The 225,801-nt window shown below is 45.9% G+C and overlaps 4 protein-coding genes, 1 long non-coding RNA gene and 1 pseudogene across 9 annotated transcripts; 3 read left to right on the top strand and 3 right to left on the bottom strand.

The window, feature by feature from the left end:
• Positions 1–9,508: 9,508 nt before the first annotated feature.
• On the bottom strand, positions 9,509–19,968 carry LOC308552401 (uncharacterized protein C13orf46; the record flags this gene model as incomplete). The annotated part of the gene is made up of 8 exons (XM_081127717.1): positions 9,509–9,556; positions 9,709–9,794; positions 12,068–12,135; positions 13,313–13,360; positions 14,453–14,500; positions 14,590–15,202; positions 15,820–15,871; positions 19,779–19,968. The coding sequence occupies 7 exons, from the start codon at positions 19,966–19,968 to the stop codon at positions 9,728–9,730; spliced, it is 1,086 nt and encodes a 361-aa protein (XP_080983843.1). The 3' UTR covers positions 9,509–9,556; positions 9,709–9,727.
• Positions 19,969–22,167: 2,199 nt separating this feature from the next.
• On the bottom strand, positions 22,168–129,039 carry RASA3 (RAS p21 protein activator 3). Its single transcript, XM_081129779.1, has 24 exons — positions 128,856–129,039; positions 91,174–91,291; positions 75,465–75,568; positions 66,515–66,609; positions 61,851–61,927; positions 51,014–51,094; positions 50,553–50,625; positions 47,839–47,915; positions 45,315–45,419; positions 43,588–43,744; positions 43,026–43,174; positions 42,041–42,155; positions 41,103–41,177; positions 40,059–40,182; positions 38,537–38,643; positions 37,480–37,557; positions 36,107–36,184; positions 34,751–34,824; positions 33,784–33,890; positions 33,089–33,171; positions 29,351–29,559; positions 28,037–28,140; positions 25,112–25,295; positions 22,168–23,707 (listed from the first exon to the last, which is right to left on the bottom strand). The coding sequence occupies exons 1-24, from the start codon at positions 128,908–128,910 to the stop codon at positions 23,632–23,634; spliced, it is 2,505 nt and encodes an 834-aa protein (XP_080985905.1). The 5' UTR covers positions 128,911–129,039; the 3' UTR covers positions 22,168–23,631.
• A 27,118-nt stretch (positions 129,040–156,157) lies between these two features.
• Positions 156,158–172,455, top strand: CFAP97D2 (CFAP97 domain containing 2). 2 transcript variants are annotated; one of them, XM_081130031.1, is made up of 6 exons: positions 156,158–156,515; positions 162,766–162,874; positions 166,651–166,731; positions 167,691–167,809; positions 169,742–169,953; positions 172,218–172,455. In XM_081130031.1, the coding sequence occupies exons 1-6, from the start codon at positions 156,349–156,351 to the stop codon at positions 172,289–172,291; spliced, it is 762 nt and encodes a 253-aa protein (XP_080986157.1). In that variant the 5' UTR covers positions 156,158–156,348; the 3' UTR covers positions 172,292–172,455. The 2 variants fall into 2 exon arrangements, with proteins under 2 accessions (XP_080986157.1, XP_080986158.1); XM_081130032.1 differs by having other exon boundaries at positions 156,242–156,429.
• A 12,660-nt stretch (positions 172,456–185,115) lies between these two features.
• Positions 185,116–187,629, bottom strand: LOC308553775. Of its 2 annotated transcripts, none has more exons than XR_013998283.1 (3): positions 187,066–187,629; positions 186,739–186,835; positions 185,116–186,267 (listed from the first exon to the last, which is right to left on the bottom strand). It is a non-coding gene; the product is annotated as an uncharacterized lncRNA (long non-coding RNA). The 2 variants fall into 2 exon arrangements; XR_013998284.1 differs by having other exon boundaries at positions 186,915–187,155.
• Positions 187,218–220,535, top strand: CDC16 (cell division cycle 16). Of its 2 annotated transcripts, XM_081130021.1 has the most exons (18): positions 187,218–187,437; positions 189,710–189,764; positions 189,859–189,956; positions 190,816–190,854; positions 191,378–191,518; positions 193,241–193,400; positions 194,678–194,769; positions 195,289–195,422; positions 196,485–196,564; positions 197,630–197,679; positions 198,575–198,648; positions 200,311–200,436; positions 208,899–209,051; positions 210,462–210,525; positions 213,696–213,757; positions 214,896–215,031; positions 216,591–216,681; positions 220,002–220,535. In XM_081130021.1, the coding sequence occupies exons 1-18, from the start codon at positions 187,390–187,392 to the stop codon at positions 220,259–220,261; spliced, it is 1,863 nt and encodes a 620-aa protein (XP_080986147.1). In that variant the 5' UTR covers positions 187,218–187,389; the 3' UTR covers positions 220,262–220,535. The 2 variants fall into 2 exon arrangements, with proteins under 2 accessions (XP_080986147.1, XP_080986148.1); XM_081130022.1 differs by lacking the exon at positions 208,899–209,051 and having other exon boundaries at positions 187,353–187,437.
• On the top strand, positions 202,946–205,475 carry LOC308553513 (cap-specific mRNA (nucleoside-2'-O-)-methyltransferase 1 pseudogene; annotated as a pseudogene). The gene has a single exon. The product of its transcript is annotated as a cap-specific mRNA (nucleoside-2'-O-)-methyltransferase 1 pseudogene (transcript).
• Positions 220,536–225,801: the final 5,266 nt, after the last annotated feature.

The raw sequence follows: 225,801 nt of genomic DNA, 5'->3' as shown, positions 1-225,801 counted from the left end.
CAAGTCCTATCCTCAACAAAGAGACAGTGATCAGGCCTTTACTGACTTTGTGGCCTGGAGTCCTAGATTACCTTTTATGTGCTGTGTGTCCTGGGCCACTGTAGTGGCCTCTCTGTGGTCCAGGATGTCATCTGCAAAATAGACCTAATGATAATACTTATTCCAAAGTTTTAAATGAGGACCAAATGGATCATAGTCTGAAGAGCTTGTAAGTGTTAAACATGATTCATTATGAAAGAAATTAGCTCCGATCATAAAGAAACCAGGTATTGAGCAGGAGAGAATGAAAGGAAATGCAGATGCCGCTGTGAGCAATAACCTGTCAGAGTCTTCTGCTTGTGGATCTGAAGCACACAGTGAGGATGGGGCAGGGAAGGGAGGTCGAGCAGGCTCAGACATCCCAGGATGTGCCTGCCATGGCTGGTCTTGCCCATACTCCCCAAAACCACCTCAGGGGCTGAGCAGGAGCCACAGCATCAGAGGCTCTGCAACTTCCTGCAAGCCAGCACCTCCTGGCTGCAGTTATGACTATAAAAGGTCGTGAGGTGTGTGAGATGGGGAAGGGACGGTGTTAACCCAAGGAGGACTGAAGGAGCGAGAGGGAGCAGAGAGGGAGGGAGAGAAAGGGGAGGGAAACTTGCCAGTCCAGGACCAGCAGAGCTGTTACCATGGAGACAAAATGCAGAACTAGCAGCCAGGGCCCAATCCAGCCCCTCCAGCTTGCACCTCACAGAGTGACCTTGAGAACCCTCCGCATGCTGGGCTTGCTGGTGTCTGAGAAGTTTGCCTACCTCTTCCTTCCTCCCACCTTCCAGCTGCAGTGCCTCAAACCTTCCCTCAGGCCTCCGCGTGGGCCCTGCCCCAGGCGCCTGGGGCACTCGAGGTCTCCCCCTCCCAGATGGGCAGCTGCATGGGGCCCCCTGGCCTGGTGGACTCCCAGCAGCTCCCCAGGGTGAGAAGTTCACCCTTGGCTTTAACTACCTTATCGATTTTCCGTTTAGAGTATTCTTTGGGCATTTTCTCTTCAGATTTTGATCTCCTCTTTGAGCTTTCCCTTTTGAATGGGTTCCAGGTCCTTGGAGAAGTGGTGGATTCACCACTCCACCAGGCAGGGAAAATACAAGATGGGCCTGGAACATCCTGTGGGGCCAGAAAGCCAGGAAATGCTTCAAAATTTAATGAATTAAGAAAGTTAAGAGCTTTCGAAGGACACTGGGCACAGCCTGAAGCACTGCCAATGGCCACAAATGGGACCGTGTGCTCAGCAAAATATGTGATATTGGCTCTGGATCCTAACCTGAGAATAATATATACATACATGAGTCCGTGCCGAGGTAAACCAATGACTAGATAAGCCCCTGGAAACAATGGTCAGAGTTCTGTGCTTGGAGGGGGTTATGTGAAAAACCCTGTCACTTAGTGCTATGGACGACTTTCACTCCACAGCTCTGGGCAAGTGGAGGCAGGACTGCTTGTGGGGCTGGAGCTGGTGATCCTCGAGCACCCACCAGGGCTTAAATGTGGGCTCCTTCCTGGGTCAGTCGGTGCTGCAGCCACAAGGGGACCTGACAATCTCAGAACCCCACCCAGATAGGACAGGGGCTTCTGCTGCCCTAGGTAGCTGCGTCCATCCAAGGAAGGAGGTCTGGTGGTGACAATTTTATTCCTGCTACCTGTATTCAGCAAGTGTCCAGCAGGTGGCTCTTCGGGAAACAGGAAGCTCAGTGTCTGATAGGCCTATATATTCACCGAATATGATGTAGTAAGGGTGAGTAGGGGCTTAGACAGATTCGAGGAGTAGCTGACTTGGGGGTGGAGGGAGGTGGGGAGGGACCAAGGGCCAGGACTCCAGAAGTACTTGCTGAAGAGATCATTTTCCTGGCCCATGCACTAGCACACATGTTGGGCCAGAGGACATTCTGTGCTCCACCACTGGCTGCGGACCCTGGGGACCATGTCTGATTCTCAGCTTCCACCTGCAGGAGCCTGTAGAGGATGCTTTTGGCTGACACGAGCAGGTCCCTAGACACAGTCAAGCAGATGACCAGGCATTGAGAGTATAGAAACCCAGAGCCATAGCCACTTTAGTTACCACCAGTCAGCCACTCTTGTCACCTTAGGGTGATCCCAGGTCCCTCTCCTTCCCCAACAGACTGTCTCTCAGGTGTCAGCACTCGACCAAGCCATCTGCTTGGGGAGGGACAGTGGGGTACCCAGGAGCTGGGGGATGATGTGTGCTTTCCTGGCTACCTCCCCCCCCCCCCCCCATAATTCTGGGCTGTCAGGGAGGACCACTGGTCCTGCCCTTTCCAAGGCCCATGTAAAGCCTTGCTTGGGATGCTGGAAGTCTCAGAGGGTCAAACCAGCGATGGCACAGGGCCCAGGCTGTCCTCACAACTTCTAGCTGTGGGACCTGAGGCCTCTCTCATCATGTCCAAGACTGGTGTAAAGTTTTGCAACATCTGCCCAAACACATCGGTAGCTTGAACACCACACAGCAATGTTAAGAACTGACCATTGCGAGGATCACACAGACACCACATTGCTGAGAGGACCCAGCCCTCCAAAGCTGGTGCCTGTCTTCAAGAATAATAACAACCTGCCCGGCTGGCATGGCTCAGTGATTGAGCATCAACCTGTGATCCAGGAGATGGCTGTTCGATTCCCGGTCAGGGCACATGCCCGGGTTGCAGGCTCGATCCCCAGTCGGGGGCATGCTGGAGGCAGGCGATCAATGACTCTCTCATCATTGATGTTTCTATCTCTCTCTCTCCCCCTTCCTCTCTCTAAAATCAATAAAGATATATTTTATTTTTTTTAATATGTCTTTATTGATTTCAGAGAGAGGAAAGAAGAGGGATAGAGAGATAGAAACATCAATGATGAGAGTCATTGATCGGCTGCAGCCCGCAACCTGGGCATGTGCCCTGACCGGAAATCGAACCCCGATCGCCTGGATCCTCGGTCGACGCTCAACCGCTGAGCCAAACCCGGTCGGGCTAAAATATATATATATTTTAAAAAGGAATAGTAATAACCTGGGGAGGGGGGGCCTTGAAAGTGCCTGCTGCAAGGGAGGAGTCCAGTGATGGAAAGGAGCAAAAAAGAACCTTCTAGTTAATGTTTTTGGCATCAAAAATATTAAATACTTAGGGATAGATTCGATAGAAGGAGTGTGAGGCTTGCACACTGAGAACTACAAAGCATTGCTGGCAGGAGTGATGGCCCTGAGGAGACTGAGGGACGCTGTGTGGTGTCATGAGTATGTCTGGTCTTTGTCCCAGTTCCTGGCACTGAGCTTCTCAAACTCCTGGTGTTTCCTGAGAGGAACACCTTTCGTTATTCATAAAAAGCCCCTTTCTGCCAACCCTGAGTTTATGCTAAAGAAGTGACCCCTGGAGGCCTCTAGCCAGGGAACCCACCTTGTGACCCCTGACCTCTGATCTTCTGGAGGTTGGGGGGGGGGGAGTCAATCATCAATGCCGAGGATTGACTCCTAGATAAAAATTGTGGACAGTGAGGTTCACAGAGCTGCTGGGTTTGGGTGCTGGGAGGGTAGCACACCCAGGAGGGCACGGGAGCTTTGCTCTGCAGTTGGCCAGCAGAGCACGGGTGCCCTGGGACCCCGCTGCAGGTAGCCTCAGCAGCGAGGACAGCTTCCTGGGGCTGAGCCCTTAACCTGTGGAGGCTGCGCTGACTCCTCCGGGCAGTTAGTGTTAGGGTGGGATTGCTGGGCACCCAGATGGTATCGAAGAATCGAGAAGTGATGTTGGAACTGCCTTCATTTGGTTCCCACATGAATGACAGCGGTTGGGTGAGAAAAGGAGATCTTGGGAAAGGAAAGGGTCTTTCCATTCTGACCTGTGGAGTCCCTGGGGCCCAGTCCTTCACGAGAGGACAGACGAGAGCGAGGCGCTGAGGCAGGCACCGGCCTTCTCCCCAGGGTACCCCCTTCTCGGGAAGTGAGGTGACTGGTGCCGGCAGGCTTTGGGCCTGCTGAGGGTGTGATCCATCCTAATCCCCAAGTCACCTGAGGGCCCTGCTCATCCTGCATCCCCACCCAATCTGCTCCCCCCCAACCCTTGCCCTCCCACCCCAGGTAACAGCCACCATGTCAGTGGCTTTACTTCCACCTCCCCCTACACCCTCCCTAATTGCCCACTAACCAATCCTCACTGGGGACGGGAGTGGGGCTGAGGCACCTCTGACTGGGGCACTGACAGGGTAGAAAGGGGGGCGCTTGGCAGCAGAAAGCTTAAGAGGCCCCAACACGATCACATGTCTCTGAGTTGAAGGTTGGTTTACATTTTACAAACAAAAGCAGCTGCTGGAACAGACATGTGGGCATCTAAGAAACCAGGGAAATCACATTTATTTCCCAATTATTTATTTAGAAAAACCATGCCAAACAGAGGCTGGAGCCCGATTGTAATAGAATAATCCAGGCGCCAAGGGGCAGGCCTTGCTGCTGGGAGGCTGTGTCCTGCAGCCCAGAATTGGATCACAGGGTGAGGAAAACAGAATATTATGAAATGTCACGACCCCGCGTGTAGGCAGAGGAGCCTCCTGTGCCCTCATTCCCTCCCCTGCCTCCCTGGGACTTCAGGGGTCAGCATTCCCAGGGCTGCCTTGGAAAGTAAACAGCCCTGGGACATCATGCAGATTTCCCCGGGTCAGTCCTCGGAGGCCCAAACAGGGGAGGCAGCCCCAGATCAGGCAGAGGAGCCAGGCGTTCTTGGCGGACAGATGGACACACGTGGTGTGTTCTGACTTGCCGCTGGGGTTTGTGGCCTGGCCTGCGGATGTTCCAAATGGCTCCTCCTCTGGGCATTGTGTGTAGCTGGCCTGAGCAAGCCTGTTCCTCCCTGGGCAATTCCCCAGGACAGATATCTGCAGAGTGGGGGGTCTTCCCAGCTAGAATTCTGCTCTCAGCCTACCCAGACTCTTGCCGTGTCAGCTGAAGAACCCCCTTCACAAGGTTGCACAGGCTGGTTTGGGGTTTGATGACATCAAGGCAAGAATACACCCCCCTCCCTCCCACAGGTGATCGTGGAAAGTCCCCCACACGCAGGCGCTGCTGGCATCCTGCAGCAGGAGGACCGCAGGGCTGTCTCCTAGAGACAAAATCTTGTCTCCTGACAGATGGACAGCAGTGAAGTTGCTTCATAGTAAATAAGATGGCCACCTGACAGTGCCCAGGGGGCGGTCTTCAGTGGGGGTTTCCTGTGGATGGAATGTGAGGGACAGGCAGCAAGCATCCTGTTGAACAGAATGGCTCCCGCGAGGAGGGGCAGAGGTGAGCCTGGCATGTGCTGAGATGAGCCAGGAAGGCAGGCAGGGCCTTCAGCACCCAGGGTCCTGGGTGTCACTCACATACAGTGCACTTGGCCTGAGGAATGATGGTTGATTTCCCAGAGGTCCACGTGGGTGGCTTCAGGACGGAGGGAGCAGTGAAGATGGAGAAAGGGGGTGTAGGGTGTTTTTGATGGACTGCACATGGCAACAGTCACAAATGCGCCTGCCTAGGTCAGGTCCCCACTGACAAGGATGGGGGGACTGGAGGCCCCCAAGAGTGTGTGGCCCAGCTAGGTAGGAGGCCTTTCTATGTGGGCCAGAATAAGGACTGTGACCAGGCACCCTCGGTACCTGCACTCTCTGCCTCTGTGCACCTTAGTTTTCTCATCTGTTGAATGGGATCATCCATTCCCTGCCTATGTCTCAAGGCTTTTTTAGAATGGAACCCACCTACATACTGTTCCTCCACAGGGTGCCATGTCCCAGCTCCTGAGGAGGGCCCTGATCTGCACAGTGAGGCTTGTCAGGACTGAAATAACTTTGTCCTTAGACCAGCACACCCTGACCAGGTCCTGGGCCCCGCTGAGTCCTGCATGACCCAAAAGGAGTTGACAGGTGGCAAATGTCCTGCTTTGCGTACATCACACTTTCCTGAAAAACCGGTTGCAAGTCAATGCAGTTAGAGGGGAGATGCTGGGTACACCTAGCCAGTCCTAATTAGAGTTCCTACAGCCCAGCCCACATAATCTGTCCTGTTGACTTTTAAATACTGGAGAAATCAGTACCTGGAAGACCTCCCCAATCTAGCCCAAGGGTCTCCCTCTGCTCTTGCCCCTGGGTGGCCCCTCCTCCCTTATCCCTTGCCCCAGGGCACAGGGGTGGAATTCTCAGGCAGGCTGCATCCAGGAAAGGGACAATGGGTCTCAGAGGGCAGGGAGAGAAAAATCAAGTCACAAGAGTGCCTTCCTTACCACCCAGGCCTGGGCTGGTCCCAGACACCCTCAGTTTGAGCTGCTATTGGAGGTCTACCAGCCCTGGCCTCAGCAACCCCAGAATAGAATCCATCTTCATGCACTGACCAGGCCATCCTTACTCAGCTCCTGCCTTCCTCCAAGGCAGGCCCTCCATGCCCTGACATCACTGGGGGCCAGGACCATCAGTGACACCAGGGCACACAGGGGCCTTAGGATGTCAGCAGTTTTAGAGTTTTGCTTTTTGTCTTGTGGAGTGAAATCTCTCAGGTCATGGTAGGAAGGACCTATTTGGAGGGTGAGTTTCCACACAAGCCAAAGCTTCATCCAATCTCTGGAGGCACCCAGAACTCTCTAGATAGAAATGCCAGGGAGATCTGTCTGTTCTATAGAGTTTGTTGGGTCACGGGTCACAAGGTCATGGTGCAGGGAGAGCCAGCTTTCAGGGTACTTCACCTCTGGGCTGCAAGTATAAGTTCTGAACCTGGAATAGGAGGGGGGGCTGGGGAGCCTGGTGCACGCAAGGCCTGGGTCAAGTCCCCCAGCCCTGCCCACCAACTGATGGCCAACAACACATTTACATTCTAGCCTCTCCTTTAGTGAATAACTAGATGAGAGTTAAAATTCTCTTAAGAGAAATGAAGCATCACACTGCTGCCCCCTCTTGGTTAAAGATTTCAGATGGCGCCGACTTCCAGGCTGAGAGAGGCCGTGAGGTTGCTGCACTGAACCCCCCACCAGGGGGAGCAGCGGGGCAAGCGCTGCAGCCCCTCCCCGCAGGGTTTCCAGAAAGGGGAGGGCTCGCTGCAGGAGACGCATCCCCTTTAGATCGCTTACTTTGGAAGCGGCAGGAAAAGACTAGAAAGAAGCAGCAGTAACAGCAACAGCATGTATAGGTTTCCGCTCTGGGACAGCCACCTCTGGAGGCAGTGGCCAGTGGGGGTGGCCTGTTAGTGACCAGCGTACTCTAGAGCCCCTCACACCTTTCCCTCAACACTCAGAAGGCCTGCCTACCAGCTATGCCCCCCACTTCCTCGGCAAAAAATAGGTATAATAACAGGGCCAGTCTTAGTGGGTTGTTGTAGAATTAATGACAAAACTGCTCTGTTTGCCGTTGTTGGCACAGTTGTCATGGTCGCCGGTATCTCTTTCTTTCTACGAGGCCCCTACATCACCTGGGCCCCCAGTGCGACATTTCCTCTTTCTTTCTTTCTTTTTATTGTTGACACTGTTAAAAATGTCCCCCATCCCCCGGCCTTTGCCCCCTCCGCCCAGCCTCCGCCCACCGTGCAACATTTTCACATCACACCGATCTGCGTGCAGTTGAGGAGGTGAGGTGCGCCATGCCCTGGGGCTGGTGCAGCCGCCAAATGTCACTTTTCAAAGTGATGTAGTTTGTTTTAGGGAACTACGTGTAGATAAATTAAAATGCACTGGGTGTCCATTATCTGTCTTTCCCACTGGAGTGGAAGCTTGGAGAGGCCAGGCATCTGTTGCCATCACCACTGTGTCCCCAGCGTTTAGAAAAGTTCCTGGTACGTGATAGTAGTTCAGTAAACATTCACGGGTGACTATGGGAAATATGCTTGTGACATAATAAAAATTTGTTTTAAAAAACCATGGTACAATATGTTGTCAATTTTGTAAAAAAGCTACATTTATCTATCTCTATATATAGCTCTGTCTGTATGTGTCTCGAGAGAGAGGGAAAACACTTCAGAGAAATTATGAAAATTCTAACTGGTAAACTGAAGGTAATGAGATGACAGGCTACATACTTTTTATTTCCCACACTATCTACAATGAAAATGGATATTGGATTTGGGGGAGAACAACATTGGAAAGGGTAAGATGGAGGCATTGCCATGGGGTGTGTTGGGGCCTAGTAAGGGACACACACCCAGGTGTACCCGGTGCTGCTCCATCAGAGGTGTCGGGGCTGGAAGAGGCTGAGGGCTGCCCGGGGCCTGCTCTGTCCCCGCCCAGGGAGAGCTTTGTTGTCCTCCCTCATTTACTGGTGTCTGAGTAGGTAGGGGACCTGCAGGGACCGAGGAGGGACAGGCCTGGGTCTACAGGGAGCCACATCCGGGACCACTAGTCAAGCCTGTTCGTGACAGAAAATGCCACTGATGAGCCTGTATCAGTGCCCCCCATAAGCTGAGTCAGTGGGGGACCCCAAAGAGGGGGAAGTCCAGGAGAAAGATTTACAGGCAGCCTGGACAACGTGGCTTCACTCTTCCCTAAATTTAAGTGACCATCTCATTGCCGGCGGGCCTCGTTGGTGCAGGAGGTGTTTTATTCTGCCCTTACCCACCGCCTGGGCCATTCTGCATTTAAATTTAGGGAGAGGTGAAGTCACATTGTCCAAGCTGCCTGTCATGAACAGGTTTGACCATGTGTGTGCTGTGAGTGTGCCTGTGCATATATGTACTCACGTTTGCATGTGAGTAAACAAGTGTGCGTGCTGGGTATGGACTGGTGGGATGTGTCTTACAGGAGGAGGCTGGGCCCACAATTCTCAGTCTTAAGCTGAATCACATGGAATTGCACATATTCACCCACTTGACCTGTGGCTCTTGGCTGAGATGCAGCTGGGTGAACAAAGGAACTCCAAAGCCCCTGGTCAAGTCTCCTTTGTGGGGCCCTCTGCTCCTTCCCATCCCATCCCCTGCAAGCAGCATCTCCCTGAGCCTTGATTTCCTCTGCATGGCCCTCCTGGCTCCCAATAAGGGCTGTGAGAGACGTGATACTGAGCCTCTTGCACCCACCTGCAAGAATGTTCTCTCCCGGCAAAGCTCAGCCTCCCAGGACCACCGGGAACAATGCCCAAGCCACTTCTGGGCTCCTCGAGTCGTCTCTCATTAGGGCAGGACCCCCAGATGATCTGGGACCAACTTTGTGAGTCATCACGGATAGCAGAGCCCACTCCAAGCCTGTGGGGGTCTGACTCTGCTTAGGGTTTCCTGGGATCTGAAGGGTCATGTACCTATGTCCTGGGAACACATGCAGTCTGTCCCTGAGCCCAGTCATGCAACCTGTCCCTGAGCTTGCCTCCCTTCCCCCATTTACATTTCATGGGACAAGATGCATGGGAGGAAGGACTGGGAATCTGACAAGAGCAGCAGAAGAGGGAGAGCATCTTTGTTCACTCTTTATTGTGTCTTTTTAAAAGATGGCATCGTGGCTCACCCAGTGGGTCAGTGATTCACACACGGGTCATCGGTGCCCTTAAAAGAGGTTCGAGTGGCATTTTTCAGGGTTGCTTGTCTGTGTCCCTCTGCATCTCCTGGCTGAGCCCAGGAGACAGAAGTAGAGACCTTCGATTACTGGCCAGAAAGAAGGAGTGGATCTTGAGGGGGACACAGGAAGCTGGGGGAAGGTTAGGCAGGCAACCTAGTCCCCTCTATTTTACTTCCTGACCCCCCAGGCTCCCCCTGCTCACCCTGGCCTGTCACCGGCTGCTACACACTCTCCTTCACCTTCTTTCTGGTGGAGTATGGAATGCAGCACACCCAGCTGGTCTTGGTCCTGGAGGCAGAGAGGAGGGGAGGGGGTGAGAGAGCAGCAGGCCAGAGGGTCACAGAAGCCTGGAGTGTGGAGCCCAGGCCCCATGCAGCACCCCTTCAACACCAAATGCATCGCACAGGGTCTCCACTCCAACCTCTGCTGCACTCCACTACTCAAGTCCCGGGAGCCAAGGCTTTGCCTCTGTAGCTTCAGGGCCCTGTGCACAAAACTGGATTCCAGCGCAGAGCCGGGCTTGCCTTCCCACCAGGTGCCCAAGGTTTCCCAGCCCACTGCCATGGCTTTTGTCCTCTGTCCTGACAGGCCCGAGCCAGAAGGGACCCTTGGACATGAGAGACCGTAAGGACTAGCTGAGCCAGGTGTCGCAGGTGATGGTCCCACATCCAGCCCAGCATGTTTCCAGAGCATCTCAACCTGTGCTTGTCTTCCTGTGGGGCGGCGGCTGGTGTTTCTACTTCCAACCAAGGCTGCCTCGGGGATGAAACGGCGGCCCCTTTCCCTTGGCAGGAACCACCATGGCTCGGTGCCAATACGTCCCACTGGGCTGCTAATGGGCTCCTGGCACGTGAACACCTGAACCCACCTCTGAGCAGGTGGAGGGAGAGGGCTGGACAGAGAAGCCTGAGCTTGCAGGTGAGCTGGGCAGCAGAACAAACAGGTGACTCCACCCAGCAAGTATCCAGGCCTAGCCCTCCAGGTTGGGTCCACTGCAGGCTCCTTTCCCAGTGGTCCAGAGGCCTCCAGTGCCCAAGGCTTGGTTTTTGAGTGCTGGCCTGTCTCACAGGTTCTCTGGGCAGCTGAGTCCTGGGGGTGATGGGCTGAGATCAAGAGACCAGGAAGGTGAACCTGGGATTTGTGGCCTTTGGGGCAGAAAATGAAGCCGCCAGTGTGGCTGAATCCATCACCATGTCCATTAAGAAACAAAGAGACAAAGAAAGGTCTTCTTAGGAAAAGACTATTATTTTAAGCCTAGATTTGAGAGCGTGACAGGGCCATCCTGATATCTCTCACATCATAAAAGCTGGTGTGACCAACTGGGTAAGTCGAAATTAGAAGAGAGATGGAGCTTCTGAGTGAAGATGAAATAAAACTTCCTCATGAAAACTCTCTCTTCCAATACATACAAAAGCAGAAAGTAGCAATAACAACACGGTCAAATAAACGAAGGGCTGTAATGCTATAAATACTCAGAACCGGTGATCCAGAAAAACGGTGCCCACAGAAGGCCCCATTTTCACCAGCGCCCCATCTGTGGGTCCCCTAGTCCAGCCTTTCTTCCGAATCTACATTCACAACCATGTGCCTGTGTGGGCCTCACTTTCCAAGAGGTGGGACTTGGGTGAGCTCCAACTTTTCTTCTTTGTCTCGCTATTCCACCTTATTTAGGTTATTTAAAATAACCTGGTATCAGTTTTACAAAGCAAATAGAGAACTTTTTCTTTTTAAAAAATGTGCAAACAACTAAACCAAGATATAAAATAGTTGTTAATTTTGAGTGGTGAGAAGTCTAATAAATTGCTATTTTCTTCCTTGTGTTTCTCTGTATTGTTTAAAATAAAATAGATCTTATGATCCAGGAGAATGAGGTTCGATTCCCGGTCATGGCACATGCCCTGGTTGCAGGCTTGAGCCCCAGTAGGGGGTGTGCAGGAGGCAATGATCAATGATTACCTCTTATCATTGATGTTTCTGTCTCTCTCCCTCTCCCTTCCTCTCTCTGAAATCAATAAAAAGACATAGTAAAAAAAAAAAAAAAAGCCTATTAAAAAAAAAGTAAAATAAAATATGTCCATGGGCCCTTGGGTGGCATAGAAGTAAGTACATCACCTTCTTCCAGCACCTTTTATGGCCTCAGGAAGTGGTGGGGCTTTGATGGCCCTACACAATCTTTACCCCAATAGGGTATAGGTGTCCAGGACACATGTGAGGGGTCCTTTCACTGCCTGCAGGACCAAGGTGTGTGACCTTTGCAGCCAAATTCCCAAACTAAGAAGCTGATACAATCCATGAGACAACACCCCACTCTCACCATCTCTCCTTCCCTTCTTTTCCTTCCCCATATTCTGGCCATTTTGTTGCTTGATGGGATGGGGAGAGTCTGGCTATGGAGTGAGGTGGAACTCAAAGCAAAGGTTGTGCCAGATCCCTTAGGTGGTTAAATGCCCCGTAGCCTGCCTCTCAGCCCTTCCAGCTTTGGTAAATGCTTAGGTCTACCACCAGAAATCATGGTAGAGGAAAAGTCTCCCCACCGCCCAGAGCATGAACCCATTACTCACTCATCTTCTGACAAATCCCCCATGTCCATCTGGGGCCGCTTCTCTTCTCTCATGGCACATGTGACCACCTGTGGGAAGTGGCAGAAGCACTTTAGGGGATGGGGTAGGGGAGGAAGTCAACCACAGGCACCAGGCTGGACATGCTGGATCACATGGGGGCATGAAGACTACACTGGCCCTGAGCATCCTCCCACAAGACTGGGCACCATCAAGTGGAAATTTCTAATTAAGAAACCCTGACAAAGGAACTGTGCCCTGGATATGGGCCACCATGACCTCTGGAGTGTAGATCAGGAGAGGTGGGCCCTTAGTTCCAACTTTGCCACAGGCTGACCCTCCTTGAGTCCTCAGAACCTGTGGTGCCCCCATGATAGCCTTGTCAGGAGTTAATAATCAGCTCTCTTCACTGTAGAGCATGCACTGAGGGCAAAGAGATAAAAGGTGAAATCTGGAAAAAAATAGCCCCAAGGCAGATGTTTAAATTTGCCGAGAAAAAAACTTCTAAAAAGATAACTGCTCACTACAGCAGAAAAATGGAAAAAGACAACCCCGAGAGGCCATTGGGCCAACCACTTCTTTTAGAAAATGATGATGATGTGACAATGATGATGATGATGATGATGATGATAGTGTTGATGTGATGATGGCGATGGTAGCGATGATGACAGTGATAATGGTAATGGTGGTGATGATATGATCATGGTGGTGGTGGAGATGATGATACTTAATACTGAAGCTTTCTGGGTACCAGATACTGTTTGAGGGCTTTAAAGAACAACCCTGGGGTATGGGCACTACTAAGATTCCCATTTTATATATGAGACAGCAGAGGCACAGAGAGGTATGGTGACTTGTTTGAGCATTTACTGGCAGAGCTAGATGTGGGGGCCAGGTCTCTTAATTTTTAAGCCTATGCCCGTTCTAACACCCCAGCATGATCTCACAGGAGGTTCTCTGGGTCCATGGGCAACCCAAGGGTTGATCCAGGCCCTGGAGTCTCTGATGGTGTCGGAATGCCTGCGAGTTAGAGTGACGGGGGATGAGAAAGAGGAGAGGGCGCCCTCTTGCCCCACAGGCCAGTGCTTAACACCCGGAGCTTTCTTGATGCTGCTGTCCCTGTCTTTGCCTCAGCCTCTAACACACACGTACATGGGGCCAGTTCCCTGGGAAAGCCTTGCAGTCCCTGAGCACAGGCATAGCCTATCCTGGTGGGTGATTTGGCTTTGTTGTGGGAAGGTTTTTTACCTCCTCAGCATGGTCTCCCAGATCAATCTCCACAAACATAGATGGTTTCTGTGGATGAAAACCAGAGACATGGATGACGGGTTTGGGTGAGCTAGAGAGGTGAGTAGACTTCTTGGGATCCTGTGAGGTAGAGTGGGCTCCTGATCCTGGGGTCTGAGCAATTACCACTGGGACCACCAGACACTGGCAATGCTCAGTGGGGGCTCCTGAGAAGTTGGGCAGAGCTGTTGGCAGTGCGGGTGGCAAGGTGTCTATGGGCCACCTTTGGAAGAAGAGGGAGAGGGAGGAATATGCCCTTCCCACTTCTCCCTGCTCACCTCCCATCAAATCCCTGAGACCCCAGAGAGTTTCTTCCACCTTTACCCTCTGAGAACCAAGGCCTCTGGGGGACAGGCAATGCCCAGATCTGGGGCAACTCCTCCAAGCCCACCCTGGACATGCTCAATTGGGAAGCATCTTTAACTCTGCCTCCATAAACTTACCTGGGACCCCACTTTACCAGGTTGTAAAGACTTGCACTAAGATGTGAAAAGCCCAGGCAACTCAGGTGTTGCTGCCCCAAGGTCTCCAATTGGGCACCTTGGCTCAGTCCAGAATGTGTTTCCAATGGTAGCACTTTAATCAGCACCAAGAGAAGTATTTGGGGTGGGTGAAGGACTCCCCAGAACCCCTGGAATCACACCAAGGACGATCTGTTGTAAATCCTGGTAAAACACATCCAGCTACCTCTCCATTCCTTACCACTTGGACTAAGAAGGAGAATGACGGGCACCTTCCCTCAGAAAGTGCCCTGTGCCAATTCCTACTATAGCACTGACATGTCTCTGGCCAATGCATCAGGGCCTGGGACACTGGGGTGTTTCCAAGGCCTGGGACTCTGGGGTGTTGCCTCCTGTCAGGGACCCACATGCCTTTAACAACTGTACTGTTCGGAATTAGGATGCCCCAGCATGAGGCCAAAAGCACAGAGTTTGGCCTGGAAGGCTCTTTGGGGGTCAGGGCAAGGCTTGGTCCAGCCTATACCATGGTCCTGCCAAGATGACTCAGGGCCACATGCCCACAGTGCACTCATGACTCAGGAGAACTATGCCTGATAAGCCTCTCCATCTGACTTCTGTCACCAAATTAAAAAGCTCTTGCCTCTTTTTCCAGAAGGTCTTCCAGCTTCATGGGCTTCAGCTCCTGTACCTGTGAAAAGACACCACAGAAGTAAATAAAGGCAGGACTCTGACCCAAGGGGACAGCAGTATATGAATGTTAAAGGACCAGGGCCTGACCTTGGCCTCCTGGATGCATTTGTCTGTGCCCTTATCATCTTCATGCTCCTCCTGGTCACTGGCCTCTGAGTAGCTCTTCACAACCTCTGGTTCCAACTTTACACTCTCATGGTCCAGCTTTCCACTCTCATGGTCCAGCTTTCCACTCTCATGGTCCAGCTTTCCACTCTCATGGTCCAGCTTTCCACTCTCATGGTCCAGCTTCCCACTCTCATGGTCCAGCTTCCCACTCTCATGGTCCAGCTTTCCACTCTCATGGTCCAGCTTCCCACTCTCATGGTCCAGCTTCCCACTCTCATGGTCCAGCTTCCCACTCTCATGGTCCAGCTCTATACTCTCATGGTCCAGCTTCCCACTCTCATGGTCCAGCTTCCCACTCTCATGGTCCAGCTCTATACTCTCATGGTCCAGCTTTCCACTCTCATGGTCCAGCTTCCCACTCTCATGGTCCAGCTCTATACTCTCATGGTCCAGCTTTCCACTCTCATGGTCCAGCTTCCCACTCTCATGGTCCAGCTCTACATTCTCATGGTCCAGCTTTCCACTCTCATGGTCCAACTTTCCAAGGGCACCCTGATTCTTTTCTTGCTTGTCTTCCTCTAGGTTAACCTGACTGTAGAAGTGGAACCAAGGGTTTTAGAATAGGTGTTGTGGAGACACAACTGCAAGATGACACCTTTCTCCCTCCTGGGCATTGGGCAGCTCTGGGAGCAGATCCAGCCTGGACACATAGGCCCAGAGGGACCTGAATGTGCAGGGCCTGCCTCCATCCTGAGGGCAGGAGGGTGGGCGGGTGGACAAATCAGATCGGGGGGGGGCGATGTACAGAGGTACCAAGGATGAGGCAGTGCTGCCCAGGTTGTTCCTGTCCATTCTACTGCACATCCAGACCTTCCCCAGTGTGAGGGTCCAGGCAGGCCTAGTGGTCTGGGATGAATCACTGCCACTTTTCTAAGACAGGTGCCAGCTCCAAGACTCTGGGGCCATGGTGCAGCTGGAGGGGCTGCCTGGGGAAGTGGGCGTAGGGGAGGGGAGGGGCTTACAACTCTGAGAACCACCTTGGTTCATCCTGCCTCAGACCTTCTCATCTGAGCCTCTGGGGTCCTCTCAGGACACCCCTGGGCTCCTTCAGGGCCTCCAAGTCTTGACCCTGGTGCTGGCCCCACTTCCCACCCCTGCCATCTCCTATGTCCCTAGAAAACCACCCCACTTGACAAGCAGTCTTCTTACCAGATGGTGTCTTCAGTGTTGCTTTTTAGGTCCTTTCCCTGGTCTTCAGATTCTGAGGAGGAAGGAGCAGAGTTTGTCAGAACACTTCCATCACATGGCCAGGGCCCCACAGCTCAGCCCTGCGAGGACAGATGGGGCCATCCCTCAGGGTGTTGGGTGCTGGGCTCTTGCTGCTTCGGGCACTGCGGTACTCATGACAGCTAGACTACTAATGACTATGACTAGAGCAAGCCTCAGTTTTTATCCTGACAGGTTGTCTCCCAATTCCCTGCCCCACAATATTCACTCTGCACAAGGCCCCACCCCACACACAGTCACTTCAGGATGTTTGTCCTCTCTAGGCAGAATTCGGATAAAGCATAAGGTATTGCCTTTACAATAAATGTGCAAGACCCACGGGGACCCCTTGAAGTCTTCTTGGTCGCAGCACAGTAGCCTGGAAGCAGCAGAAGTGAAGCACAGGGGTGGGGAACCCACTGGGCAGACCATTCCCCAGGGGTAGGGTAATGCAGCCCCAGGAGGTGGGACTTGAACCGCACATGCCTCATCCAGGAAACTCCTCTCCTAGCTTGTTCCTCCTCTGAAGAGCATGTCCAGGGGGTTTGTGTGTCATTTTTCCAAGGAAAGTGCTGACTGCTGGCCAGCTAGTACAGATCTTTGTCCAGGTGTGAGAGAGAGCTGTGCACCCAGGAGTTCAGTACCCTACCTGACATCCAGGGAGCTGTTCTTCCAGCCTCAGCTCATGTAAGTAGCAACTGTCATGAAGTAATTACGGTAACACTACATTTTGGTGACTCTGGCAGGATCAGAGCAGGAGCCTCATGAACTGTTTTCACTGAGCGCAGACTTCTCATTTCCAGGAGCTTGTGGACCAGAAGAGCCTTCGTGGAGTTATCCAGGAGTAGGTTCCCTAAGGCCTCTTTTGGACCTGTGAGCCTCCAAGGGGACTCAGGTCACAACATTGAAGGCTCTGTTTCTGAGTGGTCACATCTGAGCCTGGAATGGATGAGATGACCTGTTCCCTATAGTAGCTTCTCCTCCCCACAAGCAGCTTGGTTCACCTTTCCCCACCCAACACACACACACCAAGGGCCCCAGATGCAGGTGCAGCCTGGGGGAAATTCCAAAGCTTTAAGTAATACTTTTGATGGAAGGCCTGGCCAGGGCACCTCTGAGCAGCTCCTATCTTAGAGAATTTCCTTACAGAATTTGGTTGTTGGATCAGCTACTCCAGGCCTTCCATTCAGTGTTGTTTCAGCTTACAAGCTTCAGGGCTGAGACAATTGCCTGATAGAGGAGGTGATGGCCCGGTTCCCATAGGTGCCCTGTACCCTGCTCCTGCTTCTCTAGGGAGTCCGATCAGGCTGGTTCTTGCCTCCCCTCATGCTGTTCCTCCCCTGGAGCATCTCCCATGAGCCCTGTCATCTTCCAATGCCATCCTTCATAGGACCTGGGGGCCCTGCCCCGTGTTCAGCAACCTGCTCGGAGGGAGCTTTCCATCATGGCCAGGCCTTCCTGGTGCTCAGTACGTGTGGCCTTGGGCTGTGTCATTGGGGCATTTTCTTTGTCTCCAGCTGGTCTGAGTTCCCTGTGGGTAAGAACTAAGCCCTCTTCACCCTCTTTATCTGCAGCGCCCACACCAGCTCCGGGGACGCTTGCTGATCTGTGGCTGTGCTGTCCCCAGGAAGACACTGGCCACACTTGAGACAAAAAGCCCTGGAGACCAAGGACAGGGATTTGAGGGAGGGGGTGGGACAACTGTGTCTTCAGAGAATATTTTAAAACTTGGTACAATAGTCCCCACTTACACAGAGTTTCAGTTCCAAGGTCAACTGTCCTCTGAAAATATTAAATGGAAAATGCCAGAAATAGACAATTGTTGTGTCACCTGAAAATCAGCCAGTTTTAAATTGTGTGCCATTCTGAGTAGCGTGATGAAATCTCTTACTGTCCCTCTCCATCCTGTCCAGAATGTGACTTGTCCTTTTGTACAGGGTATCCACGCTGTGTCCGCTATCTGCCGGTTAGTCACTTGGAAGCCATCCTAGGTATCAGATCCACTGTTGTGGTATCGCAGTGCCTGTGTTTGAGGAATTCTTATCTTACTTAATAACGGCCCCAAGCACAAGAGTAGTGATGCTGGCAATTCAGATATGCCAAAGAGAAGCTGTAAAGTGTTTCTTTTAAGGGAAAAGGCGTGTGTGTGTGTGTGTGTGTGTGTGTGTGTGTGTGCGCGCGCGTAGGAAAAAAACATAGTATATATTGGGTTCAATACTATCCATGGTCTCAGGCATCCACTGGGGGTCTTGGAACGTATCTTCCATCGATAAAGGGAAACTATTGTAGGTCTCAAGACACCCCTCAGGCAGAAAAGGAGCAGCCCAGCCCCAACCTCAGATAAGAGGACCGGAATGATTCAGAATCAACAGTTTTCAAGCTGGGATTTAAAAATTGACTTCTTTTGGAAAATCTTCATCTGCCCACGAACCCATGTGCGCACATGTGTGTGTGCATGTGCTTTGTGTGTGCCTGTTTTACAAGACAGGGGGCTGTCCCAGGCAGATCTTCAAATCCTGTTTCTTCCCATTATGTATCTGGTAAGAAAAGAATCAGTAAAGAGAGACATGATTTTTCCTTCCCCCATGTTACGACGTGGGCAAGGCCTGGAGCAGCCTTCCTGGTGGTGGCTGGCGAGGCCTCCTGCTCTGCACCCCCCGGCTCTCAAGCTCCAGGGGAAGCTGAGCCCCCCAGTACAGCCTGGGTGCCCTGGGACCGGTGTCGTGAGACAATGCACCCCACAGAAGCCTTCCTGCCATCCATCCCATGGCCGGTGTTGTTTGAGACATGCCCTCTGTGTCTACCGGTAATATTTCCTAAGCAGACTCAGGTTGATTTCTTCTTTTTAGGAACTTTGTTCTTCTTGAGCGAGCCTGAGAAAGTGTTTTCATGCTCAGAGCTTGAAGGGAGCCTGATAAAGTGTGGCCATGCTCAGATCTTGAAGGGAGCGGAGGTGGAGGAGCCACACAGCTGCTGCCGCCCTGCCAGTGGGACCAGCACCTCCTCTTTCTCCTGAAAGAACACATCTTTGGATTTTTACACTAGAGAAGAATAAATGCGTTTACACCCCTACCTCTTAAAATCACCCCTAGGGCTTGAACAGGCAAGCTGTCTATCCCTTTTACTGTTCCATGTCTGCAGCTGACTGGCAACCTCATAAAAGGCCACCTGCTGGCTTGAACCCCCCAGGAGGCCAGACTGCTAAGTGCCCCAGCAAACGACTATTAGTCACCACTGTCCTCCAGCTGACTCAGGGTCCCGTTGCTCTGGGGAAAGTGCCATGAGGTGCCTCCAGGTGGGAGGGCCCGTGCTATCATTCAAGGCTCAGGTCCACCTAAGGACTAGGGCGTTTCAGGACCCACCCCCACTTCCGTCACACCATGGCTTCGCTTGGCATGTTTAGAAACATCCTGGCATGGCAAACGCGGCCTAACATAAGGTATAAACCTACACGCTTTATAATTTAGAAGCCACATTAGTGCCAAGCGTGACAGGCAGTACTTTCCCCCACAGGGTCACGGCCGACCCCCGGCCCTGGGAGGTGCTGTGGTTCCTTGATTCAGACCGAGGCTGGGCTCAGACCCACGCTATGAACCCGACACTTCCCGGGCTGGTCCTCCCGAGGCCATGGTGCTCTCCACAGGCCCGATGGCTTCGCAGGCCCACAGGGTTCCCAAGGTCCCGGTCGGTCCTCACCCCCTTCATCCTGCCCCCAGCAGAACTTCGCATTGGCCACCCATAGGGGGTGCCCAGCCCTCAAACTGGCCTCCCCGGAGCCCCAGGCTGGTCGTGTCTCCTGAAAACCTCAGTGTGTAGCGCTCGCAACCTTGGCCTTCAGGGTGTTTGGCCAGGGCAGTGGGGGGCGGGGGGTAGGCTGCTGGGCGCTGGGCTGTGGCCCCTACCTAGCTCCTTGCACAGTTTCTGGATGCAGTTCGGAGGGTCCCCCTTCTGGTGTAAACCGCCCATGCTCCTGCTCCTCTGGAATTCAACTGCCTCGCTGGTCCCCTTGAGGTGGCCGGCGGCCACCCCCGAAGGCGGAGCCACAGTGCCCGGCCGGTGCCTCCTGTGCCCAGTGGTGGCATCTTTCTCCATTCTCTACCCTCAGGGCTCGGGAAAGAAGAGGGACCCGGCTCTCGAGCACGGCCTCAGACGAGGGGCATGGCTTCCAACCTCTCCCAAGGTGAGCAGCCCAAGAGTGTGCCCAATAGGCTCCCGTTGCTAAGTGTCCCCTGTGACATCACCTATGTCAGAGGTCAGAGGTCATCCAGAGCAGTCCTGCACTCAGGCTGCTGGGCTCCCCTCCTTCCAGGCCCGACTGGCCTGTCCATCAGAGAAACAGAGGAAGAGGGGCCAGGCAGGCTGAGGGGACAAAGGTTGGCACAGACCAAACATGGCCAAACAGATGAAGGACTTGGAAGTGGCGGTGGGTGCTGCGGGCACTTCGCTGACGGTGAGGTGGTCTTTCTCTGTTCCCTCCATAACGAAGGGATTCTCTGGGCTTCAGAAGGCAGGGCTATCTGGGGACAGGCAGGTTTGAACTGCACTGACAAAACCCATTTAAATCTGCATTTTCGGTCTGTATTAGTTTGCTGGCACTGTCGTAACAAATACCACAGCCTGGGTGGCTTCAACAGTTTCTTTCCGGATTTGGAGGCCTCTCTTCTTTGTGTGTGCAAGGCTGTCTTCCTGTGTTCTCACATGGTCATCCCTTTGTGTGTGTCTGTGTCCGAATCTCCTCTTCTTATTAGGACACCAGTCACACTGATGACTTCACGTGACCTTAACTGCCTTTTTAAAGACCCGATCTCTAAATACAGTCAGTCTGTGGTACTGAGGTCCCCATGTCCCCCAGCGTAGCCACATGAGTTTTGGGGGACACAAGTCAGCCCATAACACAGCCTAAAAGAAAATTTCTGATATCCTACTTGAGCACAGTTTTTCCCCTCCAATTATCCAAGACTTTGGGACACAAATCACAGTAGGTGCTTTTCCTGAGCAACTAACTGGCTGATTGCACTTGGGGAGTCATGAATACTCAGAATGAAGCAAAAGTGGCTCCCTATTCCACCTGCACTTCCATCCCCTCAAATTGCTTATAGCATCTTGGCTCACAGGAGCCTCAGGTTACTGAACCAAATGGCCAGTGCAGGGACAGACGGGGTGCCCACCTACTGAGATGTTCCTCAGAGGCACCTGCTCCAAGCCTAAAGGCTCTTGGAGAGTACAACCAATGAGAGTCACAACAGTGGGACGCTTAGGGACAGCTCTTTTCTTCAGGTAACAGGTTTTCTAGAGAAAGAGCAGGTGAAAACAGAAAGCCAACTGTGACCTATCACTGGGGGGTCCTGAGAGAGGGGCTTCTATTCCCATGTTCCCCAGCGTCTCTTCCTTTCATCCTGCCCACATCCTGGGCCTGGATGGGAATCTGAGTCACCCCGGCCCCCTGGAGCCGTCCTGTGGTCCTGCTGTGGATGCTCATGTCTGGGCTGATGCCCATGGTCTCTCACCTCATAGGCACCCTTGCAACCCCCACCCAGCCCTCAGCTGCCCCTGCCCAGAGCAGGCCGGAGGGGCCAGAGAGAAGCATCGACAGCAGTTCCCTCCCGAAGCCCATGCCCCCAGGGAAGGAGGCTGACCACCATCGTCCTGAGTCCTGTGGCTGCAGCACCCCCAGAAATGTCCAATTCTTCTCAGAACAGCTGACCCAGGTTGGAATTTTAAAAACGACCAAATGAAAATCAAGTGGAGAAAAGAAGGAATAAGGAAATGAGAATATGCATGGGGTCTCACCCTAGAGCCCCTGTTGTGCATCTGGCTCCTCCCTCTCCCACCTTCCCCTCCAGGAGGGACAACCACTTCTCAAAGGCACCGAAGGCCTGTCCCCCTCCTGCTGCTTGTCTCTGGGGAGGCTAGCCTGTCTGGTCCTCAGGCGCGCAGCCCACTGCTGTGTTTTCAGGGGGTAACACAAGCCTATCTTTCCCACCTTCCTTGAGCTGGGGCCCCCATCTCCACCCACATTGGAGGTTCCCAGCAGAACACCTTCCGATGGCCCTCACAGTGCCAACCACACACCTTTCTATCTGAGAGCGTCATGGGCCCCAGCTCAATCCAAAGCCCCACTACTGGACCTCTCAGAGGCACCTTACCTGTCACCAGGGGGGAACCTCACCTGTCATCAGGGGGACCTCGCCTGTCATCACAGGTACATCATCCAGCTCCCCACCTGCCTGGCTCCACCACACACACGTGCAATTATCAGTGTGCACTGCTGGGAAACCAAGCCAGTCCACAGAAAGAATAAAACGTCTGTTTTAATTGGCCAGTAAAATACATCACAAATCATTAGTATCTTATAAACAGAACCATTAAGTTACAAATCCATGTTAAAAATTGCAGTCCGGTGCAGCCTAATAGCCGTGTGTCCCAAAGTTTATTTTTTGCATCATATTCTCCACCATTTTTGTGACAATTTATGTTACTATCTGCCATCTAGATTGAGTCTGAAGGACAGTACTTGCAAATAAGAACAGAGATGGGCACAAGGGCACATGGTCCTGTGTGTTTGAACAGTGCTTTCCAAAGCCGGTGCCTGCAGCTATGAGGACTGTCTGGGAAGAGTCAGCAAACAGCTCCCGTGGGGCGTCAGGAACCCCCCCACTCCAACAGAAAGCAGCCCTCGCTGCGCTTCTAAGGGCTTCATAGAAACACAGTGCAATACCACTCCCGGGGGCCAGGGGGCGTCTGCACAGCCGAGCGCCTTCCATTTCAAGTTCAGGATTTCTTCCCTTGCTCCGTTTTCTTTGGAGGACCTGTAACTAGCTTCCATGAGATGCAACACATTCCCTTTTCTGCCATGGCACCCTCCCCTTTAATGAGTCCAGGTTTGGATGTTCTGAGTTATTTCATATCAAAGAGCTAATTAAAAATGTTAAGAAAAACAGCCTGAAAATATCGCGCATTTCTATTTTTAAAATCTTCCCCAAACTTCCACAAGGGGTGGAAAATGTGGATTCTGCTTTTAAGCCCCACTGACTGCACAACAACACAACTTGTGCCTGAAGTGGGGCCTGGGTGGACACCCAGCTCAGCCTGTCAGCATCGAGGGGTGTCTGCAGGCTGTGGGCGCATCTCAGCAGACAGCAGGGTGAGGCTTTAACCTCCAGGAGAAAAGTCTAGAACTCACTCCCTCCCCAGGAACTCTCTGCAGAAGAACCCTGTACCCCCCAAAATATCAAGAGCATCCTCAAATTGGGATCTCCATGCAGGTCTTCACATCCTCACCATAAAACTGACCCTCTAGCCAGGAACACCACCAATACCAAAAGCTGAAACCAGGAAGCCACCTGCCCGTGGGCGCGGGGACAGCAGGCTCACAGGGAAAGAATAATGCTCTGAAAGCCCCGCTGTGCTGAAGCAGAGGCTCCCCGTGCAGGCGCTGCAGAGACCAGCAGAGGGAGCAGCGCTCACAAGACAGAAGCACTCTCTCTGCAGTGGGCGAGGCGACGCTGGCACCTGGTCCAGAAAGGCCAGCTCAGGGCACCTGCCCACCGGCATGAATAAAGTGCATGGCAACCACAGAAATGGCCCTGGAGAGTCTCAGGAGTTCCATGAGCTTGACACTTGTCATCTATGCGAGCAGAGGAAGTGTGGGTCCCTTTGCTTCCTCGCTCTGCCTTCTTGTCTGTCTCCCTCCTTCGCAAAGACTGTGGCCTTCCTGGTGCAGCTCACAGCGCTGTGCTGGATGTCCTCCAGGCTTTAAATGGAATGGGTGGAGACCTCTGACTGCTGCCTGATGTAGCTTTGAAAACTCTTATCTCCAATGGGGTGTTCCCTGCAAAGGGGAGATGGGGGAGAGGAGAAAATGAAGAACAGCCCCTCCATCACCAGTGCTCATCTGCGCTTTTTAAAAGTCTTTTTCTATGTATGTGATGTGATTCTTTGTAATAAATATGAAAATATAGACAAGCAAAGGAAGAAAGAATTAGTCCAAAGCTGCCTGTGGAGTCACCCACTGTGACCCTGGACACAGTGAGTAGGTCATGTGCACACATGTGATCATGTGTATAGAGCATTTGCACAGACCTTGTGCATTGCACCCACACGTATGGAAGCCCTGTGCTTGACGAGGGCACGGTGCCGTCTGCTGAATGCCTGGTCCCCAGGGGTCACAGGTGCTCAGTCCTGTGAGCTGCCTGAGTGCTTACATAGCTGCTACCACAGGAAGTAGGACTGAGCTTCAGGCTTTCAACCTGATTTACCATGTTTAATCAGCGATGACATTTTTAGAAGGTCACCACAGGCTCTCTCGACAGAGGGGTATTAAAGGGAATCTGGAATATGTTTTGACTCTTTATGGAGCCAGGACAGACTCTTCCAGGAGCAAAGACAAATCAATGTTACCTGAGAGGTGCTCGCTGGGTGCTTGGCACATGTGAGCAACCTGGTCAAAGTTTTCTCTCTCCCAGAGCCCCTTCACTTCCTTTCCCAGAGCAAACCCACACCCTACCAGGAAGGGAGGGAGGAGGAGGACTCCTTGTTATGTGGAGCTGCCCTGTCAGAGGCTGTGTGGGTGGTGGTCTCTGCCATTGTGGTCCATAGGAATACCCATTGGACAGGGAAACTCTGGCAGAGATGCTAACAAGGGTAGCCCCTAAGGACTGTTCTAGTACTTTGTGCAATTTAACCCAAGTTCCGGCAGTTCCTGAGGCTCTCTTACCCTCCATTCTTAGAGAGGCAGGAGGCAAGCAGCTTGGTTGAACTGCCTGTGGGCGCAAGGCCAGCAGGAGGTGGAAGGGACGTGGGCAGACTGGCTGAGTCTGTAATCTATTTACCCCCACCCCTCCCTTACAAGACACAGATGGGGGCCAGTCCAGAGCTGGCCTCAAGAGAGAGGGAGAAAGTGCAGAACTTGCTGGGGGCAGGGATGCTGGCCCAGGAAAGCCTAATTTTGAAAGTGAATGAACTGGGGAGGCAGGAGAGCAAAGGGACAGCAGCAGAGTCAGGAAGCAGGAGGGGAAGAGGGAGGTGCTGCTCCCAGGTCACTGCCCAGAGCGCTCTGGAGAGTAAAGTGAGGCCTGCTCTGAGGGACCCAGGAAGCCTGCGCAGCCCCCACACCGACACAGGTGGCTCTAGGGAAGGGCCAGTACCCTCCTCCCCAAGGCAGCTCCTTGCAGTCTCTTCCCCAGCTCCCCACACCCGTGCTGAGACTTCCCAAGCAACTGGGCACCATACTCACTGGCTCCCATACTTGGTCTTCTTGAACTTGTCCCTTTTATACTGGGCGTGCTCCTGCTCCAAGGTCCCGACCCTGGCGATGACCTGCTTCAGTGTCTTGTAGGTCTCTTGGGGGTCGTCGATGATGAACGTTGAGTATTCCTCTTGCTCAGGGCCGTCGTACACAGATCTGCTCCCACAGGCCTCTGCGGGGTTTTGGGACAGGGCGGTCAGTGCGAGGGGAAGACCCAGACAGGCAGCTTCCTGGATTCCTCAGAAGCAGCCTCCTTAGGAAAAGGCTGCCCATTCACAGGTAAATGCCCAGAAATAGAAGCCATTCCCACCAGTCTGACCACCCCTGAGCACTGGGAAAGCCAGTGGGACCAGAAAGCCAGGGCCCGGGACAGAGGTCTCTGAGGGTTCAATGCCCCAAATGCCAAGGCCCAAGGCCCCTCTCGGACCAGCCCTGCTCCTGGGTGGCCTGTGCCCATCCACACACCACTGGCTCCTGAAGCCAGAAACAGCAGACATCTGTCTGCTCCTGGGCCAGGCTGGCTTGAGGGCCTGTGGGATCATACACGGTCAGCCTGGGAAGATGAGCTCCAGGACGTCACCTCTTGGCCAGTCTGTGCCAGCAGTTTCCTAAGACCTCCATCACCCCCACCTGCTCAGCAGGTAACTTCTTCATCCAGCACCTCACTCCTGCTGAAGGCCACGCTGCACGTAGCTGTTACTCATCCACAGGAAACATCCACATACCTAAACTGGAGCAGCCTCCCCTCCTGTCCCCAAACACCTGGTCCAGGCCCCTCCCATCTGTCCCCAGACACCTATGCTGGACCCTATGTTCCAGGGCCACAGAGAGACCAGGTGGGAAGACATGCGCTTTGCAGGGTGTCTGGCCTAGGTGAGCCAGCATCAGGAGGGCTCCTCGCCTCACTGTATTCTGTTCATTACCACAGAAAGTTCTGGTGTCCACTTTACTGTCTTTATGATTCTCAGGGGAAATCTCTCAATTCTAAGAAAAATCACAAGTCTGTGCAAAGAAAAACTGAAAAGATGTAAAATTTCAAAGAAAAAGGGAGTGTGACAGAAAGATAAGGGGGCCTAAACATGAAGAGGAGGGAGGAGCCCAGGAGTCCCCAGGGCACCGTGAGGGAGCTCAGTCTTTTCCCCTTTTACGTGAGGCAGAGGGTTAGGTCTCTGGAGCCAGAGTGTCTGCATTTCCTCCCCAAAGACACTGCCTGTAACTGCTCCACTTTGGGCAAGTTACTTAAGCTCCAGAGCCTCAGTTAACCCTTCTGGGAAGTGAGGACACTGGCCCCCCGAGTCTCCTGGCCCAGGTCTAGCAGAAGTATGAGCTGTGGTTGCTGCTGTCATAAAGATAGAGGGAGAAGACAGATGCAAAAAAACATCACAGCCACCATGGATGCATCAAGAGAGCTAAGACTTGAATAAGCAAGTGTTTATGAAGCTTGTTAAAGAAACAGAAACAAATATCTCTCATTGCCAGGACAGGTGTCTGCAGCTTTCTACAGCTTAGATGCAGAGGAGGATCCACTGAAGGCCCAGCAGGAGGGACGAACAACGGCGATGGTAATAAGGATGACACAGGTGGCCGAGACCCAGCCCCTCTCAGCGCTGGGCACTGTGCTCATTGTTTCACGGAGTTTATTTCAGCCAATCCTCAGATTAACTCAATGGGTTGGTGGCATTGCTGCCCCATTTCACAGGAGAGGAAACGGGGCTTGCCTGGTGCATGACGTGCCAAAGCTGGCTCTGAATCGAAGCCTCTAAATCCTGGAAATATTCCATCCCAGGGCACCAAAGAGTGTGGTCTGTGAGGGTGAGAGCCGGGGAGTGACCTGGGAGAGGCCCAGGCCCTGGAGGAGATCCGAGGACTAAGGGTAGGCGAGTGGTTTTAACTGCTGAGACCCTGAAAAAAGAGGGTATCTGCATATATGCATAACCCGTGGACACAGACAATAGTGTGGTGAAGGCCTGGGGGGTGCAGGGGGGAGGAGATCAATAGGGGGGGAAAGAGGGACATCTGTAATATTTTCAACAATAAAGTTAATTTAATAAATAAATAATTTTTTTAAAAAAGAAGTCCATAAGCCACATATCAGATGTAAAATTCTTGAATGGATCAGTAAACGGATTGTGAAATAAGTTCAGGGAGGCAAATATAAAACATCAACTAGAAGGGATCATGATAAGCACACTGCACTTCCTATTTAAAATGGTTTATAAAACCAAGACTTAGGGAAATGCCAAGAGTATGTGCATGCTGATTTCAGCAAGGCAACTGATACCCTTTTATAAAGCAGCCCAGGAACCAGATGCAGTGCTAGATGATGGGACAGTTAACCGGGTGGTTTATGCTGACCATCCACGGTCCCAAGTACAAAGTTGTCTCCCAAACAGATGCCTAACCTGTGGAAAGCTATAAAGGATAACACCACACGTAGAGCATGGAGGCTCAGAGGGGTTCACAGGCATATCTTGGAGATACTGCGTGTTCAGTTCTAGACCACTGCAATAAAGCGAATGTTGCAATAAAATGAGTCACACTAATTTTTTGGTTTCCCAGTGCATATAAAAGTTATGTTTCACTATACTGTTGTCTAATAAGCATGCAATACCATTATGTCTAGAAAAAGCAATGTACATACCTTAATTAAAATTATTTTATTACTAAAAAATGCTAACTATTATGTGTGCTTTCGGCACATGCTAATCTTTTGCTGGTGGAGGGCCTTCCCTGATGTTGATGAAACGTAGTCTCTGGGAGTTGCAATAAAGCGAAGCACAGTAAGATGAGTTCTGCCCATACTTTCCCAAGTCATCGCTGCAGGAAGCTCCATGTGTCGCTAGGACCAGAGTCAGGTGTCCTCAAAGCTGCTGTGATTGATGTGACAGAGAAGGGACCCTATCCTGTCCTTACCTTGCATCTTCTCCAGTTTGCTCATGTACAAGTTGAACAGGGAGTAGATGCGCTCCGTCTCTCGGTCCCCATCGATGTCCAGCTGGATGTTTGCTGGGAGGCCACTGCCCGAACACAATGAGAAGAACAGAAAGCACAATGCTTTTAATCATGATATTGATTTTTTTAAGGATCACTAAAGACGTTGGAGTGATCCAACTTTGAACTTCTCCCTGATGGGGCTGGGGCATTTGTGTGTGGTTTGTGAAATAATTCACGAGCACGGAAAAGTGACCATCCACAGTCTGGGAGGCCTGGAAGTCTCCCGGCACCCACAGACCTGCCAGGACAGCACGCACACAAGGCAGATTTATGTTGCTGTGAAAAGAAATGACCCAGAATAAAAAAAGCCCTGACAGATGCACGTGGGTCATGTGCCCTGACAGGTCAGTTGGCTGCCCCAGGTAGGGACAAGCTGGTCCCCTCTCCTTCCTTAGGCTATTGAGGGCTCCTGCTCCTGCCTGAGGTACAGCAACAGCCCCTCCCCCAGACACAGCATCTAGACTCTCTAGGGAGACAGGATAAGGGCTCGGTCACAGACTCCTGGGCGGGACCCAGCAGGGACTTATCCCCAGTCTTAGCTGCTTTGTCTATGAAGCTACATTTCCTATTCCCCCCTCCAAGAGAGCTTTGGGGGGATTCGTCACATCCACAATCACAACAAACAGGAGTTGTCACTTTTCTCACAAGTCACATGGGGCCCAGGGACCGGCCAAGCTTGAGTCACCAGGCCTCCTTCCAGGACGATGGAGGTGAGCCTCTAATGACCTTCAGGAGGCCCAGCCAATGATGGGGCTGGAAAAGAAGGGCTGCCTCGGTTTCCAAAGGAGGGGAGGTGTAGATTGGAGAAATCAAAGGGGGTCGAATCAGGAAGATGGAATACTTCCACACTCTTCTTGGGAAAAACAAGACAGCAAAACCAGCCCCTAAGGGTATTCCCTCTGCATGGGGCCCCCTCTTTCATTGCCCACCCACTCCCCAAGGATGGCTCTGACCCCTAGTAGAGAAAGGAGAATCCATGAAGGCTCAGAGCTCCTGCCAGTCTACACAGAGTCTTCATGAGGATGAGCCAAGGGATGCCCTCGGGTGGAGGCTCCTGGACCATGTAGAGAACAGCCTGCGTGTGTACAGTTTGCCAGGTTGGTGGGGACTGAATTTTAGCCCCAACTTGACCCCTTGACCAAACTTCCCTGAAGGGTGCACAAGCCGGATAACTGTGCTTGGCTACACTGGGCGGCTGGGAGGGTCCAGGAGGCTGGGAAGGCGCAGACCTACCCAGTGCAGGGGGAGCAGCCGGGGGCCGTGTCCGAGGAGGCCCTGCAGCACAGCCAGTGACCATTGAGGTAGGCGGAGGGGTGGTAGACAGTAAGGCGCTTCTTATTGCACTGGCTCACTTTGGTGAGGATGTCAATCCAGGCCTTGGCCTCCACACAGTTGTTGGCCTGGATGTACAGCGCTCGCTCAGGCTGGATAACCTGGAACATCTGAGGAGAGAGAATGGGCTCCAGGGACCACCCCGCAGGAACCACAGGGGTCATTATCTTCAATGCCTACAAGCTCAGGGACTACAGTGGGTGCCAAGGGCTTTCTACTGGCACTGAACCTGAAAACAGAAGCCAAAGCCCTTCCCCTGGGGGACACAGGAGCAGCGGGAGGCATGGCAGACTAAGGAGGCCAATGTGACTCAGCTGGTGACCCATGGTCAGCCTGGCCAGGCACTTCCTTTCCTGGGGTGTCGGGGTCTCCATTCAAAAAGCAAGAGTAGCACTGCTTATCTCGCCCATGGGGCCTCCTAAAGCGCATCAATGGACTGGTTTCTTTGGATCCCTTATGTTTTAAGATGGAGTGGGCTTCCATGCAAGGTACGTCAGGGTTCACCCGGCCCACCCTCCTGCCCTCATCTCCAGATCTGCCTCCATCTGAAAAGCCTCTCCCTCCCCAACTAATCACCCTGAGGACTCTCCTTCCTTATTTCAGGCAGGTGTTACTTCCTCCAGGAGGTTTCTTAGAGCCGCCACTGCCTTTCCTATTCATTACCCATTCAGCGAACATTCCTGAGTACCAGGTACTGTCCTAGGTCCTGCGGACACAGTGTGGGCATAGTTTCTTCCAGCCAGCAAGATAAAGTGAACGCCAAGCGCAGGGGGCTGAGGGTGCAGCCCAATGGGGGTCAGGTTAGTATAGAATGCTCAGAATAGACGATCCTCCAGCCCAGATCAGAGCATGATGAAGAGTTAATTAGGCTGAGTGGGAAAAGCAGGAAGGACAGTGTCCCGGGCAGCAGCACAGCAGGTGCACAGGTCCTGGGGCAGCAGAGACAATAGGTGCAAAGGTTCTAGCACAACAGGCAGGGTCGGGTGCTCCCAGCAGGAGCAGGCCAGCTGCACACAGAAGGTGGGGTTTACAGGGGAGGTGGGCAGGCAGAGCTCTGGCAGGTTCTCACACTGGACTTGTCAGAGGGCATGAGGGGAGGCCAGGAGTCAGGATGTCAAAGAAAGATGACAGTGGCCTTTTCTAAGGGGTGGTGGTGTGCGCCAAGAGGAGAAAGGAGCAGGAGTCGATGATTCTGGGAGAGGGAGTTGTGAGTCCAAGTTGCTGAGTGAATAGTCAGGGCTCATTTGCAGAGACCCCCGTCCCAGTTGGCACAGACATGCTCGGAGATACGGGCCTCAGACTGCACGGATCTGTGTATGGCAGATCTGTGGAGGAGAGCCGCCGCTAGAAGGAGGCATTCTATCCTGACTATCCTCACAGGCTGGCCCCTGAACAGGGCTCAGAACACAGCAAACCTTCAAAAACATCTCTCAAATGGGACAGGCCATGAGCTTAGTAGTTAGCTCCATGGGAAGCTGGCTCTGAGGAAGGCAACAGGAAAAAACAGGCTGATGAACAAATGATGCTAAAATTAGGGAATTATTCTAAACCTAAATTAGGGGCCTGAAGGAACAAAACAGCTCACAGCTGCTTCCAGGACATTTTCTACACTTGTGTCCTTCCGTGGATGTCTGGGAATGCCGCTGGCTGAGGGTGCAGCGTTTCCAGCCCCCAATCTGGGTAGGGTGAGGCACAGACACGCTATAGGAAGCTGCCTGCAAAGGAGGAGGGCCTTCCAGCTCCTGGAGCAGGTGAGATGCTGTGAACATTCCTCAGGTCCAGGGAAAAACCTACATCTGCCATGGGGACTCTGCTTGCCCAATAAATGGCCTCAAATAGTTCTAGGGGGAAAGACAAGGAGCCAGAGCAGGCCCTGGATGGTGTCGCTCAGTTGGTTGGAGCGTTGTCCATACATCAAAAGGTTGTGGGTTTAATTCCCGGTCAGGGCACATACCCAGGTTGTGGGTTCAATCCCTGGTCAGGGCACTTATGGGAGACAACTGATTGATGTTTCTCTCTCACATCGATGTTTCTCTCTCTCTCTCCCTCTCCATTCTTCTCTCTCTAAAAACAATAAAAACATATCCTCTAGTGAGGAATAAAAGAAGAAAATAGAGCATGGAGAGCAGGAGCTGCTGTCTGCTGGCTGAGAGTCGAGGGTGAGGCCACTTCCTCCATCTGTCCAGCAGGCTGGGGAGCCAATCTCAGACCCAGACAGAGGTATAAGCACCTTGTAACTCTTCAGCCTTGGACCAGCCAAAACAGACTCACAGTGTCCCCCACAGGCCCAGTGTGGCCTTAGGCACCTACTGAATACTGGACCATTGAGTTGTGTCAATGAATGGGAGGCAGGCAGACACAGGAGAGGGAAGAGACGAGTCGGGTTCCCTGTCAGCTTCCGAGAGGTGAAGCCTCACTTGAGGTCCTGTTCTATACACCAAGAACCTGGTGTCTGTCACTGAGCCTGATGAGTGAGGAAAGCCACTGGATGTAGAGAGGCAGTGAGCAATGGGCCGAGATGCTGTGTAGAAACAGGCCCTCCTCCCAGGGCAACAAGACTCCAGCCTCTGAATAAAATAGGGCCGTGGGAGTCCTTACAGTCCTAATAAATGAACCAGCCTCCTTGGGGGAGAAGAAAAAGCTATGCACAGTAGAGAGCCAATGCAAAGTAGCGAGAGAATGATGGAGTCAGAAAGTCATCGTCGATGGGGAGAAGTTGAGAAGGAACAGGACACAGACCCAGGCCAGTGTATCTCCTACGAGTCACTGACTAACTACGAGCCGGGCCTCCTGATAGGATGCACCAGGTGACACAGGGCCTCTGAGATTCCTGACAGAACACATGGCCCAAACATGCCCAGCAGAACAGCTGACACACCCAAACTGGGGGATGTCCACAAAAACTGGCTTGTATGCTTCAAAAATGCCAAGGTCACAAAACAGGTAAAGATTAAGGAGACGACAGAGAAATAAGGGACCGTGTGGCTCTGGATTGTGTGCCAGCCCAGGGAAAAAAACCAACAGCCATAAAGAATGTTATTGGGACAACTGCCAAAATTTAAATATGGACTGTGGATTAGTAGTACTATTGCATCAGTGTTGAGTGTCCTGACTTTGGTAACTGTAGGAGATTATATAAATGTCCTTGCTTTTAGGAACTACATGAAAATATTTACATGGTGCAGGGGAAAATATGTACATGGAGAGAGACAAGGAGACAGAATGAAGGACTGTGCTCAGCAAATGGGACAAAACCAGTGATTCCAGGTTAGGGGACATGGGAGGTCCTTGTTCTAGTCTCGTAATTTTTCTGTAAGTTCAAAACTAGATCAAAATAAAACGTTTCAAATACACTCCACACGGTCCCAGAACCTGCCCCTGGTATCCTTTAACAGAGGGCCCCTGGACCCCTGGAGCCACCAGGGAGGCCATCTTCCTGCAGGTCTTGCCTGCCCTGGCCCACAGGTAGGGAGAGCCAGGCTGTTCTGCTCCAAGGTCAGATGCAAAATCACACAGCGCCTTGTACACACCTAGCTCATGTGCCCCCCCCTCCCCCCAGAGAGCAGAGGCAGGGGAGGCGGGTGCTAGCGGGAGAGGAGAGAGATGGCGGGGAAGAGTGCCTGGAGATGGGGCACTCACGTTCTTCATCTTGAAGGACTCCTCCTCCAGCTTCTCCACTGCCAGAATGTTCTCGATGGGGATGCTGTAGAGGGGCGGGTCTCCTGTAGCACAGAGGGGTTAATGAGCAGCAGGCCCAGAGGCAGGTGCTGGGTTAGGAGGAGGGTTAGGGTCTCCCCTCTTTAGGTGAGAAGGCTAAGAAACTGACATGCCACAGGCATGAGGGGCTGAGGGGCAATAGTCAGAGAAGGCCTGGGAATGGGTCCTTTGTGTCCACAAAACTGGGCCTCATGCTCTCCCTCGCAAGAACACCCAGTACCCACATCCATCATGACACTAAAGCCTCTCGTCACACTGTCTGTAGGAACCACGTACCTCCGTTTTTATGGGGAGAAGTTACTTTCTCAATATTCCACGCTCTAAATCTGACCACTTCAGATCCAGAAGAACACAGGCAAAGAGGACAAGACCATCACTGCCCTCCCTGTGGGACCCTGATTCCTGTCGGGGCCCTTCCCACTCCCCACCAGGCCACACTGTGGATGTCTCCCCTGCTCTGCTGTTTACAGAAACTGCTCACTCTGAGGCACACACCTTCTCTGCTCTTGGTTTCACTCCAGAAAAGCAGACCGTAACCCCAAATGGGGCTTAAACAAGGCTCTGGTCCCTCAGAATAAAGACATGAAAAGAAGGAAAAGGCAAATTTTTCTTGTTACCTTTGCTTTTCTGGTAGGTGAACTCATGATTTGTCAGGCGGAACCACCTTTTCTTAAAGTTCTTCATCCCAAAGCGTTTTCGTCCTTGTGCCCTCTTAATCATGAACCTGTTGGGAACAGGACACGTGGATGGGTGAACGTCCCACACGGCCCTCCCCATCCTGCAGCCCAAAGTCACATCTGCAAAATCAAAACAACTCACTACTTTGGAATCTGTGATACCCAATGCAGACTGTGGATTTTCAGTATCTTTTGATTTTATTTCCAAGTGATGGGATTAACAAATCAAAAGGCATGCCTCTACTTTAGAGAAGTTCAGCCCTGTGCTGGTGCTAACTTTAAATTACAAGCTGGTGATGACTGTGGGTGATGACTGTGGGTTATTAGACATCCAACAGAGCAGCCACCCCTCCCACCTCCCACACTGAAAATACTGACAAGATGATCTTAAAGAGCAAGCGCTGGCAGCAGGCTCACGGACACACAGGTGTGCTCTGGAAAGCAAAGAGCAGCGATGTGGAGCACCTGCTGTCTGCTTTAGTGTCTCCTGACAAAAGCTTCAGGAGAGAGGCTGATGGGGGGAAGGCAAGGCCTTGAACTCAGGTGCGAATGAGCCAACTGCGCATGAATGCCTGACTATCAGGGGTCATTCAGTACCCCATTCCCCTTTTCTCGCAGGGACGGGCATTTCTCCACTGTAAATTCAGCAGAGAAGAGGCACAGAGAAATGAATGTAAACAACACCACATTTAGACATGCCCTGCGTGCAGTCTTGGGGAGTTTGAGAGTGGTGGACTAAGGCCTCACTTCTTCCAGGCCTCAACAGCCCGAAAGGATCTGGGCTGCCTCTGACCTGGGAGACCACTGGCCCCAAGGGCAGAGACGCCCCACTTCATGGCTGAGACAGACTGGGAGCACCGCTACCTGCATTTCTCTCCACCTGCCCAGTGGCGCTCGCCAGCCTTACCCTTCCTTCAGCAGGATGGGCTGCTCCACGCTCTTGGGGTCTCTTCTCCCAGAGGACGAGATCAAGTCTAAGAACTGAAGTGGGAAAGAAACAAGGCTATTAAAAAGGGAAATGACATGCTTGAATACATTCATTCTTACATATAAATGATGCTACAGGATGCTTTGTGTCCCCTTCTGATGCCAGGAGAGAGAGAAGAATCTGGGAAGCAGGTGCCAGGGCAATGGGTTCTGCTTTGAGATTTCACAGGGGCTCTGTGCTGGTCTCCACTGTGGCTAAGAAGCTTCCAGCCCCCACCCCGACCTCCTGCTGGCTCCTCCAGGGAAGGTCTCATAGCACCCCCAGCTGGAAAAGCTGCCAGACTTCATTCATGTAACACCTGGAGGTCTACCTGCCTTTTAACAGGTGACTCCAGAATGCATCTCTCATGGAATTTGAAGTGTCCCAGGCCGCCCTCCCTGGCCATCTTCATCTCCCTGTGGTTTTGCTGGGGTGGGGGCTCCCTGCTCAATTCGACTGTCCCACAGCCTGTCTGGATTCCTTCCATCAAACTGGTGGCTGCCCCCAGCTCCTCTCCCTTCCTTCCCTTCTAGGTTATGGTTTTTAATATTTCTGAACAATAAATATGTATAACTGCTTAGGATCCAGAAGAGTTTCCCCGTAAGCATGCTGTTCTTAACTCTGGATCTGGGGTCCTAGGCTTCCGTGACTCTGAGGCACCAGGAGCAGACAGCTGGACTGGGCAGGACATGGGAGTTTGTGGAACAAAAGCGGGTGATATTCTATGAAGGTGTAATGCTCACTCACTTAGAGAAAAAATTTAGACATAAAAATAATGATGGCCTCCAAATATCAGATTCCAAATAAGAATGGCATAGGAGACATTTATAGCAGCCCTGGAGTGAAGAGAGCACCCAGTGGGGCAAGGTGGTCACACGATGCTGAGAATGGACCAGACTGTCTAAACTATTTCATATGGCAAATGGCAGATTTTATGTTATTCAAATTTAAACTCCTTTTTTTTAAAAGCAACTCTGGACACAAAGCATCCAGTTTTGCTCAGTGGTTAGAGAGTTGACCCATGGACTGAAGGGTCCTGGATTCGATTCCAGCCAAGAGCACATACCTCTCCCCAGCCCCAGTCAGGGCACATGTGGTCAGGGAGCATGCGGGAGGCAACCAATCGATGTATCTCTCTCACATCGATGTTTCTCTCTCTCTCTCTCTCTCTCTGGGAAAAGCAATGGGAAAAATATACTCAAGTGAGAATAAAAACAAAACAAAAACAACTCTGTTTCTTAGAAACAACGTATTAGGGTGGGGGGGTAGTCTATGTTCATTGATGTTGGTACTCACATTTTTTACAGCATCAGCATATTTCTGCTCATTGAAGAATTCGTAAAATGCAGCCATGTAGGATTCCTTAAAGCTGGCCTAGAATGAAGCAGGTCACTTAACGAAGGCCTACAGGTCTCCTGGCTCATGACCCAAACCTGGAAACTCTAGAGGCATGGCTATAGTGAGCCTCAGTTACGGCAACTAAACCAAGGGAAGGTGCTAGGATCCCTGGGGAGACAAGTGCTGCCCCAGAAGTTCAGCCCAGGTCTTAAATCAGACCTGAAATCCCAGAATCATGCGAAAACATTCACAGGCGATGAATTCTGCTAAGTGGTGTTTTTAAAAGTTAACTATGGGGTGGGGGGTCCTCGGTGAGTTCTTTGTTACAAATGGCTCAACACCCTTCCACATGTGGTCACTAACATCTGGGTTCCAGGTCCATGATGTTTACACTGAACCCAGACGTGGTCCCTGGGCTGTGGGGTATGGACAGGACTCGTGGCAAAGCATAGGAACTCAGGAAGGGCCTTCAAACAACCATTCCCAATGTCCCATTCCACTCAGCAGTTTTTATATTTAGGTCACTTTGCTATTTCTGGATGTGAAAATGAGGTGGGTTTTGTGTAGAACCCTGACCTGGCAGGTGCCTGTTTATCTGAATTTCCAGTCAATAGAAACTGGGATTGATGGATAAAAGAAAGCAATCAGTGCATGTCAGGCTGCCCGTAAGTCACCGCATACATTTTACCGCACTCTGACTCAGAGAAAGCCCAGCACTGGCGCCAAGGGAGGGATGCTTGTCTGCAGTGATGGGACCTGGTTCACTCGTGGCCCCACGAAGAGCACAATGAGGGGGGCTGGGAGGACTGTGGGTTGCTGCTTAACCCTCTCCAGACAGAAGAGGTGGCGACTCCAGCTGGCTCAGCCAGTCCATGGTCGGAACCAGCCTCTGGCTCCAGCCCAGTAAGCACACCGCCTGCTCTCCACATCACTATCTACACAAGTTAGCTCCCCACATCCCCAAACTGCTTGTCATGAGGTGAGTCCTAGGGGCCATGGAGCCTGGGGTAGTCCCTTGGGGAGCCCTGGGCACCAAAATCCAGTCTGAAGTGAGCGACAATAAAGGGGAGACACAGGTTTGTCACCAAAAGGTGTACACTGAGCATGGAGCCCAGGGACAGAAAGAGGCGTGCTGGCTGCTCCGCATGGACAGGCCCCTGGTCATCAGGCAGCGACCGAACCTGCCTAAGACATAAACGTCCTCAGATATTAAAGGCCAAGGCTGGTTGGTGGGGATGCCTGGCTGGTTCTGTTGCTCTTTATCCTAATAACTGCATTAAACACACACTCCTTTGTGTTTTAAAAAAAAAAGATTAAAATAAGTGACTTACAGACTTTGACTTGGATAAGCTGCCAAGAGTTTGAATTGTCTTTGAGATAAGTGTCAGCGTCCTAGACGTCTGTGGGTCCTGTCAGGCGCAAAAGAGAAAAGCGAGTTTCGTTTCAGTTTTACAGGAATGTTGTGACTGAGCCCAGAATTACACAGCCAACAAAATGAAAACATCACTTATAAGCTACACGGCACGCTCATGCTGTCTGTGAGTGAACAGTAAACACACGAACCCTGGATTCGGAAAATTTCACCCAGACCCTTCTACTCTGTGTGGTCTGGGAATCACTAAAAATCCAGGCCACCCCAGACCCAGACCCTGGCATTTCCACAAAGCTCTGGCTGGCTCCCCAAATGGCAACACGTGAAAAGAGCTGCTGGATGTCAGCGCTCCAGATCTGACAGGCAAAAGGAGCGTCTTGAACTTAGCGGCATCCCTGTCCAGTGACTGTCCCCAGTTCTGCATCTCCCTCACCTTCATATGATTTGGAAGTTTAATTTAAAACCAAAAAAAACAGGAATGAGCCCATCACCCTCGAACCCCCTCACCCTGGGCTTTCCGCCAAGCACTGCCCGCACCTGGCACTTTCTCTGCTGATGCATCACTACCGTCAGCCCAGTGAAAGCTCAGAGCCTGGAGCATGTGGGTGCTCAATACATATTTGTTGATTGATTGAATAAATGACTAAATATACACAAGATGACAAATGCTCAATTTTTCCCATGGCGGGAGGGAGAACATAATAGCAGACAGCAGTTACAACCTGGTCACATCAACCACGTTTTAACGGACACAACTTAGGAAAGTCGATAAACTTCCTAGTAGACAAAGAAGTTAAGGGCATGTGGCATTTTCACAACCCCATTACCGTGGAATGTTGTCCTCCCACCCCCTACACCTGGGGAGGAGAGCCTGGCCTGAGCCCAACATCACTTGCTGATGCTGAGGACCGGCTGATGCAGGAGGGCTGGTGGCCCAGTTTACAAACCTGAGCCCAACATCACCTGCTGGTGCAGGAGGGCTGGTTTCCCAGTTTACAAGGCTGATGCTCACTTACTGTGTGGTGAGGCGTGAGCTGGAAGAGGTTAGGGGACAGGATGGCAGGAGCGAAGAACCTCAGGAAAATGAAGCTGCTCACTGCTGTGTACCTCACATCCAGGTCATCTGTCGCCGAGACACAGAGAGAGCCAACTCAGTGGGGCTTTCTGCAGATGACAGCAGTGGACCTGGGCAAGGGGGCTACAACCCAGAGTCTCTGCTCCTTCCGAGGGTCTCCTAGAGGCAAGGTGCTGGCCTGCAGCTCTCTCCTGGACCCCACTGTCTCTCTAAGTCTCTCTACATCTCTCTCTATCTCTCTCCACCTCTCTCCCTCTCTCTGTCCCTCTCTCTTTCCCCCTCACTGTTACTAAAAGCTCAACACCATCTGGCAGTTGAGCTGTAACAGACACAACCTGCTCATCAGGCCCTAGTGGCCTTACAGGGAGATGGCTCATTATTAGGTGGTTTACTCACATCTGGGGTAGGAGGATATGGTTTGTTCATTAGTTATTTACTTCCATCTTATTCCAAAGAGGATCAGAGGCTTGGTGTGCTTGGTAACTGCTTGTCCCAGATACTAGATGCTTTTTGGTCCTAAAAGGAGCCCAAGCTCTCTGAAAGCAGGAAGTCCTAGCCCAGGCTCTGCTGCTGGAGGCTGAGCTGCCCCAGCAGGAGGAGGGAAGGGGCCAGGGCTCACTTTGGGGCCTTCTGTCTGGGCCACAGGGACTGCTCTGAGGGCTTGGATGCTGAGGTTTCAGCAGTTCCCCAAGGCAGCAGGTCACATCTGGGCTGATTCATGGGTTCCCAGGGATGGATGAAGTGGGATGGTGCCTGCTCGACCAAGCAGGGGCCAGGCACCAAGTACCCCTCCCTCAGCCTTCTAAGACCTGGTCTGAGCTGGTGAGTGCCCTGCTTCTAGGTCCGCAGTTAACCTGATACTTCCAGCCAGGGCTGGATGCCTTCACTTTGCCCATGGGAAGCTCTGCCATGGTAGCTCTGGGTACCTGCCCAAGGAATCAGCATAATTAAAAAGAGGGGGCTCATCCCTGGGACTCTTACAGTCCCAGTTCCCCAGAGGACTCATCCTGTCTTTCTTGAAAATGCAGCCAGGCAGAGTTAGATGACTGAGCACCAAGTGGCACCAAGCGGACTGCAGCAGAAACTGCTGGAGGACCAGGAAAGGTGGCTTCTCTGAGTGCAAAAGCTGAGACCCACAGGCGTGAACTTTCTGTCCCAAATAAACCACTGCGAGGGAACTCGGCCCACTGCCTTCTGTCTGGGGCTGCAGCCCTAGCCACCCAGGGACGAATGCAGATGGGGATGAGGGAGCACTGCCCAGCAGACACAGCTGGAGAGGATGCTGAATGGGCACTGTGCGCTGACATCTGAGCCCTGGCCCAGCGGCCAAGTCAGAACTGTCTTTACAGGGCTCTGAAAAGCCCCTTCTTTGCTCTGAGGTGTCCGGCGCAGAGGAAGGGAACCACCCAGTGAGGGGCTATAGATATTTTCTGCTGGCATGAGAATATCCACAGAGGACTCACCCTGGAAGCGCTTGGCAGCTGCCTCTCGGAGGGAAAAGAAAATGTCACACATGACAGTAGGGCAGCTCACCCCCGACTTGGTGATGACATTAAAGATGCGGTCAACGTACTGCCGCAGGTTCTCCTGCAATGAAAATGGGTGAGATGCCCCAACAGTGCTCATTTGGACCCAACTCTCTCCCCAGGCTGCATGGAGCACCTTGGCCACACTGGGAGGGAGCGAGTCCAGAGGCCAGGGACTGGCTCAGAGCAGCCGCAGGGAGCCGTGGCAGCAAAAGATGTAATTTTCATCGTGATTAAAAAACAACCTCTCTTAACTGAGTAGTTATAATAATTCATATAGTGCAAATAATTGGAGTTCTGGGGTGTGGAAAAAGCCACGTTGTGTCCCGCTCCTCCATGTCTGACCTCATTAACTAAACACAGAGGTCAAATTCACCAAAATGGAAGTTCCTGAAGGTGAGGGCCCTGTCTCTTTTTTTTTTTTTTTTTTAAAGACATGACAAAGACACAGCATGATCTGGATGAAGAAATTGTTAAAAAGACTAAAACATTAGGGTGAAGTGTCAAAATTAGGGAGTTTTTGCTATTTTATTTATTTATTTATTTACTTTAGTTTTTGCTATTTTAATAAACAGCTCTGGGAAGAGCCTGGGGTGGGCCAGGTTTGGGACCTGTGTTTGTTGAGAGGAGGGAAAAGATGGGCTGGGAAGACTGATAGGGCTGGTGAGGCCACCCTGATGCTAGGAGGGTGGGGGGGGGAAGGCCTCAGGTTATCCCAGGAAGGGAAGGAGCAGGAGCTGAGTGACAGGCCATGGAGAGATGCTAGTCAGCATGAAAGAAATCAAGAGCAAAGAAATATGGTGGCCAATCGTTGACCGGGACTGGTCACTTGACACAGTGAAAGTCAGCTTATGCACCTCAGGCTTCCGTGGGTGCACTCACAAAGCATACCCCACCCCACCATAACACAGGGTGTCCAAGGTGGCCATGTGCCAAAAATCCTCAAGACAGAGTGTTGGTGAACAAGCCGGAACCCCTTACCATGTTGTTTTCAAGGTTTTCACCATCTTTCAACTTCACAGGGTCAATTTCACAGGATTTGTGGCTCTGGCATATCTGGAAAGAGCATTTACAACAAGGAGTGAGTGGGACAGATCCCAGGAGCATAGGCGGGGTGGAGGTCAATAGGATCAGGCTCAGGGACGGACACTGTGAGAAAAAGAGCTGCCCACAGCTAGCCCTCCCCGTGGCCATGAGGAGGAATGTCAGCTGAAGACACTGAGCAGCGTGTGAGCCCAAAGTCCTGTGAGGAATGGGACTTTCTTGAAGAAGGCTCTGCATTATCTCCCGTGGAATCAGGTGTCATAAAGCTTAACGATTTTACCTCACAGTGCTGTCAGGATTTTGCACCCAGGCCAAAACAGAATGCTATTTTAAATTTTCTCGCATTGCACAGGGCCTGTTTTTTATGAAACTGCTCTGGGGGAAATGCTGCCTGCCCAGGTGCCCCCTTAAGGGGTCAGGCACAAAACGCTGAGTCATTTGGAAAGGAAGCGTGTGGTTCCTTTGAATGTGTTTGGCAACTAGTAAAAAATAAGGGAGGGCCTCCACAGCTGCAGGAGGCACTAGAGAAAACTTCAGGCCTAGTGAATTTGGGGAGAGCCAAACCTGTGGGGAAAGAGGTGTCCCCTGAAGACCCAGTTTTTCTCTTGCACGGCCTTCCATCTTTAGAATAATGGCTTTTCTTAAGTATTTTTTTAATTTGAGAAAACAAGAAAGATTCCGAAATACACATGGAAGGTCCTTGTGATGAGGCGGGGGAACGAAGCTGACATTAAAGTGACAGCTCTTCATTCAGGTGAATCCCGCTGCACTGCATTCCCTATGCGTCTGCTTGTCTTTCACATGGACATGTGGGTTCCTGAGGAAATCTTCCACACACTCCCCAGTAACACTGGGCCCTGGGGACCCCGACCCACCTCCTCTATGGTGGGCTTCAGGGTGACATGCAGATAGTGCATCCCCGCCAGCTTCATCGTCTCGTCAATGCACTTGGATGTCAACGAGTTTCCTCGGAAAATGGTGTTGGGGTCCCTGGAAAATAGCATCAGTATCAGGGGTGACTTCTGTCTCCTCAGTACAGCCAAGGTGGAGAAAGAAGCAGAACCTGTTCTTGAGTGCCTGTCCATCAGATGCAGACACACACTCACCCTGAGGAGTCCGCTCTCAGGGGTTTTAGGAGGAGCATGAGACCAGGCCAGACGTTTCACGGCAGAGTTCCTGACCTGGCCCTGCCTGTGTAACAAACCCACTGCACACAGTGTGCCTTGTTCAGAAAATAGTGCTATTCAGCACACCAAAGACATGTCCCCTGCCATCAACCCATTCGAAGGAACGGGAGCTGATGGTGCCTCCCTTCCTCAAGCTTGTTTTTTACAAATGAACGAATATTTTTAAGGACCAAACCTGGGGTCAGCACAGGAGATCTGGTAGGGAAGCAAACAGAATTGGCTGTGCTTTTTATAGCCTTTTCAACAAGGGTGCATCTGGATATTTCTGAACCCAAGGAATCAGGGAGTGTAGAACTCATCTCCATGTAGCAGAAGCAGGTCCCGGAGGACGCAGTGGCCCAGTCCTCTTATGTGGTCTTAACATTGAAGAGCCTGTTCCTAAAACAGCCAATACTGCATTCACCCCCTTCCTGCACATGCCCCTTGGGATTTCCAGGATAAAAGGTGCATTTTTAAAAACAGTAAGTGTCTCTCTGAAAGAAAATCTGAACCTGTACAGTTTCCTTTCTCTGCCCCATCCCTGTGCTCTGATATGTTTTGAGGGAGACGTCTGCTGTCCAGGTCCCCCAACCTTCCCCAGCCCTGGCCCCAGCCCCAGCCCCAACCCATCACCAGGCCAGATCCCCTTGGGGAAATGTGAGGGTTCCCGGGCAGAGGTCACAGTGGCACTCACTGTGTCCTCCGGACCTCGGCGTTGGCAATGGCGCTGATGAAGGGCACCACCCGGCCATAGTGCAGGAAAAGCCGCACCAGTGGGATAGCTGCCTCCTGCTTTTCTCTGCACACCTCGCCCAGGATGTGAGCTGTGGACGCTGAGACGGGCTGCAGAGAGACACAGCATGACCTAAGGGCAGCTTCCAGACCCACCCATGACACCCCCTCATCCATCAAAGGGAGATTCAGATGTTCCTAGACACAAAGTAGGCCCAGAGGGGTCAGGCCGCAGGGGAAGTCAGCAACAGGGAGCAGGCAGCCCGGGTGCTGGGCCCCAGGTGGTCAGGGCCTGGGCAGAGGGGTGGGGGTGGCAGATCGTTGAGGGTGGCCAAGGGAACCAAGGAGGTAGAAAGTGGATTCAGGGGCTGGTCTGGACACGTTGGGGAGGCAGAGCTGGGCAGGGGGCAGGGGAGGGTCCAGAGAGGGAGTGGGTCTGGGTAAAGGAGGGTCCAGCAGTGGCCTGCAGGAGAGAGGGGACAGGGGTGGGTGGAGGTCCACAGGTGCACCAGGCACAAGAGTACCTCCACATCTGCAGACTTCAGCAGAAGGTCCCGGAGAGGGCTGTAGTAGTCGGAGGAGAAGACGTGGTCTTCTGTGTAAACCACATTCAACCGCAGGGACCCCAGATCCCCTGGCTTCAGGCTCTTGCTGCCGTTGTCTCGGGGCTGTAGGAAGTACCTGGGCACAAGACACAGGACAAGGCAGTGTGAGGTGGCAGCACTTCCCAGGGGCTGGTCTTCCCATCAAGGGCTCTATGTTGATGTCTGAAGCAGGAGGGGGCTTCAGGGCGATTCTGTAGGACACCCCCCTGCAGGGTCCATGCACCGGGATGTTCCCCACAGGATGTTTATTCTCGGGGCTGATTATACAGAGCCACAGACAGGAATCATGACGGGAAAGTGGGAAGGGTGGAAGGAAAGGAGAGGATTAGAAGGAGGGGAAGCGAGAGCAGTGGTTCAGGGAAGTTCTGTAGTAAAGTAACTATCTGCAAAGATTAACACTCGACAATGGTTAGCAATAAGTAGAGCAAAACCAAAAGGATTCTAAGAAACGTGTGGTAGAGCTTTCACCATTAGAGGGGACGGTGAGCTTGTGCTGGTGGGCTCAGCAGATCCCTGCGCATACAACCACTTCAGCAGTGTTTTCTCAGAGGCTACTCTCTTCTCTTCGGTCCTACCCAGTGCAGTGCCACTGCGGGGACCCTGACTGCTCTGAATTTACTGGCCAGGTAGTTAGAGATGCGATGTGGGTAGAGCTTCCACTGGGCTGCCAGGCGAATGCCATATCCTGGGTTACAAGGCCAGGGGATGCTCAGCTAAGCAATGCCTCCTGGCAGGAACCAAACCCAGCTGGGGGCTGTGCTGGAGTTGTCCTCGTGGAATTAAAGACAGGAACTCCACAGTCTCCTGGTGATAGGAAACGGCCACTGGGCACAACGCAAAATCTACCCACACAGTGAGTCTGCAGACGTGAGGGCCACGGTGTGCAGTGTGCGGTGTGATGTGTGGTGTGTCACCCACACCTTCTCTCCCTTCTGTGTGTCTGTTAAAGGAGATGCATGAAGTGAGAGAGCCCATGGCTGGAGTTTCTGCAGCTTCACTGTGATGATATGCACTGTGATACAATGTGATTTATGAACCAAACAAGAAATAAAACAAAGGCATGTTTTTATGCTAAAATGCAAAGTAACCTAGAGAAAACAAGAAATGAAGGCACGGGAGGTAAAACCTCAGTCTTCTGGGATATGTGAGTGAGGGATGAGGCAGAGCTGGGACCCCTCCATTTAGATGTGCAGACTGAAATGGAGATTTTCCTGAAACTCACAGCACCTTGCACACCGTTCTCATCAGGTGACACTTCTGATGACAGGCAAAGGTTACAAATGCCTGCCACAGGGTAGAGCCTGGTACAGTGCTGCTCGGAGGTGTGGCAGCCATCTGCCCTCAGGGAGCAGGCCCAAAACCTATTCTCGAAGTTGTAAGGCTTTCATGCCCCTGTCCTTTTATGTTAGGCTCTCAGCCACCACTTATGATGTCAGCATGATCACCTGCAATTTCTTACCTGAACCTGTCACCATGCCAGAGCTAGTTAGGACCACAGCAAAACAAGAGCAGGTGGCCAGATAGGAAGCTGACTTGTGCCATTTCATTTGGGCTGTAAAGACGCAGCTTTGTGTCCTTTTGACTTGTTAACTCTGTCCCTCCACCCGCCAGCTCGAGGCCGGAAGGCGGGCACGTGGCCACCTTACCATGCTTCGTAGGAGCTTGACTGCCGCAGCACCTTCAGTGGAATCCTTAGTTCTCCCAGGAACTCATCTCCAAATTTCAAGTTACTGGCATTCCAGAGATCAATTCTGAAAAACAATGATCAGCATATGGAGCCCCTTAAGGAGTGACTCAGGGAAGCGCAGAGGCTGACGCCAGCTTTCTTTCTCTCCCCAACAGGTTGGTGCAAGATGGAGCCTTTGGTTCCACCGAGTCAGTCTCCGTGGAGATCTGCCCTGACTGAGGACATTTAAGATGTGAGGTCAGACAGGACCCAACTCTGGAATGCAGATGTGCAATTTCTGGGCTGTGGGGAAAGAGAGGAGGTAGAGGCAGAGCCCTCAGGCTGATGTTGGGTGAGGGGCCTCCTGTCTATGGAACAGGAGGGACTGCTGTGCACTGCAGCCAGGAGTGTCCATTGCCTTTACCTAGGAGAGGCCCGAGAGTAGCGAGACCTATTGTCCCCTCAGGGTTGGGCCGTCTCAGACATAGCAGGAGCACCCAGCAGGGTGACCTCAGTCTGCAAGGCTCAGCACAGGGGAGTGAATAAGTGAAGTCTAGTTCTGCTTGGGCTGTTGCCAAGAATGGTGCCCACAGGGGACTGGCCAGGATGCCCCCTACCTTCCACCATATGAAAGTACAGCTGGAAAGAAAAACTGTGTGTCCAACTCCTCTTTCTCCACCTGCACTCAGAACCCTACACCCAAGATCCCTACAACCCACCAGTGGGATTCATGACTTAGGGGGCCTGACACTCCCGACAGAGAAGGGGAGATGGTGGCTGCCAGCAGTAAGCAGAGTACAATTTACCACCATCTTTGTGAAAAGTTCACGCTTACCCTGCTAAAGAGTCTATCACTCACAAACCCTTTCTCCTTGGTAGAATTCTCTCTGTTCCCTCCAATTTGGAGACATGGCGACCGTACGTGTGTGACAGATTGGAGGTAGATGACATTCCCTGGTGCTAACTAGCGAACACTGTGTACACCCACAGCGAGCAACTTAACCAGCAGTTATTCCATGAGCTGAAAAATCTAAGACCAGGGGAAAATTCTAGAAGACTGCAGCAGTCCTTCTGTTTCCCCTGCAAGTCTGAGCAGGAGCAGTGGACTTCACAGCAGGTAATGGATGCTCCGCAGGAACACGCCTGGACATGAGCATGACCATGAGCATGTCATGTGAGACGACACTTGTAGAATAACAAGCAGGAGAATCTTTAATCTAAGCAACACCCTTCAGCAAAACATGAACGAGTCACCAGGCAGTCTTTTCTTTTTAAGAAGAGAAGCATTTAAAAACACTTTATGCTTGTATGCTTAGAAAAAGAAGTAGGACTTTGCTCTTGAATTCGAAGCCCAGTCTTTCATAAACACTTCTTTATCTGAACAAGAAAGGGAACCTGCCTGCCTGAAGGCAGGTGGTGCACAGCCAAACCTCAAACAAGTCCTGCGGGCCTCCGGGGGGACCTTCTCGACTTGGAGTCATTCTGCCTCTGTGTCAGTATTTGGAAGTGGAAGATTTAAACTACATGGAAACACTTAAAACTGGGCTCAAACCAAAATCAGTGAGTGGAGGTCATAATCCCTCAGGATTTGAGCCCAGGAGAGAGACAAGGAAAGGGCCCCAGGGTCCCACACTTAGGAGAGGGAAGAGCCCTGGCAGGTTCCCCATACCCCAAAGGTCAGCTCCCACCTGGCCCAGAGACTCCCTACAGCTTGGTCATGACTCAGAGGCTGGGAAAGCCACTGCAGGTTCAAGGACACCAGAGTGCCCCCTAAATGAAGGCCTGTGGTATTTCTAGTCGCACCTCACATGCCTCAGAAAACCCTGGCCCTAAAGGAAAGTAGATTTTAAAATCACATCAAATCAGGAGCATTCCTACTCTTCTCCTGAACAGAGCTAGTCAGACCTAAGTGTGGTCACCCTAGCCCATGATGACAGGAAAGTACACCCAGCTTATGATTTGTCTCTCCCAGGGCACCTTGCGCTGGGACAGGCGCTGCAGGCAGTCAGGACTTCCTATAGCCAGAGCAGGCGGGAAGAAGGCCCCCGAGTGGATCCTAAAACTGATGCCGGTGAACTCATGCTGCAGACTTCTAGGGTGTCAAGTACAGACTCTACACACTGAAGGCTGTGTCACGAGGATCCCTAAGCAGCAGGGAACGGTGTGCTGGGCCGGGCGATGCCGCCTGGCAGACAGAGCCTCGCACACACTGAATAGCATAAAGCCTTTGAACTTTGGCCCTTAGAAGATACTGCAAAGTGAACTACAAAACCGAGTTTGGCCCTTGGGAAAGGAAGTGTCCTTTCGGCCACAACCACCCAAATATCTGGGATGATGATGACTGACTTCAACTTCTGACATCCTCGTGTTAAAATCACCGAGAACATTAAAATGCCTTTCTTTCCAATCCCCTATTTTTAGAAACGAAACAAAAAACGGATAGAAGAGGCAAGTTCAGAATGCAGCGGCCGAGCAGGAATCTCGGAACCCTGACTCTTGCTCACCGGATTTCAAGCTTGTCCACATCTTCCTCCTCAAAGTCAAAGTGGGACTTCCGGCTGTAGCTGCAGGGTCTCGTCACCTGGCGGTGCAGATGGAGGGACAGCGAGTTAGACTGAGCGCCTGCCCTGGGCTGACCAGCTCAGGGGAGGAGGCCATGCCCCCACTCACTGTGGACACTGCTCCGCGTACCATGAACGAGCAGAGCCCAATTTCCGGGGGGCTGGGGGTTAGGGGCTATGCAGGGCACGTTCCACTAACTGCCACGTAACCCTCCCAGCACCTGTGAGCATCCTGCCAATTCCCTCCCTCCTCTGGACATCTTCCCCTGCTGACCAACCCTCCCCCCCCCCCGACCTCCACTCCCTTGTGTCTCCAGTCTGCTCCTCCCCAGCTTTCCCACCTCTCGCCTCCAACTTGTTGGCAGCCTGTCCTTATACTGCCCAAGCTCCGCTCCCACCAGCCACAGCTCCGTTGGCCCTGACCTCATCTGCCTTTGGCTAAAACTTCTGAAGACCTCCCAGGGGTCCCCACTTCTCTTCCTCGCCCAGCACATGGGGATCTTTCACAACCCGTGTTCCCTGCCCAGCTCACTACAGAGTCCATTCCTTACTCTGCACCAAGCCTGCAGGAGTCTCTGAAATGGAAGCACCTCCTCTAGGAAGCCCTCTGGCACCTCCTGCCTAGTATGGCTCACAGCACTATGATAAGGTGTCTGACTTCCAGTGGGATGGCCACAGAGGCTGGTCTGTTTTCTTCTCTCTTATCCCTGCCTGTCACCTAACATAACTATCGAGTGAATGAAAGTGACTCTCACAGAATTTTAAATAATTTCATTTAGGTATTTAAGGGTTCTTAGATAAGTCTGGCTTTTATCATGGAATAAAATGGCCTGGAGGCTACCTCCTTTTGAAACTCCTGTAGGAAGCTGTGTGCCAGCCCCAAGCTCACCACCGCCAGACCGCAGGATCTCCCTGCCAGGGGCTGTTTCCAGCTGAGGCTGAAAGGAGACAGGAGAACCTGACAAGAGGGAGTGTGCTGCTAAGCAGGGCTGAGCCCTTTGAGTCAAAGGACATAAACTCCAAACAAAAGCATATTCCAAAGGTCCTCTGGTCTGAGGCCGCAAGTGAGGCCAGCACCAGATGGGCCCAAACCAGCAGCACTGAGAGCCCAGGTCGAGGCCGTCCCTGGGTTCCCACAGGCTTCAGTCCTGACCACTACGTTCAATCATATCTGGGGGGGAGTTAAGTTAATCTAGTGCATTGAGACCCACAATTTTAAACGTATATGACAGCAAACACGCAGCACTCCTGTGAGTGAAAGCTGAGCAGAAGTGGATGTAGCTGTTGGAGCGAGTGTGTCACTAGATGAAGTCTATGCCTTACTGTGTGTTGTAGTAAAAGTTTGGAAAGCGCTGGTCTAAGCCAGTAGAGGCAGCTTAGACATGGAAGGCTAGTGCCACCTTTAATGCACATTTGCATTAAAGACTTTTCTACACTTTCTGTTCCAGACTTCATCCCTGCCTTTGGAGACACAGCATGAGTCTCCCTTGAGATTAGGGTGACCGCATTGGCTTCCTGACTTATCTTGAGTCTCTTCAAAACCATTTTCTTCACCTGACTATAAAGCCAGAACGTCCATCTGGGACAGAGAAGGGCTCTTTGTCTTCACCCTCAGGATCTGCCTCCACAGCCCTCCTCAAAGCCACCCCAACAAGGCTGGCCATTGACCTTCACTTAAGAAACGTGTAAGCTTCTGGATACCAGCCAGAAAAGGAGGCTCTCTGCCCATGAGCCCCTTGGTTCTAACTCACCTCTCCAACTTTGTTTTCTAAAATTCTTCATTTTCACCCCAACCTCACTCTACGCTCTAGATACAGAGTTTCCTGCAGCCTCCCGATGCTCCACACATGCGCATGCCCCTCCCAGACCGCTCAGATGTCTCCACTCTGGGAGCTTCGCCCCACTTCCCGGGCAGCACTGCTAGTTCATCTGCTTTCTGTTCCCTGAAGCCACCGACTTAACAGTCACTGGACCAAGTGGGACAATCTGTCCACAGGTGCTCTCTCCTGCTAGGCAGCAGGCTTAGGAAGAGAGGAGTGAAGGCCTTAGTCATCCTTACCTACCCATGCATGACCTGGTGCACAGTAAGCATTCAAGAAACCTGTGGACGGAAAGAACGCCTGCCTTATACATTCCATAAGTGCCGTCTTATAACAGAACCAGCCATGTCTGCTTGTCGTTCTGGTCCGGTATTCAGACCTCAGGCCCCGCATCTTATTAATCTTGGTGGTTCACATTCTGAGAGGAAGCCAGGGGGATCTCTGTGTCCAAATGCACTTCCTCTTTGCTTCAAAACCCTCACTATTTCTGGTGAAACAAGCCTCCCTTCAGTGCTCAGGCGAGATTGGGTGGAACAGGCCAAAAAACAAAAAACCCAAACCAAACAAACAAAAAAACCCAAAGTCCTGATAATTTGGAAAGTATGAATTGGTCAATATGCAACTCAAAACTGAGTCATTCTGGAAGCAACAGGCAGCCTTTCTTTCTAGGGAGGAGAGGCTGCAGAGCAGGAGGGGAAATCTTCGGGGGGGGGGGTCGATCACCCAGAGAACTCTCAGAAGGAAGCAAGTGACTGAGATCCTTCAGATCTAGACTTTTGACCAAAGGATCTTGGTTGTAGGGTTTCAACTTAACATTGAAACCACTGAAATACCAACCTCAAAATAAAACACTTCGTCAAACTGAGGGTTGTTGGTCTTCTTTTTTACTTTCGTCTTCTTTGCTTCCGATCTGTAATCACGGGAGGAAGGGCCAGGATCAGAAATAACACTTTTGATGCCAAATCTCTCAGCCTTAAGACTGAGCTATCAAATGCACAAGTAATTTGCTGCCTTTATTTATCTTATAAATATTTCTGTTTGTCTCCAACCCCAGATGGTATGCAAATTAGGAACCTTTACTGAGCCAAAAATACTCAGCACGAAGAACATAAAGTCTTCCCTTTTTTACAAAACCATTTTAGGGCAATACAGAAAACAAAAGGAGGTAAGAATATACATTCTACCTTCAGCCCATCCTGTCTTCCTCTGACTGAAGAATACCCACCATCCTTCCAAATGACTACGACCCACCCTCTGAGCCTGAAGGCTGTGGGCAGGTGCAGGTGACAGCTACTTGCCTGTATGGTCCTGCTAGTGTCACAGTGGCATACGGGTCGCACTGCCCATTCACGATGGGGAGGCCTTGGCACTCGAGGATGCTGAGGAGAGAAGTGGGAGGGGTGGTCAGGAGCGGGAGATGAAGGGCCCACAAGATGCCTCTCATGGATGCTCTGGGGTCCAAGAGAGCAGCTGTCTCAACAGCTCCAGCCAGGAGCCATGAGTTCTGGCTTGGTGTTGGTGGCCAACTGCCCAGAAGCTCCCATCCAATAAACAGTGATGGACACTCTGATTAGCAACCAGAACACATTTAGGGGGGTGGGAGAAAGTGTGCGCTACATTCGAGGTGAAGGAACCTGGGTGGAGAGAAAGTGTTTCTGGTGAATTTCCACGAGCGATGTCACTGCCTTCACTTCCTAGGAGTCAGTGCTATTTAAGAGCTGTACTCGACTCATGTACTAACCTCTCCAATAACCTTACAAAGCTGTACTGTTGTTCAGTACATGTTAGAAGTACGAAAACTGAGGCCCTAGCCATCGAGAAGGCTTCCCGGTACCATCTGTGCCTAAACTCCATGTCACATGCGCCTCGTGGCAGCAGAAGGCTCCCCAGTCTCAAGCTACACTCATGCCCGACCCCACCTGCAGGTCTAGGGCCAACTGTCCTGGCTCGGGGCTTTGTTTAAATTCTGGAACACAGTTAGTTACACTAGCTCCCTGCACATCTTGGTCACTAATCCCATCTTATCTGTCATGCCCAGGTCTGTTGCTGTCAACTGTTCCTTCCCGAGTGGCAGGTCACCTGCTCCTGCTTTGGCATGTCAGAGCAGATGTTGGATGTTGCTGGTGTCCTGATTCTGCTGTCGTCTGTAAAGAACACAGCTACTGGGCCTTGCATTGGTCGGCGGTTAAGAGACTCTTGCTGATCATGGCTGATCATGGTAATTTTGGTTTGAAGCTTTGTCCGGGAGGGGCCAGCAGCTTAGACAATAACTGCTGGGCCCACTACACAGGTGTGGCCCTCCTGGAGTCTGTGCTGAGTGTCCCGAGTGATAACAGGGCTCTCCACCGGGCTGATGGGGATTCAAATAAGTCCCAGCCTCACGAAGGGAACCCCCTCACCTCATGCTCTGCCTGACCCTGGGGCTCTTCACCTGGTACAGCCACACTGGCCTGTGGAGCACTGTGAAGTCCCTTTCCAGAACCTGCCCACAGTGGCCTCAGACCCCCTAACCCACCTCCTCACCCACCTCCAAGCTCTGCTTGGGACACCTCCCTGCCCCATGTCACCGACACACCTTAGGACAAAAGCTGGACACTATGGTTCACCTCATATGTTCCCTTATTTGGGGGTCATGAAGCTAAGCTGTGAGTTACCTCAGGTCTAAAACGGTTCATTCATACAGTGCCCAGCTCTCCAGTTGTTTATGGTGAGAGAGGGATCCAAGTCCCACTACTCTGGCATGGCCAGATGCCAAAGCCCTAATTCCCATGTTTGAACGTCAGTTGGTCTACATTTAGACACATAATCATTTCTCCTCAAATACCTGAGAGCTCCATTCCCTCCCTGCTGTTGGGAAGCTGGAAGGCAACCATGCTGTCTCATTCCTTCCTAAGTCAAGTGAGCTGAACTGCTCTGTCCCTCTTGGGAAGGCTTCAGGTTCTAACGTTTTACCAGAATATTTCTTTCTGGGCAAGGGGTTTGTTTCCTTCATTCCTTCTTCATGGTGCTTGTGGCCCTCAGAATTGGTGCTATCCCTGTGCACAGCATTTTCTGTAAATTTCTTCTTTTCATTTCTGTACCATTTTTCCTCTGGAACGCCTGTTAGATAAGGCTGAGCCTCATGGCTCGGTCCATTATTTCAATTAGCTTTATCTAATATTTTTCAACTCTTTCTCTTTTTACTCTACTTTCTGGAATACATCTGTGTTTCTCTCCCAGATTACTGACTTGGTCTCTGGTTATCTTCCTCCCTTCATTGACTCATCATTAAAAAGAAAATTCATTCACCCCTTAATTCATCGCTAAACAAATATTTATTCATCCATTAACTCGCCATTAAACAAATATTTGTTGCACTCTCATGTTTCAGGCACATTTCCAGAATGAGAGCGGAGCTGTGAGAAGACAAAAGCTCGTGTGTGAAGCTCGTGCCCTGTGAGGCTCAGGTTTGCTCGGCTGGCAGAGCAGCAAACAGTAAGACAGTAAACAGGTAACATGTAATTACTGTGTGTGGCAATGCAAGGGAGGAAATAAACCACATGTAACAATGAGAAATGCAGCGTGGTGGTCGACACTGCAGGTGCTTGGGGGCCTCTGGGAGAAAGTGGCCCTTGGGCTGAGGTCTTAAGGACAAGGACTAGCCCATCACAAGTTAGGGGACAGAGGGTCCCCAAAGGGCAGCAGCTCTGAGACAGGAAGCCAGAGGCAGAGACAACAGCCTGTTCAGGAGATATGTGGGGAGGCCCACACTCCCACCCTGTGCATATGGTACACATTTAATGTGAACACATTTTTCTGACATTCAGTTGTTGATCAAGAAGTTTCAGACAGTAGGTACATCCCCATCTCAGATCCTCAGAAACAACGGGTTTTCATGGCCAGCAAAGGATCTAATAGGAAGCTACTCTTCTCACATCTTATGTCTCAGAGGAGCGCTGCCACGTGCGGGGCGGCAGCCATGTAGAGCGTGCTCAGCCTCCATGCAGATGTCACTTTCACTCCTTTTAAACACCAATTTGAGAGACACTCTATTCTCTGTCTCAGAACAAAGCCTGGCTCCTGACTGCAGTTACCCGAAGACATCTCGGAGAAAAAGGAAAATCAATACCCTGCCATCTGGCATGCAACATGCACAAACTGGAATAAAAATCGTGTGAGCCCCATCACACCCTCCTCCCGGCGGCAGGAGCAGCGGGTGTCACTTCATTAGCGCCCTAACGGCTTCAGCTGGGTTACAGCTCAGCTAGCTGCACAGTCCTGGGGCTGGGCTGGGGCGCTCTCCTGGGCTGCTTAGAGCACATACGCCAAAGCTCATTTCACTTGAAAAGGTACACACACATGGGGCATCTGCCCAGGCCTATTCTATGCAAAACAAACTTCACAAACCCTTAGGAATGTTATAGGTAAATAAAGGAAGAAACATACAATACTGTATTTACTGCACTGGGCATTCTTATGTCCTAGAAAGGACACTCTGAAACACAGCAAGTGAGCAAAACAGTCAGCTAATCTGGAGTCTAAAGTACCAGAAGTACAATATTTTATGTATATTTTAACATTCACAGGTTTCTATATTCAACCTGACCCTTAAAATAGTTATGCCTCACAGCTAGAGGAAGAGCTTGCAACTGTGAACTCGTTTCCATTTTCTTCCTTCCCTCGGTGTAGGTACGTGCTGGTGCCTGACTTCCTGCCCCAGCAGGAGAAACACAAGGTGCCTGCTGACCTGGCCTCGGTGCAGGCACCAGGGCTGCAGAGACGCCTTGGCTGTGTGGTGACGAAGCGCCACCCATGGTGACCAGCAGAGGGCCCACCTGCTGCCTGCCCAGACATGGCTTTGAAAGGCTTCCTGACCCTAGAAATAGCCACAAATCAAGAGCCCATTCAGCTGTTTTTTCTTTCTGTAATTCCTTAATAATGGAAAATAAGATCTTTATTGGAGTTGAGATGTTGGAAGCCTGAAAGTAGGTAATTTGTCTGTTGGGTGCTCCTCGAAGTGGAGCTGCCTTGGGACTGTGCCGCCTTCTCTGGTGATCAGCTTCGCAGAGTCTGGCTGCCCAGCAGGGCCCACTGCTCCGGTCAGGAGGGGTGCCTTAGCAAGCATTTGCAAGGGTGTCAACAGGACCCTTCTCTGCTTATAAAGCGACAGAGCTTGCAAGTGGGAAAACATAAGAAACCTCACTCAAAGTGGCAGGAACAGGATACCCAAAGAAAGACCATTTACAGGAACAAGAAAGGAAGGGCTGAGGAAGGAGGCAAGCAAAGCTTGATCTCAGCAGAGCAGAGCCAGAAACAGGCGCATGTTCGTCTTCCTCCCAGCCTCGGTCGGTCTTCCAGCACAAACAGCTGCTGCATTTCTCCCGTACGCACCAGTATTCAAAAAACTGTTCATGAATAATTAGTTCATCTTCAATCCACATGATTTCTGCTCACCTGGTGTAGAACACATCTCCAGTCACACACATCAAACTTAACTCACTCCACAAATGGCTGCAGAACCTCCACTCTGTGCGCCTCTGCCTGGCCGACAGGCTCACATCCTCCCGGCTTTCCTCCAGTGAAATTAGATGTTACGTGTTATGAATGTAATGTGTTAGCACGTCTCCTCCTCTAGAACATATGCTCTAGAAGGCCGAGCGCAGTGGCTGGCACTTAGTAGGGGCTCATTGAATATTTTGAATGAATGATTAAAATATGTTGAGTTTATCTTTGTTGGAAATAACTAGAAAACCATGAGATAGGATCCCTGAGTCCCAGCTTCAAATCTAGTTGGAAAGACAAACCGCTCAGGAACAGGTAACTGTCCAAGGCAGGGACTGGTTGGTGCCAAGTCCATGTACAGACACTAAGAACATTCAGGACAGCAGGTCACCAAACCGCCTGGGCCTTGGTCAGGCATCCAGGTCAGCAGGCTGGGACGTAAGAGAGTGAAACGAGACAGAACGGTGAGTTATGACCAGGAAAAGCTGCAGTGTGGAAAAAAGGGTGCGATTTCTATGAGCACATCCAGAGGGCTCTCCCTCCGCAGATCCACAGGAAGGCTTGGCACTGGCCAGCCCAGGCGGAAAGCCTTCTGTTGCTGCTTATTTTGTAAACATTTCCCGTTTCTTAAGACTTTCTCCCTCCCTAGTCCAGGGAGGGAAGGAACTGGTGATGTGCTTCCTGCAGGGCAGCTGGGAAGGCCCTCAGATAATACCCATGATTGGGAGCAGGAAGAGGGAGTAAGGCACGAGCCTCCAGCCTCCAGCCTCCAGCCTCCAGCCTCCAGCCTCCAGCCTCCAGGGGCTTTTGTAGGAAATGGGCAACCTCAGAAAAGAAATTTCAATCATTCACAGGGCAACCCGCAGTTTGCTCTTCAGGCCAGTGGAGAAGGGTGGGCCTGGCAGCAGAGAGGAGTAAGCTGAAAGTGGGGTGAGGGAAGGCCTGCAAGGAGAACTCAGCCCAGCCAGAACAACCCCAGGGACCTCACAAGACACTGTGTGGGCCAGATGAGAGGTGAGGGGAGCCCAGGGAGGACTGTCTGCCTCAGTAGGAATCACCTGGTGGGTGGTAGTCCCCCAAAAGATGTGTCCATGTCTTAGTTCTAGAACCAGTGCATGGGACCTTATTTGGAAAAGCATCTTTGCAGATGTTCAAGTTAAGTATCTTGACATGAGGAGATCATCTGGGATTTAGGGTGGGTCCCACAGCTGACGATAAGTGTGCTTATATGAGGAAGATTTCACAGACACAGTGCTGTGTGAAGATGAAGGCTAAGACTGGAGTGATGGGGCCACAAGCCCAGGAACGTGTCCAGCCCCAGAAGCTGGGAAGGGAAGGGACCCTACCCTAGAACCTGCAGAGGGACCATGGCTCAGTGTAATTTTAGACTTCTGGCCTCCAGAACTATGAGAGAATAAATTTCTGTTGTTTTAAGCCACCAAGATTGTGGTACTTTGCTAAGGCAGCCTCAGGAAACTAACACACCTGTGTTAGGGAATGACACATCAGGGAGGCAAAGAACGCTTCTGAGCTATAAGCTCAGGCCCTGCTACATCTCTGTCACTTTCTAGTGAGTGAAGTGGGAATAAGTAACAGGGCTGCTGGGCAGAAGAGAGGGTGTGAGATGATTCTCAGACAAGGAGAGAAGACTATTTATTGGCATGAAATTGCTTTGCCCAGCTAGCTTCTCTTCAGTGGTCCATCATCCCAGCTCTTAATTTCTCCTAAGCCCATAACATACCACAGGGCTGGCCCAAGACCCTGCTAACCTTTGAGACACTGGGGCACAAGTGGGAGGCCCATATACATTACTGCTTGGGTTTCTTTCTACATCCTGGGAAAATGCCAGCATTGATTCTGTTACTCTCATCCTACGCAAGGAAGATGATATGCCGAGAGTGTACGCTTGGCATGTTCAGGGCCACACAACTAGGGAAGATTCTGCTAACCTTGGACATCAGGATTTTGGATCCAGTCACAGGTGGGTGCCCATTGTTTCCTGTTCCATCCTGATTCAGAGCTGTTTAAAGAAAGTCTTGGGAATGTAGAATGGACTTAGCGCTAAGAAAGAAAGTTATAAAATAAAAAAACTACAGTGGTGTTACTGAGAAATTTGTAGCTATAAAACACCCACATGAAAAAATTTAAAAAGATCTCAAATTGATAACCTAAACTTCCACCTTAAGGAATCAGATGAAGAACAAACTACACCCAACAAAGTCAGAAAAAAGGAAGTAGTCAAGATTAGAGCACAGATAATGAAACAGAGAATAGAAAAACAATAGAGAAAAATCAATGAAACCAAAAAGAGGGTCTTTGAAAAGATCAACAAACTTAAACAAGTTTTTAGCTAGATTCGCCAAGGAAAAAGAAAAGGCTCAAATTATTAAAATCAGTAATAAAAGAGAGAGCATAACAAAACAAAAGTTTTAAAAGAAATTACAGAAGACTTAACTAAATGGAAAGAAACTGTGTTCAGGGGTTGGAAGACCTAGTATTATTAATTCCCCAAACTGATCTACAGATTTGGTACAATTCCTATTAAATGCCAGCTGTTATTTTTGCAGAAATTAACATGCTGATCCTAAAATTCCACATGGAAATAAAAGAAGCTCAGAAGAGCCAAACAATCAGGGAAAGAAGGGACAAGTTGGAAGACTCACACTCACTTTGATTTCAAAAGTTACTACAAATCTAGAGTAATCAAGACTGTGTGGTACTAGCACAGGAATATAGGTCAATGGACTAGAACAGATTCCACACATAAGCTCACACATTTATAGCCAGTGTTTTCAACAAAATGCCAAGATAATTTGATGGGACAGAATGGTCTTATCAACTAAGGATCCTGAGACAACTGGATATTCAAGTACAAAATAGTGATAATGATAATAATAATGCTAACCCCTACCTCACACTATATATAAAAATTGCTTCCAAATGCATCGGAAGACCTAAAGTTAAGAGCTAACAATATAAAAATCTTAGAAAGAAAACATAAGTGTAAATCTCTATGATCTTGGATTAGGAAATGGTTTCTTAGATAAGTACCTAAAACATAGGCAACCAAAGAAAAAGTAAATAAACTGGATTTCATCAAAGTTTAAAATGTTTATATTATAAAGAATACTATAAAGAAAGTGAGACAACAAACAGAATACATATTTGCAAATTATATATATTTAACAAGAGTCCAGTATCTAGAATACATGAAAAACTCTTACAAATTAATAATAAAACCACTAATAACCCAATTAAAAATTCAGTAAAAGACTTGAATAGACATTTCTTCAGAGAAAATATAGAAATGACCAACAAAAACAAGAAAGGATGGTCAATATCATCAGTCATTACATGTGGGGAAATGTAAATCAAAACCACTTTACACCCACTAGGATGGCTGCAATAAAAACATCAGCCAGTAATAACAGTGTTAACAAGGATATGGAGAAATTAGAGCCCTCACATTCAGCTGGTGGGTGTAAAATAGGGCAGTCACTATGACAAGCAGTCTAGCAGTTTCTCAAAAAGTTAAACATAGAGTTACAATATCACCCAGCAATTCTACTCTTAGGTATATATCCAAGAGAAATGAAAACACAAGTTTTTATAAAACCTTGTACAAAAACGTTAGCAAGCATAATTCACAATAGCCAGAAAGTGGAAACAACTCAAATGCCCACCAATGGATGATAGATAAACAAAATATGGTATGCCCATAGGATGGAATATTATTCATCCTTTAAAGGAATGAAGTACAGACACATGATACAACCTGGATAAACCTTGAAGACATGCTAAGTGAAAGAAGCCAGTCACGTAGGACCATGTGTTATATAGTTCCATTGATCTGAAATGTCCAGAACAGACAAATCCATAGACAGAAAGTACGTTAATGGTGCCAGGGACTGGGGGAGGGGCTGCGGTGTGAATCCTCACAAGGATGAGGTTAGACGGTTGTTTGTGGTGATGGCTGTCTCGCCTTGTGAATACACTATAATTATGCTCTTTAAAATACTGAACTTTATAGTATGTAAGGGGTATTTCTTAGTTTAAAAAAAAAACTACAGGAGGAGGTGAAGTGAGAAAAGAAAAGCCACTGGTCCCTCAGAAACTTCTGACTTCCTTGATTGGAAAAAATGAGCCCCTGTGGGACTCACTACCCTTTCTCCCTCTGTGGTAGACCCTTCTGCCCCAGGACTCTGAACAAAGTGTACTAGCGTGAGTACATATGCATACTAGTGCACTGGCATGTGTATGCTAGTGTCTACTAGTGTTTACTAGTTTGTGTGCTAGTTAGCATGTGAGCTAGTATATATTAGCATATGTACTAGATGTATTAGTGTGTGTATAGCATGGGTACTAGCATGTGCTAGCATGCATAGTAGGCATACTAGTTGTGTGTATTAGTGTGTGTATTAGTGTATACTAGTGTATATACTAAAGTGTGCTAGTGCATGTACTAATGGGTGTGACAGGCCCAATTCCCACATATGAAAAAGGCCCAAACCCTGCTCAGAATTCACAGAAAAGTGAGCAAGGAGAGGAAGCCTCATCTTGTTTCCTCTCTGGGCTCCTTCCTGCTCCGCTAGAGAGGATGGGCCTATAAATGAGCTGGAACACATCTAGTACCCAGGTGTCTGCTGAGCACCTACAATGTGCCAGGCCCTGCCCCAAGTGTCGGGGTACAGCAATGAGTGAGAAAATTTACATTCTAGGCCCTAGGGGAAATGCATAAAATACAGCCTTCATCAACCACAAGCACACTGTAGTGCCCAGGGGCACGGGGTGAGGACACGGAGGGCTGGCTGTGCTCTCTCTAGAAGGGGACAGCTCTTTGGGAACATCTGAGTAGAGATCTGAATTAAGGGGGATCTGGAGGAACGGTGTTCCAGGCAGAGGGTCACAGAAGCAAAGGCCAAGGCAGGGTGGGCTTGCCATGTCTGAGAACCCACAGGGAGGTCATGTCTGGGGCAGCATGGGAAAAGGGGGCCCTGACCCGATGCCATTAGTTCTTCCCCTCCTATGCACATGGGGAAGGAATCAAATGTTGATCTTCAGGGCTAATGAAAACAGTGGGAGACAGAACCCAGAACTTGGTGAGGCAGGTGGTGAACACCCTCCTGCCATTCAAACAGATATTTGAGCAGGAAAATTGTCAACAGAACCACGTTGGCACACAGATGTAAGAAAGCCCTTTCAGAACAAACGGAGTTCATTTCCTTGCATGAATTTTAACCCAGTTAGAACACTGGTGTTGGTTGTGCCCAGTCCTAAGGAGGCATGCTCCAGTTAGCAGTTGTCTGCAAGGATCCAAGATAGCCCATGCAGCCTGAGGCCTATGGTTCCAGATCTGTCCCAGCAGCTGGAGGCCTTTCCTCCAGGAAACACTAGGATGCACAGAACCTTCCCGATTCCCACCCTTCCATTATCTCTAAACCAAAGCTCCTTAAAAAAAGCAAAACAAAAAAAGGGGCCATGTGCACAGCATGCTCCTGTGTTTCATAACAAAACCCCAACCCCTCCTCCTGAGTTCCAAGTCACCCGCCCCTGGGATCTCATGTGCCAGCAGTGGGCGTCTGGAAGTAGCTGCATGCCCACGTGTGGGCGGCTGCTGATGCTGGCAGGCTGTCCTGAGATAAGACACTTGTGTTTCTGGAAACCACAGCCTAATGTGCACCCTAATAAGACGCAGAGACCAATGGCTGCAGTTCCTGGTGCACCACACATGGACTCAGTGGAGAGTGGACACTTTCACCCTGCATCTCATCATCGTGGGCTGGATGGGGCCACTCTTGGGACAGAGCTCGGGGCCCACATCTGCCATGTCTGCCCTCCTCGCTCCATTCTCTGCCCAGCCTGATCTTCTGTCTCCCCACCACCAACTCACACTTTCTGGTTCTATGTGAGGCTGGTGTCAAGCAGTCTTAAGTCCTTTTTGAACAAGGAATAACCGATAAATAAACAAGAAAATAGGCAACTCTCTCCTCATGTCTACAAAATCTGAGCACAGCAACTAATTTTTTAGAAGAATGTAAATAATTGAAGGCGTTAAGGATAAAACTCGCTGAACTCATTTCTCACATGCTCCCCAGTCCCCAAGTTTCAGATAACAGGGTGTTCTCACCTTCTACATGTTCTGCACGTCCTATACCCTGTCCTTCACTGTGTCCTATATGTGTTCCTACACCGTGTCCTTCACCATGCCCTACACTATGTCCCTACACTGTGTCCTCCCACACGTTCTACAGTGACGGCCCTGCAGCCTCGTGCACTGACCATCGGATGGTGACTGCAGGTTGGGCAGCCAGGACAGGGGCCTCTTGGACAGTAAAAAATGGGGGACACTCTTCACCACCTTCCTCCAGACCCTGCTGGTGGGCCCGAGAGAGTGGAATCTCGCTTCCTCATTCCTAACACCAGGGTGCAGCACCAATCTCTTTGCCTGAACACCTCACACAATAACTGGCTAGTCACCCCTAGGATGAGCATTTGCATTACTGAGTCCATTAAGAGTGTGCTGGGACCTCTACAAATAATGTCATCACGGGGACTGACCAAGTCAGGGAATTCTGATTTCTCTGTTTGAAAATCAACAGCTTGCCCCACTGCCAGGGATCAGAGTTACCATTCCAGGGCAGACTCGTGTCTTACCGCGTGGCCAGCTTGTGGCAGACGACGCCTGTGTCCGTGATGACCTCACTCAGCCTCAGCTCCAGGTGGACCTTGCCCTGAAAGGCACAAGGATAGAGGGTCATGGGGGCACAGAGTGTCTGTTCACAAAGAGTGGTTACATCGATCCCGCATGGAGTCCACCAAACCCCCACCGGCCCCTCTCAGATCCCAGGGAACAGGACGGGTGTGACTCCCCCAGAGGGTCATGTGGGCAGGACCAGGTACTGTCCTTTCAGCCCTTTTTCTCACCTGCAGGACAGAGTGGCCAAAGGGAGGGCGGGAGTAATGGTCAGTCGGGATGCCCAGCAATAAGTCCAGGACACAGGACCAGACCACCAGCACTGCATCTGTGTGATCACGGGTCTGGGCCCTGCCCTCCTAGCTGACCTCACCCAGCCATGAGCAAACCCTTGGGGCCAGTAACTGAGGAAGGGGCCTCAGCACCATGCCAGCTCCGCATTTGGGGGTTGGACAATTGCCCAAAGTGACAGCAGCAATGCTTACAAAGCTAATCTCCTGTGGCTCCGTTTCACTGAGCACTGGCCAGGGTTTAGAGCTTTCAAAGTATCCCATAATTCTCAGCATATCCCAAGAGTTGGGCTTGGTCATCCTCTGCTAAGATGAGAACATCAAGGCTGACAGCAACCAGCCCTCTAAGCCAAACCCAGGACCAAAGCTTGTGGTACCGTCAGTGAGAACATATCATGGAGCAGTCTCCTGTGAAGTCTGGTTCCTCGCCTGCCTTCTCCAATGCACTGGGCGCCAACCCTTTCATGGGCCACGGCCATTAAGACTGACATGTCACTAATTCGTTTTAAATGGGCTTGTGAGAAGTGAAAGAATGCGTCTGGGGTGAGATGGAGCCCCCACTGCTGAAGCCCAGCTCGCCGTCCTGTTTCCTGTTTTTCCCAGAAGGGGACGGCAAGTCCACACCAGCAGCCCCCGTGACTGTGCAGGTTTCCTCTCGTAGGGCCAACACTTCCTTACCAAGGTGGCAGACACTGTCAGCCAGTTCGTGTCATTACCCCTTTCTGGGGATTTGGGAGAGCATGGCACGAGGTAAAACAAAACAATGAGAACACTATACCACTGCAAGTACTTCCCCCCCAGAAGTTAACTCGCGGATCTGCAGTTCACAAGTTCACAGCTGTTGTTACGCAGCGTCACTGACGGTTCGGGCCACACCTCACGTGGCGTGGGCATCACACCACCTCCAGCACAAACAACCCAGCCACAAATGCCGACGCCCAGGGGGACTGAGGGCCACACCTTACACCTCGGCCCAGGCAGGAAGTTCGGGTTTTCTAGGCTCGGGCCCCTGCACAGCTGGTGTCTGAGCTCAGAGCATTGGACACAGACACACCAGTCTGAGCATCAACCTGCTCAGTTCATACATCAAGTGGCGGGTTGGGGGGGAGGGAGGAAGGAGGCCTGACCTTGCCCTTTCCTTCCTGGAATTCCTTAAACCCTTAGAAAGATTTGCACTGAGTCCTGGTATGTGGACAGCTGTGGACACTGATTGTTTGGGAAATCCTTCAAATAGGATTGTCTGACACGAGTCAAATTCTCAGAAACGATCTGAATGTGGCTGCGGGGCTTTGCTGTGATAGCTCAATTGTGCTCTTTTCTGAATATATACTTTCATCACAAGTTTACTAAAATAAAACAGAGCACAGAACAGAGATCAGTGGCTGCTGGGCGTCCTTGGAAGAGGGAAGATTCACTGACAGCTCAGTGGGGGGCCTGCTCAGATGGACAGGTGGGGGACTGCCTCCCTCCCCATTCAACGCCGAAAAGGACACGAGGCATGGGAAGAAGGGAGCCCTTCCAGGTTCAGCGTACATTTTTGCAGCCGTGACTGGCTGTGCAGCAGACCAGATTTCAGGTCTATTCCTGCCAATCGCCTTATTCTGTTACCCAAGTAGGGTCAGGGAAGGCACAGAAGAGACTGATTCTTTCTAATAAAGTGATTTACCAGAGACCTTTAAAGACATCAATTCCAGAAGGAAGCAAGACATTTTTAAAAGCTTCCTTTTCCGCCCATTCTGCAACTCGTTGATCTCTCATTGACCCCAGTTTTGTGACTCTTTCAGACATGTGCCTTTTACTATGAATTATAGAGCAGATTGGCTCACAAAAACATATGCCATCCTCTAACCTTCTAAAGACCATAAATGTGACATTTCAAAATGAAACTGTGGCTGTAAGGAAAAGGTTGTAATTGCACCTTTAAAGGCCAGTTTGAATCTGGGGGGCCCTGCTCCCTTGGTGCTTTGACCACATCATGAGGAGGCCCACTAAGAACTAACTACCCTAGTAAAGCCCTCAGCTCAGGGCCTGGAACTCAGTGGGCAACCAATCAACACTGCCCTCCCTCCTCTTCAGAGTAATAACGATAATGCATTTGCCATTCATAATTCACAATTCCTAGGAAATGGCCCAGTTTGAGTCAGTATCCCACCTCACAGATGATGAGGCCCAGCCTTAGAAGGACAAGGGACTTGTCCACAGGCATGCAAAGGGTATCAGTTATGAAACAGTGCGAATATTCCGCACAGCTGTACAATTAACACACACACCCATGTTTATAAGATCTGTGCTGACGGAGCAGTTTTGGATATTCATTGTGGTGGTGATTACCCGAATTTCCACATGTGGTAAACTGCACAGGATACACATGTACACACACGTGAGCATACACATGTGATAAGCAACACAGACTATACACATGTACTTGTGCACACACCAACATGCACACACACATACTGGTATACATGTGTACACATAAAACTGGTGAGACCTTAATGAGGCCTGTGTATAGTGGGGACGTCAGTGTCCCGGCTCTGATGCTACCATGGAGGGAAGTGAGGGGAAGGAACATGGGCGTCTCCACTATTTTTAGTCTTTAAGTATAAATAGGAGAGCACACAATTTGCTAATCATTATGCCCTGTGTACTTTCTTGTGACTTCCTGTGACTCTGTCACCATTTCAAAATTAAAAGTACCCCAAAAAAGGCAAGATAAAAAGAAAAGTTACACTTGCCAATAAAATCCAACTTCATTCTGGGGTAGCACAGTGGGAAGTAGGTGGCGAAGACTGCTCTAGGCTGCTTGCAGAGCCGTTCTGATTAAGGTGCCACCGGCTGTGTTACTTCAGAATAAAAGTGATGGGGAAATTGGTGAAAGTAGAAGCAGGAATAGTTGCAGTCACAGAGCGCCATTTTACAGCACATCACTTCTGGAGCCTTCTGTCTAAGGACGAGACTTCCAGTCTCCTGGGCAGGCACGGCTGGCTGTTGTATTCTGGATGTTATTGGTCATCTTTAGTGTCAGAACTCTGCTTTTCAACTGCAGGCAGAGTTACTAGCTCTGCAGGAATTACAGTGTCTTCTGGGTCAGAATTAAGTGTGAAGCACCCTCCTCAACCCTTCCCTCTGGCTATCTCTTCGTTAACGTTTGTGGATCCATCCCAATGGCCACAGGGCCTATGGGCCCCACGGCCTCAGCAGGTAGAAACCCTGAGCCCCCTGCTTTCCCCCTCAGAGCTCGGCTGAGGCTCAGGTTCCAGGAGAAATCATGAGGACATGAGGGCCAGCCAGGCCTGCAGATGCTGAGCAAGGAGCCCCCAAGTGGTGCGTGGCAGGCGCACGACATGTCAGGCACTGCCCATCTATTCGCAACACCCTGTATAACAGATGAGGAGACTGAGGCTTGGAGAGGACCAAAGCTGGCAGGTTTCACTAGTGGATGGGGGCACGGAGCCAGGGCCGCCTGTGCCAGAGACCCTATGCTCGGTCACATACCCCTGCTACGCCTCGGTGTCTCACAGGACCCGCTGATGAAAACACTGGTGTGTCTCAGCGTCAGGGCCTCTGTGCTGTAGGTCATGGCTCCCAGTCCTGGAATTCTAGACACTGGCATGGAACAGGCTTGACTGGAAACCACACAAGCCAGGGTCACAGAGAAGAGAAGATGCAGCTACCCTCCTAACAGGTGTTCAGGTGTGCTCCTAGACACTTAGCACAGGGAGTGACCCTGAGTTCCAGGCAAGTCCAAGGGCAGCCTTATGGGGAAGGATTGGGACCCTGGATCCTCACAGTCTCCCCTGCTAGGAGGAGAAACCCCCAGTCCTGGGGTAACTCCTTCCACTGGACAGGGGAGTCAGTCCCAGTTAACACATTGCCCAGCAAGCCAGGGTGAGCCCAGGACCTTCAGATGATGGGAACCTCTTCGGAGTGGTCACTTCTTTTAGCTCTAGATCCTTCTTTGCTGAGTGCAGGGAGCTTGAAAACACATTTGGTGGCTTCCAACAAGCACAGCAACTTGCACTGTGAGGTTCCATGTGCAGGTCTCACCCTACAGCTTCATTTTTTCTTACCCATATTTTCTCTTCACCTTCAGTTATGTTACTGTTCTTTCACATTTTGTATTTTTACAGCTGCTTCAACCACGCATGACAAAGTATGACAATACCAATTCGACAAACAAAATTAGCAAGCCTACACTACTGTAAATAAGACACAATTTGCTAAACTTTATTCCGTGTTAAGACCAAAACCCCGTATCTATTTCTTTGACCACAAGCAGAGTCTTCCAGTCCCAAAGACCTCCTGTGTTCCAAGGGCTCCGCCAAGGGTCTTACCTGAACTTCTGAGTCAGCGTCAACGTGCTGCAGCTGGAACCAGGTGTCCCTGTTATGGTACTTCTGCAAGTCTTCCTTCTGAATGGCCACCTTCCCTAAAACATACAATGCAGAGGAAAAGCAGTCACAGGAGGAAACAAATCTTCCAGACCCAACAAAGTTCATAAGCAGAAGTCATTCCATTTTTACTGCCAATTATTTCAAATGGTATAATCCAAAATAGATAACCGGGTAAAGTGATGACACCAGATTGTCTCCCTTCATGGAAGATCAGTGCATGCAACATTTCATCTTGAAGGTGCCCCTGTCCCAACCTATTAGCGGAACACATATCACATGTCATTTCCACAGGGATCACAGGTCTGCCTGCTCTCACAATGGGAGCGCAGCCTGGGTGTGGACAGGGCCCACATTGTATGAGCACTTTTACTACTTGCATGCTAGCCAAGGTGGTTTTAGTGAGTTGGGGGCACTAGATGGGGGTTCTTTTCTAAAGATGAGAAGACAGCTCTGCAAGGCGTCTGCACAGTGAACTGCTCAGGACCAACATGATAAAGCTGGTCCAAGTGCCAGAGTGTGAAGGCGTCGGGAGAGTCAAGACAATTTGCTTCCACCGACACCTGCCTTCAATCCCCATCTATCCATCATTGTGCCATTCATTATTTCAGCATATTTACATGGTCTCATATTCTCAAAGGGAAGGTAACTGTGCCTCACACTCCCCACACTGCAAAGGAGACTTGGGAAGGACCCTGGACTCATTCAACCAGGGCTCCTTGGTTCAAGGCCAGCTAATTCCACACAGCCAGTATTTCTGACCACCTTGCAAAGTGGACACAGCACATAAGCATTCATGTCAACCTCACTGGTTCAGCTCTCACTGGGCAGCGCCATCTGGAGCCAAATCCTGCCCAGCCACATACTTCATAATGGTTTAAGCCACTGCATACAGTCGAAGTCGGCAGGTGAAAGAGCAAGAGAGGCAGATGCAGGAAACACGCAGAGTATGCAGGCTTCAGAAAGTATATTCCAGAGACTTTCAGAGAGACCCAGATTACAGGCCACGTGGAACTGCCTCCAACAAGCATCAAGTTACAAGGGCAGAATGGCTCCCCCAGGGCTCATCTCAAGCTCCTCCCCACACCTTGGTCTTCCCCTCCCACCACAAATTGCCTCAGTGGGCATCCCACTGAGGTTCTGACAGTGGGCCCTGCCACTTCTGGCCACTGCTCAACACACCCAAGTCACCAAGAAGACCAGCCCCCAAGAGGAGACTCCTTCCTCTCTGCTTGGCTCCTGTAAAACTCTTTTCCCCCAATGGGAATATGATTTTGAGTCTTGAAAAAAAAAAAAAAAGCCACATGAAACAAAACATTTCTTGGAATTGAATTGGACAACATATTTCATTGAAAAAGAATTAAAAAATATTGAGACTCCATGATTAGTTCAGCTGGATAAGAGGATTACATTTGAAGTTTGAAATGTTAAGTAATTGCAATGCTTTTATGAGCTTTAACTGTCATAGGGAGGAGTCATGTATCTCATGCTTATATGAATCCTACAACTTACACATCATTACTCGTTACTTCTGGAAGTACTTAATGCAATATTAAGTAGGTAATACAGGGACATGGTACAAAATGTGAAACATTCAAAAGAATATAAAATACAGGCAAGTTTACATTCCTCTTTCCCTTGCTACAGTTTTGACTCGAGGGTTACCTCTGTCACTGGCTTCCAATCTACCCTTCTAGAGCTCGGTCACATTCAAGAATATACAATGTGCACTTTTAAAACGTGTAATAGTGTTCCTAAATGCTGCTCTGAGAGAATACTCAATTCACAACCATAACATCAACTTAAATGTCTTAACCCGCAGAGCTGTCCCAATCTATCAGAGTGACATTAAAAGATCACTAAGCCACTCTGGGCCTTATTTTCTCACTTGGACAGAGTGGCGCTGCCTGCCTTTCATCACTAACACCCCCATGTATTATTTCCTTTGGTGGGCGCTGTACGTGTAGGGTCTGTTCAGAAGACAGAACACACCGGGTAGTTCAACAGAGGGCAAGCGACATGGGAAACCAGGTACAGAGGCATCAGAGGACGTGGGGAAGGAAGGTGATTCACCAGGTGAAACCTGCAAGAAGGCCGACCAATCAGACTTAATGAGGGACAGCCCAACGCTTTCCTGAGACTGAATCAGTGGAAAAGAAGTTTGTTCTCATCTCTCCTGTTCAACCTGGTATCCTAGTCAGTGCATAAAGGCAAGAGAAAGAAACAAGGGCACATAGACTGGAAAGGAAGAAATAAAAGTATTCACAGAATCTATAGGAATATCTACAAGACAAGCTAGTAGAATAGGTGTGTTTAGCAAGACTACAGAATACAAAGTTAATGCATAGAAATCAATTGTGTTTGTGCATAAAAGCAATGACAATGGAAATTGAAATTTTAAAGAACCAACAGTATCTTTCACAAAATGATGCTTTTATGGCTTGCGATTTTGGTGTACTACCTAAAAAATTATTTGTCTACTCCATCAAAAATGAAATATATAAGGATAAATAAATAAATGTGTGTGTGCATTGTCTGCAAAATGTGTATGCTGAAAAGATATCACAAACACTGATGAAAGAAATTAAAGAAGGCCCAAGTACATGGAAAGATATGCCATGTTGAAGGATCTGAAGACTAAAATTTTGTTAAGATGTTAATGCTCCCCAAATTAACCTATAGATAAAAGCAACCTCAGTGATTTTGGAAATTAAGAAGCTGGTCAAACATCAGAAAAATGCAAATTAAAACCACAATGAGATACCACCTCACACTTGTCAGAATGGCTATCATCAACAAATCAACAAACAAGTTTTGGCGAGGATCTGGAGAAAAGGGAATCCTTGTGCACTGTTGGTGGGAATGCAGATTAGTGAAATCATTATGGAAAACAGTGTGGAGGTTCTTCAAAGAATTAAAAATGGAATTGCCTTATGACCCAGAGATTCCACTTCTGGGAATATCTCCAAAGAAATCCAAAACAGTAATTTGGAAGAATATATGTACCCCTATATTCATTGAAGCATTATTTATAATAGCCAAGATATGGAAGTAATCCAGGTGCCCATCAGTAGATGAGTGGATAAAAAAAGCTATATTATATTTACACAATGAGATACTACTCAGCCATAAAAAAAGGAAATCTTACCTTTTGTTAAGACATGGATAGGCCTAAGAGAGTATTATGCTAAGTAAAATAAGCCAGTCAGAGAAAAACAAATACCACATGATTTCACTTATATGTGGAATCTAATGAACAAAATAAACAAAGAAACAAAACAGAAACAGACTTATAAAGAATAGACTGACAGCTGTCAGAAGGGAGGCCCTAAGAGCTGGGGGGCTGGGTGAAAAAGGTGAAGGAATTAAGCAGTAGAAAATGATAGTTGCAAAATAGCCACAGGAATGAAGATTGCAGCATGCAGAATATAGTCAATAATGTCGAGAAAACTGGGTGTAGGGCCAGGGGGCAGCAGGGGGACGGACCACTCTGTAGAGTGCATAGTTTTTTGGCCACTTTGCTGTACATCTGCAACTGGTGCGGAATGGTATTGCATGTGTTCTGTGGTTGAAAATTTTAAAAAGTGAAGCTAGTTAAAAAATGTAAATGACAGTTCAAAGGCCCTAGAATAGCAAAACAAGTTTGGAAAAGAACAAAGTTGGCCACATCCTCAGTGGATACAACCTTCCCTCCTGGACTTGAACCCGCAGAGGGGCACACGTGCGGCTGCACCAGGAAAACCTAAAGGTGAGTGTGGGCTCCTCCTGTGAGGCCAGTAGATCAGACACAGGAGACTGTGAGAAGCCAGTGACAGCGTACTCATTTCCGTGACACAAATTTATACCCTAGAGCTTGGCTTCTCATACTGGTAACAACATAATTACTAGTCATAACTTTAAATTATTCCTGGAGATTCAGACAGCCACTTATTTTTACAGCTGTAAAAACGATGGTGAAAACATCTAAGTCCAATTGCAACTGACACACCATAATTTTAAAGCCACCGAGAATGGCCAAGCCATGATTTTGCTGGTTATCTTCAAAAATAGCAGGTACCTTAAACAGAATGATTAATAAGCAACTTATTTGATTATTTTGAGGAGAAATGACCCCAGAACCAATGTGATCAGGTTCTCTGGTTAAAATGCACAAAAATACTTTAAAATTTCTTTTTCCTTAGGATTACCACTAAAAAAGTTCATGTTCCTCCAAGGATTAATTGAATTCCTCTCTAATACACTCCGAGCCCATCACTAAGATCAATACTATATCTCCATATTCACCTTCACCAGTCAGACCAGTGTGTCCAATGCAGCCACAGTGTCACTGGGTAAAATGTCAACTTCTAACCAGACGGCTTATGATTCTACACTTCTGCTCTTCCCTCTCCTTCTTCCTTCCATTCCTCCTTGAACAAACCTTGGCACACCCAGTAGGTGCTGGATAGAGATAAACCCAGGTCTTCCCTCAAGGAGCTCCAGGCCATAGGAAGTACAGTCCAACAAACATATGACAGGAAGCAAAACAAATCCTCCAGCAGGTGAAGCCATGGAGAACGCACACACTGAGGGGACACCTCGCTCAAGTACCATTTCTGGCTAACCGGGTTCTCAGGTGGGCAGCGGTAACCAGGTGGGCATGGGGGTGAGGAGAGGGTTCCAGAGGTGGGTGCCATTAGAGGAGGCAGTGTGAGTCAAGGCCAGGAGGCAGGGGCACCAGGAGGGAGACTGGAAGGAATCGGGAGGGCCTGAGCCCATGTCTGGGGTTGAGTTGGACAGGAAGGAGGAATCCCTTGGCAGGGTAATCACAAAGGGCTTGAATGTCAAGCTTAGGGTTTAGGAATCATCCTGAGGGCAAAGGGAGCCCTGCAGGACCTGAGCAGTGGAGTCCCATGGTCAGATCTGAATTTCAGACCCATCACACCAACAGAGATCCATGAGGTATGGTTGCCATTAAGACTCAGAAAGTACATGCTGTCATCTCGCAAACCCTTCTTCATCAATTCCTTCAGAGTCAAGGATTCTGTTGGATGGTGATGGTGGGTGGTGGTGAATGGTGAATGGCAGGTGATGAGGGGAGGGTGGTAGAGGACAGATGATGAATGATGGATGGTGGATGGTAGATGGTGGATGGTGATACCAAATTGCAACTCATGGGAGGGGATGGTAGTGGTAGGTCATGGGGGATGACATCTTGTTCTGATATGAATAACTCATCCTTCTGCCATCACCATGCCCATCTTCTACCACCACCAATATCCACCATTTTCCAGGCCCATCTATGTCCCACCACCTACCACCCACCACCCACCTGGTCTTGTAAGCCCATAACCAGAAATCATCCTGGACTTCTCCCCCACCCACCCCCAATTAGGCTTCACATTCAATCAACTATTGCCTCTAAATACAGGCAATGAAGCATAATCCAAAATAAGGTCAAGAGCTCAGTAGCACACACCTGAGAACCTGCGTGCCAAGATCTGAACACCAGCTATATCACCTAAAATCCGTGTGACTTGTCTGTACCAGTTTTCTCATCTGAAAAATGCACCTACTTCACAGAGTTATGAAAATTAAGTGAGTCAATATTTGTAAAGCACCTAGAACAATACCTGCACATAGTAAATGCTATGTAAGTATTTGTTATATAAATAAATGAGATGAATATGCACCAGATACTTCAATTTACATCTCCCTTCCTTTCCTACAACATGAATTCCTGCCAGAAAGTTCCAGAATAAACAGGCAGAACTTTCTATTCTTCCTGAGCGAGAGTATGGAAGATGGAAGAAATGACAGAACAAAAAGGCAGCTCACTGACACCAGATGGCTCATTAAAGCCGGATGGTTGGGTTTAACCTCCTAGGATCAAACACTAATCTCTATCTACACCCATCCAAAATGTTTTTAGTATAAGCAACAGAGTTCACTTAAGTCTCAACACATGAATGCTTGATAAAACTTTCATAAAGTTGTATTATTCTTCAACTAAGCCACCCTAGACAATATAAAACAAGAGTCAACACATCCTACTCCTGTCCAAAGGCTCCTCACTGCCCCACCTGTTTCCTTCCTAAGTGCTAGGTTTGTACTGCCTTGGAAGCCTTATTCACCCAACTTCAATAGACCAAATAAGAGGCATTGCAATGGCTCATGGAGATGACTCAAGGGTAGAAAATAAGCCACACACATGGACTAAACAAGGAATTCACATGTGAACCAAGGTCCTGAAAAGGAAAACAGTGAAGGAGAGAAGGAAATGATGGAGTGTGAGATCAGAAAGGGAGGAAGGGGGGGCAGCAGGGAAAGTGGGGGGGGCAGGGGAGGGTAGAGGAGGGGGTTCTAAGGCTCATCCCCTCTCTGCCCACCATGGAACAACTGGAGAGAGAGCAGCGGGATGCATTTGCCATGTTCTCCAGCCCCCCATTCCTGCTGTAGACACCATGGATCTGGTGATGCTGGTAGAAAAAGTGACTACTGCTCTTCACCCCTCTAGTCATTCTGAATCACTTAGGTTTAGGAATGTTTCACACAAAGTCCCAGAGAAAGCATAAATCTAAATGGTATCTAAGTGCTTGATTAAAATATGAAAGGTTTAGACAGAAATTCTGTGAAACCACCTGTCGCACATTAGGCAGGATGAAAATGAGATTCAGAGTGAGAGCAAGTTCTGGAGATGATGGGCAGAACCCATTGAAGAGTCTTTAGGGAGGGAGATGACTTCATGGGATGATTACTGCAGGTGTAGACACACCTTTCTCCTCCCAAGTCACTGGTACTCACTTCTCTACAAATATGACAGGAAATGCCTGACTTGCTAGCTCACCACCTGTCAGTTGTGCATCTTTGGGCAAGTGTCTTCTCTGAGCCTCAGTTTCTTCTTAATATAGCAAATGGAGGTGATACCTACTTCCTGGGGTTAATACAAAGGATTAATGGCATGCTTTTATGCCCATTAAGACACCGAGCACAGTGCCTGGTATATATAAGCATTCAATACATGTTAGTTTCCTTCTAACTGAAAATGCCACCCTGAGGAACTTAATAAAGATGTGGAACTCTGGGTTCAGCCCCTAGAACATTTAGGTCCACCAGCATGGGTGGGGGTCCAGATACCTGGATTTTAACATGCTCCCTAGTAGCAAAGGAGGAGCATGCTGCTTGAGGATAGATAGCATGTGAGCTTGTCACTGCGGGACTAGTCAGATTTCAGAAAACAGACATATTAAAAAGGCTTCTAGTATTAAGAGGGTGTGACAGGTAGACTGTGTAGGTGGAGGCCTGCACAGGTGCACAGGTGGGTTCCACACATGAGTGTGTTTATGCTGAGACAGCTAGAAAAGCCATTGAGAAGCCCAGAGAACAATTTGGTCAGATTATGAAAGGTCTTGAATGCATGCTAGGGAGTATGGACTCCCTTCTCCAGGCCAAATCATCTACTCTTTCAACAAATGTCTAGTGACTACCTCCTAAGTCAAAGCCAGATGTTGGGGACAGACACGATGGAGTAATTTCTGGGCCCTCACCATGTTTTTCCTAAGTGCAATGGGATGCCAGTGGTCAGGAATAAATAGGGGGAGATGGTTACAGCTCACGCGTAGACAAGGCCACTCCTATAGCCATGGAGTGAAGGGAGCAGCACAAGGGGCAAGCTCTGAGACCATGCAGGCTACAGTCCAAGCAAGTGAAGGTTCGGTGTAGGGTGACGTGGCTGCACCCTGCAGGAACTGAGTTCCAAGTCTTGGCAGGGCATCTAGGAGGGTGAAGAAGCAGCAGGTATGGGGTTTACCCAGCAATGAGGAACTTTTGGTGGCCACCATGAGTTCAGCAGGATGCATCTGAGATGCCTGGAGACAACCACAGGGGTCCTGCAGGGAAGCTGGACCTACAGGCTGAGATCTAAGGAGGCAGTGGAGAAACTGCCGGAAGCCTGGGAGTAAGAGCTGGAGGGGGTGAGGCTGGGAGGCTGAGGAAGAGCTGCAGGGGAGGCAGCCAACTGTCCTGAGTGCTGTTGGGCATCTGCTGCTGCCTGGACGGAAACATCCCTACTGGCTACATGGGCGACCTGCTCAAGTGGTCTGGGCAGTGAGTGGGAGCCGGTCAGAACCCCAAGCATGACCGAGAGGAAAGACAATGAACAGTCTGTGTGACTCAAGTGCACTTCAGATTCCAAGTGCTCTACCTGAGAGCCTCCCCTCCCAGGAAAGGCCAAGGCCACAGCACAGACACTACATGGTGCTTGGATTCCAGCAACTACAATTGTGCCCATGTTTGGCTTCTCTGTTCTATTTTGGGGCCACAGTAAACATGAATAGGGGCACAGGTGCACTCCTGAACTCAGGAAACTTCTTTCCTAATCTGCACCTGTCCTCCACCTTCAGGTTGGGCCTCATTCTCTCCAGGAGTCCCCCCCTGAAATGCTAGTGCTTCTAAGAGCACCCCAATACCCCTTAGAGCCCATGTCCCTGAGAGCACTCCAATACCTCTGAGAGCACCCCAATACATTAGAGAGCCCCAGTGTCCCTGAGAGCACCCCCATGTCTTCGAGCATACCCCAATACCTCTGAGAACATCTCCCAATACTTGGAGTACCCCAATACCTCAGAGAGCACTTCAATGCCCACGTGACCTTATGCTGTGAAGCCCCTCCACACGCTGCCAGGGCGGGACTCAGACGGCCTGACCAGGCCCTGGGGGATGCCACAGCCAGGCCAGCTGGCTGCCCAGGGCCACTTCCTGTCACTGCTCAGCACAGCCAGGCAGGCCAGGCTAAAGGTGCTGCTTTGCCTCTGCTCTTAGGCAGGATGCCTGGAGGAGACACTCCACTTCTGCCAGAATGAGACCCCGTCCAGAGAGGCGGAGATAAAAAAACAAAACATCTGTCAGTACCTACCTATGATTGAATCCCTCCGGAAAACGTCTCTATCGAAGATGTAAAATGACAGGTGACGAAAACTCCGAGGAATCTCACAGTAGAAGTCTTCTCCATAGAAGGGGCTGGACAAAGGAACAGAATGAGGGCCGTTAGGTTCTGTGAGGTAATGGCCTCGTCACTGCTCGTGGCGTGGGCATCGTGGTGGGGCCGCAGCCTAAGCACCGACCTCAGGCACACAAGCGCAGTCCCATTTTTACACGCCACAAACATGCCGTTCTGGGTTTCACTTGTAAGACATGAAGTTGCAGTTTCCTAATCGTGGTAAATATGGACTCAAGGGTAAGCAGGCTGTAAAAATCTTCACAGACGTGCCCCCAGCCCCAAAGGCATGTCGCGTTAAATCAGCGATTTTCAACTCTCTCATCTCATGGCACACGTAAGCTAATTACTAAATTCTGTGGCACACCAAAAAATACATTTTTTGCCGATGTGAAAAAAAGGTATAATTTTGATTCAGTCGCACCAGACAACTCTGTTGTGTTGACTGTTATCAGTTTTTTATTTGACAATCTAAGGGAAAAGAGGTCAGTGCCCTGACGAAATAGTCAGGTACTGCACATTTTAAAAAGTCTTGCAGCACAGTGGTTGAAAATCGCGGCGTTAAATGAATGAAGCTGCGGGTTTGGAGACAGCTCAGGGAAACCAGAGAGCTTGACACAGATCGTGGCGTTAATAAAACAGTGTCTGTTGTGCGTGTCCAGGTTTAGCACAAATGCTCCAGGACTGCTAACCATTTCGAGGGTCTGGGGTAGCAGGTGGCAGGCCTCACTCAGAGTTCCAGTTCTGGCAGGGTGACCGTCCGCACCTCTCGCCAGAGAGGAGCCTCACCCACTACATCCAACCCTCCACACAGACTCCGAGGCTCATTCACCCAAAGATGAAGACTCAAAATAAAATGTGAACTTTAATCGAGGGGCCAGAATCCCCGGCCATCCTGGCCGGGCACAGGCTGAGGTTAGCAGACGCTGGTTCACGGAAGCCACAGTAAATGTGCACAGAACACGCACCCACCCAACCTGCATCCACTGGGTAGGAAATGGAGAGATTACTTCAGCACTCACACCAACAACTATCTTGGAATCTGGCCTGACTGCACTGTCATGCACGTTCATGGTTAAGGTCCAACATAGGACACATGTAATAGGTCAAGTAAAAACTAAAACAGTGTGAAAGAGGGATGTAGGCTCCTGACCAAGTATGAAAAGAGAGATGGAAAATAATTGATACCATGAGTTTCTCCTAGTGAAAGTTTATTGTGACACCGACATAAGAAAGAAAAGGAGGGAGGGTGGGATCAGCTGCCAACTAAGAGAGCTCCAGAGCCCTATTTTATCAATTTGAGACGATCCTCCCCTCCACCACTAATTTTAGCATCTCTGAAATCAGAATGTATCCTGCAATCAATGTTAGAAAGGATTATTTCATAGGTTAATTAGCATTGCTTTTTCTTAATGCACATAAAATAATGGTACATCCCACAAATGACAAATGTCACAGATTATATAAAATACAGTACTTTTGGTGGCATGCCATGCCATTGTTTGAAGATCACTAGCTCTTCTTGAGTGTTCTAAAATGGATTATGGTGACAATGACACCATAACTCTGTAAATTTACTAAAAATTGCTCAATTGTACAATTTTAAAAATTCCTACAGCCCTGGCTGGATGGCTCCGTTGGTTGGACCATTGTCCTGTGCACCAGGGGGTTGTGGGTTCAATTCCCAGCCATGGCACATGCCTGGGTTTCGGGTTTGATCCCAGCAGGGGGGATGGACCAACTGATGTCTCCCTCTCTCTCTCTCTCTCTCAAATCAATGAGGAGTATCCTCAAGTGAGGATTTTTTAAAAAGTTGTTTTTTAATTCCTACAGCACGAAGAGGGCTCTTTATAGCCCTTTCCCCAGCTCCTCTCCTCCTTACAGCTCACCCTCAGAAAGGGAGCCAAAATAATTCCTGCATTCTGGGCACTGGACCCCACCTCCTGGGAGCCTGCGCTCCAGGGGGTGGCCAGCTTCACCTGGGTACCCATGACATCCCAGGTCCTGTTCTGAGCCCCAACAGGTAGCAAATATAGTTCACCCTTGAACAAGGCAGATTTTAAAATTCACATACAAGTGGAGCCCCACAGTTCAAACCCACGTTGTTCAAGGGTAAACTGTATTCAGCTCTCACAATACCTTCACAAGGAGGAGAAACTCAGTCACCAGGCAGTCTAGCTTGTGTATATTTACAAGCAAAGAAATAGTGGGGGTTTTGAATCCCACTATGGTCAGGAGAACAATGTTCCCTCAAAGGTGGCCAGGTTTAATCTCCAGGGCCTGTGACTCTGCTACCTCACATGGCAAAAAGGACTTTGCAGATGATATTAAGTGAAGGATTTTGAATTTGGAAGTTATCCTGGGTTATCTAGGCAAGCCCAAAGGATCACAGGATCCTCATTAGACAGCAACAGAGCCAGAGGACACGTGATAACAGAGGTAGAGGCTTCAGTGATGAAGGGCCTCGAGACGGGGCTGGAAAAGGCCAGGAAATGTATTCTGCTCTAGGGCCACCAGAAGGAACCAGCCCAACGGACACCAACTTTAGTGATTTTTGGACTTGGAGTTTTATTCTCCTGGGACATTACACAGCAGCTCACTAGGAAAGAGGGTTGGGGGACAGATGCTCTCTTGACAAAGAGGAGAGCATGGATGATGCTCAGAGGGGACTTCCAGACCTGGGCTGACACATGGGCTGACCGCTGCTACACCAAGGACACTAGAAGGGAGAGAAGGGGGAAAGGTGACAGGCCCCCACCCCACTTGGGAGCTGTAGGACCAAGGCGGCGAGACCAGGCAACACTCACCTCTTCCAGCTCAGATCCACACCTTGATAACAACACAATTTTCATTTGTATTTATCTGATTTCATCATTTAAAAAATGTGTCCAGAGACTAGGTTACTTAGAAAACCATTTCTTTGTAATGAAAACAAAATCTTCAGAGGGAGATTTAAAAATGCTTAAATTGCTCTGAGTATTTCAGAGAAGTGGCCATCTAAAAACAAGAACTATCCTAACTTTCAATGAAAGCACATGTCTACAGACTCCCATCAAGTGACAGGTCCATTGAGTCACAAATGATCATTCGAAAATTCCATCTAAGCATATCCTCCCCTTTGGACTTTTTGCCTCGATGAGCCTTCCTGTGACTCAACATCTGCATTTGTGAGGCTCTGTGTGATGTTACCAGACCCCACAGGAGTGTGATGTGCTGGGTTAACCTCCAGTTCTACAACTCACTCCTTGTGTGAGATGCCAGCTCTCTCAGTTCCCAGTTATTCTACCCGTGACTAAGAGCCTAAAGCATCGTGAAGATCAAAGACATAATCTACAGGAACCCCCCCGATGCCCTGGCGGAAAGAAACTCTGGAAAGTCAGTAGGTCAGTGTGAGTGTGTGTGGGTGCGTGTGGTGTGCATGTGTGTGCATGTACACATGAATCGTGTGTGCATGTACACATGCAGGTGTGGGTGTGTGCATGTGCAAGTGTGTGTGTGTGTGTGTGTGTGTGTGTGGGTGGGTGTGGGTGTGCCTGTGCACATAGAGATGCGTGGGGGAGGTGCATGTGCACATGCATGTCTATGTACCTATGAGTGTGTGCATGTGTGTACACAAATATTCAAAGACACACACATGAAGGGTGTGACAGTGACTTAGATGGGGGATGGGTGCTGACCTGGAAGATCTTGGGGCCATTTATTGTGGAAGCTCCATCTGCAGGCACCATCTCCTTATCAACTATGCCTAATCCTTCCCCAAAATTTGGCATATGTATCCCAGGAAGACGTTATTTTTCACAGTAAGCTGATTCATAATTAGACTTATGTGTAAATTTTTAGAATTTCTCCATGGGTTTTTTTTTTACTCCTTTATGATCCGAATTTTGTTTGCTTTCAAAAGAATACTTCCTTTTATTTTAACTAAAAAGAAGAAATTGTTTTTTCTTTTTAAGAATGACAGTCTATCGAGGATTTTATGTTGTAAAATCAAAACTGAACCCACCAGAATGGCTAGAATCAAAAAGACAGAATAACAAGTGTTGGTGAGGATGTGGAGAAATTCGAACCCTCATACACTGCTGGTGGGAATATAAAATTGGTGCAGCCACTTTGGAAAACAATGGCAGTTCCTCAAATGATAATATGGAGTGATCATATGGCCCAACAACCCCATTCCTGGGAATATAACCCGGAGAAATGAAACCACATGTCCACACAAAAACTCACACATGCAAGTTAACAGCATAATTCACAACAGCCAAAAGTGGAAACAACCCAAATGTCCACCAACAGATGAATGGATAAACAAAGTGTGGTCCAACCATACAAAGGAATATTACCAGCCACATAAAGAAATCAACCCCTGACGCATGCTACAATGTGGATGAGCCTGGAAAACATTATGTTAAGTGAAAAAAGCCAGGCCCAAAAGGCCACATAGCGTAGGATTCCATTTACATGAAATGCCCAGAATAGACAAATCTGTAAAGACAGAAAGCAGATTGGTGGTTGCCAGGGGCTGGGTAGCAGGGTGTTGGTGGGAAATGGGGACACTTCAAGGGAATGGGTTTCTTTTTAGGGAGATGAAAATGTTCTAAAATTGATTGTGGTGATGGCTGTACAACTCTAAATATACTGAAAACCATAGAATTGTACATTTTAAATGGGTAAATTACAAGGTATGTGAACTGTATCTCAATAAAGCTACTTAAGAAAAAACAACAAAATTTTAAAAATACATAAAGATGTCAGAAAGCAAAAAACAGAATTAACATTCTAGGGTATATTCTCCTAGAGTTGTTTTTTCTCTAAAGATATATGGATATAGAATAGAAATAAATATTAGATAGTGACACATTGTTAAAATAGAAGTGGGATTACATTATATATCCTGATATATAGTCAGCTTTTTCCTTTAATCATGCCATGGGCAGCTTTCCAAATAAGAATATAAAATGTTAGTGGCTACACAGTGTGGTCTGAATGACCCCCACTGCTCGATTCACCCATCCAACACTGACAGACAACTGGGTCCTCACCGACTTTTATCATTAGGAGCAGTACAGAATGAGACTCTAGCATAGAGAGTCTTTGCATAGCTGTCTGATTGTTCCCTTAGAATAAATTCCGCTTGGCAGAAGGGTATTCACTGCCCTAAGGCTTTGGTGCATAATGCCATATGGCCCTCCAGAAAGGGGGGGCTAATTTACCCCACACACCCACCAACACTGAGTCTCACCAATATTTACAAACTTTGCTAAACTGACAGCAGCAAAAAAAAAAAAAAATCTACTGCTTTCATTTGAAAAGTTTAAATTATTGGTGAGGTTGAATATCTTTCATATGTGTATGAGCACTTTCTGTCTCATTTTCTGTTAAAATGCCTTTGGCCCATTTCCTATTAAATGCCCATTTTTTCATATTATTTCCAAGCTCAGACTATTAATCCACTGGGAACTTGTATATTTACGTTGCAAATTAAAAGACAAATAACTAAAGCACAACATATAAGGAATATCTTTTTAAACTAGAAACACCACAGATTTGTTAACAGTATCTGTCATCAACAGCAAGGATGGGCATGTGATCCTGCCATTTCTGAAATGTGCTCCACCAGAAGCGCGAGGGGTTCCCTGCACTCAGGAGCTGATGTTGCACACAGCAAAAAGGCCATTCAGCCCCGATCATGGCATCTCCCAGGGACATCTCAGCCCTCCCAGCTTCAAGGAGGACTCACGTGGGGGTGTAAGTGGAGTGGGCCACGCCACACAGTCAGTCTCCCCTCCCTCTAGCCCTGCAGACAGAGGGCAGAGGTGGGATGAAGCCCCACCCAACCCCAGATGCCAACCCCCCGAACCACCAAAGTGGTCATCTGGACTTCCCACCTCTCTTTGGTGAACAAGAAAGTTTGCACTCGTCTGTTCATGGGCAGCAGGGTTGGAGGTTTATTCAAAAAGAAAAAGGAAACTGTCAGATGACTGGGAGCAGGGTGAGTTCTCTCACCCCTACTCTCTCCATGTGCCTGGCAAAACAATATATTCTTTCTGGTGGACTCAAAGGGGCCACACAGCCTTGAGCTTCTCCTTCCCATTAGAGGCTTAACCTGGGGTATCTCTCCCCACAGGCCCAGCTTTGTCCCCAGCCCAAGGTCAGCACAGTCAGATGCATGATTAATGTCCCCGCACAGTCGGCTCCCACTTACAGCCGTAGGGCTCCAGAACCCTCTTTCCAAATAAAGAAAAAAACGCCGCCCAAAGGACTTGGCTTGTCTTAAATACCACTATCTGACAGAAGGAAATTAGCGCGTGCAGTGGCATCCGCCTCTGAGGCTGGCCAGAGTGACAAGCTCTTTCCCCCAGTAATTACGGAGAGGAGCTCGAATGAAGTTCCACAGACTCAAGCGAACTCTCCTGAGGAAAGAAGAAAAAACCTCCTGCAGAAAGCCAAGTTGATCTCTAAGGCAGTGCTCTGACAAGGGAAAACCTGCATTCCTCCTCCCACAACCCAGATGTGCGGCCCAGAGGTTGAAATGGGGCTGCATTTGGGACCCACAGAGAAAACTCTCACTTCATGAGTCATTTCCCAGCATCTGTGAGGCTGGCACGCCCCATCCCACACCAAGGCTCCTTGTCACTGCAACAACGATGTTTGCTCATGAGAACACAGCCGTGAGCCTGGTTTTCTCCAGTTTCATGCTATTTCGCAAATGCCTGCGTCCATTTCCCAACATCTGGGGTCAGGGAGGAGAAGTGGGGGAGCTACTGAGCTGCTCTACATTTTGGGGAGATGAAAAGGCTGCATGCTGAAGAATAGGGACTCCGTGCTGAGTCTCTTTGTGAGAGGGCTATTCTTAAGACAGTCTTTGTGCCTCAAAGTCTGAACTATGGGTTCACCACAGAGAAGGCCACTGTCGAGGGCCAAGCAACCAGAAGCAGTGGATCGTGGATCCCAGGGGAAACCCAGGGCTCATGTTCCAGCCCAGCACAAACAGGAAGCCAAGTAAGCAGGGATAAATTTTCCCAAAAGGGCACCAGCCTATCTCTGAACAGCTCGGTGCTCAGCTAATAAAATGTGCATGTGGTTAAATCATTAACTAATAGCTGGATTAAAATGTCATTAAACCAAATGCTATATCCAAGGCACAAGAACTGGGCATGGAAAGGAAGTCATGTAGCTTGCACCCCGCACGGCCTGTCGGGGTACAACATCTGCAGCAGGCGGTGCTGTGCCTGGCCTGGGCTGGCCTGCTGATCGACTGTTCCAGAAAGGAACCTCCTGCTGCCACGGTTACCCTAACTGCCACAGGCACTTAGAGGCAGGAGGAAAACCTTTTTGATTTCTGTGAAGTCCACCTCTTATGTCCTTTAAAACTGCTTTAAAACCCCTGTGCAGCACGGCACCTCGGCATCTGCGACCTTTCATTATAAAAGGTGTCTTTTTTTCCTGAGGTTCCCCAAAAGAAATTGCTACTTATTGAGAGGCAAGATGCTCAGCCTCTCACACTGAACTCTAACCCTCACCCCTATGCCACTGCCTGAGCTATTCACAGCAGCCTCCACGGGAAGGGGCAACTCCCAGGAGAAAAAGCCACTCTGTCACTGCAAAGGACAGGATGAAGAAATGCATGATGTGCTGCACAGCATCTAGCAGATTTGAAGTGGGGACTGGATGTAGTTAACCCTCCCCCAGGGAAGGAGAGAATCTGAGGTCAGAGGACAGTTTTTGTCCAAATGCTGGGGCTGGACTGACCTGTGAGTTTTTGTCACCTGAGCTAATCACAGCCTGCACTTCAAGGACTCAGCACAAGCACTGGGACTGCAAGACACTTGCAGTGAAGTACTGAAGGGTCCATGGTGGCCGCTGCCAGATAACAGGGATACCGAGGACAGCTGGGGGCCCCAGCATTGCAGGCAGGGCCAGAGGAGCAGGAAGTCAGCACTGGGCAGGTACAGGAGCAGGGCTGGGAAATGCACTCGGGAAGCTGCTTATGCTCATGCTGAAGGGCCAAGATCCAAACTGGACATCTATGCATCAGAACCAGAGCCCACCCACCAACCCCTCTGTGGGCGACATGCAGCCTGTATTTCCTTGCCTGACCCAGCTCTACGGTGTAGCTACATGGCCCAGCTATGCATGGCTCACACCACTGCACGTGGCTCCCAAAATGCCAAGACCTACTGTCCACAGCAGTTCCTTTTCTCTCTCACTCCCCTTGTCTCCCAGATAGAAATCACATGTTCTTACCAACAAATTACAATCAGACCCATCTTTATTAAGGCCTGGTCATGCTTTTTACAGTGACTGAGACAACAATTCTTAGAAGCCTGAGTCACACACTGACCAGTTGTGACAGTAGTAACGTTTCAAACTACAAAAGTAAGGCCCTGAGACAGAAAGAGTGTCAGGAAGGAGCCCAGGGGATGAGAGGGGTGGGCATCCTGTGGGGCAAGCTTTTAGGGTCTCCTACAAAAGGTTCTAACTTGCCCAGGAGAAACCCATTAACTCCAGCATCCTACAAGCCCAGAAACTGCCCAGCCTACAGCTCCCAAAAGGAGAAAGGAAGGGAGCCACCCTAACCCTCCACTCAGAGAGGGCAGATGGGGCAGGAGGGGTGTGAGGGCAAACCTGGCTCCTTCCCCACCCAAGCGCATCCAGCTATGAGCAGACCCTACGGGTACCGGCCACACCTGGCACCACACTGCTAATAAGCCCCAACTGGGCCTGGACCTGGGCCTTGGTGTGCAGTAGGCATCAGTGCTTGTGCAGTGAAAGCAAGCCTGCACTCGCCACCAGCTCAGCTTTCCTGGGAAGTTCTGAGAGAATCCTCACATTCTGACATGAGACAGGCTCCTGTGACTTAGGAAAAACTGAGGGAGACATTGAAGCTGGATGTCAGGCAGAGAATGCTCAGGACACTGCAGGCTCGCCCTGGACCCAGAGGGTCCCTTCAGGCCATCATAAACCCTTCCACTCTCTCTGAAAAGCAATGGAAAAATATCCTCCGGTGAGGGGGGGGGGTAAGATGCAAAAAAAAGAATACTGCGAATCTAAATCATTCCTAGACACGGAAATAACACAGAAGACTCCTTCACCACGCATTGCCCCAGATGCAAATACCCCTTCTCGGAAGACTGGGAGTAAAGGAACAGGAGAGAAGATGTGGCGGTAAAGAGAGGTTCTTACCGACCTCACCCAGCTCTGCCCCCGCTCCTGCACTGAAGCATGGCACTAAGTCTGCGACCCTGTGGTCCAGTGTGAAATGCATAATTCTGTGTAAGAGCGATGTTAACCAGCCCTCTGCCAGAAACTAGCAATAAAGGATAAAAATAAACGCTGTGACGAAAATACACAAGCTCTTCAGAAAATCTGATTTACATAAAGCTACCCAGGAAAATTCTTTTCACAAGACTCACCCATAAAAACAGCATCACAAAGATTATGGTGACCAAAAGTCAGGCCTTCCAGGGAAAACCCAGTGAGGATGTTGTTATCGAACTGGCATCCTGATTCTCTCAGTCATGTAAAGACACTTGAAAGGATGTGTCCCCCATCAGGTCAGGAGCACCCCCAGACTGTGTGGGGATGGATCCCTGCCTGGAGGACCCCTTGACTATGGGGGGAGGGATCCCTGCGGGGAGCACCCCAGGGCTGTGGGGGGAAGGATCCCTGCCTGGAGCACCCCAGGACTGTGGGAGGATGGATCCCTGCCTGGAGCACCCCAATATTATAGGAGACATGTTTTCCCATCTGGAGCACCCCAGGACTGTGAGGGGCATGTTTCCTCACCTGGAGCACCTCAGGACTATGGGAGGGACATGTTTCCCCATCTGGAGCACCCCAGGACTTGTGGGGGCATGGCCCATCTACTCCAACTGATGTGGAATGCCTGAACCAGAGCCTGCATTCATGTCAGAAAGACCTTTTTTTAAACTTTAACTTGAGAAATTATAGAGAAAAGTAAATGTTAGGAGAGAAAATGTTACCTGTATAATCTCTTAATTTCAAACTCAGTGTTTTCTAATTAACAAATTGGTTTTTAGTAAAAACATCTCAGAGCCATGGCTGGTGTGGCTCAGTTGGTTCAGCATCATCCCATGCACCAAAAAGTCACAGGTTCAATTCCCACTAGGGCACATGCCCAGGTTGGGGGCTTGATCCCCAGTAGGGGTCGTGCAGGAGGCAGCAGATCGATGTTTCTCTTCTCTCCCTTTTCCTTACTCTCCCTCTAAAAAAAAAAAAATCAATAAAAACATATTGTAGTCCTAGCTAGTTTGCTCAGTGGTTAGAGCATGGGCCCATGAACTGAAGGGTCCAGGGTCCACTTCTCGTCAAGGGCAAGTACCTTGGTTACAGGCCTGGGCACATGCAAAAGGCAACCAATCGATATGTCTCTCTCACATTGATGTCTCTCTCTCTCTCTCCCCCAGTTCCCACCCCCCACCCTCTCTGAAAGGCAATGGAAAATATATCCTTGGGTGAGGATTTTTTTAAATCTCAGAAAATGAAGTCTGTCTCCCAAACCACATTCCTCTTGTCCTTTCAAATTCTAGCCCCAAATAGCTTCTCTCCTCCTAAAAACTGTGGAGCTGCTGAGGTCTTTCTTGATTTAGTCATATCTACCACACAAGAGTGCTCATTTCTGAGCAATTTGCATCTTTCAGTGTGAGCTAGATACTCTCATGTCAAACCACACGCCCCTTCTAAATCAGAAGAGAGCACCATCCACTTGTAAACAGTCTTTCTCTTGGTAAGTTCTCAGCAAAAATGACAAGTTTGAATTCTATAATTATGCCCATGTCAATAAACGAAGCATTGAGTTAGTTTCTCCTCACTTTGCTCTAGAAAGTAGTCATTTTACTAATTTCTAATTTTATATAAAAAAAGTACATACAAACAAAAGAACAAAAATGCCCACCATAACCCACTACCCTGAGAAAATAATCACATTGACATTTACATTCATACATTCCAGACCATTTTTGGAGCAATCTCAATTTTTAAACAAAAAGGAATCTTACAATGAATACAGCCTTGTAAACTGCCTTTATCACTTAGCAGACATAACCAAACTCTGAGAAAGGTAAACACCATTCCAACCAGAATGTGAGGGGCTGTGAGGGCTCTGCCTTTGGGGAAAGACGAGAAGGGGCAGGGAGTGCCATGCCTTGGTGGCTCAGGCCAGGACCATGTGGTAGGCCCCTTCCCTTCCAGATGGCAACACAAATGGAAACAGGTGATAGGAAGGAGGGAAGGGGCTTCGGGGCTGGACATCAGGTAGGGATCCAGGATGGGCTGTGGGTGGAGGTTCAGCACAGCCTCAATCAGTGCTGCCACTGGGGAGGGGGAGGGTCCGATCAGGAACCTTGGGACAAGCACCTCACTGAGCCAGGAGCCGAGCTTTTAAAAAATATATACTTTGTGTTGATTTTCTGGGGAAAGGTAGGCAATATTATCCTCGCAAGAATCACTTACATGGATAAAAGGAAATGAAAACACTGATATTTTATGGAATATTCTTGCAAATAATTGGCCTAACACAGCATTTAAGAGCTCTTATTTTTAACTCTTCATATAACATCAATATGCCTTTTTTACTAGATAAAACAGCGATTTCTCCCATGATGTAACTTCCCCCTCCCCTGTTTTAGAAGCAGAAGGCGGCCCCTTCCAGGGGAGTCCTCGGATGCTCTAACAGATACACTGTGCAGTTCGGGGAGGGCAGCTGCATGTCAGGCCCATTCCTACCAACCCAATTACATAGAGCCTTTTAGAGTAAACAAATATTTAGTAAACAAATAATGAGTTGCCTTTTAAATGATTAAAAAATGGCTCACTGTCAACATCAGGAAGATATTTCTCCTAGTAGGACAGAAACTTTGCCCCAAATCACTTTCCCAGAGAAGGGACAAAGCCAGGGAGAAAGGGCGCGTTCTCCCAAATGTGTCGCAGCCAATGAGTTCTTTCAAATCGGCAACAGGTGCTCTCTCTCAATCTCCACTCTCCCACGTCAAAAATAAAGAGGAAGGAAAGGAAGGAAAGAATGAGGGCACTTTTGCTAAGATATCCACTTGGTAATTGGTAGTGATGCTGTAGACCAGTTAGTTACTGCTGAGGGACACAGATAGCATGGGCGGAGCCTGGTGTGATTCCAGGAGCAAACTTCTGCTGGGGAAAAGACAAAGAGAAACGTGTGTTTTCCTTCTTCTCACACATTCCGTCTGCACTTAATGCTGAGTCAGAAGACAGACGATACTGAGCAGCAGCTGAGCTCGAGGTCGACCCTTTCCGCCAGAGGCTGTTGGAGGGCTCCTGCTAAAGCACTGCATCCCTCACTTGGACAGAGTGCAAGGCCCTGCCGGCTCTGACGAGCATCCTGCCAGGAAGCTAAGCCCTTAGGCTCTTCTGAGTTCAGAAATCAGATGTAGGGTTTTTGTTTTCTACAGTGGCTTTGCCAAACAAATGATCAAATCTCAAAGGTGATGCTGAGCCTGAAGGAGGCCTGCTGGGGAGCTGCAAGGAGAGGGAGCAGCTACTTTCTTGGAGGCAAAAACTAAACTGTGGGGTGTGGTGGGCTGACAACTTACTGCACTGGTGGCCTGGTCCAGACAGCATCGCCCAACCTTGTCTCTCAGGTCTGTCCATTTCATTCCACTCTTGCAGCAGCCGCCATCTGGTCTGCCTCTTGACTCTGCCCCTCTAATCAAGGCCACTCAAGAATATAAGTGAATCTTACTGCAATTGTCACATATGGCCTCACCACCATCTCTCCCTTCACCTTTGGAATTCCCATGAGACATGTTTAAACATCATTCTATCTCTATGTCTCCTCTAAACCTCTCTTAAACTTTCCATTTCTTTGTGTCTCTGGGGTATAATTCAAATTTACCTTCTAGTTTACCAATTTTCCTTTCAGTTATGTCTAATCAGCTATTGAATTCATCCACTGAGTTTTTCATTGAAATTCTTATGTTCTTCATTTCTGGAAATTCTATTTTGTTCTTTTACAGATTGGCTCTGTCATTCTTTACTGTTTCTTTTCCTGCTCATGTTTTTAATTTTGTCTATTACTTTAAATTCATTAAACTTTGTTAGTTGACATTCTGCAAACTCTGTAGGTCTGATTCTACTGTCTGTTGTTTCTCTTGACAAATGAACACAATTTTTTATTTCCTTATGTTCTTTGTGTATTTTCTCCTCTGAGCTCATGTTTCTTGGAACTTTATATAGAATTCGTTGGGATCTGGATTGAAAAAGATGACTGGATTTGCTTTTAACTGGCATATCACTGCCTCAATAGATATTACAAACTACTGATCCAGGACTAAGTTAATGTATATACATGGGATTGAGATTTTTCTACCACACATGTGGTATAGATTCAAGCTGCAAACTCATAAGAGAAACAGTTTTTGGTTTCAAATGTTCAGCAACAAATGGCACCAGCAATTTTCCTTGCTAACTTCTTTTATAAAGAAGGTTCATTTATCTTCTCCCTTACACTATAGAGTTGAGCTTTGGGGCTACTATGTTGCAAAGCCCATCAGTGGAATAAGGTTTTTGCCTCAATACTAAATGGCCACATACACTCATATTTTTTAAACCATGGAATTATTTTGTGTGGGTTTGTCTGTTTCTTTGCTGTCAGTTTTAAATTTCTGTGAAAGCACCCCTCTCCCTATCTGGCAAATTAAATAAGGCACTCAATAAATATTCATTAAGCTAATGAATAAATTAATAAACAAAAAATAACTAAGTATATTGAAACTATCTATAAGCAAAGTGTGAATGGCCTGGGGTTAGAAGCTCTGATAAGTTGGTAGTATCACCTTAGTGCCTTCGCTAGAGTTAACTGGCTTCTTATGGTAGCGTTTTCGGGGCTACCACCTGATTCTGGCTGTATCACAGCTGATTTCCCAGAAAAGACAGTATTACTGATTCATTTTTTTAATTTAGCTCTCATCCTCCATTTCCTGCTCCGTAAAAACATTTTCTGCTGCCACCAAAACCAGAAACCATGATTTCTATTTCTAAATTTGTCTGAAATATTTTGAAGACAATGGTCCCCATTCCTCAACCTTGCCTAAAAGAGAGATTCCCAAATCTATTCCCTTCCCAGAGACCCCATTCAGCAGGTCTGGGGAAAACCAAGCTTTACAGAGACTGAGAGACTGACAATAATCCTCCAAGTTTATGAACCATGGGCCTCTAACATCAACTAAACACAGAAAGGACTTTTCTTACATTAGGCGAACAGAAATAACCCTTGAAGGTTACAGTAACCTCATCATCTCCAGTGCCATCTTATCATCAACCCAAAGCCACACTTGACCCCTGACAAATTCCTCAGACTTTTCTTTTTTTTTTCTTCAGGAAAGTATTTCAGAGAATCTGGAGTATGCATTAAAATAACACAACTGTAATAGCTTAGTCTCAGGAGGAGCCTTGCCAGTGTTGGTGGCAATGGTGCAGATGGAGAATGAAATGTGTCTCCACGTTTCAGGGGCAGGAGATCCTTAGCAGTTTTCTAAAAATTAAATTCACTAAGTCATTGGAATGCTTTGTTTGTTCCCACTTAGAAGTAGCAACATGCAAGGATATAATTCATCTGCTAAAAATGTTCTCAAATTCAAAATAGCTGTTTGGACAGACCCACACAAACCATAATTCTAAACCCGAAGGTGGAGTCGCTGGCTGCACAGGGATTCTTCACCCCATCAACCACTTCATATAAACAGCATGCACAGGCCCCACTCTGGCTTTGGTGTGCTTCCCCCAGACTGCAAACCATTCACACACTCACACACTCACACACACACACTCCACGATTTGCTAACGCGTATGTAACAAGATGTTCTGCTGCCTCACTGTTAGCATTTCTGGTTTCTCTTCCCATCCCCTATAGGCCATCATTTCCTGTCCCCAGGGGTGTGGAAGTTGTTAGATATGCAAATCATGACCCCACCCCAGACATCCTGGGGCAGACATCTGTTTTTAATAAGCCCTCCAAGTGATTTTTAGGCAAGTTAACATTGAGAAGCACTAATGTTTTTATTATACAGCAAACATCTCGGCCTTAAGATCTGTTAGAATCTGCTCTTTCTTACCTGACCCATCTTCCTCACCTGGCCCCTGTCTTCCTCAAATTCTATCAACAAATGTTTCCTAGGTCTCCTACCTCAGTGAATAGTTACTTCCATGGCTATCTTGGGCATGCCTCTCTAGATAAATTTAAAGGAAGGTGGTAAAAAAAAAAAAAAAAAAAGCTTTCCAAATATTTACCCACTCAAATCTTTGATTTGTACTCTTCCGTTGCAGTATACACTTTCCAGTTCATCTCTAATAAGAATTGTCTCCGAGGCAAATAAACAGTTACATATGTGTGATGTGTTCCTTTATGCTGGCCAGTCCTGGCCATCACGAGATCATGAGCATCTGGGGAATATCAATTCACCACTGAGGATGGAAGCTCAGGCTATAACTGCCCTGTAAGCCAGAGCCCATGTGAACATTTCCTAATCCTCACTTAAACGAAACAACACAGAAGATGGCAAGATGCCATATGTGTTCAGGATATTTTTCATACAGAATAAAATTTGTAAGTATCAAATAAAGCAAGAGCAGACATTACCAGAGTGATTTCTCCACGATTTTGGTCCTGAAAACCTCCTCTTGGTCCAGGTTCACGGTGCAATAGCAATCTCGCATCTTGTTTGGCCCCGGGTAAGTGGGAAGATTTTTGGCTTCACCTAAAAAGCAAGTGTAAATACGTCATCAACATAGCATAGAATTATTTGGTCCCCTCGCTAATCACAGATACGTTTCCAGATAATGGATTTATTTCAGATCAAGGCACCTGCTTTTACTTTTACATTCGGTAGGTCTTTATAAGGTCTTGGTTTTCTTGCTACCGCTAGTCAAAATATTGACTAAAATACCATTTGCACTGTTAAAAATGCAAGGTACCCTACACATTAACCTCTAAAACAAATTGATAAAAGTAGGAATCCATCAGCCTAGGAATTAAAGATTCTTTGTTTTGTTTTACTCACATTAGTCCTTTTAGTTTTTTTAATGTTTAAATTACAGTAAGATATATATAAGTTAAAATTAGTCATCTTTAAGTGTACAGTTCAGTAGTGTTAGGTATATCCCCACTGTTGTGCAACCAATCTCTAGAACTTTTCCATCTTGCAAAACAAAACTCTGTACCCACTAAACAACAATTCCCCATTTCCTCCTTCCCCCTCCTCCAGGCAACCACCCTTCTACTTTTTGTTTCTCTGAATCTGGCCACTCTAGAAACTTCATAGAAGTAGAATCACATAGTATCTGTCCTTCTGTCTCTGACTTATTTGACTAAGATTAATGTCCTCAAGGTTCATCCATGCTATGGCGTGTGTCAGAATCTCGTTCCTTTTCAAGGCTAAATCATATTCCATTGTATGTATAGGCCACATTTTGCTTAACCATTCGACCCCCAGGTCCCTTTTATTTTGAATTTAATTTGATAAAATTAGATCAAAGTCGGGGCAATAATTAAGGAGAAGGACTCTTTTATTGATGAGAATAAACTATTAACTACAGCTGTTTAAAATGCAGAGTGATTAACCAGTTAGGAAAAAGTCAAGAAAGAGAGAGCTGCTCTAGGTTGATGTCTCCCTCCCACAAGCCCCTTCCTCACATGGAAGCCCTATAGCATCGAAGCGCATTTGGAGGAAAGGAAGAAAGCCAGCTTGCCCGGCCACAAAAATGTCCAACGATGTCACAACTGCCTGTTTGACCCTGGGTCTGACTAGAAATCATTATCAAAACCACAATCGCTAGCAACCTCTGCTAGAAGCTCAGAGCAAGCATGAAGGGCTTGTCCAAACAGGCCTGTTTACTGGTGAACAGGAATAAATGAGAGGTGGCTTTCAACCTGGACGGCGGATGCCCAGGTGAAGTCCACTACATGGAAGAAATGCCTCAAACAAGCTGTCACCTCCCAGAGTCTTCTTTGTCACCAAGTCATTTCAGTTCTAAAAATGCCAGGCCGTGCCCAGCTGGGAGTGGCTCAGTGGTTGAGCATCGACCTAGGATACAGGTGATCAGGGTTCGATCCCCGGTCAGGGCACATGCCCGGGTTGTGGGCTGCAGCCGATCAATGACTCTCTCATCATTGATGTTTCTATCTCTCTCTCTCCCTCTCCCTTCCTCTCTCTGAAATCAATAAAGATTTTTTTTTTTTTAAATAAAAATGCCTGGCCGTGGGCATTCATGGGCACCAGACCCAGCACTAGATAGAGAAGTTAAGTCTGAGCTCCCAGCACCATGTCAACAACAGCTCAGGCATATGTTGATAATACCTGTTAATACCACTGAGGGCCAACCTACCTCACTCTTGTTAAAGCTGAAAACAACAACAACAAAAAGCAACAACAGAAACCAAACCAAAACTAGAGTAGAAATTCCTCTAACTCCATCCTCAGAGTTCAGTGCTGTTCCCTCAGCATCAAATCCACCCGGTATAGCCACACCTTCTTTTGCATAACCCAACAAAAACATACATTATAACTTGGGGAAATCAGCACATTTGAAAAGATGTCCGTTTGCACGCTGGCATGCCAGAACTTCCAAAGGGCAGAGATCAACTCAATTTGTTTGAAGCTTTTCTTTTTTAACTTTTCATTAATATTATTACTTGAGACCAGGTAGAGCAGCTAAAAGTTAGCAGAAGTCATTCAATAACTGAGTAGATGTTTTCTGTGCCAATAAATCTTATTTCTGATGCACCAAGGTGTTTTTTAGGATTTCCAACAGTACCAGTAGTAATCTGTGCATGTGGTCATTTCTCCGGGCCTCAGTTTCCCCAACTGTAAAAGAATGAGCTCTCCAAGGCCCCTCTAGCACTGAGACGCTTCTAAAAGGTTCCAGAAATTTTTCTTTCTCATCAAAAAACCATCGATGGCTATCAGTTGGCAAAGAATAAGAAATAACAAAAGTCTTCTTACAGCCAGTATTATCCTTAAAACATCTTAACATTACGCTTCCTTCCGGAATGTGTCATTTTTACATGAATTGAGCAAATGAAAACATGGCCAATCTGGTAAGAAGCATTTGAATCCAAGCTAAGCTTCAAGTAAGTTGTTAAATGTCAAAAGAAAGATTCTCTAAAGGCTTCTGGCAGATGTGAAAGGTCATATGTGCACATGCATATGCATGCAGAAGGAGTGATGAACTCATAGACAAGAAAGGGTGGACGTGACTCCATGGGTATCTCGACAGGGAGGGGGAGAGGGAAGGTACCAGGAGGAGACACAGGTTTCCCGATGACTATTCCGTCCACTGAGGGGACCCGAATGGGCAGCCACAGGACACACACCAAGCCCGACATGGGGCCTGTCAGTCTTCCAGTTCTGTTTCTGGAACTGATCATTTTTGCAGTGTTCACAAATCTTCTGTTTTTAAAATATGTTTTTATTGATTTCAGAGAGAGGAAGGGAGAGGAAGAGACAGAAACATTAATGATGAGTCATTGATCGGCCCCTGCATGTCCCCTACTGGAGATTAAACCGAAAACTCAGGCATGTGCCCTGACTGGGAATCAAACCGTGACCTCCCGGTTCATAGGTCGACGCTCAACCACTGAGCCACACTGGCCAGGCTGTTCATAACTTTTTAACCTCAAGCCAGCCTGACTTTACTGACTTTCCTGCCACCTGTCACCTTTATGATATGAATTAAGGCTTATCATATTTCCCTTTGAAAATTATTTTTTGCAACAAATGAGATATTTAGCTGCAAGTCCCTGTGTTTCTTAAAAGGAAAAAAAAATACTTTATTGAAAGTCTAAGGGAGATGGTCATTGTGGAAAAAACAGAACCGGGATTTTGTTCCTGTTCATTCTCCAAAGAACCTCAGAACACAAGCAATAGTAGCTGACACTTCTCTTCACGGTGGGGACTGTCTGGATAAAAGAAAGAAGAGCTTTCTCTGAACAACAGAGGCTTAAAAATATGAAAATGCTGAATTATATTGTTCTGGTATGAATGCAGTCTCATCCACATTCCTCCCACCCTACAGGCTCCCAATCTGGACTGTTAGAGAAACATCCTGGTTGCTATGACAATGGCAACACCAGAAAGCCAGTTGGTCGACCTGTGCCAACATTAATAAACCACTCAGACCAGGAGGGTTGGGAGCAGCAGCCAGCACCCCGCCCTGGGCCATGTAATCTGCCCAGGGTCCTTACAGTTGAGGACCCCACCGAAAAGGGCCGAGAATGAGTTACCCCCAAGCCTCTGCTTGGAGACCTACAGCAGAGCGAGGGGGCGTGTCCCAGCTCTCAGGGGTTGTTTCACCTCAACCACTCAAAACAGATGTTTCTTCCATGTTGATCATTTATGCCAAAGACTAGAGGTTGATTCCCTTCCTAACTACATATTATGGGTCTTTTTGTCTCTCTCAGAGAAAAAACTTTTTTTTCCTGGTAAGTAGAGATATTTATATAACAACATAAAGCTGGCCCTGGTATACAGTAAGTGCTGACTTATTTGTTTCATGAATGAATGACTAAATGACAAGGTAAAAAAGAAATCAACTCTGGTTTCATTCTAAGTGAGCAAGTAATCATTTTCATGTGACTCCTCCTATTAACTACATCTCTAAAATTTACTGTTTACCCAACCAGAACTATCCATCTGTAGATTTGATAAAGACAGCAAATTTGGTATGTGACATAATCCCTGAACACCTAATTTACTAACAGAAGTAAAAGGCAGCACTTAAAAAAAACAGTAACATAAACAGTGCTGAAACAGCAAGCCCTGATTTCCAATGACAGGAATCAGGCAATGGGTAAGGAAAGCAAAGGTTAGGCTCTGAAACTGTCATCATCCCTGACCGGTGATAATTCCTGTGTACGCTCTCCGGAAACCAGCCAGAAAAACCCAAACCTGCAGCAGCTGGGTCTCCAGCTTGACCTGGGGAGAGGGCAGAGCCAGGTGTGAATGCCCATGCCTCACTAGAGGGGCCGTGGGAGGTCTCAGTGCCACCTCTAGGAAGCCCCCTGCCTGTCCTGAAGGCTGGCTTCCCTGGAGGGCACTCAGGAACAATGCCCTCTATGTCCAGAGAGGGGATGTCAGACACCAGGCACCCTGGAGTAAACAGCAACAGCTCAAACTCATGTCACCTCTAAGGGGGTCTGATCTTGTTTGCTGCCCTCCAGCACCCAGCATGAAGGCCAGTGTGCTCTCACCAAACCCGCAGAGGGGAAGGATGGAGGAAGGGATGAAGGAGGCATTGGGAGGGAAGGGTGAGGGGTCAGGTCAAGGGCTCTAACTGACAAAGCACCATTCTTCCAGCTGGAAGCCTGGGGCCAACACCAACAGAACCGCCTGGGAGCTGGAAGCTGGAAGCATACTTCCCAGATGTGCTGGAATCTATCAGACTTCTGTGCAACTCTGGCACTTTGCTCTTTCCTACTTAAGTATGGTTTTCAACTCAACTACAGACCAACCTCACTAAATAATACATAAATAGGTCTGTGAGTCCAGTGCACTAGTCCCGTAAGAGCAAACCCCTCCCAGCCCAGAGGCCTCCATGTATGGAAGCAGACATGTGGAAGAAGGACCTCTCCTAATGCTCCCCATCTCTAGGCAGGCCTTCATTCATTCTGATTTAGAACACAAACGGGTCTACAAATTCTGGTAGCCACTATAGCTTATTATAACAAAATAAAAGTCTAACTCCCCAAAGAGATTATTTTCATGATTAAAAATTCTATTTCCTTGAATATATTTTTGGCTGCCTTGCTATTTTAGCCCTTGATATTAAATAGAACAAAACTCCATAAAACCAGATGAGATTGGATTTCTAAATCAAGTTATAAACAGCCTCTTCTGCATACTGATTTAGAAGTCTGTAAAACTCCATGTTGAGCTGCCTGGATGCCCACAGGGCATCACCAACCACCATCACAAACACAGCAGACATCTGCTCTCACGAGGAGGACATACAGGAATAGTGAGTTACATACGTTTCGGATTTCCTCCAGTTTCCAAAAAGGATAGGTAACACGCTACAATATAAAAGACAAGTATACAATAAGGAAATTAAACTGGAAACTGAAAGTTTAAAATATTGTAAAAGGAAGGAAAATTACATCTATCCATCCCCAAAGTGTGTGACTTAGTGATCGATTGAGCGCTGAGTTTCCTAGTAGCTAAGGTACAAATGGAAATACAGTGAAACAGGTAATCCTCATAATTTGTTTGAAAATGAAACACACCAACCTTTCTACAGCAACCCCGTTGCTGGAAGCCTTACACAGGAGACATTAAATGATGGACTGGGCATGTAAAAGATGCAGAGACATGCTCCATGTGGCTACTTCTTGTTCTGTCCATCAGGAGAAGTGGGTGGATCACATGAATTACAAACCCCATGAAAACAGTTCTCATCAGAGGAGGTGGGTGCTCACCAAGGAGGAGCCACTTTCCACTGCCCCATATGACTCAAAGCAAGATCCTCACACTCTGGACAAATTCCAACTGGCATTTCCACTCCTAACACCTCATCTCACAACCATGCCTGACCCCGTCTGCCCCGTGCCTCAGCTCCTCAGAGTGCTGGTCTTTCTGCCAAGGTGCAACTGCCCTAGAGGTTCCCATCTTCTCCCACAAGTGGGGTCACCTTGAGTAATGGGAACTTCTGACTAGGTAGACAGCACTGTGACAGGCTGCAAGTGGGAGAGAAGGTAAGGGGAGCAAAGATCTGTGGCAACTCTGTAACCACAAAATGTATGGCTGGCACCCATACACCTGGCTCCCTGGGACACTGTGCAGGCCACACTCATGCAGCTTTAGAACTGTGGTCCCCTCCCTGAACACCCCAGTCTTGTGTACTCCCTAAAGCGTCTCCTCCTCCCTCCTCCACTCTCCCAGCTACATTCTGGGCCGTCCCAATTAATGTCACTTATGCTAATGTTCCTTGAAGAGCCATGTGCCAGGTCAGTCATTAAAATTTGGTGGAGCACCTCCAATGTCTCTCTGCTTTCATGGAATGATCATAATTGTGCTATGACGGGAATGGAGTTGGGGGATGAAAAGTAAAAGAAAGTGCATTTTAGGCTCCCAAATAAGAAACAAAAGCCTAAGGCACTAAGAATGGCAGATGGAAAATCATCCACTTCTCCATTTTCAGATTAATCTTATATACAACAGCATGTCCCCAGAATTATTTAGATCTTCAGTTCTGAATTTAATTCAACCTATTTGGCACCAAAAACACACAAACATTTACTAACATTGCTCTTTCACATAAAATCTGGTATTTTCCCATTGGTAAAAAATGCATGCTCTATTCTCTTGTGCTTTTCCAATTAGGCTAGAAATGAAAATAGTGTTCTTGATAATAACTCAATCCTGAAATAAAAACTGTAAAATTAAGTCAAGAAAAGGAATAAAGAAACAACTAGTTTCCTTTTACTTTTTAAAATGTTGTGCTGTAGGGGCCGTTTTTATTCCTTGGATACCAAAATTTAGTGTCTCTGTTTATAAAATATTTTTTCACCTAATGGTCTATTTTCTATCTATTGGCTATTAAGACCAGAAAAGAGCAAGAAGGCCGTCAACAATGCAGGCATTTATTGCTAAGGTGAGGATATTATGGAAACTTCTGGACCCCTGGAAACTATAAGCACTCCCCGACAGGCCCTGGGCCCTCCCCAGAGCAAGACTCAAGGGCAGGGAGGCTATCTCCACATTGAGCATTGTGCACCTGGACAGTAAACAAGAGGTGCCAATAAGTGCAGATCACACAAAACAGAAAACGGGGTCTGCGGGGTGCCGCCAGGGCTACAGGGAACCTCAGACTGGGAATACTTTTCACTAGACACTTCCACCTGATACTGTGACCCAAAGAAGAAGCAGGAAAAGGGCAGAATGCCTGATGAACACCTGAGTGAATACCTTGGAAATCGCCCTGGAGAAGCAGTGGGCCAACACCTGGGCTACCACCTGGCGAGCACCTGGGAGTAGACACCAGTCCCACACGGCCACAGCCACAGCCACACCCACAGTGGTCATTTTCTCCGCTAGAGGTATTATTATACATTTGCTTGTGTGTGCATGTCTGTGTATCTGTGTATTTTGATTGCTTTTTTGACGGCTTTATTAAGACAGGATCAGCATACCATAATATTCACCCATTTGAAGTGTACAATTTAATGTTTTTTAATATACTCACAGAATTGTGCAACTATCACCACAATCAATGTTAGAACATTTTTGTCCCCGCCACAAGAAATCTATTTGCTCTCATGTCCCCTTTCCTCTTCCCCCAGGCCCTGGGAACTACTAATCTACTTTCTATCTCTAGATTTGCCTATTCCGGGTATTTCATACAAACAGAATCATAGAATATGTGATCTTCTGAGTCTGACCTCTTTCACTCAGCATGTTTTCTAGGTTCGCACACACTGTAGCATGTGTCAGGACTCGGTTCCTTTCACGGCTGGATAATATTCCATTGTGGGAATGTCGCATGGTCTGTTCATCCATTCTTCAGTTGATGGACATTTGGGTTGTTGCCAACTTTTGTCTACTGTGAAGAATGCTGCTATGGTATCTGTGTACGAGTGTTTGTGTAAGTATATGTTTTGAATTCTCTTGGTTATATATGTATGAGAGTGGAACTGCTGGGTCACGTGGTGATTCTGTGTTTAACTGTTGGAGGAACATCCACAGTTTTCCATAGCGGCTGCCCCATTTCACATTCCCACCAGCAGTGTACGAAAGTTCCAATTTCTCCACACCCTCCCTGACACTCCTGTCCAGCTTTTCAATTACATTTTTACTTTGAGTCAGAGAAATACTGACTGCCATTTTTTCATGATGGCAAAATGGGGAGGAGGGGGTCTGTGGCAACAGTTTTATTAAGACTAAGTATTTTGGGCTCATGGCCAGGCAGATCATGAAACCGTCTCTGAAAAGCACAGATGGAAGTTCCTTCTGCACAGCAGCAGGTCTAGAATGCCTCACTTTGGGTTTCATGTCCCATTTCTAACCAGATGAGTGACCTCCCCAGCCCCTAATCCCAGCACAAGAGATTCTGGGCTTACACTGCCCACGGTCGAGCACTGGCTTTGGAAACACAAAGAGAAAAACATGTCATGCAAGAAAGCCAGACTTGACGAGCAGGCATGCATGACTGCGAGGGCATCTCTGCTGGAAGCCCGGGCGCTAACCACACAAAAATGAAATCCATCTGCTTCCGCTCAGCTCACCAGAGCTGGCCCTGAGTCGTGGGTAAAGAAAAGCAAGCCAGTTCCCTTTTCTATAGAAAACTGCAGAGGTTCCAGAGGCCTGATCTACAACTCGTTCTGAGTTTTAAATTGTTATTTATACACATGTTGGGTTGTTGTTACTGTTCAGTAGTACCAGGAATGCCTGGGAGGAAATTTCCAGATGTGGGAGTTCGAGATTAAACATTAAGTCTCTCTGTAGCCCCATGCCCAGCCACAGACCCACTCTCTAGAAAGAGCCTTGTTTACTAATTTGTCTTAGTTCTTTGAGTAAGCAAGGTAAATTTAAATAACAGCCTCACTAATCGTTCTTGGTTTATTAATTTAAACTCACCTGTCAACTCCCTGTTACAAAAAACAAAGAACTGAAAGCTATATACATTTCCCACCCCACCTCCCAATTTTTGTTGTTAGACTATTTTTACATTGTCTTACCTAATTTCTTTATAAATTGATTCTAAATCTATTAACTTCACAAGATGTCATTTACAACACCAAGATTATGCAACTATTTGCTGTGACCAGGCCCGTCAGCAGGCCTTCTGAGCAGCGAGGTGCAATGTGGACACTTCTCCCCTCTAAAGCTTTCTGGCCTCTTTCATGTCCTACCCAGACACTACTGTCTCACACCCTGTCACCCTTTGTGTCATTCCTTTTTCATTTGGCCTGAGCACCTCCTTCAGTCACTTTGTTCTGCATAGGCTCCATTTATGTAGGATAAACAATAAACTGTTAGTCTCAGAATTTCTGGCACAAAGAATAATTTGTAATTTTCATACAGATTTATCATATTGCCAAACAGCTCTCCATAGTAGCAGTTTACATTCCCACCAGCATGTTTGAGAATGCCATTTTCCCATCCCCTTGCTAGTACCGAGTTATCAAAATTGTAGATCTTTGGTAATTTGATAGGTTAAAAATGGTGTGTGTGTGTGTGTGTTTTGCACTTCATTTATTACAAATAATTCTTTTTAATTTTATTCCATTTATTCGGGAGTTAAAGCCATGCCCAAGACACCTACACAGCTTTTCTGTCCTCTGTTCTCCAAAAGACAAGGTCCCCACAAACCAGCCCTGGCAGAGGCTGGGCACACACCATTCCGATGGAATCCATGAAAACAGTTTAGGGAAACAGAAGTCATCTTTGCTGTCAAATTCTGATTTTTCCAACTATGTCTGGATCCACTACTTGTAATTCTAAAATATCCAGTGGTGCACAGCCTTGAGGGACTGAGACCTTGGCTTGGCCAGATGCCCCGGCACCCTGTGAAGCCCAGATGTTGTGGGGCTCTCCCCACGCTCCGACGAGAGTCGCCCCAGGTGAAGGTGAAGACCAAAGGCTTCATCATCACCAGTTGAACGACTGGCTGTCACTGCTGCAGTGCAGGTTCCTGGCTTCTAACAGCAAAATATTCTTCACAGTTTGCATTAAGTGTTTTTTTGAAGTCAAGGAAGGAAGACACTCTGGGAAATACCGAGTTTGTGGAAAATCGTTATACGTATGGCTGCTGTAAGCCCCCTGACTGGTCTTGATGAGTAAAACAAGACGCCTGACCTGGCCAAAGAAAACAGCTCGCGATTGTGGTGGAAAGAGAATCTTCTCTTTCAAGATCCAAGTTTGTTTTTTGGAAACAATCAACATACAATTTCCCCCCTCTCCTTTCCACCCTGTATATTTTGGTACCACTTTTGCTTTTCTTTCTTTTCCCCACACCATTCTCTAAAAGAGTCCTGGCTTGAACTTGAGAAAGAAAATTACTTCAATGTGAACAAAAGATTAGAAAAACCGTTTTCTTCCTTACAAAATCAGAGCCTACCATTTATACATCTAGCGCAAAACACAGGTTCTGGAAAGAATTTTAAACGGACAGCATTTCTTTGTTCATTCACGTCTGACCTGAAAGGGAAACCACCTAAATAAATACTTTCAGACACACTGTGGAATATTCCAGGTCCATGACTAAAACAAGCCCTCACACGGCATTAGATGTCTTTCATCTATTATTCTGGGGCTAAAGGGGACTTCCTGACCAAAGCTTGAAATTTTCATATATAATTTATTATCTTTGCAGTTGGCTAAATACACAATAAACTCAATTCTCAAGCAGTTCTTATTTTGTAGTCAGGGCTGTCTCTGACTATTCCGGGGGGGGTGTCTCCCCAGAGTGAAGGCAGTAATGGCATGGCCGGCTTACTGCAGGGCTATATGCTCATACGACTTCACATGTAAGTAAGGGAGGGACCCAGTCACCATGACAGTGGCAAAGCCCAGGTGGAGGGGGCACTTGGAGCTGGAAGCAGGTACCAATGACCTCCGGAGCTCAGGACAGTGCCCTCCCCGCAGGCCACGATCACCAGGCTGGCCAACTCCTTCTCTCCAACAATCAACATAAGAAGCACTGTGATGTGAACAGAAAAAGGGGATGACTCTCACGGTGTGAGAACAAAGGTCTGAGGCAATCCAAAGACTGTAGAAGGTGGTTACCAACAGAAAAGGAGAAGATATGTGCAAATCACACATATGATGACTATTGTTGTATCCAAAATATATAGAGAGCTCCTAGAACTCAGTAAAAAGACCAACAACCCAATTCAAAAGGACTTGATAGACATTTGTCCAAACATACAGATTGCCAACAAGCATATGAAGAATACTGAACATCGTGTGTCATTAGGGAAAAGTAAGTCAAAAGCACAATGAGACACCGTTTCACACTATGAACACAGCTAGAATTTCTTTGCAAGGAAAATAGCAAGTGTTGGTGAGAATGTAGATAAAACGGGATGCCCGTGGGAATGTAAAACAGTACAGCTGCTGTGGAAAACCGTTTGGTGGTTTCACAAAGAGTTAAACAGAGTTACCACGTGACCCCGCAATTCTGCTCCTAGGTATATACTCAAAAGAACTAAAAACAGGCGTTAAAACAGAAACATGTACATGAATGCTCATAACAGCTTCACTGCCAGGAGCAAGCACTGAAGATGGAAGAAAACTGTCATATGGACAATTTCAGGAAGAGCAGAGGCCAGGTGGGTGTCTGTGTCCTGCACTAACCCAGGGACCAGCATGGCTAGGTTCAGGGGGCTGGAAGGATGCTCACAAGAGCCCAAGGCCCCAGCCCTGAATGAAAAATGCCCTTGGAGACTGCAGACTGGGCACAGAAAGGTATGGCAAGAGCTAGTTCTGGCTGGGGAGAAAAAGATCTCACAGAAAATGTGACCCCGCTGAGGGCGACAAGGGAGATGAAGGAAGGGTGGGTGAGGTGGAAGCTGACTTAGATCCAGAAAAGACATGAAACCCCATGAAATGTTCCAGAATGCAGGCTTCCTCGTGACTGAGTCCAGCAAGGAGAGAGGCAGCTGGAAGGCTCACGGTTGGGCAGTGGCAGAACCTTTGGAGGGATTTAAAGAATGAAGCAATAAAAGCTTTAAAATTCTTTCTAGTGGGATGTTGGTTGTCCTCTTAGCCGTGACTCGCTCGGCACAGTGTCCTGACAGCAAGGAGGAAGCACCACTGAGATCCCAGACCCACCGGCACATTTGGATAAAGTGTACCGGGCATGACTCATGCCTCAGACCAGCATCCCGTGCGGGGCGGCCCCTCCCTCCCCTTGCAGCCTAAATAAGGCTGCTTCAAGCCTGGCATCAACTGCTGTGTCACACACACACACACACACACACACACACACACAGCAGCCCCTTGGCACTCCAGCACCTCACACAGGAAGTCAGAGTTCTCTTTCCTAAGCTCAAGAGCTGTTTGAAACTCCAAAATTATTTTTAATGTCACTGTTGGTCTAATTAGTCATGAAACACTGCCAAGTCTACAAGCAGGCTGCATCTGAAGAATCATGGGCCATTACAGATGAGACCTAAGCACGGGAGGTTTCTTTTTAACTTTGCCAAAATAAGGAAGAAACTAAAGGGCGAATAAAAGAACTTGCAGGAGACTAAACTCTGATTTCATCTCCCCACTCAGATCACCCTTTCAGGGAGGGAGCACATCGGCCAGATCACATGTATGGAACTTCTGTGTTCCCTGTCCTCCCCCTCCTCCTCCTCTCCAAGCCCCCTCCCCTGCTCTCCCTCCCCCTACTTACTCCTTTCCTCCTTCCCTTTTTCTCTCCCCTCCCCCCTCTTCCTCTCCAAGCCCCCTTCCCTCCAGTCTGTCCCTCCTCCCCTTCTCTCCTTCCCCCTCCCTTCCTTCTTCCCTTTTTTCTCTCTTCTCCCCCTCCCCTCTCTCCTCCCCTCCTCCTTCATCTCTTTTTGAGATGTGCCCAGCCACCTTATCTTTAAAAACAGAGAGCTGTCAAGAATTCCTACTTCTGAAGTGAGGGAACCATCACTGATCAGCGGCACCCGATTGCCAACAAGTTGCTGGCTTCGCAGACCTCACTGGGGGGCTCTGCTTTAGGCCCTCCCACACCGCCCATTTCACACATGGAGAACTGAGGCCCGAGGCAGTTAAATGACTGGCCCAGAGTCACTGGGTGGTAGAGGTAGAATCGGGTTTTGAACCCAGGGGGTCATCTGGGCTCCTCACCATAGTGGGGGCTGGCATCTTGGTCAGAAGTTGTGTGTGTTTCTAACATACAGGCCTATTCTGTCTTTCCTGCTCAGGTGTCATTCTGAGGCGAACCTGAGCCTCAGAGCGCCCTTATGTGCAAAGGCACTTACTTCTTTATGGAAGCGGACTGCGATTCCTGGAGGCTTCCTGACGAGTGTCCGCTTCCTCTGAAAATGGCCTGCTTTCCAGCTGGTGGAGGTTCCCCTGAGGTAGAGGCCCAGGGACCCAGACATAGGGTGCCAGGGTCCTGGCAACAAGGAGGGGCCTGTAGCCCAAAATGGAATTGAGTGATAGTCCTGAATCCCGGCAGTAACGCAGGGCATGGTGTTACAGACTGGCCTGGCAGGGTGTAACTTCACACCTGGACGCGGGTCTTCCAGAGTCCTGATCTAAACCATCCCTGCAGCACACACTCACTAGGGCTGAGGGCCAGACAGACCCCGGTGCTGGCCTGAGGGGCCACGCCCACATGCAGCATCCGGCACTGAGTCATGGAAACCTGATTAATGCTCACACCCTCCTGGCCCTCACACCTGCAGCTCTTTCAGCACCAAACAGTGAGCCGACTCCTCTCCCCTCCAGGGAGCTGCTGTCATCTTTGTGGTGGTATTTGGCAAAAAGAGAAGTGGCTATATCAGCTCTCTGATGTGACAATACTTAACACCTTGCTGATCGGTTATTTAAAGCCAGAATTCGCCCATGTGGTCCACTACTTTTGTCATGATCGGTCAGCAGTGTTTCAGGGTCCCTTGAGATGCTCAGAGGGATGTGTGCCTATTTGTCTGGCACCTATGGGACTCTGGGTCCAAGTGGATGCCCTTGGAGTGGCCGTGGCTGGTGCAGGGGTGTGTCCCGGAAGAACCCAGCATCCTCCTTTGGGGTAGTTCTTGTCCAATCAAAGCCCAAGGGTCTGAAAGGCTCAAAGGCACCAACAAATGTGCCAAGAATCCCAGAAGCACGTTGCATGTATTCCAGAGACTTCCATTCTCCAAAGGGGCCTGCAGGCTAGCTCACGGCACATGGGAACAAGTCCTAGAGCGAGTTCCTGCCATGGAGGCAGGGTCCAGAACCTGGGCTAACTGCTGAATACAACCAAACTTTAAAATGGCCATGTGGTCCAAGATCACCTAACACACACCAGCAGAGAGCCTGTCCCCCAAGGTGCTGCTGGAATAAATAAGCCCAACACAGGCCACAAACCTCCACAGTAAACCCTGTGCCTCTGGGTTTTCTTTTCTTTTTTTTATTGATTTTTAGCGAGAGAGGAAGGGAGAGGGCAAGAGAGAGAGCAAAATACCAACTGGCTGCCTCCTGCATGCCCCCATCAGGGATCGAGCCCAAAACCTGGGCATGTGCCCTGGCCGGGGAATTGAACTGGCAAACTTTTGGTGCACAGGAAGATGCCCAATCAACTGAGCCACACTGGCCAGGGCTCTGGGTTGTTTTCACATGAACCTACAGCCATCGGAAACAGGGGGAAACAACCAACGGTACCCGCCCCCAGCCTAATCATGGTGTGAGCGTCTGGCCCTAATTCAGTGAACTCAGCCACAAAGATGGTCTCTAATCTGCTGTCCCCCATGGAGAACCACAAACCAAAGCCTGCTCTGGCCACTGGATTTGAGTCTTAAGGGCAATTTTAGATAGAAGAAAACTGCAAATGTAAAACTTTGGCTTTTCCTTTCTTATTTATTACTGTAAAAGATTGTCCAAAAGAAAGATCAGATTCTAAGTGCAGAGACTGTCATGTGCTGGTTGGTTCTGGTGCAATTCATCTTCTTCCTCAGTCCTAATGTCACCAACACTATTAAATACAGATATGCATCCCAGTCACCAGCATCCTCACCAACTCAGTGGCCACTGCACTGATAAGCCCTTGCCTGTCCTGTACCCAAACCCCAGACCCCCATCCGCCCAATCCAGGGCAGGCAGCTCCCGCCCTGCAGACCTCATAGAGGGGCCTCCGAGCCCAAAGATGAAGAAAGACAGAAAGCTGGAGTGGGCTCTCCTGGTAGAAGGGGTGGGAGAGCGGCCCCCACTAGAGGTCCTAAGCCCCTGCCCCATGGGCTCCCAGCTGCATCCCCAGCAGGCCACACCTGTGGTATGCACTGTGGTCCTACCACCCCAGGCAGACTCACCTTTTGAGGTTGTATTACCAGCAAGTGGCAGGTTTATTTATAACATCAGCTGAGGCTCTCAGAGCGCAGAGAACAGGTGCTGGTGAGGCGGCACCTCCGACCTTTGGAAGCGGTGCCCAGGGCAATGGACTGTTGGGGGAAAGAGGCTCTGGAGCCCCTCGGACAAGAGTGGAGCAGACCCCAGCCGCCCCCAGCCTCCCATGTGGGGACAGACCCCTCCCCACCTGCCTCCCATGTCCCTGAAAGGACACCATCACATCAAGGGGGAAAGGCTGAGAAAACAGAAATCCACCTTCCACACCTTTACTGGCCTGCAGCCTGACGGTGTGGCACTTACATTTTGTTACCAGAGCCACATGTGTACAGGAAAAATGAAAGGAGCACCCACCGCCCCAGACTGCCCTGTCCTCTCCTGGTGCCTGGCTATGATTTCCAAAGCTGCCTTTTCTCAATCTTTTAAAAATACATTTTTTTAAACCATGAATAAATCAATATCTAGGTCTCCTAGGGAAATAATCCATAAAACAAAGACGAATGATCAATGTTTATTATAACAATATTTATGTTGACCAAAAAAGGGAAACAATTAAATGTTCAGTAATGGGAGGTTCTAACGGAGAGAGCGCCTTCAGCAACACTGGGCCGGGATATGGGGTCCAACTTGTGACACATTCTACAATATCATTTATCCTATTTCTGGGCACACAGTAGGTACATAATCCATAGTCCTTTTTAGAAATCTCTGTTTAAAATCAAGAGTTTTATAAAGAAACTTTATTTTTTAATCCAATTTTAAACGTTTTTAATTACAAAAGGAATATATATTCATTGTAACGAGTAACGCGCCATAAGTGCAGTATACAGAAAAAGTTAGTCATTTTTCCTTCCCTTCAAACAGCCCCACACCTGTGTGAGATATAGCCTATGCTGACTATTTGCTACAGATACTTCCAGACCTTCCTGTAATCTTACAGTCATAGAGGGAATAAATGTATTGATATGTGGGAGAGGGGAGTCCTGAACTTATTTACTAAATTAGGATCATACTGTGTATGACTCTTCAACTAGCTTTTTTCTTTTTACCCTACAGTAAATCTGTCACTAACTGTGGATTTATCTCAGTCCTGGAATATTGGAATGCCAGTGTTCCATAGGATGGCGGCACCAACACAGATGTATTCACCCAGCTCCTGTCTGAAACTCAACGGGGAGGCACCAAGTTCAAGTTTGTGTTGCCCCTGGCAGCCCAGGGCACTCAGATTCCCCCGCACCTGGGCTACTTGCCCTCTGGTGGGCACTAGAGCAGATACTGGCAGGGGTGAGGGCGCACTCCAAGCGCCAACAGAAGCGTCTGCACCCCCGGCCCTTGTTTACCTGCACTTTTTCCCGTTGCTTCAAAGCCCAGGTGCCTCTGGATGGTAGGTTTGTCCCCGTGTGTGAGTGCGCAGGGTCCACTATGAGCAGAACGTTCATGAATGTGTGTCACAGACATTTCCTTCAGGGATGCCATTTGCCATTTACTGGTTTTTTTTCCATACAGAGATTTTAAATTCTTATGTAATCGACTGTCATCTTTTCCTCTTCAGCTATTTAGTTAACTAATTACTTAGGAAGTTCTCCCCTGTTCCAGAAGTTATTTACAGTATTCTCCAAAATGTTCCTGATACTTTTGCTTTATTTTTTCACACTGTAACCTTTACCCTGCGTGAATTTGTTTTATATGGTGTGAGTTAGGATGTAATTTTTTCAAGACAGTCGATTAAGCCAACTCTGTTTATTACATATGGCACCTTTTCCCGGCTAACTGAAATGCTATCTCTTTAATAAATTAGGTTTCCGTATATATTTCGATATGCTTCTGTATTCTCTATTTTATGTTTTGTCTATTAGAAACCTAAGAATATCCTGCTTAACATTTTTAAAAGTTGACTATATATTAAAAGACAATATATACAGTAAACACCTATTTATTCTATCACTTTTGTTAGTTCCAAATTATGATCATATTTTCACCCTTTAACATATATACAAAGCAAGCACCGAGACTTTTTACCTTCTAAATAATTTTTTCAGGTTTGAAGTCTAGCTACAGCTAATAAACCAACATTGAAAAGTCCACATTTATTCTTTAATTTATTCCATTTAAATTTAAACTGTCCACACCCCTCTCAAAGTATACCACTGCTGCTTGGCTAAAACACATAACTAGCCCTAGCCGGTTTGGCTCAGTGGTTAGAGTGCAGGGTCGAGGACTGACGGGTCCTGGGTTTGATTCCAACCAAGGGCACGTACCTCAGTTGCAGGCTCGATTCTGGGCACAGGGAGAGTGCGGGAAGCAACCAATCAATGTATCTCTCTCTCTTTCCCTCCCACCCTTCCACTCTCTCTGTAAAGCAAAGGAAAAAAATATCCTCAGGTGAGGATTAGAAAATAAATAAATAAAAAGAAGAACATATAACTAAAGAAAGTTCTCTAGCCAAACTTGGGCTTGCCCTCCCTCCTGTCAGCTGTCTGGAGTTTGGGAGCTACCACTTTACCTATGAAAACTTGCTCACTTTAGCGTCATCTGGACTTTTCTCCACCACCAAGTGCTCCCTTTCCCTACCACTTCTATTTTTAGCTCCCACAATCTGAGCCGTTGGCTGGTCTAGACTGCCTGTTATTCAATCAAGGGCCAATTCACAATTTTCCATGAATTAAAATGAATTGGATTCATAGAAAATCCCCAATTCTAATTTCTACCATTATGTCTAAGGAATATAAAGCACTTTGCACCCCCAAGACTTTCTGGTGGCCCCTCCCCGCAAGAACCCTGATGAAGCAGGCAGGCCCTGGATGGCCAGAGACAAGTAGACCAGGAGGCGGAGAAATGGAGGTCAAGCCACACAGGGAGATGGGGACAAAGGCTGTGATATCCGAGGGCAAAGGGCGAGGGGGCAGGGAAGGTGGAGGCACAAGGGCAGAGGGAACGTTCCCGACATTTTACACAGTGGCCTGAATTAGAAACACAGGAAACAGCTAACCATGTGTGTGTGTGTGTGTGTGCGCGCGCGCAGTAAAATGACTGCCGAGAACATCTGAAATACACAAAAAAGGAGGAAAGATCACACATGGGTCTACGGCCCTAGCACAGCCCCTCGTGCCCTGTATGTTTTTCTGATACTTGTACACAGCGGTGATCAGTATATGTAACATTTGGTATCCTGCCTTCTTAAATTACAATTCCATGGGTTTAACTTTCCACCCTCATAACCTGTTCTTTCAACGTCAGGATCTCATGCCAGGACGAAGTGTGCAATGCTGTTTCTTTGCACATGCAAGGTTTGAGCCCCGCCAGGCCCAAGCTCCTTCCCTGCAGGGCTAGGGCTGCACCACGACCTGGATATCCACCATGACCCGGGCGGGCAGGCATCCAAGCCTCCTTGGAGCTCCTCCAGGAGGTTCTTGAGGCAGCTCCGCTCCCAGTTGAAAGGGCATCCTGGCCCACCACCACCCACATCCCAGTCCTCCTGGGAAGCTCAAAGCCGCCAGGATCAGAGGGTGAGCAGGCCCCTGCAAAGGCAGAATGAACTGCTGGGCCATCTGAAAAGGGTTCAGATTACTGCTGAGCTTTCTAGAATGGAGCCAAGCAGAGTTTTCTCCAAACTAGAGGCTTATGCCAATGACCCAGCACCTAGCCAAACTGCCCTCCCCCACTGTTATCTCAGATCAGGTATGAGTCTCTGGCTAAGCCTCAGTTTCCTCATCAGTAAAATAGAGATAATACTGCTTATGAAATCCTTAGCATGGTTCCTGGCACACCACAGAGCAACAGTCAACAATGACTGTTCAGAGCCTTTTCATTCCCACCCAATCCCACCACCCCACACAAGAGTTTAAATCGATGCTGTTAGGATCAGGGACCAAACACTGTCATCACTGTATAGCTTTCTTGGTGCTACAACACAAGAGAGAATGACACCTGCTGAGTATACATGATCAAAGCGACTTTAGAGATGTTGCTCTGTTGGAGATACGACCTAGCTCTGGGAGCTGGGATCCGCAGAGAGGTATGTCAATGATCTCCCCAAATCACAGCAATAGCTATTCAGCTTGAGTTTTTCCAAACTGTCACCAGAGAAAATCATGGTCTTTCCATGAAAATCTGGTTCCCCTAAATCATCACAGTGAATACTCAGTGTATCACAGAGAGGTATATCAGACTAACAGAACTGGCAGCAAATGTCACCTGGTTCAATTTAGAGCAAGGGAAGAGGCCCCGGGGCGGCAATGGGCAAGGGGTTTCATGGTAGGTTAGGGCAAAGCCAGGCCCAGAGCCAAAGTGGTGTCCACACCCGTTTGCTTAAAACCTTCCCCAAGATCAAGATCCCAAGAGTTTCCCAAGGGAAACTTTTCTGAGAAACTGTCGATTTTTCAGGTCAGACAAGAGGCAGCACAGAGCCAGGCCTGACAAATGAGTTCTCAGAACCTCATCTCGGTCATGGGACGTTCATCTGGCTTTATTTCAGGCCAAACCTCTGGCAATGTGGTCGAAGAGCATAAACAGCACTGAGCATCATTTTCTTCATTCTCTGCACGTGTCTAACTCGGTCACAGTTTTGTACTCGGTTCTTCCCCATCTACACCAGACCCCCGTCCAGGCATGTGGGGCCCTGTTCACAGCCCTCTCATCCCCAACATCAGTTTTAAAGCTCAACTCCAGTGTACACCCCAGTCATGTTTACATAATCCCAAACCAATGACAGCTCAAGAATATAAGGATAAAAACCACCAACATTTATGTGGCACATATCATAGGCACTTGACACCCACAATTCTGTTCAATCTTCTCCCAAGCAGATTAGCTATGCAAACACCAGGCTGAGGGGCTAAGTTGCTGTTCTCTTAAAGCACACAACTAGTCAATGTCAAAGCAGAAACTGAACCCGGGGCCCACTGACTGTAACTTGTCCTCTTAACATTGCACTAATGTCTTGCTCAATCACGTATGAAGCTGAGGCCAGATTCTCAAATCTCTAAACGGCGTCATCAGTCCCTTATGGCTCCGGCTTCCAAAGAAGAGACTGTGACAGGCTCCATGTGCCAGGGAGAGATAGGTGCTCTTCAATAAGGGGGGTGTCTCTAGACTTTAAGCACAGGACTGACAGCTTTGGACCCACATAGTAATGTTAGCACTCAGAGCACCCTTGCAGCAGGTAACCCCATAAATGTGCTCTGTGTCTTAGCCACTCATAGACGTAGTGACAGTCCAGTCTCTCCTGCAGAAAGGAAGTGTCTGGGGTTTGCCCATGCAAAAGGCACCTGGTATAGAATTACAATTTTTCATATTCTAACATTGCTTTTCTGTATTCTCCAAATATCTTCTTCAGGAAAAATGTTTACTTTTATAAATACACACACACACACAGAGCATCCTACAGACTCAAAGTCAACAGTTGCTGACTATCCTCAGAGGATGAGAGTGAAGGGCATTTGGGCCAGAGGCCCTTATAGCAGAAACATTGCATTCCCCACTGATCTTCCTCTTCTTCTCAACTTTGGCAGAGATTAGATTCCCTCACCCCACCCCCGAGCTGTGGGGAAGGGCACTGAAAGTTTGTGAGCGCCCCAGTCCAGACCCATGGAAGCAGGTCCTCAGTGATGGACCAGGCACTGGTGTTGTTTTAAAGCTCTGCAGGGGACTTTGATGTGCACCCAGCTTGAGGACCACTGACAGACTGGCCCACGGGCGCTTCTCCTCTGGGTTAGAGAGAGACAGAGGTGGGCACTGGCCCCCAGGGGTTTCTCTGCAGGGTTAAGGGGTACCATAACACATTTTGCACATGAGCACCCAACATGTCTGACTGTGAATCTCACTACAAGGCAGCCAGCCAGGCTATCAGGTCCGGAAGTACTAGCCTTTGCCCAGCACAGCCTGTGGTACATCCACTCAGTCACTTAGCCCCACATGCCCCTGAGGGGGCCTGGATAGGGCCTCACTGCACAGGGACAAGCTGACCCATGGTTGGTGCTTGTTTGGGGACAGTGAATCCACTCTAAAACACTGATCAGCCACTCAGGCTGATGGGAGAGATTCTGGCACCGAGACCCTGAGGGCGGGACTGTACCAACACTTCCATTGTGAGATCTTGCAAAGAGGTCAGGCTGACAGGCACCCTCATTCAGGGCTGCTCAAGGCAAAACAATTAAACCTGCCACACAGAACAGCAAACTGTTGAAGCCACAAACAAGCTCCAGACAAGATTCTAGGGGGCTGGTGTCTTCAGGAAAGAAGCATCACTGCCCATGCCCCATGCTCCCACACAGAGCCCAGCCTCTCCACAACACCCATGAAAAGGCTTGGTATTTTCAACTACATGTGTGACAGTCTTTCTTTCCAAAATAGCCTCTAACCACACAAGCTGATCAAAAAACCCTCAAATGTAATAACAGAGTATGTAAACCTCCATCCAAGGTCAGTAATTAGGGCTCTCCCTGACTGCTATTTGAGCAAAGCCAGTACTTCTAGGGGCGAGCCAAATCCTAAACTGTGGTTGGGGTAACAACGCATGGCAGCAGGAATCCCAAACAGAACAGGATCAACTTAAAATGTCCTCCATTTATGCTGTTGGTACAGATTGCACCCTCACCTTTAATTCCAAAGACTAGGAGGGGGAGTGGGGGTTTTAGTGGAAGAAACAAAAGCAGAGAAGCCCCTTTGTGTGGTTGGGTATGTGGCACCGTGTCCCACCCAGTCCTGTTAGCTCTGGGCCCCACATGCTCCACGGGCACCTAACACTGGGGAACTTTGGGCAGTTTGTATGGGAAATGCTGGTGTGTAATCAGACCAATTTGGTGACAGCAAATAGAGATAAGGGAACAAAACCCTCCATCTACTGCTAATGGGAGTTGGCATAGCGCCTGGAGAGGGTTCCCAGTAAGGGGCTCCTTCCCTGAGCTGCTGCAGCTGAGCTGGGCCAGCTCCTCACATCTCTCAAGGGAGCTGGACCTGGCAGCAGACGGAGAATTTTCGCCCAGGAAAGTCAGGGCCCCTGTCCCCAGAGCCAGAACACAGCACGTGATGAGGAGCACTTTCCACCGATGACGATGCAGGAAGCACTGCTGGATTCTCAGCTCATCTGCAAGGGAACAGCATGCTTTAGCCCAGGGGCCCTCAGACTCCCACTGCACTGGGACCCCTGGAAACAAAGACTGCCAGGCCCTGCCCAGCGTTACTGCTTCTGAAGGTCTGGGGTGGGGCCCAAACATCTGCTCATCAAACAAGTTCCCAAGGATGCTGTTGGTGTGGGGTCCACATTTGAGAGCTTGGGTTGAGGGAAAGAATTCCATGAAGGGATGGTGGGCACACCAGTTCTTCCTGCGGCAGGTCCCCTGCTGTCCCATCTCCAGGTGGATCCAGCAGTCTCCTCTCCCAAAGGCAGCCCAGCCTCAGGCTCAGCTCTCAGAGCAAAGGGTTTCAAAGAGGAACCTCAGCAGGAAGGAGACCCTGCCCCTCAGAAGGGGAATGGGGTGGGGGGAGGGGAAACATGGGGGAAGGGGGGAAATGCAAAGGGACAGGAAGGGGGGTGGCTGGGCAATATAAGGCAGAGAGCTAGGGGCACAGACAGGGGGGTGCTGAGAGGGGAACTGGGCAGGGGGACACTAAGATCAGAGGTGAGAGCTAGGCTCTCCTGGAGGAGGCTGACCAGGAGCTGAGAGAGGGAGGCACTGGGAAACCTTTTCTGAATAGGGAAGGGGGGTGGGAGTGGTCCTGGGACAGCCCACATGAGCAACACTGGGTCATGACCCACAACAACCCCAGGGACCCTTTCCCTGCTCTTCTGCTATTCACTGTTACAGCGCATTCATGGACATCACCTCCTTCCTAGGACAGGCCCACACAGGGTACCTGGAGTTTCAGAGACCCACCCCCACCTCCAGGGCTGGGCCCCAGCCCACCAGGCACCCTAACCCAGCGGGCACCCTAGCCCAGCAGTCATGGCTTGGGTCTTCCCTGCACAGCCCCATGCATCCTCCCAGAGTTAGTGACAGCAACCTGACATGTCACTTTGAAAGACCCCGTGCATTACCTGTGACTGCAGACGGGTGATAATAAAAAAAAGAAATTTCAAAGAAATAGATTTGAAATGTAACACAGATCCCTGCTAAGCTCATCGAGAATAACCAAGTTGCTTTTGACAAACGTCTAAAACAGAGAGAGATGCTGATAAGAAAACTAGGTTGGTGACCCTTGTTACCCAAATTTCATGATTGTGAAACACTTTATACTACAGATTTGTTAGCTTGCGCAATGTCCATTATTTTATTCCACAAACCCTTATCAAGCGCTTCAATGTAAGCAGACACTGTGCCTGGTGCTGGGGCCACCTGACCAGCACTCCCTGCCCTCCTCGAGCTGACGTTCGCTGCGATATTAGAAAGCCAAACCACAAATTTATCTGCACAGCTCAAAATGAATTTCCTCTTGTCATGTGCTAACTTTCTATTCTGGATTTCCTGGAGTTTCCTTTATTAGACTTGAGTCCAAAACTATCTTGGAAAGGACTCTGGGTCGTCTCGGCCTTGCACATGTAAGGGGAGTGCGCGGGGGGAGGATGGCAATGAGAAGACTCATCAACAATCGCTCCTGACCAGAAGGGGCCAGAGAAGCGGGCATTTCCTAGCTCTGGCAGCGTGTGAGGTCCAGCCGCAAAGCCTAGCTGTTCACTTGCTAAATGGGGCAAAATGGGCCAGGGCCCTCATGCTACCTTTTAAAAAAAAAAAACTCACCTTATTCTTGGCTGGTCTTTAAACTGCACAGGCCAAAAGGAGTGGAATATTATTATGTATTTAATTTTACTGATAAAAGCAATTTGGTTTTCTTCATCCTTCACTAACCTTTGTTTACTCTTTTCCATTAATAAAATTTGGGCAAGTTTTTAGTATAAACCTGAGAGTAGATTAAACATACTCCCTCCAAAACTTGTTTGGTATTAATTTCTCAGCAGCCCCATTTCCATGTGCAAGGCGAAGGCAGGCTCTCTAACTCACCAACGAAATTATCCAGAACTCCCCATCAATCCCCCGGATTAATAGTGTGATTCTACTGCTCAGATGACATTCTTGTGCAGAAAGCATCCCAGGCGCACAGAGACCATGGAGAGGTCGCTGTTGCAGGGGGCACAGGGCAAGGCTTAGCCACTTTTAAAAACCTCTGGCCCACTGAGGGTTTCCCTTGCTGCAGGGTAATCTGCAACTTAAGCTTGCATCCAGCGACCAAATATTAACAGCCTTGTCCCACAATGAGAGATGTAACAGTTTCCTCTGGCATCTCTTGGGCATAGTTAGTACAAGACTATAGTGCCTCAGTGACCAGGCACAGCATCCAAGAATAACAGCTGGGGGTTACAGCCATTATACCCCCACCCAGCACACAAAAGCAATGCTTGTGTTTTAGTGCCTAAGTTTGGGGGACGCCTGCAGTCAAGCTGGCCACATCCTGGGGTCCCCTTGGAGGGACAACCTGATGAAACAAAGTGTGCAGCCAGGTGCCTCTGAGCCAGGTCTGCCCCCCCATCACCCCATGTCCAGTGGGCCCTATTTTACCTGACTGTGGTTTGCAACTCTGAAACACACACATATAAACATACAAAATAGCATCCTGTCCTGCCCTCCTGTTAATCTACAGGTCCCATCCCTAGCCTTCTCTTCCTTTCCAAGGAAAAGGCCACATTTCGAGGAAGCTAAGAAGCCTCTGTTGCAGGACAGACCGTTGTTATCTCCCTCTAAGAAAAGGGGAAACACTGACAATCAACAGTAGCTGGTCAAAGTACCCCTTCTCCAGACCTGTTCAAATGTGGGGAAACTACACCTACAAATAGATGAAACTTTAGAACAGGTAAAACACTGAGCTAATGTTTGATTTATTTCTAATGATAAAAGTTCTGCCCTTATTCAATGGGGGCCACTACATATAATTAAAATTAATTCTGCATATATAGTTTCTGTTATTTCTGAGAATTCGCTGATTTGGAAAGTACATTGTATGCAGTGTGTGTTTACATGTGTGTGCACACCTAGGTATCTGAAGAATAGGAAGATCAGCTTAGACCTGTCTCATTCTACCTTAGCACAAAGGAAAGCTCCCTTCCTCGTGACCTGAAAATTCCCCACTAATTATTATTCCCATACACACATGACTATGTCAGTAGTTTGTCTTGTTTATCATTTACTCTCTAATATCTTGGAAGGCAAGGCCACTGTTTTCTTTGCATCCTGTGAAATCCCCAGTTTATGGCTCTATGGGCCCATATGAAACATTTGAGGATGGCATCCAACTACACGAAACACCCAGGGTGGCACATATCAGATCCCCCTGGGGCCGACTGCAGCTAATAATAGTCAGCCTTTGTGATTGGGAACTGCCACCTAAGCAACCCTTGAGTACTTTATAGCAGGAGGAGGACTTCTGAAAACTAACTTTTCCCCAAATAGCATTTGAGATTAATGTCTCAAGTCAAACTAAAAGTTTTTGTCATTGCCTTGTAGTGACCCCAAAAAGTCACCTAACTTAACACTGACTTCTGAATGCTACCCCATCCTGGCCCACCCCGAGTCCTAACACACAAAATCAACACATATTTACACACCCCACAACACTTCCCAGATTAGATGCATACAGAAGTTTCCTGAATTGTTCTGAAATGTTGTATTTGATAAACAGTGCCGTCGCCCCTTTTAGGTCATGGTGACACTAAAGTCTGGACTAGGTTCTAAAGCAAGAGGCAGAGCTTTAGAGATCCATGTGCTCAGGTAACAATCCGCCAGCCCATGATGGATGAGTGACCCAGCTCACTGTTACCTGGCTCTCTTTACTGACAATCAGCAGATATATCCTACTTTAAAAACAACAACATTCTCACCCTGGCCAATATGGCTCAATTGGTTGGGCGTCGTCCCACGTGCTGAAAGGTCACAGGTTCAATTCCCGGTCAGGGCACATGCCCAGGTTGCAGTTACCAATAAGAAAGCTGACCAGTGGAGAGGGTAATGCATGGAAGGGCATGGGTGGGTGACACCACTGCTCCAGTGTTCCAAGAGAAAAATAAGGAGAAACACAGAACTAAATTATTATCGATTACAGTGAATAGTGATCAGATGAAAAAGAAATACAAGACCAGTCTAATTCAAGGGACCAGGCACCCAGCCTGCTCCCTCCTCTTCCCTCCTGACCACTCCCCTCAGCTCCTGGACTAAAGAGTCCGCTTTCGGGAAGGGCACAAGGAAGAATGAGAAAGGCTTCCCTGGAGAGAACCCGGAACAGACTTTAGGAAGCAAAATCAACAGAAAATCAAGATACTGAGCAAAAATGACAAGTGGTTTCTCTCTTTCCACGCAACCCTTTATTTCCAGTCAGGACATGCATAAACACATTCTTGGGTCCAAATGCTGAAACCCTTTCTCCAAATACTTGATGCAGAGCTAAGCAGAACAGGAAATGATGAACAGAGAAAGGAATGCCGCAGATTCCAGATGGATGGAGCCAGCTGGGGGGGCTCAGGAAGCTGCCAAGGTCTTCTGACCATCACCTCCTATGATTTCTTAGGGAGTCATCACCATGCACCTACAACTGCAAGGGGACAATCGAGACATCTGTAGACCACCCAGCTCAGAGGAAATCCCACCAGACAAGGCCATCCCCCTTCCAGGGAGGTGCTGGCCAGGGCTGCCAAGCTAGGGGCTCTCACAGAAGCAAGCTTGTCAGTCCCTGAGGCTTGCAGCAGTAAACCTGGTATGAGGCAAGAGCCAGTATACAAACCCCCTGTGACCCTGCCCCAAGTTAACAAGTGGAAGGAACTTATCAAAATCTACAGAATCGTCCAGGGATCACCTTCCCCTTACTGACACCAGACAGGGTCCCATTCCCTTGCAGGGAGCAGACTGCCATGAGGTGAGGTGGGTCACTGGTCACTTCTAACTGATGACAGCTCAAGTACCAGTGTTTGCAGTGGTTTCCTTTTCATGTTTTCCCGAAACGAATATCCCTCTCACTTAAATTCCAATATATTCTTCTGAGTGGCACAGCCCAGCCTGGGGTCCTCAGAGCTTATCAAAGACTGGAAACTCCCACCCAACTGCAGTCAACTGAGAGAACATGCCAGAAACAGATAGGGGAAACAAAGCTATCAGAAAACCCCCAGGTTGTGGGCCTAAAAAGTGAAAGTTTTCTGATATAAATACAAAATATTTAAAAAATCAAAAACAATTGCAGAAAAAGCTCTCAAGTCACAGGAAGTGGAAACACAGGTGTCCCAGCAGCGAGGCCACCGGGCAGGCGGTGGGCCTCACCAAGCAGCGCTCGGGGCTCTCAGACTACCGTTGTCCCCAAACACACACCCACAGAACCCTGGGGATCAGGCTCACATGAGCCATGTGAACATCAGCAGCATCTCTGCAGCCTCTACCATGTCCGGAAGACAACAAAGATTAAGGCTTGCTAGAGAAACAGGATCCATTTTTAAACTCCATACAGCTTACTCTGGCACACAGGCCAGTTCCCTGGTGCCATGGATCTTGGCTACTGGGAAACAGTCCGCAGAAGCTGCTGTGAGCCTCCCTTACACCTCCATCTCACCACCACATTGGGCACACAGCACTGTGTACCTCTACCCCTGAAACAGGCCCCATGGCCTCTGTGTGTGTGTGTGTGTGTGTGTGTGTGTGTGTGTGTGTGTGCGCGCGCGCGCGCGCCATGTGTTTGCATGTACATCTATTTGCCTGTGTGTGCACATGTGCCCATGGGTTTTTGCCCATATGTGTGCAAGTGTGCACATGTGCCTCTGTGTGTATGTCCAGAAGTTGGTCGGGGTTTACAGAGTGTGGTGTGTGTTTTCCATGTGAGCATCATGTAAGCAGAATTTACGGCCCTTGAAACTCACCTCTATAAAGTAGATAAAATACCCAATTGTTTGATCCTAAGTTAAAAACCATGTATGGCTGTTGGCCCCCGGACAGGCCAGCAGGGCCTCCTTAGAAAGCTGAGCTTGCCGGTCCCTAGCAATCTGGAATTCCCCAGCCCAGCCCCCATCCCAAAGGCCATGGGAAAACCAGGCCATCACAGCATCCTACGCAGACGTTTAACAAGAATCCAGCTTAGCCAAGTCCCCTGGGGTCTGCACTGATGGAGTTTCCGGAACCAGTTCTTATTCCTGGATCTCTGCTAATAGCTCTGTACCACAATCTGATCCCAGCCTTCCTTGGAAAGCCCCAATTTAGCTGGGCCAACATAAGCAGATGCCCAGAGGCTTGGGCGCCTAGGGCTGCCCTGCCCTCCTGTACGCCCAAGTTTAACTGCCCACTCCACCCACCTCCCGCCTGCCCTCCCCTGCCAGAGAGCCCTCCATCTGAAGGTCTCAGAAGTTGCTCAGGAGTTTCAGGCAGCTCAAGACAGTCAGCTGGGAAGTGGGTCGGCAGACTGGAAGCCCCCAGCTGTCGTGGCCTCTCGACCACAGGCTCATGAGAAAGTGTTGCTCTGCTGAGTAAGTCCCATAAATGCTCATTTGAAGACTGAGAAGGAGAAGGCCTCGGGTGGGAAATCAGCTATCTCCTGTTTGAGGAAGTGATTTGATACACACCCAAGCAGACTGTTCCTTACAAACCACAGAAGCGCCTGAGCCTGGGTAATTACAAGTTTATCACAGGACAACTTAAGCAGTCACGAACTCTCTTGCTGTGTAACCTTGGGAGGCTCCCTACACAGAATCAATACAAGATTTGGACACCACAAAGTCCTGCAGGAGCCGTCTCTGTTTCAATCAGCATGCCCATGGCTTCCTGTGCCATGCCTGATCTGGTGGAGTGAAATGGACAGCATGCACAAAATCAAACAAACTAGCTGTTTTGGCAACTCCCAGGAATGGATTTAGAACCAAAAGGAGAAACCACAACAACTAAAAAGGAAATGAAGTCTTTTTTCTCAAAAGGGTAAACACACACACAAAAACAAAGCTAAAGAGGATTTAGGAGCACGTGTAGCATCCTCAATTATTTGATGGGCTTGGCTATGTAAGGATCACTGGAGGTTACTCTGTGTGGCTTTTTATGACAAGGAAGGAGAAACTCACCCTGCCTCAAGTGGCCTGCACACAGATCACACCTAATTGGACCCATGCGGCACCTTCCAAAACTATGAGTCCAAGAACAAGGCTCCAGAAAGAGATACATACACTAATAATTAGCACCCTCAACTTTGTTCGGTGTCCCCAAGAATCCAGAAGCCTGAGCCCAATCCCAGAATCCTGTCTGTCCCAGAGGCTGGCAAAGGGGGAAGACGGTTCTCGGAAACAGCCTGGTGACTTGGTCCTGGTCCTGGTGCACTCACAGCTGCTGAGCAGAAAGCATTGCTGCGTCCAGAGTGCAGGGGAGATCACCACCGCCCGACACCACAACTTTACCTTTGGATTTTATCCCATTAGCAATTGGGGGCCAAGATAGAACAATTCTTTACATTTGGGAAATTATTCAGGTAACAGGAACAGAAACAATGTGAAGAGGAAAACACAGGCACAAGAGTCATTCCTTAGTTGACTCAGGAGTGAAAAGCACTGTGCTCTGTGTCTAGAAAAGGTTCTGATTTACTGCGTAACCCTGAGCGTGGCTCCCAGCCTCCCTCCAGCCCTCCTAGGAGCATGCTGACCTGTAACATGTTTCTCGTGTTGGGATGCAGCATTTACCAAACAAGCTCTTATACCAGGACGCTGACTGTCCCCAAAGTTGGGCTCAAACTTACTCAAAAACTACAACTAACAATGCCAAATTTCAGGAGAGGGAAAACTACGGGCCTGGGGAATCCAGCCCTGCATGCAGAAACACGCCTAGTTTTTTCAGACACTGAGAGAACAAGGAATCACTATCTTTGATCCCACGGTCATCTTGATGATCCATCATTTCCAGCAAGGATAAAAAAAGCACACTCAAACCGAAAGCTCCCGAGACACTCTGATCCCTGGGTAAGCTTGAGTGAGACCTAAAAACCCTCATGTGAGAACCATTTCCAGGGTTCCAGCCCATGGAGCGAGCTGGGAAGCCAAGAACTGGAAGACACTCATCTCATTATTTCTAAGGATGATCACGGGACTTACATTTATACCAAAGTTTGAATGCATTAACTGTTAATTTTGGAAGCTGCCTCACACTTAAAGAAAAGCACCGGGTCATCTGCTGTGGATGACATGACTTTAAGTACCCTTTCACCCGAGTCAGTTTCCTGAGTACAGCAGCTGGCGCTCCAAACCCACTCGGCATGTCAGAGCTAGTCCGAGGCCCCTCTCACGATCCAGCCCTTGGCCCTTCGCTCCAACAGCCTTCGCTGTGCTCCAGCTAGTTATTCGTTCATTTCTGGACTCTGACGGCAGTCCTGCTCCCATCTCTCCCACACTTTTTCTGCACAGAGCAAGCCTTCTACAATCCAGGTAAATCACTTTATCTTCTAGGCTTTGGTTCTTCTTCCGAACATCGTTCTTTCCATTTTTAAAGCTGTTGTTTTTTTAAAGTCTCTGTTTACCTACCTATATACAAAATTTTGCATCCATGCATAATAGTCATGTCCTCGCTTTTTCGAAACAGACCTTTTAGTTCTTACTTGCATCCCTCTTCCTACAGAAGCATTTCATACTCCCCTCCACGGGGAGTCCAACTGATGGGCTTCTGCGGGTCTTTATTTCCATTACTGCACATGCCTATCTGGCTTTTATTACTCTTTAAAGGGATGATCTGAGATAGACTTTCTGTATTTTGCTTTTCTTTCTAGTCATACCCCATGGAACATCCTGCACATTGTGTGGCCTGGCCTGTCTCTAATTCATTCTTCTCAAAGCTGCATAATATTCCACGCTGTGGAAGCACCATAATATAATCACCCTTCATTTAACCCTGACTGCGGTGCTGCTGCCATGAACGTTCCTATACATCTCTACCTACTGGTCAAAGTTAGAACATTCGGTCATGCTGTGAGCTCCTCCTCTCCTTTGCTGGGTATAGGCCCTCACCCTGACATCAGGATGCAGAAAACTAGGCAACCAGTGAGGATGGCCCTCCACCAAGCGCCATAATCTCACATCTACACTCACCTTGGATACCCCAGTGGTGACCAGCACCTGCAGGACTTGACATTCAAGTCCCCAAGAGGCCTATCCGCGTGCCCCACTCTAGCCACTCAGAGGCCAAAGGCCCATCCACATACCTCACTGGCCGCTCCAGCCAACCATTGCTGTCCCCCAAAGCTGCCTCCATTGCCCAGCTCTGCAACACACAATGACTCCCTCCTTCTCCAAACTCCTCACAGCAAGTTCATGGCTGCTTTTCCCCTGATGCCTGACCTCGCCCACCTACAATCACACAAAGTGCTGCTGTCCCTATTTGTTTAGTAGGAACTCTAATTTGTTACAAGGTTAACATAACAAATGGCTTCAAATTGGAGCTTCAAATTGTACTAGTAACACCTATCAATAAAGATCGGAGCAGTGGAAGTGCCTTTGTTCACAGGAGCTCATTAAACTCCCCCAAAAAGGTCTTACTCTTCACTTTGACACAGAAACTGAGGCAGAGAGAACTTGGACTTGTCTGAAGTCGCAGGATCAGTGAGAAAACATAGCCGTGACTCAGTCTTGGGTCTCCAATTCCAAGTGTGGTCAGTTACACCCTCCACCTCTCCTCTGCTAGCTCCCCGGGGCTCCTGTCCACAGGGAGGCCTGAAAGCTCCTGGACACAGCAGCCTGGCCATTTTTGGGGTCACTGGGAGTGGGAAGTGCGCTCACAGCCTTCACTTAAATGCAACTTGCAAATTTCACATCTCAGGCCTTAGCAGCTACCACTTCTGGTTGCTCCCAGCAAATACGTCCATCTCCTTTCTAAGCATGTGCATGTCTTCTGACGAAGACATGATGCGCCAGTGTTCTTATTCCCAAGTATCTCCAGGAAGGTGTGTTTATACACTCAAATGCCTCATTAGCTTCAGAGAAGCAAATCTAAATGTTTCCTACCAAATGCTATGTTCCAGCCAAGTGATTCCGTCTATAGGGCTGTCTCGGGAGCCCATGTTTGGCTCACCTGCCCGATGCCTTTTCCTAACGTGCCTAGGGGCTGTATGGGTTGCCAATGGCCCTGCTCAAAGAATCATCTCTGGATTTCTGCATTCTGTTCAAGATCACATCTTCACAATTTCCTCTCCAACTCCTACCCTGGCACCCCCTGGTCAGTGTCTCAGGGCAACGAGGCAGAAATTCCCTGCAAAATCAGCACTTCTCTCCTTCCCAGCCCTTCACTATGTCCACCCCCACCACCATTCAAATCCGAGATCATGGACTAAGAGAAGTCAGATAGTATAAGTGGTGAGAACAAGAACATTGGCATAGCACCAAAGTGGGTTCAAATCCCAGTTCTGCTCTTATAAGCTTGGTGAATTTGGGCAAGTTATTTAAGTTCTGTAAGTCCCCCTTCCTCGAGGTCAATGTCATAGAGTTGTGAGAATGTAAGTTACAGTGAGATAATACACACAAACTAGACACTTAAAGCCTATATCCCTCTCCACCCCACTCCCCTACACACACATATGCACAGCAAACCCACCTCCCCACCCCCCTTCTCAGGCAAAACCTGGAGCCACAGGCTGAAATCACCCTTGGCCCTGAGCCCAGCTACTCCCCAGGCACAGCCCAGTTCTGCACATTAGTCCTTAGGGGTTAAAAATAGCACAGCAGCTAGCTGATCTCGGTTAATAGAATATCCAGGTTAATTTTAGCATCAAAAGGCTCAAGAGAATATAAAATCCCTGATGCCAAGAACCACGTGTGGCCAGCAGGGTCTCTTTTTGCACTGTCAAACACACACACACACACACACTAATGTCACTGATATCACTCCCTTAAATTTACAAAATGTTTTCTCTAATTGAGAAAACAATTTCTCAGCCCTGTGAAGATACCACTACTAATAATAACTATTTTAACTTATTAAGCAGGACCACCACCTCATCTGATCCCTACAGGACCCTGTGATGATGACACTACTGTTTCCCATGGAGGAAATCGGTTTCAATTTCCCACTTTTAGTGGAGCAGACCTAGAACCCTGAGGCCCCAAGCCCTGTGGTTTGAGTCTTTTCACCATCTCCCCTCCTCACCAGACTAGAGAGGCACAGAATAGAGACCCTTACCACGATTCCCTGTTTTCCTCTCACTCAGCACACTGCCTGAGGGAACCCCTGCTACCGGTGGGACTGTGTTTGCTACTAGGTGGAGGGAGGGCAGCAGCTGGAGCAGGCCTGCAAGCAGAGCCATGTTTTGCTGAATGGGAGGAACTGTCAGTTCCGATGTGCTTGTGCTGGACCCAGACTGCCATCGCCCTTCTTGGCAGACAAGCTTAACCTTAAAGAGAAGGAACACAAGAGCTTGCTCTGAGCCCTGTGAGCACAAGAGGAGCGGCTGCACTGGATCCGAGAAGGAAGAGACAGAATCAGAGGAAGGCCTGCAGCAAGGAACCAGCTCAGCCTCCAGCTCAGCCTCCCATGGGACACAAACGCCAACACACCAAACAGACCCAAACTGCACCCTCAGACGGATGAGGAAAACCATTAAGAGAGCAGGAGGGCTTTCCTCACTCTGAACTGCAAGGCTAGGCTTATTTTTTTTTTTTTGGCTTGAGAGAAATGCCTTTGTATAGTGCTCTTAATTGAACACACTTATCAAGATAAGATGACACTTAAAAATGAGTAGTAACTATTACGGAAAAGGAAAATATCACTGGGAAGTGAAGCTATCTCGCAATGCCTGAAGGAGCGGTGGGTCCCAAGAAACACTGTCCAATAGAAGTGCTCTCGTGGGTTCCTCCCCCAGACAGCGCCAAGACATCTTCAAGCTGCTTCCCTTCCAGCGCTGAAGTCCTGACTCATGGAAAGTCAGAACACACTTCCTCAAAGCAGTCATCTCATAGGAAGTGTGTTCAGTGTACATGGCATAAGATGCTGGTGTAAAAACAACTCATAGCTGGCACCAAAGATAGACGATGTTTAAGATTTTTAAGTGTCCTGAAGAACTATCCAAAATAACACTGCAAGACTTAAGTGGGGAAAACAACGGGTTCAAGACAAGGACTCAAAATAGTTACAATAAAAACATCTCACTTTTATTTGGTACTTTCTTATGTATTATCTCATTTGCAAAAGGTCGAAAGAAAAAGAAAGGGGAAGAAGAAAAAGGAGATTTTTTCCATTTCCCCCAACTTTAGCCTCTAGATGAGACCAAGTACCATCACATTTGCCAAAACTACTTAAGAACTAAAGGCCAAAGCATCTACACCTAAGAAAAACACACCTCTTCCTTCATCCCCTCCCAAGTGTCCTGCCTTTTTTCTTAGCAACAGTAGTGGCATTGCTTACTGGTATAACTTTAGGGAGAATTTTTTGCTTTATCTTTTTTCTGGGAGCCAGGGGGGCGGGTGTTAATGTGAGCCTGAACAACACTGTCTTGTAAGCTCCCACCGGAAACAGGAGACAATAAGAGCCTGCATTTTGCAAATGGAAAAATGAGGCTATGAAAGGGGAGGACACTTGCCCTGGGTCATCTTGCGAGCCAAGAGCAGACACAGGGCATGCAGCCAGCTAGCCTGCAGACAAGGCTATGAGATGAATGGACAGCTCGGCCAGTGTCTCTCCGAAGAAGGCGAGGAGCGTGTGCATGTGACCGTGTGTGCGGAGTCTCATGCACATCTGCCTCTTCTACAAATCAACTCCAGTGTCCCTCATCATCATGCCTTCAAAGGCATTCAGGCAAGTCGGAGGCAACATTGGCCACAGACAGAGGACTAGGGTAAGAAATCAGCACACCACCCACCTCGGGATCACTATCATTCTATTCTACTAACAGGCTTCCCCGTAAGGTAAAGGAGACTATGCCCCAACCAGCCCACCCACAGTTCACCTTCAGAGTCTCCAGCCCAGCCCAGCCCAGCCCAGGCTCTAACTCAGGGGCACAGCCTTGCCCATTTCTGTGCTCATAGGCAGGAGGGGGCCCTGGCTGTTCCGTGTGTAAGCGCTGTCTCCCTGCATGCCCCCAGCTACAAAGGTGAGACAGGGACGTCGCTCTCTGTAGCCCAGCATTGTAGGCAAAGACCCTCCTCAGGAAGAAGAGAAAACTGGGACTTCTCAGAGCTGGAACGATGTCCAAAGAGTTGGATGGCTGGTGTATGGGCCTTTCTACTCACTGCTATAGCTCCCAAACATTGGGAGGCTCCAAAGTCTCTAACAATACCCATTCCCCACATGGGGTTAGAGATAGCAGATGTTCCAGTCACTGCACGAATCCTCAGATGAGTTGGGTGTTTCTCTCACTTGCTTAAAGTGGAGCACACAAGAGGGACCACCTAACCAAGTAGCATCCTCTACCCCCTTCTTCTACACCAGACCCTTCTATGTTGGGGTCCAGAAGCTCCCACGAGCATGCACTTGACAAGCTAGTGGAGCTGCTCCCCTCCTGCTTCACCTACTGTGCCATCCTAGAAAGAAATCAATGCTCTCTGCTTAACAAACCACCATTCCAGAACCTTCCTTGAGTAGAGTCGGAGGCTGGCTGGCTATGCTGGGACTGGACCACATTGTCCCCAGACCCATTCCTGCCCACTGCACCCAGAACCCTGGCACACTCCCCCACAGCCACACCCCCACTCCAATGCACCCATCTTATCCCCTACATTAAGGAAGCACCTCCAGTCTTCCAGGGTCTGCCACACAACTCACTGGACCTAGGCATTGAGTGAGGGCTCTTGGCTGAGGGGACCCTAACAGAGGCACTTTCCCCTGCCTCCACTTCAGGTGGAGTTCAGTGTTGAATCTCTCAGTATGAGAGTGCAGCAGACTTCAACCAAGTAAACAAGAGAAACCCTCCCCAGGCTGACTCCTCAAGGCTAAAGTGCTGCCACATGCTATCTGCAGTGCTTCTGAGCCAAAAATCAACAGCGTCTCAGCAATGATCCATAAACCAAAATAAAGCAGACAGGAAACAACATGCTGGTTTGGGGTAGCTGAAATTCCTCAGGCAGCATCAAATGTCATCAACAACTGACACTTCAACAGTCACTAGGTGCCTGGCTCTGTTCCCTGCGGTGCTTCTTCACAAGGGGATAGATGGGAATGTGGAGCACTCCCAGGGACAAGGAGCTCAGCAGGGAAAAAGACCCTGGGGATGACCAAGCCCTCTCCAGCATGAACTGTCCTCTCACACAGCACATTTATGGCATTAACGTGTAACAGTAATTCCAGGCACCGATCTTGTTTTGGGGGGAAAAAAACGTGCACATCACCCTCCCAAGATAAAACACAACTGGGGAAAAACCAAATCTCTCCAGATAAACCCAGGAAGTCCAGATATAGCCCACCAGCCCACTCCAAAATCTGCATTTCATTTCCCTTCCCCAGTTCTTAAGTCCAGTGAGAAAGGCAGAACCCTCCCTGGTGACACGGCCTGAATGGAAGGCCCTGGTGGCCAAAAGCTCCCTCCGCCAGTTCTCAATGGAAGGTGGGGGAGGGGTGCTCCAGCGGCTCCGGCCGGGAGGGAGCCCAGGGCAGAGCGGGCTCCACACGTTCACAGGCAGACATATGCACACACAACGCACATTCACTTCCACAGACGTGAGCACACACAGGCACCGGTCAGCAGCCCAGCCCGGCCCCAGACCCCTGGGGGAACATGTGGAAGGGCTTACACGTTCACAGAAAAGGAAGTTTCTGGGTGCAGCCGCTGAGGAGATGCCGAACGCTGAAATGAGTGGATTTGTCACCTGAAATGCCAACATCCAGAGTCCCCACGCTCGCGCACGCATTTATGCACACGCGGGCACACACTCATGTACACACAATCGCGCGCACGGGCACACACTCCTAGCGGGGCCGGAACCCGCGTTCTGCAACGCACCACTCCCTCCGTACAGGCGACCCCAACCCCGGCGCTGCACCTCCAGGGACCTGGGGCCGCTCCAGAACAGGCGAGGCGCGGGGGGCTGAGTTCCCCGAAGCCGCGGGGCCCGGCTCGGCCCAGGCACTGTCCTCTGGGAGAGGTGGGGCGGGAGCCGCGGCTGGCGGACCGGCCGTCCTCGGGGAGGTGGAGGGGGCGCAGCCAACGCCGGTACCCAGGAGGTGGGCAGGGGGCGCGGCCCGCGGGCCAGCAGTCCCTGGGGAAGTGCCGGGGGAACCTCGACCGGGGAGCGCTCATCTCCAGGAGCGGGTTGGGGACCTGGGGGCGCCCGCCGCGAGACCCGCGAAGACCCCGCTGCCCCCGCCGGCTCCTGGACGCTCACCGATCTTGATCTTCACGCTCTGGAACACCCGGAGCCCTTCTTCCTCCACCGCCATGCTGGTCGGATTTCGCGCGCCGAACCCCGCGGAGTCGCCGGAGCCGCAGCGGCCGCGCAGTCCCGGCTCTCTGCGCCCTACCCAGCGCCCGCCGGGTCGGGGGCGCCTCGGCCTCCCGGCTCCGCCCACGCGCCCGCCCATTGGTCCTGCCCAGCTCCCCATTGGCCGAGGGCCCGCACAGGGGCGAGGACGTGAGGGCTCCGCCCACAGCGCTATCCTAACTGCCCATTGGCCGAGTCCTGGAGAGGGGCGGGGTCTGTCTCAGAGGTGGGATCCCCAGGGTCCGGGGGGTGGGTGTCGGTGGGGAGACTGCAGGAATTGGGGAACTGAGGGCGAGGCTGGGAAGGGAGAGGCGGGGGGCGGCAGGAGGGGTGAGTGGTGGTGGTGGTGGCGAGGCAGTGCAGAGGGGACCAGGTGAGGGGGGCGCGGGGGGGAACTTGGGGGGGGGCGGCCGGCCCAGACGGGTGGGGTGGGGGGGACGCGGGGAAGACCGGGCGGGGGGGTGGGGCGGGGAGCTGGGGGGACCTGGCCAAGAGCACTACTGTCTGCTCTCGCCCCGAGGCATCTGCAGGGTCCCTTCCTCACTTCTTTTACTTGTCTGTCTGACGGTCCCCTCCTGACTTCCTCTCCTCCTTCCTCCTCTCCTTTATCTTCATAGGGGTCTACACCACACATACACACACACACACACACACACACACACACACACACACACACACCTGCTTATACCAAAATACAAGCTTAATGAAGATAGGGGTCTGTTCTTTTCAATCCTTTATCCTCACTTCCAAAAAACAAACAAACAAACAAAAAGCATAAATATGTGTTTAAAGAATTCAGGACCATTCTTTACCCTAACTCCTTGAGCTTATTTCCAGGTCCTCAATGATCTGCTTGAGTGTATCCTCTCAAGACCTTCATAGATGGTGTATACTGGTAGTTGAACATGGAGGTTAGGAAAGTGGCTTCTCCTTGGTTCAAACCTCAGTGTTGCCACCTCTCACTCTGGGACCTCAGAAGGTTTCTGTAGTGCAGGCTGTGGTGTGCCATCCAGATTGCCCCAGTAAGACCTAGGCCAGATTTCCCCCTTAAGGCCAAGGCCAGGTTTCCCCCTTAAGACCTAGGCCAGGTTTCCCCCTTAAGGCCAAGGCCAGGTTTCCCCCTTAAGACCTAGGCCAGGTTTCCCCCTTAAGGCCAAGGCCAGGTTTCCCCCTTAAGGCCAAGGCCAGGTTTCCCCCCTTAAGGCCAAGGCCAGGTTTCCCCCTTAAGACCAGGGCTTTGCCTCCAGCAGGATAACTGAATAGCAGCCCCAGCTCCTGAGCCTCTCAGAGGATTGGCTGAGGCCTCTGTAGCAACAGCATTGTGGGTTAAGCAGCTCCTCGGCCCATCCTTCTTCCCTTGCAGGCTCCCGGGACTTCTTTTCTGAGAACACTCCTGATAAAATCCTGCACACAGATCTCTGCCTCAGAGTCTGTTTCCAGGGGAACCCAGCATAAGACAGTTGGGATCTGGAGTGTCTAGGAGCAGCCTCTGTGATGGGGTTTGAGAGCTGGATGCCCACTGCCGCATCGCTGGAGGCACAGCAGCCCTGCCATGCTATAGCAGTGGTGAGCTGGAATGGAAGCCTGTAGGAAACATGGGGGGGGGGGGGTCGCATGTATTGCAGAGGTTGGGAAAAGCAGTGATTATTTGGACTATGGAATAAGGTTGCCCTTGCTGAAGGTAAGGCAATGAAAAAATCACCAATTTAAAGAAAAGTGTGACAGAAACAGGGCTTTCTGTAAAGACACCCATCTCCTGCAACCAGAGAACCAAATAAGCTGTGGATCAGAGCCAGGACTTAATTATGAAGATAGCAGCGCTCGAGAGAAGGCTGAATGCTCAACCCAAGGAAGGTTGCTGTACAGAGGTCAGGACCCTGGTTAGGAAGAAGGGAGACCCTGAGGTTTGGGAGAGGAAACTTTGAATTAATGCACTCAGAAATCTTGAACCCCAGATTTCCTGAATCCTCTCGACCTGAAGAGGTGTCTCACTTCTCCCTGTTAAAGGCAAGTGCTCTCTGTGCTTGAAGATAATACAGAGACTTTTGCAAAGGAATACATACACCCCAGTGGTCTGCCTCCAGCTCACTCTTCCACAACGTTTGCATCACCTAGCTGGAAAAGTGCTGGGCCTGACAAGGGAGGAAGGCCCCATCTGCAAAGAAGCTTCAGGATCTTAGAAAGCTGTGCCAGAGGGAGCTGGGAGAGTAAAGAAAACCATATCCAGAGAAAGTTGGACTCAGGAGAGGCATAACATAAAGATAGATCAGGTTTATTGATATGGGATTATTCAGCCATGACACAGAATTTGGCACCCTGGTAAGTACCATGTGGAAGCTTGTAAAAAGTGATGTCCCACACTAAATGAAGTGGAAATGCCAAATGAGCACGGCAGACAGCAGCGGAAGGTATCCAAATCCTCTGAGACGTGGCACAGAAGAGTAAACATACTCTAAAATCAGGAAACCTAGGAAAGCCCAGAGGACACTCTGTTTACAAAAGTGATGGGGGATGTGCTGGTGAGAGCAGTGGCTGGCCTCTGCAGGCTGGGCTGAGGGTAGAGGTGCTGTTTCAGGCAGTATTGGGCTCCCTGATAGCAATGAAGATAATCAGATAGGGATATAATAGAGGTGACATTTAACCATCAGAAGCAAACAGCTGCAATTACTGTAGTGAGCAGAAAGACTGGAGTGGCAGCCTGGGCACCCTGAACTGCAAAAAGCTATAGAGCAGGTCAGCAGAACAGAGTCAGGGGCAGGACAAATAGCCAGCCAACAAGAATATTGCTCAATTTATACAATTAAAGGAAATCAATGATAGATATTAGGAGGCTGAAGAAAGTTGCCCCAATCTGTCACAAATGTCACAATCTGTTGCCCAGTTTCCAGACATGGGCCATTTCTCATCCCCAGAACCCACTGACTGGAGGAGAGGACCTGGCTCCAAGTATATATGGTAAGGATTCCCCTAGGACTTCTCCCAAAGGAGCCTGAGGCCATTTACTCAGGTGGGAAAGGGAAACACCTAGATATTTTGAGGGCTGTTGGGCTCAGGGTCTGAGTCAACATTGGTACCCAGAGACCTGAAGAATCCTTATGCCCCTATTAGAGTGGGACTTGTGAGGTCCAGAAATTAAATGAAGTTCTGGTCCTAGAGTGGCTCACAGTAGGATCACTGGATCCATTGACCCACCAAGTGATCATTTCCCTGTGCACTTAAGGTAAAATTGGTATGGACATATGCTACAGTTATCAGAACGCCCACATTGGTTTCTTGGTGTGTGGGTTAAGAGTCATTCCCGCAGGGAAGGCAAAGTGGGGTGCCAGGATGGAAAATAAAAAACAATAACACACCGTGGGGGACAGACAGAGATCAAGGCTGCCCTTAAAGACCTAAAAGGTCCTTTCACTCACCAGTCCCGCCTCTGATACCAGATAGGTCCTAGAGGACGACAGTGAACCAACACAAGCTCAAACACACAGTAGCCCCAATTGCAGCTGCAAGGCCAGCTGTGGTGCCACTGCCAGGTCAAACCAGCACAGCTTCTGGTCCATGGTGTATGGCTGTGCAGCTGACAAATACACTCTTCTCCATCCTGGAAAAGAAAAGAGAATCTAAAGCAGTTTAATCACATGGCATAGACCTCAGCACACACAATCTTGCCCCATCAGGCTCTCCTGCCCACTGTTATAATATAGTCTAAAGAGACCTGGACCATCTGGGGAGTTTGCATAACATCAATTTGGATCACTAACTTGATGACATTTTAATCAGCTAGATGAGCCAGAAGTTGGCAGTTCATCGGAGGTTTTGATAAGACATGTGTGCTCTAAGATACAGGTGCTCAGAGAATAGGAAATAAATGTGTGAAGACCCAGGAGTTCCCCACATCAGTGGGGCAAGACGTTCATGAGCATGGGCTTCTCTTTCCCTCTAAGAAGCACAGAGACCTGTGCAGCATACTCTGGGATTCCTTCCTGAACAAAACTCAACCTCCACAGAACTGTGCAAGCACCATGCCTTCTCAAATTTGCATTCTGCACAAAGGAATTGATCATTCGTTTTCTAAATTAGAATCTGTTTCCTTAGAGGTGTGATAATAAGAGGCAGGAAAATATTGAGAGATTAAGGGAAAAGGTGATCCCTTTATAGAAAGTACCTATAATCTCTTTTGTTTATAACTCAGTTACATTTTTCTCTCTTTGATAGAATCCTCTTCTGTACCCCCCAAAATATTTCTTGAGGAGTGTCAATCTACCAACAAGTGGACATTTATTTATTGCTAAGAAGGCATCATTAGATCATTATGAATATCGGATCATTCTACTTTCAAAGGATTTGAAGTGACATAAAATAAATGACCAGTATATAAAGAGTACAAAAAGAAGTACTGAAGAAATTATTGTATGAAACATCTATGGTAAAAACAGTAACTGCAATGAACATAGAGCTCAGCTTTGAGTTTCCTAGCAGTCAAGGTGAAAAGGGAAAGATGGAAATAGGGTATCTTACATACTCTATTATACATTATATTACATTATAATACATTACATTATAATATAATGCAATGCAAGAAATTTTTAGATGTTATTTATTATTAATGATATTCAAAACTTTAGGGAAGGATGTTTTCTGTCTCAAATGACTAAATTTTGCTGATATGCTCACTACAGTGCCTGGCACATAGTAAAATCTCAACTGATATTTGTTGAGACAATGTGGTGGGTTTTCCTGTTGATCATGAAAAAGTTGGGGAAATAATGCTAAATCATAATTCTCTGATAAAATTTACTCAGGCACTTAGGAGTCAAAGAATGTAGTTCCTTAGTTACCTAATAGGCTATGAGAGAAAGCATTTAGAGAATCCAGAGAAATGAGTAATAACAGGACTTTGAATAATATTTCTCAAATATTAGTTGTTTGGGCCACACAGGAAAGGAGCCAAAAAATGAATGTGTCTACACTAAAGTTCTTTTGGGATGCCTGAAGCCCAGATGTTCCCTACTGCTGGTAGGAAGGAGACCCAGCGCTCTGGGAACAAGTGAGCCCAGACTATCCGCTGCAGTAAGATCTTTCTAGAGTACAATAATCACTTTTTATATCATGTATGAGGGCCACACTGCCTACCCTCCTGGCAGATCAGGGAGGAACTGTGTGCCTAGAAATGTAAAGGAAGTGACATCACATCTGATTGGAAGCTGAGAAAAGCCACTGTGGTACTCTCCAGTGTCTTTCTTCTGCTGTGACAATTCAGAGGCCTCATTTTGAAACTCAGAGGTAAGACAGAAGCAGCCTAGACCCCTGAGTCACTACATAGAGTTATCTTGGAGAGCAGATGGAATCTGCAGCCATCTCTGTAAAAGTGAGAAATAAAATTCTGTTGTGTAAAGCCAAGAAGATCTGGGAATCATTGGCCCAGCCCAAGCCTAGCCTACCCTCATTAATAAAAAACATTAACAGTTTATATGCGATGCTATTTTGTTACTATCAATGCCCCTGTCAATTTGAGTTAATAGTAAAATATAAGTTCAGATATCTAATGAATTTACCTGTTGAATAGATTTGTGTAAGGCTTAATAGCTTATTATGAGGAACATTTCCTCAAAATGACTACTTGTTCTTATCATGATAGAGTTTAACTTGGTATTTTTGACCCTAATTAGCCATATGTCAAGGTGATTTTTGAAGACACCCATGAAATCAGCAATTAACTAGATTTCAAATCTTGTCTTCTTAGCTATGACAGGAAGGTATGTATTTTTTTCCTTAAAATCTCCATCAAAATATCCCAGAAGAAGTTAAAAGGAGAAGAATATCCAATTCACACCATTTGGGAGGAGAATTTGCTATCAAGACTGTATTCTGACACCCTATTCTCAAAGCAGAATTCCAGCACAAACCCTAGAAAACCCTGCAGCTGACCCACAGATGCGTCCTGTCCCACCGACCAGACACTGTAGACCCAGCAGTAAATGCAGCAACAAGTCCCAAACTGCTCTTTAGCATTGTCACAACGAGGCAAAACAGATTTTATCAATGACCAGTAAGGGCTGTTCCTTTTATAAAACATTAGGCTGAGAAACCCAACATAATGGTAAAGAAACTTCAAGGGCAAAAATGCACTTGTGTGCCTGTGTACCCACCCTAACGCAAGGATTTTTATTTCTCTTTGTTTCCTTCAAGGTCTATACAATTTTACATAGTGGCCACACAATTTGTTTGAATCAGTGTTTACTCTGTTTAACGATTCATTTATTTAGTAAACCTTTACTGAGTGCCAAGTGTATGTCCAGAACCTACCAGGTCCTGTGGGAAATACCAGAGAAACACAGCACACTCCCCTAACCTCAGGACACTTAAATAACTGGAGAGCACACCCCTAACCTCAGGACACTTAAATAACTGGAGAGCTTGCCTTCTCTACAGGCTCCCTCTGCCTGCAGTTCCTTCAGTTTGGAGTGGTATGGCAAAAAAAGATAAACAGAAGAGAAAATCCTAGAAGCAGGTGTGGCCTCTAAGGTATAGATACCACTGCATGAAAAACTGAAAGCCTATTTCTGACCATGTGGTGGCTCCGGGAGACTGAAGAGCCACCTGGGATGGCCCTCCCCCCTTCATGAAGTTTGGTCACCATTACTCCCAGTTTCAGGGATGATGGTAGCTGGCTGAGGGGAACGTCTGCCCGACTGTGCAGGGAGGCCGGGTGACCACAGAGAGGCAGAAAGGTAAAGCTGGGGCTCAGGAGCAAACACAGCATTTGTCCTTGCACATGAATGAATTTCATTTAACTTTGAGTATGCTAAATGGTTGCCTGGAACTGCTTTTATTCTATTTCTGGTCTGTGATGCACCACTTAAACTCCTTTCTACTCCTTCCAAATTGACTCCCCCAGACTATCTCTAAATGTCTTTGTCTGTGAAAAGGGGAGAACAGTAGTGCCCTGGCGGGCACAGGATTGGGGACCACAAGTTGGTATGTGGCCTATGGCACAGCAGTTAGACCAGTGTCGAGGAAATAAGAAAAGACAGTTCTCAGTAGGTTTCCCACCATCTCTCACTAGGGGCAAGGGCGGGGCTCTTTCCTCTCACCCTCCTGACACTGCAAGCCCTGCTGAGCAGCTGGCACATGCCAGCTCTCCTGAGACATAAGCACCAGGGCCTGGAGAAGTCAGTGGAGCACAGACACAAGCTCTGGCTCTGGGATCTCAGGATGTGGGTCCACCCTGGTCCCCTCACCAAGAAGTCAGCTGCCTCCAGGCTCCACCCGCTCCCAGGTAGAGGGAGGCCAATGGTGATCTGAGGTGATGCTAGGCCCATGTTTACTCCGAGATCCTTGTTCCCCTCTGTGGGAAGAAAATGTCCTTCAAAATATATTATGCACACAAAGCCACCCATGCTCACTGCAGCTTTATTTATGATAGCCAGAACCCAGGAACAACCTGCAACCTGCTTTTTGACAGGTCAGTGGTTCAACTCTACTCAGCAACAAAAAGGGACAAACTACTGATAGACAACAAACTGGTGGGAATCAAGGCTGAGTGAGGGCTGCCTACTGTGCACACCGCACAACTCCATTTACACAACATTCTTGAAATGACAGGCTGCAGAGGTCAGGAAAGGAGGAGGAGGGGGCTGTGGCTATAACAAGGCAGCAGGAGGGACCCTGTGGGACAGAAATGGTCTATCCTGACAGTGGTGGTGGCCACCCAAGTCTACACGTGGAATGGAATGGCATGGATCTAGACACACACACACACAAAAGCACGTAACACTGGTGCAATATGGATAAAGTCAGTGGTTCGTATCAGTGCAAGCTCCTGGCTGTGATCTTGTACCATGGTCACCGCAGTCATGCAAGATGTCGCCGCTGGAGGAAACTGGGTTGAAGGGTACACAAGATCTCTATTATTTCTTATAATTGCTTGGAATGTACAATTATCTCCAAAGTTTTTAAAAACTTAAAAGACACTATGGTGTTAGATACCAACTCATTGACTATCTCCTGCTGTGCTTGCTACAGCCCCACATGGGCCCGCACCCTCTCCGGTGGGGAGACTGAAATCTGGTTACCCACAGGAAGGGCGTGACCTCATGTTTACTTACCTTGCCCTGCGAGGAACACGTCCCCTTGTTGTCATGAGAGGAAGGCTGAGACCAGAGGAAACCTCAAAGTCCTCACTTGCAAACACCCTGCCAACTCTGAACCTCAGGAGACCCAGCCACATCTGAAGACTTCGATTTGCTACTACAGCTTCAGGGAGCCCAAGGGCACACCTGACTCTTGCTGCATTCTTTAAGGGCCTCCTTTTCCAGAATCTTCTCAACCTCTCTGGGCCTCATCTGATCTCCATTTCTCTCAGGAAGCGAGCAAGCTCTCAGTAGCCCAATCACTCTCTCTTTCTTTTAAAAATTTTTATTTATTGATTTTAGAGAGAGAGAGGAAGAAAGAAACATTGACCTGCCACCTCCACCCACGTATGCACTCATTGGCTGCTTCCTGCATGTGCCCTGACTGGAGATTGAACCCATAACCCTGCCACATCAGGACCATGTCCAACCAACTGAGCTACCCAGTTGGGGCCCAATCACTTCTTAACTCTGAGATGAGGGCTATATTAATGGGCGTTGAGGCTCTCCTGACAGTCACTCTCAAACTAACACTGGATAGAAAAGCAGCTGGAGCCCTAGCTGGTTTGGCTCAGGGGTGACAGTGTCAGTGTCAGCCCACAAACTGAAGGGTTCCAGGATCAATTCTGGCCAAGGGCACATATCTCGGTTGCAAGCTTGATCCCCCGCTCCGGTCAGGGTGCATGCGGGAGGCAACCAATCGATGTGTCTCTCTCACATCGATGTTTCTCTCTCCGTACCCCCCTTCCACTCTCTTTGAAAAACAATGGAAAAAATGTCTTCAGGTGAGGATGGAAGGAAGAAAGGGAGAAGGAATCAGCTGGAGGTCTTGATTCCAGAATTGTTCAAACTTATTAAAAGACCTACAGGACCCTCTATGACCTGATACAATCGCACAAATTTTATAAAACAATACTTATTCAGACTAGATATAACGTGTTCTAAAATTTTATTTTCTATTCTAGCTTCATGTAAACTAATCTGATTTATTTAACTTAAAAAAATCAATTTCAGGACCCTCCATTAGATAGTGAGCCACTGGTATGCTGGAGGTGCCAGCTCATGAGACCCAACTATTAAATTTTAAGCAATTTTGCCAGCTGATTGTTAAACAGAACCACTTTAAAAAGTTAAATTCTATAAGCTTACAAAGTTTATGGAATTATACAAACCCATGCTCTTGAGGTTATCCATGTCTATTACATGGTGGAAATACGGCATAATGACATGCCCTTTGCATCTCTTCCCAACTTGGAATATTTGCACCATGGAAATTGGTAAGCACCACACACTGCCGCCACTCCTTTTTCCCAGCTGATTGTTAAGCATTTACCAGGACATCTTTGGTTGTGACCCACAGTTTGAAATGCACTATCTTAGTCAATTCTCCTCACCAGTCCCATTCTACCTTTGTGTTTTATGTGAAGAGCCTGAAGGGAAGTTGTGGGAGAGCCCAGGATACAGGACTAGTTAGTATTCAAGCTGGGAGAGATACCCTCTCTTCTGATTCTGATCCAATGCTGTCACCCTACAAAGATCTGCCTCTCGACTCTCACCCCACCCTGGAGGTAAGGACTTTCTGTACATAACTGGTCTGGAAGGCTCTAGGGTTAGAAGCAGAACCCCCTTCCCATCTAGGGCTGATCAGGTCCCTGCTCCAGGCACATCCACTCTGTGCATGTGTGTCCCAGGAACCAATGCCAGCTGGACATTGGTCTTCTTGGTCAGGCAGCTGATATCAGCACAGGGTGGGGTGCTGGGCAAGAGAAGGCAGTTGTGGAGACTCAGCACCCAGCTCTGGGGACATGTGGGATCTTTGCTTTCTGTCTGTCTTGCTGATACATCCTCTCCTTCAGTGCCCTTCTTCATTTGCCCTTTCTAAACTTACTTATGACATGTTATTTAGGAGGCAGGAGAAGAGAAACTAGAGTGACTAAGAACATTAGCCTTTAGAACTGTTTCTGCAGGTTGCACCTAAATTAGAAAGTGTCCGATGGAGAAATTGTATGTAGTTTTGTTACCATCATAACCAGTTAGTTATTAATATTAATAATAGGAAGAAAGCAAAGAGAAGGCCAGACACTACAAGCATGGTCGTCTGGGCAGTTTCACCAGGAAGCTGCAGTTTCACACTCCCCACAGAAAACCACCAGTCCATTTCCTGCAGGTCACTGGGGGAAGGGATTCAACAAAGGGGAAGATGGATGCATGAGCAGGGAAGTTGGGGTGATGTAGGGAAAGTGCTTGTCTGTCAGTCTAACTTGGGAAAAAGATAATTTGCCAGAGGGGCGGAGCCAATGCAGGTGCATGAAATCCTGAAGACTTAATTGGTCAAGCTCCTAGTTATAACCCGGAGACAGAGTTCTTGCTCTCTTGCTTGCTTGCGCTTCTGTTTCTCGCTTGCTCTGTGACATGAACTCGCTGTACGCCTCCATAGCCATGTGGCCTTAAACAGCCTCATGGCCAATGGCCGTGCAGACCCCACATGCAATGGACTGCAGCTGGGAATACAAGCTAAACTGGCCAGATGTTAGACTGAACTGTACTTTAATATGGAGACTCTGGACAGTGGCTTTAATACTAGCTCTGCTAAAGACGAAATGGGACTTTTTCCATGGTGAGATGGAGGGAGATGGGACCTTGGAGGGGAAATCCCTTAATGTTACATCATCAATAAAGCTTTCCACAATACTTCATCCTCCCATGGGGGCCTCAGAAAATTCTTGTTCCCATGGCACCCCAAGACCTCCACTTCCACCAGGAACAGGTGGGGACACAGCAAACACCCCACCAAAAACAGTTTGTGTCTATAGACATGATGAGCCCCTACTGTCCTTACAAAATATGTTTAATTACAATATTCTAAAGTGTTTTTCTCCCATCATCAATTTTAATTGCTATAAAAGCAACAATTAAGGGAATTTAAAAGAATGCACTCATAATCCTACCTCCCTTACGTGAAAGCTATGTTTATGTTTCTATGCTCATCTCCAGCAGCCTTGTTCCTCACGTTTGATTTTCACACAGTTGTAACCAAGGTCCTAGACAGCTAGAGCCCTATGGCATCTCTTCTGGAGCTATCGAGTATTTCCTTCCATATTTTAACTGAATGGGCACTGAGACTCTAGGGGTTTGCCATGAGCCTTGGGACCCATAACCAGGGCTGGCTAACCTCCTTTGCATATTTTAAGGTGATGAGGTGTGAGACCCTGATCTCTCTCCTATCACAACTCACTCCCTGCATTTTTCAGGGTTAAATAAGAACAAACACAATTAGCAGGGCCTCTCCTCTAGAGGAATAATTAGCTGCAAATTGCAGTGTGCCTCTAATGAGATAATGGCCCCAGACCATCACTGAGGAGCCCCAGGCGCAAGCTCCCTGCCCTTCATTGTCTCCACCTCTCCCACCCAAACCACTGTAGAGATAGCAGCTTCTGGAAGTCTAGGAAGAAGAAAGACCTGGGCAGAAGGCAACTGAGGACCCCACAGGACAGACTTGGGGTGAACACTGTGCTGTGTTGAACACCGTGATTGGGAGCTGGGGGTAGCAGGAAGCCATGACTCTCCCAGCTGAATGATCTTCTGTAATTTTAGCTCAGTTCTAGCTCACATAGTCAAGGGACTCAAAATATATATTTATGGTGATTTATTAGTTAAGTCCTGGCATGTTACCTGATCCTGTGATCTCTCTGAAGTTACCTTTAAAATAAATATGTGGAGTAGATCACAGTCTCTGTGATCCACTCAGCACAAGAATAAACATCTACCCTTTTTTTTTTTTTAAGATTACTGTCTCATTATAATAAAGCATAGATACTTAATTTTTTTACTTAAAAATTTTTTTAAATTTCAGTTGACATACAATATTATATTAGTTTCACTATGTTGTATTAGTACAACAGTTGTTAGACATTTATAAAGCTTAAGAAGTGATCATTTGCAGCATTTTCAAAAATATGGCTTTTATTGATTTTAGAGAGAGAGGAAGGGAGGGAGAGAGAGAGATTGATGGGAGAGAGAAACATTGATCAGTGGACAGGGGATTGAACCCACAACCTGGGCATGTGCCCTGATTGGGAATCGAACTGGTGCTCTTTCGATGTATAGGACAATGCTTAACCAACTGAGACACACCAGCCAGGGCTGCAGCATTTTTGACAATAGCCAAAATATGGACACATCGATAAATGAATGGAAAAAGAAAATGTGGCATATATATAGGGTGTCCTAAAAAATATATACACACTTAACAGCTGATGGCTCAAATGATGTTTTTTTCTTTTCAGATTTAACCCATTGGAATTTATAATTATTTAAAGTGTATACATCTTTTTGGGACAATATACAATGGAATACTACTCAGCCATAAAAAAAGAATGAAATCTTGCCATTTTCAACAACATGGATGAACCTATTATGCTAAATGAAATAAGTCAGACAGAGAAAGACAAATACCATAAGACTTCACTTATATGTGGAATCTAAAAAAAAAAACTAAAATAAACAAACAAAACAAAAACAAACTCATAAATACAGAGAACAAACTGATGGTTGCCAGATGGGAGAGGAGTTGGGAGGATCAAATAAAAAGGTGAAGGGATTCAAAAGTACAAATTGGTAGTTCTAAAAATAGTCACAGGGATGTAAATGCCACCATAGGGAATTAGTCAGTAATAAACATTTGTTCTTTATTTCTCAGTGAGAGGAATCCTCTGGAAACTTGATTCAGGCCGCATCAGTCCCCTGCTCAAACCCTGTTCTGGTCTCTCATCTAAAATCTCAACCCCCTACCATGCAAACGCGACCCGATGGGACCTGCTGCTGCTCACCCTCCCCTCCTTCTCCTTTTTTCACTGCTCCAGGCCGCTGGCCTCCTTGCTGCCCCTCTACCCCTCCTGCCTCAGGACCTTGCACTTGCCATTGTCTGCTGGAACCTTCTGTCCCTACGTAGCTGCACGTGGCCCTCTCTTTTTCCTCTGGGACTTTGCTCAAAGGATACCTGTCGGAGAGAAAGTTCTCTGACTACCTTTTATTAAATAGCTTGCCCTCCCCATCCCCATTTATTCTTTATCTCTTCACTCTGCTTTATTGTTCTTCCTAACATTTATCACTAGCTGACCTGTTACAGATGTAATTGATGGTTTATTATCTGTCTCTCCCAGACTGAACGGACTGAAAATAATTTAGAACTCACTTTGCAATAATAAACAAAACATTCACCTGCATTCAGACTGATAATGCTTTTTATAGTTTTTTTCAAATCCTCGAGAACCTGATCCATGAGTAAATTGTCATATCCAACTAGTAATAAGAAGGATAGTGCTGAGGGCATTGGGAACTGCTATCTGCCACCTGCCCTGAGCTGCGCCACACTAGGGCATCACACTCTCCACCTCACTGGACTCTCACAGCAGAGACGTTAAGTTCCTTTTGACTCCCACTTTATGTAAGTACAGTACAGAGCCTTTCCCAAAGCCACACAGCGAGTCTACGAACTTTTATTTTTATTATTTTTTAAATATATCTTTATTGATTTCAGAGAGAGGAAAGGAGAGGGAGAGAGAGAGAAACATCAATGATGAGAGAGTCATTGATCGAGCCCGCAACCCGGGCATGTGCCCTGACCGGGAATCGAACCCCGATCGCCTTGATCCCAGGTCAACGCTCAACCGATGAGCCACGCCCAGCCAGGCTCTACGAGCTTTTAAATAGCAGTCCTTCACTGTAAGTAGGAAAAAATATCCAATCTTTACAGGACACCCTTTCTACTCCCTCTGAAAATCAAAAGCCAGGATTTTTGAACCTCATGCCCTGTAGCTTTTCCACCATGGTGAGTGCAAATTTGAAAACAGGAAGAACTGAAACTCAGGGATGCTCGGTACTGGGCCCGGCCTCCAGAGCTCAGCAGTGTTCTCAGTGTTTCACATGCCATCCCCGAAGGGATTCGCAGCCTGGGCTGGATGACTCACCGGCCCAGCCAGTCACTTCCTTCCTGCTCTCCGGAGGAGCCCTTCCCGCCAGGGAGACAGCAGAATTGCCTCTCAGCCTCCTCAGTCCCGGTACAGCAGCCAGCAAGCGAGTCTTCCGTTGGGTTTGTGTGTGTGGCCTGTTTTCCCTGGCCTGACCTCCCTTCACACACACACATATGCCCACAGGTTACTCTCACACTCATTCAAATAAGCAACTGAAAAAGAAACTGAAAAAAGAAAAGTGATTAGACTCAAATGGAAATTAAAAAGTGGGTCAATATGAGAATTAAGACCTGTTGCATCATAATTGTTGTTGCTGTAATTGAGGATTTTTTTCTAATTTAGCAGCTCTTCTGAACTTGATGACGAATACCTGTTTTTAGTAGTGAGTCAAGGATCCCAGACTTAAAGTTTGGTGGGTTTTGTCAGGTGTTGAGGAGATGGGAAGCCACCAGCACAATTTCTGAACCACTAATCCAATGGCAACACCTTGGTGAATTTCCTCGAATTCCTTTCCAGCTCTGAATGCTGCGCTTAAAAGGCAGTTGAGAAGTTGAGAAGACCCAGGACAGGAAACACATAGAGATTTATTTTCTTTTACTTTTTTTAAAATCCTCACCTGAGGGGGAGGGGGGGAAGAGGGGCAGGGGGGAGAGAAGGAGGGGGAGAGAGAAAGAGAGAAACATTTAACCATTGCCTGCCTAAGCAACCTTTTGGTGTATGGGACAATACTCCAACCAACCAGGCCACCCAGCCAGGGCTATTTTCTTTCACTTTTAAGGGCTGTTTTCTTACACTACTTTCTTTAAGTTTAAGGCAGAGAGATGGGAAAAGTAAGCAGAAGCAACTGCTGCAGCTCAAAATAAGAATCTAAGATTGACATTTTATTCCTAGCTCTATTCTCACTTATTAAGTGTGTGTTAGTGTCATCTGTGTCTTAATTTCTCCAGAAATAATCAGAAATACAAAATATGGTATATAGTGTCTTGAAATTTCTATTCAAAAGGACAGTATTTGGTTCTTTATTTTTTTGAGAAGACCTTATACTTTTTTTGTTTTGTTTTGTTTTTTTTGTTCTCTAAACTAAATGCCAGCATTTAAAACTATATGTAGACAGGCATGATTGTGTAATTATCAACATGAGACTCTTTTAAGATAGTCTCAGAGAGTCAAAGGCCTTTTCAGGAACAGAATTTTTGAAAACTCGCAAACCATGTTCATATTGCCCTTGGAAGCGTGACTTTCCTGTGAGACTTTCAGTGCTAATTGGCAAGGCCCTGCTCAACCCAGAGCACTGGCAGGATCACCAGCTATATTTAACTTCCCTGCACTATATTGAAATACTTAATTTCTGACTAAGTTACTGGGACGAGTTACAAGACCATCTATTCAAAATTCTGAAAGGCCCATGTTACTGCTAATCCCAATGCTAACTTTTTTCCCACACTCCAGGAAGTAATGAGAGCAGCCAAGATTTCCAAGCTGCAGTGTGCAGCAGACACCATGGTAGGAGCACTAGTGTACCTATTAACTGCATTTCTCAGCAATGCTCATTGTGAGGTGTGGCCCCAATAGGCTGCTGTGACCCACCAAGTGTCCTTGCCTGGCCCATGGCAGAGCAAGGGGCTCAGGGCCCACATCACATCTGCTTTGCTGCCCGCAGCTCATGGTCATGCTCAGAGAAGCCCCATAATCATGGTTCTCTACTGTTTTTGCAAAAGACACCAATCCCCAGACTACAGGCAATCACACTAGAAGTTGCTGTCACATAGGGCAATTTCTCAGGTAGCAGAAAATAACCTGTACTGTGGGCTTTTTATTTTAAGGCATCTGTAAAATAATGGAGATATAACAAAAAATTATAGGGCCACTGTCTTTACTTTGCCTCAATTTTTCTCCTTAAGAAAAATAAAAAAGAGATTGCATTTTTGGTCACACATACATCACAAAATCATCTTATTTTCATCTCTGTCCTGGTGAAGGCATTTCATTGATTTTTTCTAGGACTGGGCAACATTAGTATATATCCTACAAAACACAATAATTTCAAAAGTTGATTGAGTAAACAGGTGCTGAATTTTAAAATATCATTCTTATTTTTGTCCCTCAAAAAGTCTGTTCTTGCCAATCTCAGTGTTACTGGAGCCGAAGATTATTTTTTTTAATGACCCGTTACTGCACTCAAGTACTAATTATGCCAATTACAAGTTTCTCTTCATCACTGCTGATGGCATAATTTGACTGTAAGTGCTTTGTAAATATATACACCTGGTGTTTCAGCAACTCAGTCAAAGGATGGATTTACTCAGACTTCTAACAGGGCTAGGGGGTGGGAGTGGGATTAGCATGTACCACCTGCTGGAAATAATGACAATGTCCCCAAGTGAAAAGAGACACCTAGAAGTTGCCCCCAGAGCAACCCAGGAAAACTCAGTCTCCTAACTCTTGCCAGATCTGAGGCTGAGTCAGGACCCCTCCCTTTAGTTAGAGAATAGTCCCACCTGGCCAGGGACTAAGGAGGGGTTCTCAGGACACCGGACTTCAGTTTTAAAACTGGAGCAGTCCTGGGTTCAAGGTGGCCCAAGTCGTTCACTTGGGGGCAGCACTTTGAGAACCCCAATCTGAAGTATCTACCCTAGGGAGGGAGTTACACTTCTAATATTAATTGTTCAAAATTTAGTATTTTTATTGCAGACTTCTTTCTTTGAGATGTAAATGCACAAGGAAGATAGCAGAATAAGTCTCTAACACCTCATCTACATTTGTTTACGAGAAATTTTCTTTTATAAAGAGGAACTTTGAAAGAGTTAGCCACTCAAACAGGAAAAAATTCCACAAAAACTTGAAGAGACCATTGAGTGTTCGAGCTAAATATGAACTTTATATGCTTCACTTCTTCGGTCTTAACTAAATTTTATAAAATATTATGTTCTTTTCTAATGTCAGTATATAAAATCATTTCCACATCTTGATTTTATGCAGTAAACAGCTTTAGCTTCATTCATTCACTTTTTAACAAAATCTCTCGATCAGTTATACAACAAACCCCCACATACCTAGTAGCTTAACATAGCCAGCTTCATGCTCCCAGCTCTGAGGGTTGTGGGGATGGTTCTCCTGATAGCTGGGGCTAGGAGGGCCTCTCTCACTAGGGTAAGTGGGGCGGTGCGGGGCATGGAGGCGTGTCTCTCCTCATTCACTCAGGTGTTCTCCGGCAAGCAAACCCAGCTTGTTTACGCTGTGGCAAAAGGGTTCCTCACTGCAAGAGTAGCAAACCCCAAGATCCACACACTTTTCAAGTGTCTGCTTGTGTCCCATTGGTCACACAAATCACGTGGCCGAGCCAGAGACAGTGTGGAAGGGGGTCACACAGGCTCAGAGATGTGGCCATTGTTCAGTCTATCACAATCTCATTGTTCTTTTAACAATAAACTTTATTGTTTCTGAATTGTTTTTAAAAATAACTTGTGAAAGCCCTGGCCAGTGTGCTCAATGGTTATAGCATCAGCCCAGCCACTGAAGTGTCGGGGGTTCAATTCCTGGTCAAGGGGGCATACCTGGGTTGCAGGTTCAGTCCTCAGCGCTGGTTGGGGCACATGTGAGAGGCAACCAATCGATGTGTCTCTCTCACATCAGTGTTTTTTTTCCTCTCTCTTTCCCCCTCCCTTCCTCCCTCCTTTTTACTCTCTAAAAATCACTGTAAAAAATATCGTAGGGTGAGGGTTAACAAAAAAATTAAAAGCAACCTGTGAGAAAAGGGAAAGGCTAACTCGTAGAGCACTCACCAAGCGTGGTGCTAACGAGGCTTCTCTAATTCTAGATTCTAGGGGCCCAACTAGACAGGTTATGCAGGACTGTCCCTGTTCTAGCACCCAAGGAAACCCTCAGCCCTGGGCAAACCGAGATGCTTGGCCACCCTGGGCTCACCTGTGAGATTCAAACTATTGTCTCCCCATTTCAGAGATGAGGAAATCGTGGCTTGGAGACACCTAGTGATTATCCCAGATGTTCTTGTAAGTAAGCAGCTGGGCAGTCCAATGTCAGAGCTATAGCTGCCACACTGCCCTGCTTTAACAACTAAGAGATACATTTAATGTTTGGATATTGCCCTGTCTTAATCACTCCATTTAAATAATGATTCTAAACTATTTCGGTTTGGGTTGAAAAATAAAATTGAAATTTACCTTCAAAGACAAAGATTTGCCGTATTTAAAATAGTGCAAAGAATGTGCCCCTGGCTCTGAAGTAGAAAAATGCTTCGAAGAATAGCATCATCATTACGCAAGCACGTAATCTTCTAATGAACTATTAGCGCACTGTTAGCAAAAACGGTTATGCTGGCTGTCCCTCAGCAAGGCCCACGTCCAGTGCCCAGCCTGTACTTTGCTTGATAATTGCTGTCTATTACACATGCCAGTGCTGTCTTAGGTACTTAGCATGTAGTAAGTCACTCAATTCTTCTATAACCCCATGAAATAGATGTTTTTCTAGCATTCTTTTTTTCCCCCCACAGAGTTTAGGCATCTTGCCTAAGGTGACATAGCCAGTTAATAACAGAACCCTGATTTGAACCTGTCCCCTGTCCCAAGTTCATGCTTAATCACCACACACACAGGGGCCCCTTTTCTTAGGCCTAAAGTCCAAGATAGGTCCCAGGCCCCAGTGCACAAGCTCTTTCCACTGGGCTGCAATAAATCCTATGCTTGGAAGAACCACTCTCATTTGGCTGAATAAAAGTTCTCATTGGTTAGTTGAAAATCAAGTGACCCACCACTTCCCGCTGGGTATTCTTTTGGTGGAGATAGGAAAGTTTAATGGCCAGCCCTGGTCCCCACCCAAGGAAAGGGTGGAGGAAACAAGCCCATGATTCAAAGGCCTAACCCTAGAAATAGTACATGTCTCTTCCACTCCCATTTCTCTGGCTAGGAGTCACCTATGGCCACTGCCAGCTGCAAAGGGGAGATGCAGATGCATTTAGCCATATGTCCAAGAAGGAAGAGAGAATGAATTTTGGCGGACAACTTGCAAACTCCACCACAGAACTCAGTGTAATGTGAATTTGCCTTTCTTGCTGTCGTGCTTCCTTTCATAATTTAAGGCCAAAGTATATCTTTTGCTGTGAAATATCTGTTCATTTTTATTGATCATTTTTCTATTGCATCTGTGGTTTTTATATTAACTTGTTGATACTCCTTATTTATTAAAGAAATTTAGCTTTTGTCTAAATTGATTACAGGTTGCAAACATTGGCCTCAGTTTGGTTATTTTGTTTTTGAATTGTGTTTACATTTTTTTTGGTTGAAGATATATTCTATTTTTATGTAATAAAATGTATTACTCTTCTTTTTATTTTAAAATTATTTTTATTAATCTTTTATCTTCTGAAGTTTTGTGTCATACTTAGAAAGACCTTCCCCTCTCATATAATTTTTAAAATCACTCAGATGTTCTTTTACTACTTTCATGTTCTTATTTTCTCCCATTCAACTTTGATTGATCCAGAATTTATTTTGGCATAAGGTGTGAGGTACAAATTGAAGTTAATTTTTCAGATGGCTATTTAGCTGTGGATTAATCCTTTCCCGGATGATTTGAAATGTCATTTTTATCAGTAGATTCCTGAATAAACTTGAGTGTATTTCTGGGCTTCCTAATTTGTCCATTGATTTGTCTATTTATCTACCAGCACTACCCCCACCACCCGAGTCCTTTTTCTCAGATATTTTCGTAGCTATTTTTGATGCTTTATCTAGTCTAGTTTTAAAAAACCCACACACACATCACATGTTGATGTTTTTTCAGGATCATTTGCCTGGCATGGCTTTGCCTGTCCTTTCATCATGAACCCTCCAAATCCGTCTGTTTTAGGCATGCTTTCACATAGCATAAAGCTGGGTTTTCCTTTGTGATTCAGCCTGGCTTTTATTTTAATAGGTGAGTTGAGCTTATCTATGGACATTCATTGATAGGAACCACACAGTTGGTCTTACCTAGTTTTGTCATCATATTTCATTTATAGTTTGTAGTTGTAATTGCTTCTCCTTAAAAAAACAAACACATCACTGTGTTCTTTTGTTTACTACATATGTGTTTCTTAGTTTGAAAGGGCGACACTTTTGTTCCAGGAGATGTTTGGTCACAGTTTTTATGCCCTTCATGCCACAGTCTTCTGCTTCTTCTACGATGTATTTTAGTCCTTCCTTTCCCTTTATTTTACCTTTTTATTCTTGCCCTACCTTTGTATAAATCCTGTGCTGGCTTCTTTCTGATTATGACTCATCTTCAAGTGTGGCGAGTCCTCCCTGATCAGCCACTTACAGGAGGTTCTATGCGGGGATAGGGCCCTTCTGTCAGCACAACTGCCCCCCAGACCAGGGCAGGCATGAGCGATTCGCACGCCCTCCCCAAAGGGAGCCGGGCACCACGCTGCTCCCTGCAGGTGCGTCTCCTTTTTCTCGCCAAGCGAGGCCTGATGCCCACACCGTTTTCCTCTGAGGTTGTGACACTTACTCTGAAGGCTCGTGACCTACAGCCTCTCAGGGTCTTCCTGCCCTTGGACCTGCCTACATCACCTCCCCGTCTACTGCAGTTGAGACTCACGTTGTCTCCTGCTTCGTTGGAGCTAGAATGTGTTTCTTCTTTTCTTCTTTTTTCTTTTTGTTCCCCAAAGAGAGGGGAGGAAGTGTCATTTTCACTCTGCCATTCTACATGTGACGTCTCAGGTACTCCAGTGTCTTCCAAAACGCTGCTGACAGGCCTGAAGCGGTCTGGTTCTAGATGCTCGAAGGCAACCTAGTCTTTTCTTCCTGGAGCTTTCAGATGCTCTGAGTCCCTCCCGCCGGATCTCCTCGTGCGCATCACACCAGACAGCCTCAGCCCGCAGTGGGATTGTCTCATGAGTCACGTCTCCCACTCCAGGAAAATTTCCTCTGTTATGTCTTAGTGGTTACTCAGCCTTCTTTTTTCTCTGAAACTCCTAGTGGTCAGACATTTAACACCCCAGCGGATTACCTACTCCTCTCCCCTCTCTTGTGTATTTTTGCAGATACGGTCTAAAGATTCATTTGGCTCCAGCTCCATCTCTTCTGTGGGACTTAAGTTCCGCAATCACACTTTTCATTTCTTTCTTGTTCTCTGCATGCTTGTAAATAGCATCCTGTTCCTACCTTATGGATATGCAATATTTTCTTGAATCCTTCTGAGGACAGTAATTAGACTTTTAATTAAATTTTCTTTTGTTTTCTCACTTAGGTGTTTCCTCCTTTTGTTGCTGATTTTCTTCTGAAAATCTGGGGATACGTGGATGTCCGAGTATGTTAAGAATCTGCAGTTCATTCTGATGAGCTACTGTGGGTTTGCCATGGGCTTCTCTGAGTGGAAAGGGAAGCTGCAAGTTCTGTGTCCACAGATGGGGTTGGTTGGCTGTTTCATTTAGGACAGATAAAAATACCGTGAGAGATAGGCCCAGGGGTGGGACAGGGGGCTCAGCTTCCGGTGGCTGGGCCTGGGGAAGGGGTGGCAGGTGCCACATCCGGCCAAGAAGGTGGCCAGAAGGAGGCCCTGAAGCAACCCAAGGAGCAGGCCAAGGAGATAGCCGAGGAAGATGAGGCATCCAAGCAGAAGCAGGAAGAGGAGCGGAAGCAGCTTGAGGAGCTAGAAGGGAAAGCCGCAGGGGAAGGGCCCCCTGGCTCAGGTGGAATTAAGAAATCTGGCAAAAAGTGAATTATTCTTTATGCCTGGGGCAATGGTGATCCTTAATTCCATTCCTGTTTTAACATCTGGATTCCCTGTTATAACATCTCTTGCCACCTATAGCTAGAATGAAGTACTATCTTGGAGCCTGTTGTACATTTAAGAATAAACTTTTGTAATCATAGTAATAATAATGATGATGATGCAGTGGCTCATCTCTTCAGTTCTTCTCACTCTGCCATTTCAACCTTAGCTGTGAGGTCAGAGTAAACCCAGCTCAGGATCCTGTCAAAATGTGTTCATCAGTCTTTGTTCTACCCAATATTCTGTACAACCTGGAATTAAACCAACTCATTTGGAAAAATAAATAAATAAAAATAAAAATACTTTGATATACCCCATCCCAAGCCGGAATGGGGAAGATTCTACTCTGGGGCCTCAGACCCATGCTCAAAGCTGTAGCCCAGCCCAGGCTGTTGATTCAAGGTGTTTGAAGAAACGCCCTCTGGTGTCTGCCTGCTGGGAACCTGTCTGCTGTGGATGAGGGGGCTGGGGAGCAGTTGCTGGAAGTCTGTTCACAATTACACCCCAGTGACAGTTATAGCCCATATCTCAGTGCCTCTCTAGGGTTCCTTCAGCAAGGTGACACCAGCTTCCACTGTCACCCCCCTCTGCCCTTCATTATCCTATGTCCCATCTCTTTGCACTTGTTTTTCTTCAAGTCTACTGGGGCCTTGTGTGTGCACTCAGTGCACTCAGCACCCCACTTCATCATATTGGCTCGAGTTTAGGACCAATTCCTTAGTCCATAGTACCCAAACCTTTGAGGGCATTCTGCCACTTTAAGACAAGCCTTACATAGTATTCCCAGCAGCCTTCATAAAAGATGGAAATGAAAATTAAGCCTATTACACTTCTAAGAGCTTGGCTCATGCTTAGAATAGAGGGTAAGTTACTGTCTTTAGTCACATGCTCTTGAAAATGGTACCCTGTAGCAGGTTATGTTTTGGGGGTTTTTGGTTAATCCTCACCAGAGAATATTTTTTCCATTGATTTTTAGAGACAGTGGAAGGAAGGGAGGGAGAGTGAGAGAGAGTGAAACATCCATGTGGGGGAGACACTCCAATTGATTGCCTCCAGCAATTGCCCAGGGGGAGGATCGAACCTGCAACCCAGTATGTGCTTTTGACTGGAACAGAACCTTGGACTGTTAGGTGCATGGGCCAACTCTCTAACCACTTAGCCACACTGGCCAGGGCTGTAGCAGGTTATCTTTTTAAAGGTCAGAAAGAAAAGAAATTAAAATTACAAAGGAAAAATGATTAGGGTCTTCCCAAGGCCTTGGTGGCCTATGCAGGTTGGGGCTCATAGCTTAAGTTTCTTTGGTTTCAGGGTAAATCTGCATTTTTCCTGCAAAGAAGCCAGTGGTGCAGAAATAGACTGGAGAGTCTACAAAATGAGAAAAAAACAACGAGAGGGTGGAGGGTGGGATGGGAATAGGAATCTTTGAGTTTGGCAGTGAGCAAGTAAGATTTTGGAAATCTTCATCAGTGTGGTCTCCATAAAAACTAGAGGCCAGGAACCTGATTGGAAAGAGTCCAGTGAGCATTAGTTGTCAGGAAACTCACACCGTGGTAGAAACAACTCAGGGCAAACGGTGAATCAGAGAAAGGAATGGAGGACACCACAGCCCCAGGCCAGCCTTGCCCCGTACTTCACCTCCCCAGGCCCAATGTGTTAGCCACTCAGAAATGAAAACTCGTTGTCTATAATCTCATTAACTTAAGGAAAGCAGCAGCTTGTCCTCAACTAAAGACCTGATCAAACCTTCTAACTTTTATGTCCTTGAAACAAAGATATGTATTATGTTATCTACAGAAGAAAGTGAATTACCACCACTGAAACACCATAGGCCTATTTCATTGAGACATTTCAAACACAACAGTCTATCAGAGGGAGATGTCACTGGACCAAGAATCAGAACACCTGGGTTCCTGCTCTGTCTCTACCCAAGCTGGGACTACCTTGTAAGGTTGAAAAGATTATTACTACTTATTGGATTTGGGTGCTGTTTTGAAATTAATCACTTCTACTTTTTAAAAATTAAGTAGCCTGAGAGTGTCTCTGGCCAAAGGATAAGATGACTACAGAACACTTTTATGACATTTAAGTTTCAATTTTGCCCAGCCGGGCGTGACTCAGCGGTTGAGCATCGACCTATGATCCAGGAGATCAAGGTTCAATTCCGATCTGGGCACATGCCCAGGTTGGGGGCTTGATCCCCAGTCGGGGCTGTGCAAGCGGCAGCCGATCAGTGACTCTCATCATTGATGTTTCTCTCTCTCTCTTCCTCTCCCTATATCTCTCTTAGAAATCAATAAAGATTTTTTTTAATTAATTTAACACTGGAAGGAATAAGCTTTAAGGACTCATCAACTTACTATTATTGAGGTGACATCTAGTAGAGAAGCGCATAAAAAGCCTTCAAAGGGGGAAACAACTGTTTAAACCAACATAGCTACATAGCTATAAACCAATATAATTGGGTTTCTACCTGAGGGACTTACTATATTTTCCAGATTTTAACTAAGTAATGACTGTTCAATTATTGAGGCTAAACTCTTGTTCCAGACATTTCAAAGCACTTAAAAATTCCTCAAGTAGCAAAAGGAACCTAAAGATCTTGCAAATAGGTTCTTAGTTTTTCTAGGGGTGAAATAAAATAAAGAAGGCCAGGCAACTAGAACCTAAAGATTTTTCTATTGAAGAAGCTGGATTACCTCTCTATATTTTCCTGAGAGGACAACTATCACCAAAGCATAAAAGAGGGTGGGAACAGGAATTACTTTACCTATGATCTTAGATTTTCTAGGTTGGTCTCTGTCCACTCTAGAAAGCTCAAGACAGAAGAGGAATTTATGGAAAGGTTCTGGAGTCTGTCATAAGCCCAAAGGAAACTAGACTTCTTGCAGACCAGAACTGGTGCCTGGAAGCCCATTGGCCCCTTGGTGTCCCTTCTCTGCCCCACTTTTCATATCTTTCAGTCTTCTCTACTTTGAAGGCTGTTTTTCCTTGCTCTCTGTCTACTGGATGGAAGATGCCTCCTTTGCCTTCCAAGGTTTTGTGGGTGTCTCAGTGCCAGCACATGCCCAGAAAACAAATTGAATTCAAATATAATTCCATTTTCTAAAGAGATCATTTTATTGATCCAATCAGCTGGAACCCAGGCCAAGGGCAGGGGATGGGAGCATCTCATGGTAAGAACACTGTAGCTGGGGGCAGGTCTAGAGAGTTGGAAGGGGGGGGTGTATGGAAGCTGGGCAAACACTGCAAAAGGTATCTGCAACTTTCATTTATAATAAGAATGTAAAAGGAAGAAAACAGAGATGATGAGATCTTGCCACAGATTTGGGGAAGGTATAAGAACAGAAGTTAAGAAGCCCATATCCTAACAATGTCAGGACCGGGGAGCTGTGTTTCCCAAGCAGGTCAACCTTCCTGAGACTGTTTCCTTCTTAAAAATATGAGACTGAACTAGAACAATCTATCCATGCTACTTAACCATTTTTTTCTTGTTCCCACATGACCAACCACTTCCACTGATTAGAAGTGCTCCTTGCACACTGGCAGGTATGAATTCCAAATGGCCGTGTGGGGAGGAGGGGTGAGAGATGGCACTTAGAGGGAACCACCGCAGCTAAGAGTGTCATTCAGTGTCTTCTGGAGCGGGAGCTGGGTGCACCATTTGAGCTCTGCCCACAGATTCTGATCCACACCGGGGGCCTCTCCTCCTTACACCACTCCACTTGTGAATCACTGTTCTGAGGGATGCTCATTCATTGTTTAAGGAATAATTAAAGGAATTGAAAATGTGTAGCCTAAGGAAGGGGTATATAGAGGAGAGAGATACAAGCTATAGACACTTCAAATACTAAAAGGGCCATCAGGTATAGGAGGACGTCTGTTTCTTCAGCGTGACTTCAACTGGCAGAATTAGAATCAAAAGGTAAAGGTTATGAAAAGGCAAATTTCAGATCCTTTCAATTCTTCTCTCTGAATTCACGTTGTCCTAAATTAAATGTGCTTCCTCTGGAAGTCTGAATTCCCTATCCCTGTGGTTATTCAAATATCAAAAATATGTAAATCTAGGAAGATCAAAGCAGAGAGAACACAGTTCCTCCATTGTTCAATCCTGAGACTTGGGGAGCATTTTTTTCTTCAAAGTGTTTCAACCTGTGGTCTTATTTGCCTCTTGTAACAAACCTAAGGTATCATGTCCCTGTGTCTCACTTATAAGGGCGCTGAGGTTCAGAAGGTGAGTGACATGCCCAAAGAAGCATCAAGACAGCAGAGTTAGGGTTTGACTCTACATCTTGGACTCCTAGCCCAGGCCTTCTGCCACTTGCCTTGCTTCTAGAACAACAGTTCTGAATTCCCAGCAGCGGTGCACTCCTTTGCACACACTTTGCTTCCATACATACCTACCGATAGAAAGGATGATGAGAACCAATAAGAAAATTGAGTTCTCGATTTATCTTTCTCACCAGTTTTGGTAAACTTTGCCCAACCTTCCAAAACCACAGTTTGTGTGAGTTGTTACCCTTTCCACGATTTCTGTGAATTTCCAGTCTTCCTACCTCCCGGGCCCCTCATCTCTGCTGCATGCCCATAAATGCTTCCTCAGTTTGGTCTTAAACTAGCAGGCACACACTACAATTTCCCACAAGGGAACCCACTTGCAGTTTGGCTTGGAGAGCTTAGTAACTTTCCTGAGGACTTTATAGTTGTGGGGAGAAATTACACTGCATAGCACACAACTGTGCACCAGCTTCCTGGCTTACTCCTCATGTCCTCATCTTCCTTAGCCCCCCGTATCCTCATGGCCCCTTCACATGCACAAACCCTTCTGAAGAGCTAACAGCCTTTCACTCTAATTGCCTTTCTCATGGGTACAGACTCTTCGGGCCAGTCTGTCCTTCCTGCCTGCCTGGAATTAATAATAATACGTGACAGTCTCCCTGGTATCACACATGAAAGACAACTATCTGTTCTGATTTCACAAATACCCCTCAAAATTAACCTAGTTACCATGCCTGAAGTTTCACAAATTAGACCTATGAATGGTTCTCAGCGGGGGTGGGGGAATTTAACCCCCAGCTCTCCCCAGGGTACAGCTGGCAACATCTGGACATATTTTTGGTGTCACTCTGGGAGGGAGGGGTTACTGCTGGCATCGAGAATCGTTCAGCCACAAAGACCCGTTCAGCTCAAAATGTCAATAGCGCTGGGTTAAGAAACCCTGAATTAGACCATTTTTCTAGTTGCCTTGCTTGAAGCTCTTCCAATTAGGCAATAAGCAATCTTACTACAGCGTGGGAAGGGGTGGGGAGTGTAACTCTAACGAGATTGCTTTCCATCCAGAGCACCAAGTGGAAATCACTGTCTCTAAAATAGTGGGAATCCTGATCAGCAATATTGGGGGAGGGAGAAAAGGGGAAGGGGTGGGGAGGCTGTGGCAGGCGCGAGGCATTTTAAGATGGGACAGACTGAGGAGCTACAGGGACCAGCTTTGCCAGAGAGAAGGCTCCACGGTCATCAGGCCGCACCCAGATGAGGCCTCGCGTTCGCAGTCTCCTCCTGATCGCTTGCAAATGTGCCAGGAGAGCAGCACCCCACAGTCCTGAGCCGCAGGTGAGCCACAGGACCACGGGAGCAATTCCGGTCCAGAACTGCGCTCCCACTAGACTAGAAGGTCAAGGAGCATCGCTACTGCTCGGGTGAATATTTCACGTTTCTCACATTTCATTTCCCTTCTATGCTGGGGGAGAGGGTGTAGTTTGTTTTTCAGTTTCATTTTCTCCCTTTTCTTGAAGGGAAGGCTGTGTTGCCAAAAATACCCATGAACTGCTTCCTTGTTTTTATGACGGAGAAAATGGTTTATTTATTTTACAGTTACATCCGCATTAAAGGGGCAGCAAGGGACAGTGGGGTTGAGACCCTGGGGCCCTGTTCCCTCCTCGGATTCCTGAAGTGCTCGGGGGCATCTGGAGCATCTCCCAGGCTGGTCCTCGGCCCCCTGGGCTCAGAACACACACACATCCGCTTTAGTCCGTGCCCCCCGCAGAGCCCAAACTTCAAGAGCTATTGAGACGCTGTTGGCAGCCACGCCGGTGTCCAGGCAAAGGCGGCTCCAGCGGCCTTCCTGGCAGGCAGCGCCCGGCTTCTCCTCCAGGGACTGGCTGCTCTGCGCACTCCTCTGGGGGGGCCAGCCAGCACCCGCCCCCTGCCCCCTCGCCCCCGACGGCCACCCTCCCATGCTGATGGCTTGAGCTTCACCAAAGGCCAGACTTGAGAACCAATAACTAGCACAAAAAAATAGCTCCTTTAAAAGCACACAAAAGCTCTGAAGTCTCACTGCCTTCTATAGCCAGATTAAAAAGTAAACTGGGGTGGAGACCCCAGGAAAGATCTCCCCATCTCTTTATCCGATCTGATCACGGTGGGTCCTGTGCCCCTGCTTTCCTCACACTGGGAGCTGGGAGCTCTTGGCAGGACTGTCAGAAGGGTCGGCTTTGCCCAGGTTTCCCAGTAAAAGCAGGCTGAAAATTCAAATCACCTCTCCACTAAGGCTGGCTTGGGAGAAGAGGAAGGAAAAGGGACTAGTGCCCTTAGGATCCTTTCCAGACGTTCTTCCCAGGAGTTCTTTGTGGCCCTGAAACTGTCACAGAGTTTAGTGCTTTCCCGATATGTGGTCTCTCCTCCGCAGATGCCCTAAGACAGTCAGGCACCACGAAAACAGCGTGGGGCAGATTAAGCAAAGACACATTCACTGACCACATGACCAGAAAATGTGAGGACCCAGGAATGCACTGTTTAGACATCAGAGGCCAAGGAGATTCTTGTTTGCTTTACTAGAGGCTCTGTCTTGTGGAGGGGTAAGTGAGGGTTTTAGGGGGGGTGTTATGTGTTTGTTGAATTCTCAAAGCTCATTGGATAAGAAAAGTATCCCAGGGAGAAGGGGGTGGGCTGTAAATGGTGTGATCAAGGCCTAATCTGCACATCAAATAGATTTTTAAAAAATTTAACCACACAAATATGCTAAAATCCATTTTCGAAATTAAAAATCTTTTTATTCCCACCTATAACAAATGAACTTTCCTAGGATGCCTTCTAGGCTCCGTGAACACTCCTGATTCTTACATATTATAAGAGGAACAATCTGGTATTTGCTTTGTTGTGTTTATAATCTTTCCAGCCGTAAGAGTATCAGCTGCACTATATCATAGCCTGTTAATATGCGCAGGTGTCCCACAGTGACCACCACAGGTGCAGCTCTCCACTAGCAGTAAATAAAGGACACTAAAATTCATTGTTTGTGTACATAGCTTTTCCTCTCTTGTGGATTAATTCCCTAAAAACATCTCCAGTGTAGGATTAATAGAACTAAATGAATCTTTTCAGGACTAACATTCTTGAGAAGCGTTTGCATAACTAAGGCTACAGTTAACACCACCATTACTAATTACTGACAACTAGAACTCCTTATGAGTAATCAAACACCCAACAAATATTCCCAATTTATACTAAAAGCACCTCTTGAAGGTTACAGGCACATCCGTCATGTTCTTAGCCTTAAAACTGCATTGCTTCAGCCCAGCAGGAGTGGGTCAGTTGGTTGAGCACTGTCCTGTGCACCAAAAGGTTAGCTGTTCCATTCCCTGTTGGGGGCACATATGGAAGGCAACTGATGTCTGTCTGTCTGTCTCTGTCTCTCTCTCTCTAAGCATGTCCTTCAGTGAGATTAAAAAAAAACACAAAACTGTCTTGCTTCACTTCCAAATATATGGGATTCTGTTATCATTTGTTGTTAATTCCTAGCTCAATCCCACTGCCAACATTATCTGTGTGATTGCAGCCCTTTGAAACTTGAAAGACTTTTTTACAGCTCAGCATATGGTCACATTTTATAAATGTTCCTTCTGTAACGAAAATTTTTGTGATTTCCTGTACTTGTAGGTATTTACAATTTTGTCTTTTTTTTTTCCCTCTCCTTAAAACACAGTAAGTGTAGGTGTCCTATAATCTGTACCTTGTGATTTCAGTATCTGTTATCTCTGGGAGTCCGTTCTGAGGTTTCTGCTGGTTCTAGCTGTGATAAATGCTATGCCAGGAAGGCATTGGGAAAGTCTGAGGCCTTTGGAGGCAGGGTCATCACTTTTTCTCTGCATCTTGGGACATCGTCAGTCCAGGGCTACTTAAGCCAGTTACACTATTTGAGGGCGTTTTGGCTGCCTCGGCATTGCAAACACTGCTGCAGGAACTTTCCCCCGTTTTGCCCCTGCTCTACAGTAACCTGGCAGTTGCTTGGGGGGAAGAATTATTTCTGATTCACTGCTTCCTGAGTGTGCAGCCTTTGTCTACTATCAGTCTCCCCACCTGTCTCTCTCACCTGCAAAGACCCCAACTTGCAGGACCATGAGCACCCCCAGGAAGAGGCCCCCTGTGTGCTGGCTCAGGGCTCTGATTTCCTTGACCATACCTGGAAATTCCTGAACCTCTGTCAGCTCCTTGATGCATTGAAGACAACCTCCGGGGTTTCCATTGTTTTCGGTGAAAGGCAAGTAGCCTGGCCATCCTCACTGGAAGCAGGCATCCTGGTTCTTTAGTTAAGGTTTTTGAGTTAACCACACTCAACAGAGGGCACATTCATTTTTTCTGTGACATAATATTTATGAGCACATTTGTCCTCCAAAAGCCGAATGAATATGAAGTCATTTGAGATTGTTTTTAAACTACTCTGTGCTGGGGAAGAAGAATGAAGTCTGTTGCTTTGTTTTATCTCATTGCTTTTGCGAGAGGGTGGAAGGACGTTAAAATCAAAGCTTGAACATAAAGCTATAGTCATGGGACACACACAAACATATGAATATTAAGGACTGAGTGAATATATAGTATATCACAGAGGCTTTATACCACGTACTATAAAGGATACAACAGTCAGTTCTACGTAATACCCTTCACACATTCAGGGTACCTATCACGTGGTAACACTTCAAGGCATTTCTAATAAACTCAATATTCAAGTCAATGTTGGACCAAAATACTGATTAAGGCTGAAGCTGAACACAAGGGTATTGTCTGAAGAATCAAATAAAAATAGACTTTGGTATTATTTTCTGCAGGGTATAAGAACCTGGCTCAATATAAAAAAGTAGTCTCTACTTAAAAATTCACAAAATGCAGAGTGGCATCATGGACTGGATCTGGAACACGAAAAAGAATGTTAGTGGAAATGATCACTTATTATGAGTTGAACTCCAGACTTTTCCATTTTCCACTTTTTTAAAAAAATCCTCATTCAAGGATATTTTTTCCATTACTTTTCAGAGAGAGTGGAAGAGAGAGAGAGGGAGAGAGAGAGAAACAAGAATGCAAGAGAGACACATCGATTGGTTGCCTGCCGCTCTCACCTGGACCAGGGCCGGGGATCAAACCTGCAACTGAGGTATGTGTCCTTGGCTGGTTTTGAACCCAGGACTCTTCAGTTGGCGGGCTGACGCCTATCCACTGAGCCAAACCGGCTAGGGCTCTATTTTTCACTTTTTAAAATATATATATATTTTTATTGATTTCAGAGAGAGGAAAGGAGAGGGAGAGAGATAGGAACATCAATGATGAGAGAGTCATTGATCGAGCTCTCAACCGGGCATGTGCCCTGACCGGGAATCGAACCCTGATTGCCTGGATCCTAGGTCGATGCTCAACTGCTGAGACACGCCCGGCTGGGCTATTTTTCACTTTTATGAGTATGTAATTCTTTGCTGTGTATGAATTTTTATCGATGTTTCAGGATAGATTCCAAGGAGCTACCAGGTAACTGACTTTTCTGGCCTGATCTTGTTAAAAACATGGTAAAAACCAAAATTTCGTTTGAGCCTGAGAGGGTGGGTGCATTGAAATCCAGACCATGCAGTTGATGATGATAGCTACAGTTCATGGGGCGCATGTCTAATTTTTCTAGATCCTTTGTGGGGGAGGGGCCTACCATCAAGTCTAATCAAGTAGCAAATGTTAGTTGAGTGGTTAGTCAGTTAAGAATAAACATAGATGACTAAGACTCTTACTTGACAGGCAACACTGAAAACAACATGTGTATCAAAACATTATGAGTGCCCGGCTGGCATGGATCAGTGGTTGAGCATCGACCTATGATCCAGGAGGTGGCAGTTCAATTCCCAGTCAGGGCACATGCCTGGGTTGTGGGCTCAACCCCCAGGAGGGGACTTGCAGGAGGCAGCCGATCAATGACTCATCAATGATGTTTCTATCTCTCTCCCTCTCCCTTCCTCTCTCTGAAATCAATAAAGATATATATATATTTTAAAAAACATTATGAGTGCTCCCATTATTTAAAAAAAAACCCTCCAGTTTCTACTTTGCACTCAATCCATGGTCTGCCCACACCAATGTGAGCAAACTAGACTGAGCACTGCCCTTCCCCCTTCAGTTGACTGGCAGCAAGTCTGAGCATTGTCAGAAACTTCTCAGCATATGTGACAAACAGGATCTAGGAAATGGAAAGACAAGAATCATATAGAGCCAGCCCCACAGTCTGAACAAAAAAAAAAAATCTCAGTTGGGGAATCATTCATTAACATTATCATTATTTCCATTAAAATAGCAGATAATTATTGAACATCTACTTAATATTGGACTTGATCAATGATAATAATTGGGTAAAAGAGATTATTTTAATGGAATTCCTCTGAATATGACATATAAATTGTACAGGCTAAGAACTCTTAATGAAACCTTATGTCTTAAAGTGTTGGCTGTATTTTTTAAAGTAGTAATTCTTACATCTATCTTTTACTGTAATGCATAGTTTTCTAAAGTTAATACTTGTGGACAATTCTGAACTAAAATAAATTAGTTCTTTGAAAAACCCAGACAACTTGTTAACTGTCAGTACATCAACCATTTTACCAGCCTGCAAAATTTTGGCCAAACCTTTGAAGCTCATTGCAACCAGCAAAGTACAGTGTAACTCAGCTGCCTAAAGCAGGAAGAGGGACAATCATATTATGTTTATTCACATCTTATTTTTTCCAAGTCTGATTTCAATTTAAGCTCCGTTAATTCTCTTTCAGACTGACAAGCACTGAATCATGCTAATAGGCAGAACTCGATTTCTCATAAAATGCCCCTTTTCTTTATTTACACACAGTTGAACAATGAGTTCCCATTCATTAATTCTGCACTACATTTTCTGTAATGGATACTGTAATGTCACAAAGACTAGAATTCTGAAATGAAATAATATTGCTCTTTTGTCTTTAACCAATTCTTCTAATCACGTCATCTCCAAAACGTTGCATATGATTCCAACAAAGTTGGACTCAGCAAGTATGCCAGCATGACTTTCACTTCACTGGTCTCACAGAAAACCCATCCCAACCAGATGGAAGCCACTGAGCAAGGCATGGCTTAAAATGGCTAAAACTTTCTATAACTAACCTTCAAATTAATTGGAAAAAAAAAAAAAGTAATGAAGATCTGCCACCTAAGTTGCAAATAAAAATATTTGGAATGGTCCAAATTATTATCAGTTATTGGAAGATAAGAGAGAAAGGGGATAAGGAAAGGAGGAAGGAAAGGAGGAAGGAAGGAGAAAACTAGAGAAAGAAGGGAAGGAAAAGACAAGGGGAGAGAGGAGGGAGAAAGCGAGGAGCAGAGGAAGGAGGGGAGGAAGGAAAAGTTAGTTGGCAAATCCTTTGACCTGTCGTGGGGGAGGCGAGGGGTGGTCATCCAGTGGCATTGCTAAGCTATTCAAGGTCTCTTGAGAAAATACTCCGTTGGAGTGGAAATTCGAATATTCAATTCTTTGCTAAGCATGCAGGGGCAATCCTCTGGCCCTTTCTTCTCTCCTGAGCTTGGATGCCTTGACGACGGTCACGTGATCCTGCAAACACAGCCCTCTCCAGGGTTGCGCCTCAGCCTGACCCAGTCTCTCTCTGACCGGAGCAGGTTGGTGGTGGTGTTTGAGATGCGGAGGGCACCCCGGCTGTCGCTTCCCTGCAGAAGTGAGTGCCTGCAGAGCCCGTGGGAGAAAGCCTACCAAGATCACAGGAAAAAGGTAGGAAAGGCGACTGTCAGGCCCTGATGGCTTGGGGTGAGGCCCCCCAAGGCAGTAGCTATGAAATTCCATAGTTATTGGAAACCAGAAGCTGACTTTCTTTTCAGAGATGGATGGTTGAAGTGACATTTCCTTAAAAAGTTGGTCACATAAGTTGCCATACAATAAAAATTCCACTAAATAGATCATGGTTTTCATGTGTCATGTTTTAGGACCATTCCTTTCTCAAGTAAGGCATATGTTTATAAAGTACTTAATTTTTCTTAAATCACTTAAAAGTATCTTAAGACAAAAAGATCCAAGGGACCCTTTCCCCTATCAAAACAGCATATTCCAGTGGGAACAAAAAGCCAGGTTTTATTGCTGTTTTTTTAACCCTCACCTGAGGATATTTTTTCCATTGCTTTTCAGAGAGAGTGGGAGGGAGACAGGGAGAAGCATCGATGTGAGAGAGACGCATCGATGTGAGAGAGACGCATCGACTGGTTGCCTCCCTCACACACCCTGACCAGGGCCAGGGATCGAGCCTGCAACCGAGGTGCGTGCCCCTGGCTGGAATCAAACCCAGGACCCTTCAGTCAGTGAGCCAAAGCTCTAACCACTGAGCCAAACTGGCTAGGGCCCAAAAAAGTTTTTATCTCCATTAGGAGATTCATTATTATTTCCATTTTATTTGATGCAAATGTGGACGACTTTTGAGAAGGTGATCATGTGGTTCCCAAATGGCTCGCCCTGGTCTCCTGCCTGTGGGACCTCAGAGGAGCCAACCAGCTACCCAGTGCTTGGCTGGTTATGCCTCCACATCGCTGTTCACCAAGGTTAAGAAATGCTCGAAGAGGATGTGCTAGAACAGACTGTTGCTCTGTGATCATCTGCAGTGATCCCCCAGGCAGTGAACCCAAGGTTTCTGCAGGATAACAAGACCCAGGCACAGGCGGGCCTTTCTGCTCCTTCAGGTTCTGCCTGCCTGGGTTGTGACGTGACATGGTGGCCTCAGGGAGGCTCGGGTGGCACTTACTACAAGGCTGGCCTGGTGCCCACATGCACAGCTGGGCCCTAAACCCACTGTCCCCCTTGAGAGTCCCCCGAGCACTCTCGGCCGGCTGTTCCAGGGCTCACCCTTCTTTCCTTAGGCCTCGGGCCTTCCTAGTTCTGTCTGCGCCCTCTCTAGCACGCACCTCAGGGCTCTGTGCCCCCTTGTTCTGCTGTCTGACGCCACTCCATCATTGGTTTATCATTTTATGTTGTTTGCTTCTGCCAGTCTGGGAGGGTGGTGGCCGTGTCCTGCCCCCATGACAGTCTCAGCAGCTAGAGCACTTGCTTAGTAAATAGTTGTTGCTAGGGAAAGACTGAAAAGGGCTTGCACGACAGTAACAGCATAAATCAGTTAGCATCACCTCTTTGAATAACTGACAAGAATGTAAACACCACGGGTGTTGTGCTGTTCATTTTGTATCCCAAGGACTAGGATCCTTCCTGGTAAGAGACCGGTGGTTGATAAACACCCCCAGTTTACGTGAGCGAGCAGGCTCTGCGCCTAAGAAACTGTAAGACAAGGGAGATTCGAAATAGTCATTGTGGAAAGTGGAGGACTGGCTGAATGGCGAGGGTGCCGACAGCTTGGCATGGGCCCGGGTGGGTCGGGGAGCATGTCACCTAGCACCGGCCCATGCAGTTCTGCGATGTCCCAGAAGCACACGGTTGCTGGGTCTCACAGTGGGGTGCTGGCTCACCCCAATATGGCTCGTGGCCAGCAGCAGGGCATGGGACCAGGGAACCAATGATCTTGGCCAAGGTGTGAAAGGGAGGGCCACAAATCTTACCTGGCAGGGCATGAAGTAAAGAGGAGGAGCCAGTCAAGGAGAGACGCTAGGAGCCACATAAGGTCAAAGAATCACTCTTGAGCACAGTTCAGGAGGCAAGTAGTCGATGTGTCTTTCTCACATCTGTGTTTCTCTTTCTCTCTCTCCCCCTCCCTTCCTTCTAGTCTCTCTGAAAAGCAATGGAAAAACTATCCTCAGGTGAAGATTAACAAAATAAAAAGATTATCAACTTCACTGGTAATAGAGATGCAAATTAAACTTGCACTCTAATACCATTTCTCAACTATCAGATTGGCAGAAGTCCCCAAACTTGTCGGTAGTGCTCTGGTGGGCAAAAGGGCACAGCCCTGTGGGGGGGTGGGTTGGGGGTGATTTAGCAATGTCTAATGAAATTATACACGCATTTTTCCTTTACCCAGCAGTCCCATTTCTAAGTATCCATTCCAGAGGTATACTGGCAAAGATACAAAAAGAAATTGAGAAAGATTCTAATTGCAGCATTATTTGCAACAGCAAAATTGGCACTAACCAAAATGCCCATCAAAAGTGAGCAGGGTGCATAAATTAGATACTTTCACACAGTGGAGTACTATGCAGCTATAAAAATTAATGAGAGCCCCGCCGGTGTGGCTCGGTTGGTAGAACATCGCCCATGGACCAGGAGGTCACAGTTCAATTCCCGGTCAGAGCACATGCCCAGGTTTCAGGCTCGATCCCCCGTGCAGGGGCGTGCAGGAGGCCGCCAATCGATGATGTTCCTCTCATAGATGTTTCTATCTCCCTATCCCTCTCCCTTCCTCTCTCTACCTCGCTCCAAAAATGTTTTTTAATTAAAAGAAATGAATGAGAGACATCAGTATATATTACTATAAAGCTTTCTCTAGAATGTACTTGGAAATAAAAAAAACAACAGGTGAAAATGTGTAAAATGTGCCCTTTCTATCTAAAAAAAATGGTAAATGTACATACACACACAGATATCATTACACATACATACATAATATATATCTTTATATTTTCAGAAATGAAAGGAGTAACTGTAAAGTTAGAAGATTTGTTAATAGGGATAGGGCTCAGACCACTTGGAAAAAGAAGTTGTTTGACATATTTGATTTTGGAGCAATGTAAATATTTTACATACTATAAAACAAAATGAAATTTTAAAAACATTCCAAAATGAGTGTATTATTCAAACCCTCTCACTGTGTAGCCCTTTCAGCCTCTCCTGGCTCTCCCCGAACGTGCTCTGTCCCATCACTGTGGGTCTGATTCCCAGAGTGCATGATGCTCACGTTATCGTTTTAGGCAGACTCAGCTGGTGGAGCTTCCCAATGATGTCGCTTTCAGATTATCAACTAATAGGTCCCAGTAGTTAGTGATATCTATAAGCAAGTATCTATATAGAATCTGGGGGGATTCTGTCTTATTGCAAATGGTAAACAGCCCTCATGCATTTAGTCCGTCACATTCTAAAATATAAATTTCTTCTCTTTTTGGCACATTTTCTGATAGGAAACTCTGCAGGGATCATTTTGTAGTTAATCGATGTTGAAAGCGCTCATCCTGAAAATATTGCTGGAGGCGCAGAGATTAGGCTGAGGTGGATACAGGGACATAATTCACTGTCTTAAAGGCCTCGGCAATGGAGTGCAGAATAGAAATGTCAGCTGGTGGTTAAGGTTAATGAACCCATTTAATTCTCCCCCTGAAAATGACATGATGGGCTTATTTTTGAGGGCTGCCTCGTTCCTCCAGGGGATATTCAGATTCTGAATCAAGTCCTGAGACTCATTCAGAACTTTCTGCCACAGGCCGACTTGGAATCTTTGGTGCCATGTATAATGATCTAGACACATCCCCAGGGCCAGCAACCCAGAAGTTACACAACCTAAGCTCACATTAATTATCTGCTACCAGTGTGCCTGCCGTCACACTGCCCTCTCTGTGCTGTAGGTCCGTGATGCCCAGCCACTCGTGGACACCCGTGCCCCGCTGTCTCTCAGCCACCTCCACCTGAACCTCAAGAAACTGAAGGTACCTTTCAGCTACCCCCATAGCTAACTAAAAAACGTCAGTTTAAAAACCCAGGAAAATGGCAAAGGCAGGCTCAGTGAGGAATAAACAAGTTACTATCAAAGACAAAATGCTGTCTAGGCAACCAATTAACCTTGTCACGCTCTAAATGAAGCTGGTGGGTAATTGCACCAGAAATCTTCCTCTAGTCTTCCTGTTGATCCATCAGGTCTTGAGGAAAGGGGGGGAGGAGGGAGGAGAGGAAATTCACAGTGGTAATTTATTCAGTGCAGTTCTATAGTAATTAATTAATTAGCATTATTTCTTTATACCAAGCCATTTCATGGCCACCTCAGAATATTTATTTCTTGAAGCTTAAGCCATCTAGTGAAAGTAAAAATCACATGGTTATGCTGATAGTAATGCCTCTGAAAGCAAAATGCTGTGTGCATTCTATGTGCCTGTTAAGTAATAATATCCTAAATGGGTGGAACAAAAACTAAGTAACCAATTTAGAGCAACTCAGTAGAGCAATCAATTAAAAAACCTAAAGCAAGAGGAGTTGTTGTTTCCCCTAGGTTTGAATCTTTTCTTCTTCTGAACAGTATAAAATATATTTCTTAAAATATAAAGTGATTTCCTCAGTAGCGTCACCGTCACAGGTCAGAGTTTTAGGGGATGACCTAATTTCACAAAGAATCATATCATCCTTACTGTTACTTCCCCTCTGAGCATATGAGATTTGGCTCCACCCTAATGTCTTCCAATTCATAGACAAAGGAGACTGACTGCATATGTCACACTCATTGCAGAAGCTTGCTACAGCAGTGTTTGCTGATATTTGGGGGGCAATGTAAAACCCACAGGGTGCTCAAGTAAAAGGAAGTGTGGGGTTGAAGGAGTCCTCTGAATAAATCTGTGCATGGTAATAGCACAGATGCAGCTGGTGCTTCTAAAGGGTCCTGTGTGTCTGCACACAGCTGGAGCAGGAGAGGCTCTCCATCATTGACAGGGACAACCGCCTGCTGCTGGAGAAGGTGTCCTGCATCATGAGGACCAAGGGACAGACTGACAGCAGAAACAACTACACACACAGGAGGTAACTGGGACCCCAGCACCAAGCCTAGAAGGACCTGGAGCTCTTGGCTCCAGGGCCTGAGCATAAGAGTTGCCCAAGAGCAAGAGTGAGGCATTTCCGGCCTCTCTCAAGAGAGTTGCCTTTTTCTCTGTGGTCCATGACTCAAAGTTTTACCTGAAATTCAGCTTCACTCTGGGGGGTTTGGGGCAGGTAGAGTTGACCTGGGTGTCAGGAACATCCTATGCTTCCTGGTTGCACCCACTGTCCAGTCACTGTCATTAAAACTTGGAGCTATGAGTCAACCTCCATTTTCCTGGGACAGTTTACATTAGATCTGGCATCACTTTCTGCTTTAAAGACAGATATTTAACCAGAGTATAAAATTGTTGTTAAGTGTTGCTTACCTTAAAGCTGCAATGAAGGGGCCTAGGATAACAGTTAATCCCAGCTATCACTCAGAGAGAAGCTTACCATTGTCCCCATTGCAGCTCCAGTGTGCTGAGATTTTACCCAGGGAGAGAAGCAGACCATAAAACAGAGAGCTTTTGATCTGTCCCCAAAAGGAACTGGCTTCATTTGCAGCAGAGTGTGGGGAAATTCAAGACTCATTGGACATGAAATAAAAAGCATCCCAATTGGGAAGAAAGAATAAAACTGTCTCTATTCGCAGATAATATGATCTTCCATATAGAAAATCCTGAGGAAACCACAAAAAAAACAGCTGTTAGAACCAATACTCAAGTTATGTTTCACTGGAAAAAAGAATCAATTAAACATAAAAGAAGACAGGAATATAGGAAATGAGGAACAAAAAACTATAGGGAATGAAAACAAATATAAAAATGGCAAAAGTTCCTCCTTATCAGTAAATTCTGGTGCCCCTTCCCTACCCCTGCCTTCACTTCAACACAGTCTAATGCTGCAGATTTCTTCACACAGCTACATCTTTGGCCCTGTTGTCACCCTGAGCATCAGCTAAACAGGTAATTTCACGACCCATCTTAGAACATGTGCTCAAGTTCCAGCTCCACCGGTGAACAGTGCTCAATAAATCTTTTGATAGTGGATAATGTTCCACTGTTATTCCCTATTTCAACAACTCTCCCCATATTGGCCTAGTCACTTGATCCTAAAGCCTGTGCTTCATTCATCTCTCCTTGCTCCTTGGCTCTCCCACAGCTGATGGGGAGTGAGCTGCTCTTGGATCTTCCTCTCTGACAGTTCCCTTCCCCATTTGGATGGAGACACCCGATTCAGGCTTTCCTCACCTCTCACCTGGACCACTGCGGAGGACTCCCAATTAATGCCCCCTCCAGTCTCATTCCCTCCTACCCATTCTCTGCCCTTTCTCCACAGTGATCTAAAATGCATGTTTCAATGTGGTCTAATGCCATTCGATGACTCGCATGGCCTTCAATATAAGTCAGAACTCCTTGAGCTGCACACAAGCCTCTGTCAACCTCCCACTACACTTTGCCCAGATGAGCCACCCCACCTGGGATGCCCTTCTTCTCCTTGCTTGCCTGGTGACACCCATTATTCTTTCAAGCCTCGTCCCAGCATTACTTCTGATTGCCACTTCTCGCCACTGCCATCAAGGAAGCCCTGAGCATTCCCACCTCTGTGTCCCCACCTGCATCTACAACACTGCATTGCCTTTTCTCCTCTACATGTCATCTCCCCTAATTGGGCCATAAGGTCCCTGAGTTCAGAGCTATGTTAGTTCATCTCTGAAGCCCAGCATCGCCCAGTCCAGGAACCTAGAGAAGGACGGGCTACTACGTGCTTGGGAAACAAGTGAAGGAGAGCAAACACTCCCTCCCTGGGAGCCCTGCCTGCCCAGTTGGCACTCAGGCTCTCGCTCTTGAATGCAGAATGAGAACTCTGTCTTGGGCTTTAACTCTCTCGGTACTCCAAGAAATATCTATGGTGTTTTTGTTGTTGTTGTTTTAGTCTAAACAGGGGGGGAAAGAACAGGAACTTCGCAGGGTTCAAAGGAAAAGCAATGTGCGGCAAAGAGAAAACAAAATCATTTTGGGAAAGATCACAAACTCAGAGCCATCGTGTCAAGCTCGAAAATGGCAAGAAGCCTGGGCAAGGACTGAGAAGCACCGGCAGGCCCTCTCGGAGCATCCTGGGTGTCAGCAGGCAGGCTATGGGAAAAGGTACCTGTGGTTTCTTTTTCGTTTTAAACCCATAGCTATCTCAAGTTTCCCTTTACTTCCTCAGATTTATCAAACATATGGGCTCATTGATTCTTTGCTATTTTAGGGCATTTTATTCTCTTGTCAACAAGGGTATAGCAAATGGTCATACCCTAGTAATAGAAGACACAGGACAAGGCTCAACTGATGAATTCATCCACACACAAAAATTATGAGGAGATAAAAATGAGCTCAGTCGACTGATTATAGGTTGTGGGAGAAAGGTTTGGTGAAAAATAATAACTTAGAAAGTATGCATTAGGAAATCATGTGACAAACCTGGATCAGCTGGCACACACTGCATCCAGAAAAGCAAAGAAAATCAGTAATTACAAAGAGTTTGCCAGGTAAGTTAAACTCTGAACTCCCTCTTTATTTTATCCTCTTTGCTGGAACAACCATAATTCTGAATGAAGAAAAATGAAAATTTAATTTTGTCATTACCATCTTGCTAATGAATGCCCCAACATATCAAAGGAAAGACCTGTAAAATCCCTTTGCCTGGAGTGGAACATTTCGGCACATTGTTTTCCCTTGAAACCTGGTCAGTTATAGGGAAAAATGGATGATATAAAAGTTTAAATAAACACTCCTGGCCCCAAGCCCCCCCCCCCCCCAGCATGCTCCAGCCCCACAGGCTTCCATCCCATGCTCCTTCCCCAGGATCCTGCTCCTTTCGGTCCTTGCTAATCCCATAGGCATTGGAGTTGATGCTGGCTCTACCAGCACTTTTTCCCCTGCCTGGTAGGGACGTTGAGAAGCCCTATCCTTCCTGCCTGCTTGCCTTGGACTTTTCTTACAAAATCTTGAGGCATGGAGAAAACAAATATCTTTTGCAAAGATGCTTAACTAATAAGCAATTACTAGCTATTAAGACATTCAGAAAATTTAGTTTGTTTTGCAATTTACATTGAAAACGTGAATATTTTGTTTCAAATCTTCAATTTCATTATTTGTTTGTTTAAACAAAAATAGTTTTCTGTAAATTGCTCATTTCAGTCAGTAGCACAGCAATTTTCAACCTTTTTTATCTCATGGCGTACATAAACCAATTACTAAAATTCTCTGGCACACCAAAAAATTATATATATGCTTTTTACTGATCTGACAAAAAATAGGTACAATTTTTATTTATTCACACCAGACGGCTATTGTTGTGTAGGCTGTTGTCATTTTTTAATTTGATATCTAAGGGAAAAGAGGTCAGTGTCCCTGACTAAATAGTCAGGTATTGCAAGTTTTAAAAATTCTTGTGACACACCAGTTGAAAATCGCTCCAATGACATATCCTAGAAATAGTTTCATGTCAGTACAAAAAGATAGCTTCCATTCTTTCTGAGCTGTTAGAACGTATTTTTGTACAGAAGTGCCCTAATTTATTAAGTCATTTCCCTAACTAAGGAAACTTAGATTGTTCCCAGTTTTTTTCTATTCCAATGAAACTATGGCAATCATCCTGGCTGGTATGTAATTCTGTAATTTATACTCCTAGAAGTAAAATTGTTCAATTAAAAGGTATGCGCATATAATTTTCAGATACTGCCCAATTGCTTTCCAAAATGGTCCAGCAATCTGCACTTCCACAGTAGCAGCGAATTATTTGCATCCTCACACTCTTGCCAACCCTCAGTATCATACACATTTTACAATCTCATCTCACTTGATTTCTTCTGTTATGAATTAATTGTCTGTTCATACCCTTTCATCATTTTCCTACTGGGTATGTCTCTTAGTTATTAATATGTAGTAACTGTTTACGTATTATCAATAATGACTTTTTTCTATTATCAGTGTCACAAATATCAGTGTCACTATTACTTATCATTTTGATACCATTGTAATTAATAATAGCTAGTTATTAATAATACAAAAGGTGCAGAGGGAAGGCCAGACATTATAGGCATGACATTTGGGCAGCTTCGTCAGGAAGCTGGAAATTCACACTTTCCAGGGAACCACTGTCCCATTTCCCTGCAGATCACTGGGGGAAAGGATCCAACAAAGGGGAGATAGACACATGCACAGTGAAGTTGGGGTGACTAGGGAAGATGCCTATCAGTCACACGTAGGAACATATCATTGGCCAGAATTGGCATGTCCACTGCAAGCAGGTGAAAATTTGGGAATACATAATTTTCTAAACAAAGGAATTCTCTCTCTTGGCTCTTGGCTCCTGGGTTTCTCTCATTCCTGCTTTCTTGCATTTGCCCATGTTTCCTCCATAGCCATGTGGCCCTTTGGACCTTACATGCAATGGACTGATGAACTGCAGCAGGGAACACAAGCTAAGCTAGCCTGATCCTGAATTGGACTGTCCCAACGTGGAACGGAAACTCTGGACACTGACTCTGATTCTAGCCCTACCGAAGACACAGCTATACTTCTTCCTTGGCAGGACGAAGGGAAATGAGACCTCGGAAACAAGGGTGTAATTCCATGCAAATAAAGATCATTTGTTCTCCTATGCGAGTCTCAGAAAATTCTTTTTCTTGGGATATTGCAAGAATTCCATTCCCACAAGCATCAGGTGAGAATTAAGACCTCTCCCCACGAGTAACAATTTCACCTATATTAGGTAGTCAAATCTGTCACTATTTTGCTATATGGCATCAGGTTCTTGTGCCATACACAGAAAGGGCTCTCTCAAGCTAAGATTGGAAAAATATTCTTCTAAATCTTTTACAGTTTTCTTGATTAACTTTAAACCTTTAATTAATATAGAATTTAATAAATATGGAATTTTTAGACATTGTGTAAGTTAGAGATCAAAGTTCATTTTTCCCAAATTTACTGCAAGTTAAAAAAAAAAAGTCTGCATTATCAGAAACTTTTCATATTCCTCATACTTCCTACAAACTGGTTTCCAGAGGTTTCCAGGGGCTTGCCTGCCCCAGCAGAACACAGAGCATTTCCTAGGCCCTCGCTAGCACAGAAGCAGGAACGGCCTCCTGAGCAGTCACTGAAGCTATGTTTCTTCAAGTGAGCTGTGTCCGGGGACCCTTTTCCACTGGGATCCTGTTTTTATTTGTATTGCTATCTCTGCTGCCCTCCTTCGGTTTATATCTGTCAAATTTGTTTTTTTTATATCATTTTATTTTTTAATATCTCCATGCCATTTTATTTCAGGTTGTGTCTTCTAAGCAGAACACTGTGATTTTGTTTTCCATTCTTGTCGAACAGGCTTTTCTCCCCTCCATTCCATCTGTTTATATTTATTGACATGCTAATCATGTTCGCTCTCATTTCTGACTTGTTTTGTTTTCATTTCCTTACTTTTCCCCCATTTATATTGTTTTCTTCAACAGAGTAAAAAAAATGCTTGGAACCTATGCTTCAATTCCAACTTTCATTCATTCACTTTGACTCTCTTGAAAGTCTCCTTTTACATAACAGGAAACAGATAAAGCCCAAGCGATGTTAAGATAAAGCAAAACAAAGAAAGAGGAAAAAGAAGCCTGTAGAAACAGGGTTTTCGGCAGCCGCAGCCTAGAGACCGATTTGTTTGCAGTGTCACCAGCCTCCCCGAGCGTTTCAGGCTTGGTCCCTGTGATGCAGTCCTGAGGAATGGTGTCTTGACAAAGAGAACTTGAGAAGCACTCGGCTCTGACAAAGACCAGAGGCAGGGAGCCAGGGTGGCAGGCGTCCCAGCGCTGGGCCTCCTGGTGGAAGTATCGCTGCTCTGTGCTTTCCTTCCTCCCGAAAAGACAAGCATGGGAAGCATAAGGCAACAACAGCCAACTCACTGCCTCCCAAGTGGGAACTGTGACCCGAGTGCCCCAAGTCAACAGGCAGCTCTGTCAAGAGCGGCCACCACACCCTCTTATAAGTTTCCAGGGCCTTCTGCTTCAGAGTGGGGGGGGGGGTCCCAGGTGCAGAGGCAGAGGGGCGGGCTATGGAATTCCTCAGGAGAAAACCCCCTTCCCTGCTGCCAGGTCTGAGGGCTTTGAACTAGCTCCCTTCCTCCCAGCCTTGCAAACATCAGGGGCAGGGTAGCAGGACACTTTTTATATAGGGCTCTTCCCTTTAAAAAGAAAAACAAAATCAGCTATTTGAAAACTGCAGATTTAGGGAGGAAAGAACTCAGTTTTATAGGACAAGAGAGTTGGAAAATAGCCCAAAGAAATCCCAGTAGCTGCCCTTTACCAGCTGTCTAAAGACCAGATGCCACCGCCCAGGTGTCGGGTCAGCTGGGTCTGGGACCTTTGCTGGTCCAGCACAGACAGGATACACCACAGTTTACCTTTAAATTTCCAGAAAATGTGCTTCTCTCATTGACTTGCCCTTCTTCCCGAGCGCCCAGATTCCTTCCCCTCCCTCCGCACAGAATCTCCCCAGAGAACACTGTAAGTTTCTCCACTTGCTGAGGGATCCGCTGCCAGCTCTCCTGGATGTCTCAATCTTAATTAATTTATTTATTGCTAGTTTAAATATTAACTTGAAAAATACCTCAAATATTTTGAAGGAAGTATTTCAACTTTCTATCCTCACTCTTTCAAATCATCCTCATTTATCCCTAACTCCAAAGTAAGAAATTACTTAACTAATTTGGTAACTGTGTTTACCAAGATGAGATTTCTATAAAATCTTCCAATAAAATCCATTAGCCATCCCGGAATTTACTGGAGCCCTCAGTTAACTGGAAGTATGTAGTACTCTAATCTAGTGCCTCAACCCCAAATAACCCACATACCTGAGAAGGAAACAAAAATAAAGCACAAGTGATCTCCAGGAGCAACAGTTGAATGTTCACATGATAAATGCAGGGGGGCATGGTGGAGACGCAGGGGCATGAGGCTGCCTCCAAGCTCACTCAGCACCTTCATTTCTGCTTTGTAAAGAGAGGATACAAACCCTGTCCCAGAACTCACGTCAGGGTTAAATAAGTAGTGTCTGCAAAAATGACTATAAAAGTGCCTGGTATTTACTTGGCAAACAATGAAATTCTTTCTTTTTTCCCTTCTTTACTGTATGCATCTGCCACGCAGGATTACAACACGAATTTAAAAAAACTAACTCAAAAAGATATCTGCACCCCATGTTCATTGTAACACTATGGACAATAGCCAAGACATGGAAGCAACCTAACTGTCCATCGGTGATACATGGTTAAAGAAATTGAGATCCATCCATATTGTCTCAAATGGCAAGACTTTACTCTTTCTTATGGCTGAATAGTATATATTATATTATTATATATTATTATATACTATAATATAATAGGTGGGTGTGGAAATAAATGGGATAACGGAAAAGTAGAGATTGCTGTTAAAGTTATTTCAATTATTTTGTGAGAGTATAGAACTAGGAATAGAGCGACATTTTTACATAAGTAGTTGGAATAAAGAGTTTAAATTTTTTAAAATATACCTTTATTGATTTCAGAGAGAGGAAGGGAGAGGGAGAGAGAGATAGAAACATCAGTGATTAGAGAGTTGACTTTGATCAGCTGCCTCCTGCATGCCCCCGACTGGGGATCGAGCCCACAACCCGGGCATGTGCCCTGACCTGGAATTGAACCATGACCTCCTGGATCCTAGGTCAATGCTCAACCACTGAGCCACGCCCGGCAGGGCAAGAGTTTAATTATTAAAATATTCCTGTGTCATTGGTCAAGTGCTCATTGAAAGTCTACTATATATCAATGACTCAGCATAGCTCTCAAGAGGGATTTGTTGTTTTAGGCTTATAGTTAGATTTGAATAAAAACCAATAGGTTCTACTTAAAGGTTTTAACCATTTAAGATAATAGAAAAAAATTAAATGGGGCTTATTTTAAACCACAAAAATCCATCACTGTGTTTATTGAGGTGGCTTTTCAATTTACCCCTTGAGCTATATATAAGCTTTGGGAATACTTTGTGATTGTATTGGCCATGCCTTGATGGGTTGTTTGCATGATTATACTTTAACTATATTGTGCAAATAAATAAAACTCTAAGAATTCAACTAGCATTTTAGATGAAATACTGATATGTGCGTTGTAGCCCCCACACACTATAGAAGGTAAGGATAAGTGGACACTCTTCACTGGAGGAGAGAGCGGTGAGCCATAATTTTCCCCTTTTCCAAGTCCAAATGATTTCATAGCAGAGAAAGAAACCCTGTTCCACCTCCTTCCCTGAGACACCTGCACAACTAGGCCGCACTACTCCAGACTTTATCCTCAGATGGTTCCCAAAACAACCTTCAGGGAGGAATGAGGAAAATAAAAGAAAGAAAAACACTCTGGAATGTGGGTGACATCCTGAAGGTCCTGCACATCCAACACCAACAAGCAGACAAAGTTCAAGGTGTAAGTATAGATGCACTGGTTTAGTGTAAAAGAACTTGGATGCATTTTAGAAAGATTTTCAACAACAAAATTATAATAATAATAAAGGATTATCTGATTACTTAGATAGATATTTCTCTAAATAAGATGTATAAATGGCCAATAAACCCAGGAGAAGATGCCCAATAAAGGAAATGTAACTCAAAACCACCAGGCCTCACTTCACACCTGCTAGTTGACTTGAATCAAAAGACAGAAAATGACAAGTGTTGGCGAGGGATGTGGAGAAACTGGAACTCTCATCCTCTGCTGGTGGGAATGCAAGATGGTGCAGCCACTTTGTAAAACAGTGTACCTGGTTCTCAAAAAGTTAAACATAAAGTTACCATAAAACTTAACAATTCCACTCTTAGGTATAAGCCCAAGAGAACTGAAAACATACCCACATAAAAACTTGTACAGGAATGTTTATAGCAGCATTATTTATAATAACCACATAGTAAGAACGACCCAAATGTCTATCGACTGATGAACAGATAAACAAAATGTGATATAACCATGGAATATTATGTGACCATATAAAGGAATAAAATTCGGATGCATGCTACATTGGGTAAGATAAACCTTGGAGACATTGTGCTAAGTGAGAGAAGCCAGATTCTATCCATATGAAATGCCCAGAATAGGCAAATCCTTGGAGACATAAAGTAGATTAGTGATTGCCGGAGGCTCTAGGAAGGGGAACTGGTGAATGATAGCAAAGGAGTATGTGGTTTGGGGGGAAAGGCTGTAAAATTCTTCTAAAATTGAAGTTAATGATGATTCACAACACTGAATATACCAAAAACACTGAAATAAGCACTTTAAAGGGGTAAATTCTATGGCATAGAATCATGTCTCAATGAAGCTGTTATTTTTAAAATAAAAAAGATTATATGATTAATTCTAAATAGAAATTAGAATTGTCAATGAATTGAAATACTATTCCATTTCCCATGCATTCTAGTATGATGATATTTTACTGTCCTTGCCTAAGGGAGGTGTTTATATCCAATATGTATTTTTTAAAATATATCTTTATTGATTTCAGAGAAAGGAAGGGAGAGGGAGAGAGTGAGAATCATCAATAATAAGAGTCATTGATTGTTCCGCTGCCTCCTGCACGCCCCCTGCTGGGAATAAAGTCCGAAACCCGGGCATGTGCCCTGACCAAGGATAGAAACTTGATCTCCTGCATCATAAGTTGATGCTCAGCCTCTGAGCATGCCAGCCGGGATCCAATATGTATTTTTTAAAAATATGTTTTTATTGAATTTAGAGAGAGAGGAAGAGAAAGGGAGAGATAGAAACATTGATAAGAGAAAAACATTGAAAACATTGATTGGCTGCCTCCTGCACTCCCCTTACTGGGGATTGAGCCCAAAATCCTGGCATGTACCCTGACCTGGAATCAAACTATGACCTCCCAGTTCATAGGTCAATGCTCAAACACTGAGCCTCTCTGGGGGGCCAATATGTATTTTTGATCCAGTAGGAAATTAATCTGAACTTTAAGCAAGGCTACATCCAAGCCTGGACCCAAAATGTGAAGTTGAAAAGAAGGACTCAGAACACAAACTGGGAAAAGAAGACAAGTATGAGAAGCAGTGATGGGGAAACAGCAAAGCCACCATGGGCTCCCCGATGACCAAGCCACCGTCCTCCCCACTGTTATCACCCCGAGGACAGCTGTAAATGTGCATGAGGCAGCATTCTAAAACACGATGTATTTATACAATGTACTGACCGGATGAGGCAGCAAAACTATTTTTCATGCTTCTTAGGCTGATAGCTGGAAACAATTATGCAATGTAATATTGGGAGTTCAAGGGTTTTTATCATTTGTCTTTTGGGTTTTTTTTAAGGACATGTTTTTACTGATTTTAGAGAGAGAGGAAAGGAGAGGGGGAGAGAGAGATGGAAACATCAATGTGAGAGAGAGATAGAAACATCAATTCAATTGGTTGCCTCCTGCACATTCCCCGACTGGGCATGTGCCTAGACCAGGAATCGAACCTGTGACCCTTCGGTACATGGGACGACACTCTAACCAACTCAGCCACACTAGCCAGGGCAGTTCAAGGGTTTTGTATTTGTCTTTTTTCTCTAGCTATTAATACTTACTTTGTTACCATATTTTGTGTTGTTGTGTATTTGTTTATGATTCCCAGGTGGATTTGTATCATTTACCCTAAAACCCTGTGACTATTACTTTAACAAATATCTAAATAAATCAGATGGAAACTCCTCAACTACAACATGACTCCAAGATACATAACCTGAGATGTAAAAGGGATCAGTGGGCCTAGCTTAGAGTAATAAAGCATAGCTGAGAGTGTCTCAGAAATGGCTTCTTCCCTGTCCTGTTCAGGTAAGATCATGCTTAACCTGTTCCACAACAGTGAGCATCTATCTTAGAGTCAGTGCTTCAAAAATATGATTGAGAGACTCATACACCCATTCATTCATTTATTCAACAAACTCTGTGCATGTGCCAGGCACTAGGGCAGCCTGGGACTCCAGGTGAGGAAGACAGATGTGGTCCCAGCCTCACAGAGCCGGACCCCTCCTTAAGGTCATGGAACCTAATTAGTCTTCGCTATGTTTCATTCAAGCTATAGATTAGGGTTGAATTCTCTGCTAAAAAAAAAAAAAGAGAGAGAGAACAAGAAGGTACTTTTTATTCCTTTACACACAAACCCTTTAAAGCTCTCGGTGATCAAGTGAGTCTCTTTTCAGGTTTCTATATCTAAATGGAATCCCTCCAGGGCCTTTGCGGTCCCTCGAAGGCAGCCCTGTTAAACCGTGGTGTTTAATCATGGACCTGGGGTCAGAAAGACCTGGATGTGAATTTTGACTCCTCAGCTCACTTACTGAGTGACTTTGAGCAGATTACTCAGCCTGTCTGACCCCCTCCCCAGTAGAGCAAAGTAGTGCTGGAAGCTGGCTCCCTCCTGTGCGCGTGGCCTTCAGTGCGTTGCAGGGGCCACCTTCAGAATCTCACCCAGTTGCCACATCCCTTTCCTACTGTAAAGCCTCAAACTGGGCACAGCACTGTGCAAAGCATCCAGATCAGGGCTAAATTAGAGAAATGGCCTCTTAGCAGAGACTGCATACTCAATTTACAAGCCCTCATATCTGCACTTCCTTTTTAACGAGGTGGCAACTTAGGGTTGGTGTCAGCAGCACTTTCTGACTACAGTCAGTGTTTCCGTGCCTTGGCCCTCGCCCTAATGAGCACACTCCTCCCAGAGTTGTGTTTTAGTAGCTTGGTCTCGGCAACCTTGTTCTGAAAAACCCCAATGGTATGAAATTTTAAAAATCTATCACAGAACTGGAAGCCTTGCTATTTAGTCATGAGAACATAAATCTCTTTTCCCACCTGCCACCCCCCAGAAAGCCAGCATTTTATAGAGACAGTCAAGTTACTCCGCGTGGTCAAGAAGTAGCTCTCTATTGGCAAACAGACTTTTTGCAAGTCTTCCTGTTACAGGCTGACTTCAACTCTTTTCTCCCTGGACCTTGCTCAGAGGGTCTTTAGATGGCAAATGGGTTTTATCCATACACACCCTTAAGGGTGAAAATTGATCATCCAGAAGCTCTGATTTTGAAGATAACTTGAAAAAGTAATGTACATACCAGGTATGTTTTCAGGTGAAGAAATGTATTAGTCCCATATTACACTGTGCATCAAATTAGCTTAAATGGGTAAAACTTTGAAATACTTTTAAATCTCCATAAATATAATAAACAGAAATAGGGGGGGATGGGAGGAGAAAGGGGAAAGAAGAGGAAGAGAAGGGGGGCAGGAGAAGGGGGAGCCATGCCTGGAAGAGCCATGCCACGCTGGGCGCTGTGGCCCAGGCAGGTGCTGATGAGGCAGGGAAAGGCCTTGTGCAGAGTGGAGAAGGTGCTTCCCTCAGGGTGTGCAGGGCCTGACCCTGCACTTGGGGGCCTGAGAATGCACACCCCTTCCCCCTGCACCCCTGGGCTCCTCCTCTGTACCACCCAGTCCCCAGTGAGAGCTCCATAATGCAGTGGACACTCTCCCTTTTCTCAAGGACAGTGAGATGTGGGCCTGCCAGAAACTCCAAAGCCTATTCTGGGCCAATTTTGTCAAGTTTTACATTACTTACCCTCTTGCTTGCTGCTAAATCAGCCAAAGTTGCCTGAAAGGACCATATAAGGCTGCCCTTAGGGTTCCTATATCCCCTGTATCCCAAACAGAGAAACAGGAGCACACTTTAAAGGACAGTCTCCCTTCTTTAGGTCTTGGAGTACATGAAAACCCCCTCTGGTTGTCAAGTAGATAGAGTCCTGAATGTGAGAGAATATTCTGGAAATGCAGATGTGGGTGGCCAGATAGAGCATCCAGGCCTTCCCAGTGCTGAAGGTCTATAACTTCTTACTTCCAGAAATGGTTGCCTGGCCTGAAGGTTAGACTTGCCTGGCAGGGGAAGCAAACTCCTGTGAGCTAAAGTGAGTTCCACAAACTGGATTGCATAGAACACCAAGGGTGAGTGTAGAAACAGAAGTGAAACTGGAAACTGTGACACGGGCTTAATCCACCAGGAAACAAGAGTGGCTGAGTTTGAAGATAACTTGAAAAAAGCAAATTGCTCTGTGCTTTCTGGTCCTTAGATGGGCTTATTCTGGGTCACGCTGAGTTTGAGCCATTTGATGAGGCCTGGTTTTCCTCAAGAAACTGCTGTAGCTCCTGGTATTTATCAACTAGGTCTGTTGTGTAGTGTTTGTCTTCTCCCCTCAACATTCACTATAATGTCCTAAATTATACATTTGTCCTATACTGCAGACAATAATACATTTTAAAGGACCACATTAATTTTTACGTAACCCTTAGTAAATTAGGGAAAACCACAAATAGGACTGACCCTCATAACAGTGGCTAAAACAGCAAGAACCCTGTGTGTTTTTGTGCTGTTCAGTCAGTTCTGACTCCTGGCGACTCTGTTCACCATGTCCTGTCCTCAGCAGCCCTGGCCAGCTCCTGGAGACTCACACCTATGGCTTCTTTTATGGAATCAATCCATCTCCTATTGGGTCTTCCTCTTTTCCTGCTGCCTTCCATTTTTCCCAACAGCATTGTCTTTTCCAAAGAACCCTACTTTCTCATAATGTGCTCAAAGTAGGCCAGCTTCAGTTTTGTTGTTTTTGCCGCTTGAAATGTTTCAGGCTTAATTTGCTCTAGGACCCACTTGTTCATCTTTCTGGGGATCCAGGGTATCTTTAGAGCTCTCCCTCAACACCAAATTTCAAATGAATCCATTTTCCCCCCACCAGCCTTCTTCATTGTCCAACTTTTGCATCCCTACATAGTAACAAGACGAGGGTGTGTATGATCTTAGCCTTGGTCTCTACCACTTCCTTACTCCTGGCAATCTTTCCAATTCTTTCATTGCTGACCTTCTGAGTCACAGCCTTCTCTTTATTTCTTGGCTGCAGTCTCCATTAAAATTGATGACTGCACCAAGATCAACAAAATCTTTAATCATTTCAATTCAAAAGAACACTAGCAGTCCTCATTGATTCTCAGGCTCTATGACCTGGACCTCATGACAAACTTCCGACATCCCTAGCCTGACCAGGCACCTGTCTGGCCAGGGACTGCCACAAAAATTAAATGCCCCAGGCCAGCCGTGGTCCCCACAGACCTTAGGGAAAAGCCAATGGATGCATGGAGAAGTCGCCCCCACTAGCGGTGGTTTCTGGAACTGCAGCTCCAACTTGAAGGCAGATGCTTCATTGGGCGAGAGGCAAACCACAAAGCATTTCCAAATCACTCAAGGACAATAAAAGGTTTGCTCTCTTTCTACAAGTTTGATGAGGAGTTTTAAGAAGCCCATACTTCAACTCCTGTAATTAACATCCTTTTTTCTCATATTTTTCCTCAATATCTTCATCAAAGTGTAAATTACAGCAACATAATCCATTGTCCTTAACTAATAAGTACTTAGTAACCCCGAACACTGAGGCCTGGTCAAGAAGAATGCATCCAATCACCAAGTGCTTCTTTCACAGCAATTCTCCAGCAAAGTTTTATGGACTGTTGTTTTATAATAAGAGTTTCCAAATGATGAAATTCAGTTTGGAAAAAAAAATATTAGATTCCCCAAGAATCTTCACAAAGTCATGTTTAAGAAGCAGTAGGAGTGAGAGCTGTGGAAAAGGGGAAGACTTCCTTTTACCCTGCTAGATTCTGTGGCTGGCCTAAGGCTTGAGCTGTCATAAAGCAGATTAACAGGATAAAAGCCTACAAATTTATTTCATATTCTCACACGTACGTGGGAGCCTTCAACAGGAAAATGAAAACCTGAAGAGACTATTATTAGCCCCAACGTTTATTACATTTTTGAACCAAGAACAATAAATTGTGGAGATGTGACAAGACAAAGGGGCTTGAGCCAGGGGCAGTAAATTGTGGGACACTGACTAGGAAATATATGAGGGAAATTAACGAAAGTCACGGTTATTTTAGTAGGTGTGCTTGTAGAGATTCATCTTGTATTGCCTCCCGCATCTGGTGATGACACCGTTCTCTTCTTCTTGGTGCAAGGCGGGCACTTTCTCATGGGAATTTGTGCCCCCAACACCCTCCTCCTCCCGTTCCACGCCCCCGCTAGACATGCCAGGCCTTGTTCCCAGGGCCCACTGTGATTCCCTATGAGGCGCAACACTCAGTAAGGTGCTTCTTTCACTGCCTCTCATGGTTTTTACAGCTCTATCCTCTCCCTCGTCACCGCCCCAGCTCCTGGCACAACAGTGGGCACATGAGACTAAAATATACATGTGAATGAAGCAATGAGAGGAATACTTCATATTAAAAGCTGCTTTTCTGAATTTGAAATCCAAACTGAGACTGATGACCACCCCTTGGCTAATAATAAGGTTCATGTCTGCCGAACACAACATCGGAGATTTATTCACTTAACTTGATACATTTAGACAGCTAGAGAAGACATTTGTGAATTGGATATTTACCCTGAGGTAAAGGTCATTGTTATGTCCTACAGACAGCGTGTCAGGATATGCTGATTGCTAGGATGAACTAGATGCTATGCCCAGGTGACATGGCTTGCTGCAGGCAGCTCTGCAGTCATATTAATACTGCAGTTTCAGAAGGTGATGATTGGAGACAAAGACACATGGTAAAGCCTCTCCAGGCATCCCTTTAACTGGCTGGACTTAACCTCACAGGCAGAGTAAGATCATCCCCGCCCCCCAAACTGAGGGCATTTTCCCTGACGAAGCTGCCCCTGCACAGAGCAAATACCGTGCTGATGTGTCAAGGTGCTCATTTTCCCAAGCTCAAACCCAGTTCCCCAGCAAGATGACTCCCTGGCAAGAGAGTGGATAATTCCCATTGTGGAAGAAGGAGCCATATACTAAATCTGACAAGCTCAGGGGAGGCCTGCATGGTAGGCCTTACAAACTCAGAAACTGAAAGTAACCACCTAGGGTGGTCTGAACATAAACATTCCTAACTAGTATATGTGGGATATAAAACTGAAACTCATAAACACAGACAACAATATGGTGATTACCAGAGGGAAGGGTTTGGAGGGACAGTAAAGGGTAAAGGGGACCAAATATATATGGTGACGAAAGATGATTTGACTTTGGGTGATGGGCACACAATGCAGAATACAGATCATAGAAATGTACACTTGAAACCTATATAATCCTATTAACCAATATCACTCCAATAAATGTAATTTAAAAACTTCCTAACTAAACGTGGGTCATGGTGGGTAGTCATGCCCTAGGCCTATAGCTTCCTTGACAAAAGTCAATCTTTTCTCTAAATCAGCCTGTCTACTGTCCTTTTGCATCTAAGATAACATACCTTTGAAATGTCAGAGAGTAATCTTCTTTTTCAGACCCCTCAAGGCACGACCACTGGTACCAGAGCATGAGACCACAGAACCCGCACTGTTACCTTGTTCCTGCATACCATCTCTGTGCTGTAAATGTTAATTGTTAACTATCCTGGACCCACCATTGTAAAAGAAGTATGCCTTTTCTATTTTCCTCTTTATCCGATCCCAGCGATTTTCTCCTGCCTTGTGTTCTCCTGCCCCCTCAATCTACCACCAGTGGATTTCATGTAACCACCCATACATCTCCTTTGACTGTAACGTATAAAATATGCTGCAAAACTGCCATTCTCTGGAGCAGTTTCTCCATTTGTTCAGATTTTGTCCCTTGACAATTGTCATCAGTTCAGCTCAAATAAACTCATAAAAATTCTCTATGGGTTTGGACATTTCTTATACCGACACTGGTGTTCCTGTAAAGTCCCATGGGAAGGCGTTAACTGTGACTCCCACTGACACAGCACTGCTCCCAGTCACAGGCCCTAACATTAACCAACTGAATAAATCAGTAGATAAACCAATAGTATCCCATAATGGAAATATGCTTAAAATAATATACTACATACACTCAACTGAGAGGCTGGGCAAAACAAACAAATAATCCATTTGCCAGTGCTCTAGTAGGGTCACAGAGCATAGTGTCACAGAAACAAACAATCAGCAATACTCTGAAGATTCAGAGATGATCATTTGCCCCCAAATACTTCCCCCAGAACTTGCATTTGCCTTAAAACCCCACAGTTAGAATCACTAACAAGTAAGACAACAGAAGTCATTGTTGGTCCAACGTCTACGAACTAGCTGTGTTTGGTGCTGATTGGCTCTTTGACATTGCACAGGCAAGTTATCCTTGCAGGGTCTCACTTTCCATAAGAGTAAGTATCACAAGCTACACATTTATAAACCAACAGACAGCTCCCATTTAAATTAACAAACATTTATTTACCAACCATTATTTATCTGGATAGAGGTAAATTCAGAGGACAGTTATTCATCAAGAAGACTTGCGGTTTTTTCCTTATGAGCCTCTGTCTTGCGTTATCAGACAAAGCATTCTTTCCATGCCAGTGTCCAAACAGGTGGAAGGGCTTGCACACTGAGCTTCCACTGCCTGCCTCTGCTGGAGGCGCTGGCAGCCCATCAGAGCCCAGATGGATCCAACTGACCAGATTTTAGGTAGGTGTTTGGCTAAGACCCTCAGTTGTGTGCCTGCAGCAAGCACATCAAGACATGGAGAAATGCACAGTAAATAGAGATTTAATGTTTGGCTAGAAGCTATTTCCAAATTTATAGAATTGTCATTGTAAAATGACAACAGACATGTTTGCAAATCATTGCCTCTTAATAATTATTTCAAAGCCTCAATATTTTTTCAATTTCAGCCAACAGGAGTCTACCAAATCTTAAATTACTCTCCTGTGGTAACAATATCACATCACTTCTCAACTCAGTGAGCAAGTATTGCTCTCTCTTCATTTCAGAGTAATTTAGATTCTTGAGACACTACCTGATATTTAATATTCTGGTCATACTCAAAGCCCATGCCTTGTCTTCCTGACTGGATTTTATGAATGAGTTTAAGGAAGAAATCGTTTTCTAAAAACCAGAAAAAGAGAGATTTATACATATGCAATTTCACAAAATTTAGTGTTGGATAAGAATATCAATATGCAGCTGTTCTTCAGTATTCGGCTGACTTCAGACTAGTTAATTGCATATATTTTATTTTTATTGATGATTTTAGAGAGAGAGGGAAAGGGAGAGAGAGAGAGAAAGAAACATCGATTTGTTGTTCCACTCATTCATGCATCCATTGGTTGCTCCTTGTATGTGCCCCGACCAGGGATCAAACCCGCAACCTTGGAGTATCAGGGTGACACTCTAACCGAGCTACCCAGCCAGTGTGACTTCAGACGAGTTAACACACCAGAAAAATCATGGGTTTAGAACTCCTCGGATAAAAATTTATTATTGTCTAATACAAAATGTGACTTGACTGACATCAGTGTCCTGTTCTCTTCCTACACATGATTCTTCATTGTCGCATTTTGATGGCAGTGGAAATTTCTCCTGCAGAGAAACAGGCAATTTGAGGAGCATAAGGTAAGCCACCTGTCCACTGCCCATGTCACCCTGCTGGGCTAGCGACGTCCCTAACAGACACCTGAGTGGTGACATCTGACTGGTACATTCAGGTCAAGGTCGTAGGTGGGAGGGAGCAAGTGGAGGGAATATTGTGCCCAACACCTTGACATGAGCCTCCTGAGACCCATTTTAGGTGGTGATTGGAGATTAGCAAACACAGTTAGAACTCTGCCCAATGTTCACATACACAGGGCTGGTTTGGCTCATACAGGATAAATTCTATTTATTTTCCTCTTCTCACATCCCCCCCCAGTGTTTGTCTTTAGATTCTGCCTAAACCGACCTGACCAGGTTCTTGCTGAGCACAGGCCGCGGTGACCCCGCAGCCCCGGGCCGGGGGGTGAGGGAGTTAGTCATGTGGGGGGCAGGGGGTTCGGCCGAGCCCACAGAACTCACCTGAGAACTTCGCTTGTTTTTGATCAGTGTTCCCTACCCGAGGTGGAGGAAGGAGCCTTTTGGGTTTGTTTGTCCGAAGACAATCTGAAGGAGACACCTGGGCGCGAGGACGACGGTAAAGCTCACACATCACGTGCCCCCTCCACCCCCGCCATCCGCCCCGGGGGTATCGTCACCTTCACGCGCGGGAGGAAACGAGGCTCAGTCGGAACCACGGGGCTCGCCCAACACCAGGGAAATGGGGCTGAACTCAAACCAGGCCTAGACCCCGGGTGCCCGCGCCCCGCGGAGCACGAGTTACTGAGTGAACGAGGCGGGGACACGAACCTGGGCGGCGCGCACCAGGGCGTTGGAGTCGCGGAGGAAAGGCCTCCAGGGTCAGCCGCCAACCCGGCCACCCAAGGCCCAGAGCGCGCCGCGGAACCAAGGACGCGACGCCCGTTTCTGGCGCCGGAGGGGACGCGTTTGCGGAGGACTTCCGGGACGAGGTCTGGCCGGGAGCGGAAGAACCTCGGAGGCTGCAGCGCCGACCCTGGCGGTTCTGTCGGGTTCGAGGCGATCGTAGCTCGGGGCTGGGATCCCGGGCCGCGGGAAGAAGGGTGCGCGCCGGCGCGGCGGAGGGTGCTCGGCCGGACTGCCGGTCGCGCGGCCATGAACCTGGAGCGGCTGCGGAAGCGAGTCCGGCAGTACCTGGACCAGGTGGGCGACCGACTCGGGTAGCGCGGGCCCCGGGGCTCGTGAGGGGAGCTCGTCCAAAGCCCTTGTCCGCAGGGGTAGCTGCGGTCCGGGCTCTGGTGGTGCCGGGCTCGGCCGGGCCCGGGGCTTTCGTCCTGCTCTGCAGCCGGCCTAACTCCTGGGCACCCAGTAGGCGCACGATACAGACTTCCTGTTAAGTGGAAGTTGAAGAAAGATACAAACAAGCTTGTTGTCTCAAATCTACTTTGAACTACATCTGTGTACAGCAAGCGGTGTTTAAGGAAAGAGGTGTCTCCAGAATCAGCAGCATCAGTTCAGTCTATGATGTCACTTAATGAGTTTTAGTAAAATGTATGCGCTCCCCAAAAAATTGGAAACCAAGGGAGAGAAAAGCATGTTCAATGTGAGTTGTTCAGGACTGGTTGTGAAATGATGCTGCCAATTGTTTGCAGTGCTTTGGAGGGCTGTATTTTGGTTTACCATAAGTCGGTTGAACAAATGTTTCCTGAGCACCTTTTCTTTGGCGCTGGGGATACAGCGGGGAATGAGACAGGTCTGGTTTCCACCCCTGGGGCACTTATATTGAGCAGATTTGTAACCATCTTTTAAGCATTCCTCCTCCCAGAGTGGCAACTGAATTCCTAGTTTGCATCTAGGAGGACTGAGGCAAAGATTGTAGAAAAATTGAGAACCACTGCTAATGACTAGTTATTGCAAAATAATCCTTTAAATTATCTACTGTTTTAGATACCTGCTGATAAGTCTTTTTCTGTTTTAAAAATGATTTTTTCCCTCCTCTCACCTGCCCTCCCTGTTGGCAGCCATCAGCTTGTTCTCTGTATCTATGGGTCTGTTTTCATTTTGTTCATTCATTTTGTTTTTTTAAATTCCACTTGTAAGTAAAATCATATGATATTTGCCTTTCTCTGACTTATTTCACTTAATGTCATACCCTCTAGGTCCATACATTTTGCAAATTGTAATATTTCATTCTTTTTTTATTCTGAGTAATATTACACACACACATACACACAATTTTGTGCATTCATCTACTGACGGACACTAGGTTGCTTCCATATCTTGACTATTGTAAGTATCCAGAAGTGAGCATAGGGGAGCATAAGTCTTTTTGAATTAGTGTTTCAGTTTTCTTCAATAAATACCCAGAAGCAGGATTGCTGGGTCATAAGGTAGTTCTATTTTTAATTTTTTGAGGAAACTCCATACTGTTTTTCATAGTGGCTGCACCAATTTGCAAGCCCACCAACAGTGTATGAGGGTTCCCTACTTATCCACATTCTCACCAGCACTTATTTGTTGGTTTATGGATGATATCCATTCTGACAGGTGTGAGATGATATCTCATTTTGATTTTAATTTGCATTTTCCTGTTGATTAGTGATATTGAGTATCTTTTCATGACTGTTGGGCATCTGTGTATGTCCTCTTTGGAGAAATGTTTATTCAAGTTCTCTGCCCATTTTTTGATTGGATTGTGGTTTTGGTGTCAAGTTGTATAAGTTCCTTAGGTTATTTGGTATATTAACCCATTATTGGATGTATCACTTGTGAATATCTTCTCCCATTCAGTAGGTTGTCTTTCATTTTGTTAATAGTTTCCTTCACTGTGCAAAAACATTATTTTATTTTGATGTAGTACCATTTCATTTGTTTTTCATTTTGTTGCCCTTGCCCAAGATATAGCCAAAAAGATATTACTAAGAGTGATGCCAAAGAGTTTACTGCCTGTTTTCTTCTAGGAGTTTTATGGTTTTAGGTCTTAAATTTAAGTCCTTAATCCATTTTAAGTTTATTTTTGTATATGATCCAATTTCATTTTTTTGCCTTAGTACCACCTATTGAAGAGACCATCTTTACCCCATTGTATAGCCTTGCCTCCTTTGTCATAGATTAATTGACCATTTAAGTGAGGATTTATTTCTGGGCTCTCTATTCTGTTCCATTGATTTATATATCTGCTTTTATGCCAGTACCTGCTGGCATAGACTTGGCACTCTATAAGTTTGTTTTTTTAAAAAACTGCCTTCTTGAACTGTATATATCAATGATCTTACAGTAGTTTTTTTATTGTAACATTGAACTAAAACTCACCTAGCTGAGGTACAAGATAAATAAATATATGATTGCTAGATCCCTATTACATATAAAAAAATTATTGTATTGAGATGTTGACCTATTATATAGCATTCTAATAATATTAGAGATCTGTTTAAAAGTTGAAATAACAGAGCTATTATCTTTTTTTTTTATACAGCAACAGTATCAAAGTGCTCTATTTTGGGCAGATAAAGTAGCTTCACTCTCTCATGGTAAGTGACAAATTCTAATTTTTTTTCCTCTATCTTTAAAAATCTTTCTACTTTACCTTGTACCTATGACCAATTATGTAATTTTTCCCTCCAGAGGAACCCCAGGACATTTATTGGTTGGCTCAATGTCTTTACCTGACAGCTCAGTATCATAGAGCAGCTCATGCACTTCGGTCACGAAAACTGGACAAAGTAAGTGATTGTATGAACTTTAAAAGGATTCAGTTTTTCTCTTTCTAATCTCAGTCACCTTGTTTTTCCTTCCCACCTCTAGTCACCAAGTTTTTAAAATTTTGTTTTCTAAATAGCTCTGAAATGATGGCTCTCATTACCACTCAGACATGTCAGGCCTTTAATTTGTCTGTTTGTTGTTTTTGTCTCTATTCTTGGCTCTTCAGTAACATTTTTCTCACTTCCCACCTTCCCTGTCACCAGTTCGTCTTTTAAACTCTCACAGGGGTGGTCTTCCTAAAACATAGATCTGATTAAGTCACTCACAGTATCACTCAGGGATTTCCCATTTCCTACACGATAAAATTAGATGCATTAATAGACTCCTAGGGTCCTTTATATGGTTTCTTACCAATCTACTTCTAACTTCCCACCACCATCAGTACATATAACACGTGCTCCAGTCGTACTGAATACTTGTACGTCCTTAGACTTGTGGTGATTATGCAAACTCAGTGCCTATAATGCTGACCAGCTCCTCATTTACCCAATCCCCTGCAGATGTTTTCTTCTTCAAGTGACTGGGACTTTTTATGCCCCTCTTTCATAGTTCAAGAAAGGAACTATATACTGTGTTTATGTCTCCCCTGCTATAACCTCCTAGAAGGCAGGTCTTTACTCCTTTTCAAATCCTTGGTGCCTAGTAAACAGTAGGTTTATGATGACTATGGGTTAAAAAAGACTGGATTTTTTTTTCTCTGCAAGAGTAAAAAGAGAAATTATGAAAATAGCTTTCTTTATTTCATCCTCATAGTTTTCTTTTAGAGTGAAGATGCATATTATCTTGATCACTGTTTTAATAGATTAATTTCTTTCCTAGTTGTATGAATCATGCCGCTACCTTGCAGCTAGGTGCCATGTAAGTATCCTTTCAGTTTCCTTTTTATTTGGTAAAAGTTTAATTATGTGAATGTTATGCATTCCTCACATTTGTGTGAGAATTCTAATGATGGAGTTTGGCAGATTAGTATTTTGTGAGGGAATGTTCTATTCTTTAATATTGTTTACTATAAAAGATTGATTGTCTAATTATATGCATGAAGAAAATTCTACTTTAGACATTTTAAATTTAAGTAATGAATGGGTATAATATTCATTAACCTTTTGAAATCTATAGTATTGTCCTGGCTGAGTGGCTCAGTTGGTTGGAGCGTCACCCTGTACACCAAAAGGTTGTGCATTCCATTCCTAGTCGGGGCATATACCTAGGTTGCGGGTTCAATCCCCAGTCGGGGTACATATGGGAGGCAGCTGATGTTTCTCCCTCTCTTTCTCTCCCTTCCTCTCTCTCTAAAAAAAAATCAATAAAATCTACAGTATTTGTGTCTATATCTAGTGCTAGAAGTCAGTGCTGACCGATGGTATTTCTGTTTTCTACATAGTATGCTGCGAAAGAGCATCAGCAGGCTCTCGACATTCTTGATATGGAGGAGCCAATCAACAAACGATTATTTGAGAAGTACTTAAAGGATGAAAGTGGCTTGAAAGACCCCTCCAATGACTGGGAAATGTCACAGTCCTCAGTAAGTAATACTGTAATAAGCATGCTTCAGTAACGTTAGTAGGAATGAGCAAGGATAAATTCTTTTCTTTTACTTGAGTATAGCCATGTTAAAATACTTTGGTTGCTAACTTATTTAATTTGCCCACCAAAATTCAAAAAGATTTCGAGGCATTTCTCAGCCATCACTTGGAAGCTATAATTATGTACTCAGTTGCTTGAATCTGAACTAGGCAGACTAGAGATCTTCCTTCCCATATTCAATGCCTTAAACTACTCTCCACAGGTACATAACCTCTACCCTTACTGTGTTTTCAGCAGTGTTTGTACCTACCCCCAAATAACTTTGATTATCGTAGATTGTTTCTTTCTAGGGGGTGGTTTGGTGTTTCTGTTAAACACAGTTTGTGTATTTCAGTTTGTATATGTCCTGTCTGCATAAAATTGCAAATTCCTTGCTGACAGAGATTATATAGTAATAATTGATATCCACAGTCAGATTACTAATCTGGACTGTTATTCTTTTTTTTTTTTTTTAACAGCTTTCTCGAGGAATAATCCACATGCCATGCAGTTTATTCATTTAAAGTATACAGTTGCATGGCTTTTAGTATGTTTGCAGAGCTGTATAACCCTCACCACAATCAGTGTTAGAACGTTGTTACTTCAGAAAGAAACCATGGACTGCGTAGCTGTTACCTATCGAGTCCCCCATTTTTCCAGTTATTTTTTATAACAATTATTAAGGAGCTTGGTTACTTTTCACCTCAAAAATGTAGGAATACTATACAGTTTTAGGTGTTTCTCTCTTTTTTTTGGATTGTTTGTTATGTGTTAAGAAGTGCACATTCATTTTTCTAAGAAATGCATTTGTGAGGAAGCTTGGTATTATTTTCTTTAGACCTCTTATCCATTAACTTCTCTGCTAAGAAATACATTAATTTAAAATATATTATTATTTATTTTATAAAATTACTTTAAAAATTCATTGGATACTGCATAGGTCTAAGATTTTTAAAATTTTGATTTTATGATGAATCTTTTTCATCCCTTTACCAGTTTTAGCTTCCCATCTCTGGATCATCTTTAAACTCACTATGTGTTTCTTGAGGTTCAGAGTCTGGAACATCAATCAGATTTCTATTCTCTTGTTAATGGTAACAGTGAGGTAACTACTGTGTAAGCACCTTACCATGTGCTAGCTCTACAAAGAGTGTCACCTCTACTCACAGAGCCCTGTAAGTGAGATAAGAAAAGGAAACTGAAAACGAGAGATTACATCACTTGTCCAAGATCACTAGTAAGTGTCAGAGCTGTGATTTGAACTCAGGTCTGTCCAATTCCATAAAGCCATGCTCCTAACCACTATGCTACATTGCTTCCAGTTTTCTAATATTTACTAAGATCCTTTTGTTGAGATCTACCTATCAAACTGTATTAAAGTTTGATTCAATGTAAGTGTACTCTTTGCTGCCTCTAAATCATTACCTTATTTGAGAAAGAACAAGTAATGAAAAAAGTAGCAATGAGTATAAAGATTTGTTAAAGTGAGGAAAGCCTAGGGAAGATGGGTTAGAGAAGTTTTATTTGCCTTCATGTTTCTATTTATGCTATGTCTGACAGTGGGATGGAAAAATCCTTTTAGATGTAAAAAAAAAAGTCTCAGCCTTCAGATTATATAAAATTTTTGATAAGTTAAGTTTGAAAGTATTGACTTAGTATGTGACTCATATTTTTCCAACAGATAAAGAGTTCTATTTGTCTTTTACGAGGGAAAATCTATGATGCTCTAGATAACCGAACCCTAGCTACCTATAGCTATAAAGAAGCTTTGAAGCTTGATGTCTACTGTTTTGAAGCATTTGATCTTCTGACGTCACACCACATGTTGACAGCCCAAGAAGGTGTGGAAACTCAGGGGTTTTTATGTTTAACACAATGGATATTCTTTGGTGTTTTTCCCCCCCCTCTGAAATCTGTAGAGTCAGTAGCAGGCTATGTACAGATTTAGATTTAAGTACACCTGTTAGCTACCTTAATGTCTTCAAATATGAAGTGCATTACAAAATATAATATTGTGCAGTTTCTGTTGCAGTCAGAATCTTTAGGGATTGTGATGTGATGAGACCATATTTTTGAGAAGTGATTTGAGGTAATGTAAATCAAGATTTCAGTGTCTGATTATGTGATTCTCAACCTGACTGCATTTAAAATCCCCGAGGAGCTTTAAAACCATCAGTGTGCAGGTCCCAACTCCAGACCAATTGAATCAGAATCTCAGGTGGGGAGGCTCTGGCATGGTTTAAAGCTCCCAGATGATCCAATAAGAGCTGAGAACCATTGACCTAGAGCAGCGATTTTCAACCTGTGTGCCACAAGAAAATTTTAAAACCTGCCATACCTGACTATTTAGTTAGGGGCACTGACTTCTCTTCCCTTAGATTATCAAATAAAAAAACGACAACAGCCAACACAACAATAGCTGTCTGGTGTGAATGAATCAAAACTATATTTTTTTGTCAGATCGGCAAAAAATACACTTTTTTGGTATGCCACAGAATTTTAGTAATTCGTTTATATGTGCTGTGAGATGAAAAAGATTGAAAATCACTGACCTAGAGCATTGGCAGTGATATGAGGTAGATAAACAAGAGAAACAGAGAAAATGGGGATGTTATATTAATGGATTCAAATATTTTAGCCTAGTCCAGTGATTCTCAAACAAGGTGATTTTGCTTCCTAGGGGACATTGAGCAATATCGGAGACATTTTTGATTGACATAACTTGGGGATATGGAGGGAAGGTGGGAGGTTGCTACTGATTGCTAGTGGGCAGAGGCTAGAGATCCTGCTAAATATCCTGTGGTGCATAGGACAGTCTAAACCACAGAGTCTTATCTACACAAAGTGCAATAGTGCTGAGGTTGGGAAACTGGCCTGGTGGTCCGTCAGTCTGGTGCTGACCAGAATCACCTGGAAGGCTTCATGGCATAGCGCTGCAGGTTGTTCTCATCACCTGGGCCTGGAACCACTGTTCTAGCTTTCTCTAGTACATTTTGATCTTGTTTTCTCTTTGGAGTTTGGTTTCCTTAGACCAAGAGCTATAGAAGAATATTTTTCATTGCTGACTTTTCCCCCCATAAGTATTGTGAGAACATTCTTTTTTCTCGATGTTTTTAAGAAAAAGAACTTCTTGAATCACTACCTCTTAGTAAGCTCTGTACTGAAGAACAGGAATTGCTACGTTTTCTATTTGAGAACAAATTAAAAAAGGTAAGTAAAAACACAAAGTTAATATTTGCATTATACAAGTATCTTATTTCTTTCATTTTTGTTTCTATTCTTTTAGTAGTTAAATTTTTAGAAATTATTTTTTTTTAAATTTAGCACATTTGCAAGAATAGATTTGAAGAATAGATTTAGGTTATTTAACATATATGATATGATTCCTTAAAAAGCTTCCAAAAATATCTGTCTTCTTCCCAGGGACTCCTTATACTAAAAGATTGAACTATCAGATAAATGGAGTGATATTGCATGAAAATGAGGATTTTTTTCTTATGCGTCCTGAACTTCTACTTTGTAAAATACTTCCTACCATGGAATTCAGTGATAAAATTGAGAAGAAAATTAAACTCATTGAGAGGAGTACTGATGAGTCTTGAAGTTAAAAATGTTTCCAGAGGCTCTCACATGTCCTTATGTAAATCCTTTAAACACTTGGGTCAAATTGAATCTGCCCTCTGATTTGGTATAGCTTATTGAGTTTATGTTTACCTTCCTCTGTTTCAGTATAATAAACCGAGTGAAACTATCATCCCGGACTCTGTAGATGGTTTGCAAGAGAATCTGGATGTGGTAGTGTCTTTAGCTGAAAGACATTATTATAACTGTGATTTTAAAATGTGCTACAAGCTTACTTCTGTGTAAGTATATCCGCTCATTTTTGTGTAGAAACAGAGTTCAGTCCATTTCACCTAAGAAATGCATGGGACATGCTTTCTGAGTAATCTTGAACAAATTGATGATAATTAAGTTGCCTTTACTACTTTGCAGAGTACCAAAGTGGGGGCTGTTTTATTTTTATTTATTTAAAAAAATGTATCTTTATTGATTTCAGAGAGAGGAAGGGAGAGGGAGAGAGAGAGATAGAAACATCAATGATGAGAGAGAGTCATTGACCGGCTGCCTCCTGCATGCCCCCGACTCTGGGTCGAGCCCGCAACCTGGGCATGTGCGCTGACCGAGAATCGAACCCAGATGTCCTGAATCCTAGGTCGATATTCAACAGCTGAGCCATGCCCAGCTGGGCACGGGTGCTGTTTTAAAACAGCATTTACAGACACAGGTTTATACATATTTTCAGGGTTATTCCATTAACTGGGGAGTATACCTGTCCCTCATTTCAGTCTTTGATAATCTGCAAGTTTGAAAATACCATTCTGGCATATAGTTTTATAAAATCCCTTGTTTGTTAGAGACCAATAAAATCCTGTAGATACTGGTGCTTAGTCCAGTTCACTAACTAGCCAGGCCATCTTACACCAGTTTTCCAGTGTACATAGCTCAAACTTGTCCTTTAGCTAAATCACACATACTATTTTTAATGGATCTTTAGGCTTGCTTAAATCCTTGAATTCACAGAAATTTTAAGCAACAAATACTTATGATCTGTTTTATGTTTCGCATTGTTTTTGATTCTTCTGAATAATTGAACTACTTATTTTATGTTAGAGTTCTGTTGATTTAGATATATGTGATGTTTATTTTTATTCCTTCCAAATGAACCAGAATTTCCCTTTTCATTTATAACCTAATTATTGTCTTAACTGAACCAACCTGGAGATAATGGTGTTAAGAAAGTAAAACAAGTATTATAACCCACATTATTGTACATAATGCTGTAATGACTACTTAAGCATGGCTCATTATAATGAGTGCTGTTACGTCCTGTTTCTGGGGTATTAATGTGTTGCTTTAACTTTCAGAGTGATGGAAAAAGATCCTTTCCATGCAAATTGCTTACCTGTACATATAGGGACACTTGTAGAGCTGAATAAAGCAAACGGTGAGAATTTTTCTGTTGACTCTTGAAATTTTGTCTCACAAGTCCTGGATAATTGAAATTATGGGTAACAACACAAAGGAGTTCTACCACTGGGAGAAGAAATGCTTATCAAAGCGACCAGTGGTCTATTCTGTTATCTCAGCAGAACATGCAATTTCTTTATCCCTGCTTCTTTGTCTCCAATGGAATTTGTGGTTTAAGTGTTGGGTAGCAGTTTTGCGTTTTTTTTTTCTTTTTTTTGGTAAAATTCTTAAGCAAACTAATATGTCAAGAATCAATAACTTTTTAGAAGTTGGAAGGGGTCAGAATTTTTTTGCTCATGTTTTCCATAATTTAACGTTTTAGAAAAGTTTAGTTGTGTTTAGATTGTATTCGCCCTTAAATCCTTTAGGCTGACTAATGAGTTCTGTCAAAAGGAAAAAGAGCCAGGCACTCTAACTCCAAATCCCTGCTGCTCAAAGTGTGGTCTGTGACCAACAGCATCACGTCTCCTGGCAGCTTGTTGGAGATGCAGATGCTCCGGCTGCCCTGGTCTCATGAATTCAAGCCTGCATGTAGGAAACACCATTATGATGTGCCAAGGACTCACACATTACTCAAGAGGAAATCATCTGGCTGATTTAATAAACTTGAGAGTTTGGTCAGCCAAATTGGTTGTGGGTGATTGAGATGGTCCATGATAGGCCCCTGGAGTAAAGACATGAGTTTGTAAGATAGGTGAGGTGCTTTGAAATAATCTCTTAAGGACCATGAAGTGCTTTTTCATGTGTCATTCATCCAGTTTCCAGTCACTCAGCAAGTGCTCAGTGCCTGCGTGTGGTTGGGCACCAGGTGAGGAATTGGGGTGGGGGTATTTGAATGAAACAGCCATAGTACCTGTCCCCTAGAGTTCCTGTATTTCCTTGGGTAAATGAATTTTGTATCTAGAAAGAAAGAAAAGAATGAAATCATTTCAGTGAGAGCAACATGTACATGATTGTGAAGAGTTATAACTGGGGGGAAGTCATATCTTAAAATTCATTTGATATAAATAATTTTATTCTTTGTCCTTTTTTCCTAATGTAGAACTTTTCTATCTTTCTCATAAATTGGTGGATTTATATCCTAGCAACCCTGTAAGTAAATACAAATCTTTTTTTTCTTACAGTGCTTTTTCTTACTTGAACTTAAAGAAAATGTTTGACTAGTATTTAGACAGCTTACATTTAAGTTTAACCAAACACATTTTATTTTGAGGTGTTGGAGCAGAATCTCCTAGTGCTTATGATAATAGAAGCAGCATTAACTTTCCCAATCCATGAAGGTATTTTTTTAGTGTATTGAAACATAACTTAAAACAAAAATTTTGTTTTTTTCTTATTATAGAAATTATATATGCTTATTATTAAAATACTTAACATTCAGAAAAATAAAATATTGAAAGTCAAAGTCACACTCCCATCATTCATAAGTAATGCTAATAATTGCTTGGTAGCTTTCTCACTCTGCATATATAAGGTACCTTACTGGATTGTTCATTGATTGAATTAGCATGTCTTTCAAACTGCCATGAATCAGAACTAAGACCTAGAAATTGAAAGCGGAATCAGGAACTATGTTCTTAAAAGACAAAAGTCAGGAATCAGCGCCTAAGTCTCAGGCGAGAATCTGCACCCTAGACCAGTGTGAAAATAATTTATAAAGAGGCGAAATTAGTGCAAGAGATGTCAGCTAGCATCGTAGAACCTGGTAGAACCAGGGTCAAGCCAGGGAAGACTCACAGTGTAGGTGGGAGGCCAGGACTCAGGCTGGACTTGAAATAAGAAGTGTGTTCAGGAGCCTCGTCTTGTGTTCAGTGCTGTAGGGAAGTTGAGTGAAGGTATCTTGAGGAAAAGCTGTGGAGATTTGGTTCTCTTCTAACTTGAACTAGAATATAGGATGGAACACCTATTCCACCTTCTGGCCTAATTTGTTAGATATTTTTAATTCAAAGTTCAGATCTTTGGTCATGGTAAATTTTGAACTTTGTAGGTGTCTTGGTTTGCAGTGGGATGCTATTATCTCATGGTTGGTCATAAGAATGAACATGCCAGAAGATATCTCAGGTATGAATTTACTGTCTTCCTCACTCTCTAATGAACCTGTAGAAAGAGATTTCTTGCTCATCTGCTTTAATGCAATAAATAGAAAGTATTTAAAAGCAGTATAAAGGAACAGATGTTTTCTTTGGCAGATTCAGTTCAGTTGCATAAGCTGTGTACTTTGCTTTTATAAGATGTCATGAGGGAGATAAAAGTAATAAGTAATCAGTAGTGCAGATCTTGTTCTTAAGGAACTTATGATTATTTAAGTTTAATTTATAAATGTGAAATAATACAGAACAATATGAAGTAGTTTGAAAAGTTCTGTTTTTCATTTACAGATACTATTAAACATTTACTTTATGACTTCTTTTGTTAATAGTTGTGAAATTACATAAAACTTTACGTGAGATTAGGGTCACTAAATGTGACTATAAAACAGAGTTCTTGGCATAGTGAACTGGCTTATATAAGGACTCACTGTGGTTTTAGTTTAAGGAACTCCGTGCAGCCCAATTAAGCTACTTAATCAGTATTATTTAATTATTCAAGTACAGGAAAATGTCTGTATGTGAAGAATTGATTACTAAAGATTTAAAATATAGTGATACTTGTGGTTTCCTCCATGTAAACAACATAGAAAATGAATCTTCAAAGTGCTTACAGAGCAGGTAGGAAAAAAAAGAAAAGAAAATGAATCTAAGGGAAATGCATAAACTTTGGATACTGACTTGAATTCTAATCCAAGTTCCGTCACTTACTAGCCATAATCCCTTGGGAAAGTTAATTTCTCTAATTTTTTCTTAAAATAGGGATGATACAATACTTGTACCCATTATTAGGAAAATTGGTAAAATGACACAAAAGGATTCTGCACTAGGAAGAAAATAGGGAGAGCTCTCTGGTTAGTTGTGTAAAGCATTTTAGAAAACCTTGCTGTGCTCTTTCCTGGAGTGGGAAGACGATGTGTGTTGTAATTGTTCTTTGAGCAGTGCTTCTCTGAATTAATATGCGTATTCAGTGATGGGCTCTACATGAAACAGGGAACATTTGGGTGATAGTAAACTTAGAAAGTAAAATGCTAGGAAGTGTCACTCTCACCCTGTATATTTTCCATGTTTTGTGATGTTTGCTTTGTTTCCTATTGTGGGTCACCAGTGAGCCACTGATTTAAAACTATGTAAGACTAAGTAGTCCAGTTCATGGAACCAGGGTGAATCTCCTACCACCTTCAGTAGGATGTCAGTCTTTCTAGCCTCAGTATACTTGTCTTTAAAATATAAATAATAATTTATTTGCAAGTTATTAGCATTAGATGATGCATATAAGGCATCTAACATGGTGCCTGGCACAAAACAGGCCCTAAATGGTTGCTGCTACCACCATTTACCTACTTGGTTGTGAGATGAAGCTCCTGGGTTAAGTAGTATTTATAAATTCTATACAGAATGCTAATGGGTTCAACTATAGTACCTAAAATCTCTTAAAATTTTGTTTGTACTAGTAAACATTCTTTTATTTCAAATGAATTAACACAAATGTTATATTAGTGTTTAATATATTTAAACACTAATTACATTAGTGTTTCATTTATTTAAATTGCATATCCTTGAAACCATCAGCTTACATAAAAGGAACAACTTAAGAAGAAATATTATATTAATTATATGAAGTTTTTTATTTTAGTAAAGCTACGACACTCGAGAAGACCTACGGGCCTGCGTGGATAGCATATGGACATTCGTTTGCAGTTGAGAGTGAACATGACCAAGCAATGGCTGCTTACTTCACAGCAGCACAGCTGATGAAAGGGTATGGCAAAGCAAATTGATTAAACTTAGTGAAAGGATTTTCTTTTTTGCTGATAAAATGAAATTTCTATTACTATCACTGTCATTTGGTTAGGAAACTAAAGAAAAATATCTTATTTGCATCTTGTTACTGGCTTATGATTATAAAATAACTATGGAAATTGAGGGAGAAAGAAGGTGGTGTAGTGATTTTTGCCTAGCAGGTTATCTTAACCAATACAAAAGGGAACTAGGAAATTAGGCTAAGGGAGTAAATGAGGAAGGAAACTCTCTTTCACAGGCTCATGTGAGAATGAAAGTATTCATAAGCAAAATTATTTGTATGCTGTTTATGTCCAAAAGTTATTTGATGTGGCTTAATGGTAGTACAGGACTATATTTGCCAATGTTCTAGATTGAAATCACTATTAAATATATTTTACTTTTAGAACTTCTTTTGTTAATAGTTCTGAAATGACATAAAACTTTACATGAGATTAGAGTCACTAATATAATATATAAATTAATGTAAGTGTACCCTAAGAGTATGTGACTTTGGGGAGTAGAGTATTGGTATTATTCCTGTTGACTCTTTTGGACTCAGCGTTAGTCACACCTTGCCGTGTTCTTTCATGCCTACTACCCCTGCTGCCCGCTGCCTCCATCTCTGTGGAGAGGAGGTGGGAGTGCAATAGTTCAGAGGTCTCGTCTGCAGTCAGACTGCTTGGTGATCTTGGCAAGTTATGTACCCTCTTGAAAAACAGGAATAATAGCAATACTTATTCTTAGGCTTATAGTGAGGAGTAATTGAGATAATACCAATGAAGGACTTACAACAGTGTCTGCCATGTAAAAAGCACTCGATAAAAGTTAGCTACTTTAATTTGTTTGCTTGTCTTCAGGAGTAGGATCACATGTTTATCTATTTTGAATTTCATCTTGTTAGGTTTGATTTACCTTTTCAGACTATCAGACTAATTTTAGCACCCAGTTCTGCATCAAAATTATTTATGATCCCCAGGTTTTTTTAAGTTATATTGAATTTGATACATGACTTTTAAGTCTAGTCATCCGTGAAAATATTGTAAAGGACATAGCTCCCTAACAAAATATCACAGACTGGGTGACTTAAACAACAGAAATTTATTTTCTTACAGTTCTGGAGGCTGGGAAGTACAAGGTCAAGGTGCTGGTAAGAGCTGTCTTCCTGACTTGTAGATGGCTGCGTTCTCACTATGTCTTCACATAGTGGAGAGAGCTTTGGTGTCTCTTCCTTTTATAAAGGTCCCAGCATTGTGATCTTATAATCATATTTAACCAATGCAGTCCCATTTGGTCTAAACATATTAATTTTGGGAGGGACACATACGTTCAGTCCATAACACTTATAACTAGAAATAACTCTCCAGATTAAAGTTATTGATCCCCCTAATGGTCCAGGTTTCTCCATCCTGTCCACCAAGATGTGTGAGACCTTTTCAGTGCTTTGTTGAAGCTTGGCTCCAGTGTCTGCATATACCCCTAACCTATCAATCTGTGATACTGTCAGAAAAAAAATCTCAATAATTTACTGTGAGTTGTTTATTATCAGCACATGCTAGGGTCTGCTATTTATTTATTTATTTTTCTATTCTGGGTTCTTTCAAATCCAGAATAGTTGTTATGAGTTATTAGTTGCTAGCTAAGAATAAAAACCAGTGATAACTAATGACATGATTAATACTTTTAATGTCCCCCAATCTAGACAAACTTTAATTAAATTTTCAAATCAGCTTATCAAGATAAACATTACTTTCCTCTCAGTTTTACTTCCCTATCAAAACAGCTTTGCATTCTCTTAACTTGCCCTGTGTTTGGGTAAATGAAATTGTGTAAATACTTTAAAGTGTCCTTTGTGATTTCTTCTTTGAGCCATTAGTTATTTAAGAATGTGTTTAATTTCCACATATTTGTGAATTTCCGACATTTCCTTCTGTTATGATTTCTAATTTAATTCCATTGTGGTTGGAGGATATACTTTCTGTGATTTCATTCCTTTTAAATTTATTGAGGCTTGTTTCATGACCTGACATGGTCTATCCTAGAGAATGTTCCAGGTGCACTGCTCTTGTTGAATGCAGTGTACTATAGCTATCCCTTAGGTCTAATTGGGTTATGGTGTTGGTCACGTCTTTGATTTCCATGTTGTCTGCCTCATTATTCTATCCATCATTGCAAGTAGGGTACTGAAGTTTCCAACAGTTATTTTTGAATTGCCTATTTTCCCCTCTAATTCTAGCAGTTTTTGCTACATGTATATTGGGTCTTGCATTGTCTCTAGTAATAAATTTTGTCTTAAGTGTACTTTGATATTAGTACAGTCACATCAGCTCTTCTTTGTTACTGTTTGCATGGTATATCTTTTTCCATCTTTTTACTTTCAACTTGTTTGTGTCTTTGAATCTAAAGTTTGTCTCTTGACAACAGCAGGGGCAGGCCTGGTAGCAGTGGTGGCAGCCATGGCCTGATACTCCCCCACGCCCACTCCGCTCCCTGGCAGCTTGCCCTCTCCCCTCAGGATAAATGATCCAGAATGTACTGCCCCTACCAAGAAACAGAAGAAAAGAGTTGCAGAGCTTGCCCTGAATCCCAGTTCTACGTCTGATAATGAACCTGTCTCCTCAGTCAGTTGTGCAGCAAAAGTATCTTCTACAAGCCTCAGTGAGTCTGACAGTGAGACCCAGAGGAAACAATGTTGCTCTGACTCTTTTGATGATGCATTCAAAGTAGACTGTCTTGTGGAGGGAACTTATTCTTGCTATTCCGTGTATAACAGTGTCTCCCAGAAGCTTATGGCCAGGATGGGCTTCAGAAGGGAGGGGGAAGGATTGGGTAAAAACAGCCAGGGTCAGAAGGACATTGTTGAGGCCTCTAATCAGAAAAGTTGAAGAAAAGTTGAAGAGGTTTGAGTTTACGTTGCAAGTCTTTGACCAGGAGTTGAATGTGGACTGGTGAAATGAACCAGAGCCTAGTGCCTGTGAGCAGGTGTTGTGTTTCCCAGAATGTACCAGTGAAATTCCTGACACTCAGGAAATGAGCGATTGGATGGTTGTGGGAAAGAGAAAGATGATTATTGAAGAAGAAACAGAGTTTTGTGGGGAAAACCTGCTTCACAGTGTGCTACAGTGTAAGAGCGTGTTTAATGTCCTGGATGGAGAGGAGCTGCAGAGAGCTCAGACCTGGGCCAATCCCTATGAGATGATCCAAGGAGTCTTCTTCCTAACCAGGGCGGCAATGAAGACGGCTAATGTGGATTTTGTATTTGATTGCCTTTTTGCAAATCTCTGGGACTCTTATGGGAAACCACTGGTGAAGGACTGGGAAGCTGAGCTTCTGTACTTTGCTGACGTCTGTGGAGAAAGAAGGGGCATGCGAAGAGCTTTGGAATGACTGAAGGGCCCAGACAACTTTACACTGGAGGACTTCTACTCAGCCTCCTGTGAACTCTTTGAACCTTACTAATGCAAAAGTGGGATCGATGAAGATGGAGACATCACCCACCCAGAGAACATCACTGCTTTTCAGAATTTTGTCCTGGGTAACACAGATCGCAAGGGTATCCACTTTCTGATGGCTGATGGGAGTTTCTAGGTGGAGGGACAGGAGAACCTGCAAGAGATCCTCAGAAAGCAACTGCTGCTCTGTCAGTTCCTCATAGCGCTCTCTGTTGTCCAGACAGGAGGACACTTCATCTGTAGAACCTTTGGCCTTTTCACACCACTCAGCGTTGGGCTGAATGAGTATGTCTCTCTAAGCCAATTACCAGCTGTCCTGCCAACTCAGGGAGGTATGTGGTATGCAAGGGCCTAAAGGTGGGCATAGATGTCGTGCAGGATTACTTCTTCTCAGTCAATATTAAACTCAACCAGCTGCGAAACACCAAGTCTGATGTCAACCTTGTGGTTCCCTTGGAGGTGATCAAAGGAGACCATGAATTTATTGACTACATGATATGGTCCAATGAGAGCCACTGTAGTCTGCAGATCAAAGCTTTGACCAAAATCCATGCCTTTGTTCAAGACACGACCCTAATTGAGCCTCAGCAGGCAGAGATCTGGAATCAGTGCCTTCATCTTTGGGAGATCCCAGACGAGGCTCGAGTTGCTCCTTCTTCCTTAGACCCAAAATCTAAGTTCTTTGAGCTAATCCAGGGCACCAAGATTGACATCTTCAGCTATAAACCTACGCTGCTCACCTCCAGAACCTTAGAGAAGATCCGTCCAATGCTCGACTACCGTTGCATGGTGTCCAGCAGCAAGCGGAAGCTCTTTCTCGGCCTGGGGAAGTCACAGATCTACACGTGGGATGACCACTAGTCAGACTGCTGGGTCAAGCTGGACCTGAAGACAGAGCTACCAGGACACTGCTCTCTGTGGAGATTGACCATGAGCTGAAAGGGGAGGGGAAGGCCCAGTGGAAAATTAGTGCAATCCACATCCTTGATGTCCTCGTGCTGAATGGCAGCGACGTGTGGGGCAGCACTTTAATCAGCGAATTCAGCTTGCTGAGAAATTTGTGAAATCTGTTTCCAAGCCTAGTCAGCCTGACATGAATCCCATCAGGGTGAAGGAGGTATACAGGCTGGAGGAAATGGAGATTTTTGTCAGGTTAGAGATGAGAATCATCAGGGGCTCCTGTGGCAAACTAAAGCTCAGCTACACAGGATGGGACAACTGGCACTTTGTGCCTGCTGGTCTCTGTATCATCAGGACAGTGAATGAGCCATGGACTATGGGATTCAGCAAAAGCTTTAAGAGGAAGTTCTTCTATAACAAGAAAACCAAGAATTCTACCTAGGAGCTCCCTGCAGATGGCATTGCTCCATTTCACATCTGCTACTATGGCCAGCTCTTCTGGGAGTGGGAGGATGGCATCTGTGTACATGACTCCCAGAAGCCCCAGGACCCAGATAGGCTGTCCAAGGAGGATGCCCTCTCCTTCATCCAGACACACAGTGCCTGAGGGCCTGGGACACTCACTCCTGCTGAACACCCTGCTGTTTGCAATCAGGGTGCTCTGCCTGGGCCCCACAGTACTGGTTCCTTCCCCTCTCAAAAGGGACAGGAAAGCTCAGTTGCTGCAGCCTGGCTGTGAGGGGTGGGTGGTCTCTCTGTGTCATATGAAGAGCCCAGTTGGAGGCCTTCAGAGGACACTCACATGTTCCTTCTGGACGCCTTTTAGATTTCCCTCCCTGGAGACCTACCTGGGAACTGTCTCCCCTGCCAGGAATCAGCCTGAAAGATGCTTTTCCTATGGGGCCGGTGGAGGACGTGTCAGAGAGAAGCAGGGCTTTAGCCCTGCTGTTCTCTCCTGTATTCTGTAGATTCACTTTTCTGAATTTTGTGCACTGCCCTGAGGGTGGTCGTACCCCAGCTTTGCCCAGCTTTCTACTGGGCCAACCCTGAGTGAGTGAAGGCCCACTGTTATTGAGCTGGCCAGGAGCAGCTGCTGTACAAATCAGGGTTTTGTTTCTTTGAACTTGCTCTGTTTTGATGCCAAGTTGGAGAAGATTTTCTTGTCCCTTCACCCTGTCTTGGTCTTCCCTGGAGTTCTTCTCAGCCTAGATGTCTGACAGCCCTACACTCCCGGAAGGGAGGTGTGTGGGCCCATGTCCCTGACACCACATCAGGATGCAGGTAGTACTGTCTTTGGTGGTGGTGTGACTGCCTCCTAGGCTGGCAGAGCCTTCCTGGGCCCCATCCCCTTTTGACCTGAACCTTGGGCAGCTCTAGAAGTTGAAGAAGCACCCTTGAAGCCCTGCCTTTTTCTATGCCCAGCAGCAGTGGCCCCACTGCAACAGAGAGTACCTCTGGGGTGGGGTTGCACTCCACCCTCTGGCAATGATGGCACCCTCATTTGCCACAGCCACCTTGCTGCTCTTCCTCCCATTTTCTTCTCCAATAGGGAGTACAATCACTTTTGTCATTTTATGGTCACTCTGTTTCCTCTATGGTGGTGGCTGATAGGGAAAAGAGGAAGCTGGGCAGTAGCTTTATGTGGGGAGGACACTGGTAGTTTTTAATGGGAAATGCCTGTCAGAGATATTCGTATAGGCTCTCTAGGGCCTCATCCCAGTGTCCCAGTGCTAGGCTGGTTTCCATGGAGATAAGGCACAGAGGCTTCCTGTGAGGTTGGAATTGGCTTCACCTGGTGGGGGGCTGTCTCTCCAGCCAGCATCCAGTCACCCTCCCCCTACCCCCCACAGCCCCTCCACTGGGTTGGCAGCAGCACTGCTAAAATGCTGTATTTCCACCTAGTTCTGGGTATATATCAGTGTATCCTGCAAAAATCTTGGATCATTAAAGATAAACATATTTTTTAAATAAATAAAATAAAGTTTGCCTCTTATGAACAAATATGGTTGGATTGTGCTTTTATTATCTGTTCTGCCAATTTTTTGGTCTTTTGATGGAGTTTTATGCATTTATGCATAATATAATTACGGATAAGATAGGATTTGTTTGCCATTTTGCTGTTTTTTTTGTATCTCTTGTCTTTTTTTGTTCTTCTGTTCCTCATTATTGCCTTCTTTGTGTTAGATATTTTTTGTAATTACCATTTTAATTCGTTTTTTTTTTTTCACTTATATTTTTGAGTGTTTTTTTTTGTGTGTGTGGTTATCTTGGGAACTATGATTAACATTTTAACACAATCTTGTTTGGATTAATACCAACTAGGGTGCTTTCCAACACCAACAACCAATTCTCTGATTCTCTAGACACCAACTGGATCCTACAAGTCAATTCATTTCTTATGACTTACCCAGATTTAGTGTAGAACTCACAGGTTAAGGGCTTAGTCCTATAGGACTGTCCCTCCCCACTTCAGATGCCAATCACAAGTCCCAGGCCATTGGTACTTCTGGCTACAAATCAGACACACATCTTTGTGTTCCCATACACACATCTCATTCCCAGATTTCCTTTTAAGTTTTTGGCCAGCCTCTTCTTTGCCTCAACTGTTATAGCTGCCTCAGGTTAATATTAAACAGTTACCACTGATTGTTTTCAACAAATGTCCTGGGGAAAGAGCTTATCTCACTAAGTTGGCTATGAGGTCAAAGAAAACCAACCTAGGAATGGGGCTTTTCCAGGGAGCTGACAGATGGGTCAATTAGTGACAATTCTCTCTGGCCTGTTCTAGGATCTCCATGCTCATTTTCTCTCCATTGACTGCTGGGCTGCTAATTTTCAAGGCTAGTGTAGAGCTAGGAAAAGGGAGATGGGAATGGGACAAGTTACATCATAAAATCTGTTGTTCTTGCTGAGGCTCAGCTGTTTTCCTAGAATAAACACTGCTCACGTATAAGCACTCCTCACATTGTTGTAAGCCTTTGGTTAACTTCCAAAGTTCTGAAAAAGTTTATTTTGATAATTTTTCGCAGTGTTCTTGTTGTTTTCATGGAGGAGTAGATTCTACTCTGCCATTTCAGATAATACTTCCTCCAGGTAAATACTTTTAAAGTGTTCTTCGTGACCTTTCTGTAGAACATAGAATCTTGAGTCATGATTCTAGATTAGAATCAAAGCACATACCAACCAGTCGGTCAGTATTTATTGACATTCTTAGATCCATCGGCAAAGAAAAATTGTGTTTGTTTGCTTTAAGGTAATCACTGGTACTTTGCCTAAAACTGTCTCAGAGGATATGAAAATGGAATAAACATGACATAGTTCTCTGGCATGGAACTGTTAATAACTGATATAAGGGAATCCACACAAGGGAGAGTCCTTTAAGTTAGAAGCAGCTCATGAAGGGAAGTGGAACTTTTTGTTTCTTTGTTTTTTTGTTAATCCTCACCCAAGGATATTTTTTCCATTGATTTTTTTTTTTTTTTTTTTTTTAGAGAGAGTGGGAAGGAGAGAGGGAGGTTGGTGGGGAGGAGAGAAACATCTCTGTGAGAGAGACACATTCATTGGTTGCTTCCTGAACGCACCCTGACCAGGCCAGGATCGAACCTGCAACCTGGGTACGTTGCCTTGACCGGTAATGGAACCCCTGGACCGAAGGGCCGACGCTCTAACCCCTGAGCCTCACTGGCCAGGGCAGGAAGTGGACTTAAACACAGTCATGGCGGTTCCATGTTACTGACTCCGTAAGAAGAACGAGGAGTACAGTCTGGACTTGGGCCGTGGCGTTAGCGTGGGTAGGAGAGCAGGCAGCACAGAGCTGCTATTCTGCCTTAGAGGATTTGGGGGTTTGACTGTAGAATAATGGAAAATAAAGGGTAGGTTGCTGGAAGTTTCCAGAAGTGGCAGGTGATTAGTCTAAAAGCCCATTTGACATTCTTTAAATATTAGTAAATGAAGTTTCAGAAAAAAAGGAAATGCTCTGTTTTTGCCAATATTTAAATTATTTTGCAGGCAGGATTTGAAGTCAATAAATTAACTTCTACTAAATGATAGCTTTTGGTGTTGAATATGTGAAAATTTCCAATATTTTTAGGTGTCATTTGCCAATGCTGTATATTGGATTAGAGTATGGACTGACCAATAACTCAAAATTGGCTGAGAGATTCTTTGGCCAAGCTCTGAGCATTGCACCAGAAGATCCTTTTGTTATGCATGAAGTTGGCGTGGTTGCATTTCAAAATGGAGAGTAAGTACTGAAAGGCCAAAAGCCCTTCTCTTTCTTTTTTATAAATAGACTAAAACCTCAATCACTAGAATTTAACTGATCAGAGTGACTCTTAAGTAGATTTTTATTTTTCAAAGTGTACTCTTAGGAGAAGGAGGTGGGCAGTTAGAAAAAGAGAAATAGAAAGTGTTATCTTGGATTTCTTTAAAAATGCTAAACCTCAGGTTTTGGTTCCCTTTGATGTGGACTATTAAGCTCCTAAATTCTAAGATTGGACAGTTGTTGCTAACTCTGTCAAATCACTGACCCCCGCAGGATGCCGCGGGGCACTGCAGACTCCTCAGTCATCTATCTTCTTGTTGATTAGGAGTTGGAGTCATGCATCTGAGAAAAATTTTCCATAGTTTTGAAACAAAAATGTTTTCTGTTTAGTTACCAGTTAATCCAAAAATTAAACTAATTAGAATGGTCTTATCTGAGTTTCCTGATCGATTGAGGTGTTACTGTAGCCTCAAAAAGAAAAATATCTATAGCCCTTTGCACTAAATTATACGTGAATTTAAAAGAGTAAAGTAGTACTACTGTAGTGGTTTGTTGTGGTGTGTGTGTATTCTAAAAATTGGATTATCTAGTATTTATAAAAGAAAGTTTGGAGCTTTTAAAATAAGGTAAAGTAGTAATTTAATATACAGTCAACTTATTTTTAACCCCAGAGTCAATCAAGGTGCTTTCACATATGCAGACATGTGCAGGTTCCCAGCTAAGGTCAAACAAATGATGTTCTGCCTTTTTATTTCCGCTCTCCTACTGTAAACAAGTGTTCTTTTTTACATTCTGTTTTGTGCCACGTTTTTGTGCTTTTTGTTGGTGAGTTCACTGTTTAAAATGGCTCCCGAGTGTAGTGCTGAAATGCTGTCTAATGTTCCTAAGCACAAGAAGGCCATGTTGTACCTTAGAGAAAATACATTTGTTAGATAAACTTTGTTAAGGCATGAGTTCTAGTGCCTTGAGTTCATTCTTAATGAGTCAACAATATATGTTAAGTTAGACATCACTAAACACAAGCATATATAAAACAGATTATAGGTTGAACATTTGGTGAAAAAATGTGAGCAGAGGTTTGGGAACCTAAGCCCTGCATTTCCACTGGGAGCAGTGGTTCAGTATGCACTGACATGGTATGCACAGTGACTTTACAGAACACAGAGAATAATGAGAATTGACTATATCTCCCAACATCTTGAACTGCCATGATGTTAATGCCATTAATTAATCATCTATCATCTGACTTAAAGTTGAATTGTACTATACTGTTTACAGAGGTTTACCTCTTTTCACTCTTGTATTACTAGAAAGATATTCAAATTTTTCGTCAAATGTTTACACTTGCTAACTTTGAATGACCTACAATCTTTTTTCCTTCTATTTTAGATGGAAAACAGCAGAAAAATGGTTTCTAGATGCTTTGGAAAAAATAAAAGCAATTGGAAATGAGGTATTTTATGTAATATTTGTAAATATACTCACACACTCACACTCCTGAGTGTGTTTACTATTAAACAAGGACAATATAATATAGACAATATGTCTTGCCTAGAAAAAAGTAACCTAATATTTATCATATAATCTGGTATTTATCATAACAATTGTCAGGCAATTAACTGTTTACTACATGGTACAAAGTGAGTTTGTTTCTAACTGAGAGGAGGGCAGGTGTTGGCCGTTTGCTTCTTAAGAGGCTCTAGTTTTGATATGTGGGAGTAACCAGAATATATTTTATGATTATTTGATATAGGGAATGTGTTATGATTAATGGAAAATGGTAGGCACTATAGCATGTACAGAATATGTCCTCTAGCACCCCATAGAGCCTCATCTTTGATTAATGGGTAAATATAGCCGTAATCCCCCTTTTGCTGAAATGGGGCTACTTATCCTTCAAGCTCAGACCTATTATTGTTTTTCCTTACCTTGTACTTAGTGTATATTTAAACTGTTCAGTGTTTGAAAATTTTACTAGGTTCTATCGTATGAAAGATGTACCCTATGAGTTTGCACTCATGAATTAACCTTCCATCTAACATGAATGTGTATACACTGTATTATTTTAAGATAACAATTTTAGATATTGTGAACTTCTGGAGGCAAGGGATTTGCATGTTGCTCCTCTTCTGGTTCCTGATTCTTTTCATTCATACCTATTTGGTTTTATTCTGATCTGATTGTCACTTGCCAGATACATCCCGTTTCTGTTTGGGCATACTTGCCCACAGTCCACATCTTCTTTGGCTATAATTCCTCTTTACTGAGACAGACACAGCTCCCTTGGCCTTCCTGCCCTGTAGACACAGCTTTGTTTATTTTGGTCTCTTCTTATTTGTCATATGAACTTAAAAGCACTGTATTTCTGTGTGTTTGTACATGTATGTATATAAACAGGTTCTTCCACAGCTCAGCCTGGCATGGTCTGGATAATACATGTGTTTTTGTTAATATAGGGTTGCTACTTAGCACTTTGCCAGTTTTCATAGAATTGAATACCTTAGGACCTTGGTTCTCAAACTGGACCAGCCATATCAGCATGACCTGGGAGCTTGTTAGAAATGCAAAATTTCAGATCTACTCAATCAGAATCTGCAGTTTTAGCAAGATCCCCATACACAGAAAAGTTTGAGGCACACTGTCTTAAATGACACTTAAAACTGAAACTGTATTCTTCGATGATCAGAAGGCACTTTGGGAGTCTTACAGAAATTTAAAGGAATAGTTTTAAGTAAAAAGCACAGTACTATTAAACTGCCAGAATGTCTTTTAAAAAGATATGTGAAAGGGGGAAAAATATTGTTTGACTTTAGTTATCAACTACAGAAAATGTCAAAACAGCCAAAGGGAAGCAGTCATGCCTAAGAATCACAAAGGGTTGGTTTTAATTCATACAAGCTGTGCCTCCCAGAGCCAGGCTCAAAGGAGTTAGAGTGTGTGGCTCAGGTCTGTTTATTCATTCAGTTCAGACTTATTAAATGCATGCCGACTGTGTCTTAAGCTCTGAGCTAGGCATTGAGAGGCAATAGGGAATTGGTTTGATATTTCCTGCCCTCAGATCTATTGGGGAATGCAGACAAGTAAACTGGCAACAATACAGTGTAAATAGGGCTGTGATTAAGGATGTAAAGGGAAACCACATAGAGGGGCAGGTCAGGAAGGCCTGGATACAACATCATTCGCCTCAGTCCTAAAGGACTATTGATGTTAACTAGGAAAGGTGAGGAAAAGGGTATTTTAGGTATAGGAAGCGGCATTTGCAAAGGTGGAGCTAGTTTAGTATGGCTTGGATTTCAAGTTGACAGAGAATGTCAAGAAATGGGACAGAGTCCTAACCAGTTCGGCTCAGTGGAGAGCATCAGCCCGTGAACTGAAGGGTCCTGGGTTTGATTCTGGTCCAGGGCACATACCTCGGTTGCAGGCTTGATCCCCAGGCCCCATCAGGTTGCCCATAGGAGGCAACCAATTGATGTGTCTCTCTCACATCGATGTTTCTCTCTCTCTCTCCCCCTCTCTCCCTCCCACACTCTCTGACAAGCAATGGGAAAAATATCCTTGGGTGAGGATTACCAAAAAAAAAAAAAAAAGAAAGAAAGAAATGGGGCAGGAGCTGTTAAGGGCCTTGAAGGTGATGTTAAAGTCTGTACCTTATTCTGAGGGGGTGGGACAACAAAGGTTTAAGAAGGGCAGCATGGTCAGACTTGTCTGATTGGGGCCCAGACAAGAGTTTTTTAATGGGAAGTTGTAATTACACCAAGGAGACTGACAAACCTTGGTGATTCCTGGAGGGGTGAGGGACGACATGGGTGCCATGTACTGAGGGGCAGGGCATCAGGAGAAGGTGAGGTTAGGGAGCTGGTATAGCAAGAGAGAGAAGATAAGAGTTTAGCAGGTGGCACATTGAATTTGAAGTGCTTGTGAGATTTCTAAATAGAAATATTTAGTAGGTAGAATGAAAGCTCTGGGCTGGAGATAAAAATTTGAATTTCTTCAAAATAGATGGGCTCTATGACAAAATTGTGCTAATAAAATAACGTCCTCAGGGCCCTGGCCAGGTACCTCAGTTGGTTAGAGCATCATCCTGATACCCCAAGGTTGTAGGTTCGATCCCCTGTTGGGGCACATACAAAAATCAACCAATGATTGCATAGATGGGTGGAACAACAAATCCATGTTTCTCTCTCTTCCTCTCTCCCTAAAGTCATTCAATCAATAAATATTTTTTGAAAATAATAATAGCCCTGGCCAATGTTGATTGAGCATCCTTCCATGCACCAAAAGGTCACCAGTTAGATTCCTGGTCAGGGCATATGCCCAGGTTGCAGGCTTGATCCTGGGTAGGGGTGCACGCAGGAGGCAACCAATCGATGTTTCTCTCCCTCTCCCTTCCTCTCGCTCTAAAAGTCAATAAAAACATATTTAAAATAATAATAATAATAATATCCTCAGGAAGTCTCATTAGTAGTAAAGAAAGATGGAAAAACCAACAAATACTCCTGGTTAGTGCTGTACGAGCACCAGAGAGAGTCCAACTCTCATACAAATGTGAAATCATGCGGTGCAAACAGGTCAAGCTGAAGAATGATGCCTATAAATCATGGGTTTGATGTTGCTCTGTTTCAGGTAACTGTTGACAAATGGGAACCTTTGTTGAACAACTTGGGGCATGTCTGCAGAAAACTTAAGTAAGTGAAGTAGAACATTTTCAGAAATATTCTTTGTGACTAAAAGTGTACTTAATTTTGCGTAACCTTTTCCATATTTTTATTTTATTAGGTCCTCTATCTTTCTCAAACTTGGCTGCTCAGATATAATAAGCACCAAAATAGTTTTTATTCCCTCTGTTGGTATAATTTTTAGTAATTATATTGAGAATTATAATAACTTACTTTCTTAGAGTAAAAAAATTTTAGTGTTCACAATTAATTTAGAAGAATTAGGACAGTAGGATCTCATTAAAACTATGTCTGTATTCTAACTCACTGTTTTCCTTTATACACACACACACACACACACACACACACACACACATACACATATATATCTTTTATTGATTTCAGAGAGAGGAAGGGAGAGGGAGAGAGAGATAGAAACATCAGTGATGAGAGAGTCATTGATTGGCTGCCTCCTGCATGCTGTTTTCCTCCTGATAACAGTTTTGTGGTGTGAGAAACAGATAGGTGGCAGTTGAAAAATAGATTCTTTGGTTAAATGAGTTTGGTAAACTCTAGGTTGCTGGGTTTCTGTTTCAGGATTTCTTGGAGTCTTTACTGTGCATTATGAGCTGCAGCATTTCCCAAACTTTATTGAGCACAAAACCTTTTTTTCAGAAAAGATTTTACAGGGAAAGGATTCCAGAGAACTTTTGAAAATGCTGTTCTAAGTAACTCCTTTGGACCTTAAAGCAAAACTCTCGAGCTGCTTTTCACCACCTCTGGTGTAGGAGGTTTGACTTCACACAAGGAGGCCTTGCAGTGTGACAGGGCACAGTCCCAAGAGCCAAGGATTAGGTGCTGGTTCCAAGCTCCTACTAAGCATCCAAAGGAATGCTGCTGATATCCCTGCAGGACTACCCTCGAGGGCTGAGCAAGCAAGGCAGGGAAGAAAGGACTGTCAAGGAGGTGTTAAGATACACAAAAGTGGATATGAAGTACTTTTACCAGTTAACAGTCTAGACTGTTATTCTGATACAGGAAAGTGCTTATGTTTTTAATAGGTGAATTTTCATCTTACACTTAGGAATTTAGTGCTTTTACTGTACCCATTAATTGTTTTCTCTCTCTCTTCCCATTCTCCTCCCCTCCCCGACTCCTTCTCTCACAGAAAGTATGCAGAGGCATTGGATTATCACCGTCAGGCACTGGTGTTAATTCCGCAAAACGCATCTACCTATTCTGCCATAGGGTATATCCATAGTCTGATGGGCAACTTTGAAAATGCTGTGGACTATTTCCATACAGTATGTCTTTTGTTTGTACTTAACTTTAAATCTGGTTAGCATTTGCTCCCTTTTTTTAAAAAAAATTTTTCTAAGCAATGTTTTGTTACTTCACCATTTTAAAATTCTTTAGGTGATCTTATATTTTATTGTTTTCTCTGCAGAGAAAAGCATACTGTGCAATACTCATCAAATTAGAAACAAATGTGAGACTTGTCTTATGTGTGCAGTGAGACATAGTAGTGTCCAGTAGTGTCAGCCCAGTCTGAGCTGGGCTTTAGTCTAGGAGGGGAGCACAGAAATTTATATTGCACAGTGAGAACCCTTGGGGAATTCTCATCTTTTTATTTATGACTTATAATTAATTACCATAGATCGCTTTAATAGATGAACAAAACAGTCTACATTCATTACAAGGAAAGAATCTCTCCTTAATCCATATGCTGTATTTCATCAAATCTAAGACACCATTAATAAGCAAGATGACTGCAAAAACAAAACAAACACTGCCACTTAAACTCTAACATAATACTTTCCTATTACTTAGGGTTTTTTTACTTAAAACATGCACTATTGGGTATATTAGGATATAGATTTTTATCATGGATCACTCTAGGACCTACATAAAAAAGGAAATATAAGTGAAATAAATAGTTAAGATATTCAGTTCTTCACATTCAGAATTTGGTTCTTCTGAATCACTTTTGTACCAGGTGGTCAATATGCCTGTTTTCCCAAAGTAGTGTCTTTGTGCTAGTACATCCTGCTATTGACTCAGGTTCCTTCTAGCCAACGACATTGACTCTGCAAATCTTATGCTGCTAGAAAGTGTCAACAGAAAGTTTTTAGACAACAACCACAAATCATGTATCTTGTGTCTCCCTCATAAGGTTTGTGGTCTAGTCTGTGCTGTTAACAGCCTATGCTGCTCTCACAGGACACCTCATCACAGCTGCAGCCAGCTGGCAGCAGTAGTAAGAAACCACCAGTTGTAGGACATCCCAAGTTCAGAAATGTTAGAATTTGAAAAAATGTGGACCTTAGAATTGATGAAATAACAGTATTTGGAGAAAGATAAAGAATGAAAAAGTGTAATATTTCAAAGATAAATCATGAGTGATAGATCCATAATTGATTTTAAAGGGTTGGTTAGAGATTTTCAGGTGAGATGATATCCTGAGGTGCCACTGTGATAACTAGAATACTGAGCTAGTAAGAAGTGTGGATTAAGCAAGCTTTCTAGTTAGTGTGATTTTCAAATATGTATATTTGAATATTGTATAATTTATTTCTCTTCTGTGATTTAACACAGAGGCTTTTAAAATTTTTTTGGAAGCAGGGGATTTAAAACATAAAAAATACAGAGAATAATATAACAACCTTCCACGTATCTGTCTCCCAAACTCAATAATTGTTAACTCATGGCTACTGTTGTTTTAGCTGTATCCCCACTAACAGCCTCTCTCTCCTCCCACTCGAGATTCCCTGGAGTATATTGAATGGGTTTAGCAGGAATATTTTGAAACAAAGAGAAGGAAATACGTTGTCTTGTAATAATCATGCTGACTCTTTTCTGGCAGGCCCTTGGTCTTAGGCGAGATGATACATTTTCTGTTACAATGCTTGGTCATTGCATTGAAATGTACATTGGTGATTCTGAAGCTTATATTGGTAAGATTACAGTTATTATCACTGATATTATATTCCATTTTTTAGATTGTTATATATCTCTGTTTAGTTTTCTCAAATTTTTGTGTGAGGCTCTAAGTTTATCTTTCTAACGATTCTAACTACATTAATATCAAAAAACTCCATTAATTTTGTTGGAACAATGCTGTGAGAATTAATGATTCATTAAGTATTCATCCATTTTAAAGTTGAGTACTTGCTTTGTGCAAAATACTATTACAGAAGATGTGCATAGCACTGTGATATACAAAATTAATCTAATCGCATAATGGAAAAATCTTAGAGACATTTTCCTAATAAATAAAGGGCTCTAGCCTTAATATTTCATAATGCAGGGTATAGCATATTTACATTTCATTGCAATATCAAGTTGGCTTACATTCACATTATAGTGCTCTATAATTCTTTAAATTATTTTTTAATGACAAGTATGTCTTAAGTTTTGGAATTGGTGTACTTGGACACTCAGTCATAAACATTGTAAGGTAAAGAGGGTGCAGTGAGGTTAAATCTTGAGTGATGTGGAATTTAGGGTAGGCAGAGATTTCTTTAGCAGGACAAAATCATAAGAACTATTCATTAAAACACTAATATTAAGAGAGTGAAAAGGCATGTGATACACTGGGAGAAGTTACTCATAACACACAGACTTGTCAAAGAACTTGTGTCTAGAATACAAAAAACCCCTACAAATCAGTAAGAAAAAGTTCAGTCAAAAATGAGTCAAGTCCTAGTAGCCAGTTTGCTCAGTGGTTAGAGCATCGGCCCTCGGACCGAAGGGTCCTGGATTCAATTCCGGCCAAGGGCATGTACCTCCGTTGCAGGCTTGATCCCTAGCCCCAGCCAGGGCGCTTGCAGGAAGCAACCAGCCAATGTGTTCTCTCACACTGATGTCCCCCCCCCCTTTTTTCTCCCCCTTCCACTCTCTGAAGAGCAATGGAAAAAATATCCTCAATTGAGGATTAAAAAAAAAAAATTAGTCAAAAACAGGCAAAATGCTTGAACAGGAGCTTCATCAAAGAAGATATCCATATAGTTACAAAGCAAATGAAGGTGCTTAATATCTTTACTTATTAGAGAAATGAAATGAAAATCATAATGAGATAACACTGCACACCTGCCAAAATGGCTAAAAATTAGAAATACTGATAGTACCTAGTGTTGGCTATGATATGAAGCGAATGGAACTCTTGTGTGTAATTGATTATTGGTAGTTTTATAAACAGATAAAACCTGTTTGGGAAACTTTTTAACATATCCACTAAAGTTAAACAGACCTATTATATCAATTATCCATTGCTGCTTAAACAAACCACTCCAACAAAAATGTATTATTTCTCAAAGTTCTTGGGGTCGATTGTTGGCTCTTGATGGTCTCATTTAGTTATGCATCTATGGTCAGCAGGCACTTGGCAGGCCTGATGATCTGAGATGGCTTCATTCACAGGTGGGGACCTCAGCTGACATAGCTGGGCCTCTCCATGGGTCTTTTATCCCAGGGTTCTTCATAGCATGGTGGTCTCAGGGTTCTAAATGACAAGAGGTAAAGTTCAAGACCTGAAAGCTGGAAGTTACACAAAATCACTTCTATCACATTCTGTTCATCAAATCGAGTCATGTGATTAAGTGCTGAGTCAGTCTGGGAGGGGGTTATTCAAGAGCAGCAAAGGTGCCAGGAGCTGTGACTCATTAAGGGGCATTAGGGCAGTGATCTACCGTACAGACCTTATGATGTGGCAGTTCTCCTCCCAGATATATGCCCAACTGAAACAAGGGAAGCCCCAGTAAGCCCAAATTCACACACAAGATTGTTCATAGCAGCTTTATTCTTAATAGCACCTAACTGGAAATAACCAGTAGGAGAATGGAGAAATAAATTATGGTAAACTCATATAATAGAATACTACACAATTAAAATTAAAAGGACTAACCACTGAATCGTGTTGTAATATAGATGTATCTCACAGATTTTGACAAAAAATATATATATACTGATTAATTTGTATGAAGATTAGTAATAAAAAAAACTAATCGATGATAGAAAAATCAGAGCAGTGATTGCTTTAGCTTGGAAAAGGGAAGTACTCACTAGAAGCAGCATGAGGTGGTTTCCTAGGAGCCACAAGTGTTCTGTTTTAGTCTGGTGGTGGTTATATGGGTTAATGCATATGTGAGAATTCATCCAGTGCACACTTTATGGTTTGTTGGTTATGACTCAGTTTTTTAAAGCCAAAAAACAAAAAAGAAGCTTGAGCTCTGGCAACCTAAAGACCTTAGATTGAAATTTTAGCTCTGCCACTCAGTAGCCCTGTGGCTTTGGGGCATGCCTGAGCCTCAGTTTCCTCATTTGGTCGAGTTGTGAGGCTTAAATGCAAAATTCCTATACAGCTGAGTGAGGTCTGGAGATACGATACTGAGTAAGACAGACATTTTGCCTGTCCTCACAAAGGTAATGATTTTACAGGGGAGATTTCCAAGTGTACCATCCACTACTAGAAATCTCTATGATTTTATGTCCTGTACTGCTTTTTATTTTATTGAGGTATAAGTGGTATATAACATACAAGTTTCACCTGTACAACATAATGACCCAGTATTTGTATATATGCAAAATGAGCACCGCAGTAAGTCTAGTGAACACATGTCAACATATGTAGTTACAGAATTTTTTTCTTACGCTGAAACTTTTAAGATCTACTCTCATAACAACTTTCAAATAAGCAATACAGTATTAACTATAGTCACCATACTGTACTATTTTTAATTTTAGAAGGCTTATATGTCATTATCTGTCAAAATGCCTATTAGTTTGAACTGTGTAAAATTGTCATTTTGTTTATGTCAAACGATTGAACCTAATACATCTGTTGAAAGTCTTATTTTCATTCTAACGATTTTGATATGTGGAAAATATATTTCCCTTCACCGTGGTTTTTATATGCGTAAGATTTGTGACTATACCAATGCCAAAATGCCAACAGGCAGTTCTTGTCTGTAACAGCTGAGAAAACATTGCCCATAGGTTCCTTTCAGTATTTAAGGGGCTTTGGGAATGGATGGCTATTGAGCCATGCTGGAGCTTGAGACTGCATGTCCTTCTAGAAGTCTTCCCAGTTGTCTCCCGTGATAATAAAAATAAAAAGAAGATGAGGAAAATGATGGCAGCATTTTTTCCTTCTGAGCTATACTTGTGTTCTTAAAAGTACCATTTGACTTAAATGATAGAGGCAGTGTTGTGTAATAATGGAAATGACAGTGGAATAATGGAATTTCTTAATTCTTATTATGGTGTTTCTTTTTAGGAGCAGACATTAAAGACAAATTAAAATGTTATGACTTTGATGTGCATACAATGAAGACGCTAAAAAACATTATCTCACCTCCGTGGGATTTCAGGGAATTTGAAGTAGAAAAACAGACTACAGAAGAAACGGGGCTTACACCACTGGAAACCTCAAGGAAAACTCCAGATTCCAGACCTTCTTTGGAAGAAACCTTTGAAATTGAAATGAATGAAAGTGACATGATGTTAGAGACATCTATGTCAGACCACAGTACGTGATTCCCAAGTGGGTCCTGATTCTGTTTTTTCCTAGAGTAGAGTAGGTCAGTGTTCCTCACATCCGTGTCATGTCTTAAGAATTTCCTATTTCTTAACATGAATCCAGACTATACCTCTACATTTAGGAACGGAGACCTGCCTTAAGAGACTGGATAGCACACCTTTGCAACAGATATTTTCTGATCCTACCAAATAGTTATTCATAGTGGAATAAAGAAGGTAAAGCATCCAATATGTATTTTTTTTTTCTTTTTCAATAAACTTTTACTTTGGACTGAGTTTCCATTTACAGAAAAGCTGCAGAGAGAGTACAGAGAGCTTCTGTATACTCTTCACTAGTTTCCTCCCATTGTTAACATCTTACATTACCATGGAACCTTTGCCATAACTAAGAAACCTACATTTTTATGTTCCTAGTAACTAAACTCCAGACTTTATTTGGATTTCAACAGTTTTTGCACTAATGCCCTCTTTCTGCCCCAGCATCCCATCCAGGGGCCACGTTACACTTAGCTGTCCTATCTCGTTAGGCTCCTCTTGACTGAGACCGTATCTCAGACATCTTTTGTTTTTCCTTATGTGGATGGTTTTGAGGAGGACTGGTCAGATATTTTGTAGAATGTCCCTCAGTTTGAGTTCATTCCATGTATTTCTCATGATTTGGACTGGGGTTATGTGTTTAGGGAAAAAATTCCACAGATATGAAGTACCTATCTGATGACATCGTGTTCGGGTTACACGATGTCAACTTATCACAGATGATGTTCCCATATACTCTCGATATCTGTTTGGTTATGATGGTGTCTGCCAAGTTTCTCCACTGTAAAGTTACTGTTTTTCCATTTCCGTACTCTATTTGAAAGCAATCACTAAGTCCAGATGACCCTCAGTAGGACCAGGGGTTTAAGCTCCACTCCCTGGAGGGGGCTATATCTGCACATATTTGGAATTCTTCTGTAATGAAAATTTGTCTTTTTTTATTTATTCAACCATTTACCAGTATGGACTCATGTATGTGTATTTTGTATTTTAGGTTATAATCCTATGCAATATTATTTATTGTGTGGCTTTAATTATTTCAGTTTTGGCCATTGGGAGCTCTTTCATCTTGGCTCCTATGACATGCCCCATCCATTTTTGTTCTGTTTTGTTTTCTTTACTGTGGTAATATATATACAACTGTGGACTTTAGTTGGTAATAATGCATCACTTTCAGTAACAGATGTACCACACCAGTTCAAGATGGGGATCTGGAGGAGGTAGGGAAGCAGAGAGTATATGGGAACTCTGCTTTCTGTTCCATTTTCCTGTAAATCTAAACTGCTCCAAGAAATAAAGTGTGTGTATGTGTGGATATAGCTATAGATAGATAGACATTTTAACCATTTTCAAGTGTATAATTCTGGCATTTATTTCCAAATTATTTTCATTACCCCAAACAGAAACTTTGTACCCATTAAGCAGTAACTCTCCACTCATGCTTCCTCCCAGCCCCTGGTGAGCTCTCTCCACTTTCTGTCTCTCTGAATTTGCCTATTCTAGGTAATTACATATAAGTGGAATCATATAATATTTGTCCTTTTGTGTCTGGTTTATTTTACTTAGCATAATATCTTTAAGGTTTATCCAAGTTGTGGCCTTTATCAGAGCTTTTTTTTTATGGCTGAATAATATTTCATTTTATATATATATATATAATACATTCATCTGTTGAAGGACACAGGTTTCCACCTTATGGTTATTTTGAATAATACTGCTATTTACATGAGTGTATTAATATGAGTCCCTGTTCTCAATTTCTTGAAGACATACATACATATGTATATATATGTGTGTGTGTATGAGTGAAATTGCTGGGTCATGATAATTCTGTGCTTAACTTTTTGAGGAACCAGCAAACATTTTCCATGTGGCTGCCTCATTTTACATTCCCACCATAGAAGCACGAGGATTCAGTTTCTCTGCATCCTCACCAATGCCTTTTACTGTTTCTTTTTTATTATAGCCATCCTACTAGGTAGAAGTGGTGTCTCATTTTGGATTAATTTGCATTTCCCAAATGACTAGTGATGAGCATATTATCCCTATGCTTATTGGTCATTTGTATATCTTCTTTGGAGAAATGTCTATTCAAGTCCTTTGCCCATTTTAATTCTTTAAAATATATTTTTATTGATTTTTAGAGAGAGAGGAAGGGAGAGGGAGAAAGAGAGAGAAACATTGATGAGAGAGTCAAACATTGATCGGCTGCCTCCTGCACTCCCCCTACTGAAGATTGAGTCTGCAACATGGGCATGTACCTTGACCGAGAATCGAACTGGCAGCCTTTCGGTGCACCACACAATGCCCAAACAACTGAACCACATCAGCCAGCCCCCTTTGCCCATTTTAAAATTGAGTTGTTTATCTTTTTGTTGTTGAATTGTAGGTGTTCTTTATAGATTTTGAATATTAAACCCTTATCAGATATATGATTTGCACATATTTTTTCCCATTCTTTGTGTTGTCTTCACTCTCTTGATAGTGCTCTTTGATACACAAAAGTTTTTAATTCAACCAAATCCAATTTATTTTTTCTTGTTGACTGTGCTTCAATGTCATATTTAAGAAATTTGCCAAATCCAAGGTTATGCAAATTTTTACTTGTTTTCTTCTAATGTTAGAATAGTTTTAGCTCTTAAGTTTAGGTCTTTGACCCATTTTGAGTTAATTTTTATAAATGTAAGTGAAGGGTCCAACTTGATTCTTTTGTATGTGGATATCCAGTTTCCCAATACCATTTCATGAAGAGACTGTCCTTCCACCATTAAAGAGACTTGGCACCCATGTAAAAACCAATTGACAGTAAATAAGGTTTATTTCTGGGCTCTGAATTCTGTTCCATTGGTTTCATAAGTGTATCTTTCTGTTTTGATTATTGTAATTTTGTAGAAAGTTTTGAAATTGGGGAGTGTGAGTCCTTCAACCTTGTTCTTTTTTAAGACTGTTTTGGATATTGTGGGTCCCTTGAATTTTCATAGGAATTTTAGGGTAGTTTTTTTCCATTTCTACAAAAAAAAAAAAAAAAAAAATGCCATTGGGTTGTTTTTTTTTTAATCCTCACCTGAGGATATTTTTTTCCATTGCTTTTCAGAGAGAGTGGTAGGAAGGGAAGGAGAGGAAAAGAGAGAAACATTGATGGAGAGAGACATTGATTGGTTGCCTCTCTCACAAGCCCCGACACGATGGGGATCAAGCCTGCAACTGAGGTACATGCCCTTGGCTGGAATTGAACCCGGGACCCTTCAGTCTGCGTGCTGGAGCTCTAACCACTGAGTCAAACCGGCGAGGACCATTGGGATTGTGATATGGATTTCATTGTTTTTGTATCTTCTTACTATTATGTCTAATCCATGAACATGGGCTGTCTTTCCATTTATTGATGTCTTTAGTTTCTTTCAGTAATGGTTTTCATTTACAAGTCTTTCACCTCCTTGCTTAAATTTATTCCCTCAGGAATTTATTCTTTTGGATGCTATTATAAATGTAATTGTTTTCTTAGTTTCCTTTTTGAATTGTTTAATCGTAGTGTATAGAAATGCAACTGATGTTTGTATACTCACTGTATTCGGAATATTTATTAGCTTTGACGTGTGTGTGTGTGTGTGTGTGTGTGTGTGTGTGTGTGTGTGTGTGGCTAGAGTTTTCTACATAACAGGATCATGTCATCTGTGGATAGAGATAGTGTTACTTCTTTTCCAATTTGGCATCTTTTTGTTTCTTTTCCTTGCATAACTGCTGTGGCTGGAATCCCAGCATTGTGTCGAATAGAAGTGGCAAAAGCAGGTATCCTCATCTTACTCCTGGTCTTATAGGGAAAGCTTCTAGCTACTTACCATTCATGGTAATGTTAGCTGTGAGTTTTCAGATGCCCTTTATCGTGTTGGAGAAGCTCTCTTCTATTTCTAACTTATTGAGTGGTTTGTTTGTTTGTTGTTTATTTGTTTGTTTGAAATCAGGAAAGGGTGCAGATTTTGTCTAATGCCTTTTTGGTTCAGTTGAGATGGCCAGGTGTAATGAGTTCTAGGATTTCAGGGCTAGTCAAGGAAAAAACGACCACGAGGTGGCAGTAGCACATTTTATTTGGGGTAGCTTTATTTGAGCTGAGCTTTGCAGGTTGTAGGAAGGGGTAGCCCCTTCCAGACAGCAGTGTGAGGCTACCACTCAGAGGGGGAAGAGAGCGGGAGAAAGGAATTAGAGGGGGCTCCCATGTCTCAGTGATGTAGTAGCAACATGGCAAGGAGTCTCTAGGTTAGAGAAGTCCGAAGTGCAGCAACAGCCTAGAGTCTTTTATAGCCCCAAGTATGTGTTATTTATGCTAGTGGATGCTGGGTGTAGTTTTGCGGGCATGTATGCAGAACAGGCAAGCTCTAAATGGCTACAGATGTGCTTGTTTGGGCTTTAAAATAATTGCAAATGTAAAAATTTGATTTGGTGCTCGTGGGCTTGAGCTAACCATACTGTCCTTCTATGAAGAAGTAAACAACATAGGGACTGATATATAGGGGCCATCTTTGGCTCATTTATGTAAGATCTTTCAGTTTTTTTCCTTCATTCTATTTATGTTGTATATTACATAGATTGATATTTGTATGTTGAACCACCCTTACAATCCTAGGATTAATCCTGCATGGTTGTGATGTATGATCCTTTTAATATAATGCTGAATTCAGTTTGCTAATATTTTGTTGAGGTGTCTACATATCTATTCATAAGAGATACTGGCCTGTAGTTTTCTTGCAGTGTCTTTGGCTTTGGTATCTGGGTAATACTGGCCTCATAGAATGAATTAAGAAGTGTTTTCTACTCTTCTGTTTTTTTGGAAATGTTTGAGAAGAATTAGTGTTAATTCTTTACATGTTTGGTAGACTTCACCAAGGGAGCCATCTAGTTCTCGGCCTTTCTATTTTGGAAGGTTTTTGATTACTGATTGAGTCTCCTTACTTGTTACAGCTATTTGTTTTTGATTCATTTTTGGTAATTTGTATGTTTTTAGGAATTTGTCCATTTCATCTAGGTTATTCAATTTTGTTGGTGTATAGTTGTTCATAGTATCCTGTTATAACTTTTTATTTCTCTAAAGTCTATCAATTTCCCTTCTGTTTATGATTTTAGTAACGAGTCTTCTCTCTTAAACTGGCTAAAGGTTTGTCAATTTTGTATATCTTTTCAAAGAATCAACTTTTGATTTTGTTGACTTTCTCTTTTGTTTTTCTAGTCTCTATTTCATTTCCACTTTAATCAGTATTATTTCCTTCTGCTACCTTTGGGCTTAGTTTGCTATTCTTTTTCTAGCTCCATGAGGTGTACAATTTAGTTTATTGATTAAGATTTTTTTTTAACATAGGCATTTACAGCTATAAATTGCCCTCTGAGCACTGTTTTTGCTGCATCCCATAAGTTTTGGTATATGTTGTATTTTTTTCTTTTTTTAAAGCTCTTCAATTACAGTTGACATTCAGTATTATATTAGTTTCAGGTATACAGCATAGTGGTTAAAC

The sequence above is a fragment of the Miniopterus schreibersii genome, assembly GCF_964146895.1.
Source record: "Miniopterus schreibersii genome assembly, chromosome: 2".
Classification (NCBI taxonomy): Eukaryota; Metazoa; Chordata; class Mammalia; order Chiroptera; family Miniopteridae; genus Miniopterus; species Miniopterus schreibersii.
This window is presented reverse-complemented; position numbering and strand designations above follow the sequence as displayed.

Excerpts from the sequence above, each read along its gene's own strand:
- CDC16 (XM_081130021.1), top strand. The coding sequence starts at position 187,390 with ATGAACCTGGAGCGGCTGCGGAAGCGAGTCCGGCAGTACCTGGACCAG. Across the intron at positions 197,680-198,574 it reads ATTTATATCCTAGCAACCCT|GTGTCTTGGTTTGCAGTGGG; the intron begins GTAAGTAAATAC and ends TGAACTTTGTAG. Across the intron at positions 210,526-213,695 it reads TAAAAGCAATTGGAAATGAG|GTAACTGTTGACAAATGGGA; the intron begins GTATTTTATGTA and ends GCTCTGTTTCAG.
- CFAP97D2 (XM_081130031.1), top strand. The coding sequence starts at position 156,349 with ATGAGGCCTCGCGTTCGCAGTCTCCTCCTGATCGCTTGCAAATGTGCC. Across the intron at positions 156,516-162,765 it reads GGAGCATCGCTACTGCTCGG|GTTGGTGGTGGTGTTTGAGA; the intron begins GTGAATATTTCA and ends TGACCGGAGCAG. Across the intron at positions 167,810-169,741 it reads AACAACTACACACACAGGAG|TCTAAACAGGGGGGGAAAGA; the intron begins GTAACTGGGACC and ends TTGTTGTTTTAG.
- RASA3 (XM_081129779.1), bottom strand. The coding sequence starts at position 128,910 with ATGGCGGTGGAGGAAGAAGGGCTCCGGGTGTTCCAGAGCGTGAAGATC. Across the intron at positions 50,626-51,013 it reads ACACTAGCAGGACCATACAG|ATCGGAAGCAAAGAAGACGA; the intron begins GCAAGTAGCTGT and ends CCGTGATTACAG. Across the intron at positions 43,175-43,587 it reads TGAAGTCTGCAGATGTGGAG|CCCGTCTCAGCGTCCACAGC; the intron begins GTACTCTTGTGC and ends GTCTCTCTGCAG.